This window comes from Chanodichthys erythropterus, chromosome 16, assembly GCF_024489055.1.
Source record: "Chanodichthys erythropterus isolate Z2021 chromosome 16, ASM2448905v1, whole genome shotgun sequence".
In the NCBI taxonomy this organism is placed as follows: domain Eukaryota; kingdom Metazoa; phylum Chordata; class Actinopteri; order Cypriniformes; family Xenocyprididae; genus Chanodichthys; species Chanodichthys erythropterus.
The window spans coordinates 45,000,679-45,289,036 of NC_090236.1; the positions used below are offsets into that span (position 1 = coordinate 45,000,679).

Consider the following 288,358-nt stretch of genomic DNA (forward strand, 5'->3'; position numbering starts at 1 on the left):
CTTTAAATTAGTTTGGGCAAATGAGGACATAAATTAGGTTAAACTACTGCATGTCTGCCCATAGAAAAATAAATAAATATAAAAATTACCAACTGATGACCAACACACAACCATTGATACACAACGTTGCCACGACGTCGCAGTTACTAACTGGCAACGTCACAAAGTTACGTTGTGGCAACGTATCCGGGAATTTCACTTTTCCGGTTGCCACAACGTAACTAGTTACGTCGCCATGACGAAAGTTTGGTCACCAAATTACGTTGCAGTTACGTAACAGTCACGTATTTTGGTTAGCTGGGATGGACACTTTCAAAACTTTAACATATATTTAATCATGATAATTACTTACAGTCGTAAACTAAATCATAAATCTATCTCGACTAATCAAATGTGAACTTACATTGATTAGCGTAAACGTTGGCGCCGGCGACCACTCCCAGCAACTTCACAAATATGCCGATTCTTCTGGAGTAGCGCGCTATATAAAGTGGGAGGAGTTGGATCTAGATCCAACTCCGCCCCCTGGATCTCATGTTCTGCAGTGAGGACCATCTCATTTTTTGTATATTTTGAAATATATTTAAAAATATATTTGAAAATATATTTTTTTACCGTATGGGATTGTGCAGTTTGAACACAGCAGCGACTGAATGCTAGCCAAGATAGTCATGCAGTGTGAAACAGTGACCCGACTTTGAAAACCGTGCAGTCTGAACTCGGCTTCAGCCGTGATACACGTTAAATGATTAAGTCGTTTTTCGAAAGGAAAAGCTGCAATCTCAACATGTTCAGAATTATAGCCATGTTAATAACGTTTGTAAGAAAGATACGAGTATTTGTGTTCGTGCAGATCACTCACCTTACATCAGGAACCATAGAGCCCACCAGAAAGCTTGCCTGTGACAAGATGGCCGACGGTGACGTTAGAGACTCCGCCGTAAGACGCCGTTCCAGTTCGTTTTTCAAATGCCCTTCCCTCGCCAACACTCGTGCTGCGTCCCATTTCGCCTACTTATACTACGCCCTAAAAGTATGTACTCTTTCTGTGAACAAAAAGTACTTACTTTTGAGTGTGTAGCAAAATAGTAGACAAGCTTTGGGACATACTATCACGTCATACAATCGCGTACATACTTTGCTCTCTGTCGCATCCTGTCACCGTAAACTGACCTGTCAATCATCTTACATCCTCCACATTTCATTTAGCTAATTTCCTGCCATATCGGAGAGAAATGCAGTACCATGTTGCTCTGCAATCACGGGTCTTTCATGTGGAGAACTAAAAGTTAATTGCCAATCGGATCTTTATAAAAGTCCACATTGGTAGATGAAAAATAACACAGATAACAATAAATAAATATTTTCTATCAATTTGAACTGATTATTAGTCACTCAAACCTCTCAGCGTTGATCGCGCATACCTGCCATGTTTTGTAGTTTTTTAACACTTCTTACTCGTGTTTGTAGTTCTGAACTGAATCCTCGTCTAACGCGCAATGGGTTGTGGGCAATATTAGCCTTTATAGTGTGCACGGATCCACGCTTCGAAAATCTACCGGAAATAGTAGACCATCCGGGGACTTTTGGCATACTCTTTTCAACATACAAAGCTTTGGGACACACTTATTTTAATCTCACATACTATTTAGGATGGATAGTATGGACATTGGGATGCAGGCAGGGTCTCGTTGACTCGGATATACGTCATTGCTTACGTTGCACGAGTGCCCACTTCTGGCGGAACCTTTGTATGGGCGACTTCCATAAACAAGCCCTTCTATCTTGGATATTGATCTATAAACATAACTTTAGTCCACATAGATACTTTATCTGGAATAACAAAGAAATCCTTTATAAAAAGAAGTCTCTGTTTTGTCAACCATGGTTTGATAGAGGAATTCTGTTAGTAGGACAGTTACTGAACAAAGATGGTTTCTCATGTCATATTCAGAATTTCTTCAGAACTTTAACTTCCCAGTGACACCAAAAGAATACGCAATTGTATTTGATGCAATCCCTACAGGTTCACTTCAAATTCTAAAACACATATCATTCACAGATATTAGTGCTGAATTTAATAGAATTTTTATTGGAGATACAGACATTACAAAGAAAGAATACACCAATAAATATATTAGAAATCAAATTTTGTGCTCAGTTCCACCTGCTGCATCAAATTTATCCTGTTAAAGATACGCTAAGGAGATTTAAAATAAACATAGAAGAGTCCTGTGTCTTTTGCCAATCAAATAGGGAGACTATTTTTCACTTATTTTATCACTGTGTGTACACAAAAAAATTTTGGTCTGATTTGGAAGAATTTATAATCACAAAATTGAATGTAAACATCAGAATCAATATTTTTGATGTCATGTTATACTTTGATTTATGTGGTTTGTCCAAAAATGTAATTTTTGTTATTCAACTGTTTATTATCTTCGGAAAATACCATATTCACAAATGTATTTTGTGTATTTCATCTGGACTTTTTAATTTTCCCCTTCTATATTATATTAATGTTATTATCCTCTGGTCTGTACATGTCATTTTTTTGTTGTGCAGGTTGCACAGTATTTGTAGAGTTCTTTGTACCTATTGCCCTGTGCATTGTTCATAATAAAGTTCGTAAAATAAAAAAATAAAAAAAAAACCTTTGTATGGGCTGAACTGAAACGTCCTAAGCCCTTGATCACTTGGAATCCGCAATGGAGCTGATATATTATTTATTTTTTCCCCTTACAAAATTGTTTAATACAGCATTCTATATGTATATATGTGTGTTTTAAATGTTTAAAAAATAATTAATATATCATAGAGTTGTTTGTGGTGGGGTAAATTAAACGCCATATGCGGTGATGTCACAATCGTGTTGCATTGTGGGTTGAGGAGCTGCCTGAAGTGTACATATGAAGTAGATTCGCTCCCTCGGTCAAAATCGAGTGAGCGAGGGTCTGTCCATATAAACTTCCCTCGTCCACTTCACGAAGTGGAACGCACTTCAAAATGGCGGAAGGGATTCCCCCGAGGGGAAGTGTTTAGGGAAGTTCGCGAGTGCGTGTCTAAAACCGAACTGGAACGCAGCCCAAGTCGAATACAAGCAGTGAACTCATTCGCAATGCAGTATGGGAATGAAAATGGAAGATGGGAGACAAGATAACGCAAACTCTCGTTTTGCAGAACTTTGAGCTTTCATAGTTGCGCTGAAGAAAACTACACAATGCAAAGGGTGATTTTGTTTGGCAGTGCTTTTAGAGCGATCGTGGCAGGATCAGACGGACTTAATGCGCACTATTTTTTCTGTACGAGACATGAAAATGTGAGCAGGACTCAGATTAGAAAACACTCTCAAAATCAACCCACCAGTAACACAGGGCACTTTAGCTGTTACAGCTTACCACACAGGACTCTCATCAATGTGTCTGGACAAGACATGAATTCATTTCTTCAAGGGATAATAACCAATGACATGGCTCTTTTAGCACAGGATGCACTGTGTGCGATGTATGCTCACATACTCAATGTTCAAGGCAGGACACTGTATGACATCATCATTTACAGGTAATCTACTACATTGTTTTAACATTTTTTTTTAAATTGTAAAGTACACACGGAATATAATTAATGTGATTTTAGAGGTGCTGGGATTTTATAAGGCAGTAAAATGTGGGCGTGACCTCAGCATTATCTCACTGTCCCACCCTCGGTTTATTACTTGGGTAAAGTTGGTTTTATATTCGCACATTCGGACATCCGTATTCAATAACCTTGTTAATCACACTACATTGGACATTCAGTGGACATTCACAAGTAAATATGCCATTAAAACAATATTTGCCTATTTTGATCGACTGAAAAATGTTGTAGGTTGACAATCGTTGGTTGTCAATATCATGTCGCTGCTTAAAATTCGCAAACATTAATTTATTGCACATTTATTGGAAAGTCTGAATTTATCAGAAGTCCGAATGTGCGAATATAAAACCAACTTTACCCAAGTGGACTTATTGTGTTACTGATAGCTGCTCTTCTACAGTGTTATTCTACATGTCAGTAAAGTCAATTTGGTTTTAGCAGTTCATAAAAATCATATGATGATGATATGTCCAAAGTGGCATACAAACGAGAATAATACAAACAGATGTGATATCCACTTGAAGAAAACGAGTAGAAATGGATTAAATAAATATTTGTAATATACTATTTTTTTTATTAAAAATGAAATATTAATATTATATTTTTTATACATTTAAGTTGGATAGCACCATAGCAGAAGTGTAAGTGCAGAACAGTAGAGAGATGCATTTTTATGTGCATGTAAATAAGCGTAACCATTTACTTTTATTAATTTAACAGTCCAAAGTCACAATTAATACATTTAAATAAGAATATATAAACTCTGCAAAAAAGTCATTTTTTCAGGTTACTGTATTTTAAAGATAATTTAGTAAAATCCATATAAGCTTCACAGATCGGAAAGGGTTGCAAACCATATTTTCATGCTTTTTCATTGAACCATAAAAAAAAAAAAAAAAAAGATATATATTATTGCGCATGCTCCTGTGGAACAGTCCTTTAAGGGTTAGTTCACCCAAAAATGAAAATACTGTCATTAATAATTATTCACCCTCATGTCGTTCCAAACCCGTATGACTTTCGTTCATCTTCAGAACACAAATTAAGATATTTTTCATCTTATCTTTCTGTCTCTCCATTGACAGTTATGCATCTTCCACTTTTGATGCTTCAAAAAGTTCATAAAGGGAATGTAAAACTAATCCATATGATTTGAATGGTTTAGTCCAAATTTTCTGAAGAGATAAACAGTTTAGGACCCTTGAGACCAGATATGTTGAATACAGACCCGGAGTCAGAGTTTTAAAAAAAAAATTAATAAATTGAAGAAAAATTTAATGGACAATAGTTTGCAGTTTCATCAGCAGAAGCCAGCTTCAAGTCTCACAAGGAGTTCGTAGGCCGCCCTGCGTACATTCACATTTCCACAACAATTATACTCTAACAGAGTCAACTAACTACGTCATTACTTCAGGTTGAATGATTCTGATTGGCTAAGAAAAATAGACAAGATTAGAAATTTTCCACACGTGGACAGATAGTAAGAAGCATATCTTCCTTTGTCACAATGCTGACAAGGGGACCCTGGATTTAGGTACCGGATGTCCTTTTGGAGTCATGACACTTAGCGCACATACGATTCACAGCTTCTTCAAGGCTGAAGTTGATCTGAGATCTGCTCTGAGCAGGAAACTTTTCCAAAACATACTGATAACATGTTCTTTTCTCTCAGTGAGAGGTACAGAGGAAAATAAATGCTTTAACATACATTGAAGAAGTCGTTCAAATATTTTAACAGAAATATAAATGTTGATTAATAACTTAAAAGATATATATTGAATATATCTATATACAGTGGATTCCAGAATCCACCCCTTCACATTTTTAATAAAAGAAATTAAAAAATGCGATTTTGGGTTATCGCATATTAAAAAGTGCATAGATATCTTACAATAAGCAAAAAAAATATATAAATTAAGGCAGATAATTGTTTGAAAATGCACATAAACTACGATGGAAACACAGTTACTGAATAAATCTGACTTTGCCTCAAACAAAGGATGTGATTGGATAACTAACAAGCGAACCAATTTCATTGCACAGCATTGCAAATGTTGGTTTGGCCATAATGAAATGCTGTCATCAAAATGGTTGGGTATAATTGCTTCCCGGAACTGTCTCACACGATTGCGTTTCCAAAAACCAGGTATCCGCCTCCAAATGCAAGATAACATAATGTTTTGTCTGTGCACTGTGAGGTGAAATTAATCAATCATGTATGAAAAAAAGAGCCACAGTGCCCCGATTGCAGCGACTTCCATTTTTTATTTTCATGCAAATTTCCCATGAAGTGACTATTTTATTTGCAATTGTTTTATGCAATATTTAGCGTTAAATTCACAGCTTTGGATGGAAACATCGCTAATGTTATGTGTAGTCACATTTTACTGGAAAGACCTTATAACAGGTTTGTCAGATTAAAAAAGGTCCTGTTCTACCTTGCATGTAATAATATATATATATATATAAAAAAAATGAGACAATTTATAAAGTAAACATAATAAAGCAATGACTACAATGCAAGCATATTAATTTTTAAGTTACAGAGTTACAAAGGTAACAACAGTAATGACCAAGCCACCCATCTGCTTGAAAACAACTTATTTTTGGAGAATCTTTGCTAAACATATAAAACAGTTTTGTACATTCTGAATGTATGCATTAATATATATATATATATATATATATATATATTTTGTTGTTGTTCAGTTTGGAAGGAAACCCAAATGGACTTAATGGTGTACTTCTGGAGTGTGACAGCATTGTACAGGAATCCATTATGCGGCTTCTGAAAGTCTACAAGATACGTCGCAAAGTAAACATCAGCTTGTGTCCTAGTCTTTCACTTTGGGCTCTATTACCTCGAAATAAAGATGCTGTGCTGGGAAAGTCAAAGCCAGATGTTCCTGCAGCAGATAAAGTGTTAGTTTTGGAGCAAGACCCAAGAACTGAACTAATGGGCTGGAGAATGATCACCAGTTGTCAGGACAATCTACATGAGATTGTCTCTGCTTACCGACAGGGCAACATTGAAGAATACCACAGACATCGCTATGAAATTGGTAATAAACACTTTGTATTATTACTTAAATAAACTGAAACCTACAATCTTAACTGGGTGCATTGCTAGCTTATTGATAGTCTACACATTGTTTTGAACTTAAACATGCAGTAATTCTGTTTTATGAAAGTGTATGTGAATAGTAGATGTGACATGATGTTACGCTGCAATGATTGCACTATTCTGTAGAGTAATTTGCTATACTCCATCTAAAAGTATTTTACACAACATTTTTCAGATTTTATTCAAATTATTTAAGCAGCTTAGTGACATCAAATGAATTACTACACCCACTTTACCTCATATCACTTTTACACTACCAGTGAGTTTGGACAGCGACATATTCATTATTATTATTATTATCATCATCATAATCATAATCATAATCATCTTTGTACTTTTTACTTAAAATAATAGTTAAGTCACCAACATTACCATGACATTATGTAGTGACAAAAATGTTAAACAGATCTAATATTTCAGCTTTCTCCAAAGCAGCCAGCTTTTGTCTCGATTACAGCTTAACTAGCTTCATGAAGCGGAGTGATCTGGGATGCTTTTTAAACAGTATTGAAAAAAAGAATAAAGTTTTGTGAAGAAATTCATATGTAGGTACAGTTTATATTTCTTAATAAAATTGATTTCAAGCCTTTAAGAAGCTTTTAGTTCAGAAGCTTTTATTTGAAAAGGTTTGTAAAATCTTTAGAAGCATAAATTCAGTCTGTTCAAACTTCAGACTGGTACTGGTGTTGGTAATACATTTTAATAGCATTTTGTCTTTATAAAATGTTTAACATTTCAGTGTACTTAAATGATATTCAAGAGTCAGCACACCCTTTGTAATAAATCCTGTAATTTATTTAATTTCTACAGGACTACCTGAAGGAGTCAGAGACCTTCCGCCAGGTGAGGCCCTTCCACTGGAGTCTAATCTTGTTTACTTGCAGGGAATTAGCTTCAGCAAGGGATGCTACATCGGACAGGAACTAACTGCAAGAACTCACCACACTGGTGTAATAAGGAAGCGCCTAATGCCTGTTACCATGTCTGCTCCAGCTGAGAACCTGGACCAAGGGGCTGCTCTTGAGACTGAGGGGGGCAGACCAGCAGGGAAATACAGGGCAGGAATCGACAAGCTAGGACTGAGCCTTGTACGCTTGGCTCATGCTAAAGAGTCACTCAAACTTAAATCCTCTGATGAAACAACAGTTACTTTACAGGCTACTGTGCCTGACTGGTGGCCAAAAAACACTGAAGATAAATGAATCAGTAACACTAGAAAGGTCTAAGGTCTGTCTACAAGACTGCTTAATTTTAATGCAGATAATAATTAAGTTAATTTAAAATGTTAAAAATAATATTTTACATAAATATCTGCTGACAATGTATTGGTTAACACCTTAAAAATAAAATGTATTTCAAAAATGTTTTATTGTTGTTAATTTTCTGAAGTAAATCACATCTTCGTGGATGTAAACCAACCTATTCTTATTTGAAAAGGCGGACTGTATGTTGCTTTAAAGAACACCTGCTTACTTTGTAGTTAGTCTGAAATAAAATATGAAAATAGCCAGAACAGAGCAATCAATATTGTTTCTGTTGTTGCAGTGGATAAGCATATTTGAATATGTCTTTATCACAACTCATTTATAGAGGAGAGTGGGGTAAAATGTGTAGCCCCTTTAATCTAGTAAACTGTTTTTGTCACATATTTACAAAGGGCCAATTATATACAGTTGCCTGATAGATACACATGGAAATGGTGTTTTTGTACAAGCAAATTCATGTTGGTCTAAATAATAATAATAATAAATGCATATTAGACATGTTGATGAATGGCCTTTGTACAAACCATGTGAATTAAATTATGGGGCTACAAATTATACTGTACTGTCATGGATAAAACAGAGGTGGCCAGTCCTATCCCACCTACAACATAACTTAAACCTTTAACTGACATCTCTGCTATACAGCAGACTTTAATTTGATAGTGATAGACACACCTTTGCATGTGAGAAATGCGGTGTTACCTTGCATGTTGAGTGCTTCAAGAAATTTCATGCAAACCACTAAAACACTACCCAAGAGAGATAGAAAAGGAGAGCAAGGAGGACACATAACTTCCTATTCCAAATGTCTTTTGAAAGAAATTGTCTGCATGCACTATTTGTTTGTTTGTTTGTTATATGTGACCCTGAACCACAAAACCAGTCATAATTTTTTTTTTTTTTTTTTTTGTTTTTTTTTAATTTGTACATAATCTGAAAGCTGAATAAATAATCTTTCCATTGATGTATGGTATATATGTAGGGTAGGAAATTTGCAAAATATAATCCATGAAACATGATTTGAGAATAAAAGAAAAATCTATAATTTTGACCCATAAAATGTATTGTTGGCTATTGCTACAAATACACCCATGCGACTTATAACTGGTTTTGTGGTTCAAGGTCACATATAGATGTAAAATTTTCTTCATTCTATTTATTTTTATTGATCTATTTTCATTTAACTTTTTGATTCACAATGCCCTGTTGAGGCAACTTAATGGGCTGCACTTTGTTTTGCAATATGTTCCACCACTTTAAAACAAATGGATTTGTTGTGTTTTCATATTCAAGAGATTGTAAACAAGATGGAGTTTTTTTGGGTTTGCATCAAATGTTCTTTGACTTTTATACATAATAAATGTGTTTATGAATAGAGATTGATCTGTTGAAAGCAGTTATTTTGAGTTAGATGCCAAATGTTCTCATATTCAAATTTGACAATGAAAGGGTGCTTACAACATATTTGCCCACTGGCAACTATAGTACGATTTTTAAGAAAAAAAAAAAGAAAAAAAAAACCTGGGGAAAATAAATGCAGAACATGTTCACATGGGACACTATTAACACAACTATAGGCATGAAACCATTTAGAAAAATTTGGGCACAGCTCATGTACTCATAACTCAATATTTGTCATGATGGACTACTTTTATTATGACAAGCATAAACAACAATGAAATAACACATATGTTGTTAAAAGAATTCATTAAAAGATTTGCCATAGTAGATCTTCCCTATACAGTATAGTTCTTATACAATTGTACGAACAGCCTCTCTGATCTCCTGAAGTAGTTCCTCAGGTTTGAAGCTCAGAGCTGAAGGGTCCAGTCTCTTAAAGTCTTCATTGCTAAGCATGTTTTCAAATATATGCAATACTCTCTGGAGGTCAAAGGCTGCATGATGAGGGCCTAATGCACACAGACTTTCTGCAAGGAGGTCTTGGCAATTATCTGCATTTCTGGGACAGGAATTCAAAAAGGATATTCGAATATTTGCAATGGTCTTAAGAAAAGATGCAAACTCCCCATAATCGATTCCTGTACATGATTTCATGATCACCTGAAATAGAATATAAATTAATGTATTATCACAGGAATTCAAAAATTGTTTACAGTGGCCAAAAATGCTTGGCTTAAGACTTGACACTTGCACCACACTTTACTGTGTTATCACACTTATTCTTGTTTAATTCACTTACGCATGTTTTGGTTGTCAAACCTTGTGGAGCATGTGGCAAAAGGCAAATTGGCAAAAGTTATGTCCAAAATGGTTTGTTCTGAGAAAAAAAGGACTTGCATCATTTGATTGCAACTGCTATTTGGCCAGCACAACCAGTGGAAGATGACACCACAGTAACATGAGTGTTTTTATTTGGGCTTGAGTTGATGTTTTGTGTGCAACTCTTTCCTGTATGTTTCTCTCTCGTGTTTTTACTATCAAGCTGTAATTGCTCACAGAAACTACTAATGAGAGATGATCTGGGGCCCATTCTTCATTCGTGGATTACTCAGTTATCTGGATTTTACTGTTTGACATGGATCTTCGAAGCTCAACCTGTAACTAATTATGACATTGAAATAAAAATTAAAAGCCTGTACAATTAATAGAAATCATGAAATAATGGAAATAATTGGAAATCACATTTCATTTATCTATTATAACTTTAATGCTGTTGTGGTCACTTAATTGGCTGTTTCCTTATAAAGGTCCAGAAATTCATCAAGTTTTTCATCAGGTGTGTGACTTTTTTAATATGATGTCATTACACTGCTGTCTTGCCGCCAACCAATCGCTGCATTGTTGGTCATGGTTTTGAGTATCAATATATCTGCCCTTTCCAATGAACATAAGAATGAGCAGTAATCTCAGACAACTAAATCCAGATATTTTAATCAAATCCGCAAATTTGTTTGAAGAACCAAATTAGCCAGAGATCAGTTATCACGATTAGAAGATCTGGCCTCGTGTCACATCATCTCAGATGTATTAAGAGAGGTACGAAGATTTGAATTGTCATAATATTTAGATTAGTTTTTAATAGATTACTAATGTTAGACATGTTTGCGTAAAATCCATCTAATGCTGTCTATTGACTTGCATGTTATCATCATTAGCAAACTTCAGACTCGGAATTATCCAAACAAAAAGTTTATCGACTTACTCTCAAATGCATATGACTTTTGTTTTTCTGAAAATATATGTTCTGTATTATTATTTTAGCCTGTACATATTTTTTTGGACTCTGAAAGTGACTGTAGCCATTGATTTGCATTATATGAATCACAGAGGATCACAGTTCCAGCTAAAGATCTTCTTTACTGCTCTGCTGAAGAAAAAAAAGTCACCTACATCTTGGATGGGGAGGGTGAGTAAATTAACAGCTAATTTTCATCCCATTAATCAAGAATGATTAAATATATTAGGATGTAAAACTAATTTATGATTTGTAGATGCATGTTTTATTTTAAGACTAAATCAAATCTGCAAAATCTGATTATTACAGATTATTCAGATTTTTTTAAAATAAGAAAAATAATCACAGTTGCTTTATCACAGACTGAAAACATTCACTTGAGAAGAGTGTGTCCTGTAGGCCCTTATCTTTTTCCTGGGAGAAAATCCTGAAGACCTCATCAAGGAGTACCTTCTGAGTTGAACGTAAGAATATTCTATTTTGATTTAGTTTCTGAAAAAAAGTCTAAATTTGTTTATTTTGTAGTTATGTTGGCAAAAGGCAATGAAACCTTTCTTTTTCTTTTTTTAGGATAACCAGACAGATGATTATGAGGAGCAGCTCACTATTTCAGTGTTCATTATTCGGAAGGAGGGTGGAGAACTTCATGAACCACCTGCTGACATTGTGATCGAGGGCCTTAAAGTTTTGAATCAACACACTTGCACACCCTGCTTCTGGGTATGATATACATATCATATATATCATATATATCATCAGCTTGGCTTATCTGAAACCCCTTCAATTTATTTTTGAGGTGTTCCAGAACGTATTCTTGCTGCTTGACCAGCACAATATGTCACCAAAATTAAAACTTTTTTCAGTAGACTACAATGAACTTGCAGTAATCATGTTTCAATATACATATGTCTAGTCTATGTTTGAAAGAATGTTGATGTTTCAATTGTTGAATGTTTGTAAGACTGTCCAGTTGTTGGTTTGTATGTGTATGTCTAGTACGAATATGTAGTTATATGGATGTCCAGTTGTTGTTTGAGAATCGCTTGGTTCACTTTGATTTGTGCAAGGGTAATCACCTTTAAAGGGTTAATTCACCCAAAAAATTCTGTCATTTATTACTCACCCTCGTGTCATTCCACATCCATAAGACCTTTGTTCATCTTTGAAACACAAATGGATATCTTTTTGATGAATTCTGAGAGCTTTATGTCCCTTTATAGTGATCCAATGCAACTAGAACTTTCAAGGTCCAGAAAGGTAAGAAAGACATCATTAAAGTAATCCATGTGACTCCAGTGGTTTAACCTCACCCCTCGCTTTAAGCGTCACAAGTGGTTATGGTTAAATGGTGAGAATAATTTAACCTCACTATACCCACTTTTTGCAAATATTTATTCTGCATTCATAGATCGGACATTTGAACTTATTTATAGCACACCTTTAGTGTACTCACAAAGTACAGGGATCAGTAGAGTGATTTTACTGTAGTACTACAGCACACCATGCATGTATATTAATACAATTTGTTGTTTGCTTCAGGGATCTGATAGAGCGTTTGGGTCCAGAAACAGTGATGCATGATGTCAGACTTAACAACCGAAAACCTAGAGCCAAAAAAAATAAACAGTTACCTGACAATGCTGATGCCAGGTGTCCATAGTATCACGCCATTCCTCAATTTCTCTCTGGACAGAAGAAAGTTCATCTTGCAGGAACTGCCACATGGTGTCCAAATTACAGCCATTCAGCCAGTTATGATTAATGGAAATGGTATCCTCCTATTATAAGAAATGCATGATCAAAACTGAGTTAGCAAGTTAGCTGGCTTGTCAAGTAAGTTTTTTTTTTTACTCATGATAACTAGGGGGAGGGTCTGCTTAGAAAATAATCATAAAATATATTTACTACTTTTACTTACTTTTAAGCAAAATATTTTTTATTTATATTTTTTATTTTATTTATTTATTTCACTATGAAGTGAAATTAAATATGTTTCATTAGATACAAATAACCAAAAATAACTAGAGCCGTGGTTCTCAACTCCAGTCCTGGCTGGGCACTGAACATTTTGTATGTCTCCCATATCTGACAGACCAAATTTAGTTCATGCAGCTCTCTGCAAAAAAACTGACAATGTAAATCAAGTGTGTAACTAAGGGAGACATACAACACGTGCAGTACTGTAGGTCTCCAAGCCGGAGGTGGGAGCTAGAGCCCATTGACCAAGAGACCTACTTGAACTACTGCAGCAAATTACTTTTTTGTATGGCCTTAAAAATGCATGCATTATAGATATAGAAAATATGTTCTATAAAATAAACAGAATTACAATAGTACAAAAAAATAACACAAACTTATACATTAGTAGGTTACTTCCGTAACCCTGGTTCTCCGATAACAGAAGTGAGGTATCTACTATGGGAACAAATCAGGCGTGACCGACTGTAGAAGCTCCAATTACACCATCAGACTGACAGACCAATCGCTACAGTGATCAGGGTTCCCCACCTTCCTATTATATAACTTACTGCAGCCCACTGCAGTGCATAATTGCATAATTATGCCATTGCATAATTCTCATCATATCTTCATATCTTGTAGTCTGCAAGAAGGGCAGTGAGGTGAGAACCAGGGTTATGCAAGAAATGTTCTCTTTTTATCATCCGTTCAATATCTCACTATGAGATATAAACCACTCCTGTATTGTAGATATGCTGTATAAACAGACACAACATAAAAAAAAATAAAATAAAAAAAAAAATAAGGTGGAAACGATCATGGTTCTAATACTACTGTAAAATCCATTTTTCACTTAATACACACTATAGTGTACACAAGCACAAAGGTATTTTACTAAATACTAAAAATGTTTCAATAAACCTATGTAAGTGCTATGTCAATGCGGAGCCGGAAGAACAGAAACAGCAGAAATTGAATGTACATGAAAAACAGCTGGTTCAGAAATATAGCTAAGAATGAACTAATGAACAGAAGTTCAGATGAGAAAGAACAAAAACACTAAGCCAAAAGGAATAAAGTTTACTACAATGCTTACTGGATAATAAAAGTTAACCATTTAGCATGCCAAGCTAACTAGCACAAAAACAGGCAGGGTCAACTTTGGAGAGATATTTCACAGGAACAATAGCGAATATCAAAAACCTGTTCAGTCATTTATGTGCGGCTCAGTCCAAAGATCATCTGAGCAGATTTTGGACAAAATAGTGCAAAATTTATAGGAGGAGTAGCAAAAGCACTGTTTTTATTTATTTATTATTATTTGTTTCAATATGGCAGACAGTCAAATTTAAGGAAAATGACAAATCGTCCCCTTGGAATTATAAGGTTCTATCTGACATTTTTGTCAAAATTGAGTTATTCACATATTCTTATTCTCTGACAACTTATTTACATTATGTGATCTTTCTTTTTTAAGTTGTGTACATTTTGGCCTTTTTTTTTTTAAGAAAACAAAAAGTTTCTATCTACAAAGTTAAACTCTAACTTGGTTCTATAAGGTTCTATCTGTGAGAAAATCAGCACTTTGAATGCACACACGAGGACCAAACAGAATCAACTTACTTTGTCATGTCACTACTCTTTGACAGCGGATAAGAGCGCAGAAAATGCTAAATCAGTGAAGACTAAACAATTACATGCAGCACAATGTTTATTAGAAACTTCATGATTGACTTTTATTTATGATCTTGTCAATGACAGCAGCCCAAATTCCAGGGATTTTCAGTCTTTTTTTTTGTGTTTTGCTGTAGCTATTGCTGAGGAGTTATTTTCATAGTTAGACACCACACTAGCCAGCAGCACTATTAAGAGGATAGGTACAGGTTGAGCTCAGAGTAGGGGAGAATGAAGCGTTGAGGCCACAGTGACTAAAAAAAAAAAATCTGTAATACCATGCTGTAGCCACTATATGTCATATACCCCTTTACACACACACACACACACACATATATATATACAGCCTGCAGGATTAAATGCCAGCCCTTTCGGTTGAAGTACTCTGTGTGGTACTCCTCTGGTCCAATAATGGGGATGTGTGATCCATCAGTTGCACCTACACACTGTAGAACTGTCACCATGGCAACAGACCCAGGTACCACACCTACCATGGGGACAACCCATGGATGGGAGCATCCTGCAGACCCCACAGGATCTCCAACCGCAGGCAGCAACAACATCCTCCTCCATACCCTTCAAACAGCGGCTACTCAGAGACTGCACAAGGACAAGTGGACACGCCTGCATCAGACCTACAGGAACTTCTAACACTAGTAAAAGAGCTCCTTGAACAGGAGTCCTGGAAAGCACAAGCTTCTAACCGCTCGCACAACACCACTCAGACCAGCTCAAGTCGGAGCCCCCACAGGAGCGGAGTGACACTGCAAACTTCAGACTTACAATACCATATTGAATATTGAAATTAGTCTTTTAATATCACCAACTTACTACAATAGTACTTAGTACAAACCTGGTAAAAAATAACTGGCGGGCAATGGAGGAAAGCTCCATTTTGCCCTCCAGGTGGGCAGTCCTATAAGTGTGTGATGTCACATAAAAACTATGACTAGGGAGAAATACATGTTAAGTTAAACAAATTATGCAGTAAGCACAGTACTAAATTATCTTCTAATTAAGCTGATTTTTTTTTTTTATATTAGAGTGAGCGGTCAAGTAAAGTTGCTAACGTTAGGCTACTACTTACATATTTCAAATGATAAGCCATGTTTGAGGTCGATGAATGATAGATGTTTGGATTTCTTGCCAAAAATAATTACCACATGGACCAGCGTCATGGACTGCGTGACTTCACCAATTCCAACTGCCAATTTTTTTTCTGCTCGTTGACTAACATTTACTCAACCATTAGGGGGCAGCACTTCTAAACACCCAAGTACGATTCTTTCACTGAAATCAGTTATATGCACAAGAACATGCAAGGGGTATAAGGATGTTTATTCACGAGAATGGGAAAAACTCACCTTGATGCAGACATTTCCCCACTAATAACATAAAACACAGCCAGCTAACAGCAAGATACGATTAACTGCATTTGCGATGTAAACTGTTAAATGGTAAATCCAAAAATGCATAATCTTCACAGGAAAGAAAGCGAGAATGACGCAGCAGAGGGCTGCAGCGAGTTATATACTAAGGAGGTGGGACTCCATGATCGTTGTAGCAATTGGTCTGTCAACCTTACAGATGCAAACCCCTGCAGTCGGTCACACCTGAGACTCCCATAGTTAGATATCGACTTCTGGGGTGTCCAATCCAGGATGGCCACTATCCTACAGAGTTTACCTCCAATACTAATCAAACACACCTAAGCCATCAAATGGTCTTCACGATTATTAGGCTGTGTTTAAGTCCAGTTTTTTTATGCCTTTCCCTCGCGTCCCTCCATCTCGTTCACTCGGATATATGTAATTGCTTATGTTGCATGAGTGCCCACTACAGGTGGAACCCTTGCAATGTGTTTAGAGGGTTAGATCACCCAAAAATTCTGTCATTAATTACTCAACCTCATGTTGTTTCAAACACACAAGACTTTTGTTCATCTTTGCATCACAAATGAAGATCTTTTGATGAAATCTGAGAGCTTTCTGTCCCTCCATTGATAACCTACGCAACTACCACTTTCAAGCCCCATAAAGGTAAAACATCATAAAAGTAATCCATGTGACTAGTGATTTAACGTCATTTTTTGTGAATCGATGAGAGAGTGCTTTGTGCAAAAAAACGATTTACCACTTTATTTGGCTAAACCGACCATCTGCTAGCGGTCTCATGTCACAGAAGTCAGATAAATCCCAACGCATAGAAACTCTTTCACCTAGATATCATCACATAGAGCCTCAAGGTTACTATTATCAACACGAGCCTCATCTGAAAGGCAAAGGGGGAGGTGTAGCTGTAATTTATAGTAATATCTTCAGTATTACTCAAAACTCTTTCAAATATAATTAATTCGAAGTGATGGTGCTTTATGTAACGTTATGTAATGCAAGTCAAGTCTAGTCACCTTTTTATATCTAGCGCTTTTTACAATGCAGATTGTGTCAAAGCAGCTTTACAGTGATAATTTTGGCTGCACAGCAGCTCCAGAAGAAAATGGTATTACTGTCCAGCTTAAATAAATTCAGTATTGATTAATTCTGTTAAAAATCAATAGTTATTAATTTAGTTAATGTATCTATATATCAGCACTCGAGAAAAAAAGTGATGTCTTCGTCTAGCTCAGTTCAGTTCGCATACAATGGTGTCAACAGCGAACAGTGCATGATTATGATTTAGGCAGTGTTACAGGTCATAAGTGAGATTGAGATCATAACAGTCAAAGTATTTAATCTAGTTCCATCTAGTTGAAGATCAGATTCACCACGCCGGTATGGGGCGGTTTGTTGGAAATCTGTGCCACTGGCTGTCGTGTCAGTAAATGACAAATCCCATTTGATATTTGTGCTGGCTACTGTATACACTGTACACACAAGTATTAGACAAGTTGTATTTTTGAGGATTACTTTTGTTATTGTACAACTACAGTGCTCTTGGTCAATCCAAAATGTTAAACCCTCAAACCTGAACATTTAAGTAGTAAAAGTGAAGTTTTGGCTTTCTTAAGAGAATTTCTATATGTACACCGTTATTAGGCAACTATTAGTGTACAGAATTATTATGCAACTAAATGAAAAACAAAGATTTTCCCATCTCACTTGTTTATTTTCACCTGTTAAAGTGAGAATAATAAACTCAATTTACAAATAAACATTTCTGAAATTTCAAAAAACAAACAAAAAAACTCAGTGACTAATATAGCCACCCTTCTTTTCAATAACAGTCACAAGCCTTCCATTCACGGAGTCAGTCAGTTTCTTGATCTGGTCAGAATCAACTTTTTGTGCAGCAACAACCACAGCCTCCCAGACAATGTTCAGAGAGGTGTACTGTTTACCTTCACTGTAAATTTCCTGCTTAAGAAGGGCCCGAAAGTTCTCAATAGGGTTTAAGTCAGGTCAAGAAGGGGGCCATGTCATTAGTTTTTCATCTTTAAGGCCTTTACTGGCCAGCCACGCAGTGAAGTACTTTGATGCATGTGATGGAGCGTTGTCTTGCATAAAAATCAAAGTTTTCTTGAAAGATGCAGACTTTTTCCTGTACCACTGCTTGAAGAAAGTGTCTTCTAAAAACTGGCAGTAGGTCTGAGAGTTGATTTTGAGTCCATTTTCAACCCAAAAAGGTCCAACTAGCTCATCTTTAATAATACCTGCCCATACCAGGACCCCACCTCCACCTTGCTGCCGAGTCTGAGTCGAAGTGGAGCTCTGTGTCTGTTAGTGATCCAACCACGGGCCCATCCATCTGGTCCGTCAAGAGTCACTCTCATCTCATCAGTCCACAAAACCTTTAAAAAATCTGTCTTCAGATATTTCTTGGCCCATTCTTGACGTTTCAACTTATGTGTCTTGTTCAGAGGTTGTCGGGTTTCAGCCCTTCTTACCTTGGCCATGTCTCTGAGAACTGAACACCTCATACTTCTTGACACTCCAGGTAGGTTGCAGATGTGGAATATGGCAGTATTGGAGGATAATGGGTTCCTGGTAGCGTCATGTTTGATTCTTCTCCAATCTTTGGCGGTTAATTTGCGCCTTTTCTTCTCGACACGTTTCTTGCAACCCTGTTGACTATTTGCAACAAAACGTTTGATGGCTCTGTGGTCACGCCCCAAAATCTTAGATATTTCAAGAGTGCAGTTTTTAACTTTTCAGAGTCAGTTAAATCTCTTTTTTGACCCATTTTTTTCTGAGGAGAAGAATCTGCCAAATAGAACAGCCATCAAGTGTTGGACAGTATTCTAGGTTATGACATACAGGGGTTTTTGGTCCAATAATTAGAATGTCTGTTTTTTTTTCTGAATTAAGTTGTAGGAAATTACTTATCATCCAATTTTTTTATATCAGCTATGCATTTCTTAACACTTCCTAATGATATCTCCAAAGGGTGGCATGTACAGAGTGAAAACATCACCTGATATGCATTAAATCCAATAAGCATTCAAGTTTATACAGCTTGGAGTTGGAATTTATGGATAAAATGATGATATGGTCAGAATAATCACTTGCCTAATAATTGTGCACACAGTGTACAGGCCACCAGGGCACCATACAGACTTTATCAAAGAATTCTTTGCTGGTTTTCTATTGGAGTTAGTACTGGCTGCGGATAAAGTCCTAGTTGTTGGTGATTTTAATATCCATGTTGATAATGAAAAAGATGCATTAAGATTGGCATTCTAAACTCTATTGGAGTTAGACAACACATGTCAGGACTCAGGACCCACTCATTGTCGTAATCATACGATTAGTTTTTATTCACATGGAAGCGATATTGATGCCATTGAACTTCTGCAGCAGAGTGATGACATCTCAGATCATTATCTAGTCTTGTGTATACGACATTTAGCCAAGGCTGCAAAACCACCTCTCTGCTAAAAATATGGTGGAACTATCACTTCTACCACTAAAGATTGCTTTATAAATAATCTTCCTGATCAATTTCATCTCCTTAGCATACCAGATAGCTTAGAAGAACTCAATGTTACAAAACTAGACTCAGTTGCTCCTTTGCGCTTAAAGAAGATTAAAGCAAATTAGTCCAATGCCATGGTACAACGAGCACACTCGGTCCCCCAAGCGAGCAGCCAGAAAAATGGAGAGCAGCTGGAAGAAAACAAAACTAGAGGTTTTTCGCATTTCATAGAGAGAGCATGATTGTGTACAGAAAGAAATTTTCAAATCTCTTTGAAGAAAACTAACACAACCCTAAGTATTTTTTGATACAGTGGATAAATTAACGAGAAATATAGCTTCAACTTCTGATGTTTCCAAACAGCACAGCAGTAATGACTTTATGAACTTCTTTACTTGCAAGATTGATAACATTAAAGAGAAAATGATCACCGTGCAACCGTCTACTACAGTATTGTGTCAGACAGTGCATTGTAGTATCATTCGTTGCTATAGGAGAAGAAGAATTGTCTAAACCTGTTAAATCATCAAAACCAACATGTTAGACCCTATACCAACTAAGCTATTGAAAGAGATGCTACCAGAGGTCATAGATCCTCTTTTTAATATCATTAATTCATCTTTGTCACTAGGATACGTACCGAAAACTTTTAAACTGGCTATTATCAAACCTCTTATTAAAAAAAACACAACTTGATCCTAGAGAATTAGTCAATTACAGGCCTTCAAAAATACTAGAAAAGACAGTATCATCACAACTATGTTCCTTCTTAGAAAGAAATGGTATCTGTGAGGATTTCCAGTCAGGATTTAGACCATACCATAGTACTGAGACTGCTTTCATTAGAGTTAAAATTATTTGCTTTTATAATCAGATCATGGTTGTATCTCTTTACTAGTGTTACTAGATCTCAGTGCTCCATTTGACACTATCGACCACAACATTCTTTTGAAAAGACTTGTAAATTATTTTGGTATTAGTGGAATTGAATTGACATGGTTCAAATCATACTTATCTGACCGTTATCAGTTTGTATCAGTAAACGAAGAGATGTCATACCATTCACAAGTTTAGTATGGAGTACTGCAAGGCTCAGTACTAGTACCGTTGCTTTTCACTTTGTACATGCCACCCTTTGGAGAGATCATTAGGAAGCATGGCATTAGTTTTCACTGTTACGCTGATGATATTCAGCTCTATATTTCTTCGCGCCCTGACAAAACTTACCAATTCACAAAATTAACAAAATACATAGCTGATATATAAAAAAAATTGGATGATTAGTAATTTCCTACAACTTAATTCAGAAAGAAAACAAAAACAGAAATTCTAATTATTGGACCAAAAACCCCTGTATGTCATAACCTAGAATACTGTCCAACACTTGATGGCTGTTCTGTCAAGTCTTCGTCGTCAGTTAGGAACCTGGGTATGCTCTTTGATAGCAATCTTTCATTTGAAGCCCACATTTTTAGCATCTGTAAAACCGCATTCTTCCAAATTAAAAATATATCTAAACTACGACATATGCTCTCAATGACAAATGTGGAACAGTTAGTTCATAAGTTCATGACCTCAAGACTAGATTACTGTAGCGCTCTAATGGGTGGTTGCCCTGCTCGCTTGAAAAACAAACTACAGCTGGTACAAAACACAGCAGCTAGAGTTGTTACTAGAACCAGGAAGTATGACCATATTATCCCGGTTCTGTCGACACTGCATTGGCTCCCAATTAAACATTTTATAGATTTTAAAAGCAAATTAAAAGCAAAATTAAAGCACTAAGGGTGTACTCACACTAGTCACTCTGAGTGCGTTTGACCGGCAAAGCCCGGTTTGCTTGACAAGTGTGATCGCTCCGTTCTGTGCCCAGGCGCGGTTCGTTTAGCCGGCCCTGGCCTGCTTGGAAGAGGTGGGCCAGAGCGCGGTTCGCATGCAGTGTGAGCGCTAACTGTGCCTGAGCACGGAATGGTTACTAATTTTGTGTGCGCTACTGTCATCATTACAATGGCAAACATCTTTATTACTACTCTGATAGTACACTTATCAATTCATGTAATTAATTTGAGTGTATTTGGGTTTATAGCGGGTATAGATCTCACCTTATTGATGAACAAGAATTGTAGTTTGCAAGTAAAGCGTCATTGCAGTCATAATTGTAGTTTGCAAGTAAAGCGTCATTAACGTCAGTTGCCTTTGTAATAATCCTCTGATTCGTGCAAGTGAAAATCGCTGCATTGCATAAATGATAAATATATTAGGCAGCATCTTAGAGAAAGTGCATTTCTTCCTGTTTTCTTCCATTCAAAAAGTTGCTTCGTATATGACGTAAGCGTGCTCTGGCCCGGAACGTTAAGGGCAATGTGAGTGCGGGTCAGCGGGGGAGTCGGGGTGGTGGGACAATCGTGCTCGAGCTAGGTTCAAGGCAACAGTGCCTAGTGTGGGTACACCCTAAATGGTTTTACTCCCCAGTACTTGAGCGAGCTCGTAAAGCATTATGGTCCTTCACGTCTATTGCGATCTCAGAATTCAGGCCAGTTAATAATATCTAGAATATCACAATCAACTGCAGGTAGTAGATCCGTTTCCTTTTTAGAAACTAAACTTTGGAACATTCTTCCTAGCATTGTTTGGGAAGCAAGACACACTGTCAGTTTAAATCTAGACTGGCATACACATAACACATTATCTACTTCTATAATTCAAATCATGTAAATTGTCAGGCTACATAAATTAGGTCAGCCGGAAGCGGGAACACTTCCCATAACACCTGATGTACTCGCCACATCATTAGAAGAATGGCGTCTACGCTAATATTAGTCTCTCTCCGTTTATCTCCCTGGATATCTCCCCAGATCCAGGCCGTATCCAGATGAGATGAGACAACGCAGCCCTGAAGCGTCAACTAAACTATCCCCTGCGAAGGCCTCCTTCCCTTTCCTTTCCCTTTGTATTGATAAAACGTTATCAAAATGATTCCAGTTCGCATGGATCCCCAAAACAACAAATTTTTCTGTATAATGCAGGCCAGACAAGTAATTTGGCAATGTCACTTTATAAAAAAGACTAAGCGTCTGCGCACATACAAATTCAAAAGCACATACCTATAGACTAAACATGTAAATGAACGGTAAGAATGCATTAAGTTAGCAATTTTTACAACGGAAGTGATTCAATCAAAAAAACTATTTTAGCACGATAATAACTTTTTCTTAGAGCTGCTGTAAAGCCAAAACAATCTCTGTCCATTAATTTTCCTATTATCACTTTGAAGCTGCTTTGAAACAATCTGTATTGTGAAAAGCATTATATAAATGAAGATGACTTTATATAAATGAAAATGACTTGACTATTTGCAAAATATTAATCTCCATCACACTTTGGACTTCATTTGATCTCCATTTCAAAGATCTTCATTTGTGTTCTGAAGATGAATGAATGTTTTACAGGTTTGGAATGACATGAGGGTGAGTAATAAATGACAGAATTTTAATTTTTGGGTGAAGTAGCTCTTTAAATGGAACATCATGGAACCCTTGATTACTTGGAATCCGCAATGGAGCCGATTAGTTTTTTAACAGTTTTTCCTTATGAATTTGCTTTATGCACCATTCTATGCCTATATGTATGCTTAGGCGAAAACCTCAATGGGTCTCATTCATGAAACATTCGTAAATATACGAGTAAATATGTGAGTGATTTGCGCGTAAACAGACTTTCCCGAAAACTCTCCTCCTGATTCACAAATACTTCGTAAACGTCAGAAGTGATAGTGAAATGTGTGTGTGTTAATGAATTCCAATCAGTCGTAAATGGGACGCGCGTGCACGTTCATTCTCAATTACCATAAATCCCGCCCATTAAATCCGACTGACAACTATATATGGGCATCATATTATGACACCAAATGAAGGATTTTGGCTATTTTATAGGAAACAAGTTCCATAGTTTGCCCAGCCCTATTGAAATCAATTCATTATTTGATTAAAGTGCTCCGTTTGCAGATGCTATAGGTGCGTTCACGCGGCCTCGTAATTCCTGTAGTTACAAGATTCTAGCTTATAAAAAGCGTTCACGTCCTCGTAGAGTTCGTAATTACAGTTTGTAAGCTGGGAGTTTTCTGAAAGCTCCCACATGTAACATGTGGGCACTATACCACCTGACCGCTGTAGATTGATTTATTAGGCGTTGATAGTGGTGCCATGGAAACGCATAATTTCCAGTCCAAGGACCAAAGGACGTGAACAGCTCTGAATATAACGTCATTTCAAGATAGCGGTAAATACAAGGTGACGTGAACGCAGCTTATTACTGGCTCTCACAACAAAAGTAAAAAGGAAAAACGTATGTGATTACTATATATAATATTTTTTTCAAAATGCTGTAAATATGTACCTTATTAAGGTGAATTATTAAATGCAGCCTTATTAATGAGCAAAACGTTCGGATGTTAAACGCACTATTTACGCGTGGCTGGGAGCAGGTGTAGATTTCTTTCGTACCAACTAACATTTGGAAAATACGAACATTTTAATGAATCCGAAAATTTACGCCAGAACCACTTTACACACGATTTACACAAAAATTCGTTCTGCTCTTGTTTCATGAATGAGACCCATTATGTTTTGTTTTTTGTTTTTTTTTTGTGTGAAAGAAGTACATAAATGAAGAAAATATTAAATGTCATGAATGTATATGTACCGAGTAATCCACTATTTTGTAGAGGGGGATCAAAATGAGATTTGGATACCTGAGATTTGGAGCCAAATTACAGGGGGGTAAAAATGACTTTAAAAAGATGGCAGCATCATTATTTTATTTTTACACAGAGATTTGTAGATCAGTTAGTAAAATCTGTTTACTTTAGCAATCTTTATTCCATTATATGTCAATGGTGACAGTTCAAAATTTGCCCTAAGTTTGTATGCCCGTAACTTAAAGCTACAGTCCATGATTCTTGGCCCTCTAACAGTTAACAAACAGAACTGCACACGTCTCGCGGAAGAACACTGTAGCTGGAGCTACTTTTCTCAGTGTATGTCTATGGTGAGTCACGCAGTTACTGTGATACTCTGTGGCGGGTCTTACCAGTCCGGTCTGAAATAGTCAGAATATAAACACTTATTATAAGTGTACCATAATGATTCAGGGTAAGACAAAAACACGGTTTGGAAAATGGATTCATGTTGTACATTCTCATTATAAAATTTGTGTAAATTTTGAACACAAAAAAAAGTTACGGACAGCAGCTCTAAGAAGTATTAAAGATATCTTAATATCCTTTTAGATTGTGGTTCTTATCAAACTTTTCTTTTGGTATCTTCATTTTAAAGGCCCCATATGTTACTATCCCAGAGATATGGAGATCTTAATACGGCTCCATGAGTAAATTGGTCAATTGCACACAATTTTAGTGGTCGAAAACCAAATCTCTTTGCACACAGCTGACACTTTTTTCTTTTAAAGAGGAATATCTGAACAACAAATAATGTTGAAACTAGAAATGTATCTCGTTTTTTCTATCAACTCAATTGCATAGAACATACCTGTCTGAGTGCCATAAATATTTTTCCAATGTTTGCATAACTGTAACAAAAAGTATTAAGGATATCTTAACATCCTTCTAGATTCCAATTCTTAATAAACTTTTCTTTTGGAATCTTCATTTTTAAGGTCTATATGGTTCAATCCCATAGATATGGGTATCTTAATGAGGCTCCATGAATGAATGAATGAGGCATTTATATAGCTCTTTCATATGTACTACTGTACACCCCAAGCACTTTACAATCATTTCAGGGGTCTCTCCTCATCCACCACGAGTGTGCAGAATCCACTTGGATGATGCGACGACACTCACAGTACAATGGCACCACACACGAGCTGTACCATATGGGGGCCTTTAAAATGAAGATACCAAAATGAAATGTTTGTTAAAAACCAAAATATAAAAAGGACATTAAGGTATCTTTAATAATTCTTGAGTAACAGGCATGCAAACTTGGGGTAAAAACACACCGTTGGCAAATAATGCAACAAAGATTGCTAAAGTAAACAGATTTAACTAACAGACCTACCAATCTCTGCGTAAAAAAATAAAATAATGATGCTGCCATCTTTTTAAAGACTTTTTATCCCCCCATAAGTAGGCTCCAAATCTCAGGTGAAAATTGTAATTTTGAACCCCTCTACAAAATAGTGGATTACTCAGTAAATGTACATCCATGACATTTAATATTTTGGCTTTCATAACTATTTATCTTTGTCTTTCTTCAGAAAAAAATATTAACAATCAAAAATTTGAGCTCGTGAAGTATCCGAAATTTGGTTGATTTGACATGGAATGACTTGCAAAAATGTTCAAATGATGATGTGTTGCATTCACAGTCTGTTTATAATATTTTTTGTGTGAAGTGCAGAGCAGAATTTAAGCTAATAAGCACTGAAAATCTTATCCAATGAGCCAATAAGCATTTGATATTGCCGATGCAAACTTTTGTTTTGCTTCTTGACATAAGTGTGCGATTTGATGTTTCCAGTCACTGCTGAGGATGGAGATGAAGATCAGGGGTTAAAGGCTTGAATTTGGGTGTGTTCCTCACAATAATATGTGTTCTGAAGATTTGGATTACAAATAAAATGTATTATTTTAATGATCATTTTGTTGCGTTTTTGCATTTCTCCTTCCTTGTGCAATGTACTAAATAATCACGTACCTCCGAATACAGTACAGGGCACTGGCCCTCCTGGACCAGGATTGGACACCCCTGTTCTAGTAAATCTTATATTTGGACACCATTAAACCATTATTACTTACCAAATTGTAAACTTGATGATGCCAACCACTAGGTACAAAGATTATCTCCCCAGCTTCTTGAATGATCTCTAAAGGCTGACAGGCCTCTTCAAACTGTGCATACAGACCTTTGTCTTGAAGTATGAGTGCTGTTACATCATAGGCCAAGTTGCCATGACAGTCCCGGAGGAACTCCTCTTGGCCTGGAGGGTACAGGAGCCATTTCTTACGTCCACAGATGTTGGCAGACCAGCTGTAAGAGCGAAACACATCTGCATGGAAAGGTGTCCTAGAGGCAAGAACAAAAATGTTAATATAGACATCCAAAGGAATGACAAGTAGCTCATCAAGTAGCTAACTTGACATATTTCTGCAAATGTCAATGCACACCATTTTATCTAAATTTAACAAAGAGTTAAATATAACAAAGTATGTTTGAGCACATATATAATAGTAAGTAATAGTATGGAATCTGACCTTTTATGCTAATTACTTGGAAATAATGCAGAATCATAAATATTTCTTCACTTTACATCATAATGTTCCTTTGTTGTATATTTTTTTCAAAATACAAAAACTGATCAGACTTTCAATGTGGACTTTTACACCCAACTGTATGTGGACATTGATTCATACAGTACCATGACCCCTTAGGTCCCATGTAGACAAAACGATAATCATCTACTTCAGTTGTGTCCCAATATTCATTCAGCCAATCAGAGGAGAAGTAAATTGGGTTCTTGTAAGTATTATGCTCAGGAAAGTTCCTAAAATGAACATAAACATATGTGACATTATGGAGAGTATAAACTTCTTTGATTTTACTACAACGTTTCCAAACTAATCTTATTTATCACATTCGAAACTAGTACATATTGTGCAATAACCTAGGTCAGCACTTCTCAAAGTCCGGACTCCGGTCCGGATCTGGACCCGCCTCCATTTCGTATTTCAACAGCAGTAATTGTGTTTAAGGGATTAAAAATTTGGATTTACTACTTTGATAAACGCATGTCAAAATATTTTGTTTAGTGTTTTAGCCTATGTCTTTTTAGAGATGGTCCGAAATTAAAGGGAAGGCGAGATATTTAAAGTTTTCCTCAGCGATTCTGTTGCCATGACATCCAGTGAGCATATACTTTCGATGTAATTGGACACGAGTCGCGCGACGCAGCGTTTGAAAGGGTGTGGAGCAGTGGTTCTCAACCTGCGGCCCGTCACAAATGTAAATGCGGCCCACGATATGCCGCGATATGTCGATAAGTTTAATAATAATAAAAAAAATTAGCATACAATTTATTTTTGTTTTAAAATTTAAATTAAAGTGAATTAAATAAATATAAATGAGCTATAATGCTTTATTTGTCATATAAAATAATTTTGGTGAGTATTTATTATTTTTAGACATCAGGCAATGTAGGCTAATGACGCAATCACTCAGTTAACGAAACAAACACAAGTGCGCGCTTAGGAAGAATTCAAACAGTAGCCATTAATTTTGTAAATTTAAGCCTCAAAATGGTCAAATTTGTTATTAAAGGAGAAAAGATAAATGTGGAAGATAAAATGAAGGAACACATGCAAACAAGAAGAGTCGCAGCATCAGCAGCAAAGGTAAGAAGAATGGAAGAATCAGTTTGCTGTTAGGCCTAATGAGCAAGATGGGCAGCCTTCCTGTTTGCTCTGTAGTAAAGTACTTGACAAGCAAAACCTACATTTTCAAAAGACTGAACTGTGAATTCGATGTGTGTGTTTGATGTATTTTAAATCAGTAAAAATAACCGCATCAGCGCACCTGCGGCTGGAATGAGCCCAACTCTGCGCGCGCTTGCGGATCCGATTCTCCAGCAGGGACTGGCGCAAAATGCGGCATCTGCATCTCGCAGCGGCACTTCCGGCGGCATCTCCAGCGGCCAGGGACTTCTTCGGCAGCTGTCGCTTGAGCGGCATCTCCAGCGGCCGCGGCATCGGCATCTCGTAGCGGCACGTCCGGCGGCATCTCCAGCGGCAGCGGCATCGGCATCTAGAGCAGCACCTGCCGCTGGCCAATATAATTCGATGTTGTTTTTTAATTTAATTTTAAAAACTACATTTAATCAAAATAACATAATATACCAGAAGACTATCATTTGTAAGCATTTATCATAAATTTTGTTAATAACGTTCCGATGCTCCACTACATAAGAGAAGGTAAATGTTTTGATAAAATAAAATTGCAATGTAATCCATTGCTTTGAAATGCACATGAATATAAACTGATATTTATACAGAAATTAATTTCTGATAGACTATGCTGTACAAAGCTGAAATTGCGGCATCTCATAGCGGTATTTTGGTGGCATCTCCAGCAGCCACGGTTATTCTTCTAATTTTAAAAAGCTACATTGCAACAAAATAGCATTATATATCACAGGACTGTCATTTGTAAGCATTTATCATTAATTTTGTTAATATGTAGGCCTTTTTTGACGCTGCAGTTGCTATCGAGGCACGCTTTCCAGTAGCTCAGTGGTTAAAGCTTGGCACTAGCCATGTCAAGGACATGGGTTCGATCCCAGGGATTGCACACACTCAGATATATAATGTAATGACAGTTATGTGTACAATATAGCATCTTAATATTAATTTCTTCAAACGTAGTTTTAAAGTGAAAATATTACACCGTATTAATGATCAGCGGAAGGTGCCACAAATAGCGACAGCTGCCGGAGAAAGTCGCTGCAGATGCCACAATTTCAGCTTTGTGCAGCATATCAAACATAATTTCTGTATACCGAATAACAGTTTATTCATGTAATGACATTTCAAAGCAATAGCCTATGTAATTTATATTTAAGGTTATATTATATTTATAATTTAGCTATAGCTATATAGGGTGTGATTTGCAGGGGTGGGGGACCAACAGATCATATAAAATAGCCTAAAATAAAAATATTTTATAAAAGCCAAGTAAAACGCTGAAACGTGACAATACAAACAATAATTACATCAGAAATGGATGTTAGCGCTCCGCTTAAAGACCGTCTGGGATTCGCGCTATTTCAACTATCCTATTAAAGTCAGCGCACCATTATTAGGCTATATGAAACAGAAACAAAGAAGTTTACCGTCACCGTAAGGTGGGAATTATGACGTAATATTGACTGCTGGATCGGCAGAGAATCTTTCTGCGAGTCAATAATAATTTTCTATTCTATCTAAAGAAATGTGTGGTAAACATGTGAATACACATTTCTCAAAATATGCGTAATTTGGACTAACGCTTTTGTGTGCAGAAGCACTGTGATCAAAAATAAATCTTATCTTAAATAAACTACCAATTGATTTTGTATTACTATCAGAAATTAAGAATTAGGCCTACAAATCTGAAATTGCGGCATTTGCAGCCACGGACTTTCTCCGGCAGCTGTCGCTGTTTGTGGCACCTGCCGCTGATCATTAATTCGGTGTAATATTTTCACTTTAAAACTACGTTTGAAGAAATTAATATTAAGCTGCTATATACACAGGACTGTCATTACATTATATAGCTACCATAAGACTGTTATATGCACGCAGTAATTTCAGTGTGCTCGATAGCAACTGCAGCGTCAGAAAAGGCCTACATATTAACAAAATTAATGATAAATGCTTACAAATGACAGTGCTGTGATATATAATGCTATTTTGTTGCAATATAGCTTTTTAAAATTAGAAGAATATCCGTGGCTGCTGGAGATGCCACCAAAATGCCGCTATGAGATGCCGCAATTCAGCTTTGTACACTGTAATGAATTGCTGTAAAAATTATGTATATGTAATAATACATAAAAAAATATGTATTTTAATAATACAGCATATTGCTGTAAATTGCAATGAATTCCGGGGGCGTGGCGGTTTGAATCAAATTTACAGAATATTGCTGTAAATTTCAAATATACAGAGGCATTATGGAATCTCCAACGGTCAAGATTCGGGTAGCAGCAAGAGGAGTGATTTACAACTGTGGTAAGTGACTTATTATTTCATTTTCCCCCTCAGTCTTTGGTAAATATGTATGTATTTACATTCGCGATTCATATTGGTAACCCCGGATTGACGCATCCTCCGTCCGCGGGGCGCGAAGCAGACTTGGGCGGGGTTTTCCTCAGCGCGGTCGCGGTAGGATCTCACACATTCCCCGGTGCTTTAGCATAGCGGCTATGGGTCAAAAATTAATCATTAGAAACAGTTGGAATTCACGAGAACTTCGTGTTCATCAGCGCACTTGGTCGTGATTATTTTATGGCGTAAATCACATTTGTACAGGCAGACAGTCATCTGTTAACGGGCCGAAACGAAAAGGCCTCGCGAGTCGCGACGCGATCAGGCCGCTCACGGAGGATGTGTCACGCAAAATGGTGCTGCTTCATGCTGTTAATGTAACCAATGTGATGTATTTGTGGACATTTTCTAACTTAAGGTAATGCAAACACTTTAACATATCTGTTTGATATAAGTTTGCCTTGTATAGTTAATTTAATATTACCATTACCAAAACCAAATCTTTTTTTAACTTGAAATTAAATGTGCTATTTAACGTTACAGATATGAACAAACTGATCATCCTGTATCTTACTTGTCTTTTAGATGTACATTTTACATCTATTGAGGCCTTTAACACAACTACAACTAACTATTTGTTCCTCAACTAGATTAGACATTTATTTTTTAGGGTGAATGTTTTAGATGTCTCTCTATTTGACCCTGGCAAACAAATTAGTTAAATAAGGTGTTTAGATTAGTGGGACATCTAAAACTTTCAGGGAGGTAAGTATTCAGGACTGGAGTTGTAGGCTAATACTGCTCTACCACATGGTATAATTTCAAAAACATGGTTACATGCCTCAAAAGCTAAAACCAATCTGAATTCTTGACCCTTTAGGCACTTTGTAGGTATTTATCTGGAGAGAGGAACAAAGACGAAAGGAAAAGTGCCATCTAAAACAACAGGCCACAGTTCAGAAGAAACGGGTTGCGTTCAACCTACATGTTACCACTCTTCTGTGCAAAGTGATGGATTTTCAGTGGAATTTCTGAAATGTAAGAAATACACACACACACCAAGATCTATTTTTCCTTTTATTATATACTTTTATTATTCTATATCTGTATCTGACTGTATCTATCATCCCTCTATCTGTCACTGACTGTATCTGTCATCCCTCTATCAGTCTCTTAAGGTATTATGTTTTGTAATATATCTAATGTATTGTCCTCTGTGTTCCTTTCAATATTTCTAGCCTCTCTTTGCATCCTGGGATGGAACATCATCTGGAGCAGAATTGTTCTTTTTTGATCGCAAGTTTGTTGGACTTGTTGTTTGGCCATGTTGGTATGTTCATGAAGTGATAAAAGTGATCTGGGTTTTAAGAAATGTTTTTATATGACCATGATGTCCAATAAGTAATTTAAAAACATTTTCATGACAAAATTTTGTCCCTTTAAAAAATAAAATGATTTTCTAAATAAAAAATAAATTCAAAATAATACACCTTTTATTGCATTTTTTTATGTAAATTTGAAAGATATATTTATTACATTTTGACCGGTTTTTCAAGATTAAGAAGCCTCAAATATCTTTTTTTTGGGAGGGGGGCGAATTAAGTTATGCATTATACAACACTTTATGCAGTTAAAATTTGTTTAAAGCTTATGCAGTTAATAGATTAAATTTAAAATTCAGCTCCCATTAAGTGAGCAATAGCGAAAATATATTGTATACTGCATTTTACATATTTATTCTACTTGACTAAACTACTTGAATGTGTGCATTTGCTATTTAAAGAAGTATGTTAAATTCAGTATACAATATATTTTTTTGTAAAAATGCAGAATACAAAATATATAAATTACTGTAAATTTTACAGTAAAATACTGGCAGCAAGGTTGCCAGCCAGTTACTGTAATTTTTACAGTAGTGTTTCTGTAATTTAATTTACAGAATTTTACTGTAATTGAGAATAACTGGCTGGCAACCCTGCTGCCAGTATTTTACTGTAAAATTTACAGTAACTTTTTAACAGTGTAGCTATACAGCATAGTCAATCACAGTGGTGTAGTCTACGTGATACGCAGGTATACGCCGTATACATGGGCGTAGGTTTGGTCTCAGCTTTGGTGGGGACACCAAATTGCGCAAATCAAAAGTAATACTGCCCACCTAATGAAGAAGGGTTGGCTCTCCACAGAGCAAAAAATTATAATTTTATTTCATTTTTCGTGTTCGCATTAATGAGGAAAAAACAATGTTACGGATGTGACAGTTTTCCGTTACGGATGTGACCGGTCTGAAAGCGGCACATAAGACTGCTTTAAAACTGCTTTAAAACTTTCACAGAGACCTCAAGCAGGCATTTAAACCACCAAATATTGAAATCTGGGATACCAGTATAAGACTGCACAATTTATCAACATTTTACTAAAGTTTATACCAGGGCTTAAAAACGAAAATTAAATCACTCCACTCCGAGCAGAATCGGTATTTTAACGTTTCTGTTCCAACGTTCCTTCTGTATTATAAACGTTCTGAAACTATAAAAAAATAAAGGTTAATAACATTTGATGTTATTATTGAATAATATTAGGCTAGTAGGCCTATATATAATGTTTAGTGATTTGATATCGCAGACTAAATAGCCTACCGGCAGGCAGGAATAACTATATGCTAATTTACTCATTAAAACCAAAGGTGTTCATCAGTGATTGTACATCAAGAGCAAGGACATGTTCTGTGCATTTTGTTTTGTGCTTTTACCAGAACGAAACGCTCGATTGTCTGTGTGAAAACTGCGCGTGTGCACGAGCACCAAGAGAACTGATAACAGCAGCAACGATCACTAACACAGACCATTAACACAGACCTGTGAATTTCTTATCGAAAAATGTTTTTTTTCTTTTAGGTACAATTATTCTCTGAGTTTAAGTAAAATTTCTGAGACGTTCCAGAAAAATTCTAGCAGAGAGACAGCTGAAAGCGCACGCAGTTTTTTCATTTATTTATTTTATTTTACAAAAGTACAATGGTTTGTTGTTATTGTGAGCGTACACAAATAAAAGTACACCATTTGTAGTCTTGCACTGGTCTATAGGCTATCGCCAAAAATGAGGGAAGGCCTGTTTTCAGTTGTTTCAGCTGTCACAAGGAAAAAATCCATCAGAAAGCGCCGGCGCGTTCATGGGCCAGAGGGATAAAATGTAGCAAATTTAGTTTAATATTTATAGTGGGCTATAGCCTATTATTATTATTATTATTATTATTATTATTTAATTTCATCTCGATGATTATGATAATTGAATAGCATGACGGATGAGCAATGTTGGGAGACATGCAGCGGGTCAGACTTGAGTTTGACCACTTCATTAAGTTTTGTTTTATAGTAAGTCTTTCTTTAAAGTGAATTTCGTTTTGTAGAAATTGTATCTTAATTTCAATCAATGTTTCATCAACCAATTGCCTATATTTAATAAATGGGAAGAAAACCAAGAACGTCGAGTTTGGAATGGATTGAAGTGCGTACGAAGCCATGTTTCCGCAGCCTTTGAATAAGGCTGAAGCAATAGACGTCTTTCTCCACCCCGTCTTTCTCTTTTTTTTTTTTTTTTTATAAATTTCTTTTATTACATGTCTTTATTACTTAATTAATCGATACGATATTTTTGGTCTAACAATATAGGCTATTTTAGCTGGTCTAACAATATATTTTCAGTCATTTCGATCGGTGCATCATGATAATTCATGTATAGTAAAAAAATAAAAAATAAAGAAACAACTCTAGACTTATTGGCTAGGCATGGAAAAGTACCGGTAGCTGACCATTAGCAGAGCTGGCGATGGGGTAAATACGCTTGGGCAATATATAATAATAATAATAATAATAATAATAATAGCCTAATAATAATAATAATAATAATGTCTCAGCAAAGACTGAAAATGTTTCCCCTTTTTAAAATGTTGCACTAGCCTATTTTCTAATCTTCTGCTTTCATTTTTGGGCTTCAGTTGGATGCTTTATTTTCATCTTTAGTCAATAGGTTGCTTCTTATGTCCCTTTTCTTCTTCTTGGGTGGCATCTACAAATCAACAAAACCCGAAATGAAAAATGAAATCCATATCATGTCTTGTGTATTTGCATAATCGGTGTTTCAACTGCGGAAAGACGTTAATAACAGCTTGTAAACAATGTCACGTAACGTCAAATTTAGGCTAATGTTCAGGCATGAAAATCCCTCACCTTTCGGCGAAATTCGCCGTTTTGCAACCAAAATAGGTGACCTACTTGAATCGTGTAGATTCGATGAGAAATTTTTTTTTGAAAGGGGGGGGGGGTCATATTCAGTGAACTGCGAACAGGTGCACCTGCCAGAAGGGAGCGCGAGATTCGGTGAACTGCGACCTGCGATTCAGTGAACTGTGAACAGATGAATTTGGTGAGTGATGGCAGGGCTCGACAGGACTGCCCGATGGCCCGGGGGCCAGTGTGAACGACGCTCGGGACAGTAGACGCACTGGTCACTTGCCCGATCGGGCCAGTGCTGTAGGGTGTGCGTTATATATCGTCTATAATATCGTAGGCTAATTGTTGATTTAACGATCTGAAATTATCGAGTATGTCCCTCACTTTACAAAAACAGTCTTATGTTACTAGAAACAGCATAGTTATTGTTACCTACGGTTAAAGTGTACGCTTTCACTGCGTGATTTAGTCTATTAAAATGCCCCCAAAATTCAAGATAAGGGGCAAAAATGGCCCTGTATATATTTCATATATAATTTAATAAAAGTTAATCAATATTACACAAAGAGCTCAGTTTTTCTCCAAATATTAGCATGATTACAAATGTGATATTGATTTTATTCAGCATACAATTTAATGAACAAGAACTTAATATCAAGTGACTTACATTTTAGACACCAAATCGTCTGTTTCGCTGTATTTCACCAACGAAAATAGTTCCAAAGTCCACCGAATTGTTTTGCGTCTCTGAGCAACACTTCCTCCTGAATGAATCAGCCGCTTGAATGAATCAGTTAAATCTCAATGATTCGCTCATTAACAGTGATTCGCTGCCACCTACTGGCGGGTTAAATTTCACATTTAAAGTGTCTTCATTTTTAAAAATTTCAAATAACAGTATTTAACGTTTTATATTTTGAACATTAAAAACATTTTTTATGCATCTGTAACTGCTCTTGATTAACTTTAATAAAGTTATCTATTCTATAGTTATACATTAGATTACAATTTCTGTACCTGAAAATCTTCTGTTTAAACCTACATACAAAACTTGAAAAGCACCATTTCATTTATATGTTTGTTCTGTTGTATTAATTTGTGCTATTACTCGTAATTTGATTATTTGTTACTATTTTACTACTTACTGTTTATTTGTCTAATAATATTTAAAATAAATCTAGTAGCTTTTGGTGTCATAACCTTATGTATTGAAGTTAAATTTATCAAAAACAATGAAATCAATAACTATGCTTATTTTATAGGCCCATTTTCTTGTCTTTTACTTTTATTAATTTTATTAATTTTTTTGTTGTGGGGCCCGGAAAATTTCGGCGGGTCAAGTAAAAATTTGAACTACTGGCCCAAATGGGCCAGCAGAAAAAATCCTTAGCGTTGAGCCCTGAATGGTTTCAATAATTTTAATATTTTCTGGTATATAAGTTACCCAGGAGCTCTGTTGACATAGACTTAGCTAACGTTAGCTACAGCTTGATGAATTGAGTCAATGAACACAGTAGGAGAGAACACAACGTTAGCCAGCTAGCTAAAGCTCCGGTGGAAAATTATTAGCTAATGCTACTGTTTTTGAGGAGTTAGATTTTGAGGTGAGGGGACTGACAAGGCAGAAGGTAAAGTGGTCCACTGTTCTAATAAGTAGACCTGCCAACCTGTACACAATTTACGTAGCGGATAAGCATTTTGACTTCAAAGTACGCTGGTACGATTTGTAACTCTAAGCTACGCAAAAACCTGATGACGCCTCTGTGCACGCGCAGTCCTCAAATCAAGCAACAGCAAAAGAAGAAGAGTTCGACCAATCATAGCGTTAGGTTCTTCCCCCAAATATACTGTAAATGTTAGACCCAGTGACAGGCTGGCATGAAATGGCTTGCATAATACTTAGTAAGGAGGCCATAATCATTTTTGACTCATGGCTGAAGTTAAGTTTCTCCAGCTCTCCCCAGGTTGGCAAAAAAAGCATCTCAAAATGCATCAGATTGATGCTTTAAAATGTGGAATATTTAAATTTTTCTTCCGGGGGAGCATGCGCCCAGACCCCCCTAGAGGGGTAATATACTCACAGTATACTCACTACAAAAAACTAGACTACACAACTGGTCTATCAGAAATTAATTTCTGTATTAACTAAATATCAGTTTATATTCATGTGCATTTCAAAGCAATGGATAACATTGCAGTTTTATTTTATCAAAACATTTACTTTCTCTTATCAGAAGGTTATTAACAACATTTGTGATAAATGCTTACAAATGATAGTCTTCTGGTATATTATGTTATTTTGATTAAATGTAGTTTTTAAAATAAAAATAAAAAAACAACATCGAATTATATTGGCCAGCGGCAGGTGCTGCCGAGTAAAGTCCCTGGCTGCTCTAGATGCCGATGCCGCGGCCGCTGGAGATGCCGCTCTAGCGACAGCTGCGGAAGAAGTCATTGGCCGCTGGAGATGCCGCCGGACGTGCCGCTACGAGATGCCGATGCCGCGGCCGCTGGAGATGCCGCTCAAGCGACAGCTGCCGAAGAAGTCCCTGGCGGCTAGAGATGCCGCCGGAAGTGCCGCTGCGAGATGCCGATGTCTGTTTTCCAAGTCGCTTTTGTATAATCTACAAAGAAATTATTTTCTACTGGTTTGTAGCTTGTACGGCCGCTAAAACCGTTGAATTTACCGGCAGGTGGATTATATTACCAGCTGTCATACAGTAAAGGCTACGCAGCTACTCATTCAGCAATTTCCCCGATCGTATTACGTACGACGAACATTATTTATATAATTTATTAATAAAAAATAAAAAAAAAACTCCCAATATATACTTTAATGGGGGAATATAAAATCGAGATACATAATATTGTCGTGAGTTTAATATGTTTTAAATATATATAGCATGTAATCTCATATGGCATCATCCCACATTCAAGCATGTTATAACTAATCCTGATCGATTAAAATAATTAAACTAAGACCTAATTAATTTCCAACACCACATTGTACAACTATCAGTCTTTGCATTAATGTTGCAACAGCACAATAATACTGTGCATAGTACACACTTTAAGATGATGACGACAGGAAAATGAGTGAGACACTGAAGTGTTTATATCAGACTGTAAGGTTTATATCCAGAAATATCAGGGTGCGAGTGGTCCTGTTTCATGAATCAGAGGATCTTGCGTGATAAGGGAGCTTCCAGCTGATCATTTCCCCAGCACGTCGCTAAAAGCACTCTATACATCCTAAATAGCACTGAATATTACACATAGACTACTATTTAGGATGGATAGTGTGCACGTTGAGACGCAGGCACCGTCTGTACGATTGTGCGGCCCACTGGGAAAAAAGTTTGAGAACCACTGACCTAGGTTATATTCTTTTAAAGAGCTGTACCTCTGCATATGCCAGTCCTTTAAGTAAAGACATCCTTTGGGTGAAGAATGCCCATTCTGTATGTACTCCCTCCAGTACTGGATAAACTCCTTAAAAGGCATGATCTGCTTCGGGTTGGAATTGTATTCTTTTGCACTGCAGTTTGCAACAGGAACAGGAGTCTCATCTGCATAATAAAATGAGGCTATTTATGGATATAACATATTCAGGACATAGTAATACATAGGATATAGATTGACTCAAAAATTGCTATTCACTAATATACAACAAAACGATCTTACAGTCTTTTCATTAAGTGAATTTAATAATCAATTAATTCAACAGTAATGCAAAATACATGTTTCAAATCACCCTTAGGAAAATGTTACATTTAAATTACTGAAGCAAAAAAAAAATAAAATAAAATAAAATAAAATATATATATATATATATATATATATATATATATATATATATATATATATATATATATATAAAATAGTAAAATAATAATGATATACCCAGTTACTGTAATCATAAGCTTGTCCATTGGTCTATCTTACAATTTAGAGCTGTAGCAGAGCCTATTTATAATTACTAACCTATAATGTGTAACATGTTAATGCAATTGTTACTCACCAAACTCATGCAGAAGTCTTTGTAAATTTGGTTTTCCATCAATCGTGACCCAGTTTTTTCTGCAGTTCCAATCTTCTGTGAATCTTTTGGAAAACATGCATGGTTGATTTGTAATCAGGTAGTTTTTGAAGAATTTAGAGTAAGGTATTTCTCTTTCTATGTACTCAATGAAGTGAGAGGAGCAGTGCTGTTGATGGATCTGCCTGGGCATTTTGGCCAAACTGCAGCAGTTATGAAAGGTTTCCCTATCCATGACATGTCAGAAAGGAGCTCAGTCTTGTTTATTCACTAACATGCTTGATATGTCATAATATTAAAAACAAAACCTTAATTAAAACTTTAAGTCTAAGTTAATATTAACATATAGCCAACAGCTAGAACACATTTCAACAGCTCCATTCCTCTCTAGTGACCGGTTTGCGTGGTTATATTTAGGTTGTAGAAGCAAAACTATTGTTTCGACGGTCCAACGTCAAGCTTACGCGTAATTTCGATACGAAGCGATTATACTTTCCTACATGCTTATAAGTCGAAAATAATTGTGTGTTTCTGCGCTATGTTTGGAACATGGCTATCCAGTTGCCCACCGGAAAAAAAAAACATGTGCACACCAACTCATTGGCTTGTGTTCGTGCGTAAAGAATGGGCTGTGTGACAAAATAAAAAGTTAAATAAATATCAGTTAATTATCTCTAACTAACTAAATGTTGATTTTTCTTAACTAGACATATATGATGCTCCATCGCCATACGCGCGGAATCTTTAATCATTCATTTTGCACGTCGGAGTGTAAACATGAGCGCACCAAATAATTTCAGCTGCGTTCAGCATTAGTTCAGATATATAAAGCTACAACGCGGCAGGGAATCTGCAGAAAACATGAAGTCATCTCTTTACGATGTGAAGGGATATTGTTTATCTTATTGATTGATTTACATCACAACCCACTGTAGCTGTCACTTGAAAGTCAAAATCATCATAAAGGTATGACATAAATCATGTTTTTGCTTATTACATGTAATGCCAACCACACTGGCACCTACTGTTACTGCGCATATAGAACTACTTGTGAAAATAAATGTAAATGATTTTAAGTCTTTAAATAATGTGTAAATTGCTGTACTGTTTTGGTTTCATGTCTCACAATCAAATACATTAACACTAGCCCCCGGTTGAGAGGGGGTATTAACATTAAGTGACATGGCATCTGACGCAATGGCACATCCGGTGGCACTTCCGGTCTTCATTGGCATGTGCCACTGGCATGTGTCAGTGGATAGTGGCATGTGTCAGCGGATAGTGGCATGTGTCAGCGGATAGTGTCAGCGGATAGTGGCATGTGTCAGTGGATAGTGGCATGTGTCAGCGGATAGTGGCATGTGTCAGCGGATAGTGTCAGCGGATAGTGGCATGTGTCAGTGGATAGTGGCATGTGTCAGCGGATAGTGGCATGTGTCAGCGGATAGTGTCAGCGGATAGTGGCATGTGTCAGTGGATAGTGGCATGTGTCAGCGGATAGTGGCATGTGTCAGTGGATAGTGGCATGTGTCAGCGGATAGTGTCAGCGGATAGTGGCATGTGCCACTGACGCCACTGACATTGTCGCGGTCTCGCTGACCGTGTCGCCGTATGTTGTGACGCCTGCATGAGAGAGACAGATGAGTTTTATCTAAATTAATTTTATATATATATATATATATATATATATATATATATATATATATATATATATATATATATTTATCCAATTAAACGTATTAAAGTCGGTCAATTTTTTTTTCAAACGTCAGGTTTGAGGCAACAATACTATAGTAAACAATATAGTGTTTTTGAACCATAAGTCCTTGAATAAATTTGTTGTGGTAATTCCATAATTGTTGTGGTAATACGTATTGCGTAAAGTAATTTGTTTACATTATATTTTTTATAAATTTTCTACAAGTATAGGGTATACAATATACGCTACAGTTGTACGCTACAATTTAGTCGTGGTTTCTCAGTTCTGTTCTGTCATTGGTTCATTGTCTTAATTGTTCACAGGTGTTCGTTGTTTGTTATTAGTCTTTATATAAATATCCCTCATGTTTCATTGTTATATTTTTTTTCTAGCTTTGTTTCCTGTGAACCTCTGTTTGGTGAGTTTATGTTTTTGTTTCAAGTCATGTCAAGTTTAGTCATATCAAGCCAAGTCTTTGTTTTTGTATTTGTTTCACGTTTGTTAAATAAAACGACACGTGGGTTCTCAACATTCGCCTTCAGTTGGACATTCGTTACAATATTTCTCATATTTATGTTGATTACAATTAGTGCAGCATTTAAGGTTAAAAAGAGTAAAGGTTTATAGATTCCAATGCGAAGAACCAAATATTTTGGCCAGAAAAATATTTTACATTTGTAATGCCATTGTTTAGCTAAATGCCTGTATGGCTATACAAGTATCTAATCTAGCTTCTCCTATGTATCCAGTCCTAACTGATTACTTAAGTTTTGCATTTGAATGAATATTTTGACATGATCGATCACTTTTTTTTTTTTATAGGCTACTTTAAAATAAATAAATAAATAAATAAATAAATTGTTAAATGCACAAAATTAACAACTCGCATCCTAATGTCTTTATGATAAGCACAAACCAGTGAGTATTAATGAATGCAAGTAAATACTGAATTTAACTCGAGAACTTAAAAGTGCTTAGAAAAATTCTGAATGAGAAACAATGCTGCCATTGATTTGTTATAGTAGGTCTGTTTTGGAACACAACTGCCTGCCCATACTTGAAAATAAGAAAGAAAGGTATAATGGGTCACTACGAATACCGCATTAACAGTCACGTAGACAAACTTTTGCATGATGCCAAAAGCACGCCGGTAGGTGTCAGTCTAAGTAGGCTAAAGTGTATATTGAGTCAGTCCAGGATAAACGAAAACTTAGGAAGGAAGATTCATGGATGGGGTGTTTGTCGTTGAGAGTTAGACAAGAGCAAAAACACGTTAACCAGAAACTGGTATTGATCTAAATGCGCTACACATTAGTACTACTTTCGGTCCAACATGAACGGTAAGTCAAACTTTGTCATACTACGTCGGTACTGAGGATATGTAGTGTTAAACATCGAGGTTCAATGCCGAAAATGTAATGCCTTTACCCCCGGTTTCAAAGACGAGGCTTAGTCTTAGACTAAAATGCATATTTGAGCTGTTTTAACTGAAGGCAACTTGCACTGACAGATCTTAAAATGTCACTGCCATTGTTTTGTCTCAAGATGCACATAATGTCTTTTTCTAGAGTAGCCTACGTTTATGCTACCTAAATGGTCTAATTGAACAAATGCCAAATCTTAATTTAGTATAAGCCCTGTCTGTGAAACCAGGTCAATATGATGATGGCAAGTCCATTGCTTATTACATTTATGAATAATTTGCAATGGTGGTTGCCTACTATATAGTGATGATATCGTTGACGGTAGGCCTAGTGCCTTAATGTAGTCTCAAAGTATCATAAAATAGTGTATATAGTGTATAATGTATAATCCACCATTTTGGTGAAGAATTGTAATTGTATAATAATTGTAATTGTGTAATTGTATGATTTGCACAAGAGATGGATAAATTGGCGCAGTTGTATATAAGGTACAGTGTTCCATTCATGCATTTTATCCCCTTAGGCCCACAAACGTTCAAAGACCATATTAGTTTAATTAAAGCCAATGAAGGAAAAAACTGCCAGCTATGCAAACAGGCTGTGATTGGGTCAGAAGAACACCTACAAAAAAAGCATTTTAAAAATGCTGTGCACTTTAAAGATGGGGTTTTTGGTAAGCTATTGTTAGTTTTGTAACATTTTTTTCATTAAATTGTTTTTATTATACACTATTCACAATTGTGCTTCAGATCTGTTCACAGTACCTTGCTTTTGTGACAAAATTGAGCAATTAAAAAGAAGTCACTGGCATTGCTTTAAGTGTGACCGGATTTTGCACAGGCGAAATGCATTTGAAGACCATCTACAGAAACATGGTAGGAGATAATTGCCATTACATGATTATTAATCATTCCATTGCCAAACATAAGTTGAAATGTTCTTACGGTCTAAAACACTTGCTTTGCAGGTTGCATTGTAACACCATTCAAAGATCTGCCAAAGAAAAGTATGCATTTGTTAAATCTATATTTGCATTCTTGTTTTATTTTAAGCCTACCTCACAATGTTTTCAGACTTTTCATAATACACTTAACTCAGTGGTTCCCAAACCTGTCCTTGAGGACCCCTAGCCCTACACATTTTGTATGTCTCCCTCATCTATCGCACCTAAATCAACTCATGTACTCATTAGTAGAGACTGCAATACCTGAAATGGGTGTGTCAGAAATGGGGAGACATGCAAAATGTGCAGGGCTGGGGGCATTTAGAGTTGGTCTACAGTATGTGTATATAACCTGGACCATAGCTAATAATTAAGCCTGGTGCATAAAGTTAATGTTACACTAATTAAACTCATTAAGTCTGAAACGGTTAATGTAATTTCATTTGTAGGTGAGCCAAAGAAAGATTCTGAAAATGCAACAAGTGCCCCTGTCAGTGAGCAGAGTATTCTCTGTTGCCACTGCTCATCCTCTTTCACTACAGCTGGGAGTCTTCGAAGACATGAAAAGGAGTTTCATGCGACATCAGATCCAGTGTACTGCGTTGATTTACAGCAAGGTGTCTTTTTCACAGCAAAAAATAGTAGAGGGCAAAGAGTTCCAATACATGTGCAGAAAAGCACCACCTCTCAAGTAATTGCCTGTGAAGTACCAGAGTGCCGGGAGTTCATGACTCTTGCTAAACTTGGAGGAAAGCCTGGAGCGGAGTGTGAGCATTTGCTCCGAGTTTCCTCTGCTCCACCATATGTTCCTCCTGAGCCTCTGAGAGAAGAATCCTTAAAGATGATGCACGAAAAAGGATTGATTTCCACCCAGAGAATGACAGAGTGCATCGAAAATCACAATCAAGCATCAGTTGAGGGAATCTGTTCTGTGTTTCCAGTTTTTTATGAGAAACATGGATATTCTGGCAGATTTGTTTATTTTTCCATATATACAGGAAGGATGGAAAGATGGTCCCTCTTTAGACGGACAAGAGTGTCATTTGACAAAGTGGTAGGACACTGGTATTGCCTTTGTAAAAGTACAAAAAAACAGTACAGATGCCTCCACATCTACATGGCAATGTGGTGGCTCTACCAAGAAAGAGAAGATTTACTACTTGAGTGTTCCAGAGCAGACAGTGATTTGTCAGGTGACCCCTCTGAAAATGAAGAGCTTGAACTTGTTGATGTAGGAAAAGGACTGCAGAAGCACCAGCTGGTTGCAATGACAAACTATCTCTGGCAAAACAAAAGAATTCCAGAAAATTTGCCACAGGAGTTAAGGACTCAGGCAATGGAGGTTCCAAAAATGTTTGAGCCCACAGAGAAAACGTGCCCTTATTGCCCTGGGCCAACCCCACCAGGTCTTGCAGAACCAGTGGTTGTTACAAAGAATGCATCCGTCTACGACATACATTCAGTGAAGAGAGGTTTGTACATTAATTTAAAAAAATGCATACATTTGTAAATGTATGATGATGCCACAGTAAATATACATACATTTTTTGCTTCTAATAAAGGTGTTACTGTGTGTGTAAAGAACTGCCTGGTCTGTAAGACGCCAGTCAGGTTTCAAGAATACACTGCAGGATTTCATAATTTCAACAACAGAGTTTTTTTAACAACCCGTCTTTGTGCAATGATGACGTCTGCCCTAAAGGTAAGTTCATTGTGATTGTTGTTGTACAACAAAATGATTTTAATTTATTTTTTCTTAAGACTAACACAGCCATTGGGCGATTTCTATCAATGATGGAGGACCTCCTTGGAGTTACGATTCACCACAACACCCTAAGGAAAGCGGTTTTCCATTTCTGGGCAATGACCAATTATACATATGACTTTTCATGCATCCGTTGTGGCCATGAACCACCGATTTTAATTGCTGACAGCAACTGGAAAGTAGCCTTCGATTTGCCTGGTAAGCTATTTATGCAAGTTATAGTGTAATTATATTTAAATAACAAATTATTATTTTTGTAACTGTCAGATTTGGCTTTTTTTTTTTTTTTTTTTTCTTCACCTAGTAAATCTCATGAAGAGACCATGTACTGACACTGACATCAACTCTAAGGTCGTTTTGTTGTACAATGAAAGGTGGTCAACATTAGAAAAAGAGCTAATTTGTGTTGGCTTCTGTTATGGTAAAAACTATTCTCTAAACCAGTGGTTCTCAAACCTGTCCTAGGGACCCCCAACCACTGCACATTTTGCAGGTCACCCTCATCTAACACACCTGATTCAAGTCATCAGCTAATTAGTAGAGACTGCAAGAGTTGAATTGGGTGTTAGAGATGAGGGAGACATGCAAAATGTGCAGTGGTGGGGGGTCCCTAGGACAGGTTTGAGAACCACTGCTCTAAAACACTGATTTGAGTCTTATTTCAATACTACAGAATTTCTAAGATTGATAATTTGGCTTTTCTCCTTGCATCACCTATAGAAACAAAGGAGAGAAACCCGTTCTCCAGTGAATTGTCCTATTCATCTTTTGCTCCATGGCTTGGATCCTCCTGCAGAGCTGGATCAGTATTGCCAAAAACAGAGATCCTCAAGGGCTTTTCAGATCGTCTAAGTGACAAGTCACCACCTGTAGATTCGCATGCTGTTGAGGACACAGTGCTGAAATTGCTTGAATCAAAAAAGGTATTATTGTGCAAGTAATAATAATTATAACCTTATTTTGAAGAAAAAAAAAAAAAAAAAAAACTTTTTCATCTTTTTCAAGCCTTCCAAAAGTGAGCTGCTGGCAGCATGTGTACAGCTTGGAGTCTTCTGCTGGCTCTGCATCAGATATTATTAATCGCTTGGAGGAACTACTTCTATACAAAGACATTTACCCCAAAATGTTTATCAAACTACAGAAGACTGGAGGTATGGCAGTTATGATGTTTTTTTTGTTTTGTTTTTTATTTTTTATTTTTATATAAACTGAGTTTGTAAAGAGATGTTGATAACACTTACACAACTAACATGAGCTAACCATGAGCAATACACTTATTACTGTATTCACTTCATTAACTTTAGTTAATAGTAGTAGTTTGTTCATGTTAGTTCACAGTTAATTACAGAGTTTACTAATACTATTAGTCTTATTAACAGTTAATGCACTAACAAAGATTAATAAATGCTGAACTAGTGCGGTTCATTATTAGTTCTTTAACTAATGTAGTTAACTAATGAACCTTATTTTAAAGTGTTACCAAAACGTTTTAGCTTTTTGCCACTTTGCTACAAAGTTGTTTTTGTCTTGTTTCTCTTTTAGGTGGTGTTCTCCATGTTGGCTGCCCACATGCCATTGTTTATGTTTGTTCACCTCTTTGGTGGCAAGAGTCAGCAAGGGACCATGTTGACGCACTTTTGAGTATAAAAACTCCACGTCCAGCAACATCTGAAATGTAGATTGTCGGTGTTGCACGACATGCCAACAATAGAACTAGGCAGGCATTTTTCAGGCCTTTTGATGGCAGGCTGTGTGAGGCCACAGCTGAAAATGTGGCCAAGGCCTCCGCCAAGGAGCTTGTTGTTAGTCTACCCTGGGTTAAAACCATGATAGAAGGTGGACATGTCCAGAGTCAAAGTAACGATATCACTGAAGCACTTGACAAATCTCATCCTATCACAAGAACTTCAGATAGATTTTCATTGTATGACCGCTTTCATCAGCTTAACCAAAAACAGGAAAAAGAGAAACTGAGAAGCCTTGATCTTGTTCCAGAGCTAACTGGTCTCATCAACTCTTCCATGGCAGAGCAGCTCAACCGGGAACTTGCCAACTCCCGGTACTTTCTTTGCCAACTGAAAGATATTCATTATATGTTTGCACTTCGTTTGGTCTTTCATTTGCATAACAGCAGAGTGAACAAATCATTCATGGAAAAAATGCTGAGACAGACACAAGGGGCAGCTGAAGTTGGCCTGGATGGCAGACTGAGTCTCTTCACTACATGTGAGACTGATAGAAATCTTTATTTTTCTTAATTTATAAATGATTTTTTAACCTTGCATAAGTTTTATCCAATCACTGTGAATTGTTACAGGTAAAGACACTGACTCTAGACTGCAAAATCCACTGCATCAAAGAAATGTCAAGAAAAAGGAATCCATCTCAGGCAAAGGACTACACTTTAGCACATCCCTTTTCCCCGTCTTGAAGGAAAACAAGGTAACTTTGCAAATTGTCAGATTTATCACAGATTTTCTTTTTCTCCCCCAATTACAAAATTGTCAGAAAGTTGTCATAACTGTTACTACATTTCATTTTTCACCTGTTGGACAAGCTTTCTGAACTGTACTCCACTGTACAAAATGATGCTTCAGTCCTTGTGCGAGTTGACAACTGTATAGCAACGCTTAAGGACATACAGACAATCATTCCAGCACAATCCATTTCATCTCAATCCCAAGACATCCTTCCCCAGCAACCATGGCTGACTGATGTATGTACTTTTTTTTTTTTTTTTTTTAAATCACATTTAAAAAAAAAAATCATTACAACTATGGAATGTCCCCATAATGATAGGAATATCAGTGCGTTTAAAAAAAAAAAAAAAAAAAAATTGTTTTTGTGTAATAGGCCATCAATACTAGAGTAGCGCAGCTTGCATCCACATCACCCAATGTTAGTATGTGTTGTGTTTTTTTTTTTTTTTTTTTTTTTTTTGTAACTAGGAGCTAGGTGAAATAACTATATTTACTTTCTGACAGGTTGTGATGCTTCCAACATTTATATTTATTAGCTGGTGGAGAGACTGGATAACGCAAAAAAAAATATCCCCTCGACATTTATCTTGCTTGAAGGTATACTTTACACATGTATACATGCATTTTTTTTTTTTTTTTTTTGATATAGAGATATAGATGGGTGTGTGTGTGTGTGTGTGTATATGTATGTATGTGTATAACAAGTACAAGTGATCTATATATGCGTCTTAAGGATTATGGACACTTTTTTTTTTTTTTTTTTTGGAAAAGAACCTGAAAGCCAGCGACACAGTGCTTTTTCCTCGATGTGTCAGTCAGAGTGAGAACCCTGAGGTTGGGTACCACTTCATTTTGTGGGTTAGTTGAAATAAGATCCTACAAATGCCTTTTTTAACATTAGCTTTTTTCTGTATTTCATGTACTTTTTTTTTTAATATCTTCAAAGGTTTTCTGTGGTCAAAGTCATGAAATCCAGGTCTTTGATTCGATGGGGCTCTACAAAGACATACCACAACAACACATGGAAATACTTTGGTAATCTATTCCCCTCTTTTAACTTCTGTGCTATAAATACTGTATAAAGCACATTGACCATTCAGCCAAAAATATTTGTCTACTGTAAAGTAACCTTGTATCAGTCATGCATAACTGTTGCATACAGTATTTCGCACTAATATTAAGGCAGGGTAATAACTTTTCAGAATAAATTGAGTACTATTCATTACAGATCAGCAGTGTCTAATTATGGTCTTATAAACATGTTTGTCTTTTTACTCTTTCAGTCATGCTTTCAGTAGCACGTGGACACTTGCTGATTGGACTGTGTCTTATCCACCACAGTGGCTTCAGACCAAGAGTGATTCAAACAACTGTGGGGTGTTTGTATGCACTGTAAGACCAATAAATTGTTAAAAGCTAGATTTAATTGTTTATTTCTTGAAGAAAAAGTGGTAGAATGTTATGGTTTGATTTTTACACCACTAAAGTGTATTTTTCACCTCGAATAGATGGCAGAGATGGTGCTGAAAGGATTCAGGTTGAACAATGAGACCATTGGTCTGGCACAAACCCAATATCTACGCGAATATCATGCGTCAGTCTTGGTAAAAGATGTCGTTGTAGAGGTTAGTTGTCTTTTAATGTACAGATTCTTAACTTTTAAATTTTTAACTAGTAATTTTACAGGAACAGAACATTTATTATTTTTCATTGTAGGATTCAATGAGAGAACCTGAAAAACCAATGGAGTGCATGGCGGGTGACTTGCGTGTATGCTGTTTTCAGAAAGTGGGCGAAGGGTGAGTTTTTTTTTTTTTTTTTTTTTTTTAAATCTACTTTACATTTAGGTGAATAGTTATTATACCATGTGTATTTTATTCACAGGCAATTGTATCCCAGCATTGTGAAGATCCTGTGGGTACAGTGTGATGTGTGTTCAGGCTGGCTACACACAGATTGTGCTGGAGTGAAAGAAACTGAGGCCAAAAAAGGCACTTTTAAATGTGGATGTGATTTGACACAGCCATACACTTTTGAGGGGTAAGTTTATATTTAAAGATTGCATTGTCATTAAGAATAATGCCCAGGATTAAATTTCTATTTTCACTAAGACGTTTAGGACCATGCCAAAAACTGGGATAAAAAAGGTTTACACTACAGTACACTTAATTCATGTAATATAATCAGTATAATGTTACTGAACTTTGTTAGCTAACCACTCATTAATGGCCTTTTGTGGTGCTGCTAGCTCATTGTCATAATAAACAACCTGTTTTCTGTCATGGCATGATGTTAAACATTTTATAATTTCTTTGTAGTACTCGAATGGCTCTGAGACATGGAATTGAACAGATAATCTCAGATCAAGACATAAAAGTGAGTTCTATCAAATTGCAATTAATATTTGATGAATATATGTAACATTAACTTTTGTTACAACAGGCCTTACACAAAGGTTTTCACAGTGAAGAAGTCAAATCGTGCAGGTTTTACCTGTGGAAGCATCCACAGACTTCGCTGAAATTCAAACAGCACTTGAAGCCAAAACGGTGCTATTTCAGTGAAAGTGATGTGAGAAATCATCTTAAGTGTTTCACATTTTACTTGCGGCATATTTTCTTCTACTAGAAGAATGTATCAAATTTAATATTGTCATATTTTATAGTTTATAAAACTGGCTGAGAAAATCAAGGCAGCAGTGGATTCAGATGGAGACCTAGAAAACCTAGACTACATATTTGATGTCTTGATTCCAGAGGTATGTGGTAATTGTGTTGTTTGTTGGTTGTTGTTGTTGTTGTTGTTGTTGTTGTTGTTGTTGTTGTTGTTGTTGTTAAAACCAACTTTCTTTTTTTTTAAGGTGACCATACTTGTTGTGCAGAGACAGGAGAAACTTTGCCGCTATGCAGTGGAAGTTTTACTGGCCTCTGGCATTGTGAAGTTCTACTGACTATTAAGAGGAAAGCCATTGCTTTAACTTGCATGTTGAGCCTTATTTCTTTGCTTACTGAAAAAGGTTTACTTTTTTGTGGAAGTTTTACTGGCCTCTGGCATTGATGTTCTACTTTTATTAAAAGAGGAAAGCCATTGCTTTAACTTGCATATTTGAGCCTTTTCTTTGCTTGCTGAAAAAGGTATTATTATTATTATTATTATTATTATTATTATTATTATTATTTTTAATCATTGACTTGACTGTGGAGAACTCCATTTTTAATTTGTGGCAAGTCTCATCTATGTTTTTAATATTTCACAAATAATTTTATGGAATTATGAAGAGAAATGCATTTAACAATGTAAACATGCATTCCTTTTAGAGATGCCCAAATGCTCTGTAAAAAGATTTGACTTGCTGCTGCTAGTAGCCATATAGTAAAATCCAGTGTCTGCAGTATCTACACCTACATTACTCTGCAGTATAAGAGCTAGTGTCAAGGCCCAGTACACTTGAATGGTTGGTGGCAGTTTTCATAATTCCTCTCACAATGGTAAGTGCACAATGGTTTGGCGTTTACACATCCTAATTTAAAACTAAATGAAATGCCTGACTGGTGTCAATTTGTGGTGGCACACATGTGGGTGGTACCACTTTAAGTTATTGAAACGACTGTATAATATGTAGTTAAATACACTGTCAAAAGTAAACATGTAACAGGCCATAATATTAAACATAAGCCATTACGTAATGGATGACAATTTACAGAAGTTAAAAAAATCCCATGTCTTAATGCTAGAATGACATTTATTAATTAAGTTCTTATCACACATCTACATAATGGACAGCCAGCAGCATGTGTCACTAGGCTACTGGATGTGGCACAATATGTCAGTGGATAGTGGCATTTGTCAGCAAAGCTTGTGACGTGCCAGTGGATAGTGGTAGGTGCTACTGGCACAAACTTGACATGTGCCTGAGGTTTTACCATAGTAAAACCATAGTTAATTTTCTTAAGGTTTATTTTGTGCTGACCAATTTACACTTTAACCTACTTATACTGGCACCTACCAGCATGCTTGTAGCACTATTCATAAACGCGACTGTTAATGCGAATGCGGTATTCGTAGAGACCCATGATACATTTATTCCTTGTGTTTTCGATTACAGACAGTTTGTGTGCTCAAAAACATCGGTATCAAAATATAACAATTAGTGACACAAACCTGACATGTTTGAGATTCAATTGAGAACGTTTTTTAAATGTATCTAAATAAAACTTTAAGATAAAACTCATCTGTCTCTCTCATGCAGGCGTCACAACATACGGCAACACGGTCAGCGAGACCGCGACAGTGTCAGTGTTTCGCGACAATGCCAGTGGCGCCACTGACACATGCCAATAAAGACCGGAAGTTCCACCGGATGTGCCATTGCGTCAGATGACACATGCCACTATCCAGTGGCACATGCCAATGAAGACCGGAAGTGCCACCGGATGTGCCATTGCGTCAGATGCCATGTCACTTAATGTTAATACTGCTGCTGCCCCGGTTTCACAGACAAGGCTTAAGCTAGTCCTAGACTAAAATGCATGTTTGAGCTTTTTTAACTGAATGTAACTCACACTGACATGTCTTAAAATATGTCAGACAGTAGGCCTACCATTGTCTCAAGATGTACACCATGCAGTAATGTTTTTTTTTTCTAGTGAACGTTTATAAAAGCTACATGTATGTCCTAATTGAACTAAGGCCTAATCCTGGTTTAGGATAAGCCTTGTCTGTGAAAATGGAGCAATAAGTTTAATGTGATCTACAGGCATTTCATGGTCTGAGGTAGTGGTTTTCAACTTTTTGACTCAAAGGCCATCTAACCAGGGCTGGAAATGGCTGAGATTCACTGGGCGGACTCTATATGGGAATATTATTATTATTATTATTATTATTTTACTTTCAATGACTTTTCAGATATATTTAAATATAAAATATTATACAATTATATAATCTGCTTACATTAAACAGGCCTATTTCATGTTTCCTCCAAACAATATTTTCTTAATTATCAAGCAAGCACATTGAAAGGTCAGTGAACAACATTTATGAATTGTGTGTGGCACAAACATGTTCATTCAACAGAATCTTTGCTTGGAGAAAATAACCTGTTTGATTTTGGCCAAATTAAAGATACATCTAGGAATTTGCATATGTGGTGCAGACTGAATTGAACAGGTCACAAACCTGTTCACACATTTTAAATACATTTGTCCTCGGATTAAAGAAAACTGAATGTTTTGGATGGCTACCACTCAGTTTAGTATAGTTTGAAAATCAACAATTACACATTTAAAAGGTAAATCCAGTTTTAATGCAAAATGAAGGTGATGTGCATTCTAAAAAGCAAAATAATTTGGATAATAATCTAAATATAATAATATTCACTCATCCCTTTTCTTAAACAATGGTTAAAAGGGTTGAAAGATGATGTTTATCATTTTATAAAACGTTTTGAGGATGTTACCATAGACATAGCAAAAAAAAAAAAAAAAAAAAACATTGCTACCTAAACATGCAGTTTTATTCTAATATTCGCTGAAATAATTTCAACTGCTGATTTTTACTCAATAAGCTGCAAGATTCTGGAAATTGAGAATCATTTCCATTTTTTTTAAAATAGTGTTCACAATTCTCCCATGATTCCGAATTTAAAAAAAAAAATGTAATTTACTGATTCTGATATCATGTTAGTTGCTGCAGTCTATTTACAAAAAAAAAAAAAATATTTTGAATGTATTATTATTTTATAAAAATCGGTTTGAATAAATGATTCAATGACTCAATTATAAAGATGTCACTTGTTTCATAGATGAATCAACGTTTTTGAACAATTCTTTGTAATGAATGAATCAATGACAAATAGATTTTTAACAATCATTTGTCGCCACCTACTGGTGTAACAATGTAACTGATGCAATCTTTATTTGAAGTATCAAGTTACTTTCAAAGGGTAATTTACTCTATTTTGTTCACTTCCATTTGGGAGGGGGGACTGGTTGTCTCCCTCAGTTGTGAGGAGTTTTGGGTTTGCTCCCTCGTGAGGTTTATTTATTTGTTTGTTGCTTCGTTTGTTGTTTGTTTGTCCACACATGCAAAGTTGGTTGATAACACAACTGCAATATAGTAACAGCCTATAGTTAACAATTACTTGTTTACAAAGTGCCATGGGAAGTCAAACTATCTACTTAAAATGTTCTTTATACCGAACATGTTGATTCTTGGAATACAGCCAGGTTTTTCCTAATGGGCATATCTGTCATTTTAACAGTACACATTTTACACATGAGGAAAACTAATGTTTAGTCAATAATTCAAGAAGATATATGATTCTAACTTGTACTTGGCCTTATGAAAAAATTAGTTCTTGTAATTGTTACAATAAGGATATAATTAAAGCTAGATCATTGATGGCTCCTCATTGCATGCTTAAGGGCAATGTTAACTTTTTTTTTCTCTCTTTTTTTGAATCTATTGCCTTAATAGATTATATATTATAAATTCTTGAACAAGTTAGTTAAAATGTACCACAATAAATACAATAGAACGTGATAAATTCTAGGAAAGGTGGTCATGAGAAGTTTAAAAAGCTTGCAGCATCATGTTTTCCTCTCTTTTCAACAGTCTTTTTTGACTGGCTGTTTTTAGATCATGATGACTTTCTCCATAACGTTTTACTACATTCTGAATAGAATTCAAATGAAACTCATTTGAATTCTATTGAGAACGTTCTATTTTATAGGAACGGCTCGCGCAAATCTTATCACACTTGGAGCGCGCTGATGAACGCGCCTGCGGTGATTCGCGATTTCGCGTGCGGTGCGCCACTCATGCTTTTAAAAGCTCCGAACGCGCGATTTATAAAATTAATTAACAGCCCGATTCTATGTTTCGGTGTGGTGGTTAGATCGAGTACCGGCAACATGTGAGAAGTGCCGGTATGCAAGACAAAGCGTGGGAACGCTACAGATTAAAGTGCCGGTGCGTTCGAGCACTGAGTAAGATCGCGTGGATGTTTGAATTCAGATTGCGACCTTTTTATGAATAATCATGCAATTTTATTGCGCTATGTTTTTGCGCTGAATCGGTTTTATTTTCGTAGGCTATTGATTGAATAAATACAGAAATCCCTTCATTTCTATAAAAAAAAATCGAACCAATTTGAACTGGAACGCCGTCCCCCCTTGAAATTCACTCCGGGGATGCCGTCCCCCCGCGTTACCCCCCCTTTCCACCCCTGCATCTAACAGAACTGAAGTCATCTGACACTACATAAAAAGTATATCAAATATTTCGGTAACACTTTACAATAAGGGTACATGATTAATGATGTACTAATATCTGAATTAATAGTTTATTAATCATGAACTAATTAATGGACCAATAAGGAATTAATGATGGACTAACCTTAGCTACGCCTGGAATCATGAGGATTCATGTGTTAACTACAGCCACCTTAACTACACGTTAACACACGTTTCTTAGTTAACATGTTAATTAACAACGAATGATCAGCTTCATCAAGTTGACTCTTTAAGAAGAAAGAAGAACAGCAGACATCGCTCAGAACTGTATCAACTTGATCAGCACTAATCTTGCACTGTTTTATTGCATTTCACACATACACCACGCTTCAGTATTACTCCTGACTTGTACACGTGACTGGTGCAGACAATTTTTAAGCATTTCAAAATGTACTTTTCACTATCCCTGGTTAACAACTTACCAGAAATGTTGTTCTTGACGACAGCTCTGATTATATTTATTTCCAGGAAGAATGTTGTTTCGTAAATGTGGAGTGTATTAAGGTGATGTGCTTCAGTTGGATTATTGCATTTCATTATCATTTACTGTACATCGTTCCCACATCATGGATAACTTCGTGAAAATTAATTTGATTACAAATACTTTACCTAAATTCATTTTGTTTCAAGTGATTTTCCTTTATGTTACTCTGTTTCATCCAACCTCAAAGAATACATACCTCCATTCACTTATTTAAATAGCCTGGAAACTATACTGCATGTGTAACTGATCACTTAATTTATGACTTATGTTGAGATGCCTCGACAAATCATGAACTCATGCTAGTTAATGACTAGTTAATAATGAGTTAACCATCATGTGCACTTCAAGTAAAGTCGTGACATAAAGATGTCTCAACAAATCATGAACTCATGCTAGTTAATGACTAGTTAATAATGAGTTAACCATCATGTGCCCCTTCAAGTAAAGTCATGACATAAAGATGTCTCAACAAATCATGAACTCATGCTAGTTAATGACTAGTTAATAATGAGTTAACCATCATGTGCCCCTTCAAGTAAAGTCATGACATAAAGATGCCTCAACAAATCATGAACTCATGCTAGTTAATGACTAGTTAATAATGAGTTAACCATCATGTGCCCCTTCAAGTAAAGTCATGACATAAAGATGCCTCAACAAATCATGAACTCATGCTAGTTAATGACTAGTTAACAATGAGTTAACCATCACGTGCCCCTTCAAGTAAAGTCATGACATAAAGATGCCTCAACAAATCATGAACTTACATTAGTTAATGACTAGTTAATAATGATCTTGTCACAACTTGTCACATTGGTTTTCTGATTTGTAAGTAAGAACAATTATCAATTCGCCACATTTCATTGTCATTCAAAATTCCCTGTGTCCAAATACTCACTTCCTTATTTAACTGATACACTACTACTAATAATAATAATAATCTTAATAATAATAAAAATAACTAAATAATCTTTATTAGAATATATTTTGTAATGTATACAAATGTTTTAGAAGAAGTCAGCCATTGAGCATTAAACACACATGTAACAAGAAGATAGGATTTGTTAGACTGGAAATTGATGGTAAATGTCTCTGAATAACCGTCCAAGGACACCTCTTCTGTGCCTTTCACCAAGCCAGTTGGTCCATTCAATGAGAGCGAGATGTTCTTTTAACATTTTCTCTGTCCTGTTTCCTCTTAGTCTCCACACCCTTGTTTTATAAGACAGCCATGCTCGTTCTAGATGCTGTGAATGGGCTCCAGTGTTTGGGTCTACAAACCAGTGACTGTGATTGACTGTAAAATGTCTGTAGCCCATATTTGCCAGCACACCTCTGTAAGCTCTCCACTCATCTGAGATCAGGATTGTACCTGGACGCACATGTTTGACAATAATTGGAATTAGATGATTTCTTGATCTTCGAGTGACAAGACGCAATATTGGCCTTCGCAGATTATGTTTCACACCCAGCATTCCAAAAACCCACTTCCTTCGCCTCCATGTGGTAGATGCCCTACCCCGTCCATACTGCAAAAAAAAAAAGAAAGAAAAAAAAAAAAGAAAGAAATATATACTGAGAAGAAAAAAAGGTGATAATGTCAGGCAAAATTACAATTATGTTCTGTATACAAATAGCTAATAATTATACAATAATTATTGTAATAAGGTTACACAGCAATCACATAGCAATGTTGCTTTTCTTCGGTTCTTTTCCTTATATAAATGACTTTAGTAATAATCATAAATAATAATTTAAAATTGTACTTTTGTACAATTTTATTCATTATTGCTTACTAGGACGAAGAAAAGTCATGATAGCATTATTTACCTTCTATCATTCTAAAGCTTAACTGTATAAAGCTGACTAGACCTTAATTCACATTGAGTGCATCACAGCTGCTTCATCTCTGTTGCAAACCACAGCACTAAACTCAATAAAACTTACCTTTCGTTTATGACGGAAATTGCTTTCATCAATAACAACAAATTCTTGTTGACCTCCCATCTGCTGCCTTCTTCTTTTTTGGTACTCTTTCATAGCCTTGGTACAGATCTTTCTCAGGACCTTAGCCATTCTGGAGAGAGTTTTAGAACTTCTAGCAATCCTGTCCTGCATCATGTCTATCTGTCTCAGGTGCAATCCTTGAGAGAACCTGTGCAATGAAACATCAATAATTTAAAAAAAATATCAAACCATTACAGCACAAAACAGCCCATGTGTTCTAAACTAAGATATAAAATGACACCAAATAGACTTCAAATTGTGATGACTGGCTGGTATACAGTAGTAGATATATTATTATTATAATTGGCACAGTGCTTGTGCTATTAGTAATGAATGGTTATACTGTAGCAAAAACATCAAGTTAGTCAAACTTTTTCCTTGCAGGGATAGTACTACTACAATAAAACCTGTTTGACAGAAAATGAGCTCTAGCATGATGTGCATGTAGGGTTATAAATGTGCAAGTTTTGAGATCTTGTTCTGCAACAAGTAAATGCCATGATTTTTATACATTGGTCCTGATAGGTGTTTTTAATGTCTATTTACTTCTCACCTCGTACTGTATACAACTAATATACTCTATACATTCTACACTCTCATGCTAAATTTCAGAGACATTTAAGGTAAAGGTAGACAAGGGAATGGCTTACCTGTAAATAAATGTTAACCATGATGGCAAGCTTATTTTTGATTTTTCAAATAAAGATCCTGTCCTTACAGATCGGCTGCTTTTAACTCCACGATGATTTTTAGATCTGCACACCCTGTGATTCAAAAGAAAATACTAATTAATGTTATGGAGAGGTATATGCTCTGCTTGTCAAATTTGTAATATAAGGTGTTCTTCATTCACCTTTTTTAAACATATTTTGAAGGTTCTATTACTGATTTTAGCAAGTGAACTGACTCATGAACAATTATCACTAAACAAACAAACAAAAAACAGCTGTGGATCATTCAGGTAACAGCAGAGTATGCAAACTTTTGAACAGGGTCTATTTTTTTTTGTAAATTGAACTAACGTATTGTTTTCTCTTATGGACTATATGCATATGTCTTTTACTAAACAAAAAATATCCCACTCATTTTGGTAAAATAATTAACATTTTGCAGTTTCTCCAAGGTGTATGTAAACTTTTGACTTCAACTGTACGTATGATTCACACAATTTGGCTAAATAGGCCACTGTTCATGGTCATATCTTTGCAACATTTTGAACAGTCATGAAACCTACTCCTAACTTGTTCTGTAACAAGGCAAAGTAAGTGTAGGCTAATTCCAATAGAAGAAGAAGATATGCGGTTTCCACCGCGACTCACCAGTTATATCCATCAGAAATTTTACTGTTCCTGGTCAGTTTCATCTTTTGGCCACATCTTGAACAAAGTACTCTGCTTGTGAGTAGCTTTTTCTTTTGAAGCCATTTTATTACTTTGAGCTTTCCCTTTTTTGAGGGCTTTTGAACCGCCATTAGCAACAATTTAGTCATTAATCCCGCCATAGTGAAGGGTCCCTTCCTTAACAATTCGTTATTTTTGAACAAATCTTTGATGTGAATCGGCAAGAACGCGTCGTCTCTGGGAGTGACTCGTTGAGTCGCGCATATGCATAACATTCAATAGATTCTGCACTGTCTGTAATTAATTCGCCTGTTTCCAATCATTTTCGAGTCGTTCGTTGATGACATGATAGACCAATAAGCTTAACCAATGCAGTTTGAACATTCCGAGCAAGAAAAAGAATTGATTAGTTTGGACCGTTCGAGTCTTTGGTTTTTCGAGTCTCTTCGTTTATCACCTGACCGTCCCAGTAAATTGACCAATATTTCAGTGCTCGGTGTTAACATGAAGCATAGCCATAACATAATAAACATTTTGAATAAAATTAAAACTTTTGGAGTGGTACCTTCGTTTGAAGTCTTTACATGCTGGGACAACTCCAAAGAAGTGCAAGACCCATCAGAATTGCATGTTAGTATTAAAGGTGGACATACTTGTATTTTGAAAATCGCTCCAATGGCAGATGACGAAGAAGAAGAAGTGGTTGTTGCGCCCAAAATCGAACGCAAACGTGACAAGGAGAGCACAATGGCGACTAGACGTGGGAGGCCAATTAAGATAAATCCAAAGTATGGTGCAGCTACAGATGGTAAGTGTTTAAAATGATAATGATAACGAGTGACTAAAGTGTTACATTACGTTAGAGTAAACTAGAAAAATCTGTCTTTGAATTGGTAACATACCAATTACGTTCAAATGTAAGCAAAATATTCAAGTAACGTTAGTTGAAGCCATTGATATATTTTGGGAAATACCCACTGAGGTCTTATATTAAATATGTAACGCCTAATATAAATAAAATTGTTAATCAACGGTGTAGTTTTAACCACCATGACCGCTTCATTGAGTTAAGACTTGAACTTGAGTACTGGACTCATTAGAATGTGCCTTTTCTTTACAGTTACAGTCCCTGTGTCTGCTGTTCAGGAAAATGCAGGATCCAGTATGCATACTGCACAGCAAGTGTGCAGACAAAGTAGGCTTATAAATGCACATCTTTTTATGTTTATAATGTATCAAATCTTTAATAGTTTTTATTAACCTTTCATAGGCTTTTATTTTAGATGAGGCACACACAAGTTATACTATATACAGTTTTTTGTAAGTGCAGAGATGCCATTCTTTTGGATTCATCTGGATATCGGATTAACGATTTTGAATGAATTTGAGATAGTTCTAACATAGAATCTGCAACATTTCTGATATAATTACATAAACGTACAGTAGGTCATAGTCTGACACATTACATGTCAGCTGTAACAGTTATGCATTTTGATTAACTGTAAATTCTAACTGCATTTGAGTTCTTTTGCATTTAAGAATGCAACATTAGTCATTAAAATAGTTCATAAATCTGTTGTTGTTTAAAAAGAGTTTCATTTTCACACTGCTCAAGAAATATACTGTTTAGTGTTTACTTTTTACTATTATCATTGTTAAAAACAGTTTTTGCTCCTTAACATTTTAGTGAACACAATAATAGATCTCTCTTTTTCAAATCTTGCCACAAATGTTTGAAATGATTTTAATTGTAAAAAAAAAAAGTACAGAGTGAAGACATTTAGATTATTTCAAAATGGTAATTTGATAAATGCTTTAATTAATGTAGTGAAAATATTTAATAAATACAAATAAATGCTCACTGAACTTTCTATTTATTAAAGAATCCTGAAAAGTAAAACATAAATTCCAGTTTGTCCACAGAAAATGTAAAGCAGCACGATTACTTTTAACATTGATAATAATCTTAAATGTCTCTTGCGTATCAAATCAAATTGTAATGATTCCTTAAAGATCATGTGGCACTGGAGTATTTTTTTTCACAAGTGAAGTAAAATTCTGCTTTTTAATTACACCAATAAATTGTATTATGTACAATTAAAAAAACAAAATTGTATAAAATTCTAATAGTACTTTATAGTATTACTGTTATCACATTAGAATGTGAACTTACCAGCCCTTTCTTTACATTTACAGTCCCTGTGTCTGCTGTTCAGGAAAATGCAAGAACAGGTATGCACACTGCACAGCAAGTGTGCAAGTAGGCTACTCTGGTCAATGCACATCATGTTTCAAAATACTATAATAATTTTAGATTTGGATGAGCCGCATAAAAAAGTGATACTTTATACAGCTTTTTGTCAGTTAAAATTGCAAATGACCTTGCGTTACATGTACTTTGAATAATACATTAAAATAGAGAACTTTTTTTATTGTAATTTTTCACAAAATTATTGTTTTAATTTTTTTGATCAGATAAATGCAGCCCTGGTGAACAGAAGACATTTTTCAAAATCATAAATAACTAATCTTTCCAAAAATTTGAAAGGTGTTTTAGTAATAACAATTCTATTAATACTTTGTTATATTATATGATTAAATGATTATTTATATTTTCACAGAACATTGTTATGTACATTTTAAAGGCACAATATGAATTTTTTTTCGCTAGAGATCACATTTTCAAAACAATAACAGAGGCAAAGTTTGATGATGCAATAACTGAGCATGAAACTATGCACGTGCTCAGTCCTTCACTCAGTCTAGTTAAGTATGTGTAGCATATTCATGCAGAAATGGCATCATTGCTGGGCAACTATGGCCAGGGATGAGTCATTTCTTAAACCCAGAATATTTACAAATCTTTGAGAATGTTTGAAATAACACAAGTACACAGCTGTACAAAATATATAATACTATGCAAGTGGTTTTTGGATATTTTATTGCAAAAATGTTACACATTGTGTCTTTACTCACTTTACTCATAGTGTCTTAACAGAAAAAAAAACGCTGCTTGCAGAAGTGCTCAGAGCACTTTTAATAGTTTTTATTTTTATTGTGCAATTTTACAATGTACAATAACTCTTTCATAAAAGTATTTATTTATTCTTTTATGCCAACATTTTTATGAATGTTTAAAAATTCTTGTCATTTTCTTTACTTTTAGAAGTTGCACCCACCATACAAATACAATTCCAAAATGCAAAGCAAACAATAGAAGTTCAAAAACAGAAAATCCTTCACCTGGAGGATAAGGTTAATTCTCTGACAGAGGAGAGAAATTATCTTCGTGCAAGACTTGAAGATGGTAAGTTACCCTCCAGCCAGTCACATTGTACCCTACATGAAGCAACTTAAAGGGTTAGTTCACCCAAAAATGAAAATTCTGTCATTAATGACCCTTATGTCGTTCTAAACCCGTAAGACCTCTGTTCATCTTTAGACACAAATTAAGATATTTTGGATGTAATCCGAGAACTTCCTGGTCCTCTATAGACTGTATAATCATCAGTTTAATCAGTTTATTGTCAACTAAAAAAAAAATTAGTCTGGGAAGTTTACTTTGTTCTCAGTTAATTTATTATTGTCTGTCACAGCTTTAATTCAGAAGGGTCCCTCAGAAGGGGTACCTACACAGACTGCAACTACAAGAAAGAGCAGTACTTCTGAATCTTCAAATTTTTCAACTTCCGAGTCCTCTGATTCTGAGCCCCCAAAACACAAAAAAAGAAAGGTTAAGGAGAAACACAGAGCGAAAAGACATAAGAAATCAAAGAAATTGACTTCTGACTATTCCAAAAGAGGTATGTCATTTTAATAATGATACTTTATACAATTTTTCCTTTGCTTAGGATAAGTAATTTCATAGTCACCCATCTTATAAAAGTTTGTTTATTTTATTTTTTCAGTGCATACCCCAGAAGAATCGCTGAAGAGGTACTACAAGGTATTAAACCTTGTAAAACAGGGCCTGAGTAAGGCAGAGGCCTACAACAGACTAAACGTTGACAGGAACACAATAGTCATCCAGGCTCCAATTGCAGAGTTAGCAGCAGCTAATCCAGAATCATTCCGCAAGCTAAGGCAGATGTTTAAAAAGGGAGATAGCATCCTGAAATTTGCCGAAAGCTGTCTTTCTCTTTGTAAAGAAAAGGCCAATGAGGATGTGATTAAACAAATGAAAGAGGCAAATGACCTGCTTGACATAAATAAAAAATGAACAATAAGCACACATTATAGTTGTTAGGGGGTTGTTCTTGTGTTAGGAATTTGTTTAAATCATTTAATCCTGACAATGTTATAATGTTCATATATAAATTTTTATTATAAAACGTGTGTTTGCACATTTTTATGCATATGTTACATGGGTTCACTGCAAATTGAACAACAGTGTTTATGTAGGCATTTGTTTTAGGTTAATAGTAAATTTTATAAGGGCATTGATATTTGGAAATGTTTATTTTCAGGTTTTATTTTAATTTATTTGATTTTTATTTGTTGTGCTTTACTCTTGTGCTACTTTTACAGTGCTTGTTTTTTCTTTAATAAATCTAGTACTTATATAATGGTTGATTTGTACTTCTGTTTAACATTTTAACTCATCTTTAGTAGTTGTACTAGGCTAAATAAGATTCCAAACTTTAGTCTTTAATACTTAAGGGGAAACTTCTTTATAATCTGTAACATCAAACTCATTAACTAGTCATTAACTAACGTGAGTTCATGATTTGTTGAGACATCTTTATGTCACGACTTTACTTGAAGGGGCACATGATGGTTAACTCATTATTAACTAGTCATTAACTAGCATGAGTTCATGATTTGTTGAGACATCTTTATGTCATGACTTTACTTGAAGGGGCACATGATGGTTAACTCATTATTAACTAGTCATTAACTAATGTAAGTTCATGATTTGTTGAGGCATCTTTATGTCATGACTTTACTTGAAGGGGCACATGATGGTTAACTCATTATTAACTAGTCATTAACTAGCATGAGTTCATGATTTGTTGAGGCATATTTATGTCATGACTACTTGAAGTGCACATGATGGTTAACTCATTATTAACAAGTCATTAACTAGCATGAGTTCATGATTTGTTGAGACATCTTTATGTCATGACTTTACTTGAAGGGGCACATGATGGTTAACTCATTATTAACTAGTCATTAACTAGCATGAGTTCATGATTTGTTGAGGCATCTTTATGTCATGACTTTACTTGAAGGGGCACATGATGGTTAACTCATTATTAACTAGTCATTAACTAGCATGAGTTCATGATTTGTTGAGGCATCTTTATGTCATGACTTTACTTGAAGTGCACATGATGGTTAACTCATTATTAACAAGTCATTAACTAGCATGAGTTCATGATTTGTTGAGGCATCTTTATGTCATGACTTTACTTGAAGGGGCACGTGATGGTTAACTCATTATTAACTAGTCATTAACTAGCATGAGTTCATGATTTGTTGAGACATCTTTATGTCATGACTTTACTTGAAGGGGCACATGATGGTTAACTCATTATTAACTAGTCATTAACTAATGTAAGTTCATGATTTGTTGAGGCATCTTTATGTCATGACTTTACTTGAAGGGGCACATGATGGTTAACTCATTATTAACAAGTCATTAACTAGCATGAGTTCATGATTTGTCGAGGCATCTCAACAAAGTCATAAATTAAGTGATCAGTTACACATGCAGTATAGTTTCCAGGCTATTTAAATAAGTGAATGGAGGTATGTATTCTTTGAGGTTGGATGAAACAGAGTAACATAAAGGAAAATCACTTGAAACAAAATGAATTTTGGTTTATTTGTAACCGAATTAATTTTCACGAAGTTATCCATGATGTGGGAACGATGTACAGTAAATGATAATGAAATGCAATAATCCAACTGAAGCACATCACCTTAATACACTCCACATTTACGAAACAACATTCTTCCTGGAAATAAATATGATCAGAGCTGTCGTCAAGAACAACATTTCTGGTAAGTTGTTAACCAGGGATAGTGAAAAGTACATTTTGAAATGCTTAAAAATTGTCTGCACCAGTCACGTGTACAAGTCAGGAGTAATACTGAAGCGTGGTGTATGTGTGAAATGCAATAAAACAGTGCAAGATTAGTGCTGATCAAGTTGATACAGTTCTGAGCGATGTCTGCTGTTCTTCTTTCTTCTTAAAGAGTCAACTTGATGAAGCTGATCATTCGTTGTTAATTAACATGTTAACTAAGAAACGTGTGTTAACGTGTAGTTAAGGTGGCTGTAGTTAACACATGAATCCTCATGATTCCAGGCGTAGCTAAGGTTAGTCCATCATTAATTCCTTATTGGTCCATTAATTAGTTCATGATTAATAAACTATTAATTCAGATATTAGTACATCATTAATCATGTACCCTTATTGTAAAGTGTTACCAATATTTCCTCACCCTCATATTGTCCTAACTTGTAAAACTTTAGGTCTGATGTTAAACACAAAAAATGTTCTGTCACGCGCATTTCGTCAGTAAGACAGGTGTCGTGCCGAAAACTGATCGTCTGCCGAAAACTGACTGCCGTCCGCGGGAGCGCGCACAGCATGTTTAAAGGGTATCGCCCCTGTTTCTACACGTCTACATCTGCTTTTATCATGATCAAACGGCCATAACCTGCAAATGCATATAACTCTGTGTCCGTGGTAATATGTCCGTGCTAATAGCAAAGAAACTTTTCCTGTAACGCATAATCAAAATTATTCATTTAATTAATTTGCCGTACTGCTTAATCGCGATTACGTTTATTTAGTTTTGATTAAGTTGCTCGAGCATGATTTTTACGTGATTAACAGAAAGCCTACTTACTTGCTTTGGGCCAAACAATCCAGTCCTGTTTACGAGGTGAAATACCTTTAAATGGTCAATACAACCCATAAAATCAAGTTTTACACTTGCCGAAAAGTGATTACAGCCTTTATATTTTTTGAGTAAACTGTTCTTTCTGCCTCAATGACTTGATTTCATTCATGGCTGTTATATTTGACAGATTATAGCTCATTCAGTTCTTTTTTACCTGTTGAAATGCCTCTTAAATGGTAAATAAAACCCATAAATTGCAGTTGCCGAAAAGTGATTACAGCCTTTATTTATTGAGTGAACTGTTCTTTCTGCCTCAAAATGACTTGATTTCCTTCGTGGCTGTTATATTAGACAGATTATATCTTATTCAATCCTCTTTATGTGTTATAATACCTTTTAAATGGCCAATAAAACCCATAAATTGCACTTGCCGAAAAGTGATTATAGCCTCTGTTTATTGAGCGAACTGTTCTTTCTGCCTCAATGACTTGATTTCATTCATGGCTGTTATATTTCACAGATTATAGCTCATTCAGTCCTTTTTACCTGTTGAAATACCTTTTAAATGGTCAATACAACCCATAAAATCAAGTTTTACACTTGCCGAAAAGTGATTACAGCCTTTATATTTTTTGAGTAAACTGTTCTTTCTGCCTCAAAATGACTTGATTTCATTCATGGCTGTAATATTTGACAGATTATAGCTCATTCAGTTCTTTTTACTGGGTAGAAGTAATCATTTTTTCAGGCAAAAAGAACAGTTCAGTCCATAAGTAGAGGCTGTAATCACTTTTTGGCAACTGTAAAACTGCAATTTATGGGTTTTATTTGTAATGTAAAGGTATTTCAACACGTAAAAAGGACTGAATGAGCTAAATATAAAGCTTATATAAAATATACATTTATAATGGTTTATGTGTATGCCAGGTTAAAGAGATGTGTTTTTAGTCTAGATTTAAACTGACAGAGTGTGTCTGCATCCCGAACAATGCTAGGAAGATTGTTCCAGAGTTTAGGTGCCAAATAGGAGATGGATCTACCGCCTGCAGTTGATTTTGATATTCTAGGTATTATCAGCTGGCCTGAATTCTGAGATCGCAATAAACGTGAAGAACTATAATGCATTAAGAGCTTGCTTAGGTGCTGGGGAGCTAAACCATTTAGTGCTTTGTAAGTAATTATCAAGATTTTAAAATCTATACGATGTTTAACAGGAAGCCAATGCAGTGATGACAGAACTGGGCTAATATGGTCGTACTTCCTAGTTCTAGTAAGAACTCTAGCTGCTGCATTTTGTACGAGCTGTAGTTTATTTATCAGGCGAGCAGAACAACCACCCAGTAGAGCGTTACAGTAATCTAACCTTGAGGTCATGAACGCATGAACTAACTTTTCTGCATTTTTCATTGAGAGCATATGTCGTAGTTTAGATATATTTTTAAGATGGAAGAATGCGGTTTTACAGATGTTAAACATGGCCTTCAAATTAAAGATTGGTATCAAAAAGCATGCCTAGGTTCCTAGCTGACGACGAAGACTTAGAGCAGCCATCAAGTGTTAGACAGTATTCTAGGTTATTACATGAAGAGGTTTTTTGGTCCAAAAATTAGAATCACTGTTTTTTCTGAATTTAGTAGTAGGAAATTACTGGTCACCCAGTTTTTTATATCAGCTATACATTCCTTTAATTTTGTGAATTGGTAAGTTTTGTCAGGGTGCAAAGAAATATAGAGCTGAGTATCATCAGCGTAACAGTGAAAACTAACGCCATGCTTCCTAATGATATCTCCCAAGGGTAGCATGTACAGAGTGAAAAGCAACGGTCCTAGTACTGAGCCTTGCGGTACTCCATATTTAACTTGTGATTGATATGACATCTCATCATTTACTACTACAAACTGATAACGGTCAGATAAGTATGATTTGAACCATGCCAATGCAATTCCACTAATGCCAACATAATTTTCGAGTCTATTTAAAGGAATATTGTGATCGATAGTGTCAAATGCAGCACTAAGATCCATTAACACTAATAGAGAGATACAACCACGATCTGATGATAAGAGCAAATCATTAGTAACTCTAATGAGAGCAGTCTCAGTACTATGGTACAGTCTAAATCCTGAATGGAAATCCTCACAGATACCATTTCTTTCTAAAAAGGAACATAGTTGTGATGAAACTGCCTTTTCTAGTATTTTTGACAAAAAAGGAAGATTCAAGATCGGCCTGTAATTTACTAATTCTCTAGGATCAAGCTTAAAAATTTTTGGTACGTATTCTAGTGAAAAAGATGAATTAACGATATTAAAAAGAGGATCTATGACCTCTGGAAGCATCTCTTTCAATAGCTTAGTTTGTATAGGGTCAAACATACATGTGGTTGATTTTGATGATTTAACAAGTTTAGACAATTCTTCCTCTCCTAAAGCAGTAAATGAATTTTTTTCTTTAGGGACACTACAATGCAATGTCTGACACAATACTGTAGTAGACGGTTACATGGTTATAATTTTCTCTCTAATATTATCAATCTTGCAAGTAAAGAAGTTCATAAAGTCATTACTGCTGTGCTCTTTGGAAACATCAGAAGTTGAAGCTTTATTTCTTGTTAATTTAGCCACTGTATCAAATAAATACCGAGTTGTGCTTATTTTCTTCTAAATGTTTTGAAAAATGGACAGATCTAGCAGTATTTAAGGCCTTTCTGTACGTATCATTCTCTCTCTCCACGAAATGCGAAATACTTCTAGTTTTGTTTACTTCCAGCTGCGCTCCATTTTCCTGGCTGCTATTTTTGGGGCCCGAGTGTGCTCACTGTACCATGGTGTTGGATTAATTTCCTTAATCTTTTTTAAACGCAAAGGAGCGACTGAATCTAATGTGCTGGAAAAGACAGAGGCAATAGTTTCTGTTGCAACATCGAGGTCTTCTAAGCTGTCTGGTATGCTAAGGCGATGAAACTGATCAGGAAGGTTATTTATAAAGCGATCTTTAGTGGTAGAAGTGATGGTTCTACCATATTTATGGCAGGGAGGCAGTTTAGCCGCTTTGACTAAATGTAGTATACACAAGACTAGATAATGATCTGAGATGTCGTCACTCTGCTGCAGAATTTCAAAAGCATCAATATCGATTCCATGTGACAATATTAGATCTAAAGTATGATTACGACAATGAGTGGGTCCTGACACGTGTTGTCTAACAACAATAGAGTTTAGAATGCCTGTAAATGCCAATCCCAATGAGTCTTTTTTTATTATCTACATGGATATTAAAATCACCAACAACAAGGACTTTATCTGCAGCTAGTACTAACTCCGATAGAAAATCAGCAAATTCTTTGATAAAGTCTGTATGGTGTTAAACAGGTACAAAGAACTGAATGAGCTATAATCTGTCAAATATAACAGCCATGAATGAAATCAAGTCATTTTGAGGCAGAAAGAACAGTTCACTCAATAAATAAAGGCTGTAATCACTTTTTGGCAACTGCAATTTATGGGTTTCATTGATCATTTAAAGGTATTTTAACAGGTAAAAAAGGACTGAATGAGCTATAATCTGTCAAATATAACAGCCATGAATGAAATCAAGTCATTTTGAGGCAGAAAGAACAGTTCACTCAATAAATAGAGGCTGTAATCACTTTTCGGCAAGTGTAAATCTGCATTTTATGGATTTTATTTACCATTTAAAGGTATTTCACCTCGTAAACAGGACTGGATTGTTTGGCACAAAGCAAGTAAATAGGCTTTCTGTTAATCACGTAAAAATCATGCTCGAGCAACTTAATCAAAACTAAATAAACGTAATCGCGATTAAGCAGTACGGCAAATTAATTAAATGAATAATTTTGATTATGCGTTACAGGAAAAGTTTTTTTGCTATTAGCACGGACATATTACCACGGACACAGAGTTATATGCATTTGCAGGTTATGGCCGTTTGATCATGATAAAAGCAGCTGTAGACGTGTAGAAAAAGGGGCGATACCCTTTAAACATGCTGTGCGCGCTTCCGCGGACGGCAGTCAGTTTTCGGCAGACGATCAGTTTTCGGCACGACACCTGTCCCCTGATTACCGCTAAATCGCCATCACCTGCTTTCAAATGGAGCGGTATTTAATAGACAGAGCCGTAGCTCACTGACAAGCCACGCAATATCGCGTTCATTATCGAAGGCGATTCATCTGTGATGATGACAGAAAAGACAATTTTGTCAACACTATTTTGGGTCATGTTTGTTTGAACTAAGCCTTTAAATGCGTGCTTCTTAACCAAGGGACAAGGTCCACTAGGGGGCCACAGCAAACTTCTAAGGAATCCACAGTAGGGCTGCATGATTTGGGGGGAGAAAAAAAAAATATTTTTTTTGCTTTATTGCAATTTAAAATGCAATTTATAAAACAAATGAAAAGAGAAAAATTACAAACAATACAGTTTGTTTTGCTTGTTTGTAGGGCTGCACAATTTGGCCCAAAATTGTGTGCTAATATATTAATAACTATTGTCACGGAACGTGAGTGTTGAATGAATCGCACGACAAGGTAATTAATAAATAAAATCCAGAATGGGGAGAACACAACCATGTAAAGCATACACGAGAACGGGCGAAGACTGAGGGGAAAATACAGGGACTAATTATACATTAAGCAAACAAAGGGAGCAAATCAGGTAATTAAAAGGGTACAGGTGAAAGAAATGACTAATCAAACCGAATGGGGAAAACAGGAGGCGTTTCTCAATACCAAGTTCGCTAAAGCCGAGTTCAGACTGCACGATTTTAGCCCCGATTTTGGCTTGCCGACAGGTTTTGAGAAATCGCCGACAAATGCCTGAAATTACAGGCAAATCGGTGCTCGTTCACGCAAGTGACAATCACGCAGTGTGAATGAGCAAGACGTGATCTGAGAGAATCGCCGATGCCCGTGAGATATTTGGCATGCTAAATACCTGGACCTGTCGGCGATTCAAAATCCTGCTGTGTGAAAAGTGTTCTGACTGAAAACTATGGAAGTAAATCAGTAGCAAAACACGAGAGGTTGCTGATTTGAATGTGAGAACTTGTCGTATTAATATTTGTATTTGTAAACTGAAATTTACACTCACAGTCCTGATGTGAAAAGCTGAATGTTTCGATTTGCACACGCAGACAACAATCAAAACACCCGTGTTACGAAGTTGTATTTGCAGATTAATAGTTACAAATGTGTAAAATGGCATTCACATAAACAAAATGACAGACACAAATGCGTGAGACATATTTACTTTTACACTTTACTTCAGTTTCGCTGTACAGCTTCAAGTCGGCGCTTACAACCTCTCAGATCTGGCAGTACAAGTTCAATTCCTGGCGCTTTGACTTTTGCTACTCTTTTTGCGATATTCCTGTAGCAAAACTGACTTGAGCACTTGAAAGCAGAAGTGAGAGAGCAGAACGGGATGGGGGGGTGAAGGCATTTTATTGGTCGATGCCTGACCAATGAACAACGCCATCCAGTGTGACTTGGCATGCGGAAAGAAATAATTGCATATGTATGAGACAATATTTTCATTAAAATATCGTTAGTTTTAACAGGTTTTTAATATTACAGTGAAAGAGTAATAAAGTTTTGGACCACCAAAACAGCGCAATCTGCTCTATGTAGTGACGTCATTGCGTACAAAAACGTCCTATTTCATTGGCTGACTCCAACCAATAAACGACTTTACTACTCAAGATAATATGAGAGGGCGCTATTTTAATTTAATTTTTTTTTTTTTTTTTTGCGTAAACTCATTACATATTAAGAGAGCAAGAGAGAGGTTTCAAAGCATCAAAAGGTTTCAAAGCATTAAAAGTGTCGAAAACAGTGCCATCTTGTGGCAGGTAAAATTTACAGCAGCCATAAACCTGAGATCGCAGCTCCGTTGTTTTATCCATTAAACACAAATCAAAGCCTGACGACACTAAATGTGTTTATTTCAATAATGTAATTCACATCTTAAAGCTTGGCAATAAATGAAATGGATCAACAAAAAGAATAATTATAATAATTACTAATAATACATAGCCTACTGAGTAGTTTGATGCAAGTAAATTGTGCTGTTGTGTGTTTATTGTAGCCTATATGACAGAACATATTATGATGTAATATAGGCTACAGGCTTTATTTAAAATGTTTAGTAAATGGACTTGAACTTTCATATAGTAGTGGTCTGGGTTCAAACATTCTAACAGGCAAAGTGAAGCATTTACACGACTGGAAACAATGTGAGGCTTTGTTTTTCATTAATCATTAAGTTTTATATTACAGTAAAAGTGTAGAAAAGTTGTTTATTGGTTGGAGTCAGCCAATGAAATAGGACGTTTTTGTACGCAATGACGTCACTACATAGAGCAGATTGCGCTGTTTTGGTGGTCCAAAACTTTATTACTCTTTCACTGTAATATTAAAAACCTGTTAAAACTAACGATATTTTAATGAAAATATTGTCTCATACATATGCAATTATTTCTTTCCGCATGCCAAGTCACACTGGATGGCGTTGTTCATTGGTCAGGCATCGACCAATAAAATGCCTTCACCCCCCCATCCCCGTTCTGCTCTCTCACTTCTGCTTTCAAGTGCTCAAGTCAGTTTTGCTACAGGAATATCGCAAAAAGAGTAGCAAAAGTCAAAGCGCCAGGAATTGAACTTGTACTGCCAGATCTGAGAGGTTGTAAGCGCCGACTTGAAGCTGTACAGCGAAACTGAAGTAAAGTGTAAAAGTAAATATGTCTCACGCATTTGTGTCTGTCATTTTGTTTATGTGAATGCCATTTTACACATTTGTAACTATTAATCTGCAAATACAACTTCGTAACACGGGTGTTTTGATTGTTGTCTACGTGTGCAAATCGAAACATTCAGCTTTTCACATCAGGACTGTGAGTGTAAATTTCAGTTTACAAATACAAATTTTAATACGACAAGTTCTCACATTCAAATCAGCAACCTCTCGTGTTTTGCTACTGATTTACTTCCATAGAAAACTACATCAGCGATGACCGACCGCCAATGAGAGAGAGATACAGAGCAGCGGAGAGTTTGGGGAGGAGTTATAGACCACTCATTGCAGAACACATATAATCCTTGTTCCTCGCGTCTCCCCAACCATTTTCTCCTCCATATTATTCTTTTTCTTGTTTTTGCTGCAAATCAGTGCACAGGCAATTCGTATTGCAAGCTTTTTGCGGGCTACCATTTTTAATACTAATCCCAGTCTCACGCGAGAACTCTTGCACGCGTGATAGTGCGTTGTTTCCTTGTCACATCTCGCGTGTGTTTGGTTGTGAAACGTAGTTTGTGTGCCAGACCGAGTTGTCGGCGATCCTTCCTATTGTAAAGCAGTGGCGGCTGGTTCCAAAAATCTTTTGGTGGGGCGCTTTTTTTTTTTTTTTTTTTTTTTAATATATAAATGCAGGAATGAATAGGCTAATTGTTAAATAATCATTTAACAAGTGATATAATCATGTATCATTATTGAATATCTAAAAAGTGGAAAATTCAATATTTAAAGCATGCCATAGGGCTGGGATCTAAAAATGTATATCTGTATTTAATTTTTTTTTTTTTTTTTTTAATTCACATTCTGCCCAAGATTGTCCTAGAAACAATGTTCATATTAAAGGCTATAAAAACCAAACATGAATGTAACTGTTTACTATATGATATATTATGTGCAAAAAAGGGGGTCAAATCACATTAGGCCTAGGCTATATTCTAATATTCTAACTTTACAATCTAAAAACAAAATGTTTTTTAAAGCAGAAGTTAAATACACTAAACTAAAAATGAAAATAAATAAAAACAATAGAACAGACTAATTATTATTATGTTCATTACCCTATTAACAGTCACTTTACACAGTTACTGCTATTGTACAAATACACTGTTGTATTTTAGAAATTCTACATATGGCATAATTATGTTCGCCAACAAAAACAAATTTTCAACAACAAATATTTTTAGCAAAATGTATTTGACTCAGATTGAACTCCGTCTGTTTGCCGTGCATACTCGCGGCGGCGCTCGTTCACGGAAGTTTGTGCTTGCTGAAGGCTCGTCCACGCCTGGCTGCAAAATGGAAATATTTTCTCGACTTTCTAACATTTGCAGATGGAGAATATACCTGTGAAATGTAAACATGCACTGAGGAAATTATTGGATGTCACTTCAGCTTAAAAAAATATTATTAATAGCGGTATGTTTGTTTGCACCAATCGCCGCACAAGTTAAGGTTACGTATGATGACGAAAGCACGTTAGTGCTAGCCCTCCCGGAACCCATAGAGAATGCATTGCAGTGCCCGCAGTTCAAATAAAAAGTTTTTTGAATGGAAGTCTATGGGAGCTCTCGGGGCAAATCTCGACCAGGCTGAAATCGCCCAAAAAGAGGCGGTACTCCACAGAGCGTGACTCGACGCTGATTGGACTATATCCAGAGCATGATCCAGAGGCAGAACAAACAGCCTAGCAGTGACAGCTAGCGTAACTCTGTGGTTGAATGTGATTGAAAAATCCGTCCCTTTCTCACTTTGGTGGTGCGTTGCCCAATTGCCCTAATGAAGAAACCGCCCCTGTTGTAAAGTCATGCAGTGTGAAACCTTGTCGCCTATCCATCGTGCAGTGTGAACACAGCAGCGACTGAATGCTGGCCAAGATAGTCATGCAGTGTGAAAAGAACAGTGACCCGACTACTTTGAAAATCGTGCAGTCTGAACTCGACTTAAGGGCCGTTACATAGTCAACGTGAGAAACGCGAGCAAGCAACGCGCTCCCTTTCATAGTCTAAAAAGCGTCACGGGCGATGCGTGTATGCAATACACCGCTCACGCAACAGGGGGTAGTAGAGTCGGGTGATATTCAGATCAAAATGGCAGCTGAAGAGGAGTGTATTCTGTTGCTGATTTTACATCGGCAGCAACAAAGGCAACGCAGAGATAGACGGTGGTATGTTCGCCCTTTATATCAAAAAAGAGATCAGGATGGGGAGTTTGTGTCTCTGGTGCTTCCCATGCGAAGCCTGGACGAGGAGAGACATTTCCAGTATTTTAGGATGAATACGTTTAAGTTTGCATAATTGTTCCTCTTCGCCCAATATACGTGAATTAATGTACAATACTTGCAATGTCGCCCCCACCGACAACGCATAGTATTGCGTGCATCGGCGCGCCGCGTATCAAAAACTAGGACGACACATTTGGCTACGCACCGACGCATAATGGCGGCCGAAGCGTAACGATCCGTAGCCTCGGGGACGCGTATGCGTACAGATGCGTTGATTATAAAACGGCCCTAAGTTCGGACTTGCGATTCTGCAAATGGCAGAGCACCGTACTTGGTAACGTCACTCAGCTCGCTCTGGCTTTTCTGGTTATCGGTGTATATTTTAGGCAACAATAAAACAAAATGTGTTATAAAACAACACTCTGCCTCTGTTTGTTTGTTTGTTAAATAAAACGAAAAAACAAAAACACAAAAAAGCCTCACAAATATGGTTCATGCATCATTGATTATCTTCAATGTCTGCATAGCCTATTATTTATAACAAAACAAAATATTAAACCCTGCCTGCCTTTGTTTACATTTCAAAAATATTAAACAAATGTGCATACTCTTATCTTCACTGTAATAAAATGTAATATAACAATACACAACCCTGTCTCTTTTTGTTAAATGTCAGTTTTAATGATCAATAATGGCCATTATAAAAAGGTATAGGAATATACAATAAGGAATAAATCAAACAATTAGGGCTGTGACGGTAGGCATGACAACCGCGCCAGATATATAATTATGCCAGATATATAATATATATAGATATATAATATTAATATAATAATATAATTATGTAGTCATTTTGACTACATAATCTGTCAAAATGACGGACGGGCTGCAGTTTTTTTCCGTCACAACAAATTCCATCAAAGACGGAAAATTTTCAGTTAACGCAATCTCTGAGATATATAAATATATATTATATGACGTCACACTACCGCCGGTGACACTCCACGACCGCGGTGGCAACTTCACCACCGCGGTCGTGGAGTGTCACCGGCGGTAGTGTGACGTCATATAATATATATTTATATATCTCAGAGATTGCGTTAACTGAAAATTTTCCGTCTTTGATGGAATTTGTTGTGACGGAAAAAAACTGCAGCCCGTCCGTCATTTTGACAGATTATGTAGTTTGTATGTAAGCTTGTTGTAATTCCGACCCCTGTCCAGTAGGTGGTGAGCGCGCTCCAGTGTGGCAGCAGAGCGCGCGTTCAGTCTCCAGAACAAAAAGAAAATGACGCGCTTGATTACCATGTTGATTACACACAAACGAGCACCCAGCTTAAGTCAATTGTATAATGATAAAGTTACTTATGCATGCTTAAGTTTTTTTTTAAATTTTTCTTGCTGACTAAGTTTATGGTCAACGAATGGCTTTTCTGAGGTATAATGTTAGGTGACATTGTTGGCAACACTGACTGAACTGACGTGATACAGATTTCGGTAATCTTTCAACATATTTTTTTTATTTTCATTCATGTTTATTTCGTTTCGTACAGTAGTAAAGAAGGATGATCGCATTCACTCACAATCCGTGACGAGAGTTCAAGATGAAAACTGAAAGTGACGCAGCTTGTCTTTGATCAACTTTCTTTTCATAGTATAAATAAATGCAAGCCTATGCCTATGTAAGTTTGTGAATAAAATGTCTAATCATTAAAATATAAAAATTAAAATGATGGGTAATATTGATTATGGGAATTTTTTTTTTTTTACGATCCTGTCCATCAAAATGACGGGGAAACGCAAGTCTAACGCTATATATGTATATGTATATGTATATATATATATAATATAATATAATATAATATAATATAATAATATATATATATATATATATATATATATATATATATATATATATATATATATATATATATAACCCCCCCCTTCGGACCCCACCACCGCAACACCGGCGGTTGTTGATGATTTACCACCGCGGTAGTAAAAATTTGCCACCGTCACAGCCCTACAAACAATTCAGTCAAGCGTACAAGTAATGTACCTTAGGTCATTTATTCGCTCAATTTAATTGTTACAGGGAATAAGAATTGAATCAACTGTAAATGATTCACTGTAAATTATTCAGAATTAATATTTAACACTTCATCAATTATTCGTCCAGCGAAAATTGAGGTTAGAGTATTTTACCACTTCTGGATAAAATATTATTCTGCGGCCAACAGTAACAATATTTTATTATGATTATTGTTATTATTGTAATTATTATATTATAAGAAAGAGGTAACTTGATCTTTTACGTTTAAGGCAGTAATTTGACACACACAAGTAACTCGTATATGTGAAAATCAAAACAAGATTTATTGACTACTTCTAATGATTACAGGAAACTAAGTCTAAACACACACACACACACGCACACGCACACACATTCGCGGAGTTGATGAGTTATGAAAAGTCCCAAGTTCAGTGCTAACTTAACTCATAACCTGAGGAAAATCACAAAAGCAGAGCTTTGGCTTGATTCTTTAGGTTTAAAGGAGTTTCACCAGTTTCCAGCAAGAGCGAGAGAAGTTTGCTTGTACCTGCGTTTGCTCTGACAGCTGAGGTAGTCGGGTTGTTCCGTGACTCGTGTACAGCGGAATCCCGTTCTGGATTGGCTGTCTTTCAGGTGACGTCTTCTCGGGAAAGCCCTGTAGGTTGCGCGGAAGCTTTGAAGGATGCTGCTGGTGAAGCTGTTCTGATCTGAGCGTCTGCTTGAGCGGCTCTCTTCTTGGGAGACTTTGGTCAGGTATTTCACAGAGGGTTTTGGAGTCTGGATGTGACGGCTGTTGAATGATCAGCGGCGCAGCTCGTGTTTGAAATCGGCGGCTGTTGGATGGAAAATCAGCCCCGATAAAGGATCTTCTCAGCTTCTTCCTTTCAGCATGACCCAAGCAACTTTTCAGCCGTGGTCAAAGTATTCCTGACCGATTTCTGACTGGTTTCTGACCGACTTCTGACTTCCAGCTTCTGACTCTGACTTTAGCTTGTTCGGACAGCATAGTTTTAAAGGAGCAATTCTGGCTCCATCCTTCAGATGCGATCCTCCAATGAGACGTTACTACGGAGATTAGACACGCCTCGTCTATTGTCTATTGATCACATTGCGTGATATCTGCAGAACATTCTCCTGTTTTATTAACAACTTTATAAAGTTTCTTAATATTTTCCTGATACTGAATTTCAATGTTTCATTCACACAGAATTACAGAGAATTATAAATTCTGCATTTAGAGCTCAAACATGACACACTCTTACACACATATTACTAGACTGACCTAATTAAAACAATGATTATAAGAGAAAGAAGATGCATACAGGAATACAAACATACAATGCATTGAATCCAACATGTTAGTAATCACATCATATCAAGTGTTATTCTGGATACAGTTAATACTTTAATCAACAATTGTCCCTTTTTGAGATTCAAGATTGAGTCCTTAAGCATAGTTTAAACTTTGACCAGAGTCACGAGTGACCGGGTCAGGATGAGTTGTTCAACACAAGGGAGGCATAGATAGGACAGATTCGTCTTTAAATCCATTGATGGGTGTTTTCCTGTTCCGTCCGATAATACAAGAGGGTTTTGTGAGAGAATCAATAGATTTAATGTGATCAGACCCACGTGATAGGTTCTGATTAGTTTATTGCTGATGAGCAAAGAAGTCCTTTAGACAGAGTCCTTTGTTAAAAGAAGTCGCGTCATCACTTCTGTTAAGGCTAGGTTTTTCCTGTCAGGAAATGGATCTTTTGGACCAAATGCTTTGTTCAATCATGCCTCTGGCTGATAAAGCCATTTGGTAACGTCTGTCGAACGAGTCCCTACATACAAAATCAGCGCTTTAGTAGGCTACATCGGTAAATATAAATAGCCTAAATATATAAAGTTATGAAACGTCACTTTGCCCTCAGCCAAAACTATTTGCCACGGAATTATAAGGCTTGTTTGAGATGAGCAAATTCTGCGCAGAACCGATCACTGGTGATCACCGCGAGATGCATGCCGGTTAGAAATGTGTCCGAGGGTGGGCCGCCTTGCTCTGATGTCATGCCGACGTGTCAAAAACCTCTCGTGAGCGCGAGGCGGACGTGTTGGATTCTGCAGTCGAGCGTAGTTGCTCTCCACCAACTGCGCTGACCAAAAGCATGGGTTTTTATGTGTAAAAATAATGTGTGAATATTCCCAAACTCTCTGATACAGTGATCTCTCTATGGGTTATTGTTGTCATTTATAAAACAATATATAAAAACATGTCTATAATTAAAGTAAAAATGATTGATACACGCATCTTTCGAATGGAAATAAATAAGTGGGTGTATTGTTCATTATGTTTATTTTCATATAAAAGCAACAGAACTTAAATTACATCCAGTTTATCAGCAACACAGCGCACGAGTGTGAATCCCGCGATATCTGCTTTTGATCTCGTAGGTGATCCACTACGAGAACGGAGAACTGTTCGTCTTGCCTGCACTTTTTTCACTCCTCCCCTCACTGCAGCCGCATACTCTCGGCTGAACTTCAGGTGAGGCTAAGCGCATCTCAAACAAGCCTAACCATAGACATCATGTAGGTAGACGCCCTATTGGCCGCTGGGCGCTGAGATTTGCGGCCGCCATCTTAGACCATTCGTACTCCTAAGCTGCGTCCCAATTCGCCTACTTATACTACGTCCTAAAAGCATTTACTGTTTTTGTAAACAAAAAGTACATACTTTTGAGTGTGTAGCAGAAGAGTAGATTTTAGAGTAGAAAGAAGCTTTGGGACATTCCTCGTCATAACTGCGTCTTTAACGGACGTTCTGTCGCTTAATTACGCAAACTACCCTGTCAATCATCTTGTCACAGTTAAAATCCTCCACATTTAATTAAATTTATTTTCCTACCGTTTCGGAGAGAAATGTAGTCGCACGTTGATCTGCCAGTCATGGGTCTTTCATGCAGAGAACTCTCCTCATCTTTGCATGATGCATTTAAAAATGAATGACCGAACGCATCGTTATAAAAGTACACAATGCTGTTGCAGATGAAATATGTGGATAAGATTTATTTATATCTTTTCGTCAGGTTATACTGATTATTAATTATTCAAGCCCCTTTATCTTAACCGCTCTGCTTAACCGTCGGACCTTGCAAGCGTTTTCCACATAACTTGGCCTATATTCAGATCAGAAAGAAGTTCGAAAGCACTTGTTAGAATGCGCTCAATCCACGAAACTTACTTTTAGCGTTAGGTAACGTTAAGTGCCTTACCAACACAATCCAATCTGAATTTAATACATAGCCTTGTTTGATCGGACATAATAACTGTTATTTGTGTTTGTGCACGTGATATCAGGAAGCAATGTATACACACATGACGGCAAAGCGCAAATCGAGTTACCCCTCCCACTTCTGCTAGTATTACTGGATTTTACTGCAACTATCTGTTTCTGCTTCTTTATCATATTTATAGTGTGTTTTATAAATTACCTTATCCTACATAACATATTTTGATTTTGGACATCTGGTCACTTTATATCTCATATCAGAATATTATATAACTGTAAAGCCTACTATGAATATTAAAATACACTGAACAATATGTCCTGTATCATATCTACATGAATGACCTTTGCAGCAAAAAAAACCCAGCGTCAAAATCAGTTAGGTATTCAGTGAGATATGATTAATTAAATGCGCTGACAGCTCATTGCACCTGCCTAACAAGTTACACTGAGTGGAGCTGGCGACCGGTCCAAGATGGCGGCTCCACGGCTCATCCGTGCCAATAGGCAGTAGCGTTCGATAGGGCGTCTACCTATATGATGTCTATGAGCCTAACGATTCGTGAGACCAAAGTTCACGAGAGTAGCGTGCAGGCGGGGAGGAGCTGAAAACGGAGGCGTGAAGTCGGAGGCCCTGTCCCAAATGGCGCACTTCATGTGTACTTTCGGTCTGCTCAGCAGTGCCTCCTTTGTACCTTTGAAGCGGTCTTTCGCGAAGCCCGCATAGATGCAAAATACCTCTCAATGCGCCTTCGTGGACTCATGCCAAGGGCAAGGGCGTAGATTTGGTTTCAACATTGGGGGGGTTGAACGTTGGTATGCTGTGTTTTTTTTTTTTTTTTGTTTTTTTTTGTTTTGTTTTTTTTTTTATAATAATCTGTTTTGTGTGTAACGTTTATTGGATAATTTATTTTCTATCTATCTATCTATCTATCTATCTATCTATCTATCTATCTATCTATCTATCTATCTATCTATCTATCTATCTATCTATCTATCAAACTTTATGAAATTTATGTATAATCATTCATCAAATTCTAACATAACTGTAATTCTAAAAAGAAAGAAATTATGTTAAATATTAACACAGCCAGTAGGTGGCAGCGATTCGGTTTTTGAGTCAGTCACTTAAATCGTTCATTCAGCCAATTCGTTCAAAAGTCAGATTAATTTAGGAAGAAAACAAACACCGATGTGAATACTTTTTGTCATTGATAAATACAGACACTATTAAAACATGAACAAACAAAACAGACGGCTGTTTTGGTAACTGGTTGCAGTTACACTGTTAGCTATGGCTGAATTGCAATGGACTAGCTAGCTAAAATATATGTGGAGTGTACCTAGCTATTACAATATTTTCATACCTCCTTCTCAGTACATGCTTTATTCTTTTTAACGTCTCTCTTTGACCAGCAGTTTAATATAGTCAGCTGGGAAGCGGTTCTCTTCATTTTTTTGAGCTACCCGTACTCTCTCATTCAAACAGTAGAGCGCCATTCGCGTTGTTTTGGTGAAAGTGCGACACGCATTGGTTGGACGTTACCAATCGGTTCAATGGAGGGGGAGGTATTTTTTTCTCAATTTATTACAACGAACTCATATTTCAATAGAAACGAAATTATTGCTTCAAAATAAATTAATTGTACATATTTTTCATCTGATCTATGGTGATTTTTATGTTGAAATATTGGGGGGGTTGTAACTGAAGCATTTGACAAACTCCCCCCCCCCCCCACAAACTACGCCCCTGGCCAAGGGCCCTATCCATGGGTTTCAAAGACGTACTTCCGCTATGCCCGCCGCCATATTTGTGTCCTATTTTTTTACAGTCTATGGTCCGGTCACAGCTAGGCCAACAAAACACTCTCAGAAGGTTCACAACAAATTTACAATATGTCTGGGATATGTGGTGCTGTTAGCCATTTCAACAATCATCAGAACTACAAATTTATTTGATCCCAAAGGAGTTAGATTGGCAGAATTATTGGCTTCATTCAGAAAGTACATGCGTGCATGATTTTGTGCAAATATAAGTTGTAATTTTAGGTCTATCTTGTATAAATATATATGAATTACCCTATATAGGATGTGTTCCTTTGAGTTAATTAACCTTCTAGCAAAGCGCTTCAGTTTACGGGTGTTCATTCAGGGCGCGCAGCTCAAATAATACTGTTATCAAAATGAGATGATTTGAGAAAAAAAAATCTGTTATTGTTTGTGATCCTTATTAATCAAACCATGTGTTGCTGAATATAATACGAGAACAATATAAGAGCTAGTTATTAAAAATAATGCATTCATTTAAAAAAAAAAAAATATGAAAGTTTTAATATTACTGTAAACATTTTAACCCTCATGTCGTGTTCAAAACCCTATAACACCGGCCCATAAAAAAAAAAAGCTTATAAATCACTCATTATACCATATTTTCACCCAATCTTGGATTCAATCTTTTTGTCAACATGTTCTCTTTCAATTAGGACTGGTTTTATATTTCTGTTTGCATCTGATTAATCGTGGGCCTCATTTATCTGAGAGTAGGCATCTCATTTTTTGAGTAATTTTTTTTTAAATTTTTGAATAATTTTGGAAATATTAAATAAAATCTGAAGAAAATTGGTATTGTTGATCACACTAGTCTACTCTAATGTTTCACCAGGATTTTTGTTTTGAAACTTTTGTTTTGTAAAAAATATGGCACATAGTCACACTTGTGGTGTTCCCGGTCAAAAATGACCGGCCTATAAAAAATAGCTTATAAATCACTCATTATACCATATTTTCACCCAATCTTGGATTCAATCTTTTTGTCAACTTGTTCTCTTTCAATTAGGACTGGTTTTATATTTCTGTTTGCATCTGATTAATCGTGGGCCTCATTTATCTGAGAGTAGGCATGGTCAAAAATGGTCACAATGGCCGACCATTGAAAGTGAATGGGAGAGACTGAAAATAACAGAACAATTTAGTTTTCAGGAGCATGTTCATTATTTTCATGTACACATATGAGCATATGTGCTTGCAAACATCGAGCCCTTGGACCTGTGCATGTATCGATACATTTATACACACGCTACCCAGACACACACACGTTAAAATACACAAACTTTTTTGAGTATTACACACATTCTTTTCCACAGAGAGAAATTTGATCCTACCCTAACCTGCATCTAATATACATTTATCCATCTGACATTACCACACACACACACACACACACACACACTGTCATAACGTTCGCGCATTTTTTTGAAACTACAAACACAAATACTGTGATAACGTTTGCTAAGTACGTTAGATACACACTATACAAACAAGGTTTAAATTATATACACAGAAATTCTACGATGACGACTACAACTTTAGACGCATTTGTTATTGAATTGGCTGACATCGACTGAAATGACTATTTGCTCAAAAAACATTAAATACACTTACTTCTTCTGGAGGTGACGTTGGATCGCGAACAGTAGGCAACGATCCACACTTGAGGATTAACTTTGAAGCAAGACCTGCTTTGAATTGACCCTCGTTCTCAAAACAGTCAGTCAAAAAATGATTTGCGCAAACATAAACGTATTTTGGAATTTTGAGTGGCGCCTTTCCTTCGTAAATAAAATCCATCCACTGCGTTTTCAGTGGCTCTGATGTCGGAAGTAAGTGAAAACTACTATGTTCATTATTACATCCCACAACAGAACACTTATGTTTCTTAGGAGACATTACCGGCTGTCGTTGAAACAATGGAGGATGGTTGACAGATCACCGACGGCGGGGTCTATGCCAAAACCAGATTGTCAATCAAACCACGTGGGTGGGGCTTAGCGCAATTCTACGTCACAGTGAGAGCAATCTTAGAACAGGGCGTTCTGAGACAGTGCTTATGAATTATTGAGACTGTAAAAAAAACACTGGGTGGATTTTTCTCATTCTAGGGTGGTTTTGCTCACACACTGCCAACACACATTTATGGTCAAACAGCATGTAAAAGTGAATTTTGCATAATAGGTGCCCTTTAATGACTTAATCATTGCTGTTTGAGCTGCGCACGCTGAAGAAAAATTAAAAGCGCGTCTACTGAAGTTAAACATTGATTACATAACTTGTTCAAACTTGTGCATTTGCGTCATTTTGTGCAGATAAATCTTGTAATATTAATTTTATGAAGTATAAATATCTGATTATTGTCAGAAAGGATGTGTTTCGTTGAGGTAAATAACCCACAGAGCTGATGATCATATAGCTTCAGCGCAAGCGCTCAAAAAGTAACGCAAAACATTAATATGATTGGGACTGTCTTCTTATAAATTATATTATAATCGTATATACTTGTAACATAATGTTGTGAATTATTTGGGCTTAGTTGCTGTGTTTCGGAGTTCCATGACGTTACTTCAAGTTCATATATGCGTGATTTTGTGCAAATACTAGTTGTAGTATTATTTTCATTTTGTATAAATATCTGAATTATTTTATATAGGATTGTGTTCCGTTGAGTTAATTAACTTTCAGTTTATGAGTTTTTATTCTCTTCAACTTCAGCGTGCGCAGCTCAAACAGCAATGATTAAGTCATTAAAATGTTTACAGTAATATTAAAACTTTCATTTTTTTTTTTAAATGAATGTATTACTTTTAATAACTAGCTCTTATACTGTTCTCGTATTATATTCAGCAACACATGGTTTGATTAATAAGGAATCACGAACAATAACAGATTTTTTTTCTCAAATCATCTCATTTTGATAACCATATTATTTGAGCTGCACGCGCTGAATGAACACCCGTAAACTGAAGCGCTTTGCTAGAAGGTTAATTAACTCAAAGGAACACATCCTATAAAGGGTAATTCATATATATATTTATATAAGATAGACATAAAATTACAACTTATATTGCACAAAATCATGCACGCATGTACTTGTTGCATGTACTTTCTGAATGAAGCCAATAATTCTGCCGATCTAACTCCTTTGGGATCAAATAAATTTGTAGTTCTGACGATTGTTGAAACGGCTAACAGCACCACATATCCCAGACATATTGTAAATTTGTTGTGAACCTTCTGAGAGTGTTTTGTTGGCCTTCCTCTGGTAGTTGTAGCTGCTGTCACCATAGACTTAAACAGAGCGCGCAGCTGTGACCGGACACAAATATGGCGGCGATAAAATACAGTGACGTCACATGAAACCCATGGATAGGTCTGCACTACATGACGTCACCAAAGTGTGGACTCTGAGGAAGTCCACAAGTCCGGAGTGTGCCATTTGGGACAGGGCCACAGAGTCCCATCCAGCTGCAGACCCGCAGCACCAGCAGTTTCAGACCACAGCCACAAAACTGAAGTGAGGGGCGCGGCTTAAGTCATATTTGCGCTACCCATACATGTCATTTTCTTTTGCTAAATATAAGTTGTTTTTACATGGATTTTGATCGGATCGATGTCTACAATATTTAATAACAATACTTTTAAATAAAGTCACTTTTCTGTTCATATGTGTGTAAGACATCATGATGTAAAATGAGGATTTTTAATTACCATGTTAATGGATAATACAAATGATTTGTTAGTCCATAAGGCATGAACTAATTTATATAAACTGTGAACAAATACTTTTAACCATATAATTTTGAAAATATATTAATGAATGTGTAACCATATATAGTAAAATGTCTCCCTTGACTGTATGTGATATTATTTCTGTATCATGTAGTGAACTTGTGACAAATGGTATAAATACAAGGAGGCATGGGCATTAATGTCAAAATATGGGCCTACATGTATTTAATCATTGCAAATCCTTGAATAAGTGAAACATGCATTTAAGCCAATGAGACATTTAACAACAGAAGGTGTATATGGTGAGTGTATATGGTGAAGAAAATGACATGTATGGGTAGCACAAATATGACTGTTAAGCCCCGCATTTGCATACTTTATCGCAGCTGAAGTGAAATAAAATATTTGACTAATACACTGTTTCATAGACATTTTCATTCAATACTTTATGTACTGCTTACAGCATCTGTTTTTACAAGAATAAAGTTCAATATAAGCATATATTATTTAAATACCAATGTAGTGGGGTCTACTTTTTTTTTTTTTTTTTTTTCCAGTTTTATTTTGATAAACATGACACAATATAACATTGCGACTTCATGAAAAGAGCTTTGAGCTTAGTGGAACTGAAGGCGTGAAAATAAACAGTGAATCTGGCCAATCCTGAAACAGCTGTGTCGTCATCGGTGCTCTTGCAGCTCCTCTTGAGAAACTGCGCTGGCTAACTCCGGCAGCTGATCTCGAATCGCTCTCGCGGTACTTTGATGCCACACGTCACATGGTGTCACCGCTGTCTCAAGTCGGACAAAATTTCTTACTGGCATGCACTGCTTCAAGTCAGCCACCGATATGTCTGTACGGCGCTGCATCAATTTGAACAAGCCTACAGGCAGGTCGACGGCTGACCAAGGCGGAGCCGGAGTGACGAGGAAGCCCGGATAAGCCGTATGGCCGATGGTTTCCGGTGGAGCAAAGGGAGGGAGGAGCCAGGGTGGAGCCGATGTGTCTACAGGCCGAGGTGGAGTGATGGGCACAGAGGCTAGGGGTGGAGACAGGGGTGCTGGGAGATGCAGAGGGGCTGAAGGACAGCAGTGGAGGCGGGGCTGAGGAACTGGTTGATTGAGGAGGTGGAAGAGGGATGCAGGGCAGGAATTCTGGGAACACAGAGAACTCTGGAGACATGGAAGGTGATGGAGATCCAGGAAGCTCTGGAGAAACGGGGATTGGGAACAATCCCTCAAAAAAAGTCAATCAGATTTACCTCAAAAATGTCCTTCAGTACCTCTAAATATGTTCCAGAGACTGCTGGCATCTCATCCACAGCAGTGGGTAGTGGGCTACAAACACTCACTCGGTGATGCACGAAAAAAAAACCCTGTACACTTCTGTATACTGGAGAAAACATATTGATTATACGTTTCTCACAAAGTTCTTTAGAGAGAATTATTTTTCCTATTTTTACCCAGAAGTACCACAATATTATGTGTGTCGTTCCAGGAAATCCCCTATGTAGTCATCGCTGTGACTGAATCAAAAGAGGATAGATATGCTTTTACTGATGTTAGACATGTGTTGCTTTTACAAAGGCAGTGCTCTCAGATGAAGCATCATTTACTACAGATCACAGAACAGCTCTTCACTAACATGCTGTATACATATTTATATAATTAAAAAAAAATGCTGTGTGTGTAATTAAATACAATTCATTTTGTGATGTTCTTAAAAATGACTAATTATATATATATATATATATATATATATATATATATATATATATATATATATATATATATATATTTCAAATTCACATCTTGATTTTTGTATTTTAGTTTTTAATTCAGTTAGTTTGTTTAAATATATTTATATTAAATTATAATATAATTTTACATCCTGCAGACCCCTTAGAAGTTTGCTGGGGCCCCCTAGTGGACCCTGTCCCCTGGTTAAGAAACAACTAATTTAAAGGGTAAGTTCACTCAAACATGTCCCAAAATGGTGTTGAAGGGGTGGATTCTGGAATCCACTGCCGCTTCAATATATATCTTTTAAGTTATAAATCAACATTTATATTTCTGTTAAATTATTTGAATGACTTCTTCAATGTATGTTAAAGGATCTATTTTCCTCTGTACCTCTCACTGAGAGAAAAGAACATGTTATCAGTATGTTTTGGTAAAGTTTCCTGCTCAGAGCAGAGCTCAGATCAACTTCAGCCTTGAAGAAGCTGTGAATCATGTGTATCGGTGTATGTGCGCTAAGTGTTTTGTGCAGGTCCCTTTGTACTGGACAACTGGCATTCTGCTCGAGACCAGCAGTCGCCATATCATGACCCCAAAAGGACATCCGGTACCTAAATCTAGGGTCCCCCTCGTCATCACCGTGACGAAGGGAGATATGCTTCTTACTATCTGTCCACGTGTGGAAAATTTCTAACCTTGTCTATTTTCCTTAGCCAATCAGAATCATCCAACCTGAAGTAATGACGTAGTTAGTGGACTCTGTTAGAGTATAATTGTTGTGGAAATATGAATGTACGCAGAGCGGCCTACGAACTCCTTGTGAGACTTGAAGCTGGCGTCTGCTGATGAAACTGCAAACTATTCTTCATTAAATTTTTCTTCAATTTATTATTTTTTTAAACTTTGACTCCGGGTCTTTATTCAACATGTCTGGTTTCAAGGGTCCTAAACTGTTTATCCCCAACAGTTTATGGTGGAGGATTGAGCGGGCAATCATTCGTCGGTGACATCCCTGGCTAAACAACAAACAAGGTAGGAAGCTGTTTTATTATTTGGTTAGGGCTGTCTGAGTGGAAGAGATTGGGGAAGGAGAACGGCAAAGCTTCGCTCAGACGTGAGTGAGGAGTACCGTAGAACCGGATTTGGAGGCCGGGGAGGTACACTAATTATACTAGCTTCATGATATTGATGATCATTGAATTTGATAGTATAAGAAGTCGCTGAAGCCACGTGACGGCAGGCAGCGCATCGGACGCACTCCAATAGAGGGACACAAAGTGTTTAAAAAACACTGCGTGGTGTACAGAGGTACCCCTACAGGGAGTGTAAGACACTGGATTTGGAGGCTCCAGTGGCACCGTGAACCTAACTCTGTCTCTTCCACATCAGATAGGGGGACCCCCGAGCTTAGTGATTCAGACAGTTAGGGATTAAGTTATTAGTTAATTACAAAATAAAAAGAAACATTAAATAGATATAGGGTTTCTTGTTTGCCTGGGATGCATCTGGAACGATTCCGAGAAAAGTAAAAGAAAATTATTGTGACCCTAATTGGATTGGACCAGTATATGTAACTGTGATTTTGGAGTATACTTTGCAGTTTCATCAAGCAGAAGCCAAAGCTGTGTTGTTTAAAGATCGCCGCCTCCATCTATTTCAGGTGAGTATTAATTTTGACTAAAATATGGCTGACAAATTGAGTAACTTGATCAGTCTCGATACAGATAATGAGGTAGAAGAGAGTAAACGCTGTAAGCAGCTCTGCTCTGAAGCCCTCACTTCAAAGACATTGGCAGAGATTATTGAGAAAATGGTTAGTCAGGGTTTTGATTTTGATTGGAAAGTTAAACAACAACTTGACTGGCAACAAACAGGAAAGAACAAGAAAAATTCCCTTTTTAGCCATTTGTGCTTATTCACATATTTTTAAAATGGTCAGGGCGCCATTAACCCCTGATGGAAAAATCCCAGAAGTAACTGAGGGATGGTTCAATTTGATTACCCAATGTGATAAAAATGACAAGGAGTGTTTTAATTGTGGTGAGAAGGGCCATCTTGCCCGTAATTGTAAAAATCCACCTAAAAGGTGTAGACAGTGTGGGAAACTTGGCCATATTGCAAAATATTGTAAACAAAAGAAAGAAAAGAAAGAAACAAAAAAAAAGAGACTTCCACTCTGTCTGAGAGCTTGTGAAATTGAGAAAGAACAAGAGATAACAATAAGGTCAAAAGATTGTAGTCTTAAGGAATTTCTTTTGAAGGGAAATCTATAATAATAAGTTTTATATTAAATAGACAAAAACAGGTTAATGTAAAATTACTGAAAACAAATCTAAAACGTGATTTACAGAAATATAAAAAAGGAAATAGAGGATGAAAATAGGGATGATTGGATGTTCTGAAAGTTTCAATTTATGGAAAAATATTTGAACAGTCTCAAGTATGTTTTCTTGTGATGAGCACATCACTACTGTGAATGTGAATAACTAAATGATGCTAAGTTCTAAATGTTTGATTTTTGATGGTCAAAGTGACAGAAGGTTTAAATGGCAAAAATGAGACTGCCAGTGTCACTGAGACTCAACCTGATTGGAAGTTTGTAATGTCTAAGTTCCCTGATATATGGGTGAAAGACAAATATAAAAATAAGGTTTATTTGAAAACAAATGTCAAAGTCTGGCAAAGTCTTAAGTTGGGCCAGAGTTACAAGGAATAGGTAAAGTTTGATGTTAAAAGTTATAAAAAGACAGTGTACCAGTCCTGAAATCCTCAGTCTCTCTCTCACTCAAAGTCAGCTAAAAGCTGCTATCTGAGCTTGTGTCATAAGTGATAACAAGCTATTTATAGTGAAGCACAGTGTCTCAGTTGAAAATCATGGACACAGAGATGTGAAAAGAAATGATTGCCATAAAGAGGTTAAGTTGTTAAATTTGTTGTTAAATTTGTCAAAGGAAAACTCAATGAGTATAAAGAGGTCTCTACAATGGTAATACAGACCTTGAATGATAGAAGTGACCATTTTGATGAATTTCATGTATGACCAGTAACTTTTTTGTCTGATCTTTGTCACCACCATGTGCAGGGCCGATGGCTCCGGTTACAGATGTGACAGAACACTACACTGAATGGACAGTGAGAATTAAATTCTCAGTATATTCTCAGCACTGATATGTTGCTGCTGAGAGAATGCACAGTCTAATGATTTTAGTGATTAAATAGTGCTGTCATTAACCTGTCTCCATGTTTTAACACTATTAGGCAGTCCAATGGCTCTGGTAGCTCTTGAATGCAACTTCCCTAAGCTCCAGAAAACACCTGATTCTGGTGAAGAAAACTGTCAAAGATCTGGAATGGGAAAGAGCGGTAACCAGTGTGCACGAGGTGATTTCTCAAAGACGGGTAAGATCCTCTTTGGCCAGACGAGGACAACCTAAGGCAGGGGGTTGCCGCCGCCACTGGGCACTTACCCTGATGGGAGGTGTTTATGTGAGATGGGTATAAGAGTTGAGCGGATGTCTGTGAGGCCAGCAGCATCATTAAGGGTGGAGCTGTCAGAGGTACAGCAGTCCGCCCCAAAAATGTTCCTCTATACCACTCACCAGAAACCGCGTTCCTGAGATGGCTTGTTTTTCATTGTGACAAGCCCACAACTTGATGCAACTATGCCAGGGGACAAGACCCTGAGGAGAAGATTATTGATAAAGAGCTGATGGGAAGGAGCTTTCAAGAGCCGACTGAGACCATGAGGTGATTGTCCGTAATTTCTGGGGAGACCAGAGTAAAATTAACATGATGTTGGTTGCCCTGTTGGCAAGAACTGTATAGAAGTTTTAGATTCAACAGTACTGTGAATCCCTAAATCCACGAGACTGTGTTGATTTTGAACTAATGTGTATCTATTATAGTTTTTACTCCTGCAGGTCATTGGACATGGCAGAGAATAATTCGTAGACATGGTGGTGGTTAAAGATAAAGACTGATTTTGAGGAGTCAAGAGACAGATAAGTGCATTCAGCATTTAAACTAAAGATAAAAAAATAGCTAATAGCATAACCTTTTAGATGGTGATAATGGCTTTTATTTGGAAGTTAAAAAAAAAAAAAAAGTACATTTTTAACCTTTGCGAAAAACAAAGGGTTCTATATAGTAATTTAATATTAAATTCTGTCTAAGTTACAGACTGATTCTGTTGAAAAGATTATTAGTGCAGTAAGAGAGAGAGACTGTTGGGGCGGAGGAAAGGATAATCTGTCTGTCTGTTATCAGCCTGCTAAAGCTTAAACAAAGCAATGAGATTAGAACCAAAACAACCTAGCTGACTTTTCTGAAAACAAATTATAGTGAAGAGACATAATTTGAGACTGAATAAGAGTAAAACCTACAGGAAAACTGTTGAGTTCAAATATGTTTTTAGATTTAAATCCAAAAGCAAACATTGACAATGAGCAGGTTCATATTCATGTGTCTAGTGTGTGTGAGGGTGACTGGACTTTATGTTTTGTATGTGTTAGTTTGGGGAAATAATCTGTCCTCAGTGTGTATATGTCATTAACCTCTGTAATGAGTGTTTTATCATTACAGATGGGTTAAGTGAAATGACATATTTTGACAAGCCGATATTTCGGATTGAATCTTATGAAAAGACGATACAGAACATGGGACGAGCTTTAAGTGGATTGGATATCCAGCTCTGTCTGCTAATGATAATTATGACTTTTGTCATGTATGATGTTGATTTTAATTATTCTCTGGATTAGTATTTTTAAGAACATTTATATAAATTGGAATTATGGAATTAAAGATTGCCGTTCATGGGTTAAAAACCCTTGTCTAAATTCAACTGAGGGTCTAAATTTAACACTGTCTTCTTTGTTTAAACAGAATGATAAACGTAAATGTTATAAGATTTGACGGCAGAGACAAAGTGACACATTGGCTAAGTCACTAGTAAATTATCCAGAGAAACCCCTCAAATTTATGGAAGGCTGGTGGGCAAACAAAGGAGGAGGGAATATAACTGATAAAAGTTTTATTTTTTTATCCATTAAATGGATGCATGTCATTAGATGCCTAGAGAAATATAATTTATGTAATAGGGGTTGAAGGTGAATAATGCACTATGAGCTCTGTAGAATATTCTGTTCTAGTTAAGCCCTTCGAGGGAAAACCTATGGTCTATTTTATACAATTGTAACATGCCAGGGGAGCATGGGTGAGCAATGTTAAATTTTGAAGCGGCCTAAATTGTTAAGACCAGATGTGATGTTTAAGACTTCACCTTGGCCTTTTAAGGGGGGACTGAAGGGGTGGATTCTGGAATCCACTGCCGCTTCAATATATATCTTTTAAGTTATAAATCAACATTTATATTTCTGTTAAATTATTTGAATGACTTCTTCAATGTATGTTAAAGGATCTATTTTCCTCTGTACCTCTCACTGAGAGAAAAGAACATGTTATCAGTATGTTTTGGTAAAGTTTCCTGCTCAGAGCAGAGCTCAGATCAACTTCAGCCTTGAAGAAGCTGTGAATCATGTGTATCGGTGTATGTGCGCTAAGTGTTTTGTGCAGGTCCCTTTGTACTGGACAACTGGCATTCTGCTCGAGACCAGCAGACGCCATATCATGACCCCAAAAGGACATCCGGTACCTAAATCTAGGGTCCCCCTCGTCATCACCGTGACGAAGGGAGATATGCTTCTTACTATCTGTCCACGTGTGGAAAATTTCTAACCTTGTCTATTTTCCTTAGCCAATCAGAATCATCCAACCTGAAGTAATGACGTAGTTAGTGGACTCTGTTAGAGTATAATTGTTGTGGAAATATGAATGTACGCAGAGCGGCCTACGAACTCCTTGTGAGAATTGAAGCTGGCGTCTGCTGATGAAACTGCAAACTATTCTTCATTAAATTTTTCTTCAATTTATTATTTTTTTAAACTTTGACTCCGGGTCTTTATTCAACATGTCTGGTTTCAAGGGTCCTAAACTGTTTATCCCCAACAGTGTTGACAAAATTGTCTGTTCTGTCATCATCACCCTCATGTTATTCAAAACTGGTATGGTTTTCTTTCTTCTATAAAGCACAAAAGGAGTTTTTGCAGAATATTGCTCATTTCAATAAAGGAATCTCCTTTTGTGTTCCACATCAGACAGAAAATTGTCCGGTTTAGAACGATATGAGGTTGAGAAATTTGTATCACTTAAATTTTATTACTAATTATTTTTATCACTCACTTGACAGGTGAGCTCCTTAGGTCAGGGCAGCTGTGCCAAATCATCACAAAAAGATGAGCCAGGAGGTATCAATCCATAGTTGGCCTGGCTCTTATTACATCAACAGTGAGAAACGCTGGGCCAATGGCATTCTTTCCTTAACCCGCACCACCCTGTGCTTCACTTCTGAGCAGAAACATGAGAATCTGGCTAGCCTGAGGCTCTCGCGCATCATGGAGATCAAGATGGAGGCCTCCAGCTTAATTTTTAGTGCTCTCACTGTGTTGGAGCAGGGAAACATCAAGCACTGGTTTGGGTCTCTCAGGCCTTGTCGTATTGCCGTTTACCACGTGCTAGAGCACTTCTGGAGGGAATGGCTGTTGTCACCCACAGAGCCACATGGAGTTGAAGCTCCTCTTAGTAAAGGCCAGGAGCTGATCAGCCTGATATCTGGAGCCCAAAGGAGGTTGGAAGATACTGGAAAAGTCCTGAACCACCAGGGAGAGCAGTTTGACAACATGATTCAGGGCCTGGACAAGATCTAATCAGACCTGAATGTGGCAGATAAGTAGGTTTTGCTCAGATTCAGAATCCTAAATATTCAACTTTGATATACACTCTACTTTGATATATCCAAGGAACCTTTCCATTTCACAAAAGCAGTAGTGGCTCCTGGCCATAAATTTAGGTATGGCAGATTCTGGGTTTTAGTGCTAGTTTATAACCATTTTGTAAGCTTTATGTTCTAATCGCTGAACACATCAGAAAAACTGTTGGCAGAATTCTAATGTCCTTGCATTATTCAGCATGAGGGTGGCGCTCTAATGATGGCTGACAGACTTTAGTACACACTACAAACGCATAGAATGCCATCTTAGAATTGCCTTAATGTAGTATTTATTGCTTCCCAATGTTGTTTTAGAATATTGCAAGTTAAGTAGTAATTCCAGTGATGAAAAAACAACAGAACTACTGTATATAAAAAACTATTCACTTGAGCACCTTTAAATTAAAGGGTTTATACTCTCATTAATTTGATACGCTACTCCACATAGGAAGAACAGACATGCCTACTGACCTGTTACTGTTACATACTAGTTACTGACCTGATACTGTTACATACTAGTTACTGACCTGATATAGGCATGTATCTAAAGCGGAGTGATATCATCTTAGTTTGGAGCTAGGTTTGCGTAAGTTGTGTTTACCAAATGTGAAAATTCACCACAGATTTACATTGGAAATTTGTGGGGCGCTGTAGAGCTAGGGAGGGATTTGTGACTGGCCTATCATGACTACATGCCTGCCGAATCATTTTAATATATCCTGCTCACTTTATGACTTAAAATAGCCTATAAATTCCGAAAAAAAAAAAATTGTTGCAGAGTGCTGACATTTATAATTATTAATAATTTTTAATTCAGTGTATATAGAGGTCTATGTTTGGATGAACTCTGCCCCACCTGCCCATACAGATGAGCCATGGCTCCACTTTTCTTTATAGTGGAAAAAGGTTCAAAAGGTTCTTTAGATTTTTTAAATGTTTTTCACACTAAGTATAAACGGTTCTTTGGGAAACCAAAAATGGTTCTGGTAAGGCATCGCTTTGAAAACCTTTTGGAACCTATAGAATATTTATAACCTTTATTATATTTTTAACAGTTTAACTTGTACTAGAATGATACTTCAAATTTTTTAACCTGTTGATGAAAGGAGAAGGGAGTGCTTCTACTTGTGTAAGAGACTAGACTTTGGGAGATTGGCAAGGAAACTCATAGCTTTACATTAAAGAAGGGACCTGAGACATACAATATCTTGGTACCAGAAAATCACAGAGACTTGGGGTTGGGCTCCTTTGACCTGGGTCAGTCAGAAACCACCTAGAAAAAAAACAACACTTTAGCAACTGCATAGCAATTAAATTTTCATTTTCATTGCCATCCTAGAACATCTTAGTAACCAGTAGCAGTTCCCTAGCAGAACAGGGGACCACCTAGAACACCATAGCAACTGCACTGGAACACTTTAGCAACCATATAGGAACACCCTAGAACAGGGGTGGGCAAACCCGGTCCTGGAGGGCCACTGTCCTACAGAGTTTAGCTCCAATCCTGTGCAAGGGTACACAGGTCAATTTTAGCTCAAAGAGAGTTATATAATTGATAGGGAATTTTAAAGAGTCACTTATTATACGATCTAGCAATTGAATCATCCAGCGTTCATTTGCATGGGCTGTAACTATAAGCTCTGTAACGGATATAAATATCCAAACTATAGTGAAACACTATTTATTAGCAAGGTACCATAGATCGGCAGTTTAAGACATTAAATTTGTAAGCACATAACATAACACACTTCTCTTAGAATAATCAATAAAGTCATTTATATGTTTTAATAGAGTGAAATGATAAAATCACAAATTTCTAGCAATATATTCACTTCATAAGATCTTATCTGAACAAACCATCAATTAATTTAACCCTTCTATCGTTTCTTAGGCAGGGTTATAAAACTTTATATCAATGCACCAGTTAGAGTCTGGAGGTATACTTGAGTCTGCCGTCTGTGTCTTTAAATGGGGATTCCCTTGTCGGCATCTTTGGCTTGGAGAAAGGTGTTTCCCAGATAAATTTTACACAGATTTGATTCATGCCATCCTTTGAGTTATCAGAAATCAATCATGCACATAGTAAACAACATACTCTTCCAATCAACCATTAAAAAGTTATAACAACTACATGAATTGTGAGTGTTCCGAGTACAATCTCACGTACAGTATATAAAATTATGCAGTTGAACAATGTTTGATTACAAATCCGTTTAGAATCGTTTTTGAACAATTTAATGTTTACTCATAAAAAGAGTCTCTATGGGTTTTCTGTGGATTTCAACTCTGTGTCACAAAAGAAGGCCTGTTGTGTATCTACATTTTAGGGATCGAACAACCTCTGCCATTATCTTGGTGGGGCTCGAGCTGCGAGTCACAATGTGTTGTCTTTTTGACTGTTAGTCTTGGGTTTATTGCCCCAAGTTGACAACGTTCTTCCTTAGCTAGGAAGCATGCATGGCCATAAAGTACTTAGCTGGGGGTCTTGTAGACCGAATTGAGCAGCAAATGACAGATTCTCTGATTTTGGGTCCTGCGTGTTGATCTGGTATCTGGAGTGTTGAGATGAGTTTTGTGTGGAATTATGTTTAAACAAATCATCTGGAAGATTAATTTGTCTGGTTCGCCCTCAATTCCTACACCTGATAAAACTCACCTGACTGTAGCCTTCTAGCAAAGACTATAGACCCTTTTACTGTTTGTACACAATGATGACGTAGCAACGTATGCGCGCGCATTTTGGCAACGGAAGTGGTGGTGTTCCCCATAGGTTCTAACGTGTTAGCAACTCCGAAAGTGATATATATCTACAGCTTCGCGAGCGGATTAAGCAACACAGACAGATAAAGTTATTTTAAAAAGTTGACTTTATCAAATGGTATCCGGCTATCAGATCCGTGTAGTCGAGTGGATAGAAGACGTTAGCAGATGGCCAAATACATAAACCAGGGCTCTCAAGTTTTAAAGACAGGCAAGAATGACTAATATCCAACAACATGACATGATTTTTAAAGTGACCAATAACATCGACGATGTAATACACTATAATTTAATTAGTGCTAATAAAATTAAGCCTATTTGGAGAGAGAGATGTTTAATGTGACAAAATGTCAGTCATCGTGTGATAACGAAAATATAACTAGGTCTAGACTACTGAGCAGGTGTTTTCAGTGAACAGGCTATAAAACTGTTGAGTAATTTCAGACACTCATGAAAAACTGATGCTGGTTATCTGGGAAACATTCTCTAACAGCAGTCAAGTTGTCATTGTTTGTGTCAAACAAGCTGTGAATTTGTTGTAACATTAAAATAGGAGATCATGACTTATTCTGTGCTCGAAGTGATGCTCAGAGCTCCAGTGTTTTCCTCTGTGGGTGAACGAGGATGATGGTGAACAATTCCAGGATATGCTTTTTTTTCATTGGTTGTTGGTTTAAATCTTACCCAGATACAATAGTGCTATTTTCTGATTGGCTACTGTGTAGCCTCTTTCTTTTTTTGATTGGCTGATAAGTGGCAGGCTACTCCAGGGGAGACGCGCTTGATTCCTGCCTGGCGCAGCGGCATATTAAATATATGAAAAATAGTTTTTCTGCGTGAGGAATACAATGTGTGGCGGGAGTGCGTGACAAAAGACCGAAATGAGTGACTGTCACGCTCAGTGCGTTACACTTGAGAGCCCTGAAAAACTTTCAGAGTTGCTAACAAGTTAAAACCAATAGGCAACAACACCATTTCCATTGCGAAAATGCGCGCGCAACTGTTTGATCACGTGGGCTGTAAAAGGGTCTATAGAACCCAAGAGGCGACACTCTGATACTTTGTGTTGTCATCATTCAGGTTGGATTTCAGCTTTAATGTACTTTAATGTGATTTATTATTTTTTTTCTTCTTTTTTAACAAAGCAGCTGATATTGCCATAGAAACTAGTGGACTGCCGAGTCGCTTTCACCACAAAATGGCGGAAACGCAGGGTCACTACTGGGCGCCGGTTTTGCAATGGAACGTTCTATTGAGTGTCACTTGTTTTTAGTGTATATATTCTTTGCTTCTAGTAATCCTAATTGAATTGATTAGCTGATTCAGGTAAGTTTGATTAGGGTTGGAGCTAAACTCTGCAGGACAGTGGACCTCCAGGACCGAGTTTGCCCACCCTGTGACTAGAATAACTGGCAGTGATTTTTGTACTGGCAAGCACCATTCAGATTTTAGAAAATCTAAAAATGTAGTGTTTACTATTTGCAACTATGCTTCATATGCTGTCAGAGTAGCACTAGCTGTGGAAATGGCACTAATAAGCACTGTACAATAAAAAAATACAAACTTTTAAATTTGCAGGGTGAGAGATATATTTTACAACAGTCAACTGAAGATAGGGAGCAACTGAACATTATGGTTATTAAAATCAATCCAATGTATATGCTTGACAATTGAATAGCTCTGCAATGCAGGGTTTTTTATTTTAATTATTTATTTATATTATTATTAGGGGCCAAGCACCGAAGGTGCTGAAGCCCCTATTGTAATTAGGGGCTAAGCACCAAAGGTGCTATAGCCCCTATTGTATCTGTTAGTTTTATTATTATTATTTGGGGCCAAGCCCCGAAGGGGCTGTAGCCCCTATTGTAATTGTACGTTTTCCCTTTTATTATTATTCTTCCGAATGGGAGTCTATGGCAGCCCTATCAACGGAACATGAGAAAATGATGAAATTTGGCATACTTGTAGAGATGGTCATGTCTAGAAATCTGACCAATTTTGGAGTCTCTAGGGCCAACTCTATAGCTCCACCACCAGTTCAAAATTTCAACATTCTAAAGATTATAACTTTTGATCCATTTGCTCTAGAAAAATACAATTTGGTACATCTGATTTGTCTCTTCATGCTGATGCTATTCAACTTCTTACATTAAGTCTCCGCCCATTACAGTAGCAGCCATTTTGAAAAGTACAGTATTCCGTTTTTTTCGCTATTCCTCGTTCAAAATTTGTCCAATTTTGTCCAATCTTTGATCAGATGATCTTTGGTCTGAGCCGCACAGAAATGACTGAACAGATTTTTTTTTATTCATCTTTGTTCAAAAGTTATGATGTCACGAAGTTAACGAGGTTGACCCAAAATTGCTATAGAGGCTGTATCTCGGCCAAACTTTGAGCAATCGAAACAAAAATTGGTACACTTGATCAAGACCATGAGCTGAGGTTCCATGCCAAATTTGGGAACAGCGCCACCTACAGGTCATGAGATCTGAAAGATGGCTATTTTGGCCAATAACTTTTGAACACTTTGTTAGAAAATCAAGATCTTGGTGTCTATGGATTCCCTGTGCCATGCCGAATCCGAGGATATCGAATTTGTCAACATCGGATGAACCACGTGTCCGCCATTTTGAATTTTGTCATAAATTGCAATAACTTTTAAACAATTCGACATATCATCACAAAAATTGGTACATATGACCATCAGAGAGTCCTGAAGATACATGAAAAGTTTCAGCACAGCGCCACCTAGTATTCCACAGATATAATGATTTTTGCAAAATTGCTTATAACTTTTGAAAACATTATCCAAAATTTGTCTGCTTTATGTCATTTTATTCCCTGGCTTATGCCGATTCCGACAATGTGTGATTTGTCATTTTCCTTAAATGTACCTGTCTGCCATATTGAAGTAAATCAGAAACAGTTTTTTCGCTACTCCTCCCACAAATTTTGGTCAATTTTGTCCAAAATCAGCTCAGATGATCTTTGGACCGAACCGCACAGAAATGACTGAACGGATTTTTGATATTCGCTACCATTCCCGAGATATTCGTCTCTGAATGTGACCTTGCTTGTGTTTGTTGTCTTATGTTAGTTAGCTTAGCATGCTAATTGCTTAGCATGCTAACCAGTTGTCATTCTCTTTAATGTGGCTCTTCAGTTATCAAGTTAACCATGAACTTCATTAGCATTAAGTTAGCTTAGCATGCTAATATGGTTAGTATGCTAAGTAATGCTTTTTTGTAAATTCTTTCTTACACTAAAAGTTCTCTTCCACAGCCTGTTGAATGTGCATCCTCAAGTAGCTCAATGTGTAAAGCCAGTTACCTGAAGAGCTCTGTACCCCAAGATAGTGGGTTTGAATCCTAGGTGGAGTGGTTTTATGAAATTGTGTGTTTTGATTCCTTTATTGCCTCTTAGATTAGAAATAAATGCTTTTTGTTTCATGCTGTTTTCATTTTCATCTAAGCTTCTGTACATTCTGAGTTCATTCTCGCCCGTAATTCTGAACCAGCTGTTTTGTGTTTGCTCATTTTCTGCTGTTTTTCCTCTTCCTGCTCTGTATTGCGCTTCAGCATGATGAGCTGCAGAATGATCTAAAGTAAAGTTATTAAATATAACATTCAGTGCAGTTTTATTAAAATTCTTCATTTTGAGTTCATTTTCACATGAACTAATGAACTTCGGCAGTTCTGCCAATGATCACCTGCACAGTGGTGCAATGAGATGCGCAATGGACACTGGACTTGGAGGTTGTGGGTTTGAATCCCGTGTTGGGTGGTCATTATGCAATTGTGTGTAATGAGTCATTTTGATTCCTTTTTTATCCAAATAAGCATTGTACTAATCTTTATTCCTCTTGAATTAGATACAAGTGTTTTTAGTTCATTCTGTGTTCATTCTCATCTGAACTTCTATTGATTTTCATTTCATTTCCACCTGTCCTTCTGAACCAGCTGTTTTGCATGTACGTACAATTTCTGCTGTTTTTGCTCTTCCTGCTCCGTATTGCGCTACTGCCACTTCTGGGGCTTGGCCCTGAATTGTTGCTTGCAGCTATATTTATTAGCTTCTGCTTTATTATCGGTGCTTAGCCCCTATTGTATCTGTTAGTTTTATTATTATTAGGGGCTGAGCACCGAAGGTGCTATAGCCCCTATTGTATCTGTTAGTTTTATTATTATTATTATTATTATTATTAGGGGCCAAGCCCCGAAGGGGCTGTAGCCCCTATTGTAATTGTACGTTTTCTTATTATTATTAGGGGCTAAGCACCGAAGGTGCTATAGCCCCTATTGTATCTGTTAGTTTTATTATTATTATTATTTTCCCCAAATGGGAGTCTATAGCAGCCCTATCAACGGAACATGAGAAAATGATGAAATTTGGCACACTTGTAGTGATGGTCATGTCTAGAAATCTGACCAATTTTGGAGTCTCTAGGACCAACTCTATAGTGCCACCACCAGTTCAAAAATTCAACATTCTAAAGGTTATAACATTTGAACCATTTGCTCTAGAAAAATGTAATTTAGTACATCTGATTTGGCTCTTCATGCTGATGCTATTCAATATATTAAATTAAGTCTCCGCCCCTTACAGTAGCAGCCATTTTGAAAAGTACAGTAATCCGTTTTTTTGCTACTCCTCCTCCAAATTTTGTCCAATTTTGTCCAAACTTTGATCAGATGATCTTTGATCTGAGCTGCACAGAAATGACTGAACAGATTTTTTGTATTCATATTTGTTCAAAAGTTATGTTGTCATGAAGTTCACGAGGTTGACCTGAAATTGCTATAGAGGCTGTATCTCGGCCAAAATTTGAGCAATCGAAACAAAAATTGTTACACTTGATCATTACCATGATCTGAGGTTCCATGCCAAATTTGGAAACAGCGCCACCTACAGTTCATGAGATCTGAAAAATGGCTATTTTGGCCAATAACCTTTGAACAGTTTGTCAGAAAATCAAGATCTTGGTGTCTATGGATTCCTGGGGCCATGCCGAATCCGAAGATATAGATTTTGTCAACATTAGATGATACGCATGTCCGCCATTTTGAATTTTGTCATAAATTGCAATATCTTTTAAACCAGTGCTTCCCAAACTGTGGGCCGCGGATAGGCTAAATCAAGATATTAAAATAATTAAAAAAATTAAAATATTCTAATTGTTCTGAAATGTGATTTCTTCCCTCCTTATTACACAAACATAAAACATATAAAAAACATTATTTTTTCACATTATAACGAGGTGAGATACATTACTTATTTCAAACTGACGTCAGAAGAGCAGAGGATGACAATAACCCAGTAACAGACCTGCACTTCAAGTAAATGAAAAACTCGTAAGTACAGCGAGGAGTACCTGTATCCTGTATGAACCTGATAAGTTCATTTGCAAAAACCGATAAACGCCACTTTAAAATAAATAAATAAATAACTGACTGCTGTGCGTGTGCATTATTCTCCACATATAGCACGTTCTGAACTCAAAATTCGTTTTGTCAAAAAGCCGGTATTTTAGTCAAAGCTGACTAAAAGTGATCGAGGATTTATAATTTCGACTCCTGCAAGTCCTTGTACACCATACACGACTTACATGCTGAACCCTTGTTTGTCCTTTTGCGTTTGTGTATGTGGGTGTGCGCATGCGCGCGTGTATGCAGCAGTGCGTGGATGCGTGTGTGTATGTGTGCCAATGTTAGCGTGTTTGTGTGCACATGTGTGTTTGAGTGTGTTTTAAATTACTTGGTTTTGTTTAACTCTGAAACATGAAATGTGGAGTTATCTGCTTTTGCTAAAACTTTTTTTTTTTTTTTTTTAAAAACCACATACTTTAAATGAGCTTTAATTTTGTAAGTTACCTGTATTTTTTGGAGTTATTACTTAATCAAAACAACCCAACTGCAGTGTGATTGATAAAAAACATGATTTGTGAGAAATCGTTACTTCGATTTTCACGAAAATTGAATCAGACCATCTTCAGACCATGCTGACAAAAAGTTATGGAATTCAAGTCGATTCCTCAAACCGTTTTCGTAAAATAAGCGAACGAATTGTGCAGAGTGCTTGCGAAAATGGACATAAAGCTGTATCTCCGCAACGCTTTATCGTATTCAGACCAAACTTGGTACATGTCATCACAAGCATGACCACAGGCATCATGCAGTGTTCCGGCGCAGTGCCACCTACTGGTGCGGAGATATGAAAAATTGTCATTTTTGCTTATAACTTCTGATGGTTTTGTCTCGTTGGATTCGGGGAAACAAGCCGAGTCGAATGATATCCAATTTTCCCATATTGGCCGTCAGCCATTTTGAATATTGTGCTAAAATGCTGTATTTTACGAACGCATTAGCGTATCTTTACAAAACTCGGTATGGGTCATCAGGACAATGCCTTGAAGGAGCCTGAGAAGTTTCGGACCAGCGCCACCTTGTGGTCAAAAGTTATAACAAAATTTACAAAAATGCTAATAAATTTTGACTGTATTCACCAATTGTAATGAAACTGGTCTCAGTAGATTCCTTGGGTCATGCTGAGAACATAGATATCAAATTTGCCATAGTCAGCTAAACTTCCTGTTCGCCATATTGTTTTTCTTTAAAAACCTACTTTTTCGAACTCCTCCTAGACCGTTGCTCCGATTTTCACCAAAATTGAACCGTGTCATCTTCAGACCATGCCGACAAAAAGTTATGGATTTCAAGTCGATACGTCAAACCGTTTTCGTATACCAGAGTAATGAATTTGAGGCATGATGCAAAACAAACTCTTGAACCTGTATCTCCGCAATGCTTTATCATATTCAGACCAAACTTGGGATGCGTTCCAGTTCGGTTTTTAAATGCCCTTCCCTCGCTAACTTCACTCAGTCTCGTTGACTCGGATGTACGTCATTGCTTACATTTGCACGAGTGCCCACTTCTGGCGGAACCTTTGTATGGGCTGAACTGGAACGTCCTAAGCCCTTGATCACTTGGAAACCGCAATGGAGCTGATTTATTATTTATTTTTTTCCCCTTACAAAATTGTTTAATACAGCATTCTATATGTATATATGTGTGTTTTAAATGTTTAAAAAATAATTAGAATATCATAGAGTTGTTTGTGGTGGGGTAAATTAAACGCAATATGCGGTGACGTCACAATCGTGTTGCATTGTGGGTTATGGAGCTGCCTGAAGTGTACATATGAAGTAGACTCGCTCCCTCGGTCAAAATCGAGGGAGCGAGGGTCTGTCCATATAAACTTCCCTCGTCCACTTCACGAAGTGGAACGCACTTCAAAATGGCGGCAGGGATTCCCCCGAGGGGAAGTGTTTAGGGAAGTTCGCGAGTGCGTGTCTAAAACCGAACTGGAATGCAGCCTTGGTACATCTCATCAAAATCATGACATGAGGCACCATGCAGCGTTTCAACGCAGTGCCACCTACTGGTGCGGAGATAAGAAAAATGGTTATTTTTGCTTATAACTTCAGATGGGTTTGTCCAAAAATCATAACTTTGGTCTCGTTGGATTCAGGGAGTCATGCCGAGTCAAATGATATCCAATTATCCCATTTCAACCATTTTGGCCGTCGTCCATTTTGAATTTTGTGCTAAAGTGCTGTATTTTATGAACGCATTCAAGTATCGTTACGAAACTCGGTATGGGTCATCAGCACAATGCCCTATAGCAGCCTAAGAAGTTTCGGACCAGCGCCACCTTGTGGTAAAAAGTTATAACAAAATTCACATAAATGCTAATAACTTTTGACTATATTAACCGATTGTAATGAAACTGAGAACATTGAATCTGCTGAGAACATTGATATCAAATTTGCCATAGTCAGCTGAACTTCCTGTCCGCCATATTGTTTTTCTTTAAAAACCTACTTTTTCGAACTCCTCCTAGACCGTTGCTCCGATTTTCACCAAAATTGAACCGTATCATCTTCAGACCATGCCGACAAAAAGCTATGGATTTCAAGTCAATAAGTCAAACCGTTTTCGTATGCCGGAGCAAAGAATTTGAGATATGATGCAAAAATTACTCTTGAAGCTGTATCTCTACAATGCTTTGACATATTCAGACCAAACTTGGTATGTGTCTTCACAAGCATGACCTGAGGCAACATACAGTGTTTCGGTGCAGCGCCACCTACTGGAGTGGAGATATGAAAAATTTTTATTTTTGCTTATAACTTCTGATGGGTTTGACCAAAATTCATAAACAGGCATGGGTCATCAGGACAAAGCCCTGAAGGAGCCTGAGAAGTTTCGGACCGGCGCCACCTTGTGGTCAAAAGTTATAACAAAATTTACAAAAATGCTAATAACTTTTGACTATATTAACTGATTGTAATGAAACTGGTCTCAGTAGATTCCCTGGGTCATGCTGAGAACATAGATATCAAAATTGCCATAGTCAGCTGAACTTCCTGTCCGAAATATTGTTTTTCTTTGAAAACCTACTTTTTCGAACTCCTCCTAGACCGTTGCTCCGATTTTCACCAAAATTGAACCGTATCATCTTCAGACCATGTCAACAAAAAGTTATGGATTTCAAGTCGATAAGTCAAACCATTTTCGTATACCAGAGCAAAGAATTTGAGGCATGATGCAAAAAACGACTCTTGAAGCTGTATCTCTGAAATGCTTTGACATGTTGACACCAAACTTTGCAAATGTCATTGTCACCTCACTCTGACCATACCACATTAATTTGGTCACAGCGCCTCCTATTGGCCGAAAGTGATGAACCAGTAAATCATAATTTTTGATCATTTTTCAGCTCTTTTGCCTAAAATCATCTTAATAGGTCTTTAATTGTTCACGGCCGTGTTGGCTGGCTTTTTGTGCCGCTTTTGTGCTTGGCCCCGTAATTGCTGCTTGCAGCTATATTTATTATTATTATTCTTCCTCCCGAATGGGAGTCTATGGCAGCCCTATCAACGGAACATGAGAAAATGATGAAATTTGGCACAATTGTAGAGATGCTCATGAATAGTGATTGGACCAAATTTGGAGTCTCTAGATCCAACTCTATAGCGCCACCACCAGTTAAAAAATTCACTATTCTAAAGGTTATAACTTTTGAACCATTTGCTCTAGAAAAATGTAATTTAGTACATCTGATTCATCTCGTTATGCTGATGCTACTCAACATCTTACATTAAGTCTCTGCCCATTACTGCAGCGGCCATTTTGAAAAGTACAGTATTCTGTTTTTTCGCTACTCCTCCTTCAAATTCTGTCCAATTTTGTCCAAACTTTGATCAGATGATCTTTGGACTGAGCCGCACAGAAATGACTGAACAGATTTTTTTTATTCAACTTTGTTAAAAAGTTATGATGTCACGAAGTTAACGAGGTTGATCCGAAATTAGTATAGAGGCTGTATTCCAGCCAAACTTTGAGCAATCGAAACAAAAATTGGTACGCTTCATCAGGATCATGCTCTGAGGGTCTATGCCAAACTTGGGAACAGCGCCGCCTACAGGTCATGATATATGAAAAATGGCTATTTTGGCCAATAACTTTTGAACAGTTTGTCAGAAAATCAAGATCGTGGTGTCTATGGATTCCTTGGATCATGCCGAATGTCAATATTGGATGAATCACGTGTCTGCCATTTTGAATTTTGTCACAAATTGCAATATCTTTTAAACAATTTGACATATCTTCACAAAAATTGGTACGTATGACCTTTAGAAGGTCCTGAAGGTACCTGAGAAGTTTCAACACAGCGCCACCTAGTGTTCCACAGATGTAATGATTATTGCAAAAACGCTTATAACTTTTGAAAACACTTTCCAAAATGTATATGCTTGATGTCATTTCATTCCCTGGCTTATGCCGATTCCGACAATGTATCATTTGTCATTTTCCTTAAAAGTACCTGTCTGCCATATTGAAGTAAATGAAAAACAGTTTTTTCGCTACGCCTCCTACAAATATTGGTCAATTTTGTCCAAAATCAGCTCAGATGATCTTTGGACCGAGCCGCACAGAAATGACTGAACGGATTTTTGATATTCTCTACGATTCCCGAGATATTCGTCTCTGAATGTGACCTTGCTTGTGTTTGTTGTCTTATGCTAGTTAGCTTAGCATGCTAATTGCTTAGCATGCTAACCAGTTGTCATTCTCTTTAATGTGGCTCTTCAGCTATCAAGTTAACCATGAGCTTCATTAGCATTAAGTTAGCTTAGCATGCTAATATGGTTAGTATGCTAAGTAATGCTTTTTTGTAAATTCTTTCTTACACTAAAAGTTCTCTTCCACAGCCTGTTGGATGTGCATCCTCAAGTAGCTCAATGTGTAAAGCCAGTTACCTGAAGAGCTCTGTACCCCAAGATAGTGAGTTCGAATCCCAGGTGGAGTGGTTTTATGAAATTGTGTGTTTTGATTCCTTTATTGCCTCTTAGATTAGAAATAAATGATTTTTGTTTCATGCTGTTTCATTTTCATCTAAGCTTCTGTACATTCTGAGTTCATTCTCGCCCGTAATTCTGAACCAGCTGTTTCATGTTTGTTCATTTTCTGCTGTTTTTCCTCTTCCTGCTCTGTATTGCGCTACAGCATGATGAGCTGCAGAATGATCTAAAGTAGTTATTAAATATAACATTCAGTGCAGTTTTATTAAAATTGTTCATTTTGAGTCCATTTTCACATGAACTAATGAACTTCGGCAGGTGTGCCAACATTCACCTGCACAGTGATGCAATGGTGCAATGAGATGAGAAATGGACATTGGACCTGAAGGACGTGGGTTCGAATCCTGTGTGGGGTCCCTTTTATACAATTGTGTGTAATGAGTCATTTTGATACCTTTTTTATACAAATAAGCATTGTACTAATCTTTATTCCTCTTCAATGAGATACAAGTGTTTTTAGTTCATTCCGTGTTCATTCTCATCTGAACTTCTATTGATTTTCATTTCATTTCCACCTGTCCTTCTGAACCAGCTGTTTTGCATGTACGTACAATTTCTGCTGTTTTTGCTCTTCCTGCTCCGTATTCCGCTACTGCCCCTTCTGGGGCTTGGCCCCGAATTGCTGCTTGCAGCTATATTTATTATTATTATTATTAGGGGCTAAGCACCGAAGGTGCTATAGCCCCTATTGTATCTGTTAGTTTTATTATTATTATTAGGGGCTAAGCACCGAAGGTGCTATAGCCCCTATTGTATCTGTTAGTTTTATTATTAATAGGTGCTTAGTTTTAGTTTTAGTCTGTTAGTTTTATTATTATTATTATTATTATTATTTTTCCTGAATGGGAGTCTATGGCAGCCCTATCAACGGATCATGAGAAAATGATGAAATTTGGTTCACTTGTAGTGATTGTCATGTCTAGAAATCTGACCAATTTTAGAGTCTCTAGGACCAACTCTATAGCGCCACCACCAGTTAAAAAATTCAACATTCTAAAGGTTATAACATTTGAACCATTTGCTCTAGAAAAATGTAATTTAGTACATCTGATTTGGCTCTTCATGCTGATGCTATTCAACATATTACATTAAGTCTCCGCCCATTACAGTAGCAGCCATTTTGAAAAGTACAGTAATCCGTTTTTTCGCTACTCCTCCTCCAAATTTTGTCCAATTTTGTCCAAACTTTGATCTGAGCTGCACAGAAATGACTGAACAGATTTTTTGTATTCATATTTGTTCAAAAGTTATGTTGTCATGAATTTCACGAGGTCGACCTGAAATTGCTATAGAGGCTGTATCTCGGCCAAAATTTGAGCAATCGAAACAAAAATTGGTACACTTGATCAATACCATGATCTGAGGTTCCATGCCAAATTTGGGAACAGCGCTATCTACAGTTCATGAGATCTGAAAAATGGTTATTTGGGCCAATAACTTTTGAACAGTTTGTCAGAAAATCAAGATCAACTTTATAAAATTGTTTGTAATGTTGTCATTTCAATTCCTTTATTATCCAAACAAGTATTGTACTAGTCTTTCTTCTTTTAATTAGAAATTAATCTATTTTTATTCATTCTATGTTCATTTTCATCTTAGCTTCTGATCATTTTGAGTTCATTCTTACCTATACTTCTGAACCAGCTGTTTTTCATGTACATTCAATTTCTGCTCTTTTTGCTCTTCTTGCTCTGCATTGCACTACAACTCAGACATTTGAGTGTGTGAAATGTATGCTGTGTTGCTCTTCTTTGTGAGTTCATTCTCATGAACTACTGAACTCTGACAGCTATATGACACTGTCTGCTCTGTGGTGCAAAGAGTTGAGTGACAGACACATGATCCAGAGACTGTGGGTTCGAGTCCCATGTGGGTCAACTTTATAAAATAGTTTGTAATGTTGTCATTTCAATTCCTTTATTATCCAAACAAGTATTGTACCAGTCTTTCTTCTTTTAATTAGAAATAAATCTATTTTTATTAATTCTATGTTCATTTTCATCTCAGCTTCTGGTCATTTTGAGTTCATTCTTACCTATACTTCTGAACCAGCTGTTTTTCATGTACATTCAATTTCTGCTCTTTTTGCTCTTCTTACTCTGCATTGCACTACATCTTAGACATTTGAGAGCATGAAATGTATGCTGTGTTGCTCTTCATTGTGAGTTCATTCTCATGAACTACTGAACTCGGACCGCTGTGTGACACTGTCTGCTCAGTGGCGCAAAGAGTTGAGGGACAGACACATGATCCAGAGATTGTGGGTTTGAATCCAACGTGGGGTGACTTTATAAAATTGTTTGTAATGTTGTCATTTCAATTCCTCTATCATCCCAAGAAGCTTCTGGTCATTTTGAGCTCATTCTCACCTCTACTTCTGAACCAGCTGTTTTTCATGTACATTCAATTTTTGCTGTTTTTGCTCTTCTTGCTCCGCACTGCACTACAGCTCAGACATTTGAGTGCTTAGTTTTATTATTATTATTATTATTATTATTATTATTATTATTATTTTTCCCGAATAGGAGTCTATGGCAGCCCTATCAACGGATCATGAGAAAATGATGAAATTTGGCACACTTGTAGTGATTGTCATGTCTAGAAATCTGACCAATTTTGGAGTCTCTAGGACCAACACTTTAGCGCCACCACCAGTTCAAAAATTCAACATTGTAAAGGTAATAACATTTGAACCATTTGCTCTAGAAAAATGTAATTTAGTACATCTGATTTGGCTCTTCATGCTGATGCTATTCAACATATTACATTAAGTCTCCGCCCATTACAGTAGCAGCCATTTTGAAAAGTACAGTAATCAGTTTTTTCGCTACTCCTCCTCCAAATTTTGTCCAATTTTGTCCAAACTTTGATCAGGTGATCCTTGTTCTGAGCTGCACAGAAATGACTGAACAGAGTTTTTGTATTCTTATTTATTCAAAAGTTATGTTGTCATGAAGTTAACGAGGTCGACCTGAAATTGCTATAGAGGCTGTATCTCAGCCAAACTTTGAGCAATCGAAACAAAAATTAGTACGCTTGATCAGGACCATGATCTGAGGTTCCATGCCAAATTTGGGAACAGCGCCACCTACAGTTCATGAGATCTGAAAAATGGCTCTTTTTTGAAGAGTTTGTCAGAAAGATCTTGGTGTTTATAGATTCCTTGGGCCATGCCGAATCCAAGGATATAGATTTTGTCAACATCAGATGTAGGGAAAACACCCTAGGAAGTAAAATTAGCTCAAATGAAATATTTAGGGAATTATAAAGAGTTTTTTTAGATTACGACCGAGCAACTGATTCGTCCAGCGTTCATTTGCTCGAGCCGTAATAAGCTCTTGTAACGGATATAAATATCCAACAATCGTGAAAACACTGATTAGAGCACGGTAACTTGATCACAGTTTAAGACATTAAATCATAAAGCACATAATACAAGACACTTTCCTTTTAAAATCTACAAGAGATTTTATTTATTCTAACACAAACTAATCTAACACAAAGGCACGCACACACACACACACACACACACACACACACACACATTCATACGCGTTGCAGTAAGAAGGAAATGGGAGAGAAAGAGTTTTGAAAGAGAGAGAGAGAGAGAGAGAGAGAGTATCTGATTAACCGAATTCCTATCCATGCATTTCAAGGACCAGAACGAACCATGAATCATTCATTTATGCACCAGTTCAGTTTTGGTCTGGAGGTACTTGCTTGCGTTGACTTAAAGGTGAATTTCCCTCGTCGTGCAGAGAGGGGTTTCCCAAGTCGATGATTGGTCCAGATCAGGTCCGTGTGGAACAATGAAGGAAGTCTCTTTGTCGCTGGAGTTGAAGCGGCAAAAGTCGTTGGTTGAACTTTGCGGCGAAACGTAGGACACGAGACTTTCAGCGGTAAAGGAAAATTAAGTAAAGAAAAGAAAAGTGAGTGAAGGTTGGATGGCTTGAATGAGCGGCTGGTCTGTTCTTCTTGTTACTCCATTGTTCTTGGTACTCTGGTCATGGTTTCTCTTACCAGAACTAACCAACTCCAGTTCGTTTACTAACCAACTTCTCTCCATTCACTATCTTGCAATATGATCATTTAAACTTAGTTGTTTGTCACACCTCTGAGGAGTCTTGGCCAATCAGACATTGTCCTGTTTCAAGAGGGCCTTCCTCTGCCCCCAATAAAACATAAGTGTCACATCCCGGTCTGTCTCTGCTTTAGCAGATTGCCATTTTAACATAATTGCTGTTAAATGGGATACAATACATTTTAAACAGATTTCATTCAAGTCAGGATATAGGAAAGGGGGAAAGAATCAAATTAAGTCCAAATAAGGCATACTTTCAGTCATTCAGTCAAGAGTTAACACATTTACATGAATTGTGAGTGTTTCTAAAGCATAACTGTTTACAGGTAGTACTTGTGGACACATAATGCAAAATGTATGTAGTTAAAAGATGTTTGATAAGTCCGTTAAAATTGTTGGAACAATTTTGAAGCAGATTTATTTGTTCAACAGTCTCTTTGGCTCTCCTGTGAAGTAAGGAAACAAAAGGGTCTGGATTGTCTCTCTGTCTTCTTGGGTGACCCTTTGGTATGTCGCTTCTGCTATCAGGAAGCATGTGTCGTAAAAGTAATCAGCCTGGCTTTATCTGCAGACGGTTCGGAGCCGGAACCTCAATTCTGAATTAGAATTATGTTTTGAAAGAATCATCATTCATTTGTCTGGTTCGTCCACAGTTGCTACATATCCCCCCTTTGTTCGGCGATGTGTTGAGATGAAGACACCGGCGGACACTGTGGAAAAATGGACAGAAGCAGACACACACAAAGCAACAACAAAACAACACCTCCATGATTGACCACTATACTGGTGCAGGGCATTAGATTATCTGAGTACTGATGGATTAAGTTCAATTTTGGGAGTGTTATTTTACATTGTCTCAGTATGTTAATGCTTGGATCAAATTGTGTGATTTAAATTGTTTGTTTCCTTATCTTCTAAATTGTTCTAGGTTGTTCTGGTGACATCATTTGTGGTAAAAATGATGTGACCCATCATGGAGCTCTCTCGGGCTCACATTTGAATTTTCAAATGGCTTTCAGACCTTAGGCGTGGTGCGTCAATCCTAATGTCATGACCTTGACCCTTATGGGGCAGACAGGTATTTTACCTTATAAAGAAGAAGGGAAAGAGAGGAAGAGGAAAACAAAACAAAATAAAACACTTAAGTGTTTCCTGGTATGGCTAACACTACTGCGTGCATCTAAGATGTCATGTACCAGCTTAATGAAAGGTGTTCTACTTGTTGGGCAGATGGTTGCATGTTTCTTATGGTGAATGTAGCTAAGTCGATGTTGAGCTAGGTTCTGAAACTAATATCTGTCTGTAGGAAGAGCATGTTGGTGAGTATGTTAATGTAGTGTAGTGTAAAATGTAATGTAGTGTAAAATGTAATGTAGTGCAGTGTAGGTATGGTCAGATCTGGTTCAGTCGGTCTTGCTCCCCCCTTTTCTTGAAGGGCTTAGATGAAGATTGGCTCTTTGCATCTTGGACTTGGGATGAGAGATCATCCCTAATTTGATGGGAGTCAGTCCAGTGAGGCAGGAAGTTCTTTGGCAGAAGGTAGGAGGAAGTTTGACATGGCTGTGTTGAGCTGTGGTGCAAAACTTTGTCTCCTACATTGCATTCCTTTTGTAATGCCTTCTGGTTGTGACAGACTGTCTGACCTTCTGTGCTTACTGTTGTTACTGTTGCACAAGCATGGTTCTTGAGATGGGAACTCGTTGGGTTTATTGGTGGGTGATGAGTGACCAGAACTGTGTTCTCTGGTACTATTGAGTTTCCAGCGGTGTTTGGCTGCAAGAGACCGCTTCGTTCTGTGCTGTTGTAGAACAGGTGGCAGTCATCTCCATTTGGAAGGTGGATCAGGTGATCACTGACCTTCCGTTCCGTCTCTAGTCATAACGAGGGTGACTGATCCTTGTGATCGTCGCTGTTTATGTTGTTTGCAAAGAACGCTGTAATTTGCCTCATCAGTTGTTCCATGTCTTCTGAGGTGGAACTGTCTTGTTCTTGGGCGTTCTTGTTCTCAGTGCTGTGTTTAACTGAGTGATGCAAAGGTGGGTTCCGCCGTCGCTTACCCACAGTGGATGCATTTGAATGTGTTGGTTGGTGGACTTTGGCTGTCCAGTTTGGATCCCAGATGTTTCTTTCTGGTGGGTTTCTTGAGAAGTGTGGCTGGTCCCATGGCATTTTCCAGCTGTCGGTGTGGAAGCTGTCAGTGGCATGGGGGTCACGTTCTCCGTGTCCTTTATGACAGGCTGTGGCATTGTCATGCCACTGGCTGTCTTGCAGTGCACGGCTTGAGTCTTGGCTGCCGGAGTTTGAAATTGTGGCTGTTTTCAAACCTTTCTTTGAGTTCATCTTCTGTTTGATGTAGGCCTTGTGTGTCAAGTCACGTAGCTTTTGGATTGACATTGTGCTTGGGCAGGCCATGACGCCAAGATGGTGACTTAGTCCAGGGTGCAGGTTTCTCAGGAAGAGGGTTTTGAAGTTCACATCCTCTTCAAGTTCAGGTTCGTGATGTGCACCTAAGTAGGCTTGTCGGAAACGGTTGTAGTAAGCTTGGGGAGTCTCTTGTCGACCTTGTTTGGTTTCCAAGGCGACTAACAGTCCATGTTCAGACTCTGGGCCTGTAAATTCTTTGATCAGTGACTCACGTAATAGCTGGTAGTTGTGCTTAACGTGAACAGGTTGTCGATCTAAGAAGCTTCGTACCTCTGGGCTGGATGTGGACCTGAGGAGATACAACCGGTCTCTGTCAGTCACATTGGGTCTCACCTCTAGGTAGAAGTCAATATCTCGGAGGTAAGTCTGGATGTTGTGGTTCTCCATGGAGTTCGGGTTGAACTGTGTGATGTTCTTAGCCAGCTTGTTAAGGTCTTTAAGGGTCATCTCGTGTGCAACTTTGGGGTCTGCATGGATGAGCTCTCTTTGGTTGACAGGGAAGAATTCTGTAGTGAAGGCCGGTGATGTTGTGGGTTGTGGCCACTCACTTCTTCCGTTGCATGGCAGTTCTTGGATGGGGGACTCTGTTGTGCTCAGCTGTGGTGATGCTGAGGGAGGCCCCTCCCTTCTTGACTCTGGTTTCTGGGTGTGAACATGTTTAAGTTCATTTCTAACCATGTAGAGCTTGCCGTTGGCATCGTCTAATTGTTGGTTTAGATGGTCCATTTCAGTGCTGTACCATTTCAAATGGTCTTCCAGAGCATTGATTTTAAAGTTCTTATCTTTAATGTCAGAATTGGCATTTTCTAGTTGGTTTACCAGGTGACATTGGACAGTCTTTAATTCTTGCTTGTCACGTTCCGCAACGGCAAGGGCTTCTTGGAGCTTGTCAACTTGTTCCTTTGTTTCTTGCTCCACAAGTTTGTCTTGAGCTTTCACCTTGTGCTGGTCTGCGCAGCGTTGGATGTGCATCAGCTCTCTCAGGAACTTAGTGGTCTGACGTTTGAAGTCGTCTTGGACTTTCACTTCCAGCTTGTCTATGCGGCTCTGGGCACGTGTCAGCTCCTCCTGTAGGTGGGTGATGTGCTTGTCGCTTAGTTTCAGCTGGGCTGTGAAGGCAATGCTTAGAGAATTGGTTATCTTGCCTAGTTCAGTGTGGTCTTGGTTCTGGCTTGAATCATGCATCGGGAATCTTCTCAGAATTATGATTATTATTAAAAATAATAACAGTTCAATTGTCTTTGGCATGAGGCAGTTTGTAATGCCGCTGAGCCAGGCGTCCACATCTTGGGCAGTGGGGTTTTCCGTCTGCGACATGTTGGCACGCTGGGGAGAAGAGACTGACACAGATCTGTGTGGGGTGCAAGCCTATATGTGGTGGAACAGCTAAGTGTCGTTCAGTGAATGTACACCAATCGTGAAGTGTGATGGCTACGTGTTGGTCTCAGAGTGTAGACAGGTAGGCTAGTGATGAGAAGGCTTTGTCACTCAACTGAGTAAGAGAGAGAAAGAGAAAAAGTTAAAACAAAATTTCAATAGATGAAATATTTTCTATAAATATTTTCTATTAATGAAAAACTGTTTTCAACTCGTGATGTGAGGACTTTGTCACTCAACTGAGAAAGGGAAAAGAGAGAAAATGTTAAAACAAATTGTAAGTTTTTTTTTTCAATTTAGAGAAATATTTATTTCAAATAAATATTTTCCATTAATGAAAAGCTGTTTCTAAAGTAAAAGAAAAGAACATATATATATTATTGTTTATGTTTGCAAGGACAATAAGACAATAATAATGCTGATACCTCTTTTCTTAGTTTGACAGGATTGACACCACACACCTTCAGTTGAACTGCTTACCAGGGATGCTGTGAAGGCAACGGTTGCTCAACACTTGTCTCTGTTAAATGTTCTTGGAGGAAATGTCAAAATTTAAGTTGCGTTTACAAATGCAGGGAGTATGGAGAACCCAAAAGGGTTTGATTAAAATCAAATACCTAATGAATTGTTTCTTTGGAAAGATTGTGTTTTTCTTTCTTTAGAATTGATTGATGGTTCGTCCAAGCTTGATCCCTACAAATCTGAAGAATAAGATGGAAGAAAGGAGGATAGAACAGGAAAGACGTGAGGAAAAGGAAAGGGGAGGAGACCAGATCCACAAATGGCTCTGAAGCCTTTGTCTAATTACGAGTATAGAATTGGTAGTTGATGAACAACTAAACACATGAGAATACAATTTTTAGTAAAGAGAGGGTTGTCTCTGATTGATTTGAAACTCGTAAGATATCAATGTCTCCTATTGAGGCTCAGGTGTGTCGTTCCTAAGCTAGAATACAAAGAGGAAAGGAAAACGGTAAGAAAGAGAAAACAAATGACAATAATGGGATGAGATAAGAAAAAGGGAATTAAACAAAGAGGTAAATGAATGAATAAAATAGAGTGGCTAAGTTTATAACCAAGAAAAGGAAAAGAAAGATATAACGCAATAAAATAATGAACAAATGTGAGTCAAAATTAGGAAAACTTTGGTGGAATAAGTTTGCTTAAACTTTTAAAGTTCAAGGCTTATTCATACCTGAAGTAATTAGATCTAAAATATAATTTTAGTCATGAAATTAGAAATAATGGAAATTTGGAAATGTAGAAATCATTTAAAATTACTTTCTAGAAAAATAGGGTTTCAATTTAAATTTAATTAGTTTTATTAAATTCAAATTTGACAATTAAAATTGTAAGCCAGTATTTCTTTTTCAAGTCAAATGCAGGTAAAACGATTAATAATTGTAAACCAATATTTTTCTTTTCAAGTAAAATATAGGTAAAGTAATAAGTGAGAAAGTAAAGGGGAAAATAAGAAGGAAAGACCAACAAGTGTACATAAAATTGAAGTGTTTTAGGTGGTTAAATCACTCTATAGTTGCTCACACAGACACTGCTTTCACACAATGATGTTAACTAGCTTAGCTTCGAGGCTAAAGGCTTTAGCATATGAACTTCAATGTAAACAACTGCAGAGGTTAGCTTAGCAACACCGTGCGGTTTGTTTACAATGACGTTCTTCCGGAAGCGTTGGTTAAGACTTCCGTGCCACGACTGTAACTATGGCGACCAAACAAAATGATAGTGGCGAACATGTGAATTACATCAAATACATGTAACTGTACAAATGAAAGACACATGCACGTACAATCAAGCGTTACGTGAAATGTCGGCGCATTTCAACTCTATAAATAAGAGACACCACTCGTAGCTGTTTTACGACGTGGGGCTTAAACTTTAAGTGATAGCTTTCTGCTGTAATAGATGGAAAAAATCGCGACCTCGGCGGGTCTCTATTTGCACGCAAAATATAACAGTTTCAAATCACTTAAATTGCGCTCGGACATACGTAGTGTTACACGAGCTCAAACAAGCAAGCGTGTAGCGTTTAGCAAAAGGGAGAATATAGCAGATTGAGTACAGTGGAACACGCACTATAATCAGTTTAGCTATAAATATAAAACAAGCAAGCGTATAGCGTTACTGTTTTACAAAGGGGAAAATAGCAGATTGAGTACAGTGGAACACGCACTATAACCAGTTTAGCTATAAATATAAAACAAGCAAGCGTATAGCGTTACTGTTTTACAAAGGGAGAATATAGCAGATTTAGTACAGTGGAACACGCACTGACACTTTAGCTATAAATATATGGTTTTAGAAACAGATCGAGGAACACGCTCGATCTTGCCGTTCTGTGAGGAGAGTATTCGTCCTGCACAGACTATTTTAACTAAATGCAGTTTAGTTTCAATTCAGCTCTCTGATACACAATAACGTTATTATAGCTATTTGAATGACGCTGGAACACGCAGACATCAGGATAGCTATAAACAAGGCATTCTAGAATTTAAGGAACACGCTTAATTCTTACCTTATAGTATGTGTGATACAGATCTGAAATTTACTGCAGACTGGAGTTTAGAGACAAGACAGCAGACTGGGGTTACAGCTCTCACTCATTCAGGCACTCGTTCAAACGGACCGCGCCGTGCGCGCTGCATACGTCACACAAACACTGAGGGGTTTAATAATTTGCGTTGTTAAAAAGAAAAATGACTTGATATGTGCTCCAAATTTAGATTACACTGCCCGAATTATTCTCCACCATTACTGTAGGGAAAACACCCTAGGAAGTAAAATTAGCTCAAATGAAATATTTAGGGAATTATAAAGAGTTTTTTTAGATTACGACCGAGCAACTGATTCGTCCAGCGTTCATTTGCTCGAGCCGTAATAAGCTCTTGTAACGGATATAAATATCCAACAATCGTGAAAACACTGATTAGAGCACGGTAACTTGATCACAGTTTAAGACATTAAATCATAAAGCACATAATACAAGACACTTTCCTTTTAAAATCTACAAGAGATTTTATTTATTCTAACACAAACTAATCTAACACAAAGGCACGCACACACACACACACACACACACATTCATACGCGTTGCAGTAAGAAGGAAATGGGAGAGAAAGAGTTTTGAAAGAGAGAGAGAGAGAGAGAGAGAGAGAGTATCTGATTAACCGAATTCCTATCCATGCATTTCAAGGACCAGAACGAACCATGAATCATTCATTTATGCACCAGTTCAGTTTTGGTCTGGAGGTACTTGCTTGCGTTGACTTAAAGGTGAATTTCCCTCGTCGTGCAGAGAGTGGTTTCCCAAGTCGATGATTGGTCCAGATCAGGTCCGTGTGGAACAATGAAGGAAGTCTCTTTGTCGCTGGAGTTGAAGCAGCAAAAGTCGTTGGTTGAACTTTGCGGCGAAACGTAGGACACGAGACTTTCAGCGGTATAGGAAAATTAAGTAAAGAAAAGAAAAGTGAGTGAAGGTTGGATGGCTTGAATGAGCGGCTGGTCTGTTCTTCTTGTTACTCCATTGTTCTTGGTACTCTGGTCATGGTTTCTCTTACCAGAACTAACCAACTCCAGTTCGTTTACTAACCAACTTCTCTCCATACACTATCTTGCAATATGATCATTTAAACTTAGTTGTTTGTCACACCTCTGAGGAGTCTTGGCCAATCAGACATTGTCCTGTTTCAAGAGGGCCTTCCTCTGCCCCCAATAAAACATAAGTGTCACATCCCGGTCTGTCTCTGCTTTAGCAGATTGCCATTTTAACATAATTGCTGTTAAATGGGATACAATACATTTTAAACAGATTTCATTCAAGTCAGGATATAGGAAAGGGGGAAAGAATCAAATTAAGTCCAAATAAGGCATACTTTCAGTCATTCAGTCAAGAGTTAACACATTTACATGAATTGTGAGTGTTTCTAAAGCATAACTGTTTACAGGTAGTACTTGTGGACACATAATGCAAAATGTATGTAGTTAAAAGATGTTTGATAAGTCCGTTAAAATTGTTGGAACAATTTTGAAGCAGATTTATTTGTTCAACAGTCTCTTTGGCTCTCCTGTGAAGTAAGGAAACAAAAGGGTCTGGATTGTCTCTCTGTCTTCTTGGGTGACCCTTTGGTATGTCGCTTCTGCTATCAGGAAGCATGTGTCGTAAAAGTAATCAGCCTGGCTTTATCTGCAGACGGTTCGGAGCCGGAACCTCAATTCTGAATTAGAATTATGTTTTGAAAGAATCATCATTCATTTGTCTGGTTCGTCCACAGTTGCTACATCAGATGATACGCATGTCTGCCATTTTGAATTTTGTCATAAATTGCAATATCTTTTAAACAATTTGACATATCTTCACCAAAATTGGTACGTATGACCTTTAGAAGGTCCTGCAGGTACCTAAGAAGTTTCAACACAGCGCCACCTATTGTTCCACAGATGTAAGGATTATTTCAAAAATGCTTATAACTTTTGAAAACATTTTCCAAAATGTGTATGATTTATGTCATTTTATTCCCTGGCTTATGCCGATTCCGACAATGTGTCATTTGTCATTTTCCTTAAATGTACCTGTCCGCCATATTGAAATAAATGAAAAACAGTTTTTTCGCTACTCCTCCTACAAATTTTGTTAAATTTTGTCCAAAATCAGCTCAGGTGATCTTTGGACCGAGCTGCACAGTAATGACTGAACGGATTTTTGATGTTCCCTACCGTTCCTGAGATATTCCTCTCTGAATGTGACCTTGCTTGTGTTTGTTGTCTTATGCTAATTAGCTTAGCATGCTAATTGGTTATTTTGTACAAATTGCTTCTGTTCCTGATATTGAATGTTTCTGAGAATGATCTAAACTAAAATTTATAAATATAACATATGGTGCATTTTTATAAAAAATCTTCATTGTGAGTTCATTCTCATGAACCACTGAACTCCAACAACTGCGTGACACTGCTGTCCAGTGGCGCAAAGTGTTGAGTGACAGACACATGACAAAGAGACTGTGGGTTTGAGTCCCGTCTGGGGCAACTTTATAAAATTGTTTGTAATGTTGTCATTTCAATTCCTTTATTATCCCAATAAGTATTTTAGTAGTCTTTCTTCTTTTAATTAGAGATAAATCTATTTTTGTTAATTCTGTGTTCATTTTCATCTCAGCTTCTGGTCATTTTGAGCTCACTCTTACCTCTACTTTGAACCAGCTTTCGTTTACATTCAATTTCTTGAAATGCTGTTTGCTGTGCTGTTTGCAGTGTTGCTCTGCTTGCTGTGTTGATCAGCTTTCTGTGCTGTTTTGTTTGCAGTGCTGCTCTGCTTGCAATGCTGCTCTGTTTGCTGTGCTGTTTACATTCACACTGTTCATTTTCACTTAAACTTCTCTACATTCTGAGTTTATTCTCACCTGTAATTCTGAACTAGCTGTTTTCCATGTTATTTCAATTTCTGCTTATTTTGCTCTGCAGCTACAGCACGTTGAACTACATAATGATCTAAATTAAAGTTAAGTATAACATGCGTTTTTTTTTTGTTTGTTTGTTTTTTTTTAATAAAAGCTTCGAGTTCATTCTTACATAGACTACTGTAGCTTGACAGGCACGTGTAAGCATCTACCCAGTGTCGCAATGACTTGAGTGTCAGTAACCAGATCCATAGACTGTGGGTTTGAGTCCCATGTGGGGCTTATTAAAATTGTTTGTACAGTGTCATTTCAATTCCTTTATTATCCCAGTAAGTATTGTACTAGTCTTATTTCTATTTTCATCTTAGCTTCTGGTCATTTTTTAAACAGTTTTTGCTTACATTGTAAACAGAATTATTAAAAGTCAGACTTGACATAAATTGGTTAAGTTCCTGTAGTTAAATACTCCATCTTAGTGTGATAAGTTATCTTCATATCTCTTTTTGGCATTGTGTGTAAAATAGAGAGCAAAAGGGTATGGTTAGATGTTGGTGGTCTTCAAAGTAAACCCATTTTGTTAGTTGCTCTGGCTTTTGTATATGCCATGTTAAAAATAAAAAAATACTTTAAATAACACCAACGTGTAGTCAAAGGATCAACCATTTCCCATGGCCACTTTGGCAAATTACATAATTTTGTTCCAAGGATAGCATCACTGATCAAACAATTATACATTTTATTCCTAAGTGTAAAGTATACTTTCCATGCAAGAAATACTACAAGTTCATAACCATTCAGGTGGGTCAATATTTTAACTGCTGTCCTAAAGACAATTGCTTACTCAATTTAGCATGTCCAAATAAAATTACTTTAACAGCCTACTACAAATGAAATGAAAATCATTCAAATGTTCTACCCTGTAAGGACCACTTTTATGAACTACTTTTATAAAAGGCACCAAGTTAATGTGTAGGACGTGCAATTAATACACCAAGTAGTGTCTATATACATTCAACACAGAGGAATTTGATAGAGTAAATGGTATATAACTAGAGACAAAGTTGAATCAATGTGTTTTTATTACATTTACACATAAAATTGTGCCTTAAACCCCAGCGAGCAAGCCAAAAGCCGACAGTGGCAAGGAAAAACTCCCATAGATAGTAAGGTGGAACATCATGGGCAAAATAATAAGACATGGACATAGTTGTGGAGCATAATCAGCAGAGTGGTAATGGAAGAAACCTTGGGAGGAACCAGACTCAGCAGGGGCAGGCCATCCTCCTTTGGCTGGCACATATTTAAGCAAGTATACATAGGCCAAATATAGTACATGCCATCCATTCAACATTGTTACTGGAGATTATGTATTCATTTTTAAAACAACATCACGGACTGTTGACTGCCTGCATCAGTTTAGAGTTCTTTTAGGACATTTTGTGAACTGAAAGTTGATGTTGCTGTTGATTAGTAAAAGGGGAAAGCTATAAAAGTTATTACAAAATTTATTTTTTCAGCAACAAATTGTAATATATTAAATTGTAGAATACCTTTTTAATCAGTTTTACACTTATTTATAGGAGTTCATGGAGCAGAGAATATGGAGAAGTAATGACTTCAGTGCATTTCAGGAATCTGAAAATTCACATTCACTGAAAAAAAAAAAAAAAAAAAAAAAAAAAAAGTCAAAGCTTCACAAAACATTTTACAAATAATGTAGACAGTCTGTTAGCTTACCTTTTTGTTAGTAGTGGACATTTGTTTAGAAGTTTGTGGACCTCAGAATATAATATATTAGTGCACAAATCTGAAAGTGTACCATTAGTAGATGGATCTGTGCTTGAAGGAAAAAACACCAATTTCAGATTTACAGACATAAAATGAACTTTACATTTTTATCAGTTGTACACTTTATAGGAATTCGTGAAGCAAAGCATCACAATCTTGTGATGGGTATATGGAGAAAGTTATGACCAGTGCATTTCAGAAATTAATATATTACATTTGATAAACATTGATCTTCATAAGTGAAGGGTTTACACAATACAATATTTTGCATCTGATGTAGACACTGTTAGCTTACCTTTTTGTCAGTAGTGGACATTTGTATAGGAGTTTGTAGACTTCAGAATAACAGTACTAGAGTTGCAGCACAAATCTGCAAGTGTACCATTAGTAGATTAATTAGTAGGTTATTTAGTGCTTGAAGTAAAGTGTCAGTTTAAGTTTTGTAGACATTATACAATTTACTTTACCTTTTTGTCAGTTGTGCACCTCTTTTATAGAAGTTCATAGAGCAGAAAATCTTGTCATTGGTATATGGAGGAAGTTATGACTTCAGTTCATTTTAGACATCTGCAGAGATTAAAGTAGATCATCTTCAATGAATGTAAAGTCAAGGGTTTACATTTTAGGGGTTAACATTTTGCAATTCATGTAGAAAAGTGTTAATTAGCTTACCTTACCTTTTTTTTTTTTTTTTAAGTAGACATTTGAATAAGAGTTTGCGGACTTTGTAATATCATTGAGTTGTTGCACTCAAAAAAATGATTCTAGCTGCTTGTTCAGTTTATTTAAATAAAATAAGCTGAACCAACACAAATCTTTAGTTTTTTACTTAATTGGCATTCGCACTCAATTGTATTATGTTAAATGAAATTAAATTTGCAAAATGTTAGGTCAACCTAAACCATTTGTGTTGGGACTACATGAATCATTTATGTTGCATTGATTGAACCTGGGCAGTGGATTTCTAGTTCCCAGCATGCTTTGCATAGGGAAAGATTGGGACAGTAAATGTTGAACTTAAGTGCTGTTTAATGTGTTTTTTAGTAAAGGGAAATACCTTTTAAAGTTTGAAGTTCAGTTATATTTGACATTTAAAAGAGTTTATGTTATGTCGATTTTTTGAGGTTACCATTATGCTGAAGTGTAGACCTTGTGGTTAGGCTCTAGGTGGCTATGTAAAACAAATTTATATTGTTTTCAACGAGCATTAATTGTGCTCAAGCCAGTAATGAGAAGTTCTTTATCTGATCATTACTTGCATGCTATAAATGTTACTTAGCATATGAATAAGTGTTATTTTAGTTTAGTTTTTATAGAAATATAAATAAATTACTTGGAGGGCCAGTACAAATTTTACACAGTCTACATATGGTCATCAGCTTTTCCCCTCTCAATGGTAATGAAACATGTATGTCTGTGTACAACAGCTACTCAAAACCTAAGCACAAGCGCACATCTTCACCATGATGGTAACAAAAAAAAAAAAAAAAAGCACTGGTTGGATCAACAAGAATGAATTATGTTCAGGAAACATACACAGAATACGTCAATTGAAACTGGTGTGATCTCATTCAATTAGGATGAATTTCACTCATTAGTACAATTAACCTAGCTTAAGTTCAAATAAATCAGTTCAACTGTGTGGAAATAGGTGTCATAATTGAATTAAGTTAGACCAACAAGTTATTTTTTTGAGTGTGCACAAATCTGAAAAGTGTATTTGTTAGTAGGTTAATCAGTGCTCAGAGTAAAGTATCAGTTTAAGCTTTGTAGAAATTATACAATTAAATTTACCTTTTTATCAGTTTTGTGCTGCTTTATAAAAATTCCTGGAGAACAATCTCATGGGTATATAGAGGAGGTTAAGGCTTCAGTTCAGAAATCTGAAAAGATAGCATTCATTGAATATGGACTGCTTGGTAAAAGTAAAGGATTTACACAAAAAATTCATTTTGGAAGTAATGTAGACACTTACCTTTTTACCAGTAGTGGACATTTGTATGAGTTTGTGGACCTTGGAAATATTTATTTGTTGCACAAATCTGAAAAGTGTATTGTTAGTAGGTTATTTAGTGCTTGAAGTAAAGTGTCCGTTTAAGTTTTGTAGATATTATACAATTAAAAGGTACAATTTGTGATATTTTTTTCCGCTAGAGGTCGCTAGAAGCCTATTCAAAACAAAGGCGTAGTTTGATGACGCAAAGTTTTAGAGCGGAAACTTGGGACATGTGGTCTCCATATCAACGGACGGTGCAAAAGAATAGGGATTGGAGTCTGGAAGAACTCATGTTCGTGGATGCGATTATTAACGTTACTGTAGTATGAAGCAGAGCAGGAGCGAGTGTTGTGGAGCTGAACGAGGAGCTGGAGCGATTGATCAACACATGCCTCACGAGCAGCGGGACTTTTATTATGACACAGTCACCGGCGCCGCTTCCGCTTTTCCGGTCATGAGTTTACGGGAGCTGTCCTTGTCGACAGAACCAGCGGCAGATGGTAAACAGTAATTATGTTCCATAAATAAGTAACACAATCCACCATAAAACGTGCAAGAAGTAAATAAGGAACTGCTTGAAGCAAGCTAGTGGTTTGCTGGACGCTAGACTCTACTTCGCATTGGTCCACGGCACTGTTGTCATGTGGTTTCTACGTCAGTAAAGGCGGTAACAAAGGTAACTGACGTCATTGACAGGCGACTGCACTGCCCCGTGTCACTGTTTAGAATGGGAATTTTCTCATGATTTGCAAGTAGTTGAAAACATTAGAGATATTGTTTGTAATCAGCTGGACAAAATATATAACACTAGGCTAGTGGTTTTTGGATATTTTACTGCAAAAATTTTACATATTGTACCTTTAAATCTACCTTTTTGTCAGTTGTGCACGGTTTTATAAATGGAGTACAGAATCTCATTATGGGTATATGGAGGAAGGCATGACTTCAGTGCATTTCAGAAATCTGCAAAGATTACATTCATTGAACATGAACCGCTTCAAGGTACAGGATTTACACAAAACAATTTGGAAATAATGTAGACAGTGTTAGCTTACTTTTTTTGCCAGTAGTGGATATTTATAGGCATTTGTGGACCTTGGAAACATTGATTTGTTACATAAATCTGAAAAGTGTATTGTTAGGAGGTTAATCAGTACTCAAAGTAAAGTATCAGTTTAAGTTTTGTAGACATACAAATCAATTTACCTTTCTATCAGTTGTGTGCTACTTTATAAAAACAATTCATGGAGAACAATCTCATAGGTATATAGGGGAAGTTATGGCTTCAGTACAGAAATCTGAAAAGATATCATTCATTGAACATTGACTGCTTGGTAAAAGTAAAGGATCTACTCAAAAATACATTTTGGAAGTAAGGTAGACACTTAGCTTACCATTTGTCAGTAGTGGATATTTTTGTATAAGCTTATTCAGTGAATCTGAAAATATTGTTAGTTGATTAAAATATTTTAAAAGGCATTGCTTAATGTTTTAAACTTTAATGTACACAAGGACAAGCATGTCAACTTACTTTATGTGGGCTTTTGTACATGTTTCTACATGTTTTCATGTAGTTATATTAACTTCATTGCGTTGTTATAAAACAACTGGAGGAATGCAGGCAGTCTTTGTGAATGCTTCCTATGCTGTTTGGAAGCATCCAGTGTTGTTTGTATGGCTTTGGCTATAGCAGAAATTTGATTGAAAACATTTCAGCTAAAAATTGAAAACGGTCTTAAAAAAAAATAGATAAAAAAAAAAGCATCAATTGAATTTGACAGAAACCTTGGCTAGATGAGCTTTGGAGCTCCAGAAAGAAGAGCAGTTATGGGAGATGTAGGATTGTGCATGACTGTCATTAAATAGGACTTGGTATGGAATGGCCAGGACTCCGTGGAACTTAGAATCTCGAGATGGGTGTGACATGGTATAAAAAAAAAAAAAATGCAATGTGGTGATACAAATTTCTCAGTTCAGTGTGTTGCATCATTCAGATATATATTACCTTACTTGAGTTTTGTAACACTAATACACTTTCAGGAATTAAACAGCTGCATCTTCAAAAAAAAATTTATATATATATATATATATATTAGAGTGAACAGTCTGATAGTCTAATAATGTACCTTTTCTATTTGCAAACTTGTACAGGACTTTGGGGATCTCAATCTCAGAGTGAGTGTAGCATGGTAGGGACAAAGAAAAGAAAAGAATGCAGTTAAATTGCATTAGAAACATCAATATATTACCTTACTGAAACTAGTACTGCTTCATGATAACTGTAATATGTTGCGACAATTTCAGTTGTAACATGCTCTGCATCTTTAATGTAGACATGGTCTATTAATGTGCCTTTTTCAGTTGTAGGATATTGCACATGTTGACTGTATCCATGGAGTTCCATTAATGTTGCAATTGAAGATGTTGTTAAGATATCCTCATTGAAGTCTCCCATAATTGCTTTCTTTCCTGGATGTTTTTCCAGCTCAGCAATGACATGTAACATATTTTGTCGAAACATGTCAATTTGATATGAATTAGGCCTGTATAGCAGAGCAGCATTCAAACTGATATGTGGAACTGAGAAGTATAGACATTCCAAATTGCAAGGTTCTGGAATGACAACTTGAGCAAGCAGGTTTTCACAAGAGTAAAGTGCAACTCCACCTCCTCGCTGTCGTTTTAAATTGGTGAAAAGTGGAGTACTGTTGTCATAGCATCTAGCTCTTGGATTATGCTTGAAGATAAATCCCGGTATCTGCACTTTATCTTCAACTTTTAGCCATGTTTCAGTTAAACAAATACAATCTGCATTCATAAGTTGTCTGTGAGCTTAAATATCTTGAACATGAGCTTGAAGACTTTGTACATTATGAAGAGCAATTGTAAATAAACCAGGTGTCTTTGTGAAACTGTAATTTTCCAATGGAAATTTTGGCATGTATTTCATTGCCAACTCAATTTTATCATTACAGTATATGGCAGACTCCTTGAAGTTTTGAATTATTAGTCCATTGAGAGTCCTCACACGACTCACTGCAACATATGCTTGTCCTGAAGTAAAGATCTTCTCAAGCGATACGACAGCTTTATCTACTGTGAGTCCTTGCACTTTGTGAACAGTGCATGCCTATGCCAATCTAAGTGGAAACTGACGTCTTAAACCACCGTCATTTGTGACTTGATCTTCTTGCACTTCGATTACAGTAGAATTTCAGGAAAATGTGTGTCGTTGTTTGGATCTCTGAATTTTACCCACATTTGGATCATCAAATTCCACATGAATAGCTGATGGAAAATCATCATCAACATCATCCTCATCTGGCTGTTTTTGACTTCTGCTGATGTGAACAACTGTACCAAAGGCTCCATTAACAAGTCCATCAGAAACATCAACGTTTTTCTTTAACATAACTCTTGCTCCAACACCTAAGGAAACACATTTATCCAAACAGGAGTTGAAAACTCTTGTATGAAATCCAACTTTTGCTTCAGTCCTTCCAGTTTTTGGATTTCTCACAAAATCTTGACCTCGAATACTGATTGCGTCAGGACAAACCTCATTTAGTCTTTGAATGTTGCATTTATCAACCTCTTCATTTGTAGGAAATATATGAACATCACTGCATTCTTCTCCTGTTTCACATTGCTTCAACATGTTTATGTCATTTGAGCTTAGAGGTTCATTTTTTTTTTTACGAACTCTCAGACGATTTAAGGTTTCAGCAAAAGATACATCTTGTTGTCTAACAACTTGAGTTAATTCAGCAATTTCAAAGTTATTGTCCCAAAGGTTCACTCCTTTTGTATCAGCATAGTGTGGAGTTCCCTTAACAGGTGGCAGCTGATAAAAATCTCCAACAGCTATGAGACTTACTTTACCAAAGAGGGAGTAGTCACCAGTTTGTTTGATTTGTCTCAATCTCCCATGAACATATGACAAAAGGTGATGGTCAACCATGGATACTTCATCCATAATCAAAATCTGCAAACATCCCATTTTGGAACGAAGAGAATTGATTTTGTCATCACTTAGTGGTTGATACGGTAGTTTGACATTAGCACCAATTGAAAAAGTGTTGTGGATAGTGGCAGCGCCAATGTTGAATGCTGCTACTCCAGTTGATGCACATAAAATCACACACCTATCATCAGGCTTTTCAGACAGCTGGGATAAGAGCCTAGAAGATTCATAGTAGATTGCTTTGATTAAATGTCTTTTTCCTGTGCCTGCTCCACCAGTAACAAACAAGCGAAATGGTTCAGGGTTCTCTCCAAGCAGTTTTTGTAGACACCATTTGCGAACTTTGTAAAATATTGCAGATTGTTTAGTGTTTAATGATCTTAGTAGAGACAATGCTTCATCTCTAGACATTGTAGCATTGCTGGTCTCAATTGTGAATGCAGTTCGAGGGTTCGCTACAAGATCTGGAATAAGTGTGTCAGAATCATCTTCATCAGGAAGGATATTATTCTTCATTAGTTCGATACATTCATGACGCTGTTTCTCCGTTTCAGGACACAATGCAGCCCAAGCATCTTCCAAATCGACACCCTGCTCCAAGAGCTGTTGAGCTCTGTCTATTTTGTCACTTTCCTTTTCAAACATTTCTCGATTAGAATCAACAATGTCTTTCACTTTTGTCACATTACTGCCACATTTCACAGCACCATTGTTGTAGAAATCATCATAAGTGTTGAAATTCTCAGGCTTCAGCTGATAATCTTCGTATTGTGGTAAAAAAAAGTTGTAACATTGAATGATGGTACTTCTCTGGATCTTTTGTCAGGGAAAATCTTGGATACCTTACCACTGCAGGTTCGGTTCGAGTTCTTCGCATCATATAACCACAGTTGTTGTCAAGCTTGATCACTTTTTCTTTGGAGGATTAGTTTTGTGAAGAAAGCTCAGATTTTGACAATATCCTGTATTCTGAACAAAAGCTGGCAAGACACAGAATCTCAAACTGTTGTGTTTTTGGTCTACTCTTGTACCGGTCAACCAGACTATTCATCCAAAAACAACTCTCTTCACCAGACTGGTCATCTTTGTTTTGGAGAACACGTAAAGGCAAACTCATCTTTACAGGGTCCATTCCAATAGGAATAAACTGGACTTTGCGAGAGCATTCTTTCAAGTGCATACCTGTTAGTCGATACACTGCCTCTTGTGCAGAAATTTCTCTGTTGTGTAGATATACACTACCCAACATTTTTAATGCTGATCTTGCTTCAAGATTGCCATTCATACCTTCATTTTGTGTACGTTGCAACAACAGTCCCATTTCTTGTTCCGCTTTTGTGATGTAACTAATTATATAAACCACTACTGAGTAAGCATCTGTGACATATTGGATATCCATATTGCCCTGCCATGCATGCAATAAATGTTTGTTATATTGGTTTACCCAAACATCTTTTGGATTTCGTTTCAAGACGATACTTTTCTTCTTGGAACATTTCTTGTATGCTTTTTCAAACACAGCTTGATTAATTCCAATGGATTGAAAAAATGCATCTGTTGAATCAAAATGGACTTCAGAATCTGTCAATGCAGTTTTGATTTTCTTCAAAATTGCACTTGCGGTCTCATTTCCATCATTGCCTTTCAAATTATCTTGAATAGCTCTTGTTACAAAGGTGCGGCTAGATGGTCTTGGAAAATTAAATCTACAAACTGTTTTTTTCTTCCGGCATGTCTTAGAATGTCTGCTGCTGTGCTTCTGAACACTGTTGACAGTCTCATACAGTTCAGTTTCATCTTCACTTGGTGTCTCACAAGTGATGCAATGATCTATGAAAGCAGCAACCAAAGCATCATTGTCTTCATTGTCTTCATTTAACTTTGGAGCATGTTCAACCCAAAACAGACAGTGAACATGAGGAGAGCCACGCTGTTGAAACTCTACACGATAAGAGTAGTCTTTTATCTTTCCAATCGGTTGAGCAGGTGACATAATGACTGTGACGAGCAGGGCGGGCGAGAGCCGTGAGGGAACGGCGCGAGGCCGGTGACGCAAGTGATAATGAGCGTCACCTGCGAGGCGTGCCGGCCTCGAGTCTCTCACGGAGGAGCTCCGGAGGCATAAAAGGAGGAGCGACTACAATGAAGGACGAGAGAGGACCAGGCCTGGACTTTATTTTATGTTTTATTATGTTTGTGTGGCCGGCAGACGTCCGCGAGGGTCTGCCGGCATTACTATCGTTTTGTTGTTTGTTTATTTTTATATTAAAGTTTTGTTGAATGTTCGCCGGTTCCCGCCTCCTTCTTCCCACAACTACTAACCGTGTTACATTGGTGCCGAAACCCGGGAGGAAGGAGGGACATGCTGTCGGAGAGCCCTCGCTGCTGAGGGGGATCGCGATGCTACGGAGTTCGGGCAGCGCGGGAGTGAAGACCGCGAGAGGCTGCCCGAGGCGGTGGTGCTGGAGCCAAGTGAAAGGTGGGACGGAGACCCGGATGCCGTGCTCCTGGGACGAGGTGGGGTGGCTGCCGTCCAGGAGGGAGCGGAGGAGTCGCCGCCGTCCGCCGTGGGCCGGAGCCTGCTGCCGTCCGCCATGAAAGGGAGGAGCAGGGGACGGGGGACTCGCTGCCGGCTGCCCTCAGCCGGAGGAGCCATCGCCGGCCGCCAGGAGGCGGTCGAGGATCGGGCCGTCCACCAAGCGTCCAGTGCCAACGCATGTGGCACCGCGAGGAAGAGCCTCTTGGCAGGCTGAGGACCGAGCGGCAGTGTGTCGGGGAACCGGACCAAGATTTTTTTTTCTCTTTCTCTTTCTTTTTCCTCTCTCCCCTCTCTCGTCCTGTCGCTCCCCTTGCTTCCGTCTCCTTTCTCTAGTCTCGTCTGTCCTTACCCCCAGGTGCTGCGGCCGCCGAGACAGGCCCCGGGGGGGAGTAAGCGCAGTCGCGGGAGTACCCCCCGGCCTGCGAGGGGCGTTGGGGGTATGTGACGAGCAGGGCGGGCAAGAGCCGTGAGGGAACGGCGCGAGGCCGGTGACGCAAGTGATAATGAGCGTCACCTGCGAGGCGTGCCGGCCTCGAGTCTCTCACGGAGGAGCTCCGGAGGCATAAAAGGAGGAGCGACTACAATGAAGGACGAGAGAGGACCAGGCCTGGACTTTATTTTATGTTTTATTATGTTTGTGTGGCCGGCAGACGTCCGCGAGGGTCTGCCGGCATTACTTTCGTTTTGTTGTTTGTTTATTTTTATATTAAAGTTTTGTTGAATGTTCGCCGGTTCCCGCCTCCTTCCCACAACTACTAACCGTGTTACAATGACATCTTTCAAAAAACAATGCCACCTATAATCAAACATCCTTGCTGCAGTAACTGGATTTCGCCTAATCAGTCCACATTTCTCAGACCAGTCAAGCTCATCAACATTGAATTTTTTCCCTTCTTGCTTCAGGATGGTGTTGATCATTTCAGGCCATCGGAGATCTGCAGAGCTAAAGGATGCAAAGAAAGTCGGAATACCTAGTTGTCTTATGAGTGCAAAAAGGTCCTTTTGAGAGGTTTGCCAATAGGGGGGTGTTCCACAGACTGGTCTCAAAAACTTGTATCCTTCATCATAATTCAACATTTTAGCTAATGACTCTGGGTTTGTGAGCATGTCGGATGTTACTTCTTTTAACATCCTCTTGTCTGACCCTTTTCGCAAAGCAATGGAAACATTAGATACAATTTGATCCAACTCCGACATATATTGTGCATAGAAAATGAAGTCTGTGCTCCTTGCAAAACGTCCATCTGCGTTGAGGATCCGTGCATTAAGATATTGTGACAAGGTGATTTTTTTCCTCCCTCTCATCATGGAATGTTGGACCACCAGTTGGAAAGAGAACAGGGAAACATTTTGCTTCGTTGCTTTTATCAGATAGTAATTTAACTGGACTGTTACCTTCAGCTGGTGCCACATTTAACACATCTTCAAAATGCTGATCAATTATTTCTGAACCAAGATCCACAGGTTGTAAACATGTCTGACAAAAGACCACTTTGCTCTTTGATGTAAGTCAAGTCTTCCTCTTGCTGTTCTTCAGGATCATTTTCCTCTTCACTCTTTTCAAATACATCTTGTTCCTCCATTTCATCAGGAACATTCTCTTCCAGTTCATTCAAAGAGTTGATCCACTGTTCATTAATCACCACATCTTTGTACCACTTATTGCTTCTAATCAAACATTTCAGAGCATTTCTAACATGATCAGTGTGTACATACTTGTACTCATAATGCCCTTTGTAGGTTAACTTGCGCTTCAGTTTGATCCTGATCATCTTGTCATCACATTCATTCCGTGGAAGAATATTAGACACATCTGCTGTATTTACAGGAACACACACTACAGGTCCATGGCAGCCATTTTGTTTTCCACGGGGAAGACAGAGCAACTTCAAAAAAGGAATGCTGCGTGCAACAAGATGTTGTTCCAAGGAGTTAAGACACTTCAGTTGATTTGGAATGTCCACCAAATGCATATTGTTGGCAATACTCTCTTCAGGCAGTTTTCCACAAAGGATTTTTCGATGACACGTTGGACAGATCCACAATTTGCACCCTGGAGAATAATCAGAAGAATTAGCACATTTTACATCACCACAAACATGCACATATCTATTTGTGATGCATTTTCTTGCCAAAGCAGCAATTTGTTCCCCTCGGTCTTCATAGCAACCCATTCTGCACATTCTAACCTGCTTTCTGAAAAGTAAACGGTGACAGACACAGCACACAAACTCTGGACCTCTACTAACTTCTTGTTGCTATTGCTTATTTTAATCATCAATAGCTTTCTGTTCTTCCTTTTTAGCATACATTTCACAGCCTCTCTTTATTGTACTGAAACGAAAGTTCTCATTTTTATGGTATTTCATAATAGAATACTCACACACTCGTGCTTTGAAGGCCGGGTTTCGAAGATATTTCTCCTTGGAATACTCACGTATTCTTGCTTTGAAGGCCGGGTTTCGAAGATATTTCTCCTTGGAATACTCACGTATTCTTGCTTTGAAGGCCAGGTTTCGAAGATATTTCTCCTTGGAATACTCACATATTCTTGCTTTGAAGGCCAGGTTTCGAAGATATTTCTCCTTGGAATACTCACGTATTCTTGCTTTGAAGGCCGGGTTTCGAAGATATTTCTCCTTGGAATACTCACGTATTCTTGCTTTGAAGGTCGGGTTTTGAAGATATTTCTTCTTGGAATACTCACGTACTCTTGTTTGAAAGACCACATTACTCTTGTACTTGACCTGGGAATAGTGGGAAACCAGTTTCTGAAACTGAACATTGCTTGCATAATAATCTTTTGAATATTTACGTCTTTTCTCCCTGAATTCAGTCTCATTACAGTATTTTGATTTCAAGTGCTTCAATTTTTTCTGTCTGTACTCACTGTCGTTGCAGTATCTTTCTCGATCACTCTTGGTTGTGGAACATTCTGATGCATCGCTTACCTTCCTTTTACGTAGACATGGCATTCTGACCTCATTGGAAGTGGCATTCCCACATATTCCTGCACAAATGTCTCGATCTCTGTGCTTAACACATGTCACAACTTCATAATGATTACCGTTGCAGTGTGTCAAATAGATTACATTATTCATAATTACCTCTCCAGTAGGTTTATGTGCATTCCATCGGTCATCGTTAAAAGTCATTATGGTTGTATTAAACAGATTAGAAGCAGCAAAGATATCAATTTCAGTTTCCCAGAATAATAGATTCTAGACTGTGTCAAGTAATCCTCTACTGAAGTATACTCCCTTCTCACATACCTCTCAAACAGTGATGCATTCATTTTCAGGTGTTTGACCACTGCACGGCGAATCTTCAAATGCTTGTCCTCATTTCCACATATTGCATATGCCAACGATCTGAAAAAGCAGTTACCATCTGGTTTGATACTCTTTGTCTGACATGGACCTGCAATGGGACCAAAGTTTGTTATGACATCACGGTCACTGTTACTGTCATTTGTCAGAAGCACAAGTTCACATAAAGCTTGCTGATCTCTATGGGTTAAAGGAGAAAAATGTACTTCTGGAATTGAAACATCTGTAATAATTATGTCATCTGCAACATTTTCAACACAAGACATTGTGACCTGTTTCTCTGGAAGTTCATCCTGCTTTCTTCTCCCCCTTTTTCCTTTACTTGGCAAAACATTACACACTGGCTGCGGCATTGGAAGGTTAGTGCTTGCATTCACAGCTTCAGATACTTCAAATTCAGATGACCTTACCTCAGTCTTCACAGATTTGCATACCTTGTGTGTGCCTTTTAAGACTTCACTGTAAAGCACTTTACTGGAAGAGCATGGAAAACTGCTGCGGTCTGCCTCCAGAGAGTGAGAAACTTCAGCATCTGCATGAACCAAAACTCCAGTTATCTCAAATCCTGGTCCACTTACCCCAAATGACTGTGCAATCTCATTAATGTAGTTGTACAAAGATTCAATGGTGCTGTGATAAGCAACACAACTTGTCTCGATTTTGTTAGCATGATAATCAACAAAGGCATACCATGAGCCCTCTTTAATAACTGCACGTGTTGGCACAAATAGTTAAGAGGAAAGCATCAGCACTCAGTAGAGCTTGCTGAAGAGCTACATCAAGTGGCATGGCCACATTGATTAAGGTTACATCATAATCATCAACATTAACAAATCCAGTGAGAGACTCTGCATACTCTATGGAAAATACAGTATTACCCAGCACATGTCTCCTCGGTAATTCATGGACTGCAATGTAATTCCTACCCCTGACTTGTCTGTCATTTGTTACCCCAGTTTCGTAAAGATTCATAAAGGTGTGTTCCTGCCACCAAGACACTGTCAAGATCAGGTCAGCACGTTCTTCATCTTGCTTCTCAAAACCGCTGTCAGACTGATGGCTCCACACTGCCTGCCACGTGAATTTCCAAAGCGGGCATCACCTTGATGAAAGGAACCTCTTAGCACTGATCTCTGTGGAAATTCAGAACATGCAGTTGAAACATTCAAAGCATTGTCATCAAGTTTCATAGAAATGAGGTTTTTTGGTTTTTGTCTTGCTTGTTTCAGGTTTGTTTCAGGTTTGTTTCAAGTTTGTTTCATTTGTATCATTTGTATAATTTGCGCCAGTGGTATCACTTGTGTAACAGGTCTGATAGTTTTTCAAAAGAGGTAATGGTTCTGTACCCCTTTCCAGAAGGAATATTGTCCCCTGGGCCATTTGTTTAAGGGGAAGAGGCGGAACCCCTGCCAGTTTTTCAAGAGGAAGCGGCCGAACCTCTGCCAAAAGAACCTGCATATCCTCCCCCACAGGAAGCGTTGTCCCCTGGATTTGAGGGTGCGATGTTCTTTGGTAAAGGGGAAGCGATGTCCCCTCAGTAAAGGGAAACGATGTCCCCTGGTGGTCAAAGGGAAACGATGTCCCCTGGTTGTTAAAGGGGAACGATGTCCCCTGTGCCTTTTTATTCAGAGGAGGCGACCGAACCTCTGCCAATTTATTAAGAGGAAGTGGCCGAACCTCTGCTTGACTTTTTTTAAGAGGAAGCGGTGCAGCCTCTGCCATTTTTTTAAGAGGAAGCGGCGGAACCTCTGCATTTGCACAACGTTGTGCATAGAGCTTCTTGGCGATCCGGGACCTTTTCTTGGGCTGTGGCATCTGTAAACACATACAAGATGATTATGTATGCTTAAATGATTCAAGTTCATAGTTTTGTAAAACACCCAGCAATACTCCACTTAACTACACTGCAAAAATGATTTTCTTGCTTCATGTATCAAAATTAAATGTATGCCAAAAAAAAAAAAATCTGCCAGTGGTGTAAGAAAAAATCTTGTGTTACTATTGAATTAAATGTAACTCTTTACCCACTGGCAGATATACAATAACTTAAGTCATGTTGCATCTCAAGTAAATGTATCTTCATTAAATAATGTTTAGATATTTTTACTAGGAAAAAAAAAAAAGTTCTCACTTTTCTGCCATGATATTGGACATGTATTTCAGTAATACAAATTATTAATGGTGGTAGCATAAAAATTAATTTACATGATGCATGACAAAGTAACCACATTTTGTCAAAAAGTACACCATCATTCTAACATTTAAACTTAAATCAACCTTTTTTTTATAAGCAGCATGTCCAGCCTTAAAGTATTATCATTAATAACTTCAACCTGCCAACTTACTTAACATATTTAACTAAAAAAATTATAATAATAATAAAATAAAAATTACCTCAAGACGCAGTTCTGAATTCAACACAATGTATAAAATATAAAGAACAGTGTGAAAACAATGACAAAACATTCAATTGTAAAAGTATAGTTAACATGACAATGAGAATAAACCATGTTTTACCACTGCAAATATCTGAAATGCTATCAATTACAGTATTAAACACATGAGGCTTAAAAACACTTTATACATCTTGTATGTATTAAATATTGTTCAAAAAGATAAAGTAAAGAATTAGTTGTGTTAGACATGTGCAGTGCTCCTGCAACAACATTTAAAAAATAGCTCACCCAAAATGAAAATTGTCACATACTCATTAAATTATTGAATGAATTAAATTTAACATTCCTTAAAACATTTGTTTCCAAAACATACTTTAAAGACACTTGAAATGACATACTATTAACATTTTACAAATTTAAATAAAAATTACAACAGACCCAATTATGACAAACACTTAAATAACAGTAAAACAAAGCACATGGCTAATCTTCATGAAAGCAGCCATTTTGTCCACATCCATTTAAGAGCACAAAATTAAAATATCTAAAACACTGTCAGTAACATAATTACTTCAAGTTTGACAGATAAGCACATGTCAAAAGTATATTTAACCTCTCAGACAAGAGTTTTATGCTTAAATTATGACCAGTTCCACAAAAACACTCACCTGCTGTAGGAACACAGAAAAACAACTACATCCAGTTTCACTGCCTTATATAGACTAATTACTAGATGTTAATAAAAATCAGGTGAGAGCTAATTAGCCTTTGTGTTTGTTTGGAAAGTCACCTCTGTATGATGATGAACACAATGTCCTCTGTAGCTCACTATGATAAGTCATAAGCCCTGAACCTATCAGGTTGTAGGTTCTAACCCCATCTGACTTTATAAAATTGTGTCAAGCTGCGTTCCATTTGGATTTATAACCCCAATAATCAATCTTCTAATCTTTCTTCGTCTAGGATTAGAAATATGTTTTTTTTTTTTTCATTTCTGTGTTCGTTCACATTTGAACTTCTATTCATTTTAAGTTGATTCTCATTTGAACCATCAGTGTGATCACATCTACCCAGTAGTGCAGAGCATTGAGCAGTAGACATATGGAACAGAGATTGTAGGTTTGAGTCCTGTGTGGGGGAACTTTAAAATTGTGTGTGATGTTTTGTCATTTCAATTCCTTTATTTTCCAGGTAAACGTTGTACTAATCCTTATTTCTCTTGGATTAGACATAAATGTATTTTTGTTCATTTTGTGTTCATTCTTATGTGAACTGCTCATTTGGAGTTTATTCTCACCTGTACTTAGCTTTGCATGGTAATTTTGTTGAACATGCTAAGGAACTTGTTTTTGAACTCTTTCTCACACTGAAACCTCTACTCAGCAGACTGATGGACATGCATGGCTGATTAGCTCAATGTGTTACCCCATGGATCCCGAATGCTCTGCATCGTGGGTTCGAAACTCAGTGTGACACATGCCCAAACTGCATGAAGTACTGTGGCAGGAAAAGATGCAGAACTTGTCTGTTCTAGGCTTTGTGCCTAAAACTGGTCTAATCTGAAGCTAACACATGCAATTCATTTATGTCCAAATTTGTAGTTATTCTTCTTCCCCCTGTATGGTACTCAATGAACCATAACAAGGAAAATTATCAAATCTGGCAGGCTTGTAGTGATAGTAATTAAAAGTAATTTGACCAACTTTGGAGTATCTAGGACTAAGTCTATAGCACTACCACCTGTTCAAATATTCACTTTTGTAAAGGTTATAACTTTTGAACCCTTTGTTCTAGAAAAATGAATCTTATTACAACTGATTCCTCTCTTCATACTGATCACGTTCAACATCTTACATAAAGACTCCACCAAGTACAGTAGTGGCCATTTTGAAAAGTACAGTATTCCATTTTTTCGCTACTCTTCCTTCAAATTTTGTCCAATTTTGTCCAAAAATGGCTCAGGTGATCTTTGGACCGAACAGCACAGAAATGACTGGACGGATTTTTGATATTCGCTATTGTTTCCGAAATATTTGTCTCTGAATGTTACATTGCCTGTGTTTGTTGTGTTATGGGTTATAGGTTATTTTATACAAATGGCTTTGGTTCCAGATATTGAGTATTTCTGAGATTGTTCTAAACTAAAATTAATAAAAAATGTGGTGCATTTTTATGAAAAATCTTCACTGTCAGTTCTTTCTCATGAACCACTGAACTTCTACAGCTATGTAACACTGTCTGACCAGTGGCACAAAGAGTTGAGTGACAGACACATGATCCAGAGATTGTGGGTTCAAATCCTGTGTGGGGCAACTTTATAAAATTGTTTGTTATTTTTTCATTTCAATTCCTTTATTATCCCAATAAGCTTCCGGTCATTTTGAGCTCATTCTCATCTCTACTTCTGAACCAGCTGTTTTTCATGTATATTTAATTACTGCTGTTTTTGCTCTTCTTGCTCCACATTGCACTACAACTGACATTTGAGTGCTTGAAATGCTTGCTGTGTTGCTCTCTTAGCTGTACTGTTCTGCTTGTTGTGTATCTCTGATTGCTGTGCTGCTGTGTTTGATGTGTTGCTCTGCTTGAAATTGTGCTCTTTTTGCTGTGCTGTTCTGTTTGATGTTCTGCTCTGCTTGGTGTGCTGCTCTGTTTTATGTGCTGTTCTGCTTACAGTGCTGCTCTACTTGAAATGCTGCTCTACTTGCTGTGTTGCTCTGTTTGCGGTGCCTTCGGTGCTTAGCCCCGCATTGCTGCTTGCAGCTATATTTATTCCTCCCCAATGGGAGTCTATGGCAGCCCTATCAACGGAACATGAGAAAATTATGAAATTTGGCACAGTTGTAGAGATACTCATGAATAGTGATTGGACCAAATTTGGAGTCTCTAGAACCAACTCTATAGCGTCACCACCAGTTCAAAATTTCAACATTCTAACGGTTATAACATTTGAACCGTTTGTCATAGAAAAATGAAATTTAGTACATCTGATTCGGCTCTTCATGCTGATGCTATTCAACTTCTTACATTAAGTCTCCGCCCATTACAGTAGCGGCCATTTTGAAAAGTACAGTATTCCATTTTTCCGCTAGTCCTCCTTCAAAATTTGTCCAATTTTGTCCAAACTTTGATCAGATGATTTTTGGTCTGAGCTGCACAAAAATAACTGAACAGATTTTTTTGTATGTATCTTTGTTCAAAAGTTATGATGTCACAAAGTTAAAGAGCTTGACCTGAAATTGGTTCAGAGGCTGTATCTCGGCCAGACTTTGAGCAATCAAAACAAAAATTGGTAGACTTGATCAGGACCATGATCTGAGGGGCCATGTAAAATTTGGGAACAGCGCCACCTACAATTCATGAGATCTGGAAAATTATGTTGGCCAATAACTTTTGAACAATTTGGCAGAAAATCTTGATCTTGGTGTCTATGGATTCCTTGGGCCATGAATCCATTGATAACAAATTTGTCAACATCGGATGAACCTCATGCTGATTTTTACTCAATAAGCTGCAAGATTCTGGAAATTGATAATCACATTTTTAAAAATAGTGTTCACAATCCTCCCATGATTCTGAATAGACAATTAATAATATATATATATATATATATATATATTTTTTTTTTTTTTTATTATTTTATAAAAATCTGTTTGAATAAATGATTCAATGACTCTATTATAAAGATGTCACTTGTTTCATAGATGAATCAACGTTTTTGAACAATTCTTTGTAATGAATGAATCAATGACAATTACATTTTTAACTATCATTTGTTGCCACCTACTGGTGTAACTATGTAATTGATGCAATCTTTATTTGTAGTATCAAGTTACTTTCAAAGGGTAATATACTTAGTTCTATATATACTAAAAATATACTATTTTGTTCACTTCCATTTGGGATGGGGGACTGGTTGTCTCCCTCGGTTGTGAGGAGTTTGGGTTTGCTCCCTCTTTATTTATTTGTTTGTTGCTTTATTTTTGCAAAATGGTCCACACATGCAAAGTTGGTTGATACACTCTAAAAATGCTGGGTTAAATATGGACAAACCCAGGGATTGGGTTGTTTTCACCCAGCCACTTTTTTTCCAACCAATTTTGGGTTATTTATTTTTTTTTTTTTAGCCAGCAATATAGTAATATAGTAAAAGGCATGTTTTTGCTCACTCCCAAATAGGGGCAAATTTGTGGGGTAACTTTACCAGACCAGAGACTCATATATTAAATCTTGTGAAAAAGGGCATAATAGGTGCCCTTTATCCCAGCCTGCTGGGTTTGTCCATATTTAACCCAACTTAGGTTGTTTTTAACCCAGCATTTTTTAGAGTGTAACACAACTGCAATAAAGTAACAGCCTATAGTTAACAATTACTTGTTTACAAAGTGCCATGGGAAGTCAAACTATCTACTTAAAACATGTTAATTCTTGGAATAGAGCCAACTGAAGTTTAGTCAATAATTCAAGAAGATCTGTGATTCTAACTTGTACTTGGCCTTATGGAAAAGTAGTTCTTGTAATTGTTTAACAATAGCATTTGTTGAAATACGGATATAATTACAGCTAGACCATTGATGGCTCCTCATTGCATGCTTAGGGCAGTGTTAACTTTTTTTCTCTTTTTTAAATCTATTGCCTTAACCCTTTAACACGTACGATCACACCGGTGTGATCAGTCTTGGCATGGCCCCAGGAGTGTACGATCACACCGGTGTGATTAGAACCTTCAGTGCATTACGTGATCAACTGCCAAATTCAAATGTTCGTGCGCGCTTTAACTGGCGCTAAACCAGAGACGGACGCGCACAGTGCTTTTCATATCACATATGCAGTGTTTTCAACCAAATAATGTTCATTTCAGGTTTCAGACATTTAAATTCACATGAGTACTAACTAAACAATATATTTAGAGTTAAATACACGATGTCTATAGAAGCGGAAATAACCCTTTCCATTATAACTTGACAGCACGTTTAATTCATATCAGATATACATTGTGAAAGTAACTTAAAAGCTTACTCCATTCTTCCCCAGTTCACAGGCACAGTTACTTTAATGTATTTCGGGAGAAGTGGATAAATTCACGGCTTGTAAATCCAACAGATCCGATTCTCTGCGTGGTGCAAACTAACATGGCGGCGCCCATCGCTCATATGGCTCAACTAACGCGATTGTTATAATTATAAAGGTGTTTAAACAGCAAAACACATCCACTTGCACATATTTGGCAATCGGAATATTAGATATTTCATGTTATATTTAACAAATTTGTGAATATTTTGAATAAAAAAGGAAAAATTAAATGAAAGCAGATCATCATTCATACAGTGCTGCGGTGTGTCACCTAACAAGCAATGACGCGTCACCATGGAAACCATAAAGCGACATGTTCTAAATAACGGTCGCCTTAAAAAAACTCACGCTGGGGGGGTCAGACAGAATATTTGAAACTTACGTGCGAAAGGGTTAATAGATTATATATTATAAATTCTTGAACAAGTTAGTTAAAATGTACCCCAATAAATACCATAGAATGTGATAAATTTGTTTTGCGGTGTTGGCGCGTCTGATTAGGGTCGACACATGGGGTGATGACATCATCGTTTCAGAAAATATACGGATTGCCCCGTCAACACGATAACGCCAAAGCAGCGTTTTCAAATTTTTCCACTCTGGGACCCGGTTTCAAAAAATACCGGATTCACCTTTTGAAAATGCCGGATCCGTGTGGACGAAATGCTATCCGATTAAAAAAAATAATAATAATAAATGTGTGCGGTTTCACTGAAACAGTCAGTATTCAGAAGTCGTATTCAGAAGTTTCAGAGGCACATGCACAGTGCAATGTTGACACGCATTAAGCCGTGCGCAAGTTCACATCTTTAGTTGTAAAGATGTATGCCAACAGGCACTGGCGTTTGGATGCCTTCGTCATGATATTGGAAATCTTTCCGTTTTAAAACAAGAAGGGGAGCCAATGGATATCGCACTTTGCGCGAGAGGTATGCCGGTGAAAAAGTCTCATCCTCGGTCAGTATTAACTACAGAAATTGAAAGTAAAAAGTGACGGAGCTGTCTGATGCTGCATTAACGGAGCATTCTCAGACGAATTTCAACATAATATGCTGATAACTGTTATAGTATATAACTGTCTTAATTTATTCCATTATTTCTCTTGTGGCAGTGCATAGGCTTCTGAAACAAATGCGAATAACAGTATTTCATGTTAAACAGGTTTTTTTTTTTTTTTTTTTTTTTTTTTTTAAAGTCGGTGCTTGAAGTAAAGCTGCGCTTAATTTTCATTTGTGACTGCGGAGTTAGTAAATATTATAGCCTACACTCTTAATAATTTTAATTTTAAGGCCTATAATTCATTGTATAGTAGACCTAAAAAATGTTTAAAACATTTTCAAAGATGGCTAATAGCCTAATTTTTTTATTATCCTAATTTAATAATAAAAGAAGCTGGAACTAATTATCATAATAGACTGAATGTAACAGGCCTACATTAATTGGAAATGCCAAATCCTCTTAATATAGCCAAGATTTGATGCTTTTGACAATATCTCTGGCTATCGTCGATACATGATCATTGTCTGTCTGTCTATTCTACACAATTTTTGAAACTTTGCATTGTTAGCAATTCTTGTGTTATTGCAACCTTAAGATGAATCGCTTTGTTGTAGCTTTGGTTAAATGCTAAATGAATTGAATGTCAATTATATTTGTTGTAAGGGCAAGAACACCCACTGTCACTATACACCATTGATAGGTGTCTTCAACAGCTGCAACATTCCACAGTCATGTGTTGTATTTAAAGTAATGAATTACTTAGTTGTAGTCATGCAGTCCTACATTTAATGATGATATTGATTCTCTTCTGTGCAGACTACTCTCCGAACTGGAGTGTCCGTCTTGGTGGCCTTTTGGCAAACTGCCATGGAAGAGCCACCAGGAGGCCAAGTCTGAGGCAGCTGCCAAAGTGCCCTATACTAAAGTTTCAGGCAAGGGCCAAAAAGTCATAATCAGCATTCCAGCTATTGTCTCCCGTGTTGGAAACTCTGGAAACATGAAACCAGGTAGCCTGGTGGTTTTGGTCTCTTCTCTGGAGGTTCAAGATGCAAATGGACAGCTCCTTCATTGCTTTGAGAAGGAAGAGGTGGACGATATCCATGTGCACAGCCCCTACGAGATCAGTGTTCGTCATCGCTTCATTGGGAAACCTGACATCTGTTTTAGAGTTCTCTCTGCCAGGATGACTGAAGCTTTATCTGTATTGGAGATGAAGTACAAGAAGAAAATTGAGATTACACATGACTATGCAGCATTTCAAGCAACTTTGGCAACCAGACCAGGAAGCCCAGAAGGTGGAGGAAACATTTGGAGTGCAGGTGATAAAAAAATGACAGTAAATTACCATTTCTAATTCTAATAAATTTTGTATTCTTAAAACTTTGTTTACTCAAACGATTCTCCACTTGCAGCTAGCCACCAAAACTTTGTTTCTTTGCCCATTGTATTCTTCTTTTTGTATAAGTGGAAAAAAAAAAAAAAAGAGCAAGCAGTTTATAGAACAGTTGTTCTCTACGCTCTTGGGGATCCACTGCTGTGCACATTTTGTATTAATATTTTGTGCACAGTTTATTCAGTTCATGGAGCTCTTTCCTTTCAAGCTGATGATCTGAATCAGGTGTGTTAAATAAAAAAGACAAACAAAATGTGCAGAGCGGTGGGTCCCCAGGACAAGAGTTGATAACCACTGAACTGTGATATTTAAATATCAATACAGAAATACCTTACAAGCATAGTAACTACAGCTGCACATAAGAAAACTCTTAAATTCTGACAATGGATTGACATTACACTGAAAGTCATATGGTATTTCTACCACATGGTGGCAGCCATGCTCCAACATCTAGTGAAGGTCATTAAATCCCTAAAGAGATCCCATTGTGCGCTTCTTAGTTAATATTTACCAAAATTTTTCTAATCCTAACAACAAATCTCAAGGAAATGTATGAGCTCATTCTGTGTCACTTCAGGTCATGGACAGCAAACGGAGGTGCCAGTGGAGGTGCCTGCTGGTGAACTGTCACAACTTCAACTTCATGTGCTTCAGCCCACTGTAACTGAGGCAGAGGCACAGGAGCTAAAACAGGTTTGAGATCAGTTTGGTTGTCATTTCTTACACAGACAAATACAGATAATCTTCAACAGTACAGTAATGGGCAAAACTTTTGGCAGTGACAAATTTTGTGTTTCACAAAGTTTGCTGCGTCAGTATTTGTAGCATTTCTATGTTATAATGGAAAACGACGATAAGCATTTCATAAGTTTTAAAGGCATTTATTGACAAAAACATTAAATATATGCAAAGAGTAAATATTTACAGTTTTGACCCTTCTTCTTGAAGGAATCAACCCAAATAATTAATCAAAAGTGTAATTAAATTACACTGAATAAGAACCGTATTAACCGCAAATGATCAGAATCAAAATTTCTGTATTTTATTAATTATTCGTTCACTGAGAAATTAAGCTTAAAGTATTTTACCAATTCTGGACAAAATATTATCCTGTGGCCACTGAAATAATATTTTGTTATGATTATTAATTATGATTATGAGCAAAGTAGCGTGAACTTTGTTCAAGGCAGCAATTTGGTAAGCACAACACAAGACACTTGTATGTATGGAAAATCAAACAAGGCTTTATTGAACTAAATCTACTGAATTAATCTAACCAAAAATACACACACACACACACACACACACATTCATTCAGTTACAGGAAAATGGTGAGGTTATTGTTTGGAGGTAAATGGATTCCCCAATTGTTTAAGTTTTAACAATTTTCTTTGACCGCATCCTGAGAGAATTGGTATACTAGCAATTCAACAATAGTTTCATTTGCTTAAAGGTGCCGTAGAACGCGTTTTCAAAAGATGTAATATAAGTCAAGGTGTCCCCTGTCTGTGAAGTTTCAGCTCAAAATACCCCATAGATTTTTTTTTTATTAATTTTTTTTAACTGCCTATTTTGGGGAATCATTAAATATGCGGCAATTCAGGCTGCGGCCACTTTAAATCCTCGCGCTCCCCGCCCCCAAGCTCGCGACTGCCTTAAACAGCATAAAGTTCACACAGCTAATATAACCCTCAAAATGGATCTTTACAAAGTGTTCATCATGCAGCATGTCTAATCGCGCAAGTACAGTGTTTATTTGGATGTTTACATTTGATTCTGAATGAGTTTGAGGCTATGCTCCGTGGCTAACGGGCTAATGCTACACTGTTGGAGAGATTTATAAAGAATGAAGATGTTTATGAATTATACAGACTGCAAGCGTTTAAAAATGAAAATAACGACGGCTCTTCTCTCTGTGAATACAGTAAGAAACGATGGTTACTTTAACCACATTTAACAGTACATTAGCAACATGCTAACAAAACATTTAGAAAGGCAATTTACAAATATCACTAAAAATATTATGTTATCATGGATCATGTCAGTTATTATTGCTCCATCTGCCATTTTTTACTATTGTCCTTGCTTGCTTACCTAGTCTGATGATTCAGCTGTGCACAGATCCAGACGTTAATACTGGCTGCCCTTGTCTAATGCCTTGAACATGAGCTGGCATATGCAAATATTGGGGGCGTACATATTAATGATCCCGATTGTTACGTAACAGTCGGTGTTATGTTGAGATTAGCCTGTTCTTCAGAGGTCTTTTAAACAAATCAAATTTATATAAGAAGGAGGAAACAATGGTGTTTGAGACTCACTGTATTTCTGGCTGCATCTATAATTCAGATTTTTAATCTCCGTATCCGCTTACATATATTTATATATAATCTACTTTTTAATCTCTATAATGTATAATTCAGATTTTGATCTCCATATCCATTTACATATATTATATATCTTCCAAGGGTTTTTTTCCCTCCTAGGACTTTTTTCCCAGTGCTAGCACGCTGGGTTTTTCTCCTAGGGTTTTTTTTCCACCCCTGGGAGTCAGCCGACATTGTATATGCCATTCTTGTATATGTTACATATTACCACGCTTGTTTGTACAGCTTATTTTTAACCACTTCCCTTTTTTCTGTGCTTCTAATATGTAAAGCTGCTTTGAAACAATTACCAATTGTAAAAGCACTATATAAATAAATTTGACTTTGACTTGTATGTCATTTCCATGTACTGAACTCTTGTAATTCAACTATGCCAAGTTAAATTCAAATTTTCATTCTATGGCACCTTTAAAGCTGCAGTCCGTAACTTTTTTTGATTAAAAATGATCCAAAATCAATTTTCGAGTTGCTGGAACAAAGGACTTTTGGCGAGTCTTTGTCTGTGAAGTTCAACGAAGGTTCTTGCAGGGTTTGAGTGAATTCTTGGACAAGTTTATCGTGCAGTCAGGTCGATGGTCGGTCCGTCGACTTAACGAAGGCCAAGACAAAAAGGTACAATTGAAAGTGAAAGCAAAAGCCACAATCCAATGCATGGCATCGTATTTTGAACAGTCTGTTGGTTCTGCCTTTCCGGGTGTTTTAGCCAATCCGATATGGTTTTGGGTGGGTCCTACGCCCAGTTCTCCTGTTCTTGTATGTAATAAACATATTGTCCATATGGTCCTTTTGTTCTCAAGTTTTTAGGAATTTTGATCAGAACTTAACTTTGCTAGTTCAAAAGCTGTACATTTTACATAAATCAATTTTACACCAAAATACTGACAAACATTCATCCATCACAACCATACCAAACAGTACACGCTTTCTGTAATTGAGGTAGATTTTCTTTTAAATTTACCTGTAATCAACGTTTAAAAACACACAGAAAGAATTACATAGGTTTCAAAAACAAAATAGAAGCATACTTGATACATATGAAATGTGGTGTTTTTGGTGATAAGTTGTCTTTTGGCAGTATTTTCTAAATTGTCTTTGTACCCAAAGAGTAGCTTTACTGTCTGCCAGGAAACTTTGGAATGTCTTTTGAAATGCAAAGCTGGGCAATAAGGGAATGTTTCTTGAAGGAGATTCAAGAAACATTCATGATGGCCTGCTGTGACTTTAATCTCAAGATGTGTCACAAATCCAAGTTTGTTGATCCATTTGTTCCTTAAGGTCAACAAAGTGAGAGAGAGTCTTTTTGATCTGTCCCTACAGTCAATGGTCTCCAAATGGCAGAAATTGGAGAACAGGATCTTTCAGCAATTAAATGATTCATGCAGGTCTTGGTGGGGGAATTAGTTGATTCTCTTTAGAATGTGGAGTGTTTTGGTCATTTAATGTGCTTCGTTCAGTAATAATCCTACATTCTTCATAACCTATATCAGCTTCTGGGCCCATTCCTGATTGATGGCAATCCATTCTTGGCTTATTAGCTCTCTGAGTTAATCACAATTTGTGGGCTGCTTCTTGTCCACTCGGCTTTTGAGGATTGACCGCATGTTGTCTTTGGGATTAAGATATGGGGAGTTGCCTGGCCGCAAATTAAAAATGTCAATGTAATGTTCTCCGAGCCATTTCATTATCACTCTTGCCTTATGACTTGGTGCTCCATCATGCTGGAAAATGCACAGATCATCACCAAATCCTGGATCGTTGGGAGCAGTTACTCTTGCAGAACGTTTTGATACCGTTCTTTATTAATGGCAGTGTTTTTGGGCAGAAATGTGAGAGAGTGCACTGCCTTGGATGAAAATCAATTTGGATGGTCTCAAGATGCTTCACTGTTGGCATGACACAGGATTCATGGTAGTGTTCACCTTTTCTTCTCCGGACAAACAATTTTCCAAATGTCCCAAACAGTTGGAAGGGGGCTTCATCAGAGAAAATAACTTTGCACCAGTCTGCTGCTTATAAATCCTTGTACTTCCTGCAGAATTTCAGTCCTTGATTTTCAGTTTTGAAAATCAAGGAATTGATTTCTTTCAATTTCAGAATTTCAGTTCTGTCCTTGATGTTTTTCTTGGAGAGAAGTGGCTTCTTTGGTGCCCCTCTTGACACCAGGCATTCGTCTTACTGTGTATGCAGATGCGCTCACAAACACCCACTGCCAATATTGAGCAAGCTCTGCACTGATGGTGACATGATCCATAGCTGACATGATCCTGGTGCTTGCTGGACATTCTGAGGCCTCTTCACTGCAGTTGAACCTCTCTCCTTGAAGTTCTTAATAATCCGTTAAATGATTATTTTAGGTGCAATATTCTTTACAGCAATTTTCTTGAATGTGAGGCCACTTTGATGCAAAGCGGTGATGTTGTGATTTTGGCTGCCCCTAAAATGGGTCATACTATTGACATTACCTGAGCAGCTGAATTAAATATGCTAGAAAACCTAGCTCATGCAAGAATGTGCATTGATTGCATGGACCAAGCAAGAACATAATGTAAGTGTTTAAAATGCATGTACAGCAGCAGTAGGCTCCTGTCACATTTACTTTAAGAATTGTCATTGAATAGTGGAAAAGTTCAAACTGTTGTCACACGTATTCTGTTTTGTTTGTTCTTAGATCTGTTTTTATCGACTTTTAGTTTGTATTCATCAGTCACATGTGTTCTTTGTCTTTGTTTCCTGCCACTCATCTGTTTCTATGGACACTCATCTGTTTCTAATCATCATCACAGCTGCTCATCATTCAGTTCATCACCATCATGTATTTAAGTTCCTCCCTGTGCACTTTCAGTTGTCAGTTGATGTTTGTGTATATGTGGACACACTATTACACTTTCCGTTTAAAGTGTAATTAAAGTCATTTTGTATTGGATCTCATGTACCCTTGTCTTCATCCGTCTTCATCTTCGTGACAACTGTAGCATTTTATTTAAATTGAAAATAAGGAATCTCAATCTACATTGAGCATGGCACATGGCTCCAAAGTTTAAAGTTAAAAAGTTAAAAATAACACCAGGGTATCTGGTGCTGGATGTTTGGGCATTACTAAGTGGTTGCATACAGGCTCAAAAGAGCCTGTCCTATGATATTCTGGTCCCTCAGTGGCTGTTTTCTCCATGTATGTGGGATTTTTTTTCAACAGGCAATTTGATTGTTTAGAAAAGTAACAGTAGACCTCTGTTCAACAAGCTGCACAATTTTAGGTACATTTTTTGTCCCCCAGGACTAATGGGTTGGGACAAGTTATGTTTGAGTGTGACACTAAGTGTTACGGTTTTGTTCAAATTGGAATTTAAAAAAAAAAAAAAAAACTGAGTGAACATACTTAAACTACAGTGTGACACAACTGGGGCCTGTAAAAAAAAAAAGACATATGGTCTCAGTGTTGTCATCTGCAGACGGTCGCAGTGCCAGCTGTAAAACCCTCTCAGTGCTCAGCTGAGGTGCTGCACGGTATTCAGAATTCAGGCATAAACACTGATGCAAAACAGTCAACCATTTTTCATTGAGTGCATTATTATGGGGCTGTGTGGAATGGTGCTCTTTGTGTTGAATAATTTCAAAACACAATATTATTGCTATGACCACAGATAATTGATAATCATAGATATCACTTTTCAGTATGGTTTTGGGGTTGAGAAACAATAAAAGCAAACACGTTAAAGGGGTGGTATAAAGCCACTTTTACAAAATGTAAAAAGTCTCTGATATCCCCAAAGTGTGTATGTGAAGTTTTAGCTTGAAATACCCTACAGATAATTTTTTAAAGCATGTTAAATTTGTCACTTTTTGAGAGTGAGCAACAACGCTCTGTTATGTGTGTCCCTTTAAATGCAAATGAGCTGCTGCTCTCAAAAGGGGGTGGAGTTTCAGGAGCTCATGTTGGCATTTAGGGGTGCCTCTGCAGACGCAGACTCACTGAAAATGTCAGAAACTGTTCAGCCTTTTATGTTCAAAACAGAGTCCAACAATGATGGAGCCATTGGTTGTGAGGGAAAGATTCCCAAAGAACCCAGCGCTAATTGGAGCTGAGAGTTTTGTTCTCACGTAGGGCCCTATGAAATCCGTTTTATTTTTTCCCAAATTCCATTTTATTTTTTCCTAAATTCGTTTTTTTTCCATTTTAATTTTTCTGGATTCCTTTTTATTTATTTATTTTTGGCTCCATTTTAATAGTTAAATTAATTCTTAGTAATCAAAAGCATGTCTAATTAATTTAAATAATGAATCTTGTCCAATTTACCAACAATTTAATAAAAGTTTAACAAAAAAATTTACATTTTTTTAGGGCCCTATGATAAACGTTTTATTCGTTTTATTCTAGAAAATTTTGTACATTTTAAAGATAATTCATTAATCTGATGCACTATGAGAGTTCAAAATTAAGAGCTCCAACATATATTCAGTGTGTAAACTGAACAAAGAAAAAGTATTGTACCTGAACTTTAAATAGGGCTCACATCTCCCAAATCCGCTGTTAAAAATAAATCATCCACCCGCCAACTTCCCAAACCTACAATATTCTCTGATTTAGATATCTGCACCTGATCATCACAAAATAATTATTCAAATTCTCAGTGTTTAACACTCTGAGGTCTGACGGTATCGCCGGCGATACCACCGTGGTTTTTTTCTTATCAGTGTGAAAGAGACTCAAAATACTCCGTCAATGTTGCACATACAATTAAGAGTTATACACCATTTTAATCTGTGGAATATCTTCTTTCATTTGTGTACACTCAGAGTAAAAACAGAATTTTGTGCTTTTTGTAAAATAAAGAAAACTAACATGATGCGTGATTTCTCCTCTCCCTCTGAACGAACTCCAATCTGATAGTTCTCAGAAAATGAACTGTAACTTAGTGAATACTAATGACAAAAAAATTACACTTATGTCTAAAAAAACGTTAAGATGTCAGGTTTTAAATCATGTAAGTCAAATCGAAAACAAACCTTCTTTGTTTATGTAATCTGTATGAAAAGAGAGCCATGTCAGAAATCCGTGATTCAGCTCATTATCTGCTAATGCGGCCACGCCCACGGAGCCAGCGCTATTCAGACGCTAATTCAGTCAATACATGCATTTATTATCTCAATCGTGTATTTATTGTCTTGAAAAGTGTTTATCTGGATGTAAAAGTCATGGTTAGCGATCTCTAGAAGACATGCAGTTACTTCCTGTTTACTTGTCTTCTACAGATGAAGTTTAGATGAGTTTTTGTTTCTTTAGCGCCCTCCTGCTGCTGTATGAATTGGAAACTCCATTCATGGAATAGCCTCTTCTTCTTTTAGATGAATTTGTGGACTAAAATGCACAGAGCGCCCTCCGACTTCAAGGATGAATTGAAAACACCAGCGCTCATAGTAATGACAGTGAATATTAAATAAAAATAACTCCTCTGTATAGAAAATTGACATAAGCATATGAGAATCCAATATTTCTCCAAATGTGCATGCTTTTAAACTAAAAGCCTATATTCAGACTCTTTGCATCACAGAAATACATTATATTTTAAAGTATAATATAAAACCATTACTTTATATTGTAATAATATTTTTCTGTATGTTTCATATATCATAATGAGCTTGAGACATCACAGAAGGTTTTTTTTCACAGCCTACCTGACTGAAATGCCTCATTAATATGCAAGTCATTTCAGCTCATTACTATCCAATTCTTTTGTCTTCTCAGGTGAGAATGGCCCATTTTCAGTGGTGATTCACGCCTCCTTGCATACTGTGTTTCTTGGCAAAAAGTGTCTTACAAAAACTAAATCAATATATTGTTAAATATGAAGGAGTAGGCAGCATAATTTTTACATAATTTTGAAGCAAAAACTCTAGTCTACAACCTCCAATACCCTAAAGTCTTATGAACACAGATTTATTATACTTTTTTTGGCCTTATTTCAGTGACTTAAGTTTTTTGTTTTTTCAACAACCACGCATAAATGTTATTCCTTCAAAAACACAAACATGTACATACATGTTCCTCACATATTATTGTAGCCTAGTTTGTGCTGAATACAGTGTAATGACACTTTTTCCATTAATATGTTTATGAACAACTGAAAAAAGCACAAATGTCAGGGCATGTCAAAAGTTCTCCAGGCCCCAAATCAGCCTCAGACTCCAGAGGGTTAAGCATGATGATATGGTAACACATCAAATTTAAGTAGGCTGCTTTTAAATAAACTCAAACTGGGGGGGTCCTTTGTGTTTTATATAATGACCACTAGAAGGTGCTCTAGGCATATGCTTACCTTGATTGATTGTTTTTCCCTAAATAGAAATACGTTGTCGTTAAAAACGAAAGTGACGCACATTCCTTGTGTTTTACCAAATGAGAGTTCTGTGACTTTATTAAAATCAACACATTAATGATTTATCTCTCATCCACCCGTGACCCACCTAGGGCTGGGCAATATATTGCATGCTATTGTCATGCGCATTTGTCAGTAAAGCCGGTTCCCTGATTACCGCTAAATCGCCATCACCTGTTTTCAAATGGAGCGGCATTTAATAGACAGAGCCGTAGATCACTGACAAGCTATGAAATATCGCGTTCATATCGCAAATGAATCGCCTATGGCTCTGATCTACGGCTCTGTCTATTAAATGCCGCTCCGAAAATGCAGAGGAGTAACAAATATATGTATTGTGTTTTACAATAAATAAATAAATCTAAGTCTGCATCACATTTCACATCATATTTCAAATCTGGTGCATACGTACACACACCTGTCTGTTACGATTGTAAGACACTTGCCTTTTTATATCATCTTTCGGCTTGATTTTCTCACAAATGTGTGCAGGCAGATTTTCTCACAAATGTAGTTGAGCAACTTCCTCTTCCAAAATAGCAGATGGCGCTTTGCTATGGGCCAATTTACACTAGTCTCCCGAGAGAAGCCCCGAAACGCGTATTTATAATAATAATAATAAATATAGCTGCAAGCAGCAATGCGGGGCCAAGCACCGAAGGCACCGCAAACAGAGCAACACAGCAAGCAGAGCAGCATTTCAAGCAGAGCAGCACTGTAAGCAGAACAGCACATCAAACAGAACAGCACAGCATGCTGAGCAACACTGCAGGCAGAACAGCACAGCAAAAAGAGCAGCTTTTAAAGCAGAGCAACACGGCAAGCATTTCAAGCACTCAAATGTCTGAGCTGTAGTGCAGTGCGGCAAAAATTGAATGTACATGAAAAACAGCTGGTTCAGAAGTAGAGGTGAGAATGAGCTCAAAATGACCAGAAGCTTCTTGGGATGATAGAGGAATTGAAATGACAACATTACAAACAATTTTATAAAGTTACCCCACGTGGGATTCGAACCCACAATCTCTGGATCATGTGTCTGTCCCTCAACTCTTTGCGCCACTGAGCAGACAGTGTCACACAGCGGTCAGAGTTCAGTAGTTCATGAGAATGAACTCACAATGAAGAGCAACACAGCATACATTTCATGCACTCAAATGTCTGAGATGTAGTGCAATGCAGAGCAAGAAGAGCAAAAAGAGCAGAAATTGAATGTACATGAAAAACAGCTGGTTCAGAAATATAGGTAAGAATGAACTCAAAATGACCAGAAGCTGAGATGAAAATGAACATAGAATTAATAAAAATAGATATATTTCTAATTAAAAGAAGAAAGACTGGTACAATACTTGTTTGGATAATAAAGGAATTGAAATGACAACATTACAAACTATTTTATAAAGTTAACCCACACGGGACTCGAACCCACAGTCTCTGGATCACGTGTCTGTCACTCAACTCTTTGCACCACTGGGCAGGCAGTGTCACACAGCTGTCGAAGTTTAGTAGTTCATGAGAATGAACTCACAATCAAGAATTTTTATAAAAATGCACCATATGTTATATTTATAAATTTTAGTTTAGATCATTCACAGAAACATTCCATATCAGGAACAGAAGCAATTTGTACAAAATAAGCATTTAGCATGCTAAGCTAATTTGAATATGACCTCGCTTGTGTTTGTTGTCTTATGCTGAGACGAATATCTTGGGAATGGTAGCGAATATCAAAAATCCGTTCAGTCATTTCTATGCAGCTCGGTCCAAAGATCATCTGAGCTGATTTTGGACAAAATTGGACAAAATTTGTGGGAGGAGTAGCAAAAAAACTGTTTTTCATTTATTTCAATATGGCGGACAGGGACATTTAAGGAAAATGACAAATGACACATCGTTGGAATTGGCGTTAGCCAGGGAATAAAATGACATAAAGCATACACATTTTGGAAAATGTTTTCAAAAGTTATAAGCGTTTTTGCAAAAAACATTATATCTGTGGAACAGTAGGTGGCGCTGTGTTGAATCTTCTCAGGTACCTTCAGGACCTTCTAAAGGTCACACGTACCAATTTTTGTGAAGATATGTCAAATTGTTTAAAAGATATTGCAATTTATGACAAAATTCAAAATGGCGGACATGTGTATCATCTAATGTTGAGAAAATATATATCCTCGGATTCGGCATGGCCCCATGAATCCATAGACACCAAGATCTTGATTTTCTGACAAACTGTTCAAAAGTTATTGGCCAAAATAGCCATTTTTCAGATCTCATGAACTGTAGGTGGCGCTGTTCCCGAATTTGGCATGGAACCTCAGATCATGGTATTGATCGAGTGTACCAATTTTTGTTTCGATTGCTCAAATTTTGGCCGAGATACAGCCTCTATAGCAATTTCAGGTCGACCTCGTGAACTTCATGACAACATAACTTTTGAACATATATGATTACAAAAAATCTGTTCAGTCATTTTTGTGCAGCTCAGATCAAAGATCATCTGATCAAAGTTTGGACAAAATTGGACAAAATTTGGAGGAGTAGCGAAAAAACAGATTACTGTACTTTTCAAAATGGCTGCTACTGTAATGGGCGGAGACTTAATGTAATATGTTGAATAGCATCAGCATGAAGAGCCAAATCAGATGTACTAAATTACATTTTTCTAGAGCAAATGGTTCAAATGTTATAACCTTTAGAATGTTGAATTTTTGAACTGGTGGTGGCGCTATAGAGTTGGTCCTAGAGACTCCAAAATTGGTCAGATTTCTAGACATGACCATCCCTACAAGTATGCCAAATTTCATCATTTTCTCATGTTCCGTTGATAGGGCTGCCATAGACTCCCATTCGGAAGAATAATAATAAAAGGGAAAACGTACAATTACAATAGGAGCTACAGCCCCTTCGGGGCTTGGCCCCTAATTAAAGCTGCAAGCACCGATGAAAGGGCCCTCGCACCCGGGCTCACCGCCACCCGTTGGCCTCAGGAAAACAGCGAACAGTGGGCAACATGCATGTAAGCGAGTAAATACAGGAGAATTATGGCAAAATCATGTAAAACTGCCACACTTCCTGCTGCCAGCAGGTGGCACTATGACTAACTGAATATTGGCATATAGATATGTTCAGGCCAGGACTCTTATCACACATGTGAAGTTTGGAGCAGATCGGACATTGTATGACTGAGTTACAACGGCTTCCTTTTTCATGGCGAAACATCAGACTTTGTCATGCCGCCACGGACACTCCTTCAGCGAAAACACTAGATCTTCGCAATTTAATGTCGCAAAGGCCTTTAGATTTGACTGACCAAAAATGACATTGATCTGACTAAATCTCTAGGAGGAGTTAATCACAGAGTAAAACATGTCATTTCCTGTTGCCTACAGGTGGCGCTATGACTGTAACAGAATATTGTTATGATGATGTCTTCAGGCCAGGACTCTAATAAAACATGAAGTTTGGGGCAGATCGGACATTGTTTGTCTGAATTACAACAACTTGCTGTTTCATGGCAAAAACATCAAACTTTGTCAGGGCGCCACGGACACGCCCTTCAGTGAAAACTCTAGATCTTCCCAATTTAACGTCACAAAGGTCTTTAGATTAGACTGACCAAAAATGACATTGATATGATTAAATCTATAGGAGGAGTTCGTTAAAGTACAACGTCTGGAAAATGCAAAAAACGGTGAATTAATTCAAAATTTCTGACTTCCTGTTCGGTTTTCGGATTTCGCTCCAAGAGAATTTTTTGTAGGTACTGGGCTGATAAATGTGTGTACCGAATTTCAAAACTCTAGTGTAATGTAGCGAGCGGGGGCTGTACGTTAGATGGCGCTATCGAGCCATTTTGCCACGCCCAATTCCGAAACCCATAACAGACGTAAATTTTCACCACTTCTGACGCGTGTGCAAAGTTTCATGAGTTTTCGAGCACGTTTAATTCACTCCACATTTACTGCACTACAAGATGCCGCTATAGAGCCCCTCCTCCCTGCCCATTTTCAAAGGATTACATGTGCCAAGTTTTAACATTATTCTGATGAATTTTGAAGCAAATCAGGTAAAAATAAGAGGGTGATCTCAATGTATGCTGAAAGTGACACATTTTCTGCTTCCAGCTGGTGGCGCTATGACTTTGAATCACAATAGTCACATCCATGTGATCAGCCTTGTACAACGAAGACTAAGCCGAAGTTTCATCAAAATCAATTAATGCATGCAGAAGTTATAACACTTTGTTTCCCTTTTCTTGCCATAAATTTGTTGCCTCGCCACGGCCAAACCGTTTGAGATATCCAAAATCCGTTTGCAATTAAATAACTTCAATGTGTTAGCAACAAGTTAAAAAAAGTTTGGTGTAAATTGGATAAACCTTTGTAGGAGTAGTAGTATAAAATTCATAGCCTGTTTTTTCAAAAAATTAACATTCAAACAAAAATAGCCGACTTCCTGTTGGTCGGAGCTAATGAATGTAAATTAGAAAATTGTCCGGCTTGATGAGAATAATATGTGTACCGAGTTTGGTGACTGTAGGAAAAACTAACCCCCCCACTTTTGTCAAAAGGTGGCGCTACTGAGCCCCTCCACCACGCCCATTTCTATGACTTTGTCCATGTCTACTGGTTGACTATATTGATGTGTGTGTCGAGTTTCATGCAATTTGAAGCATGTTAAGAGCCTCAAAAACACTCAAGAATATTATTACAGTTTGACCTGTTGCCATGGCAACAATATTTCAAATATCAAAAATCCTGTCATAGGTCTACATCTGCTGTGTATTGACATTACACTGATGAAGTTTGAAGCAAATCAGGTAAAAATAAGAGGGTGATCTCAAAGCATTTCAAAAAGTGATACACTTCCTGCTGCCAGTTGGTGGCGCTATAACTTTGACTCACAATAGTCACATCCATGTGATCAGACTACTACAACCAACACACTCGTGAAGTTTCATAAAGATCAATATATGTATGCAGACGTTATAACACATTTCCTATTTCCTTTTTCTCGCCATAAATTCGTTGCCTCGCCACGGCCAAACCGTTTGAGATATCAAAAATCCCCTGGCAATTTTTAATCATCAGTGTCTTGACTTCATGCTGACCGAGTTTGGTGGCGATCGGATTAATCGTCTTGGAGGAGTATATCAAATTCCAGAGCATGCGTTTTTCAAACAACCGTTAATAGCTGACTTCCTGTTGGTGTGGCATTTAACTTAGAGCACGAAAGTTGTTCGGCCCGATGAGGTCTATATGTGTACCGAGTTTCATACTAATACGTGCAAGCGTGTTTAATATATGGACCAAATTTTCAGACTTTTTTCAAGGGGGCGCTGTCGAGCCCCCCCGCCACGCCCGGGTACCAGCCTCTGCGGCGTCCTAATGGCCGCAGATTCCAATGTGTGTGCAAATTTTAAGGAGTTTTTGAGCATGTTAAGGCCCCCAAAAAGCCCCGGAAGACGAAAAAAAAAAATAAATAAAATAAAATATAGCTGCGAGCAGCGATGGCGGGCCCAAGCCCGGTGGCACCGCCACCCCGGTGGCTTCAGGGCAACTGTGCACAGCGGGCAATAGGCACTTAAAACGGTTAAACATCAAAGGACTATGTCAAATTCACTCCACATTTACTGCACTACAAGGTGCCGTTATAGAGCCCCTCCTCCCTGCCCATTTTCAAAGGATTACATGTGCCAAGTTTTAACATTATTCTGATGAATTTTGAAGCAAATCAGGTAAAAATAAGAGGGTGATCTCAATGTATGCTGAAAGTGACACATTTTCTGCTTCCAGTTGGTGGCGCTATGACTTTGAATCACAATAGTCAAATCCATGTGATCAGCCTTGTACAACGAAGACTAAGCCAAAGTTTCATCAAAATCAATTAATGTATGCAGAAGTTATAACACTTTGTTTCCCTTTTCTTGCCATAAATTCGTTGCCTCGCCACGGCCAAACCGTTTGAGATATCCAAAATCCGTTTGCAATTAAACAACTTCAATGTGTTAGCAACAAGTTAAAAAAAGCTTGGTGTAAATTGGATAAACCCTGTAGGAGTAGTAGTATAAAATTCATAGCCTGTTTTTTCAAAAAATTAACATTCAAACCAAAATAGCTGACTTCCTGTTGGTCGGAGCTAATGAATGTCAATTAGAAAATTGTCCGGCTTGATGAGAATAATATGTGTACCGAGTTTGGTGACTGTAGGAAAAACTAACCCCCACTTTTGTCAAAAGGTGGCGCTACTGAGCCCCTCCACCACGCCCATTTCTATGGCTTTGTCCATGTCTACTGGTTGACAATATTGATGTGTGTGTCGAGTTTCATGCAATTTGAAGCATGTTAAGAGCCTCAAAAACACTCAAGAATATTATTACAGTTTGACCTGTTGCCATGGCAACAATATTTCAAATATCAAAAATCCTGTCATAGGTCTACATCTGCTGTGTATTGACATTACACTGATGAAGTTTGAAGCAAATCAGGTAAAAATAAGAGGGTGATCTCAAAGCATTTTAAAAGTGATACACTTCTTGCTGCCATTTGGTGGCGCTATAACTTTGACTCACAATAGTTACATCCATGTGATCAGACTACTACAACCAACACACTCCTGAAGTTTCATAAACATCAATCAATGTATGCAGAAGTTATAACACATTTCCTGTTTCCCTTTTCTCGCCATAAATTCGTTGCCTCGCCACGGCCAAACCGTTTGAGATATCCAAAATCCGTTTGCAATTAAACAACTTCAATGTGTTCGCAACAAGTTAAAAAAGCTTGGTGTAAATTGGATAAACCCTGTAGGAGTAGTAGTATAAAATTCATAGCCTGTTTTTTCAAAAAATTAACATTCAAACCAAAATAGCTGACTTCCTGTTGGTCGGAGCTAATGAATGTAAATTAGAAAATTGTCCGGCTTGATGAGAATAATATGTGTACCGAGTTTGGTGACTGTAGGAAAAACTAACCCCCACTTTTGTCAAAAGGTGGCGCTACTGAGCCCCTCCACCACGCCCATTTCTATGGCTTTGTCCATGTCTACTGGTTGACAATATTGATGTGTGTGTCGAGTTTCATGCAATTTGAAGCATGTTAAGAGCCTCAAAAACACTCAAGAATATTATTACAGTTTGACCTGTTGCCATGGCAACAATATTTCAAATATCAAAAATCCTGTCATAGGTCTACATCTGCTGTGTATTGACATTACACTGATGAAGTTTGAAGCAAATCAGGTAAAAATAAGAGGGTGATCTCAAAACATTTCAAAAAGTGATACACTTCCTGCTGCCAGTTGGTGGCGCTATAACTTTGACTCACAATAGTCACATCCATGTGATCAGACTCCTATAACGAACACACTCGTGAAGTTTCATAAAGATCAATATATGTATTAAGACGTTATAACACATTTCCTGTTTCCTTTTTCTCGCCATAAATTCGTTGCCTCGCCACGGCCAAACCGTTCGAGATATCAAAAATCCCCTGGCAATTTTTAATCATCAGTGTCTTGACTTCATGCTGACCGAGTTTGGTGGCGATCGGATTAATCGTCTAGGAGGAGTATATCAAATTCCAGAGCATGCGTTTTTCAAACAACCCTTAATAGCTGACTTCCTGTTGGCGTGGCGATTAACTTAGAGCGCGAAAGTTGTTCGGCCCGATGAGGTCTATATGTGTACCGAGTTTCATACTAATACGTGCAAGCATGTTTAATATATGGACCAAATTTTCAGACTTTTTTCAAGGGGGCGCTGTCGAGCCCCCCTGCCACGCCCAGGTACCAGCCTCTCCGGCGTCCTAATGGCCGCGGATTCCAATGTGTGTGCCAATTTTCAAGAGTTTTTGAGCATGTTAAGGCCCCCAAAAAGCCCCGGAAGACGGAAAAAAAAAAAAAAAAAAAAAAAAAAAATAATAATCCTTAGAAGAACAAGAGGGCCCTGCGCGAATTTTCGCTTGGGCCCTAATAATTAAAGCTGCAAGCAGCGTTGAGAGGGCCCTCGCACCCGGGCTCACCGCCACCCGTTGGCCTCAGGAAAACAGTGAACAGTGGCCGACATGCATTTAAGTGAGTGAATACAGGAGAATTATGCCAAAGTCATTTCGAAATGCCACACTTCCTGCGGCCAACAGGTGGCGCTTTTACCGTAACTGAATTTTGCCATGTTGATGTCTTCAGCCCAGGACTATCATTGAACACGTGAAGTTTGAAGCAGATCGGACATTGTATGCCTGAGTTACAACAACTTCCTGTTTCTTTCGTGGCGTTAATCGCATACATTAGCACTCAGCCAAGTGTTGCATGATTTAACGTGTTTTTTAGCATGTCTGGTACTTCGTGGCATGATGAAATGTGAATCTGGTAGTGAATTACAGTATAAAGCATGCCACTTCCTGTTGCCAGCAGGTGGCGCTATGACTAACTGAATATTATCATATAGACGTCTTAAGGCTAGGACTCTTATCACACATGTAAAGTTTGGAGCAGATCGGACATAGCATGCCTGAGTTACAACAGCTTCCTCTTTCATGGCGAAACATCAGACTTTGTCAGGCCGTCACAGACACGCCCTTCAGCGTAAACTCAAGATCTTTGATATTTAACATCTCAAAGGCCTTAAGATTAGACTGGCCATATATTATGTGCTTCTGGTTTAATCTCTATGAGGAGTTGATCACAGTGTAAAACATGTCATTTCCTGTTGCCCCCAGGTGGCGCTATGACTGTAACTGAATATTGTCATATAAATGTCTTCAGGTCAGGACTCTAATAAAACATGTGAAGTTTGGGGCAGATTAGACATTGTATGCCTGAGTTACAACATCTTCTTGTTTCATGGCGAAACATAGAACTTTGCTAGGCCACCATGGATACGCCCTTCAGCGAAAACTCTAGATCTTCGCAATTTAACGTCTCAAAGGCCGTTAGATTAGACTGACCAAATATGATGTTGATCTGATTAAAGCTCTAGGAGGAGTTCGTTAAAGTACAACGTCTGGAAATGGCAAAAACTGCACAAATTTTGCAAAGAAAATTAAAAATATCTGACTTCGTTTTGGTTTTCAGATTTCACTCCAATAGACTTTTTTGTAGGTATTGGGCTGTTAGATGTGTGTACCAAATTTCATACCTGTACGTGAAACGTAGTGTCAGGGGCACTTCATTGAAATTTTTTATGTGGCGCTATCGAGCCATTTTGCCACACTTAATTCTGAAACCCATATCAGACATAAATTTTCACCACTTCTGACGTATCTGCAAAGTTTCATGAATTTTCGAGTATGTTTCAGCCCTCAAAAAAGTGATTCACCTTACATGGCGAAACATCAGACTTTGTCGGTCACCACGGACACGCCCTTCAACGAAAACTCAAGATCTTTGCAATTTAATGTCTCAAAGGCCTTAAGATTAGACTGGCCATATATGATGTTGATTTGGTTTAATCTCTATGAGGAGTTAATCACAGTGTAAAACATGTACTTTCCTGTTGCCCCCAGGTGGCGCTATGACTGTAACTGAATATTGTCATATAGATGTCTTCAGGTCAGGACTCTAATAAAACATGGGAAGTTTGGGGCAGATCAGACATTGTATGCCCGAGTTACAACAACTTCCTGTTTCATGGCGAAACATCGAACTTTGCCAGGCCGCCATGGACACGCCCTTCAACGAAAACTCTAGATCTTCGCAATTTAATGTCTCAAAGGCCCTTATATTAGACTGACCAAATATGATGTTGATCTGATAAAAGCTCTAGGAGGAGTTCGTTAAAGTACAACATGTGGAAATGGCAAAAACTGCCAAATGTTTGCAGAGAAAAGTCAAAATATCTCACTTCCTGTTGGGTTTACAAACTTTGCACCCAGGGGCTTTTTTGTAGGTATTGGGCTGTTACATCTATCTACCGAATTTCATAACTGTACGTGAAACGTAGCACGAAGGGCGCTTAATTGAAATTTTGTAGGTGGCGCTATCGAGCCATTTTGCCACACCTAATTCTGAAACCCTTATCAGATGTAAATTTTCACCACTTCTGACGCTTGTGCAAAGTTTCATGAGTTTTTGATAATGTTTAGGCCCTCAAAAATGCGATTCATTTTGGAGAAGAAGAATAATTGGCTGAGCAATTCCAATAGGGTCCTCACACCATCGGTGCTCGGGCCCTAATTAAAGCTGCAAGCAGCGTTGAGAGGGCCCTCGCACCCGGGCTCACCGCCACCCGTTGGCCTCAGGATAACAGTGAACAGTGGGCGTCATTCATTTAAGTGAGTGAATACAGGAGAATTATGCCAAAGTCATTTCGAAATGCCACACTTCCTGCGGCCAACAGGTGGCGCTTTTACCGTAACTGAATTTTTCCATGTTGATGTCTTCAGGCCAGGACTATCATTGAACACGTGAAGTTTGAAGCAGATCGGACATTGTATGCCTGAGTTACAACAACTTCCTGTTTCTTTCGTGGCGTTAATCGCATAAATTAGCACTCAGCCAAGTGTTGCATGATTTAACGTGTCTCTAGCATGTATGGTACTTCATGGCATAATGAAATGTGACTCTGGTAGTGAATTACATTGTGAAGCATGCCATTTCCTGTTGCCAGCAGGTGGCGCTATGACTAACTAAATATTGTCATATAGATGTCTTTAGGCCAGGACTCTTATCACACATGTGAAGTTTGGGGCAGATCGGACATTGTATGCCTGAGTTACAGCAGCTTCCTCTTTCATGGCGAAACATCAGACTTTGTCAGGCCACCACAGACACGCCCTTCAGCGAAAACTCAAGATCTTTGAAATTTATCATCGCTAAGGTCTTGAGATTAGACTGATAACATTTGATGTTGATCTGGTTAAATCTCTATGAGGAGTTAATCACAGTATAAAACATGTCATTTTCTGTTGCCTGCAGGTGGCGCTATGACTGTAACTGAATATTGTTATGAAGATGTCTTCAGGTTAGGACTCTAATAAAGCATGTGAAGTTTGGGGCAGATCCGACATTGTTTGTCTGAGTTACAACAACTTCCTTTTTCATGGCGAAGACATTGAACTTTGTCAGGCCGCCACGGACACGCCCTTCAGTGAAAACTCTAGATCTTCGCAATTTAACGTCACAAAGGCCTTTAGATTAGACTGACCAAAAATGACATTGATCTGATTAAATCTCTAGGAGGAGTTCGTTAAAGTACAACGTCTGGAAAATGCAAAAAACGGTGAATTGATTAAAAATATCTGACTTCCTGTTTGGTTTCGGATTTCGCTCCAAGAGAATTTTTTGTAGGTACTGGGCTGATAAATGTGTGTACCGAATTTCAAACCCCTAGTGTTATGTAGCGAGCGGGGCTGTACGTTAGATGGCGCTATCGAGCCATTTTGCCACGCCCAATTCCGAAACCCATAACAGTCGTAAATTTTCACCACTTCTGACGCGTGTGCAAAGTTTCGTGAGTTTTCGAGCACGTTTAGGCCCTCTCAAATGCGATTCACTTTGGAGAAGAAGAATAATAAATATAGCTGCGAGCAGCGATGGCGGGCCCAAGCCCGGTGGCACCGCCACCCCGGTGGCTTCAGGGCAACTGTTCACAGCGGGCAATAGGCACTTAAAACGGTTAAACATCAAAGGACTATGTCAAATTCACTCCACATTTACTGCACTACAAGGTGCCGCTATAGAGCCCCTCCTCCCTGCCCATTTTCAAAGGATTACATGTGCCAAGTTTTAACATTATTCTGATGAATTTTGAAGCAAATCAGGTAAAAATAAGAGGGTGATCTCAATGTATGCTGAAAGTGACACATTTTCTGCTTCCAGTTGGTGGCGCTATGACTTTGAATCACAATAGTCAAATCCATGTGATCAGCCTTGTACAACGAAGACTAAGCCAAAGTTTCATCAAAATCAATTAATGTATGCAGAAGTTATAACACTTTGTTGCCCTTTTCTTGCCATAAATTCGTTGCCTCGCCACGGCCAAACCGTTTGAGATATCCAAAATCCGTTTGCAATTAAACAACTTCAATGTGTTAGCAACAAGTTAAAAAAAGCTTGGTGTAAATTGGATAAACCCTGTAGGAGTAGTAGTATAAAATTCATAGCCTGTTTTTTCAAAAAATTAACATTCAAACCAAAATAGCTGACTTCCTGTTGGTCGGAGCTAATGAATGTAAATTAGAAAATTGTCCGGCTTGATGAGAATAATATGTGTACCGAGTTTGGTGACTGTAGGAAAAACTAACCCCCACTTTTGTCAAAAGGTGGCGCTACTGAGCCCCTCCACCACGCCCATTTCTATGGCTTTGTCCATGTCTACTGGTTGACAATATTGATGTGTGTGTCGAGTTTCATGCAATTTGAAGCATGTTAAGAGCCTCAAAAACACTCAAGAATATTATTACAGTTTGACCTGTTGCCATGGCAACAATATTTCAAATATCAAAAATCCTGTCATAGGTCTACATCTGCTGTGTATTGACATTACACTGATGAAGTTTGAAGCAAATCAGGTAAAAATAAGAGGGTGATCTCAAAGCATTTTAAAAGTGATACACTTCTTGCTGCCATTTGGTGGCGCTATAACTTTGACTCACAATAGTTACATCCATGTGATCAGACTACTACAACCAACACACTCCTGAAGTTTCATAAACATCAATCAATGTATGCAGAAGTTATAACACATTTCCTGTTTCCCTTTTCTCGCCATAAATTCGTTGCCTCGCCACGGCCAAACCGTTTGAGATATCCAAAATCCGTTTGCAATTAAACAACTTCAATGTGTTCGCAACAAGTTAAAAAAAGCTTGGTGTAAATTGGATAAACCCTGTAGGAGTAGTAGTATAAAATTCATAGCCTGTTTTTTCAAAAAATTAACATTCAAACCAAAATAGCTGACTTCCTGTTGGTCGGAGCTAATGAATGTAAATTAGAAAATTGTCCGGCTTGATGAGAATAATATGTGTACCGAGTTTGGTGACTGTAGGAAAAACTAACCCCCACTTTTGTCAAAAGGTGGCGCTACTGAGCCCCTCCACCACGCCCATTTCTATGGCTTTGTCCATGTGTACTGGTTGACAATATTGATGTGTGTGTCGAGTTTCATGCAATTTGAAGCATGTTAAGAGCCTCAAAAACACTCAAGAATATTATTACAGTTTGACCTGTTGCCATGGCAACAATATTTCAAATATCAAAAATCCTGTCATAGGTCTACATCTGCTGTGTATTGACATTACACTGATGAAGTTTGAAGCAAATCAGGTAAAAATAAGAGGGTGATCTCAAAACATTTCAAAAAGTGATACACTTCCTGCTGCCAGTTGGTGGCGCTATAACTTTGACTCACAATAGTCACATCCATGTGATCAGACTCCTATAACGAACACACTCGTGAAGTTTCATAAAGATCAATATATGTATTAAGACGTTATAACACATTTCCTGTTTCCTTTTTCTCGCCATAAATTCGTTGCCTCGCCACGGCCAAACCGTTCGAGATATCAAAAATCCCCTGGCAATTTTTAATCATCCGTGTCTTGACTTCATGCTGACCGAGTTTGGTGGCGATCGGATTAATCGTCTAGGAGGAGTATATCAAATTCCAGAGCATGCGTTTTTCAAACAACCCTTAATAGCTGACTTCCTGTTGGCGTGGCGATTAACTTAGAGCGCGAAAGTTGTTCGGCCCGATGAGGTCTATATGTGTACCGAGTTTCATACTAATACGTGCAAGCATGTTTAATATATGGACCAAATTTTCAGACTTTTTTCAAGGGGGCGCTGTCGAGCCCCCCTGCCACGCCCGGGTACCAGCCTCTCCGGCGTCCTAATGGCCACGGATTCCAATGTGTGTGCCAATTTTCAAGAGTTTTTGAGCATGTTAAGGCCCCCAAAAAGCCCCGGAAGACGGAAAAAAAATAAATAAATAAATAAAAAAAATATATATATAGCTGCGAGCAGCGATGGCGGGCCCAAGCCCGGTGGCACCGCCACCCCGGTGGCTTCAGGGCAACTGTGCACAGCGGGCAATAGGCATTTAAAACGGTTAAACATCAAAGGACTATGTCAAATTCACTCCACATTTACTGCACTACAAGGTGCCACTATAGAGCCCCTCCTCCCTGCCCATTTTCAAAGGATTACATGTGCCAAGTTTTAACATTATTCTGATGAATTTTGAAGCAAATCAGGTAAAAAATAAGAGGGTGATCTCAATGTATGCTGAAAGTGACACATTTTCTGCTTCCAGTTGGTGGCGCTATGACTTTGAATCACAATAGTCAAATCCATGTGATCAGCCTTGTACAACGAAGACTAAGCCAAAGTTTCATCAAAATCAATTAATGTATGCAGAAGTTATAACACTTTGTTTCCTTTTTCTCGCCATAAATTCGTTGCCTCGCCACGGCCAAACCGTTCGAGATATCAAAAATCCCCTGGCAATTTTTAATCATCAGTGTCTTGACTTCATGCTGACCGAGTTTGGTGGCGATCGGATTAATCGTCTAGGAGGAGTATATCAAATTCCAGAGCATGCGTTTTTCAAACAACCCTTAATAGCTGACTTCCTGTTGGCGTGGTGTTTAACTTAGAGCACGAAAGTTGTTCGGCCCGATGAGGTCTATATGTGTACTGAGTTTCATACTAATACGTGCAAGCGTGTTTAATATATGGACCACATTTTCAGACTTTTTTCAAGGGGGCGCTGTCGAGCCCCCCTGCCACGCCCGGGTACCAGCCTCTCCGGCGTCCTAATGGCCGCGGATTCCAATGTGTGTGCCAATTTTCAAGAGTTTTTGAGCATGTTAAGGCCCCCAAAAAGCCCCGGAAGACGAAAAAAAAATAAAATAAAAAATAAAATAAATAAATATAGCTGCGAGCAGCGATGGCGGGCCCAAGCCCGGTGGCACCGCCACCCCGGTGGCTTCAGGGCAACTGTGCACAGCGGGCAATAGGCACTTAAAACGGTTAAACATCAAAGGACTATGTCAAATTCACTCCACATTTACTGCACTACAAGGTGCCTTTATAGAGCCCCTCCTCCCTGCCCATTTTCAAAGGATTACATGTGCCAAGTTTTAACATTATTCTGATGAATTTTGAAGCAAATCAGGTAAAAATAAGAGGGTGATCTCAATGTATGCTGAAAGTGACACATTTTCTGCTTCCAGTTGGTGGCGCTATGACTTTGAATCACAATAGTCAAATCCATGTGATCAGCCTTGTACAACGAAGACTAAGCCAAAGTTTCATCAAAATCAATTAATGTATGCAGAAGTTATAACACTTTGTTTCCCTTTTCTTGCCATAAATTCGTTGCCTCGCCACGGCCAAACCGTTTGAGATATCCAAAATCCGTTTGCAATTAAACAACTTCAATGTGTTAGCAACAAGTTAAAAAAGCTTGGTGTAAATTGGATAAACCCTGTAGGAGTAGTAGTATAAAATTCATAGCCTGTTTTTTCAAAAAATTAACATTCAAACAAAAATAGCCGACTTCCTGTTGGTCGGAGCTAATGAATGTAAATTAGAAAATTGTCCGGCTTGATGAGATCAATATATGTACCGAGTTTGGTGACTGTAGGAAAAACTAACCCCCCCACTTTTGTCAAAAGGTGGCGCTACTGAGCCCCTCCACCACGCCCATTTCTATGGCTTTGTCCATGTCTACTGGTTGACAATATTGATGTGTGTGTCGAGTTTCATGCAAATTGAAGCATGTTAAGAGCCTCAAAAACACTCAAGAATATTATTACAGTTTGACCTGTCGCCATGGCAACGATATTTCAAATATCAAAAATCCTGTCATAGGTCTACATCTGCTGTGTATTGACATTACACTGATGAAGTTTGAAGCAAATCAGGTAAAAATAAGAGGGTGATCTCAAAGCATTTTAAAAGTGATACACTTCTTGCTGCCATTTGGTGGCGCTATAACTTTGACTCACAATAGTTACATCCATGTGATCAGACTACTACAACCAACACACTCCTGAAGTTTCATAAACATCAATCAATGTATGCAGAAGTTATAACACATTTCCTGTTTCCCTTTTCTCGCCATAAATTCGTTGCCTCGCCACGGCCAAACCGTTTGAGATATCCAAAATCCGTTTGCATTTAAACAACTTCAATGTGTTCGCAACAAGTTAAAAAAAGCTTGGTGTAAATTGGATAAACCCTGTAGGAGTAGTAGTATAAAATTCATAGCCTGTTTTTTCAAAAAATTAACATTCAAACCAAAATAGCTGACTTCCTGTTGGTCGGAGCTAATGAATGTAAATTAGAAAATTGTCCGGCTTGATGAGAATAATATGTGTACCGAGTTTGGTGACTGTAGGAAAAACTAACCCCCCCACTTTTGTCAAAAGGTGGCGCTACTGAGCCCCTCCACCACGCCCATTTCTATGGCTTTGTCCATGTCTACTGGTTGACAATATTGATGTGTGTGTCGAGTTTCATGCAATTTGAAGCATGTTAAGATAAAATAAAATAAATAAATATAGCTGCGAGCAGCGATGGCGGGCCCAAGCCCGGTGGCACCGCCACCCCGGTGGCTTCAGGGCAACTGTGCACAGCGGGCAATAGGCACTTAAAACGGTTAAACATCAAAGGACTATGTCAAATTCACTCCACATTTACTGCACTACAAGGTGCCTTTATAGAGCCCCTCCTCCCTGCCCATTTTCAAAGGATTACATGTGCCAAGTTTTAACATTATTCTGATGAATTTTGAAGCAAATCAGGTAAAAATAAGAGGGTGATCTCAATGTATGCTGAAAGTGACACATTTTCTGCTTCCAGTTGGTGGCGCTATGACTTTGAATCACAATAGTCAAATCCATGTGATCAGCCTTGTACAACGAAGACTAAGCCAAAGTTTCATCAAAATCAATTAATGTATGCAGAAGTTATAACACTTTGTTTCCCTTTTCTTGCCATAAATTCGTTGCCTCGCCACGGCCAAACCGTTTGAGATATCCAAAATCCGTTTGCAATTAAACAACTTCAATGTGTTAGCAACAAGTTAAAAAAGCTTGGTGTAAATTGGATAAACCCTGTAGGAGTAGTAGTATAAAATTCATAGCCTGTTTTTTCAAAAAATTAACATTCAAACAAAAATAGCCGACTTCCTGTTGGTCGGAGCTAATGAATGTAAATTAGAAAATTGTCCGGCTTGATGAGATCAATATATGTACCGAGTTTGGTGACTGTAGGAAATACTAACCCCCCACTTTTGTCAAAAGGTGGCGCTACTGAGCCCCTCCACCACGCCCATTTCTATGGCTTTGTCCATGTCTACTGGTTGACAATATTGATGTGTGTGTCGAGTTTCATGCAAATTGAAGCATGTTAAGAGCCTCAAAAACACTCAAGAATATTATTACAGTTTGACCTGTCGCCATGGCAACGATATTTCAAATATCAAAAATCCTGTCATAGGTCTACATCTGCTGTGTATTGACATTACACTGATGAAGTTTGAAGCAAATCAGGTAAAAATAAGAGGGTGATCTCAAAGCATTTTAAAAGTGATACACTTCTTGCTGCCATTTGGTGGCGCTATAACTTTGACTCACAATAGTTACATCCATGTGATCAGACTACTACAACCAACACACTCCTGAAGTTTCATAAACATCAATCAATGTATGCAGAAGTTATAACACATTTCCTGTTTCCCTTTTCTCGCCATAAATTCGTTGCCTCGCCACGGCCAAACCGTTTGAGATATCCAAAATCCGTTTGCAATTAAACAACTTCAATGTGTTCGCAACAAGTTAAAAAAGCTTGGTGTAAATTGGATAAACCCTGTAGGAGTAGTAGTATAAAATTCATAGCCTGTTTTTTCAAAAAATTAACATTCAAACCAAAATAGCTGACTTCCTGTTGGTCGGAGCTAATGAATGTAAATTAGAAAATTGTCCGGCTTGATGAGAATAATATGTGTACCGAGTTTGGTGACTGTAGGAAAAACTAACCCCCACTTTTGTCAAAAGGTGGCGCTACTGAGCCCCTCCACCACGCCCATTTCTATGGCTTTGTCCATGTCTACTGGTTGACAATATTGATGTGTGTGTCGAGTTTCATGCAATTTGAAGCATGTTAAGAGCCTCAAAAACACTCAAGAATATTATTACAGTTTGACCTGTTGCCATGGCAACAATATTTCAAATATCAAAAATCCTGTCATAGGTCTACATCTGCTGTGTATTGACATTACACTGATGAAGTTTGAAGCAAATCAGGTAAAAATAAGAGGGTGATCTCAAAACATTTCAAAAAGTGATACACTTCCTGCTGCCAGTTGGTGGCGCTATAACTTTGACTCACAATAGTCACATCCATGTGATCAGACTCCTATAACGAACACACTCGTGAAGTTTCATAAAGATCAATATATGTATTAAGACGTTATAACACATTTCCTGTTTCCTTTTTCTCGCCATAAATTCGTTGCCTCGCCACGGCCAAACCGTTCGAGATATCAAAAATCCCCTGGCAATTTTTAATCATCAGTGTCTTGACTTCATGCTGACCGAGTTTGGTGGCGATCGGATTAATCGTCTAGGAGGAGTATATCAAATTCCAGAGCATGCGTTTTTCAAACAACCCTTAATAGCTGACTTCCTGTTGGCGTGGCGATTAACTTAGAGCGCGAAAGTTGTTCGGCCCGATGAGGTCTATATGTGTACCGAGTTTCATACTAATACGTGCAAGCATGTTTAATATATGGACCAAATTTTCAGACTTTTTTCAAGGGGGCGCTGTCGAGCCCCCCTGCCACGCCCGGATACCAGCCTCTCCGGCGTCCTAATGGCCGCGGATTCCAATGTGTGTGCCAATTTTCAAGAGTTTTTGAGCATGTTAAGGCCCCCAAAAATCCCCGGAAGACGGAAAAAAAAAATAAAAATAAAAAAAAACGAGCAGCGATGGCGGGCCCAAGCCCGGTGGCACCGCCACCCCGGTGGCTTCAGGGCAACTGTGCACAGCGGGCAATAGGCATTTAAAACGGTTAAACATCAAAGGACTATGTCAAATTCACTCCACATTTACTGCACTACAAGGTGCCACTATAGAGCCCCTCCTCCCTGCCCATTTTCAAAGGATTACATGTGCCAAGTTTTAACATTATTCTGATGAATTTTGAAGCAAATCAGGTAAAAATAAGAGGGTGATCTCAATGTATGCTGAAAGTGACACATGTTCTGCTTCCAGTTGGTGGCGCTATGACTTTGAATCACAATAGTCACATCCATGTGATCAGCCATGTACAACGAAGACTAAACCGAACTTTCATCAAAATCAATTAATGTATGCAGGAGTTAAAACACTTTGTTTCCCTTTTCTTGCCATAAATTCGTTGCCTCGCCACGGCCAAACCGTTCGAGATATCAAAAATCCCCTGGCAATTTTTAATCATCAGTGTCTTGACTTCATGCTGACCGAGTTTGGTGGCGATCGGATTAATCGTCTAGGAGGAGTATATCAAATTCCAGAGCATGCGTTTTTCAAACAACCCTTAATAGCTGACTTCCTGTTGGCGTGGCGATTAACTTAGAGCGCGAAAGTTGTTCGGCCCGATGAGGTCTATATGTGTACAGAGTTTCATACTAATACGTGCAAGCATGTTTAATATATGGACCAAATTTTCAGACTTTTTTCAAGGGGGCGCTGTCGAGCCCCCCTGCCACGCCCGGGTACCAGCCTCTCCGGCGTCCTAATGGCCGCGGATTCCAATGTGTGTGCCAATTTTCAAGAGTTTTTGAGCATGTTAAGGCCCCCAAAAAGCCCCGGAAGACGGAAAAAAATAAAAATAAAAAATAAAAATAAAAATAATAATCCTTAGAAGAACAAGAGGGCCCTGCGCGCTTAATTCGCTTGGGCCCTAAAAAAAAAAAAAAAAGAACGCCAACAATAACAATAGGTGCCTCCGCACCTTCGGTGCTTGGCCCCTAAATATAGCTGCAAGCAGCAATTACGGGGCCAAGCACAAAAACGGCACAAGAAGCCAGCCAACATGGCCGTGAGCATCAGACCAACAGCAGCAGTGAGCAATTAGAAAAAAAAAGTTATTAGCATTTTTGTCAAGTTTGTTATAACTTTTGAGCACGAGGTGGCGCTGGTCCGAAACTTCTCAGGCTGCTTCAGGGCATTGTCCTGATGACCCATACCAAATTTATGAATTTTGGTCAAACTCATCAGAAGTTATGAGCAAAATAACAATTTTTCATATCTCCACTCCAGTAGGTGGCGCTGCACCGAAACACTGTATAATGCCTCAGGTCATGCTTGTGATGACATGTACCAAGTTTGGTCTAAATATGTCAAAGCATTGTAGAGATACAGCTTCAAGGGTAATTTTTGCATCACATCTCAAATTCTTTGCTCCGGTATACGAAAACGGTTTGACTTATCGACTTGAAATCCATAACTTTTTGTCGGCATGGTCTGAAGATGACACGGTTCAATTTTGGTGAAAATTGGAGCAACGGTCTAGGAGGAGTTCGAAAAAGTAGGTTTTTGAAGAAAAACAATATGGCGGACAGGAAGTTCAGCTGAATATGGCAAATTTGATATTTATGTTCTCAGCATGACCCAAGGAATCTATTGAGACCAGTTTCATTACAATCGGTAGATATAATCAAAAGTTATTAGCATTTTTGTAAATTTTGTTATAACTTTTGACCACAAGGTGGTGCTGGTCCGAAACTTCTCAGGCTCCTTCAGGGCATTGTCCTGATGAACCATACCAAATTTATGAATTTTGGTCAAACCCATCAGAAGTTATAAGCAAAAACAGCCATTTTTCATATCTCCACTCCAGTAGGTGGCGCTGTGCTGAAACATTGTATGATGCCTCAGGTCATGCTTGTGATGACACATACCAAGTTTGGTCTGAATATGATAAAGCATTGTAGAGATACAGCTTCAATGGTAATTTTTGCATCACATCTCAAATTCTTTGCTCCGGTATACGAAAACGGTTTGACTTATCGACTTGAAATCCATACCTTTTTGTCGGCATGGTCTGAAGATGACACGGTTCAATTTTGGTGAAAATTGGAGCAACGGTCTAGGAGGAGTTCGAAAAAGTAGGTTTTTGAAGAAAAACAATATGGCGGACAGGAAGTTTAGCTGACTATAGCAAATGTGATATCTATGTTCTCAGCATGACCCAAGGAATCTACTGAGACCAGTTTCATTACAATTGGTGAATACAGTCAAAAGTTATTAGCATTTTTGTAATTTTTTTTATAACTTTTGACCACAAGGAGGCGCTGTGCCGAATCTTCTCAGGCTCCTTCAGGGCATTGTGCTGATGACCCATACCAAGTTTTGTAAAGATACGTTAATGCGTTCGTAAAATACAGCATTTTAGCACAAAATTCAAAATGGCCGACGGCCAAAATGGCCGAATTGGGAAAATTGATATCATTCGACTCGGCATGATTCCCCGAATCCAACGAGACCAAATTTATGATTTTTGGACAAACCCATCAGAAGTTATAAGCAAAAATACCCATTTTTCATATCTCCGCACCAGTAGGTGGCGCTGCGCCGAAACACTGCATGGTACCTCAGGTCATGCTTGTGATGACATGTACCAAGTTTGGTCTGAATACGATAAAGCGTTGCGGAGATACAGCCTTACTTCTGTTTTCGCAAGCACTACGTACAATTCGTTCGTGAGTTTTTCGAAAACGGTTTGAGGAATCAACTTGAATTCCATAACTTTTGTCAGCATGGTGTGAAGATGATCTGATTCAATTTTCATGAAAATCGGAGTAACGGCCTAGGAGGAGTTCGAAAAAGTAAGTTTTTCAGAAAATTCAAAATGGCGGGAAAATTTTCATGACGGAAAATGACGTCATAGGGTGCGATCGATTCGTCTTGACCCAAGGAATCAGAGGAAAAAAGAGTTTTGTTTCTAGCCCTTACGGTTCAAAAGTTATTAACATAAACATAAGTGCAACTTTGGACAGCTGGTGGCGCTAGAGGGATTGAGTTAGAGACTCCAAATTGGCTATGGTCATAGATCAGACTGTCCTCTAACTGTGTGCCAAATTTCATAACTTTCCCGCAAGCGGTTCTATGGGTTGCCATAGACTTCAAGAGCGGAAGAAGAAGAAGAAGAAGAAGAAGAAGAATAAAAAAAAAAAAAAAAAGAACGCCAACAATAACAATAGGTGCCTCCGCACCTTCGGTGCTTGGCCCCTAAATATAGCTGCAAGCAGCAATTACGGGGCCAAGCACAAAAATGGCACAAGAAGCAAGCCAACATGGCTGGGAGCATCAGACCAACAGCAGTAGTGAGCAATTAGAAAAAAAGTTATTAGCATTTTTGTCAATTTTGTTATATCTTTTGACCACAAGGTGGCGCTGGTCCGAAACTTCTCAGGCTCCTTCAGTGCATTGTCCTGATGACCCATACCAAATTTATGAATTTTGGTCAAACTCATCAGAATTTATAAGCAAAAATGGCATTTTTAATATCTCCACTCCAGTAGGTGGCGCTGCGCCGAAACAGAGTATGCTGCCTCAGGTCATGCTTGTGAAGACACATACCAAGTTTGGTCTGAATATGTCAAAGCACTGAAGAGATACAGCTTCAAGAGTCGTTTTTGCATCATGCCTCAAATTCTTTGCTCTGGTATACGAAAACGGTTTGACATATCGACTTGAAATCCATAACTTTTTGTCGGCATGGTCTGACGATGACACGGTTCAATTTTGGTGAAAATCGGAGCAACGGTCTAGGAGGAGTTTGAAAAAGTAGGTTTTTAAAGAAAAACAATATGGCGGACAGGAAGTTTAGCTGACTATGGCAAATTTGATATCTTTGTTCTCAGCATGACCCAAGGAATCTACTGAGACCAGTTTCATTACAATTGGTGAATACAGTCAAAAGTTATTAGCATTTTTGTAAATTTTGTTATAACTTTTGACCACACGTCGGCGCTGTGCCGAAACTTCTCAGGCTCCTTCAGGGCATTGTGCTGATGACCCATACCAAGTTTTGTAAAGATACGTTAATGCGTTCGTAAAATACAGCATTTTAGCACAAAATTCAAAATGGCCGACGGCCAAAATGGCCGAATTGGGAAAATTGGATATCATTCGACTCGGCATGATTCCCCGAATCCAACGAGACCAAATTTATGATTTTTGGACAAACCCATCAGAAGTTATAAGCAAAAATACCCATTTTTCATATCTCCGCACCAGTAGGTGGCGCTGCGCCGAAACACTGCATGGTACCTCAGGTCATGCTTGTGATGACATGTACCAAGTTTGGTCTGAATACGATAAAGCGTTGCGGAGATACAGCCTTACTTCTGTTTTCGCAAGCACTACGTACAATTTGTTCGTTAGTTTTTCGAAAACGGTTTGAGGAATCAACTTTAATTCCATAACTTTTTGTCAGCATGGTCTGAAGATGATCTGATTCAATTTTCATGAAAATCGGAGTAACGGCCTAGGAGGAGTTCGAAAAAGTAAGTTTTTCAGAAAATTCAAAATGGCGGAAAAATTTTCATGACGGAAAATGACGTCATAGGGTGCGATCGATTCGTCTTGACCCAAGGAATCAGAGGAAAAAAGAATTTTGTTTCTAGCCATTATGGTTCAAAAGTTATTAACATAAACATAAGTGCAACTTTGGACAGCTGGTGGCGCTAGAGGGATTGAGATAGAGACACCAAATTTGCTGTGGACAAAGGTCAGACTGTCCTCTAACTGTGTGCCAAATTTCACAACTTTCCTGCAAGCGGTTCTATGGGTTGCCATAGACTTCAAGAGCGGAAGAAGAAGAAGAAGAAGAAGAATAAAAAAAAAAAAAAAAAAAAGAACGCCAACAATAACAATAGGTGCCTCCGCACCTTCGGTGCTTGGCCCCTAAATATAGCTGCAAGCAGCAATTATGGGGCCAAGCACAAAAACGGCACAAGAAACCAGCCAACACGGCTGGGAGCATCAGACCAACTGCAACATTGAACAATTAAAGACGTATTAAGATCATTTTAGGCATAAGAGCTGAAAAATTATCAAAAATGAGGATTTACTGGTTCATAACTTTCGACCAATAGGTGGCGCTGTGTCCAAATTGTTGTGGTATGGTCAGAGTGAGGTGACAATGACACTTCCAAAGTTTGGTGTCAATATGTCAAAGCACTGAAGAGATAAAGCTTCAAGAGTCATTTTTGAATCATGCCTCAAATTCTTTGCTCTGGTATACAAAAACGGTTTGACATATGGACTTGAAATCCATAACTTTTTGTCGGCATGGTCTGAAGATGACACGGTTCAATTTTGGTGAAAATCGGAGCAATGGTCTAGGAGGAGTTCGAAAAAGTAGGTTTTTAAAGAAAAACAATATGGCGGACAGGACGTTTAGCTGACTATGGCAAATTTGATATCTATGTTCTCAGCATGACCCAAGGAATCTACAGAGACCAGTTTCATTACAATTGGTTAATATAGACAAAAGTTATTAGCATTTTTGTAAATTTTGTTATAACTTTTGACCACGAGGTGGCGCTGGTCCGAAACTTCTCAGGCTCCTTCAGGGCATTGTCCTGATGACCCATACCAAATTTATGAATTTTGGTCAAACTCATCAGAAGCTATGAGCAAAATAACAATTTTTCATATCTCCACTCCAGTAGGTGGCGCTGCACCGAAACACTGTATAATGCCTCAGGTCATGCTTGTGATGACATGTACCAAGCTTGGTCTAAATATGTCAAAGCATTGTAGAGATACAGCTTCAAGGGTAATTTTTGCATCACATCTCAAATTCTTTGCTCCGGTATACGAAAACGGTTTGACTTATCGACTTGAAATCCATAACTTTTTGTCGGCATGGTCTGAAGATGACACGGTTCAATTTTGGTGAAAATTGGAGCAACGGTCTAGGAGGAGTTCGAAAAAGTAGGTTTTTGAAGAAAAACAATATGGCGGACAGGAAGTTCAGCTGACTATAGCAAATGTGATATCTTTGTTCTCAGCATGACCCAAGGAATCTACTGAGACCAGTTTCATTACAATTGGTGAATACAGTCAAAAGTTATTAGCATTTTTGTAAATTTTGTTATAACTTTTGACCACAAGGTGGCGCTGTGCCGAAACTTCTCAGGCTCCTTCAGGGCATTGTGCTGATGACCCATACCAAGTTTTGTAAAGATACGTTAATGCGTTCATAAATTACAGCATTTTAGCACAAAATTCAAAATGGCCGACGGCCAAAATGGCCGAATTGGGAAAATTGGATATCATTCGACTCGGCATGATTCCCCGAATCCAACGAGACCAAATTTATGATATTTGGACAAACCCATCAGAAGTTATAAGCAAAAATACCCATTTTTCATATCTCCTTACCAGTAGGTGGCGCTGCGCCGAAACACTGCATGGTACCTCAGGTCATGCTTGTGATGACATGTACCAAGTTTGGTCTGAATACGATAAAGCGTTGCGGAGATACAGCCTTACTTCTGTTTTCGCAAGCACTACGTACAATTCGTTCGTGAGTTTTTCGAAAACGGTTTGAGGAATCAACTTGAATTCCATAACTTTTTGTCAGCATGGTCTGAAGATGATCTGATTCAATTTTCATGAAAATCGGAGTAACGGCCTAGGAGGAGTTCGAAAAAGTAAGTTTTTCAGAAAATTCAAAATGGCGGAAAAAATTTCATGACGGAAAATGACGTCATAGGGTGCGATCGATTCGTCTTGACCCAAGGAATCAGAGGAAAAAAGAATTTTGTTTCTAGCCCTTATGGTTCAAAAGTTATTAACATAAACATAAGTGCAACTTTGGACAGCTGGTGGCGCTAGAGGGATTGAGATAGAGACTCCAAATTTGCTGTGGACAAAGGTCAGACTGTCCTCTAACTGTGTGCCAAATTTCACAACTTTCCCGCAAGCGGTTCTATGGGTTGCCATAGACTTCAAGAGCGGAAGAAGAAGAAGAAGAATAAAAAAAAAAAAAAAAAAAAGAACGCCAACAATAACAATAGGTGCCTCCGCACCTTCGGTGCTTGGCCCCTAAATATAGCTGCAAGCAGCAATTACGGGGCCAAGCACAAAAACGGCACAAGAAGCCAGCCAACATGGCCGTGAGCATCAGACCAACAGCAGCAGTGAGCAATTAGAAAAAAAAGTTATTAGCATTTTTGTCAAGTTTGTTATAACTTTTGAGCACGAGGTGGCGCTGGTCCGAAACTTCTCAGGCTGCTTCAGGGCATTGTCCTGATGACCCATACCAAATTTATGAATTTTGGTCAAACTCATCAGAAGTTATGAGCAAAATAAAAAATTTTCATATCTCCACTCCAGTAGGTGGCGCTGCACCGAAACACTGTATAATGCCTCAGGTCATGCTTGTGATGACATGTACCAAGTTTGGTCTAAATATGTCAAAGCATTGTAGAGATACAGCTTCAAGGGTAATTTTTGCATCACATCTCAAATTCTTTGCTCCGGTATACGAAAACGGTTTGACTTATCGACTTGAAATCCATAACTTTTTGTCGGCATGGTCTGAAGATGACACGGTTCAATTTTGGTGAAAATTGGAGCAACGGTCTAGGAGGAGTTCGAAAAAGTAGGTTTTTGAAGAAAAACAATATGGCGGACAGGAAGTTTAGCTGACTATAGCAAATGTGATATCTATGTTCTCAGCATGACCCAAGGAATCTACTGAGACCAGTTTTTTTATAACTTTTGACCACAAGGAGGCGCTGTGCCGAAACTTCTCAGGCTCCTTCAGGGCATTGTGCTGATGACCCACACCAAGTTTTGTAAAGATACGTTAATGCGTTCGTAAAATACAGCATTTTAGCACAAAATTCAAAATGGCCGACGGCCAAAATGGCCGAATTGGGAAAATTGGATATCATTCGACTCGGCATGATTCCCCGAATCCAACAAGACCAAATTTATGATTTTTGGACAAACCCATCAGAAGTTATAAGCAAAAATACCCATTTTTCATATCTCCGCACCAGTAGGTGGCGCTGCGCCGAAACACTGCATGGTACCTCAGGTCATGCTTGTGATGACATGTACCAAGTTTGGTCTGAATACGATAAAGCGTTGCGGAGATACAGCCTTACTTCTGTTTTCGCAAGCACTACGTACAATTCGTTCGTTAGTTTTTCGAAAACGGTTTGAGGAATCAACTTTAATTCCATAACTTTTTGTCAGCATGGTCTGAAGATGATCTGATTCAATTTTCATGAAAATCGGAGTAACGGCCTAGGAGGAGTTCGAAAAAGTAAGTTTTTCAGAAAATTCAAAATGGCGGAAAAATTTTCATGACGGAAAATGACGTCATAGGGTGTGATCGATTCGTCTTGACCCAAGGAATCAGAGGAAAAAAGAATTTTGTTTCTAGCCATTATGGTTCAAAAGTTATTAACATAAACATAAGTGCAACTTTGGACAGCTGGTGGCGCTAGAGGGATTGAGATAGAGACTCCAAATTTGCTGTGGACAAAGGTCAGACTGTCCTCTAACTGTGTGCCAAATTTCATAACTTTCCCGCAAGCGGTTCTATGGGTTGCCATAGACTTCAAGAGCGGAAGAAGAAGAAGAAGAAGAAAAAAAAAAAGAAAAAAAAGAACGCCAACAATAACAATAGGTGCCTCCGCACCTTCGGTGCTTGGCCCCTAAATATAGCTGCAAGCAGCAATTACGGGGCCAAGCACAAAAACGGCACAAGAAGCCAGCCAACATGGCCGTGAGCATCAGACCAACAGCAGCAGTGAGCAATTAGAAAAAAAAGTTATTAGCATTTTTGTCAAGTTTGTTATAACTTTTGAGCACGAGGTGGCGCTGGTCCGAAACTTCTCAGGCTGCTTCAGGGCATTGTCCTGATGACCCATACCAAATTTATGAATTTTGGTCAAACTCATCAGAAGTTTTGAGCAAAATAACAATTTTTCATATCTCCACTCCAGTAGGTGGCGCTGCACCGAAACACTGCATAATTTCTCAGGTCATGCTTGTGATGACATGTACCAAGTTTGGTCTGAATACGATAAAGCGTTGCGGAGATACAGCCTTACTTCTGTTTTCGCAAGCACTACGTACAATTCGTTCGTGAGTTTTTCGAAAACGGTTTGAGGAATCAACTTGAATTCCATAACTTTTTGTCAGCATGGTGTGAAGATGATCTGATTCAATTTTCATGAAAATCGGAGTAACGGCCTAGGAGGAGTTCGAAAAAGTAAGTTTTTCAGAAAATTCAAAATGGCGGGAAAATTTTCATGACGGAAAATGACGTCATAGGGTGCGATCGATTCGTCTTGACCCAAGGAATCAGAGGAAAAAAGAGTTTTGTTTCTAGCCATTATGGTTCAAAAGTTATTAACATAAACATAAGTGCAACTTTGGACAGCTGGTGGCGCTAGAGGGATTGAGATAGAGACTCCAAATTTGCTGTGGACAAAGGTCAGACTGTCCTCTAACTGTGTGCCAAATTTCACAACTTTCCCTCAAGCGGTTCTATGGGTTGCCATAGACTTCAAGAGCGGAAGAAGAAGAAGAAGAAGAAGAATAATTAAAAAAAAAAAAAAAAAAAAAAAGAACGCTAACAATAACAATAGGTGCCTCCGCACCTTCGGTGCTTGGCCCCTAAATATAGCTGCAAGCAGCAATTATGGGGCCAAGCACAAAAACGGCACAAGAAACCAGCCAACACGGCTGGGAGCATCAGACCAACTGCAACAGTGAACAATTAAAGACGTATTAAGATCATTTTAGGCATAAGAGCTGAAAAATTATCAAAAATGAGGATTTACTGGTTCATAACTTTCGACCAATAGGTGGCGCTGTGTCCAAATTGTTGTGGTATGGTCAGAGTGAGGTGACAATGACACTTCCAAAGTTTGGTGTCAATATGTCAAAGCACTGAAGAGATACAGCTTCAAGAGTCATTTTTGAATCATGCCTCAAATTCTTTGCTCTGGTATACAAAAACGGTTTGACATATGGACTTGAAATCCATAACTTTTTGTCGGCATGGTCTGAAGATGACACGGTTCAATTTTGGTGAAAATCGGAGCAAAGGTCTAGGAGGAGTTCGAAAAAGTAGGTTTTTAAAGAAAAACAATATGGCGGACAGGACGTTTAGCTGACTATGGCAAATTTGATATCTATGTTCTCAGCATAACCCAAGGAATCTACAGAGACCAGTTTCATTACAATTGGTTAATATAGACAAAAGTTATTAGCATTTTTGTAAATTTTGTTATAACTTTTGACCACGAGGTGGCGCTGGTCCGAAACTTCTCAGGCTCCTTCAGGGCATTGTCCTGATGACCCATACCAAATTTATGAATTTTGGTCAAACTCATCAGAAGTTATGAGCAAAATAACAATTTTTCATATCTCCACTCCAGTAGGTGGCGCTGCACCGCTCCTCGACTCAGGGTCTGCAGGAAACTTCATCTCCGGCACCCTCTGTCGATAACTCAAGCTCAAGATCTCCCCGTCTCCGACTAGCTATCAAATACAATCCATCACAGGCAAACCGCTGAGTCGAAGAAACGACCGTCATTGTGTGGGACCACTCCAACTCCTGTTGGCATCTTGCACTCGGAAAAGATTCATCTGCTGGTTCTGGAGGAGTCCACCGCTGATGTGGTTCTAGGGCGCCCGTGGCTTGAACAACACAATCCCACCATCTCCTGGTGCACGGGCGAAGTCCTGAAGTGGGGCGACCACTGCTTTCCTGTTTGTTTCCCAGCACTCCTGTTCCGAAATCTCCACTCTCACAGTCTCTTTCCATCAATGCCACCTCCATCGAAAGTCCTGTAGAGAAGCGCTCCGTGGATGTTCCCCCGGACCACGCCCCCTTCAGTGACGTTTTCTGCCCACAACGCGCCTCCAAGCTTCCTCCACACCGGCCATGGGACTGTGCCATCGATCTGCTACCGGGTGAGCCAGTGCCCAGGGGACGCATCTACCCCCCCTCAACCAAGGTTACATCCGCCCGTCTACTTCGCATGCTGCTTCAAGCTTCTTTTTCGTGGCTAAGAAGGACGGAGGCTTGAGGCCCTGCATCGATTTCCGTGCCCTCAACAAAATCACTGTCAAGTTTCGCTACCCACTTCCCCTCGTCCCAGCGTCCCTGGAACATCTCCGCGGTGCCACTGTGTTCACTAAGTTGGATCTCCGCGTACAACCTCATCCGGATACGTGAGGGGGACGAGTGGAAGACCGCCTTTGTCACGCCCACCGGACACTACGAGTATCTCGTCATGCCGTATGGCCTGGTCAACGCCCCCTCCGTATTCCAGGATTTCATACACGAGGTGCTCCGGGAGTTTCTCCACAAGTTCGTTCTGGTGTATATTGACGACATCCTCATCTACTCCCGGAGCTTGGCCGAACATCGCCACCACGTTGCGGAGGTCCTCCAACGCTTACGGCAATTTCATCTCTTCCTCAAAGCTGAAAGGTGCTCCTTTCACCAGCCCTCTGTCCAGTTCCTGGGGTACATAATAGATCATAGTGGCATCCGGATGGATGAGGGGAAGGTCTCAGCTATCCAGTCCTGGCCCACTCCATCATCAATCAAAGAACTCCAGCGCTTCCTAGGTTTCTCCAATTTCTACCGCCGTTTTATCAAGAATTACAGTACCATCGTCAGTCCACTCACCAACTTAATCCGTCACCAGCCCAAGTCTCTGTCCTGGTCCCAACAAGCCACCAACGCCTCCGAGACCCTTAAGAGAGCCTTCACCACCGCTCCCCTGCTCGTCCACCCTAATCCAGATCTCCCATTGATCGTGGAAGTGGACGCCTCCACCACCGGAGTGGGAGCGGTCCTCTCGCAGCAGCAGGGGACACCAAGTAGACTCCATCCATGCGCCTTCTTCTCCCGCAAGCTCAACCCGGCGGAGGTCAATTATGACATTGGTGACCGCGAACTCCTGGCCGTCAAGCTTGCCCTCGAGGAGTGGAGGCATTGGTTGGAGGGGGCTACTCATACATTCCAAGTTCTCACTGATCATTAAAACCTTGAATATCTGAAGGCTGCCAAAAGACTCAACCCTCGCCAAGCTCGCTGGGCCATGTTTTTCTCAAGGTTCATTAGTTTGGTCTTTTTTTGACACAGTGATTACACACAAATCAATCACATATGTACACAAACACAATATGTCAGCAATTCTAATACAGCTCCCACATTCAGTCACCAGGTCTAGTATTTTTCTAATTGTTGCACAAATTGGCTCACCTTTATTAATACACATATGCATTATATCAGTCCACTCATTAGACATGCCTCTTACACCAGACATTTGGTTCTTGAGGTTTGTTAAACGTTTGGGGTCTACATCACATCCATTTACAGCAACAGGCACATCAACACAGTCATTAATGATCTTATACAACAAGTTTGTCAACTCGCATCTAATACGGCATTTAAGTAAACATTTTGCCAGCCCCATTGCTGTAGCGTATGCACACGTATCAGGATAATCAATAAACTTTGGAATGTTCAGAACGCTTTTAGCATGCTGGACTGGGTTGTAAAACCCCCCCAGAGACTGACCAGATCCACATTCCAACACCCCACACACACAGGGACACACAAAAACACACACACAGACAGACACAGAAACACACAATCATACATTTTGAACTGTATTTGTAAACTACCACTATGCTGAAATATATATTTCATATATTTCTAGGGCCTATGCATGTTTCCTAGTGTTTAAATGAGTGTATTTGTGCTAGTGTGCATTTTAACGATATAATTTTGTCTGTAAACCATAACTTCTCTCCTATGCCTTTCTGACCTATCGAGTTTGGTCTCTCCGTAAAGCTCCGGACACGAGCTATTCACTGAGATATGTCACACCGCTGATAAATGCATTTTTCTATGTGTTTAATGATACTGTGAAGAACGCACTCCATTTGGAGATCTGATCTGAGAGTCATAAATCATGCAGATTAAGTCGTGAGGCCAAACAAAGGAAAAGCTTTCCCGCCAACTTTGCACCCATGTTATTGGCTACCCCACCTCAAGGAGGTGTGTCGGCTTATCTGTCATAAAAGCAAAGACGCACAATTTCTTGTGTGTTCTCTCCCGATTGTCTCACGAGCATCTCGTGCACGTTTTTCCCGGACCCCTCCGGTGACCACGCGCTGCCACCGCGCTCAGCTTCGGGATCGCCATCTTCCAGCGAAACTCACTCTCGTCCTCAGTTCAAACCTTCCCGCTGAACGGAGGAAGCCAACGAACTGCACCAGCGCTAACCTGAAATTCGACACACGCAACCAATGCAAGTATACTGCCGTTTCTCAATCTTAGATGATGAAACTGATTTCCGTGCTGGCTTAGGACTGGTTGTGAGTTTGCTACTTGCCTTCTCTCTCTTTCCTTCTCTACTTCTATTCTTGTACATAGGTGTGTATTTTCTTGTATATATATTTAGATGTATAACCTCTGTATTCGTAGTTTGCATATATTAAAACGTTATTCATGCTCGATTGTTCTGTTTGTTCTTTCAGCGGAAAACCCAAGTCACTTTAACGTTTTTTTCGATCGCTTTATGCTTTAGTTATTTTCATGGCCAGAGAATAACTCCGTTTATAATATTCTGTGAGGGACTTAGTTTGCTGGACAAACGAGCAGTTTCTCTAAATAATTATTAAACCAGAACTAATCATATATGTAATTGATTATAATTCGTTGTAATTGATTCACAATATATGTTTAATTCCCCATTGGGTCGATATATGAATCATAATTTATTCATAACCTTATGAATTATTATATTCATATTTCATCCATAAATTGATTAATAACCGCTACATTTCGTTACATATATTATTTGGTGGAGGATGCGGGCAACGTTTTAAACTTGGTTTTCGGTAAAAGAGCAATGTAGAATAATTTTGTATGATTTAACTTACATGCGCGCTTTATTCAGTGAGAAGACGCACGGGTCCTCACTACGCACCGTTAACAAGCTGCTGTTTGTGTCTAGAAACACTGCAGGCATAGCCTTGGTTGACCGTGAAATACACTGCAGTCCATTGATATCTCAAGCTCGTATCTGTGAAGGACGACAATCTTTGCAGTAAGTTACAGTTTTGAATATTAATTTCCGCTTGAATAAACGAATTGAATCGTGTTCAGCGAGTTTAGAGGGTCGTGGCGAGATTCCTGCGATCACTCTTTCGAGGCCTCATTATATTTACCCGCTATTGAATCTGAATTTCTTGTGTCGTCCAAAAATTCACAATAGCCGGTTTGCTCCTGGGTTACGTCGTTTGGACTAGCTACCCAAAACCACGTGATCCCCGTTACAGATCTAATCGGAAAAGCAGTCCGTCTGGTTTATCGATTGATGTGTAATAATTTGGAGCTCGTATCAGCATTCTGATCCAATGTTGATTAGTAACAGCGGCGAAGCAATCCCGCAAAAGTTACATATTCGCGTGCATTAAAGTTTGCACCAAAGGGACTGATTCCCAGAGTTGTGTACCCGTGAGTAAAACGGTACACATATATTTATGAAAGAATCCGCTGAGGTTCTATAGTTGTAATCGTGACCGTGCAGTTAAAACAGCGTAAGGGTCAGAACCCCACAAAGCGCTCGTTTTTGTATCACGAATTAAGGAAGGGGGATGCAGTAACTCTGATCAGACGCCAGAGGGCAGTCTACTCAGGTGTGGCACCCCTCCCTACTTATTGGTTGTGTGGACTCATTGACGCCACCGCGTGGACGTTCTGAGTCAAAGCCGCTCCATGCTTTGAACTGAAATTATCTCCAAATTATCTTTTGCTTCTCTATACTGCGGGGAGTTGTAAAAGTAATTTGCTTTTGGTGGTTATGCTTTCCAATCATTGTTGGAGTGTGGTTTACTGATTTAAATTTAATTTAAACACGTTTAAATTTTTAATTTAAATTGTTTCCCTTCCAACAAGGGAATTCACTTTCTGAGAGTGCGCCCCCTGGTGGACACTGTCAGATAAGTCAATTCTCTTTTCCCTTGTATTCTTTTTCCTGTATTCACAGATCTACTTTATTTTATTTTATTTCAGTTTATTTATTTTATTTTTATTCCACTTTGTGTTATTTCATCCATTCCCTTTTTGTCTTTTCTCTCTCTCAAGTTATTTCTTTAGTTTACTTTGGAAATTCATTCCCTTTATTACTTAATGTTTTATTTTATTCACTCTTAGTTCTGGGTCCTGTGTGTTATTGGCTGGCAATAATATTCACGCACACCCAAGCCTCCCTTATTTCATACACTTATTTTTGAATTTAATTAAATAACATTTAATTCAATTTTAAAATTAAGTAGTGTCAATCAGTTGGCATTTTGCTATCAACAAGCAATTCTCTTTAGGAAAAATCTGCAAATAGGGAAGGCTTTCTCTTTTCTTTCTCCCATTCTGTTATTCTATGCACTCATTTAAATTTAATTGAACAAGTTTAATTCAAATTTGAATCAAGTGCCTCTGAATTATCCTCTTTTCGCTTTTTCCCATCCTGTTATTCTATGCACTCATTTAAATTGAATTGAACAGAGTTTAATTCAAATTTGAATCAAGTGCATCTGATTTGTTTTTGTTTTCTGTTATTTTTACTTTTGTTCTGCTTCTAGCTAGTTCATTTTAGACCCCTACTCTTTTATCCTACACACTTAATTAGTTAAATTCTATTTAAACAAGATTTAAATTGAGTTTTAAATTTACAATTAAGTCGTGTTTACCTGATTGTTTGTGCACTTGCAGATAAGGCCCTTTAGCGCCCTGGGGTGAGCTGACGGTTGCTCCAGTGAGTTCCAGTGAGTGGAGCTACCTGGCCTGGCGCTTCTTACACTAACCGTGTGTGAATCGTGGACATTCTGACCCCGTATCACGGGCAACACGCAAGGACATCAGCGAGTTGTGTATCAGGTACAGGGAGGCAACGAGACCCGGGGTGACAACAAGCGGCAATTTTGTTTAATTTCCCTGCTCAGGCTTCTGCACGACAGAACCGCCCGTTTGGAGTAACTGCCCGTAAAGGGGACAGACTCTGAGTTCAGGGAAAACTCAATCTTGACTGGTCACTCGGGCCGTTGGCGCAAATACCTTACCGAAGTGCGCAATTGTACTGGTGTTCCCTGTTTGAGAGGTTGCACCGTGGTACAAAGGGGACAGGTGGCCACGGACACCGCAGTAGAGTGTTTGAACGTCGAGGAAAGGTTGCCTGCCATTGAGTTCTTATCTGAGCACCCACAATTCACCCAGGCCTAAATTAGTGACATACAGTCATTTCACCTAATTGAAAGCCACAGAATATTACATATTCTTCAATTACTCAGGTGCGGGCCAACCCTTATGCTCTCGATCCATACCATCCCTCTAGGTTTTATGACGCAACAGTGCACTCGCCGGACACCGTTATAAACCCAGCTGGAATAGGAAGTTTAAGTTTCACTTCTCCCCTCTAGCCCTTCTGTTTTAGTTTATTGCGATTCTATTTTTATTCCTTTCTATTTGTTTACTGCTATATTTCTCATTTAATTGCATCCACCCTGTTCTGTTTTGCTTCTCTACTGTGTTTGTTTCTTTCAGTTCATGTAAAAGCAGAGCCTGTGAGAGCCATCACGGAAAACTGAGTAATAGATAGACGACCGAGCAGCGAGAGTCATCAAAGGACTCTTAGGGCTACCGCCTGTCAAAATCTTTATTCAAATCCGGCACTCACCCACACAAATTGACCCGCGTGGTCCTTTTGGCTATCGACAATTAAGTGTCTAGCCTACATTCCACTAACTGTCTGCACCAGTTAACTGGAACCAAACCAAAGAATTATATAATCATGCATTATTATAAGTCGTTAGCCCTGCGCGTGCTTGCATTGGTTCTGTTTGTGCTGTCTTTCTCTCGCCAACAGCAAGCTAACGTGTTCAGAGCAGCCAGCCCCAGCACCCATGGGGACGGACTCAAGACCGGGTTGGGCTCCCTGACCAGCACGATCCTGCCCAACGACGCCGTGGATCCCCAGCACCTAAGCAACGAGCAGCTGGACGACAACCTGAATCGACTAATGGCCCACGATCCAATGCCGAGTTACAAAGAGTGGGCGAGAGTCATCCGAGCCATCGCCCACAACCTCAAGCTCCAGGCGGAGGACGCCCGGAGGAATCAGGCCCAGATTCATCGTCACCACGATCAGCGACTTGTCGAGACCCAGAACCAGCGTTGGACAGCGGACGAATCCAAACCCGAGCTGCAGGAGGAGCTGCAAAGACTTCAAAAAGCCCTTGCAGAGCTCCACCTGGAGGTGGAGCGTAGAAAACTGACTGGAAAACTCCAACACAGCGAAGCTCCCCTAGCCAAAGCAGAGACTACGCTGAAAGACAGACACACTAAAGCCCTGACCTGTGAAAATCATCTCAAACAGGCCCAGAAAGGAGTTATGGCTCCGAAACAACAAAGAGACTATGTGAAGGAACTTGACACTGGTTACAGAGTACTGAAAAGTGGCATGGGAGGGGAAACACACATCACCGAGTTTCCCCTAACCAGTCACGAAGCCCTAATTCCAAATGGGGTTAAAAGTCCACTGCCCAAAACGTCCAACGGCCAAGAACCTTCGCCAGCAGCTGTCACATCCAACTGCCAGCACCTGCGACAGGTTCTGATCCAAAAGCTTTCTGACCCTGCATCAGATCAAGGGCTCCCTGCTGCCATGGACCTAAAACGGGGCAGACTGAATAACCCATACACTTTCTACAGCCGAATGCAAAGAGGGTACTACGGAGCACGTAACCAGCCAGCAACGGAGGAAGATTTCATCTTCAACCCTCTGCTTCTCCGAGAGCTGCACCCTGCGGTGAGTGATCATCTGGCAGCCTTGGCCTGCTCAAGCAGCATGTCTATTCAGCAGCCGCGAGACTTGGTCGACGAAGCTCAAGCCAAGCAGAGAACTGCGTCTAAAAAGACTGTAGAAATTCCAACCAGTTACCCAGACTCCGATCACTGTCCAGAAACCTGTCCTTACCTTTTTGAAAGACTGAGAAATGAAGCTGAAAGACAAACTCAGACTCTCAAGTCACAAAGATGTGAGCTGAATGTGCAGTCGCACAGTCCAAATGAGGTCCACCTTGAACACACAGCTCCCACACACCACACCATTGGTCGAGTGAGCCTGGTACCTCCTGTGTGCGTAGCGCAAATGGACACGTTTCTCTGTTCCACTCACAAAGACCTGCTAGACTGTTTTGAGCCCTTATTGAACGCCAGACCACTGAAAATCTGGGCTCAAGTGTGTGAACTTCTGCCTTCCCAGTCACCCAGGCCACCTGAGCCAGACGGTCAGGTCACAGAGGTCGCGGGAAATCTCCCAGCTAACCGCGGGAACCCGGTCTTAGAGCACAGTTCAAGTTCGCTACCCGGCACACTTCAACCCACCATAGACTGTAGCTCCCTCTGCTCCAAGGTCATGACAGACTCACAGCTGAATGATGTAACTACAACAGACATTATTCTCACACTGTGGGCAGACAACTCAGCCTTCAGCCACACGCTGTTAAGTGCCCTCATTGAAGGAACACCGGACCTCCCATTTGTCAACATGCAAATACGCTTCCCATTGGACTTTCGTCTGTCAACCATGATGACCGTCAAGGACATCTGCGTTGTGAACTTCAAATGGAACAACCGGCATTTAACCCATCACTTCCTGGTCCTTCCAGACATCCTGATGCACTCTAATGCTCATACGGACAGTGCAAATGAGTTGTTGTGGGCCCCAATGACTGTACAGCTTCCTGTTGTTCCTGTCAACACTGCCAACTTCCTGTCAGGCCAGACTATCCAACAGGTCTGCATCCTGATCAACATACAGGAACCTGTAGTACCACCTTACACCAAAGGGGGTGCTGTTTGGATCAACATACAGGAAATTGTAGTACCACCTTACACCAAAGGGGGTGCTGTTTGGCTCAACAGGCAATGTGGTCAAACCCTAAGCCACATGCTGGGCTCCTTCACACTGTCACCTGAAGGCGTGGAACTTGGACTTGCTCTAAAAGCCACACCGCTAACTGAAGTGTCACCCTACGTAGTTCACAGCTGGCTCAACGAATGCATGGTCACAGACATCAGCATTCCCAAAGCCCACCATCTAGAATGGATAATGGACCACGGCCCCTATGACTTTGAACGCAAGTTAACAGTCATTAACTTAATACCAGCTGCCATGGTCCCAGAAGGAAGCTTAAGCAACACAAGTTTCACAGCATCCTTCAAGAGCATCTCCATCACTTCCATCAAACTGGTACCCACAGAACAGGTGCACAGAACGGAGCTGATGGAGGACAAACACCTTGCAGTACCCACAGTCGCTAACCAGCCTGCCTGTGAAACTCAGGAAAGCGCTGCACCTCGGACAGCCAACCTGACAGCTTACACTACAACAGAGGAGCCCTTCCCAAGGTTTGAGCCTAAAGGCCAACAGATCCAGAAAGATGCAAGTGCGCTAAAGAATGATGCAGACTGTCGAAGACTCAGAAACGTCTTGCACAAATTCAAAGTGACATTTGACAAAGACCTTTTATGCTGTGGTCTCACTAAACTTCACACAGTGCATAGTGCAACACACCCAAATGCTCCTCCCACCTTAATCAGGCAGTACGAAGGTCACATCGCCCCACATGAACCAGTACAGGAGGTTGTTCATTCAACAGAAGGAAAAGGTGTTATCTGCCCATGCAACAGCACCTATTCAGTCCCTACCTGGTCCATTGTCAAACCAGACAGCAAGTGGCGATCCACCAGCGACTTCAGGAGGCTGAACCAGCAGGTGCCACTGCCACAACGTGCCAGAAAGCACAAGTCTGCACGGAGCAGAGATTCAGCTGCCTGTCAAAACTGCTATAACAGCACACCAGCGTTGACACTTGAGATACTGGTACCCCAACAACAGCGACCAGCCTGTCATAGATACCTCAAAGAGAATGCGTGCCAAGGAATGCCCACGGCCTACGTCGATGGACGTTCCTACAACCATGAGGGCATCTTACAGGCAAGTGCAGGGGCACGATGGTTAAACAACCAACCCTGCCAACCACAGAACAGCAGGTGGGGTCCCCAGTCATGTCAGTATGGTGAAGCAGCAGCGACCCTCAAAACCTTTCAAGTCTCCTCTGTCCATAACATCAGAGAACTCATGTGCACAGACTCACACTTTGCCAGACCTTGTTTCACATGCCATCTTCTGGGCTGGAAACAAACTGGTTTCAAGACTGAATGCAACAAGCAGGTGAAACATCAACACATGTTCCAGACACATGATCACCTCACCCAAGCACACGACATGATCGTTTACTGGGAAAAGGTGAAAAGATGCTTAAAGCAACCAGGGCGTGACAAAGGCGTGAACGACCAAATTAATGCCCTTGCCAAGACTGGCACCCTGCATGACAAGCTATGGTCACACCCACCCCATTCACCCACCCTTAGTGTGGCAACAACAACCCGCAGCCAGCGGACTGTTCCTGCAACATTTCCCGCCTCACTGCCACTGCCACTGACAACCAAACTTGCCAACACTTCCATGCAAAATGTTTTGTACCACCACTCATACCCCTCCAACCTCCCGTTCACGGCACCTGGTCCCATGACCGACCACATGCTGCGTGTGGGAGTGAACTTTCTAAAATATGTCCCTGATGTCTTCACAGCGCCAAAGCTTGTACTGCCACAGGGCCAAAAGGGGGGTGAACTGATATACACCCACGACACACCATGTGCCAAACACCATGGCACCAGAACTATTTATGAGACTTTGGAACAAGTGGCGTACTGGCCCAGCATGCAGAAAGATGTGGCAAAGTATGTCAGAGAATGTCAGGTTTGCTGTCAAGTCCAAACTGTAAACCCAAACTACAGAGCTCCACTGCAACACAGAGGAGTCACGTTTCCACGGTCAGTCGACCAGAAAGACGGGACTGTAAAACCTCATCTGATGCTCATGGCCATCACAGACACCATACAGGAGTCAACTCAGGTGTTCCCCACAGAACTACTGATGGCACGGCAGGTGCCACTGCCGTTGCATCTGTACCAACCAGGAGACTTGAGTCTCATCACAGCCTGCTCCCCTCATCAGCATCACAACAAGCTCCGCCTACAACTGAGAAAGCAACTCGCAACACAGAGCCAAACCCTGCAAACCACCTGCAAATCCTGGAAAGGTATTGCGGTGGTTCTCCGCACTCACAGTTTCCTGCTGATCCAAACTGCGAACTCAAGGAAGCAACTGTTTACAGTCCTCCAGAATGACTTTGCCCAAAATCAGCTGGTTATAGCTCTGTTGACAGACCTGCTGCGAGAAATTAGCTTCTCTATGGACAGAGTGGCTATGAATAGGATTCCTCAGTATCCTACACAAACTGTGCTGGACTTTGCTACTGGCAGACCCAAAGACACGGTCAATGTCAGGTGGCGGCAACGTAACACCCATGCCAAGAAACACACCTCAGTTGCGGTAGCCTACCACAACAGCAACCCACGGCTGTGCCCGGCTCCCCACTTTCGCAGGTGTAGTTTCACCAAAGACTTTCAGTACTTCTGCCCAAACCAGCTCTTCCTCAGAAACCACACTGAAGGAATGGGCCGGTTGCAGCCCATGACCAGCGACACACGCTGCCCGGCCAAGCCTCGCACCCCAGTTATCGGAACACAAGCCGAGACTGTGGGTGATCGACTGCTCATCCACACCCCCACTCATGCAGCCATCCTAATCTACAATCAGCACGACACCACCACTCGTGTCAGCCTGCCCAATCCAAGTAAGAGGATCCATTTACCCCTGAGTTCCATCCTTTATCACAGCCATCTGGCAGTGCACTGTCTCTCAAGCAAAGAGGACCAGTCAGAACTGGAAATCCCATCTTCCCCCAGGGATCACAATCACACCTTAGATCCAGGAATGGAACTGAGGATTGACAAAGGGGGTCCCAGCTAAGTGACAGTACTCCTATTGATGCAGCCCTCCAAGCACTCTCACGACTGCCTGTCCTGACCAGCTCACCTAGAGCCCGAGCTTGGACTGCTGCCAACACAATCCGTTGCCTCTCCATGGCAATCAAGTACGCACTCGCCCTGGCCTTCATCCTATCCCAAGGGATCAAAGGGATGCAAGAGTCCATGAACAAGGGCTTATCTGCCCTCCCTCAAGGACCAGTAGGAACCACCTGCTGCGTGACCATCCGGATCCATGTGCCATCGAACTTGGTTACCGTCCAACGAAGTCCGCACAGGAACTTCGTTGGCCGAAAGGGGGAATCTGTAGCGTATGCACACGTATCAGGATAATCAATAAACTTTGGAATGTTCAGAACGCTTTTAGCATGCTGGACTGGGTTGTAAAACCCCCCCAGAGACTGACCAGATCCACATTCCAACACCCCACACACACAGGGACACACAAAAACACACACACAGACAGACACAGAAACACACAATCATACATTTTGAACTGTATTTGTAAACTACCACTATGCTGAAATATATATTTCATATATTTCTAGGGCCTATGCATGTTTCCTAGTGTTTAAATGAGTGTATTTGTGCTAGTGTGCATTTTAACGATATAATTTTGTCTGTAAACCATAACTTCTCTCCTATGCCTTTCTGACCTATCGAGTTTGGTCTCTCCGTAAAGCTCCGGACACGAGCTATTCACTGAGATATGTCACACCGCTGATAAATGCATTTTTCTATGTGTTTAATGATACTGTGAAGAACGCACTCCATTTGGAGATCTGATCTGAGAGTCATAAATCATGCAGATTAAGTCGTGAGGCCAAACAAAGGAAAAGCTTTCCCGCCAACTTTGCACCCATGTTATTGGCTACCCCACCTCAAGGAGGTGTGTCGGCTTATCTGTCATAAAAGCAAAGACGCACAATTTCTTGTGTGTTCTCTCCCGATTGTCTCACGAGCATCTCGTGCACGTTTTTCCCGGACCCCTCCGGTGACCACGCGCTGCCACCGCGCTCAGCTTCGGGATCGCCATCTTCCAGCGAAACTCACTCTCGTCCTCAGTTCAAACCTTCCCGCTGAACGGAGGAAGCCAACGAACTGCACCAGCGCTAACCTGAAATTCGACACACGCAACCAATGCAAGTATACTGCCGTTTCTCAATCTTAGATGATGAAACTGATTTCCGTGCTGGCTTAGGACTGGTTGTGAGTTTGCTACTTGCCTTCTCTCTCTTTCCTTCTCTACTTCTATTCTTGTACATAGGTGTGTATTTTCTTGTATATATATTTAGATGTATAACCTCTGTATTCGTAGTTTGCATATATTAAAACGTTATTCATGCTCGATTGTTCTGTTTGTTCTTTCAGCGGAAAACCCAAGTCACTTTAACGTTTTTTTCGATCGCTTTATGCTTTAGTTATTTTCATGGCCAGAGAATAACTCCGTTTATAATATTCTGTGAGGGACTTAGTTTGCTGGACAAACGAGCAGTTTCTCTAAATAATTATTAAACCAGAACTAATCATATATGTAATTGATTATAATTCGTTGTAATTGATTCACAATATATGTTTAATTCCCCATTGGGTCGATATATGAATCATAATTTATTCATAACCTTATGAATTATTATATTCATATTTCATCCATAAATTGATTAATAACCGCTACATTTCGTTACATTGCACAACATGTATTCCCCATTTCAGTATCACAGTCAGACAACTTGTGCGGACCCCTTCCAGTTGTCCACGGCGTCATAGACAATCTGTTCGCTGCTGACATCCACAACTTTCTCTCTGACTTCACAAAGTTTTTCCACAATGTAAACTTTGTCACGCAGTTCGTGCAAAATAGTATCCACTGACCCCTGGATCCTTTGGGGATGAATTCTTAAACCACACCGGCTCAGTGCCTGAGCTATGATGTGTTTGAGTCCTGGTTTAATTAGATTATGAGTCAGCTCCTCAAAGTATGTGTCAAAGAAATAGGCATCAGGTTCAAACAAACAGGAATGTCTAATCTGACTCGGGTGCTGCACCTCACAACCCAAGCAAATCTGTTTTAGCTTTTTGTTGATGAGATGTTCCAGGAGGACCACAACAGTTGCTTTTATGATTCTGAACCCATCAGACCGAATAATTCCGTCTGTGTCGTCAACCCCACCATAGGCTGCAGCTCCAGCTACTGCTCCTGTGTTCCCGTACGGTGTTGTAAGGAAAGTCAGGTTGTGATATCCCAGATCCATGCAAAATTTATCCAGCCAGCTGTTGTCATAAGTTTGTGGGTGGGACTCCTGCGATATAGCACTGTCATTAGACATTGTTATGTCATAACTTTGTGGGTGGGGTTCAAATGGCATAGTGTTATCGTCAGGCATAGCTGGTCCAGTCTCAGAGGTACTGGTGTAGCAGTAGTTAGATGCAGTTTCTTGAGACATGGTGAATGAATGTAGTGAGTGTACCAATCTTGCAGATGTTTTAATGTTTGTAGTAAGTGGGCGGACTTAAGAGGCGGTCTTCTTGGCTGGTAACGCCCTGCTCAGGATGAAACAATTTCACCTTTACACTGTTGTAGCGATCGTACATATCACACCATCTGAACATCTTGTTAATACAGGTAAAAACATTGTCAAACAGACAAATATCTTTCCACTGAAACAAAAATTTCATGTCATAGCACACGTGATGCTCAGTCTCAGGGATAGGCCATGCACGTTCGCAGAGTTTTGTCTTTTTGTTGGAGCAAAATATATAGACACAATCGTCTGGTAGCTTTTTACTATGATCACCGACCACGCGAAATCTGGTGTCAGGACTCACACCATCCCACTCTGCGATTGTCGTGGCAGATTCGATGTCTCTTTGTCCCTTCAGATCTGGTCTCGAAGAAAAACTCACAGAGTCGAAGTTCCAGGTCTCAGAAAAACTCACAAAGTCGAAGTTCCAGGTCTCAGAAGTATTTAACTTTATTGTCAAGCAACAAAGTGAGATGCCAGCTCCGCATCTCAGGCTCCCTTAGCTGGGGCTCAGTTTTATACATTTTTCTTATCTCTTAAAATACAACAAATTAAGATCATTGGCTTTTTCTTATCTCTTAAAATACACCAAATTAATATCATTGGCTGGTAATATTCGCTCTTACATTTTCCCATATTCTCACTTACACGTGTTCTCCCCTCACACCTCCTTAATTGCAGGTGTTGCTTATGTAAGAGAATTTTCTTAGTAAGGGTGACCAGTTTCCAGCTACTGTACATCTTTTGCCTTAATTTCTCATGGCCTTCTGCCAATTTGATGGTCAACCCTTTTCCCATTGGCCAAATGAAACATTGTATCAAAACAGTGAACACTCCCAGAGGCAAGAGGCCTTCACGTGACACCCTTGACAATGTTCTTGTTCATTTCACAGCCACCTGTTGTCTAGTGGAAAATTACAAACAAAATATTCTTAGTGGTCAAGTAAATTTGCTTGACCCTTACAGATACAAAGGCCAAAGGGCCTCAAAGCACTTCTAGCTTTTATAATAAACAAACAAATTCTACAATTGTTTTCTATTGGATGGATAAAATACTCCATCACGATGTAAAACGGTTCGTCGCCACAGTCATTCAGATTTCTCCAAACGTAGTTGAAAAAATAAACCAGTCTTTCGCAGGGAAAATCAGACATGGCTCCTGTGATGTAAATTCATCTCCAACATCCACAGCGTAGAGTTTTACAACCCGCATCACTTTGTCAAACACATAGCGCCCGACGCGTCCACCAGACATTGAGAAATCACGTTTCACAAATTTCATATCTTCATGAAGATATATATGATGTCTCTTCTTTGGTGCAAAAGTCAACTTTTCACCCATTTCAACAGGGCCTCTTGTTGGTGAAATACACATCACTTTTCTTGTAGTTTTAGGGGTGCTTGGACTACCCATTGTAAAAGATGACTTGCAGAATCTCCTCTGTGTTCAACAAATGTACCCCATACACCTTATTTAAATAACAGGACCAGGATCCACCAAAATGTCATAAAAATGCCAAATCTGGGCTGAGATACAACCTCCATAAATTTACCCATATATCTAACTATAAATCCAACTTACATTATATCTCATTGACACTCTTGACCTGCCAATCAGGGGACAACAGCCATAAATTCAACCATAAAAAACAACCATTGACAACCACTGACCTGCCAATCAAGGCTCACAGCCCTTATAAAACATATTTGACATCCACTGTCCAGCCAGCTTGAGTGACAACACACAGAAATTTGGGTCATAAATTAGGGCCATAAATTAGGGTAATAAATCATCATTCTGACACAGTGTATATGATACTCTACTCGCACATATAAATACATTTGTCAATCCAGAAACTATGCAATGTGTAGTTAGCAGCATAAACAAATGTGTTATATAGGCCTACAGAAAGCAAAGATCGCTGCCATATTAGCCACTGAAGCTATCAATTACAACACGAGAAACACAAAGCTGCACTTATGCAGAAATGTCCGTTATAATAAATGAGGTTGTGTGTGTGTGTCTGTCTACGTTGTGCAATTTATCTCTTATTATATATACTTTGTTGGTTATAATGAAAGGATTCAACATGCAGCACTCGCGCTAAGCAAAAACTCATACAGACTAACAAACGCATCCGATTGGCTATTGTGTTCACGTGCTCAACACAAATGTCTTCAAGTATGATGGTACATTTTAAACCACTCCGTATTAATAGTGATCAAACTAATGTGTTATAGTAGTGACCTACACATTTAAAACAGTGACATTGTAACAGTTCAGCCCATGTACAGTTCATCCCTCCAGCAGAGGCAGCCGTCACCTGAGTTTTAGCGGTTCTTCCTGTTTGTATTCCTACTTCCTGTTTGTAGCCTTATAAGCCATGTGCTTCTCTGAATACCTTGCTACGTATTGCATGTTAACTCTGCCTTACCAAGCCTCTAATCTTATCTCTGTCTATTCCACGTGTCTTGACCATTTAGCCTGTTTTTGGATTTACCCTTTTGTCTACTGTTTTGGATTTGGCCAGTTGTCTGCTTGCCTTGCTGTGTTTTTGAACCTTGCCTGGACTTTGACTACGTCTTTTGCCTGCCGTCTTGTATTGTTCATTCTAAGTTTGGTTTTGTCAATAAACAACCTCTGCATTATGGATTCAACTCCGTCTCCAGCTATGGGTTCCTTACAGAATACGTCGCCTGACCAGAATCCAGCGGAGGTTGCACAGCTCAGAGCAAGGATTGCTTATCAAAGTGATGTGCTACAGGAATTTCAGGAGCAACTTGTGAGTCTCCGAGCTGCTAATGAACACCTGACACGTTATATCCAGTCGATGCCTTCTCCTCGCCCTGACACGGTAAGACTGGCACAGCCAGAGAAGTTTGATGGGTCTGCTGACAAATGCAAGGGGTTTCTGAGACAATGTTCAATTTATTTTTCTCACCAACCAAACGCCTTCAATCAAGAATCAACCAAATGTGCATTTATGATGAGCCTGCTTACTGGTAAGGCGTTAGAGTGGGCCACGGCAGTGTGGGATAATGATGAACGAGTTCAAAAGTCCTTCACTTATTTCTCGCAACAAATTAAGGAAGTTTTTGAATACCCTGCAGGGGGAAGAGACATTTCTGTACAGTTATTACATCTACGCCAGGGAAAATTATGTGCAGCTGATTATGCAGTGCAATTTCGTACTTTAGCTGCACAGAGTGGTTGGAATGAGGTTTCTCTAAAATCAGTGTTCCGTGAAGGTTTAAACCCCACCCTGCAAACTGAGCTAGCTACCAAGGATGAATCATTATCTTTGTCTGAGTACATTACCCTGACCATTAAGATAGACAATCTCATGCGCAATCGTCCTCAATCCAGTGCATCCAGGCCTGTCCCTGTTACCATCTCATCTCCTGTTTCATTGTCAGCCGACTCGGATGAACCTATGCAAATAGGACGTGCAAGGGTGCCCGAGGAGGAACGCCAGCGCAGGCGAGATGAGGGACTATGCTTCTACTGTGGCCAACCTGGACATCTTTGTAACGCCTGTCCAGATAAGGCCAAACATCCAGCTGGATCCTCTAAAAGGGTGAGCATCACATTCGACACAGTTTCTGGTCAAAACTTCACTCTTCCTGTGACCATTTTAACTGAAGATAACCAATCGTATGTTACAGCACTAGTGGATTCAGGAGCTGCCTTGAACCTTATTCATCATCAGACAATCACCAAGTTCAATATCCCTACACTACCATGTAATCCTCCCATCAGAATCACTGCAGTCGATAATGCACCCATAGGCACAGGGCAGATAACCCAGAAGACCATCCCTATCCAGATCCAAGTAGGACTGTTCCATGTTGAAACCATAACACTCTATGTCATCACATCTCCCTGCCACCCCATTATACTAGGTTACCCTTGGCTGTTACTCCATGACCCACTGATCTCCTGGAGAAGAGGAGAGTTGCTGCAGTGGTCTTCATTCTGTCAAGAGCATTGCCTAGCCACAGAGTTTATAGCACCTTGCCTAACCACGACTGTGGAGAGCCCCCTGACTAACATCCCCACTCACATCCCTAAGGAATATTCTGAATTCATTGAGGTATTTAGCAAGGACAAGGCCACTAAATTACCACCTCACAGACCTTGGGACTGTGGCATTGATTTGTTACCCAACTCTTCTCCCCCTAGAAGCAAGGTTTATCCACTATCTCTCCCTGAGACACAAGCTATGGAGGCTTACATTGAGGAGGCACTAGCATCAGGTTTTATCCGTCCCTCTACGTCTCCTGCTGCAGCTGGATTTTTCTTTGTTGAAAAGAAAGATGGTGGACTCCGGCCATGTATAGACTACAGGGGTCTGAATGCCATCACAGTTAAGTACAGCTATCCCCTGCCATTGGTCCCATCTGCCCTAGAAACAACTACGAGAAGCCAAGATTTTTACTAAGCTGGACCTCAGAAGTGCCTACAACTTGGTGCGGATCAGAGAAGGAGATGAGTGGAAAACCCCATTTATCATCACTAGGAGGCACTATGACTACTTGGTCATGCCCTATGGCCTAGCCAATTCTCCTTCGGTATTTCAGTCATTTGTCAATGAAATTTTCAGAGATCTTCTCAATAGCTGTGTAATTGTTTACATTGATGATATCCTTGTTTACTCAAGGACCAGAGAGGAGCATATTCAACAAGTCAAGACCGTACTCAACCGTCTGCTTCACCATCAGCTGTATGTGAAGGTGGAGAAATGTGAGTTTCACACCACCACCACAACCTTCTTAGGTTATCTCATTAGTCCCAAGGGAGTTGAGATGGATGAATCCAAGATTAATGCAGTCATGGGGTGGCCAGCCCCTACATCCGTCAAGGAACTACAAAGGTTTCTTGTGTTCGCAAATTTTTACAGGCGGTTCATAAGGAACTACAGCACAATTGCAGCCCCTCTCACTGCTTTACTCAGAGGAAAACCAAGGAAGTTTACTTGGCCCGAGAGTGCACAAGATGCTTTTAAGGAACTCAAGTCTAGCTTCACCACTGCTCCCATTCTGAAACACCCAGACCCAGACCTCCCATTCATAGTGGAAGTGGATGCTTCAGACTGTGGCATCGGAGCCGTCCTTTCTCAGCACCATGGTTCTCCAGGTAAACACCCATGTGCCTTTTTCTCTAGAAAACTCACCTCTGCAGAATTTAATTATGATGTAGGTAACAAGGAACTGTTGTCCATCAAATCTGCCCTCGAGGAATGGAGGCACTGGTTGGAGGGAGCCAGGTACCCGTTTCAAGTCATTACTGACCACAGGAACTTGGAATATATTAAGAAAGCAAAGAGAATGAATCCGCGACAGGCCAGGTGGGCACTCTTTTTCACCCGATTTAATTTCACTGTTACTTATCGCCCAGGCAGCAAGAATGGTAAGGCAGATGCCTTGTCACGAAGATATGATCCTGTTCATTCATCACCCCACCCAGAACCCATTCTGCCACAGTCGGTCATCATTGCGCCCATTCGTTGGGACATCATGGAGGAGATCCATCGTGGACAAGAAGATGAACCCTCACCATTGGAATGTCCTCCCAATAGGCAGTATGTACCCCAAGATCTTAGACCAAGGGTCTTAGAGTGGGTTCACACTTCTCCAAGCTCTGGTCACCCAGGAATTCAAAGAACGGCTGCGTTGGTACATAACACTTTCTGGTGGCCCACTCTGCTCCAAGATGTGACTACTTATGTTAATGCCTGCCATGTCTGTGCACGTCAAGTTAGAACTCCCCGTCAACTCCCTGCAGGGCTCTTAGAACCTCTGCCCATCCCACAACGGCCATGGTCAAACCTAGCAATAGACTTCATCACAGACCTTCCTAATTCCAATGGTTACACTGCCATCTGTGTCATAGTTGATCGTTTTTCTAAGTCATGTCATTTGATCCCCATGAAGGGTCTAACTACAGCTATGGAGACGACGGAGGCCCTGTTTAACCAGGTTTTCAGGGTGTATGGACTCCCAGACATCATTGTCACAGACCGGGGTCCACAGTTCACATCACGGGTATGGAAAGCTTTTTGCCATCAGTTAAATATCAATGTCAGCTTAACCTCTGGCTATCACCCTCAGGCTAATGGTCAAGTGGAGAGAGTAAACCAGGAAATTGGATGCTACTTACGCTCCTATTGTAGTCGTGAACAGCACCAATGGAGCACTTTCCTGCCATGGGCTGAATATGCCCAGAACTCCCTTACACACTCGTCCACAGGACTAATTCCTTTTCAGTGTGTTCTGGGTTACCAACCACCACTGTTCCCTTGGTCGGGAGAACCTTCAGAGGTGCCAGCGGTGGATGACTGGATTAAGAGGAGTGAGAGTGTATGGGACAGTGCCCATGTCCGGCTACAACGAGCCATTAGGAAACAGAAGTTTTAGGCGGACCGCAGAAGACGTCCCCATCCTAATTACCAACCTGGCCAGATGGTATGGCTTTCGACGAGGGATCTACGTCTGAGACTACCAAGCAGGAAGCTCAGTCCAAGGTACGTAGGTCCTTTTAAGATACTAAGACAAATCAACCCAGTGACCTATACGATAATCAGCAGGAAGCTGTAGTCTATATCTCCTTCCTTCCATGTGTCCCTCCTGAAACCTGCACACCCTGCTCCGGAGAGTGTAACCACTGAATCTACGCCACCTCCACCAGAGATCGAGATCGAGGGTTCTCCTGCCTATCTTGTCCGGGACATCCTAGTTTCCCGTAGGAGGGCTAATCGGTCACATTACCTCGTGGATTGGGAGGGACATGGTCCTGAAGAGAGATCCTGGGTAACAGCCTCAGCGATTCTAGACCCCTCACTCATCAGTGACTTCCACCGGGATCATCCAGATCGACCGGCACCCAGACCAAGGGGACGGCCCAGGAGAAGAACACCTAGAGGTGTTCCTAGAGGGGGGAAATCTGTAACAGTTCAGCCCATGCACAGTTCATCCCTCCAGCAGAGGGAGCCATCACCTGAGTTTTAGCGGTTCTTCCTGTTTGTATTCCTACTTCCTGTTTGTAGCCTTATAAGCCATGTGCTTCTCTGAATACCTTGTGATGTATTGCATGTTAACTCTGTGTGGTAAGGTTCTTGTGTAGTGGGAAGGAAGAGGACAGGGATCGGCTTTGGCTGCTGACAGTCTTTTTATTCTCACCAGAGAAAATATCAAACAAAACAAACAAAAGGACGGTGCAACGCACACTCGATAATTCCACATCCGAGCACGGGCTTCACTCCAAGCAACGAGCACGGCTCACACATCGACTGTCAGCATACTCTCTCTCTCTCACCCGCTCCTGCTTCTCCTGGCATTTTATCCTGTCTCCACGCCAATTACTGGAACGAGAAACAGGTGTTTGTGATTTGCATTCAACCTGTTCAATCACCGCGCTTCCCCAGACGCTCCCTCCTGTTGCAGACCCCGCTAAACCACGCCCCCCTCGCCACATACCCCCACCGCCCGACTCAGGCCGGGGAGCTGGCATTGGATACTTGTCAAATTTCGACACTGCATTCACCTTGCGATAATCCACACAGAATCGCACTGAGCCGTCCGTTTTGGGAACCAAAACTATTGGGCTTGCCCAGTTACTGCTGGATTCCTCTATTACCCCCATTTCAAGCATCGCCTCTAATTCTGCCTGAACCACTTTTTTTTTGTGTTCAGGTAACCTATACGGCCGGCTGCGAATCACCACGCCCGGCTCTGTCTCGATGTGGTGCTGAATGAGGTCAGTACAGCCCGGTAGGGGAGAGAACACGTCGGCAAACTCCGCCTGTAATTTGGAAACATCAGTGAGCTGTGAGGGCGAAAGGTGATCTCCCCCCGGGGCCAGAGCGAGGGATTGTTTTTTTACATTCGCCTCTGGCCCGAGATCATCCTCTCCGCTAATCACCGTCGCCAGCATCACTGACTCCGCCTCACTCCACTTTTTCAGGAGGTTGAGGTGATAAATTTGACGTGCCCCTGTCCTATCGGACCGTATTACTTCATAATCGAGATCACCAACTCGCCGTGTGACCTCAAATGGTCCTTGCCACTTCGCCAGTAATTTTGAGCTTGACGTGGGGAGTAATACGAGTACTTTCTCTCCCGTTGCAAATTACGCAGATTAGTTCCCCCGTCATACAACCGGCACTGTCTGTCCTGGGCTTGTAACAAATTCTCCATAGATAGCCGCCCCAAAGTGTGGAGTTTTGTTCTCAAGTCCAGCACATACTGAATTTCATTTTTCGATTGAGATGGTCCGTCCTCCCAAGACTCTCTTAGGACATCCAACACCCCGCGGGGGTGGCGCCCAAAGAGAAGCTCGAAGGGGGAAAACCCCATGGAGGCTTGCGGGACCTCTCGCACAGCGAACAACAGGGGTTCCAACCATTTATCCCAATTTTTGGCGTCTTCTTGAACGAACTTACGAATCATGGATTTAAGCGTGCGATTAAAACGTTCGACCAACCCGTCCGTTTGTGGGTGAAAGACGCTGGTTCGAATCGATTTAATGCCCAAAAATTTGTACAGTTCGCGTAGCGTACGTGACATAAACGCCGTGCCTTGATCAGTGAGGATTTCTTTTGGAATCCCCACTCGGGAGATTAAACTGAGAAGGGAAACTAGGTCGTTGGTGGTAAAAACCCCATTCATTTAAGTTGCCACTGTATGTCTAGTCAGTCGGATGGAGCGCTGCAACAAATGGACGCCCATTTCCTTCTTAAGTGAGCGACCAAGTGTACGTTTTGCCCCTTACCTCTGGCATAGTACGAAAGGTGACGTTTAGGACTTTGGTGGGAAGCCTTGGCCGAATGGGGACGTTTCGGACTTTGGTGGCGAGAGTTAGGCCGAAACTGGACGCTTAGGACTTTGGTGGAAAAAATCTAGGCCGAAAGGGAACGTTTAGGACTTTGGTGGAAAAACTTAGGCCGAAAGGGGACGTTTAGGACTTTGGTGGAAAAAAATCTAGGCCGAAAGGGGACGTTTAGGACGTCCATGGGAAAACTTAGGCCGAAAGGGGACATTTAGGAGTTTGGTGGAAAAAATCTAGGCCGAAAGGGGACGTTTAGGAAGTCCGTGGAACCACTTAGGCCGAAAGGGGACGTTTAGGACGTCCGTGGAGAAGCGCTCCACCCCGTGGCCGCAACCGGTACCGCGTCCGGGAGCCAGGATTTTCGGACCCCCGCCCCGGGGCCCCCCTCGGGCCGAGAGACGAGGCCCCCAAAAAATCCCTGGGGGGCGGCGCGCACTTCCCACGAATGGCCGTCCGCGGCCTGCAAAACAGGCCGTTCGCGTACGCTCCCACGGAACGCCGTACTCTTAGGGGAGTAAGGGAGCGGTGGTGAAGGCTTCTTTGAGCTGGTTGAAGGCGTTGGTGGCTGCCGGGGTCCAGGACAGAGACTTGGGCTGGTTGCGGAGTAAATTGGTGAGTGGATGGGCGATGGAGCTGTAGCCTTTGATGAAACGTCTATAGAAATTTGAGAAACCGAGGAAACGCTGGAGTTCTTTTATGGTGGTGGGTTCTGGCCAGTTGGTTATGGATTCCACCTTCCTCTCGTCCAATCAGATGCCACTGTGGTCGATGTTATATCCCAGGAATGAAATGGACGGTTGATGGAAAGTGCACTTTTCGGCCTTGAGGAACAGATGGTACTGACGAAGGCGGGTGAGGACCTCCGCAACGTGTTGGCGATGTTCGGCCTGGCTCCGGGAGTAGATGAGAATGTCGTCAATGTAGACCAGGACAAACTGGTGGAGAAACTCCCGGAGCACCTCTTGAATGAAGTCCTGGAATACGGAGGGGGCGTTGACTAGTCCATACGGCATGACCAAGTACTCGTAGGGGCCAGTAGGGGTGATGAAGGCGGTCTTCCACTCATCCCCTCACGTATCCGGATGAGGTTGTACGCGCTGCGGAGGTCCAACTTCGTGAATACAGTGGCACCACGGAGATGTTCTAGGGCCGCTGGGACGAGAGGAAGGGGATAACGGAACTTAACAGTTATCTTGTTGAGTGCACGGTAGTCAATACAGGGCTGCAAGCCTCTGTCCTTTTTAGCCACAAAGAAGAAACTGGAAGCAGCAGGGGAAGTAGACGGCCTGATATAACCTTGGGCGAGGGCTTCCTTGATGTAATCCTCCATAGCCTTCTCCTCCAGGATGGAAAGAGGGTAGATCTTTCCCTTAGGCACTGGTTCACCCGGAAGCAGGTCGATGGCACAATCCCATGGCCGGTGTGGAGGCAGCTTGGAAGCCCGCTGAGGGCAAAATACGTCGCTGAAGGGGGCGTAACACTCGGGGATCTCAACAGAACGTTGTTCAATAGGACTTTCGATGGACGTGGCGCAGAGAGAGAGATCAGGTGAAGAGGCTGGTGGCACTGGCAGATCCGTCAGACAGTGAGTGAAGCAAGTGTCGCCCCACTTCAGGACTTCGCCGTTTTCCAGGAGATGGTGGGATTGTGCTGCTCCAACCAGGGGCGCCCCAGAACCACGTCAGCGGTGGAGTCCTCCAGAACCAGCAGATGAGCCTCCTCCTGATGTAGAAGTCCAACTTGTATGGTCACTGGACCTGTCACGGTGCGGACGCGCTTACGGCTCAGGGGTCGGCCGGTTATGGAGCAGATCTTGTAGATGGTCGGAGTCTGAGAGGTCTTGATACGTAGTTGGCGACAGAGGGCACCAGAGATGAAGTTGCCGGTGGACGCCGAGTCGAAGAGCGCGATCACTGTAAGGGAGACATTGGCGGCAGTAAGATTGACGGCAGTAGTGAGTGGTTTCATTTTGCGAGTAGCAGGAATAATGGCACTCACCAGGGGTCGCAGCGGTCGTGTGGGGCATGCTGCAATCACATGCCCCGGTTCACCAGAGTAGAGACAGAGACGAAGGGTGAGACGGCGGCGGCACTCTTCATAGGACAGACGAGAGTTTTCTACATCCATGGGTTCTTGAGCTGGTTCTGGAGTGCTGATGGGTTCGGATCGGCAGAGTGGCACGGTGGAGAAGGACTGGTCCTGGTGCTCTTGGAAGCACGCCTGCATGCGAGTGGCACAGCGGATGGAGAGCTGGATGAATTTTTCTAAGCCGATGTTGTCCTCGCATGCAGCGAGTTGCAGCCGCACCCGAGGTTCCAATCCTTGCCGATAGTTCGTTATCAGGGCTTGTTCATTCCATCCGCTGATTGCTGCAAGCGTTCTGAATTGCAAAGCATAATCATAAATGGACATGGATCCTTGTCTCAAATTATAGAGTTTCTCACCAGCTGAAGAGTCTGTGATAGGTTTCCCGAACACCTCCCGGAAGTGGGAAATAAACGACGAGTAGGATTGGGTTACCGCGCCCTGCTGGGACCAGATGGAATCGGCCCACTTCAATGCTTTGCCGCTGAGCTGAGAGATGATGAACGCTATTTTGGAGGTGTCACTCGGGTACAGGTGCGGCTGCATCTCCAGGACCAGTGTGCATTGCAGCAGGAAACCGCTGCAATCCTCCGCCGATCCTGAGTAGGGCGCCGGTTTGGCCATGGGACAGGCGTACGGCGGCAGTGGAGGAGTGTTGACGTGAGCTGTGGGGTTAGCTGGTGCTGGTGCAGGTGAAGGTTGAAGAACTGGAGATGGTGGCGGTTGATGGATGGTAAGTGTGTGCCGGAGCGCATCCACCAAATCTTGAAAGGGGTCGGGTTGGCTCATCCTGGGTCTACGGTGTTGGTCCGGTCTTCTGTTACAGTAGACTGAGGACAGACACAGATGTAACGTATAACAGTAGCTTTATTTGACCACAGGTGAGCAGGGTGAATGAAACGGGTAAGAGAACTGGTAGTAGTTTGACTTGAGCAGATAATACGAGGGATAGTTACTGTCCTTATCTTTGCAGGGAGATACACGCTGGAGCTTGGAGATCGCTGGAGAACATGGAAGCTGACGGGAACACACTCACGGAGCAGACAAAGCACACAATGGGTATGAGAAGAGGAGTCCTTGAGGTAAGCATATACCTGAAGGGTATGCAAACGAGACCGGACGTGGAGTGCTGTGTGCGTGAGTGTTTTATAGTACTGTTGATGAGGAGAGTGATGAGGTGCAGGTGGCGGTGATCAGTACTCTGGAGAAGGTGCGCGCTGTGATTGGGTGACGTTGGAACCTGACGTGTCTGTGACAACAAGTTGTAATGTTTTTGAAAAAAAAAAAAAATTGTATATAAACATCTTTATTAAACATCTTTAGCATTACTGTTTCAAATAACACTGTATTAGCATGAATCTGAAGAGCTGAATGAACACCCATAAACCAAAGCGCTTTGTTAGGTGGTTTTAGCTCAACGGGATGCAACTTATATATGATAAAGTAGATATTTATACAAAAAAATTACAACTTATACCTGCACAAAATCATGCACAGATGTACATGAATTAAGTCACAAAGTGTGAACTCCTGTTCTGGATACGCTCCCCACAACAACACACTAAAAAAACGGCAACTAATCCAAAATAATTCACAGCGTTTTATTACAGTTGTTACAGTTATGTACAGTTGCTGTTTGAGTGCGCATGCTGAAGAGATGATCACCGGTAGGCCTACAATGAAGCGCTTTCCTGCCACGTTCATTAACTCAACCAAATGCATCCTATATGAGTTTAATCAGATATATATATATATATATACAAAATAAAAAAATACAACTTATAATTCCACAAAAGGCTGTGAATGCACAAGTAAACTGACTGTGCTAGTCATAAAGGTGTAACTCCGCAGATGCGCTCTTCGTGTAACAACGCTCTGATTTCACAGATTTGTGATTCACCTTAACTGTATCTTCCTTCAAGCAGTTCAGTACTATCATGGAGAACAACGCACATCATATAATCCATTATTTATCAGTGTTAAAATATCAGCCTAGTTCGGACTGAGAATGATAACATTAAAAAGAGCATTTATCGGCCAGTAAGATATGGTGGCTGATATATCATGAATCCCTGATTGGTTATGGCAGTATATTTATAGAGTTTTAACTATATGCATGATTTCAATGTTAACTTATGTCTGTAAGGAACCCATAGCTGGAGACGGAGTTGAATCCATAATGCAGAGGTTGTTTATTGACAAAACCAAACTTAGAATGAACAATACAAGACGGCAGGCAAAAGACGTAGTCAAAGTCCAGGCAAGGTTCAAAAACACAGCAAGGCAAGCAGACAACTGGCCAAATCCAAAACAGTAGACAAAAGGGTAAATCCAAAAACAGGCTAAATGGTCAAAACACGTGGAATAGACAGAGATAAGATTAGAGGCTTGGTAAGGCAGAGTGTGGCGAGGGGGGCGTGGTTTAGCGGGGTCTGCAACAGGAGGGAGCGTCTGGGGAAGCGCGGTGATTGAACGGGTTGAATGCAAATCACGAACACCTGTTTCTCGTTCCAGTAATTGGCATGGAGACAGGATAAAACGGCAGGAGAAGCAGGAGCGGGTGAGAGAGAGAGAGTCTGCTGACAGTCGATGTGTGAGCCGTGCTCGTTGCTTGGAGTGAAGCCCGTCCTCGAATGTGGAATTATTGAGTGTGCGTTGCACCGTCCTTTTGTTTGTTTTGTTTGATATTTTCTCTGGTGAGAATAAAAAGACTGTCAGCAGCCAAAGCCGATCCCTGTCCTCTTCCTTCCCACTACACAAGAACCTTACCACACTGGTGCCGAAACCCGGGAGGGAAGACGGAAGCCGCCGCCATGCAGGCATCCCCTGCCGCTGGAAAGCTGTTTGCGGACATCATCGCATCCCTCGCGGTCCTTCATCAAGAACAACATCGGGCCCTGCTGGATCTCCGTAATGACCAGGAGCGCCGCTTCGAGGCGATCATCCAGGGCCAGCAGGAGGACCGCGAGAGGTTCCGGAGCTGGATAGACCGGGAGGTTCCCACGGAGACCAGCGCGGCAGCTGCTGGCTCCTTCCAGCTGCCACTGCAGAAGATGGGCCCGCAAGATGACCCGGAAGCCTTCCTGGACCTATTTGAGAAGTCTGCTGAGGTGTCAGGTTGGCCCCAGGACCAGTGGCCCATGCGGCTCGTCCCGCTGCTTTCGGGCGAGTCGCAGGTGGCAGCACAGCAGCTGCCCATCCAGAACATCCTGGTCTTCAACGACCTCAAGAGGGCCATCCTACAGCGGGTCGGCCGCTCCCCCGAGCAGCATCGTCAGCGGTTCCGGTCTTTGGAGCTGGGGGAGGCGAGCCGGCCCTTCGTGTTGGCCCAACAGCTCCGGGACTCGTGCCGCAAATGGCTGATGGCCGACGGAGGCGACGTGGAGCAGATGATCGATCGCGTGGTGCTGGAACAGTTCACCACTCGGCTCCCGAAGAAGGTCCAGTGCCACCGGCCCACGTCGCTGGATTCGGCCATCCAATTGGCGGAGGACCACTTGGTGGCGTGCCCAGGGGTCGGCAAACCCCTGCCATCTGTCTCTCTCTCTCCCTCTCTTCCTCCTCTCTCTCTCTCCAGACCTATCCCTTTACCTAGGTCCCGTCCGCCCGGCCCGCCTCGTGTTCCGCCCCGGGGGCGGGGTGGAACGGATTATCGGCCGTTCGTGGCGCGAAGAGCCCCGCCCAGGGGGGCGGGACTGGCCACCGCCGGGCTGGACCCCGCGCCTGCTTCTCCCCTCTCTCCACGCCAATCATCCGGCCCGTTCTCCGCCACTGGAGCGGCGGGCAGGTCTGGGCCGGCCTGTTGGCGTTGTGGGGACCCGGATCACTTCATAGACCGGTGTCCAGTGATGGAGGTGGGGACATTGATCCGGGTCCCGGACGACCTGCAGGTTGCCCCCGGTCAAGCTGGTCAGTACCAGATACGAGTGAGTATCAAGGGGGGTACATATCAGGCTTTGGTGGACTCAGGTTGTAACCAAACTTCCGTGCATCAAAGCCTGATTTCATCCGGGCATTGGATACAGGCCGCATGGTTAGGGTACGGTGTGTGCACGGGGATATTGCGAGTTATCCGTTGGTGTCAGTCAGGATTCTATTTAGGGGTCAAAAGCATAGTGTGGAGGTGGCAGTTAATCCGCACCTCCGGCACCCGATAATTTTGGGGACGAATTGGCCCGCATTTAATAAATTATTGGAACATTTATGTTCGGGTGCCTCTTGGAGTAGATGTTCACGAGGAAAGGAAGTGCGAGTGCAGGCGGGGGAGACTGATCGGGGACCAGTGATGACTGCCTCAGGGGAACAGAGCGGAATCGGGAGACTGATTCTCTCGGACCGTGATGATTTCCCCCTGGAGCAGTCTCACGATGACACGCTGAAAAATGCGTTTGAGAGGGTCAGCACGATCGACGGTCAGCCTCTCCAGCCTGGACGACCACTGCCATTTTGCGATTATTAAAGATAGGTTGTATCGAGTGACCCAAGACACTCAATCAAAAGAAGATACAACCCAGTTGTTAGTACCAAAGAGCCGCAGGGAAATGCTTTTCCATGCGGCTCACTCTAACCCAATGGCTGGACACTTAGGACAAACAGCGACACTAAATCGCCTCATGACCCGATTCTTTTGGCCGGGCATTCACGAGAACGTGCGCAGGTGGTGCGCGTCTTGTCGTGAATGTCAGCTGGTAAATCCTCCGGCCACTCCAAAAGTGCCTTTGCGCCCCCTTCCATTAATGCAGGTCCCCTTCGAACGAATTGGCATTAGAGCGATCAACGAGAGGGCATCGTTTTGCATTAGTCATTGTGGATTATGCAACACGATATCCAGAAGCAGTGGCTCTCCGCAACATTTCCGCTAAGAGTGTTGCGGACGCCCTCTTCTGCCTTAGGGAAGCACGCTTACTCGGGGGTGTCGGAACAGCCTATTTGGCACTCCGTGGACAGTCATTCGTGGACACTCCGCACCGCCCCCTAGCGTCTGCAATCTGTACAGGAAAGTCCTATCTGTCCACTTTTGGCCTACTTTGCACTCCGTGTACGGCCGTTCGTGGACACTCGATGTCGCCCCCTAGCGTTGGCGCCCCGTACAGGAATGTCCTATCTGTCCCCTTTCGGCCTATGCCAGGGGTAAGGGGGAAAATGTACACTTGGCCGCTCACTTAAGAAGGAAATGGGCGTCCATTTGTTGCAGCGCTCCCTCCGACTGACTAGAAGTACAGTGGCAACTTAAATGAATGGGGTTTTTCCCACCAACGACCTAAATTCCCTTCACTCAGACAGATCATCCCTCAGATCAGGTCTGAGGACTGGTTTGTAGCGATAGATCTGAAAGACGCATACTTTCATGTATCCATCCATCCTTCACAAAGGAAGTTCCTCAGGTTTGCTTTCGGGGGAGAAGCTTACCAATACAGGGTTCTTCCGTTCGGCCTATCCCTCTCACCCCGCACGTTCACGAAGTGCGTGGATGCAGCGCTGGCTCTGCTGAGACTCCAGGGCATCCGCGTGCTGAACTATATCGACGATTGGTTGATATTAGCTCAAACAGAACAACTGGCAGTTCAACATCGAAATGTTGTTCTGTCGCACATGAAGAGGCTTGGGCTGAGGCTCAACGCCAAAAAGAGTGTGCTGGTCCCAAGTCAGGTTGCAAACTACTTAGGTGTAATCTGGGATTCCACCACGATGCAGGCACAGTTGTCCCCTGCTCGTGTGAGTTCCATTCTCAGGGCCGTGAAAGGGGTGAAGTTAGGCCAGTCACTCACTGTAAAACAGTTTCAGAGACTAGTGGGTCTGATAGCAGCTGCGTCCAACGTTATTACCTTTGGCCTCCTGCACATGAGACCCCTACAGTGGTGGCTCAGGACCAAGGGGTTTTCCCCGAGGGGAAATCCTTTTCGCATGATCAAAGTCACTCGGCGATGCCTTCGTGCTCTGGTCATGTGGAAAAAGCCTTGGTTCCTAACCCAGGGACCCATGCTGGGGACTTCTGGTCTTCGCGTAATGCTTACGACAGATGCTTCCCTCACGGGCTGGGGAGCTGTCATTAGTGGCCGCTCAGCTCAGGGTCTGTGGGAGGACCATCAGTGCTCCTGGCACATAAATCGGCTGGAGATGATGGCGGTGTTTCTTGCATTAAAACACTTCCTCCCCGACCTGAGAGACCATCATGTGCTGGTCCGTACGGACAACACTGCGGTGGTCTTGTACATCAACCATCAGGGGGGTTTATGGTCTCGCCTATTATCCAAGCTGGCCAGTCGCATCTTACATCCCGGGGCGGTTGAATGTGGGAGCGGACGCCCTGTCGAGGCAGGGCACGAGACCGGGGGAATGGAAACTCCACACCGAGGTGATGGAGTTGATATGGAAAACGTTCGGTCGAGCTCAAGTCAATCTATTTGCCACAGAGGAGTCAGCTCAGTGCCCTCTGTGGTACTCACTTCAGCACCCAGCACCTCTAGGGCTGGATGCCATGCTACAGACGTGGCAGAGGCTACGTCTGTATGCATTCCCCCCAGTCTCAATGCTCCCTGGAGTTCTGGAGAAGGTTCGCCAGGAGAAGGTCAACCTAATATTGGTGGCCCCTTACTGGCCGACCAGGATATGGTTTTCTGACATGATGTCTCTACTTCACGGCTCTCCCTTACAGCTTCCCCTCAGGCAGGATCTCCTGTCTCAATCGGGCGGCACGATTCTCCATCCCCGCCCAGAAATGTGGAAACTGTGGGCCTGGCCCCTGAGGGGGCAAGGCTCATAGGAACTGGTCTACCAACCGAGGTTGTGGAGACCATCCTTCACTCCAGAGCTCCCTCCACAAGGTAGTTGTACTTATACAAATGGAAATTGTTCTCTGTGTGGTGTGAACAGCATTATCTGGACCCGGTCCATTCTTCAGTCTCAGACGTGCTTTGGTTCCTTCAGGAAAAGTTCTCGGAAGGTTTAACCCCTTCCATGCTGAAAGTATATGTGGCCGCTATTTCGGCTCATCATATCCCTGTAGGGGGCTCCTCGCTGGGTCGAGACCCCCTAGTAATACGCTTCCTCCGTGGTGCACTCAGGTTGAGACCTGTGGTGCGCATAAAGATCCCGACCTGGGACCTCGCTATTGTGCTCCAAGGGCTGGCTGAGGCTCCCTTCGAGCCAATAGAGGAGGTGTCAGACAAGTTCTTGACACTTAAAACCATCTTTCTCTTGGCCGTCTCTTCTCTGAAGAGAATTGGTGATTTACAAGCGCTGTCAGTCGCTCCATCTTGTCTTGAGTTTGCGCCTGGTATGGTGAAAGCCTTTCTGCACACCAGGCCGGGCTATGTTCCAAAGGTTCCGGCGAGGGTCCCAGGTCCCATTGTACTTGAGGCTTTCTGCCCACCTCCTTTTGCAAATTTGGATCAGGAAAGGAAGAATCTGCTTTGCCCTGTAAGAGCATTAGATGCGTACGTTCACAGAGCTGCCCTGTGGAGAAAAACAGAACAATTGTTTGTATGTTATGGGTCCCCTAAAAAGGGGGGCCCAGCATCTAAACAGCGGGTGAGCAAGTGGGTGGTCGAGGCCATCTCACTTGCGTATGAGACGGTGGGGCGCCCATGTCCTCTGATGGTGCGGGCTCACTCCACAAGAGGTATGGCCGTGTCCAGAGCTCTCCTATCTGGTGTCTCTATGGACGACATTTGTGGTGCGGCTGGATGGTCATCCCAGCACACCTTTATCAGATTTTACAATCTTCACATTAACATCACTCCGGGGGCCAGGGTGCTACAAGATAGCAGCCAGGCACTTGGAGATACGGCGTAGTTGGGATTGCGTTCCCATCACGTCATCCGACGTAGCGTCGATAGTTCCCACGAAAGGGAACGTCTCGGGTTACGAGTGTAACCCTTGTTCCCTGAATACGGGAACGAGATGCTACGTCACGTGGCCGTATCTCCTGCATACCTGGTGCGCTTGCTTCAGACAACCTACAGAAGCTGGCGTGCTTTGTGTTCAGGTGTGCTTTATAGCTTCCCTATCCATGACATCACCCGCTTCTGACGTCACGTCTTTTCATTGGTTGGATACAGAGGTGCTTCACGAACACAAAATACATAAGGTTCCCATCACGTCATCCGACGTAGAGTCTCGTTCCCTTACTCAGGGAACAAGGGTTACACTCGTAACCCGAGACGTTTTTGCATGCAACACAGTGCAACAAACACTGGTAGTGTTCTCTCTTTGCAGCGAAACGGAATAACTTACTGAAATGTAATGCACATGTTATGTGTTATCTCTTCAATGGATAAAGGATGAGTTAGCTCATTCATCGCAAAACAACAAGTTATGTATCTCTCCAATGCATGAGCAATACGTTAGTTCTTGAATAAAGATGCAAGGAAACAGCGCATAAACGTATTTGTTGCGTTAACTATGGCAATACAAAATGGAATAACTTACTGCAATGCAATGCACGTTATGTTTATGCAATGCAGTGTAACAAGCACCTTTCATGTGTTATAGCTTCACTGCACAACTGATCAAGTTACTGCAATGCAATACACATTATTTGTTATCTCTTCAATGGATAATACGTTAGTTTCTTGTATAGAATGCAAGGAAACAGTGTTTACATTACATGTTACAATGCAAAAGCATAATAAGTTAACTATTGCAATGGAAAATGGAATAACTTACTGAAATGCAATGTACATACATTATATGTTTTTTTATGCATTGCAGTGGAACAGCATGTTGTATAAATTTCTTCTTTGCACAACATAAGTTAATTATTGTATGCAATGCACTGAAACAGTTCTTAATGCAACGGTATTTGTAGTTCATTTACTGTTCAATGCACAGAGTAAACAGTTATCTCTTCACTGCAAAACGGAATAACTTACTTAAATGCAATGCACATGTTATGTGTTATATCTCAATGCACAACGGATGAGTTAGTTCATTTATCGCAACACAACATATGTTATGTGTTATCTCTTCAATGCACAAGTTAGTTTGGAAAGGAGCAGAGACAAATGAGTGCTCAGAAATCAGCAATTTTGAAACAACTTCGAATCACTTCAAGAGGAATTTGGGATTTTTTGGGGGATTCTGATGGCCACGTGGCTTACGTGGGCTTGAACTGCTCGTTACACTCTTGACGTCATACATACACGGGTACGTGTAAATGAAAACTTTTCTGAAAATTGACATGTGTGCACGATGTTATTTTTGAAACCGGAGAGGTTGAAATGTCCGTTTATGAAAATAGCCGCCCATGTGTAAACGTAGCCCCAGTCTCAGGCACACTCTCACAAACAAGCTACAGGTGGTGGTGATTTGGCCTGAGGAGGAGTAAAGACACACACACACACATACACACCTACACACACACACACACACACACACACACACACACACACACACACACACACACACACACATGTTAGAGTCCTAGAGAACTGCTGAAATGCAGAAGTCCTAGAGACTGCAACTGGGAAAATACACTAAAATTTAACTGATGTACATAATGTTAATTATGATGTCACTGAGAGGCTTGTAACCAGGCCTTTTACTAAAATTACTTTTAAAAAAATCATTCAAAAAGCGATGAAGTGGCTCATGACTGATGTCTCTGTTTAAGGCTTAGTCTTATAAAACATATATTTTACCTAGCGACTTTGCAATCGCTGCACTTTTGTATGTTGTTCAGTGTCTCATAAGAGACTGAAAAAAATTAACAAACCAAAAATTCATCTTTGTGCTCTCCATCAGACCTGTGTTTGTATAGCCTTTCTTTTCATATCCTAATAGATTCTCAAAAGAATGCATTTGAAAACATCCCTAAAAGCAAGAAAATTGTGCCCAAGTCTACAGTGTAGTCACAAAAGTCTTTAAATTGAGCAATGATTTGACCCATGCTCTCAGTACTTGCAGTTCATTGAATGTTCTTACAATCAAAGTCTATAACTGGTTTCCAGTTTGGCTTGTTGCTGTGCACACAATGCACATGTCAGCACAGCTGTAGCTGCAGAACCAAATGCCTTCTAAAAGATCAGTGAGATGATAACAAATTACTGGACAAATTACTCAGCAAAGACCCTACTGAGACCAGCAAATAAAGTTATTTTTAATATATACTCTTTTAATATAATATAATTCATATTATGATGACATTATGAAATATATTATATTATAATGACCAGGAATTACCTTTAATCTCATGATGATTCACGCAATGGTTTGGAAGAAGAAAGAAGATTGGAGAAGAGCAGAAGGAATCAGGATGTAGCAAGATGGAACCAGAATGTAGACAGAAGTTGGGAGCACCATTAGTGCCGGAAGAATTGTTCTCACAGAACACATTGTTCTCACAGAACACACATTCTAGTTGTTTGTGCTACTACATGTGCACCTAGACTAGTTGAGTTTATTCTATAAACACATGACTGCTTTATTGTAAGTGATGCGTGACACACTTAGGTTTAAGGTTGTAGATGCTATGCAGTCTAGATCATGTGTCTTGTATAAGTTGGAATAACTGTAGTACTGAAATTGTACAGCTATTTCAAGTTTTATGTGTGTTTATGTTGAATTTGTTAAACCATGTACAGGAGCATAGAATTGCCACAAGGTTACAAGGTGGTTCACAATTGTTGTTAAACAAATTGTTAAGAAAGAAAAATGAAAGAAAAATCAAACTAATGAGAAAGAACTTCTTTATCTTTAGCACTTTTAAACATCCACTCACTTAAAAATAAATCACTTCTAGTCAACGACTTAATAACCACAAACAACCTAGATTTTATGCTTCTAAATGAAACATGGCTAGAAGATGGTTGCAGTGCAACATCCTCAATGAAACAGCCCCTCCTAACTTTACTTTTATGAGTGTCTGCAGAGGAGAGGTGGAGGTGTTAGGAGAGGTGGAGGTGTAGCTCCTCTATTTAAAGATGTCTATCAATGCAAGCAAGTGTCATTTGGTGATTACTTGTCTTTCGAATATTTGAGTATTGTGTTAAAAGGTGCTCCTCGTATTCTACTTATAGTTATTTACAGGCCTCCAAAATACTCTCCAGCCTTTGTTGAGGACTTTACAGAACTGTTATCAGCAATTTCCTCAGAGTTTGAATGTTTTGCTTTTACTGGGGACTTTAACATCCACATAGATAATGCAGAATCCAATATGGCAAAAGAAATCATAACCGTTTTGAATACTTTTGATCTGACTCAGCATGTACATGGACCCACACACAATCGTGGACACACTCTAGATTTAATTATCAGTACGGGTCTAAACATTTCATCCATTGTCATTAAGGATGTAGTGCTATTTGATAATTTCTGTATTTTCTTTGATATATTGACCTCTCCTACAGTTGAAGCTAGATCTGTCTCTGTCAAAAAGCGATGCTTAAATGAGAATACTAGTGTACTGTTTATGAAGGCTATATCTTTAACACCAAGCATCTCAAAAATATGGCAAGAATTAGATGCTTTGTCTCCAGTCAAGACTTAGAGAAACTTGTTCATGCTTTCATCATGTCACAGTCCCGCCAGGCTCATCCATCAACCAATCACAGCGCACTCCCTCACCAAAGTTCAAACCACACACACCTGCATCATCACGCAATCGCCACCAGATGCTTAAGCAGAGCGCTTACCTCACTTCACTGTCCAGTCTCGTTGGTTCAAGGACTCCTATTCCGATGCTCCTATTCATTGTGAATACTTACCCTTTCCACTCCAACGTGCTTCCCAGTATTTGTGCTTCGTATCTGTGTGTGTCTACCTACCATCTCTGTAAGTCTGCTCCATCATTTCGCTTCCTGCCATCAACGAGTAATTCATCTGCAAGAGAAAGGACAGTATCATTACTCCAGTTACACTAGGGGTGTGACGAGACAGGTATCTCACGAGACGAGATGAGACTCGAGATTGAGTTCACGAGACGAAACGAGACAAGATTTTTCCACACTATTTTTAAGAAATTCTCAATGGCGAAATACATGACTAGAAAAAATATTCTGCAGGTGTATTTGAAATGTTTTAACAAATCATCTCGTAATGAATGTCATTTCAGTTCTACTTTCTGAGTATGAATTATCATATGCAGTAAAAGACAACAATACTCAAGTACTGTAAAAGGTTTTGCTACTAACTCAACTGACTGACTTCTCTTCTGTATGATTTCAGTCCCTTTTGACCTCCTAACTGAACTCCTTTCCACAAACTGATCATAGAAATAAAAACAGTATAAATAAAAATGTTAACACTTTACAATAAGGTCTCATTTATTAACATTAATTAACTAACATCAACTAACAATGAGCAATATATTTGCTACAGTATTTATTAATCTTTGTTTATGTTAGTTAATAAAAATAGTCATTCATTGTTAGTTCATGATAGTTTACAGTGCATTAACTAATGTTAACAAATGAAACCTTTACTGTTTGTGCTTAATAAGATTAAGAGAAAACTGTTATTAATTTTTTATGGTAACACTTTACAATAAGTGCAACCAAAGTGCAAATAAGACCAATTTTTTCTTTGATACAGAGCTAAGAGATGGTTACAACTATGCTGCTCAGCCTAAAATATCTTTCATATTGAGAGATATTTGCATCCTTCAGGGAGCCGCTTTCAAAATGCGGGGATTGAAATCGCGTTTGAATGCACGCTCGCGTTTACTTTCACTTTTAGCGATCGCACGTAACTCTGAATATGAAGTGGTGGCAACCGTTATCAAACTGAATTAAATGTTTTTTATTTAAATACAAAGCAAAACGAAAGTGGAGGCGTAATGTAAACGAAGCGGTGGCATATTCTTTCCTAATCATCCTAACACTTTGTCATGGCAACAACATCGCGTGCCACGAGATCTCGTCACAGCCCTAAGTTACACTATTCAAAAGTACCAATTTACCAGTAACTTACCTGCTCATCTGTGTTCCCTTGCTGTTTGAAAATAAACACACTATATCTGCAAACCTGTTGTCTCCTACCCTTCTGTCCGTGACACATCACCAGCAGGGTGGTTTATTGTAATGGACTCCTCACTGGCCTTCCAAAAAAGACCATAAGACAGCTGCAGCTCATACAGAATGCTGCTGCCAGGATTCGAGCAGAACCAGAAAATATGAACACATCACACCAGTCCTCAGGTCCTTGCACTAGCTTCCAGTTGCATTTAGAATTGATTTTAAAGTACTGTTACTTGTTTATAAATCACTCAATGGCCTAGGACCTAGTAGAATATAAACCTAACAGATCACTCAGATCATCAGGATCAAGTCACTTAGAAATGCCAAGGGTTCACTCAAAGCAGGGAGAGTCTGCTGTAAATGGCCGCGGGACCAGTGGTCTATGAGGCTGGTCCCGCTCCTCTCAAGAGAAGCACAGGTGGCGGCACAGCAGCTCCCAGTCCAGAACCTACTGGTCTATGACGACCTATGGCGGGCCATCGTCCAGCGGGTTGGTCGGACCCCAGAGCAGCATCAACAGCGCTTCCGCTCCCTCGACCTGGGTGAGTCCGGCCGGCCCTTCATGATGGCCCAGCAGCTCCGGGACTCGTGCCGCAAATGGTTGCTGGCTGAGGGAAGCGACGTGGACCTGGTCATCGATCGCGTGGTGCTGGAGCAGTTCATCACTCGGCTCCCAAAAAAAACTGCCAAGTGGGTCCAGTGCCACCGCCCCACGTTGCTGGACTCAGCCATCCAATTGGCGGAGGACCACATGGTGGCGTGCAAAGGGGTCGGCGAGCCCCTTCCAGCTGCCTCTCTCTCTCCCTCTCTTTTGTCCCCCTCTCTCTCTAAACCTGTCCCTCTTCCTAGGTCTCGTCCGCCCGGCCCACCTCGTGTTCCGCCCCGAGGGGGGCGGGACTCCCTGCTGCCGGGACGGACCCCACTCCTGCTTCTCCCCTTTCTCCGCGCCATCCATTCAGCCCACTCTCTGCCACTGGAGCGGCAGGCAGGTCAGGGCCGGCCTGTTGGCGGTGTGGGGATCCGGATCATTTTGTGGATAAGTGTCCGGTTATGGAGGTCGGGACAGTGATCCGGGTCCCCGACGATCCACAGGCTGCCCCTGGTCAGGCTGGCGGGTACCAAATACCTGTGAGTATCAAGGGGGGTACCTATCAGGCTTTGGTGGACTTGGGCTGCAACCAAACCTCTGTCCATCAAAACCTGATTTCATCTGGGGCATTGGATACAGGCCGCATGGTTGGGGTTCGGTGCGTGCACGGGAGATCACCTCTCGCCTTCCCAGCTCACTGATTTATCCAAATTGCAAACAGAATTTGCAGATGTGTTCTCTCCCCTGCCGGGACGTACCAACCTCATTCAGCACCATGTCAAGACGGAGCCGGGCGTGGTTATTCGCAGCCGGCCGTATAGGTTACCTGAACACAAAAAAAAGGTAGTTCAGGACAAATTGGAGGCAATGCTGAAAATGGGAGTAATAAAAGAGTCCAGCAGTAACTGGGCGAGCCCAATAGTTTTGGTTCCCAAGACTGACGGCTCGGTTCGTTTCTGCGTGGACTATCGCAGGGTGAATGCAGTGTCGAAATTCGATGCGTATCCAATGCCGCGGGTGGACGAATTGCTTGACCGGCTAGGTGCGGCTCGATTTTATTCGACACTGGACTTAACGAAGGGTACTGGCAGATCCCCTTGTCGCCTTTATCCAAAGAAAAGACAGCTTTCACGATGCCGTTCGGATTACACCAATTTGTTACACTTCCGTTCAGGCTGTTCAGGGCACCGGCCACATTTCAGCGACTCATGGATAAAATTCTCCGGCCCCATGCTGCATATGCGGCTGCCTATCTGGATGATATTATTATCTATAGTAATGATTGGCAGCGGCATATGCAGCATGTGAGAGCCGTCCTGAGATCGCTGAGAGGGGCTGGGCTCACGGCCAACCCGAAGAAGTGTGAAATTGGGCGCGTGGAAGTAAGGTATCTGGGCTTCCACTTGGGGCATGGGCAGGTGCGTCCCCAAATTGACAAGACAGCAGTGATTGCGACCTGTCCGCGCCCCAAGACAAAAAAGGAGGTTAGACAGTTCCTCGGGCTGGCGGGATATTATAGAAGGTTTGTACCTAAGGTTTGTACCTTATTCGGCCCTCACCAGCTCGTTGACTGATCTAACTAAAAAGGATGCTCCAGATACGGTCCAGTGGACGGAGCCGTGCCAGCAGGCCTTCACCCAGGTAAAGGCTGCTCTATGTGGCGGGCCTTTGCTTCACTCTCCTGACTTTTCTCTCCCTTTTCTGTTGCAGACTGACGCGTCGGACAGAGGGCTGGGTGCTGTCCTATCCCAGGAGATAGAGGGTGAGGAGCGGCCGTGGTTCAGCGAGGTCTTCAACCGGAGAGAATAGCGGGAGACGCTTGGTAAGTGAGTGGGTTGAATACAAATCACGAACACCTGTTTCTCATTCCAGTGATTGGCGCGGAGACAGGATAAAACGCCGTGAGAAGCAGGAGTGTGTGAGAGAGAGGGGAACTGCTGACTGAGTCGTGTCGAGGTTCTGGAGTGAAGCCCTTGCGGATTGTTTATGCCAAACTTGGAGAGAAGCCCTTGTGGATGGTGTATACCAAACCTGGAGTGAAGCCCTTTGTGGATTGTTTATTTTTGTTGAAGCCTTTGAAAGTTAATAAAGTCTCAGTCAGCAGTTGTTCGCCGACCCTGTCCTCTTCCTTCCCCAACTACAAACTGAACTGTGTTACAGTGTATATCAAAAGTTATCAAAAAAAAGTTGAAATTTTGTTTCACGGTTGCTAAGGGGCGCCAAAATGTACGATGTGGGCGGAATCACAATGATTGGCCACTAGGTGGCACTATAACACGAAAAAAAAACATGAAAACGGCTATAACTATACAACTGTTAGTCCGATTGACTTGAAATTTGAGATGAGGTGTCTTGGTCCAAGGGGGCATGACGGTCTATGAGGACAATGGTGTATCTCAAAAAACATGGCCGCCATTGGCCAATGAAGTTTGAGCACCTATTAGACAAGGTGGCCGATCGGAACCAAACTCAGTGTGCATGATCGACTCATGGGCCTGGAGGTCTATAAGAATTTTGAAAGAAATCGGCCACTAGTTGGCGCAAACGAGTTTCACGACTCCGTAATCATAGGGTGTTTCATAAATCCACACAATATCATTTAATAGATCTCCTCATGCTGAACAATTTTGCCTCAAGAACCAATGCTGTCAATCAAACTGTTCATTAATTATTTGTGAATATTTTAAAAACCTTCTTTTGCAAACTAGGTTTTTGTATTAGGTTTTTCGCCCAATCGGAATAAAACCAGTGCAGGACAATTCTCTGGACTCTCTAGATAAATAATTATCAAAGAAAAGTTGAACTTTACCCATTAGGTCGCTATAACAGGGTCATTTAGAAAGTGGGCATGGCTAAATATACCCAAAAGCCTATAAAACCTAAAGGAAAACTCAGAACTTCACAAAAATTAGTGACCACATGCAAGGTCTGACTATAAAGAAGCACACCAATTTTTTTGGAGATCGGACCATAGCTGGCACTATAACTGTTAGAAAACTTTAAAAAACTTGTGTTTTCAATGCTTTTGGCTGAAAATGTATGTAAATGTAACTCGGGGTGTGATCGACTTATTTTCACGTCTTTAGACTCCTGAATCCTTGCCAAGTTCAACAATACCAGACTTGCCAGGTTTCGGCTTATACTTTGTGCCACGTTGTGATTTAGCACTTAAAAAAACTTTGCGAATATCTTCGAAACCGTTTGTCTGATCGAGAAGAAACCACCATAGGAAAGATGGGAACATAGGAACCTAAGTTGGTTTACTAAATGTTAAAGCCCAAATGTCAAAATTTTGATAGGAAGTGGCAAAGAAATCCAATCAAAGTCTTTCTTGGGTCATTTTTTATGCTCTCATATATATAAGTGTCTATAACTTCAAAACAAAATGAGATATTTTCAGATAAAATTGGCACACATATGTATGGGCACACTCTGAGGACACCCAAAATAAGTGGGGAAGATCGCTCAATAGGTGGCGCTATAACTGCCAAAAAACCTTTAAAAACATATTTTTATACATTAAATTGCCATGTCATTTTGTGCGACCAGATGGCAGCAGAAGGCCACTAATATAATTCAAGGTTTCAAGGTTTTGTCATTTATAATCTCTTTAAACTATATAAATCCTTATAATAACATTACAAATCAAATTTTTTTGTCAAGGTTTATCACTTAATTCGTTCACTGAGACCTGAAAATTATGATTTTTAAAGGGGAAACCTAGAATCTGCATTTTCTTACTTCATTATTGATTTCAAATATCAATTTCTGCAACAAAATGTGTGTGTAAGCACGTTTAATTAATGGAGTTAACATGTAAAATAAACCTTAGAAAAAACAGACACTGTTAAAATGAAAGTAAGCCAATAAGAGGTCCTCTGCTGCCACTTCCTGTCTAAAATAGTAATTTTGTCATACTATTCACTAATATTGTGCTATAATTCATATTTAGACTTGGTGAAATCATTATTTTTACTTATTACTTTTAACAGTTGTGCCACATTAATTAAAAGGAAACCTAAAATGTGTTACATCCCAGGATGTATTATTTTGGTTGTAATTTATTTTTATTTCATTCACAGTAGTTTACAAAGTTGTGAGCGTGGTTGAATGCCCTGTGCCTGTGTTTTTTTTTTTTTTTTTTTTGCTGGCTCTCTGTGTGTGTGTGTGTGTGTGTGTGTGTGTGTGTGTGTGTGTGTGTGTAGGTGTGTGTGTGTGTGTGTGTGTGTGTGTGTGTGTGTGTGTCTCACTCTCTGAGCTTCTGCCTGTAAGGTTGAGTGGGGGATTGAAACAGTATATTATTAACATTTTGCAATCAAGCTAAAATGCTTATGATGTGATGACAAGTATTTCTGCAAAACACTAATGCTGACAATGTAAAAGACACTGTTTTCAACAGATTTAGAGAAATGCTGAATCAGTTCAACCAGTGGACTTTCCCCAACATTCTTATCATAAAGATAACAGTAACCTTGACCCTTCACATTTAGGATTAAAAATTACTCTGCTAGAAATTAGAAGCATAAATAAGGAAAGCTCAATTTCTTTTATCTCCAAGAACTTTAGTTTAAGTTTGAATAGTTATGATATCTGTTGATATGGGTTGTTTTGGAAAATAGATTAATATGTGAATTGACTATATGCAAAGATGTTCTGGTCTTTGTATTATTGAGTCACAAAATATTGTTACAGAAGAACCAATTAGTCTAAAGTTTGTGAAAAGAGGATTAGACACAATGGCACTGTTCCACAAATAATTACAAAAAAAACTTTTGTTATTTATGTTTATCATGATGATCATATATATATTTGGAATAAACAATATTGCATTCCAGCTTTACCAAAACAAGTGATCTAGGCTTTTATGCCTCAGGTATTTTTCTTATTATATTTATGTTAAAGTTATATTATGCAGCACACTGGTATTTTGTGACATATTTTACAGATTTTCACAGTCTTTAACAAGATTAATTTTTCATAGATTTTTATTTTTTTTGATTTACAAATAAATTGCTATTTTATATTCTATCTATTTGTCTCTGCCTGTCAACCTGTATCTATAATGCAAAGTTCAAGGCCTATTTAAATTATCACTCTCAAACATATGGAAGCAATCACTAGGGCCTTTATCAAGCTGAATGGATAAGTCAGAAAGAGTATTTCTAGCCTAAATGTGTAGTGAACAATATATATTTCTAGCCAGTCCGAGTAGTGTATTTTTGAGGACGTAAAATTTGTATAATTGTGCCCATTTAGCAAATGTTTAGGATTAAAAAATTACAGATTATTAAAGGTGCCCTAGAACGTTTTCTTTTTTTAAAAAAAAAAGATGTAATATGTGACCTGATCCAGCAATATGAGTCACAGTGACCCAAATTCCAAAATTGAGATTTTGGTATCAATAGAAAGATGAGACAATAAGCTTTAAAATGATATCCTAGTCAAAGTCATACCTTGAATAGTTTTAAAGATATACCCATTTGAATTATGGTCGCCTGCCCTCTTTTTCCAATTAAAAACCTGAGAAAATCACTTTTAAAGTTTTTTGCCCATTTTTTTGTTGATATCTTTCAAAATCCATTGCATTTAAAGGGATAAACTATTTATTTTACAGCTTAATTTGACCAAAGACATTTATATATATGCTCAAATTATTTGAAAGTATATACTTATTTGAATTAACCCTTTAAGACCTGAAGGCTTTTTTAGAGTGTTTTTTTGTTTCTTTTTTCCGAGCGACACACACAAAAGTAAAGACTCATAACTCCAAAACTCTAGCAAGGAGAGTCAAAAGGTAGGTATTATTTAGAAAACATTTTACATTTTAAGAAAATATAAATTACATTACATTTGGACATTCTCTTGCTGAGAAACAGCTGATAAAAGACAAATATATATATACTTTTTTAAAATAATTTTTCTTTTTTTTATTTGACATGGAATAACTCAGGAACACAATAAGATCGCTAAAAAAATTCTTTTTTGGTGATGCTCTCCTATATGTGAGCTGCATCTGGTTCAAATTTCGTGGTGATAGCATAAAGAATAGTTTGAAAAGTTGTTGTTCAACGGGCGGTAAACTCCAGTTTAGAGTTGCTCCTTCTCAGCACTCGTTAGGAGTTTTTCAAAATGGTTAGATGCATTAAAAAGATGAGATTCTAAGCTTTTAAATGATATCTATTTTGTGTTATTCCATATTGGAAAACGAACATGGATGGGTCTGGGAACATTGGATACACACTGCATCCCGGAAAGATGAGAGACATGTTTTTAGCCAAGTATGTTAAATCATTCTGTGAGTAATATCTTGTGATCAACGCAATATATTATTAGGGCCAAAGCCCTGTAAGGGGCTGAAGGCCCTTTTGTTTTCTTTAGGATTATTATTATTATTAGGGCCCAAGCGAATTAGCGCGCAGGGCCCTCTTGTTCTTCTAAGGATTATTATTATTCGGGCCCAAGCCAATGAAATGGCGAAGGGCCCTCTTGATCTTTTAAGGATTATTATTATTATTATTATTATTATTTTTATTTTTTTTCCGTCTTTCGGGGCTTTTTGGGGGCCTTAACGTGCTCAAAAACTCGACAGCGCCCCCTTGAAAAAAGTTGAAAACTTTGTCCATATATTGAACACACTTGCATGTATTAGTATGAAACTCGGTACACATATAGACCTCATCGGGCCGAACAACTTTCATGCTCTAAGTTAAGCTCCACCCCAACAGGAAGTCAGCTATTAAGGGTTGTTTGAAACAGGGGCGCAGATAGGAATTTGTAACTGGGGGGGGACCAAGCTGTCAGCAAATGATTTAAACTCAATTAGTTATTTGGCGTAATTTGGGCTTTAACTTGTGCTCAAGTAGTTACTTTGCAAAATATGAATGAATGAATGGCTAAAACTACTATTTCAAATGTCTAAGAATAACTAAACATTTGAAATTTAAGTGTTAATTACAAGTTTGTTGCAATTTACAGAAATATCTTTCAAAAGATTTTTTTTTTTCATCCTAGCCCATAATTTAAGAATCTATATCCTCCGTTGCTCCATACAAAAAACAAAAAAAAAACATTATTTCCTGCTATAAGAGGATGTCAAAAGTTTATGTAGGTCTTTATTTGTTGTTTGCATAAACCTTGCACCACACACATTTACTTATTATAATTATTTTTATAGTGGCTTGCATGACAGTGAACTCAATTTATACAGTACAATGGGTTAAATGATCAGATAAAACATTATTTCCATTATGTTTGGCTAATTGACTACCATTCATATAACCACAGTTTTACCACAAATACCATGGTTAAACTCGGTTAGAGTAGCAAAACCATGGTTAATTTGTGGTTACCATGGTTTAACTATGGTTTAACTACATTTTTTTGGTTTTATTTGTAGTAAAACCATGGTTCATTTTCGTAAGGGCATTATTGTAAAACTAGCTATTCTCCTTCAAAAAAATCTAACCTGCCACATATGGGAATGTCAACAGGCACAGGATACTTACATTGTTTGTTTTTTTAAAAAACGAGGTGACTGTTTTTTGTCTCTTCATTCCGAAATCACTGACTCAGTCGGTGTCAGCTCAGTCATAGTATATGATCACTATGGTTACCGTCCTAAGTCCTACAGGCACGATTGAGGCAGCTACCAGCTCCTCATAGGACCCCGCGTTGCCAAGTCCGCGGTTTTCCATATGGGTTTTCCGCAGAATTGGGTTACTTCATCACTATTTCCGCGGGCTGTTTTTCATGTCGCGGGTTGAAGCAACACCAAATGTGATTTTTACCGGGGAAGCAGTCCCCCTGAAACGCGATTGGGCTTGTTTTGAGTAGCAATTGGGTGGGTTTTGTTGTAACCTGGCAACCCTCCCGAGTCCCGTCGTCACTCAGGAGTCGTAGCAAGCCAAGCACGCGTGCACGCACACACACACACACACACACACACACACACACACACAGAGCGTAAACGTCAGGTATCGTGTGTTTATTGACAGCAGAACAGCGTGTAGTGAGAACGTGACTACAAAGTAATAGTGACCGGTGTAGATTATTATTGTGTGTCACCTTGCTCTGCCCCGTTCGTAGGGGGGGACGGATCGGGTCACTATGGGGGATCGGGTCACAGTGCCATCTGCGCGCCTGGTTTGAAAAACGCATGCTCTGGAATTTGATATACTCCTCCTAGACGATTAACCCGATCGCCACCAAACTCGGTCAGCATGAAGTCAACACACTGACGATTAAAAATTGCCAGCGGATTTTTGATATCTCGAACGGTTTGGACGTGGCGAGGCAACGAATTTATGGCGAGAAAAAGGAAACAGGAAATGTGTTATAACGTCTGCATACATATATTGATCTTTATGAAACTTCAGGAGTGTGTTGGTTGTAGTAGTCTGATCACATGGATGTGACTATTGTGAGTCAAAGTTATAGCGCCACCAACTGGCAGCAGGAAGTGTATCACTTTTTGAAATGCTTTATCACCCTCTTATTTTTACCTGATTTGCTTCAAACTTCATCAGTGTAAAGTCAATACACAGCAGATGTAGACCTATGACAGGATTTTTGATATTTGAAATATTGTTGCCATGGCAACAGGTCAAACTGTAATAATATTCTAGGGTTTTTTTGAGGCTCTTAACATGCTTCAAATTGCATGAAACTTGACACACACATCAATATTGTCAACCAGTAGAAATGGACAAAGCCATAGAAATGGGCGTGGTGGAGGGGCTCAGTAGCGCCACCTTTTGACAAAAGTGGGGGGGTTAGTTTTTTCTACAGTCACCAAACTCGGTACACATATTGGTCTCATCAAGCCGGATAATTTTCTAATTTACATTCATTAGCTCCAAACAACAGGAAGTCGGCTATTTTTGTTTGAATGTTAATTTTTTTAAAAAACAGGCTATGAATTTTATACTACTACTCCTACAGGGTTTATCCAATTTACACCAAGCTTTTTTTAACTTGTTGCTAACACATTCAAGTTGTTTAATTGCAAACGGATTTTGGATACCTCAAACGGTTTGGCCGTGGCGAGGCAACGAATTTATGGCAAGAAAAGGGAAACAAGGTGTTATAACTTCTGCATACATTAATTGATTTTGATGAAACTTCGGCTTAGTCTTCGTTGTACAAGGCTGATCACATGGATGTGACTATTGTGATTCAAAGTCAAAGCGCCACCAACTGGAAGCAGAAAATGTGTCACTTTCAGCATACATTGAGATCACCCTCTTATTTTTACCTGATTTGCTTCAAAATTCATCAGAATAATGTTAAAACTTGGCACATTTAAACCTTTGAAAATGAGCAGGGAGGAGGGGCTCTATAGCGGCACCTTGTAGTGCAGTAAATGTGGAGTGAATTTGACATAGTCCTTTGATGTTTAACCGTTTGAAATGCCGTGCACAGTTGCCCTGAAGCCGCCGGGGTGGCGGTGCCACCGGGCTTGGGCCCGCCATCGCTGCTCGCAGCTATATTTATTATTTTTTTTCTAAGTTTTTTGGGGTTTTGGGGCCCTTAACATGCTCAAAAACTCTTGAAATTTTGCACACGGATCAGAACCCGCGGCCATGACAGCTGTAGAAAAGCTGGTACCTGGGCGTGGCAGAGGGGCTCGACAGCGCCCCCTTGAATTGGGTCAGAAAACGTGGTCCATATATCAAACACGCTTGCACATACAAGTATAAAACTCGGTACACATATAGACTTTATCGGGCCAAACAACTTTCGTACTCTAAGTTACACGTCACCTCAACAGGAAGTCAGCTATTATGGGTTGTTTGAAAAACGCATGCTCTGGAATTTGATATACTCCTCCTAGGCAATTAATCCGATCACCACCAAACTCGGTCAGCATGAAGTCAAGACATTGATGATGAAAAATTGCCAGCGGATTTTTGATATCTCGAACGGTTTGGCTGTGGCGAGGCAACGAATTTATGGCGAGAAAAGGGAAACAGGAAATGTGTTATAACTTCTACATACATATATTGATCTTTATGAAACTTCACGAGTGTGTTGGTTGTAATAGTCAGATCACATGGATGTGACTATTGTGAGTCAAAGTTATACTGCCACCAACTGGCAGCAGGAAGCGTGTCACTTTCAAAATGCTTTGAGATCACCATTTTATTTTTATCCGATTTGCTTCAAACTTCACCACAATAATGTCAAAACATGGCAGATGTAGACCTTTGAAAAGAATTGTGATATCTCAAACATAGTTGCCTTGGCAACACATCAAACTTTTATAATATTCTTGGGCGTTTTTGAAGCCGTTAACATGCTTCAAATTGCATGAAACTCGACACACATATCATTATTGTCATACAGTAGATATGGACAAAGCCTTAGAAACGGGTGGGGAGCAGGGGCTCTGCAGCGTCACCTTTTGACAAAAGTGGGGGGTTTAGTTTAACCTACAGTCACCAAACTCGGTACACTTATTGTTCTCATTAAACTGGACAACTTTCTCATTTACAGTCATTAGCTCTGACCAACAGGAAGTCAGATATTTTGGTTTAAATGTGGATTTTTCAAACATTCTTTTGCACACACATAAGCTCTCTTAGACGTAGGGTCTCAGTCCCCCTACCCCCCTCCCTCTGTGTGTGTGTGTGTGTATGTGTGTGTGTGAGTGAAAGTGAGAGACAGAGAGACAGAGAGAGTTTTACAGCTTCAGATCAGTTATTTAACCCTTTTATTGCAGACTCACTGTGCTTAAGAGTTTATTTGCAACCCTTACTCAAACACATCTGAAGCAGCTAATCAGGCCAGTTAATCTGTAGGCCACTGACAACATATTATTACATTATTAGTTTGATAATTAGGGTTAATTCAAATATAAAAACACACTGCAAAAGCATGCTTTTGGTGCATAAGATTGGGGCACAAACAACAGCTCAGGGAGGTCAAAAACATGAAGTGTGAGGATTATTGACTAGCCTTATTCCTGACTAGCCTACTGCGTTTCAAATTACGGGTTCCACTTCCGGTTTGGTGAACTTCCATTCAAAAAATCTGAAACTTATCATTTCAAATCATATGGTTGCCCTACAATTAAAGCTTATCTGTCAGCTTGACTGAATCAGCTGTCAATTTCTTTCATGTTTTATTTTCAGACATCATGAGAATGACATAACGCTTGGTATTGTAATATGTTACAACAAAAATATCTATGGCAAGAGCTCTTTTCAGCAGCTGCTTTCTATCCTCCAGAATATTTTATTTTGTCTCTTTGCATACTGCTGTAATAGTATGAAAAAGGACAGCATATACTGTACATTTGTGGTCTGTTCTCTCTATATAATTTACAATACATCCCATTAATAATTCACTGGAATGCACAAAGAATCTCCTCAAAGCCTCACGTCTCTTTCCAGGTTTGTTTCACAGGTATCACACAATGCTGAAGTTCATGACCTTTTTTTATTAAGGCAATGTATTACATAATGCACATATATATATATTATTATAGCATATGTTCAACCCATCCGTTATTGCTGTGGAAAAAAATCACACCTTTACATGGCTTGTTTAAATTATGTTGTTGATGCTTTCACACTTTTAAATGTCCATTTATTGTTCATTGGTTGAAGGGTGAGTAGAATAATGTCATCTTATTGTACCCAGTTTAAAAAGATCATAGTGTCTATCACTGACCGTTTACAGTTTAACAGAAATTACTCCCATAATTTGTGCAAAGCGTCATGGGGCGTTGGAATAAGGTGGATACAACATCAGCAATCACAGACATTCGCATTAAGGCTTTGAAAAGAATAGTGATATCACAAACACTGTTGCCATGGCAACGCATCAAACTTTAATATTAGTTTTGGAAGCTTTTGAGACTCTTAACATGCTTCAAATTGCATGAAACTCAATGCACACATCAGAGATATCAACCAGCAGACATGGGCAAAACCGTAGAAACGGTCGGGGAGCAGGGCCTTTTGACAAAAGTGGGGGGGTTAGTTTAACCTACAGTCACCAAACTCGGTACACTTATTGTTCTCATTAAGCCGGATAATTTTTTAATTTACAGTCATTAGCTCCGACCAACAGGAAGTCTGCTATTTTGGTTTGAATGTGGATTTTTTGACTAAACAGGCTCTGAATTTTAAACTACTACTTCTAGGGAGTTTATTCCATTCAGACCAAACTTTTTTTACATGTTGCTAAGACATTGAAGATGTTAAATTGAAAACGGATAATGTATATCTCGAACCGTCTTGCCATGGTAATAGATTGAAGTAATGTAAAAAAGGTAAACGGAATGACTCATATTCTCTATTAAAAAAAAAACACTATACACAATTAATTTATATATAGAATAATATAGATGTTTGAAATAAACACATTTTATTCATTTTCTTATATTTTATTTTGTCTCTTTGCATACTGCTGTAATAGTATGAAAAAGGACAGCATCTGTACATTTGTGGTCTGTTCTCTCTATATAATTTACAATACATCCCATTAATAATTCACTGGAATGCACAAAGAATCTCCTCAAAGCCTCACGTCTCTTTTGAGGTTTGTTTCACAGGTAAATACAATTTATTAAAATGGAAATCACTTTGAAATAGTATCACACAATGCTGAAGTTCATGAACACTTTTATTAAGGCAACGTATTACATAATGCATATTTATATATATCACTAGAGTATATGTTCAACCCATACATTATTGCTGTGGAAAGAATCACACCTTTTCATGGCCAGTTGAAATTACCTTGTTGATGTTTTCACACTTTTAAATGTCCACTTATTGTTTGTTGGTTGAAGGGTGAGTAGAATAATGTCATCTCATTGTACCCATTGTAGTTTAAAAATAAAACGCATTACTGCATTCATAGAGTCTATCACTGATCATAATTCAGATTTTGATCTCCATATCCATTTACATATATTATATATATCTTCCAAGGGGTTTTTTCCCTCCTAGGACTTTTTTCCCAGTGCTAGCACGCTGGGTTTTTCTCCTAGGGGTTTTTTTCCACCCCTGGGAGTCAGCCGACATTGGCTTAATGTAGCACCATCTTGTATATGTTACATATTACCACGCTTGGTTGTACAGCTTATTTTTAACCACTTCCCTTTTTCTGTGCTTCTAATATGTAAAGCTGCTTTGAACAATTACCAATTGTAAAAGCGCTATATAAATAAATTTGACTTGACTTGACTTGACACTGACTGTTTACAGCTTAATTACTCCCATAATTCACGCAAAACGTTATGGGGTGTTGGAATAAGGTGAATACAACATCAGCAATCACAGACATTCGCATTAAGGCTGGATTAGATTTCTCAGAGCACTGTGGAGTTTGCACAAATAACAGTATGTAATTTGCTTTAGAATTTTTATAGAGGTTGTCTAAGAAAAAAAACACAGACATGTCAGATTAGGATGATATTCTGCACCCATTTGAAATTGACAATACATTCTATGACATGAAAGTCATCTCAGTTTAAACAATATCATGGATGTGGCTTTTGTGGTTTATCATTATACGAGCATCAGCTACTGCAGTAAATGTGGTGTGAAATTGACATAGTCCTTTTATGTTTAACTGTTTTAAATGCCCATTGCCTGCCATGCACAGTTGACCTGAAGCCACCGGCGTGGCGGTGCCACCGGGCTTTGGCCCGTCATCGCTGCTCGCAGCTATATTATTAATTTTGGATTCGTTTTAATCTTGAGAATTTGCTTTAAATATTGATGTGCCATTTTATGATCTGTGCATTTTTCATGAAATTGTGAGCATGTGAAATATACATACCTGTATTCAGTTGCCGGCTATGCTATTTTTGTTGTAAACGCATATTACTCAGACTCATTAGAGGGTGAAAACAACGCAACAGAAGCATGTTGGAGGCTTGATATGAAAGTTTAAAGTCTTTGGTTTTGTATGCAAAAATAATTTTTGTGCTACCTATATGGATTCAATTTTTATTGAAGAGAGAATAAAGAGAGACACGCAAATGGGAGTTATATTATATAAGGAGCGCTAGTCTGACAGGAGGATGGCTGGTGCGATCGCGTGCCAGTCGATAAGGGGCTTCCCATTGTTAAAAATCAGCGTTTAGGTCAGTGTGTTTACATTTCTAAGTTGTTTGATTTGTTCTATACAACGTGTAACACCATATTTGTAGAGCAGAGATAATGTACGTTTCAGGGGATACCGGGAAATGCTCATAAGTGATGAGAGGAGTTGAGAAGTTAATTTCCAGCGAATTTAGTAAAACCATGTCAAATTTAATAGGCATTTAAATACCTTTGAAAGTCTGTTACCATTGAAAGTCTGTTCTTTGAAATTAGCTTTAAAAAAAAAATAAAATAAACGATTTTATCATTGTTTTTCCACATTATCTGCCCATATCTTAAAATAAAACGTTGCGACTTCCGACTCATTTCGCCAGGGCGGGTCAGATATAAGTCTAAGGTGTCCCCTGAATGTGTCTGTAAAGTTTCAGCTCAAAATACCCCATAGATTTTTTTTTATTCATTTTTTTAACTGCCTGTTTTGGGGCATAATTAGAAATGAGCCGATTCAGGGTGTGTGGCCCTTTAAATCTCTTGCTCCACGCCCCAAGAGCTTGCACTTGCCTTAAACAACATAAAAAAAAGTTCAAACAGCTAATATAACCCTCAAAATGGATCTTTACAAAGTGTTCGTCATGCAGCATTTCTAATCGCATAAGTAAAGTGTTTATTTTGATGTTTACATTGATTCTGAATGAGTTTGAGGCTATGCTCCATGGCTAACGGCTAATGCTACACTGTTGGAGAGATTTATAAAGAAGGTATACCTGAGGGTGGGGAGCTTGCAGGTGGGGAGCTTGTGGGTGGGCACCCTGCCTGGCCACTGCCGTCATTGGCTTTTGAACAATTATGGCCGTTTATGGACCCTAACCTGTCGTGGTTACCCAAGCCACCTGATCTACTGTGGTTACCCAAACCACCTGACCTGCCGTAGTTACCCAAACCACTTGACCTGCTGTGGTTGCCCGAACCACCTGACCCACCTGACCTGCCGTGGTTGCCCAAACCACCTGACCTGCTGTGGCTGCCTGAGCCACCTGACCCGCCATAGTTACCCGTGGCGCCTGATCCACCGTGGCTACCCTGGAGCCTGCATTGGAGACCATGGTCCCGCTATAGCTCCAACGCACCCACCCTCCCTCCCTATTCGTGCCTTTTACGTCGCGAGGACGCGCTTCCGGAAGGGGGGCGTTATGTAACGATCACCGCCTGTTCCTGTCACTCCCCGGACTACACTTCCCACAATTCTCCCTGTCAGTCACATGTTCACTCCACACCAATCACCTGTCGCCACATGCAGCCATGCACACACACCTCACTAATCACCACACCCAGCTGCAGCTTGTTACCTGGACTATAAAAGGACTCTCACTCACACCATCTAATCGCAAAGTCTTGTTTACCCTGTGTGACATTTCTGTGTGTTTCCTTGTTTCCTGTCTGCCTGTGTTTGATCTTGCCTGTTCCTGTTCATTGCCCCGTTGCTGCCTGTCCTGACTCTTGCCTTGTATACTGTTCTGTGAATGATATCCGCCTGCCTCGATCTACTGCCTGTACTCTGACTACAACTCTGCCTGTTCCTTGCTGTTCCTGTTTGCCACTGATCTACCCAGCCTGTACGACTATGCTCACTTTGAATAAAAGCTTGCAAATGGATCTCTGCCTCAGTCCTGCTTCGTTACAGTTTCACCAATGCTAACGTTGAGTGCTCATTTTCTAAACTGGCCCTTGTCAGGAACATGGACTATTAGACCATGTGTACACCAAAGTGCTGTGTAGACCTTAATTTTGACAGAGTTAACCACCAGATCCTCCTGACAACCCTCATGACAATGAGCCTGGGATACACGGCATGATTTTTGGCTGTCCCAGACAAAAGATTGCTATTGTGAAACAATCGTGGTGATTTCTGGGATCGTGGCTCTTTATCAGTGGTTCTATGTTGTAGTGTGAGAGAGGTTCAAAGACAGCTGTTTTCCCGGTCTTGCGACCAAAGATAGCCTACGATCATTTTCTGATGGTGTCAGAAATTCAAAGCACAGTGTGTTTGCTGCTACACAGTGTACTTGATGCTACTGACCAGCCATTAAAGATTTTGCGACATGAAATCAATGCGGCATGGCGATAAAACTTAAAACTGCTTACCTCAAGCTGTTTTCCCTTCTTCCTTCACCGCTTCCTTTTTTTCCAGCACAAATAAAAACTTCTACATAAAGGTTGGGGTGTAAATCTCCAAAATCTTCAACCACTGTGTCGTGCATCACAGTCAGTAGGTGACTCTATATTAAACAAAATGGCACTGGTTAAGGCGAGAAACCACAGGTGAATAGGGTATAAAAATGAACTAATAGATATCACCATACTTCCCCAGCTGATTGATTACATTAAAAATTGCAAACATTTTTTGTATTACAAGTTTTCTAAATATGCAATGCTTTAAATATGCAAATTAGGTATTATCTAATTAAATATGTGCTAATTTGCATACATTTCTAGAACAAAAATCTGAATATTGGATGACATCAGGTTCAAAATTCTCATTTAATTTTATGGACATATTAAATTCAAAGGTTTTTAATGAGGATATCTCTTGGATATCTCTTTTTATCACTCCATAAATCAGAAAATACTATCAACAGCCAGAAAAAAAAAATATTTTCAAAATTTTTTAGGAATAAAATGTTGTATAAAATCAGCCAAATTATATATCAACAAATCCCTATGTAAAAACCTTCAGAATATTGATAGAAATAAAACTAAAGATTGGTGTATGTAAGTCCTGCTGAAGTGGAGATTTCTGACTCAGAGCAGGAGAAAAAACTCATTTTGAGAAAATGGCCTTTAAAGATATTTACTATAATTGTAATCTATAGACGCAAATAGATAAAGTGCTATAAAATATACACTTGAAAGTGTATTTTGGATGTTTTCTTTCCACCAGTCTGAAAAAAAAACACTTTATGAAAAACCAAAAAGCGCAAAATCTCAATTTTTGACTGTAGTGTCCCCCCTTAATATCACTCTGCAATAAAACGTTTACGTGTTAGATCAGATTTTTTTTTTTTTTTTTTCAAATTAAGAACACTGACAAAGGTCAAGCCATTTTTGTCATTTTATGATTTCGAGAGAGTGATGCATGCATTTGTGTCTTCATGTCTGGACTATTGTAATTCCCTGTATGTGGGGATTAATCAGTCCATTTTGTGTAGATTGCAAATTGCCCAGAATGCTGCTGCAAGATTGCTGACAAGCTCTCAGAAACGGGACCATATTACCCATATTCTTTTTTTTTCTACATTGGTTGCTAGTCCGTTATAGGATTGATTTTAAGATTTTGTTGTTTGTTTTTAAATCTTTAAATGGCCTTGCACCACCACATATTTTAGATTTATTACAACCTTACTCACCATCCAGATCACTTAGGTCCACTGACCAGAAACTTTTGACTGTTGCTAGGGCGAAACGTAAATTATGGGGTGATCGTGCTTTTTCAGTGATGGCTCCGAGACTCTGGAACAGTTTGCTGCTAAATATTAGAACAGCTTCCACACTGGGGTCTTTCAAATCCCTTTTGAAAACTCATCTTTTTTCCCTGGCTTTTTTGTAAGTATTTATTTAGTGATATTTTTGTCATTTAATGTTGCTTGGTCAGATGTCTCTGTGCTGTTTAATATTGGTGTATATGATGTTTATGTTGGATCATTTCTTCCACAGCTAGAACAATATATTACAGTTGCAACAAGCTTGAACAGAACGCTGGTGTTTTGGTAATATACCTGGTGCATACGTTTCTAAATCCCTCCTTCCCCTTGGCTTCTCATCATAATGTAATATTACTGTTGCCAAAATACAGACAGTGATTGAAATCACATATGATTCAAACAAAGACCATTCAGGTTTGGAATAATGACTTTGTGGAAACTCTGAGGGGTTGTTTTGAAGCAACTGACTGGGAGATGTTTTTCTGGAGCAGCGAGGGAAATTTGGACTTACTTAATGACTCAGTTTGCTCATATGTCCTTTTGTGCTGGTAATGTTATCCCGTCTAAGGAGGTCAAACTTTATCCAAACAATAAGCCATGGATTGGTAAAGAAGTTAAACACTGTATCAATTTAAAACAATGGCATTTATTGAAGTTGACAATGAACTGAGGAAGGTTCTGAAGATTAAAACAAGGGTAGCCAAGGTCTGATATAAAGATAGAATGGAGGAGAGATTTAGAAGAGGGAATACAAAAACTGCATGGCCCAGATAGACAGTTGATATGTGGGCAGTAAAACTGGTCAGCAAACACTACCCCATGCTGCAGGCTGTCCTGATTTGATTTAGTGTTGTAGAACCAACCTGTTCTACAGTTGTATAGTTAGGTCAATTGGGATTACAAGGAGAATATAAAGAATTTGTGTCTCTAAGATTGAACCCTGTTAGGTAGTGTAAATTTCAAAACACTAAAACAGATAATGCAGTGCCTTATTTAGTATGACTTTGCCTCTCTTGCAAGATATGACGATGGATGGAGGCCCCTAGAGTGCGTGTATTTTATTTGCTCCAAACCAAAGAGTGATTTACCCTGCCTTGCTAATAGAAAAAATAGAAAGCTAATAGAAGTAAACAATATAATTTTCCTGGAATAAACCCCTCAAAGTTCCTAGCAATAGCATATTATAACTCTAGTAAGGTATCCGAATATAAACACACAGTGACCTTTGAAATACTTTATAGTATTTATAATACTTATCCAATAAAAAAATAGATACATTTTTACATCAGGCCATGATGGATAGAGGCCAATGGGCAAATGTGGCCAGGATGTCGGGCTTAAACCCCTTGTCTTTTCGAAGGACATCCTGGGATTTTTAACTACCACAGAGAGTCAGGACCTCGTTTTAATGTCTCATCCGAAGGATGGTGCTTCTTGACAGTATAGTGTCCCCATCACTATACTGGGCGTTAGGACCCACACAGACCACAGGGTGAGCACCCCCTGCTGGCCTCACTAACACCTCTTCCAGCAGCAACCTAGTTTTCCCAGGAGGTCTCCCATCCAGGTACTAACCAGACTCAGCCCTGCTTAGCTTCAGTGGGCAACCAGTCTTGGGCTATAGGGTGATATGGCTGCTGGCAAAAATCAGAACCTTCAATTTGATGTGAGCGTCTATTGGCAGGCCCATATATTTAACAATGTAATTGTCAACAGGTTGAGTTAAGGACCCATCAGCCTGCACTATAGAGTTTCATGACAGAACTTGGTATAAAACCAAAAAGGGCTCACATCTCACCCTTTTTGGTCTCACTACTGAGTTTTGTTATATATTGTAAGCTATTTAGTATATTTGACTTGCTTTACCTATGACAAGATAAATAATTAGTATATTTTAGATCTTCCTGAAAATGAATGATGTCAGTTATCTATAATGAACTCTCCCACACTGTTTTATTTGCATTGCATTCACATTTAGTCATTTAACAGAGGCTTTTATCCAAAGCAATTTACAAATAAGGAACATCACTTGAATCGTACTCTTAATTTTAGTATTTTATGTATGGTTGGCTCTTGATAAATTGCATGTTGTGTTCGTCAATCATAAGTCGATTTGGATAAAAGCTAATGTTAAATGATTAAATGTGAATATAAGGTAAATAAATAAATAAATAATAATAACAATAGTGTTAATAATAATAATCTCAATAGTGTAGTAAGTTAGGGGAGAGCTCGTTCTGAATAGTTGACATTACTGACATTCATAAAGATCTAAAAATACATGCATTTGCATGTATTTTATTTTTTGCATTTTATCTTTAATATTTAACAAAATACAATTAATAATATCAATATTTAAGGAAATTAGACCATTTAAATTTCACTAAACTATAGCTGCTGATTAATATACAGTATTTGTTATTCTTCAGTGCTTTGCTGTAAGTAAAGTATATGCAGCCATTTGAAGACATTTAGCAACAGGCAATGAATCAATGTAACCTTTATTGCACCATCAAGGTTATGTCTAACTACTGCAACAAAATCTCTCTTATCTCAGTGATAAGAATAGCCTTGATCCTTTCCCTTCTACATTATGACATTATCTGCACACTGTGATGCAGGAACTAGACATTTGACTACAGTAGGCTAATCTGAATTCAGCATAAGCTATTCTTTACTTCTTCCTCACTAGCCATAATATGTGATTCATTAATAATATAAGATTCATTAATCTTTTATAGTTACAATTTGGGATTTAAAATCAAATTCTAACTTTCTTTTCACAGAATATTAATTACAAAATATAACAAATTTATAAATGATAAATTTACTACATCTGGACATGTAACAAGTGACAAACCTTAAATGATACCAGCTTGGTTGTAAAAATCAATAACTGTTTTGTTTGTTTTTTTTTTTTACTTTTTTTTTTATTTAGGGAAGCCATGATCTTGTACATTATGGCAATTCAATAATATGATTTACCCAAAATGTCATATTGTTTAAGTGAAATGTAAGCAAGATGTTTAATTAAAATGGATCACATAAGCAATATGAAGAGTGTCAACTGATGTTGTAAAATATAGCACAAAAACATACAAAAAAAGATGCATACACAAAAACAACACTATAAAGAAACTCTATATTAAGAGTCATTACCTGCACTACAGAAATTCAAAGTCATGTGATTTGGAATTATTTTAGGGGGTGGAGCACAAACACAGCTGCCATGAAAGAGGAATTAAAAACAGAGCAGAGTGCAGCCACGAGAACGCCAAAAGAGGAACATGGGCAGCCTCCTTCAAATTCTGCTTGGTCTTTTTATCTCTGTCATAGGTGCCCTATACCTTTTGGGGTCTTTTCGCCGCAGACGAGCTGGTGAACCCCCTCTGGATAAGGGTCCTATTCCCTGGCTTGGTCATGTGTTGGAATTCAGGAAGGACACAGCCAAATTCCTGCAGAGAATGAAAGAAAAACATGGAGATATTTTTACAGTGCAGCTGGGAGGCTTTTATTTCACTTTCATTACAGATCCACATTCTTTTGGCTCAGTGGTCAAAGAGGCAAGAACAAAGCTGGATTTTACTAAATTTGCAGAACAACTGGTTGCAAGAGTATTTGGCTATCATTCCTTGCAAAATGAACACAAGTTTCTACAGGCGTCAAGTACCAAACATCTAATGGGAGATGGTCTGGTTGTCATGACTCAGGCCATGATGTGTAATCTTCAAAATTTGATGCTCCACAACGTTGGATCTGGGGATGACAAGCTATGGCAAGAAACTGGACTATTTGCTTACAGCTACAACATTGTCTTTCGTGCTGGCTATCTGGCGCTGTTTGGTAATGAGTCACTCAAAAGTACAGGGACTTTGGAAAAAGCTAAGGAAGTTGACCGGCAGCATTCGAATGAACTTTTCTGGGAATTCAGAAAATATGACCAGTTATTCCCAAATCTTGCTTATAGTGTCCTGGGACCCAGTGAGAAGATGGAGGCAGAGCGTTTGAAAAGGCTGTTCTGGAACACACTTTCAGTGCAGAAGATGAGATCTAGAGACAACATAAGTGGCTGGGTACATGAACAGCAACAGGTGAGAGCTGAACAGGGCATGCAAGAGTTCATGCAGGATCGATACATGTTTCTGCTTCTGTGGGCATCTCAGGGAAACACAGGTCCTGCAGCATTCTGGTTACTTTTGTATCTGATGAAACACCCTGAGGCTATGAAAAGCATTAAGTGTGAAGTTGAGCAGGTGCTCAGAGAAACAGGACAGGGGGCAAAACAAGGTGGGCCACTAATTGACCTGACTAGGGATATGCTCCTCAAAACTCCCATCCTAGACAGTGCAGTAGAGGAGACCCTCCGTCTAACAGCTGCCCCTGTCCTTACAAGAGCTGTCATGCAGGATATGACCATCAAAATGGCCAACGGACAAGAGTACAAGATCCGCGAGGGTGACAGAGTGGCTATTTTCCCCTACACAACTGTTCAGGTAGACCCAGAAGTTTACCCAGATCCCTTCACCTTCAAGTATGACCGTTTTCTCACACCAGATGGAAGCAAAAAGACTGATTTCTACAAGGGTGGAAAGAAGCTCAAATATTACAACATGCCTTGGGGAGCAGGAACTACTATGTGTCCAGGAAGATTCTTCGCTACAAATGAGCTGAAGCAGTTTGTCTTTCTCATGTTGTCCTACTTTGACTTGGAGCTGAAAAATCCAAATGAAGAGATTCCAGGTATTGATATCAGACGATGGGGCTTTGGCTCCATGCAGCCAACTAAAGATATCCAGTTTAGATACAGACTTCGATTTTAAAAAGTTTCATGTTATTTTAATTCTGTTTTCATACACTGAAGCTTCAACAATACTTATTATTAGACAGTATTGCTTTATGAAAGCTGGCTTTAAAACTGACATGCTCACATTTCCTGTGTATTTAAACAGTGAGATTGCTGGAAAAGGTTAATAACTGTGTCATAAACTACCCCGAGGTGTTGTTTTTGTTATATCTCATAGCCTGAATGTCTCAACAGTTCAATGAGCTTTATGTAACTAAGCTTTCAATGTAACTCTGTGTTACACAAAGATCTATGCAAGAATAAATGTCATACAACATACATTGGATCAAGATATTTTTGTGCATAATCCACTTTAAGCATCAACATAGTGCCCATGTACTATTTGAGAGAAAAACAAGATACACCCACACACACACCCCCACACACACACACACACACACACACACACACACACACACACACACATTTTTGATTTTATAATCGAATATAAAATAAAGACATTAAGCTCCTTGTCTTTTCGTTGTTCCTTATTGACTATACTGAACTGATGTTTATTTTCAATAAAAAAAAAAATATATATATATATATATATATATATATATATATAGGGTCAACTTTATTTTTTATTTGGGTGTTGAGCTTGCTATGTTTTACCTTTTTTGTAGGGATAGTTTATCCCTAAAAGAAAATTATAACAACTTATTAATTATAACAGTTATATTTATACTACTAATGCTGGTAAAAGCTTCAACTTAAATTTTATATTTCTGTCTTCTCTAACAAATATTCTAAGGATTATTTATATTGATAAAAACTGCCTCATCAAAGTACTCATATGGGCCTAACATGCAAATGCACTATATTAAGCATCAGTTTTATAAGGAAGACAGTTTAACATGTTGTGTTAACATTATTTCTGCCTTTTATGGGAAAAGTCACTTTAAGACATTCTTCTGTTTTGTTTTGTTTTGCTTAGGCAGGAGGTATGAAGCTTCAGATAAACAGGAAGAAACTATGAGTGCTAGGTCAGTTTATGCAGGCAGGCAGATAACTGGTGAAAAATCCAGCATAAACTAGAATGAATTCTTTGTTGGTCCTGGCTGGTTTATGCTGGTTAGTGCAGGCATAAGGCTGGTGTAGCTGATGGACCAGCATATTCAGGCTTAATTTGTGACAGAAAATAATTAAGAAGTAGAAATACTGCTACAAAGTGATCCATGCCATGTTTTGGCAATGATCTACTGGATTTGATTGCTATTCATATTTCCAACGCATGACAAGCAACTTATAGAGAATATAGGCTGCCTATAAACCTGGATGCACTTCTGTTATGTTGGAAGTGTTTTTTGAAGCCTATGCATTCAAGTCACTATGGATATTTTCACATTTAAGTCATCTTTAAATCTTTGTGTGCAGAGCTGGCTTTTTCAAGTTCTAGTTGAGTAATATGTGAAAAATTGCCAAAATCCACATAAACTGGTACATTCGCTAATTTTTTTATTCAACAAAAAGAAATGTGCATAAACTATGATGGAAATTGACAGAAGAAACTCCTCACAAATTTATTATAAGATTGCACGTTAAAAATGTGACTTAAAATGTTTTGCATTTGTATAGGCTATTCACTTTTCTAAACATTCGACTAAAGAAAAGGTGAATCATTGTGCACTTCCATCCATTACATTATGTGCATTATTTCACAAGTTCACACTTGCATATAATTAAGTAGAGTAAAGGTTAAGCGTATTTGGCATGCTGTCCATAGGTAGGGTTTAGAGCTTGGAATTTTGGCCTGAACCCAGAGTACTCCCCCGGGCCCCCGATGTGGTAAGAATAGATAGAACTAGAAGTGAGGAGATGGGGTGGTGGAGGAATGCTAATAAACTGTCAAACGAACAGAGGTAGAACTTTTGTATATATACACCTATTGTCGTTTAACTGAATGCTCTTAACTTGTGTTAATCAGGTTAATTATCTGAACCTGCTCCTCCTGAACTTTGTTAATAAAACATCATGTCTTGTGGGAAACTGCCTTGTTGTGATGTAGCCATTGCTTCGAAGATTGTTATTTGTGTTGTTAGACATATAGGGGCTTAAATGGCCACCATGCCCATACACAGTTGTGGTGACAAAATCAGGTCCTCCTTTGAAATCGGTTCACTGTTAGGACCCCAAAAGATCCCAGTGGCTCATATTACTTTTAATAGGTAGGGGAAACTTACTGGGGATGGTTGTAACATTTTTGACATTTCTGTCCGAATCTTGGAGTTATTTTAAGCCAGTGCATTGAAAATGTGATTAAAACTAGTTACAAGTGTCAGCTATTAAATGACATAGCTGTTATCTTTGCAGCACAAACAGAAAATGTGTAGTTTAGTTTCAAACACAAGGAGCGACATGTTACAAATCACCCCATAGTCCAGGTTAGCTGTAACAGACATTATGTAACATTATGATATCTACCAGGTGAGATGTAACATTATAAATGAAGGATTATAACAAAAAAAAAAATCAGTTTTGAAAGTTTTTTATTCAACATTTTAACATAGTTGGTGTGTGTGCCTATATCTAACAAAAATGAATAAATGCTAATTTTACACCCCTCAATTCTTTTCAAAGACTTAGGCCAGGGTTGTCAAATCCTGCTCCTGGAGGAGCACCATCCTGCAGAGTTTAGCAACAACCACAATTAAACACACCAGAAACAGCTAATCAATGTCTACTACGCATACTAGAAACTTTCAGTCAGGTGTGTTGAGGCAAGTTGGAGCTAAATTTGCAGAACAGTGGCCCTTCCAGGACTGAGTTTGGACACCCCTGATCTGGGCATACTGAAATAATAAACAAACAAACAAACAAACAATACATAAATACAGCTAAAAATTTACTTGGGGTATGCTGGAACATGCTATACTAACCCAGAGACTTACTGTTACAACTAACCCATGAGTCTTGTAGCCATGAAATAGCTCACCTTACAGCTAATAGCCAAAAAATTAGCACTAACAACTTGCATGAAAAATATCTACACAGACACACAATAAACAATAACTTTGATAAGTTTAACTACAAAGCAGGAATTGCAGGAATTATACTTTCTTATATCAAAATCAGTTTTTCTGCTCTAAAATCTCACTAAAAAAACCCTCACCTTTCAGGTAATCGACAACACCACTGACATTACATTGTTCAATATATTGATCAATAAGCATATACCAGCCAGGTTCGTCACTTGTTTGTGTGAGTTCCCCTTGAAATTTCCTTTGTCGTTTGTGCTATTTGTAGAATCTATCTGTATTTGGGTGTGTTGTGAACTTTTGCAGTGTGTTTCTTTATTTGGTTGTAACACTCCAGTTAATATGCCAGGACGTTACACTAAATAAAGGGAACGTTTGTGCCACTAAACAGCAGGAAACAAAAGAAATACAACGGTAGACAAATGTCATCAATAAACCCAAGTGTATTTACAATTCAATTGGTGTACATCAAAAAAAAAAACAAACAAACATGTAAAACATCCAAGGTAAAAAAAAAATGTGTGTGTGTGTGTGCTTTTGTTTATATTACATTTATGGTTAGGTTTAGGGTTAGGGGTAGGGTAGGGGGATAGAAAGTACGGTTTGTACAGTATAAAATGCATTGCGACCTATGGAAAGTCCCCACAATTCACAAAAACAAACATATGTGTGTGTGTGTGTGTGTGTGTGTGTGTGTGTGTGTGTGCGTTGGTGCGGCCAGATTATGTTGACAAAATGCATGAATACGTACCGACTCTATGAGGACACACCGTAACTATGAGGACAGTGCTGATGTCATCATAAGTCGAGCAGTGCAGAAAGGCTTATAAGGTTGTTCCTAACCACCTCCCGCGTTTTCTCAATATGTCATTATAAACATGTTGTACCCGTTTTCCTGTGTGTATGTGTGTACGCTCAGTGTGTATAATCTCCCCCTATTGAAAATTTGGTGCTACTGCGGTTTCATACACATTTCATGCGCGCGATTCATTGGTGGAACACTGGAATCCTCGTCAGTGATTGGCTGGATTTGACATCGTGACCATCAGCTCGCCCCGCTGATCTTCAATCGTCTTGATGCGAGGTGTGACGGAGAGATTAATAACAATAATAATTAAGATTAATTACCCTGCTGGAAAAACCAGCATAGACCAGCATAATTCCCATGCTGGTCTATGCTGGTATGTGCTGGTCCATGCTGGTCCATGCTGGTTTGGTGCTGGTTTAGCTGGTGGACCAGCAAGACAATGCTGGTCTACCAGCATGGTCTTGCTGGTGATGCTGGTCAACCATCATGGTCTCGCTGGTGATGCTGGTCAACCATCATGGTCTTGCTGGTGATGCTGGTCTACCATCATGGTCTTGCTGGTGATGCTGGTCTACCATCATGGTCTTGCTGGTGATGCTGGTCTACCATCATGGTCTCGCTGGTGATGCTGGTCTACCATCATGGTCTCGCTGGTGATGCTGGTCAACCATCATGGTCTCGCTGGTGATGCTGGTCGGCGAGCCGACCAATCTGAAAATGCCTTTGATCTGACAGCGTTTGTTGGGTGGCACGTCACCAGCGGTTTGCCGCTGCTGGGCCACCGTTGGTACACCAGTGGCAAGCCGATAATCGGTCCAGTTTCTACTAAGCGCTTACAGGACATCTTTTTTGATAAGTGTGTATTTATTTTAGATTATTTTTACAGTTAAAAAGAATCTGAAAGTCTGAATAAAAATATTAAGACTGACTTAATATCTATATCAAAAACTTGGTATAAAAAAAACTGCCTATGGGCACGCTTTCAAATAAAATAACGTGGTTGAATGTTTGTAAAAAAAATAAAAATAAAAATAAATAATTAAGTTATAAAAGTTACAAACTTATTAAGTTATAAAAGTGCCACAATTGTCCTACTATGCTGGGGTGGCATTTTGCTCCTATAGGGTCATAAAACTTCAAAATGAGTTTTAAATTCATGATTTAATATTAATGAGATTTTTTTATGTAATGTTTTAATTCTAGATGTTTATTTATGTAAGTGCTGCATGACTGTGACGTGTTTTAATGCGTATGCGCGCCGAACCGCTTTCAAACACTGGAGCGGCGCGGAGTTGCCATGGAAACTGAGAAACAACAACTGACAAGCAGCAAAAACAGCAGCCTCTAGCTGTTGTTTTCACTTCTTTCAGGTGAGTTTAGTCGCTAAAATCACACGAATAACACACACAACTGTTCTTGACACTTCTCTAACATGTAATTGACACACTTATGTTGAATATTTACTTTACAGAAACAGTTTAGTGTCTTTGAAAAACGTCTCGGTTACGTATGTAACCCTCGTTCCCTGAAGGAGGGAACGGAGACGTACGTCAGTAGTGACCGACGAATTGGGATATCGCTTAGAGAGCCCTATCATCTTCGTGTAAACTAAAACAAGCCAATGGAATTGGCGTGCGATATTTGCATAATGCGCACCGCCCCCGACAGGTGTATATAAATAGGAAGCAGATGCAATCGCACTCTGTTTTTCGCTGAGGAGACAACTGGTGTCCGCGCTACAGCGAGGGTACAGAAACTGTGGCGACGGGACGTACGTCTCCGTTCCCTCCTTCAGGGAACGAGGGTTACATACGTAACCGAGACGTTCCCTTTCAGTCGGTCACGTTCGACGTACGTCAGTAGTGACCGACGAATTGGGATCCCAACTAAAGCGCCACAGTTACGAAACCCCTTCCAGTGCCCAGCGCAAGCTCAGCCGCCCATAGCACCGGCTGGCGGTGAAGGGGGCGAGCTTACACCGAGAGAGTCTACTGCTGTCTAACCACTACCCACTAAGTAAACTAGACACACTGGGGAAGCGAACCCGTAAGGGACGCTGCGGAGACCACTACCTACCCAATGGGGGAGGAGTTTACGTGGGAAATACACACATGGACTGGCCCGGGGGGCAGTACGCATATGGAGTCCCTGGGATGGCTCCACCTGGTAGGGGGAGACTCATCTGACAGGTGACAGCAGAGCTGGCTCTGCTAAGGGAAGGACACGGACTCGGCCCGTAGGGAGTTTTAAACCGTGGAAAATACACATATGGGACCGCTCACATAGAGGGGTCACGACATATGGGCCCCAGCCAACAGACAGCGTCAGCGACGGATGTAGGCCTGGCATCAGACACTCCGCAATGTCTGAGCCGAAGGGGGAGGCGGAGGAACTCAACAGGGTTCGCCAAGCGGGGAACACGACTGGAGTGAAAGTATGCACGTATCCGGCCAGTGGCGGGAATGGCATTGCAAGCCGACACTTAGAGTGGGTACAACACGTCTAATGACTAGTGGATGCGAGTACACGTGAGGAGCCCGGCTCTACACGTAGGCTATAAAACCTAGCGAACGTGTTTGGTGTCGCCCAGCCCGCAGCTCTACAGATATCTGTCAGCGAGGCGCCATGAGCCAGCGCCCAGGAAGAGGCCACCCCTCTGGTGGAGTGGGCTCTCAACCCGAGCGGGCAAGGCATGCCCTGGGATTCGTACGCCAAGGCGATGGCATCCACTATCCAGTGGGCCATCCTCTGCTTGGAGACAGCCTTTCCCTTCTGCTGGCCTCCGTAACAGATGAAGAGCTGATCTGAGGTCCTGAAGCTTCGCGTTCTGTCCACGTAAACGCGCAGAGCGTGGACGGGACAGAGCAAAGCTAGGGCTGGGTCTGCCTCCTCCGAGGGCAGCGCTTGCAGGTTCACTACCTGATCTCTGAAGGGAGTGGTAGGAACCTTGGGCACGTATCCAGGCCGGGGTCTCAGGATGACGTGAGAATCACCGGGCCCGAATTCTAGGCACGTTTCGTCGACCGAAAATGCATGCAGATCCCCTACCCTCTTCAGGGAAGCCAATGCAACCAGAAGAACCGTCTTAAGAGACATTAGTTTCAGGTCGACTGATTGCAAAGGTTCGAAGGGATGACCCCGGAGAGCTGTGAGAACCAGGGTCAAATCCCAAGAGGGTACGGAGGAAGGGCGAGGAGGATTCAGTCTCCTGGCCCCCCTCAGGAATCTGACGATCAGATCGTGTTTCCCCAGGGACTTACCCTCAATTGCATGGTGATGTGCGGCAATAGAGGCAACATACACCTTGAGGGTGGAGGGAGACAGCCTTCGCTCCAACCCATCTTGCAGAAAGGAAAGCACGGATCCGACCGAACATGATCGGGGGTCCTCTCGGCGAGAGGCGCACCATTCGACGAACAGGTTCCACTTCAACGCATAGAGATTCCTAGTGGAAGGAGCTCTAGCGGAAGTGATGGTGTCTACGACCGCTTGCGGGAGATCACTCAGAACCTCCGCATCCCGTCCAGGGACCACACGTGGAGGTTCCACAGATCGGGATGCGGGTGCCACAGGGTGCCCCGTCTCTGAGTCAGGGGGTCCTTCCTCAGAGGAATCGGCCAGGGAGGTGCTGTCGCGAGGAGAATGAGGTCTGAGAACCAGGTCCGAGTGGGCCAGTACGGAGCCACTAACAGAACCTGCTCCCCGTCCTCCCTGACCTTGCACATGAGTTGTGCGAGAAGGCTCACTGGGGGAAACGCATATTTGCGCAGACCCGGGGGCCAGCTGTGTGCCAGGGCATCCGTGCCGAGCGTGCCGCCGGTCAGGGAATGAAACCACTGGCAGAGGGCAGTTTCCGGGGAGGCAAACAGGACTACCTGGGCCTCGCTGAAATGCTGCCAAATCAGCTGGACCGCCTGGGGGTGGAGCCGCCACTCGCCTGCAAGTAGATGCTGCCGTGACAGCTCGTCGGCTGCACGGTTGAGCACACCTGAGACACGAGTGGCCCGAAGGGACCTCAGATCCTTCTGACTCCACAACAAGAGATGGCGGGCGAGTTGCGACATGCGATGGAAGCGTAGACCACCTTGACGGTTGGTGTACGCAACGGCCGCAGTGCTGTGTGAGCGGACTAGAATGTGCTTGCCTGACAACAGCTTCTTGAAGCGGGCCAGCGCAAGACGAACCGCTAGCAACTCGAGGCAATTGGTATGCCAATGCAGCTGAGGCCCCATCCAAAGACCTGTCACTGCATGCCCGTTGTACGTGGCCCCCCATCCCGTGGCAGAGGCATCTGTGGAGACCATAGCGTGCCTGGACACTCGTTCGAGGGGTACTCCGGCCCACAGGAACGAAGGGTCCAACCACCGGACAAGGGTGCGTAAAGGCTTTGTAAAGGCATTGGGGCGGGACGCTGGATTTGACCAGCGGGACCCCCCCCCAAGTACCAATCGTCCAACCGAGATGGGCCGGGACAGGGTGGAGGGTTCCACTCAAGCCCGACGCACAAGGCGGCCCGGGAGAGCACAGCCGTGAGCTCGGGATCCGACTCGGGCAACGCTACCGTCCCGGGCGGCAGCGCGTCCGAATCTTCCCCCGAGGACTCAGGCTCACCTTCCGATGCAGCGATCAACATCCGATCCGCCGCCGGCACACCAAAGGTAACGGCTGGACAGTCCGTAGAGGGCCCAGCGGAAACCAACGGTGGCACGATGGGTTGCGGTGCTGACGAGGCGGCAGGGGCCCGAGGAGCGTTTCCGCTCGGCGGGGGAGCCCTGACCGTTATCCCCAGGTCGCCCTCCCTATACAGCGCCGTACCGTCATTCCGGTTCCCGGGGCCGGAAAAAACGGTCGTACGCGGCATAGGAGAGGGGACTCCCGCTTCCTGAGACTTCAGGAAGGAGAGCCTCGACCTCAGCACTGCGATGGTCATGTTCCCGCAATGGGAACATGAACCATCCACAAAAGCTGCTTCAGCGTGCAGAATGCCCAAACACGAGATGCAGCGATTGTGCCCATCAGCAGGGACCAGGGAACGACCGCACCCAGTAACGCACAGACGAAATGACATACTGTCAGGGTTCGTCTGTAAAGCTCTTTTAGAAGGGGAAGTCAACTCACTTGTGCTGAAGCACCCAGGGAGCGACGCGATGTGTCAGGTACACCACTCCCTGACACACCGAGGAACCGGCCCAAATCGCTACACACACACACTCTTTGTGTTGCTGTGAAAACAGCAGTTTTAGAGCTTATAGCTCAGCTCCTCGGACACTCGCGACCTCGCTGAACGTGCCCTCTTCACCAGCACTGAAGCTCGCTGTAAATCCTCTTCTGAGGCAATGTTTTAGAATAAAACAAATGAAGAAAGGAGTCTTCTAAAACAGGACACCAGTGAATGGCTCCGAAGCGAAAGACAGAGTGCGATTGCATCTGCTTCCTATTTATATACACCTGTCGGGGGCGGTGCGCATTATGCAAATATCGCACGCCAATTCCATTGGCTTGTTTTAGTTTACACGAAGATGATAGGGCTCTCTAAGTGATATCCCAATTCGTCGGTCACTACTGACGTACGTCGAACGTGACCGACTGAAAGGGAACTCCGTTATCATCTCCGTTAGCATCCCGTTTTCAGAAGAGGTAATGTTAAGCTAACTCTAACAATCGATTTGTTTATAATAGTATAGGCTTTTAATCACATCTTTATGTGTAGATGATGTGTAGAGGTTTATGTGTAGAGGTTTTGATAGTTTTGTAAAGGTTTTGCTGTCTATGAGTGATTAGAAGCTGGCTAATTTATAAACGTAAATGTAGCCTACTGTTAATCGGTGACGTAACTTGCAGGGAGCACAAGTTTTCAAAAGCGTTTTGATCTCTCATGGTAAACAAATATTGATAAACATTGTTCTGAGATTTCAGCAGCGACAAAATAACCCCTCTACAACAGAGGGAAAGCTCCGAAGATTTCATTTCTGAAGGAACCTGCTGACAGAAGAAGGAAACACAGGTGAAACTCATCAATTAACTCCATATCCATTTTTTCCACAATATTTTTTACCTATACCATGCATCTGTTATTTTCTTCTTTTATTTTCTCAAATTTACAGTTTTTATTTATTTAATTTGTTTTAAGAAGGCTTTGACATCCAAATGTAAATGACACTGTATGAGCAATATTTAATGAATAAGTAAACAAAAAACAAATTCAGTTTTCTGTGTATTCTTCTTTTCCTGCTGTAACGTTAGCTTCTTTTCTTTTAATAAACCTGGCATTGAATAATAATATTGTTGGCTCTGTGACAAATTGTTTATGTTCCTAGATCCTTCCCTGTCGATGCCCTGCACCATAGCAGAGTTGGAGCGGATAAAAAAGTTCCTGTCGGACCACATGACTAGTAAGTAAAGCCTCTTAAACATACACTAATGTTCAAAAGTGTGGGGTCGATAAGATTTTTAATGTTTTTAAAGTATCTTCTGTTCACAAAGGCTGCGTTAATTGGATCAACATACAGTAAAAACTTAAAAAAAAATAAAATAAAATACTTTTTATTATGTGAATATATAGTAAAGTGTAATTTATTCCTGTGATCAAAGCTGAATTTTCAGCATCATTACTCCAGTCTTCAGTGTCACATGATCCTTCAGAAATAATTCTATTATGCTGATTTGATGCTCAAGAAACATTTCTAATTATTATCAATGTTGAAAACAGTTGTGCTGCTTCGTTTTTTTTTTTTTTTTCAGGATTCTTTATTTAATAGAAGTTAAAAAAGAACAACATTTTTTTGAAACAGAAATATTTCCTCTCACTTTTGGTCAATTTAATGCATCCTTGCTGAATAAAAATGTGAATTTCTTAAAAAAAAAAAAAAAATATATATATATATATATATATATATATATATACATATAATATTGACCCCATTAGAGTACACTACAGTTTATAGGTTTGGGATCAACAAATCCTGTGGGGGGAAAAAATAATAATAATAAATAATAATAAAAATGGGTTTAAACTGTTAAAACAATTTTCACACCAATATTAATCAGCACAACTGTTTTCAGCATTGATGATAATCCGAAATGTTTCTTGAGCAGCAAATCATCATATCAAAGTCCATTTAAAGAGGAAGTTCTAATTTTTCTCTTGTTGCTGTTGCTGTTTCTCTTTCTATCTCAGGATGCCCAGCAAGGTTACTAGAGGTTACAACAGCTCCACTTTGGATCCAGCCTCACTTGTGAAGACTTCAGATGATGGAAACTATAGATGGACTTACAAAACTAACAGATATTATCCTTATATTGTAATCATTGGTCCCGTTTCACAGACAGGGCTTAGATTAAGTCAGGATTAGGTTTTAGTTAAATTAGGACATTTAAGTAGCTTTTTTAAACATGCTTTAGAAAAAAAATAACATTACTGTTGTGCATCTTGACACAAAACAATGACACTGACATTTTAAGATATGCTTTCAGTTTAAGGGTTAGTTCACTCTAAAATTACATTTCTGTCATTAATTATTCACTCTCTTGTCGTTCCAAACCTGTAAGAACTTCACTAAGTTTTCAATTACCTTTCTGGATGTCAAAAGGTGCAATGACGTTGCTGTCTATGTGTGGATCAGATACCCTCGGATTTCATCAAAAATATCTTAATTTGTGTTCCGAAGATGAACAAAGGTCTTACAGGTGTGGAACGATAAGAGGGTGAGTAATCAATGACAGACATTTTATTTTTGGGTGAACTAATCCTTTAAGCCTTGTCTGTGAAACTGGGCAAGTGCCTCAAAGGGAAGGTTTGCATGACAGTTTTGCTGACAAATAGACATGGATATCTCTATGGAAGCTTGTTGCCATCACTAAATAAAAAAATGTAATTGTAGGGCTGCACGATTTATTGCACAATATGGAAAATATCATTGAACTTGATTGCAATTATCACTTAAACACGATTTTTAGTTCGATTATGAAATCGCAAAGGCTGCGATTAATTTTTTTTTATGCGCGGCTTGTCAATTAACTCCAAATGCTAGTCCATCTGAAAGCACTGCGAGTTTAAGTTGCTTATAATGTACATTTGAAAAAGCAACAAGCGTCAAACATCTTTCCAGACATGAGAAGCATTTATTAACATCTTGTCCAACAAAAGACAACATTTAATAAAATGTCTTTACTCCAAACTCACTTCATAACGAGTTTAGCATCCTGTGTAGATGATGTGGCTTCTTACACAGAATAAGGCAGTCGTGTGTTTATCAGTCATGTTTAATCAATCGAAACGTTTCAGTCTTCTGTTTATTCAGATATGATGAGTGTTGTATTATACTCTTCTGCTGCAGGGCATATTTAGAGTCTCTGCTTAAAAGCGCCCTCTGGCTTTCAGATGGAGAGGCATTTACTACTGATCAGAGCCGTACAGCTCTGACAAGCTGCGTATTAAATACGCAGCCTTTGCCAGATCGCGTGCGATTTAATCACGATAAATCATGCAGCCCTAGGTAATTGCGACTTTCTATCACACAATTCTGACTTTATCTTGCAATTCTGACTTTATAACTCGCAATTCTGACTTTATATCTCGCAATTCTGACTTTATAACTCGCAATTCTGACTTTATAAATCGCAATTTTGACTTTATAACTCGCAATTCTGACTTTATAACTCGCAATTCTGACTTTATTTCTCGAAATTCTGACTTTATAGCTCGCAATTCTGATTTTATACCTCGCAATTCTGACTTTATATCTCGCAATTCTGACTTTATAACTCGCAATTCTGACTTTATAACTCGCAATTCTGACTTTATATCATGCAATTCTGACTATAACACGCAATTCTGACTTTATTACACAATTTTGACTTTATAACACAATTTTGACTTTATATCTCACAATTCTGATTTTATAACTCGCAATTCTGACTTTATAACTCGCAATTCTGACTATAACTCGCAATTCTGACTTCACAACACAATTCTGACTATATATCTCGCAATTCTGACTTTATATCTCGCAATTCTGACTTTATAACTCGCAATTCTGACTTTATTTCTCACAATTCTGACTTTATATCATGCAATTCTGACTATAACTCGCAATCTGACTTTACAACACAATTCTGACTTTATAACTCGCAATTCTGACTTTATAACTCGCAATTCTGACTTTATATCATGCAATTCTGACTATAACTCGCAATTCTGACTTTACAACACAATTCTGACTTTATATCTCGCAATTCTGACTTTATAACTCGCAATTCTGACTTTATAACTCGCAATTCTGACTTTATTTCTCACAATTCTGACTTTATATCATGCAATTCTGACTATAACTCGCAATTCTGACTTTATATCATGCAATTCTGACTATAACACGCAATTCTGACTTTATAACACAATTTTGACTTTATATCTCACAATTCTGATTTTATAACTCGCAATTCTGACTTTATAACTCGCAATTCTGACTATAACTCGCAATTCTGACTTTACAACACAATTCTGACTTTATATCTCGCAATTCTGACTTTATAACTCGCAATTCTGACTTTATAACTCGCAATTCTGACTTTATTTCTCACAATTCTGACTTTATATCATGCAATTCTGACTATAACTCGCAATCTGACTTTACAACACAATTTTGACTATATATCTCACAATTCTGACTTTATAACTCGTAATTCTGACTTTACAACACAATTTTGACTATATATCTCACAATTCTGACTTTATAACTTGCAATTCTGACTTTATAACTCGCAATTCTGACTTTATATCTCGCAATTCTGACTTTATATCTCGCAATTCTGACTTTATAACTCGCAATTCTGACTTTATATCTCGCAATTCTGACTTTATATCTCGCAATTCTGATTTTATACCTCGCAATTCTGACTTAATATCTCGCAATTCTGACTTTATAACTCGCAATTCTGACTTTATAACTCGCAATTCTGACTTTATATCATGCAATTCTGACTATAACACGCAATTCTGACTTTATAACACAATTTTGACTTTATAACACAATTTTGACTTTATATCTCACAATTCTGATTTTATAACTCGCAATTCTGACTTTATAACTCGCAATTCTGACTATAACTCGCAACTCAACAGACCAAAAAAAACATAAAATCCTTAAAAATTTGAGCACTTACAATGAATTATTGTTGAATTAATGTTTTATTGTAATTTGCTTGCTGAGCCAGATGACTTGTTTTTGTTAAAAAATTATTATTATTGTGTTAATGTTGTTTTCTGAACATTATATTATTATTATTAAATTAACTTATGTGTATTAATAAAAGCTTGTATTTTCATGATTTTCATCATAACAAAATTCAGTGTAGTTGTAAATAGAATAAAATAACCCTGTATACCAGCACCAACATCCCATTCCAGCAAGACCAGCATATGTTGTGTTTTGGTGCTGGTATGATGATGACCAGCATACCAGCACCAGCATCCCATGCTGGTGGTCACCAGCAAACCAGCACCAGCACCAGCATCCCATACCAGCATACCAGCACCAAAACACAACATATGCTGGTGACCAGCATACCAGCACCAGCAAACCAGCACCAGCATCCCATGCTGGTGGTGACCAGCATACCAGCACCAAAACACAACATATGCTGGTCTGTGCTGGTCACCAGCATACCAGCACCAGCATCCCATGCTGGTGGTCACCAGGATACCAGCAGCAGCATCCAATGCTGGTGGTCACCAGCAAACCAGCACCAAAACACAACATATGCTGGTCACCAGCATACCAGCACCAGCATCCCATGCTGGTGGTGACCAGCATACCAGCACCAAAACACAACATATGCTGGTCACCAGCATACCAGCACCAGGATCCCATGATGGTGGTCACCAGCAAACCAGCACCAAAACACAACATATGCTGGTCTGTGCTGGTCACCAGCAAACCAGCACCAAAACACAACTTATGCTGGTCTTGCTGGAATGGGATGCTGGTGCTGGTATGCTGGTCTATGCTGGTTTTTCCAGCAGGGTCCCTGCTGGAAAAACCAGCATAGACCAGCATAATTCCCATGCTGGTCTATGCTGGTATGTGCTGGTCCATGCTGGTCCATGCTGGTTTGGTGCTGGTTTAGCTGGTGGATCAGTAAGACAATGCTGGTCTACCAGCATGATCTTGCTGGTGATGCTGGTCAACCAGCATGGTCTTGCTGGTGATGCTGGTCAACCAGCATGGTCTTGCTGGTGATGCTGGTCAACCATCATGGTCTTGCTGGTGATGCTGGTCTACCAGCATGGTCTCACTGGTGATGCTGGTCAACCATCATGGTCTCGCTGGTGATGCTGGTCAACCAGCTGACTTAATATCTATATCAAAAACTTGGTATAAAAAAACTGCCTATGGGCACGCTTTCAAATAAAATAACGTGGTTGAATGTTTGTAAAAAATAAAATAAAATAAATAAATAAATAAATAAATAAATAAATAATTAAGTTATAAAAGTGCTACAATTGTCCCACTATGCTGGGGTGGGTGGCATTTTGCTCCTATAGGGTCATACAACTTCAAAATGAGTTTTAAATTCATGATTTAATATTAATGAGATTTTTTTATGTAATGTTTTAATTATAGATGTTCATTTATGTAAGTGCTGCATGACTGTGACGTGTTTTAATGCGTGTGCGCGCCGAACCGCTTTCAAACACTGGAGCAGCGCGGAGTTGCCATGGAAACGGAGAAACAACAACTGACAAGCAGCAAAAACGGCAGCCTCTCGCTGTTGTTTTCACCTCTTTCAGGTGAGTTTAGTCGCTAAAATCACACGAATAACACACAACTGTTCTTGACACTTCTCTAACATGTAATTGACACACTTATGTTGAATATTTACTTTACAGAAACAGTTTAGTGTCTTCGAAAAACTCCGTTATCATCTCCGTTAGCATCCCGTTTTCAGAAGAGGTAGGCTAACTCTAACGATCGATTTGTTTATAATAGTATAGGCTTTTAATCACATCTTTATGTGAAGATGATGTGTAGAGGTTTATGTGTAGAGGTTTTGATAGTTTTGTAAAGGTTTTGCTGTCTATGGCTGATTAGAAGCTGGCTAATTTATAAACGTAAATGTAGCCTGTTAATCGGTGAAGTAACTTGCAGGGAGTACAAGTTTTCAAAAGCGTTTTGATCTCTCATGGTAAACAAATATTGATAAACATTGTTCTGTGATTTCAGCAGCGACAAAATAACCCCTCTACAACAGAGGGAAAGCTCCCAAGATTTCAGCATTTCTGAAGGAACCTGCTGACAGAAGAAGGAAACACAGGTGAAACTCACCAATTAACTCCATATCCATTTTTTCCACAATATTTTTTACCTACCATACATCGGTTATTTTCTTCTTTTATTTTCTCAAATTTACAGTTTTTATTTATTTAATTTGTTTTAAGAAGGCTTTGACATCCAAATGTAAGTGACACTGTATGATCAATATTTAATGAATAAGTAAACAAAAAAACATAAATTCAGTTTTCTGTGTATTCTTCTTTTCCTGCTGTAGCTTCTTTTCTTTTAATAAACCTGGCATTGAATAATAATATTGTTGGCTCTGTGACAAATTGTTTATGTTTCTAGATCCTTCCCTGTCGATGCCCTGCACCATAGCAGAGTTGGAGCGGATAAAAAAGTTCCTGTCGGACCAAATGACTAGTAAGTAAAGCCTCTTAAACATACACTAATGTTCAAAAGTGTGGGGTCGATAAGATTTTTAATGTTTTTAAAGTATCTTCTGTTCACAAAGGCTGCGTTCATTGGATCAACATACAGTAAAAACTTTAAAAAAAAAAAAAAATTAAATACTTTTTATTATGTGAATATATAGTAAAGTGTAATTTATATTTATTCCTGTGATCAAAGCTGAATTTTCAGCATCATTACTCCAGTCTTCAGTGTCACATGATCCTTCAGAAATAATTCTATTATGCTGATTTGATGCTCAAGAAACATTTCTAATTATTATCAATGTTGAAAACAGTTGTGCTGCTTCGTTTTTTTTTTTTTTTTTTCAGGATTCTTTATTTAATAGAAGTTAAAAAAGAACAACATTTTTTTGAAACAGAAATATTTCCTCTCACTTTTGGTCAATTTAATGCATCCTTGCTGAATAAAAATGTTAATTTCTTAAAAAAAAAAAAAAAAAAAAAAATATATATATATATATATATATATATATATATATATATATATATATATATATATATATATATATATATATATATATATATATATATATATATATATATATATATATATATATATATATATATATATATATATATACACTACAGTTTATAGGTTTGGGATCAACAAATCCTGTGGGGGAAAAAATAATAATAATAATAATAAAAATGGGTTTAAACTGTTAAAACAATTTTCACACCAATATTAATCAGCACAACTGTTTTCAGCATTGATAATAATCCGAAATGTTGCTTGAGCAGCAAATCATCATATCAAAGTCGGGTGTGTCTCATACGTCCTTAAAAGTGAAGCCGCGGGCTCTTTGATCGCCCCCTGGTGGCTGGATGCAGTACAAGTCATAAACCCGCCCTCTCAATGCAAACGAATGGCACTTGTCAAAATAACAAAAAATTAATTACACATACAATAAAATTTTCCGAAAGATGGTTTTGGTCATTTAAGGTAGTTGTTATCATGCTGATATATATTCAATTTTTGATCAGTGTGATTTTTGCAAGCAATTTGGTGCTATAGAAACGGGGCGTGTCGTCACGATTTACAGTTGATTGACAGCTTCTCTGAGGACTGTCGGAGCTTTGAGGGGAGATTGAAGATGAATAAATAACTTATTTTTCGATTTCTGTGTTATTTCTCACTGACAAAAGTTGTTGTTCAGCAGTAAACTGTCCTAACCGACCTACAGATCTGATGGATCACTGAGTTTTTTTCGGTCACGTTAAATGTGGGCTTTATAAGCTAAATGGTATTAGCCAAGATAACACGGCTAATGTTAGCCATGACGGAAAAAGCAGGTGATCATAATCTGGCAGTTACTAATTATCTTTATGGGTATAAAATAATAATTATCAGGACAAAACTAATCCTACTCTAGTTAATTAAAGAGCACTGTCTAACATTACAGCAATCGATCTGCTGTAGAGTTAGTTCAACTTTACCGAGGTTTCAAAAATATTATTGCTCTAGGAACAGAATATTTTTTTACAAGTATAATTTTAATTTGTGTATAATTTATTTATTTAAAATACATCAATTACGATATGTTGTTTTGACCTAGTTATGAGTAATTTAGTTTAAAACTGAACAATGTGCATTAATAAACTTTCAAATAAATGTAAATTCCTTATTGCCAGATGTAATTAGCATCGTTTAAGCCAAATGAAAAAGGGAGGAGGAAAAGAAAAATATAATAAACAATAGATAATAAAACAAATAGGTGATCTGATCTTGGTGACACAGACGTCTGGGCGGAAGTTTGATACCACGACTCCGCCTCCGCCTCCTGGTTTCACTGACGAGTCTTTCTGCGCATGCCCAGGTTCCAACATGTCAACGCCCATCATCGTCCGTTTTACCTTCAGTTCATCACAAGGGAAGGAAGCGGCGTCGCGTCGTCCATCTTTTTTTACAGTCTATGATCAAAGTCCATTAAAAGAGGAAGTTCTAATCTTTCTCTTGTTGCTGTTGCTGTTTCTCTTTCTATCTCAGGATGCCCAGCAAGGTTACTAGAGGTTACAACAGCTCCACTTTGGATCCAGCCTCACTTGTGAAGACTTCAGATGATGGAAACTATAGATGGACTTACAAAACTAACAGATATTATCCTTATATTGTAATCATTGGTCCCGTTTCACAGACAGGGCTTAGATTAAGTCAAGATTAGGTTTTAGTTAAATTAGGACATTTAAGTAGCTTTTTTAAACATGCTTTAGAAAAAAAATAACATTACTGTTGTGCATCTTGACACAAAACAATGACACTGACATATTTTAAGATATGCTTTCAGTTTAAGGGTTAGTTCACTCCAAAATTACATTTCTGTCATTAATTATTCACTCTCTTGTCGTTCCAAACCTGTAAGAAATTCACTAAGTTTTCAATTACCTTTCTGGATGTCAAAAGGTGGATCAGATACCCTCGGATTTCATCAGAAATATCTTAATTTGTGTTCCGGAGATGAACAAAGGTCTTACAGGTGTGGAACGATAAGAGGGTGAGTAATCAATGACAGAAATTTTATTTTTGGGTGAACTAATCCTTTAAGCCTTGTCTGTGAAACTGGGCAAGTGCCTCAAAGGGAAGGTTTGCATGACAGTTCCCATTCAGTCGGTCACGTTCGACGTACGTCGGACAGACCGACGAATAGGAATCTCGCTAGAGAGGCCAATCTACTTCGAGTGTAACTAAACGAGCCAATGCACATTGGCATGCAATCATATGCATCAGCTGCTCGCCTCGCAGCGCGGGTATATAATGAGCAGCAGGTGCGTTGCATCTTCAGCTTTTCGCTTCGGAGCCGAACGGTGTTTGTTCCTGTTCTCTGCAAGCGAGTGTCTGCTAGAAGACGAGTCAAGCTTTTTGGTTGAACTTCTCTTTTTTTCCGAGTGCGGGCGAACAGCACAGCAGCGGGGTCGACGTCCTCTCTTTTTCTGTTTCGTTTGCCGTTTTTGAGCAAATAGCTGTTTGACAGCGTCAGAAGGCTGTTCTCACGGCCGGTACGGTGCGCTTTTGAGCGCTGAAAAGCCGTTTTTACGGCTGGTAAGAGTGAGCGCCTTCAAAGAGAGAGAAAGCACATGACAGGCTGCACACAATCCCTGTCTGTGTTGCGGTGGCCGTTCCCCTGCGTGCTTCAGCACTTCTAAAAGAGTAAAGTCCCTGAAAGAGCTTACACAAGTAGATTCGCGTCTTTTTAAAGACGACATCCTACTTGTGTTTCTGGATGCGATCGTTCCTGTCCTCACTGACGGCCACGATCACCGTTTCGCATGTCTGGGCGCGTGCTGAAATGATGTTCGTGGGTGTTCATGTTTTCATATGAGAACATGATCACGTCGACACGCCGGTCGTGACTCTTCTTTCTCCGGGAAGCTTGAGTCCCCTCTGTTGTTGGCCAGCTGCCGCTTGTGTGTAAAAGCACAGCCGCGGCTCTGCCCGACACTCTGGGAGACCGCGGAGATCAGCGAGAGCAAATCTCTCGCTCCTCTGCGTGTCGTGTGCCGTCGAGCTGCCGGGCTGCAGCGCGGGTTGTCACGGCAACCCAGCGCTCGCTCGGCGCTCTAGATGCGCGGTTCCCTTGCGTAATCTCCATTGTAGCGCCCTCTCTGGTGCACCAGAAGAGGTCTACTTTGCTGATATGGCTTGGGTGACATGAGGTTGAGGGGTTCCTTCGGGGAACCAACCCCCTAGGGCCCCTCCCTCTCTAGCGCATTGCAAGCTGTGCAGTTTCTGGATTGGATTGCTGGTCCTTTTTCATAGGGGAACCTAGCATTTCATTCAGAGCTCCAGCTGAGGGACAGACGTCGATTGCAGCATCGGAGAGAGTGCTGTTATGCTCTGGAAATGAGGGTGACGCTGCCCACTGTAATGGTGTGTGCTTATGCTGACTCAGATTCAGAGTTTACAGCCATGCTTTCCTGGGTCTTCCAGATGTGCATGGAAAACTTGGCAGTATGGGGGTATATTGGTGCCATAAATATGGAATGCCAAAGGTGCCAATCTGCATAAGTTTTTCCTCTATCACTACCCTCTTGGATGGGGTGGCTGTACACAGACCACACCCACCCTGCATGTGAGGCCAAGGCACTCTTTTTGCATGAGGGTAGTTCTGTGCTGGGGTTGAGCTGCGCTTGTTGACTAACCGTGATCAAAGTCACGGCGCAGGCCCTCAGCCAGACGATGTCCACCTCCGTGGTCCAGAAGTGCCCCCTGGCTTACCTTGTGAGGTGTGAGAGGTTGTCAAGCTAAATGCTTTCTCAATGCTCCCATCTTACGAGGTGGCCTTTCGGTGACACTGTCGAGGACTGAGCCCAGCAGTTCTCCTCAGTTAGTAGCGGATAGGGGAGCTTCCCATGACAAACCATTGAGTTCCTCTTGGGCCGCCCCTCAGTCTGCTCGTCGCCAAGGGTGTCGTCCCCTGCAAGAAACTCCGGCCCAGCAGGCTCTGCTGTATCCATTGCGGGGAGATGACGCCTCCTGTCTCTGCAGCTGTTTAACTGGTTGGTGAGAATCACCCCTGAGACGGGCGACCCAGAGATGGGTGGGGCTGCTCTTCCACCCCTGGAGGAGGGCCAGGTGGTAAATCCTTTATTGGGTTTGTTTCTGTTCCGCCACTGACCCAAGAGGCAGCGGTACCCAAATTTTAAAGAGCAGTTCCTCCATTTCCAGGTCTGAAGAGGGTTTGGAGAGCAGTGGGAGGAGAAAAACCTCACCACTCTCATCCCCCTCTTCTGTCGCCAGCGGACAGCAGCGAGCAGCGGGCAGCCAAAGCCTCGACTGCTCCCTCTGTCCATCCGTGGAGCCAGGTAAGTGTTGCCTAGCACACTGTGACGCCGCTTCGGGCCGCCTCACAAAGAGAGCCCCCGAGCCGCGTCCCTGTGTTCCACCTCGCTGCCCTGCTGCGGGTACACCGGTGGTCCCTTTGGTCCTGCTTGTACGGTCTCTGCGAGCCGGGTTAGCACTCCCCAGTCCGTCTCGCTGGCTCCTTCGGACCATCAGGGTCGGCTTTGCGATTCAGTTCGCCCGGCTCCCCCCCCAAGTTCAGGGACGTCCTCTTCACTACAGTGAAAGATGCCGATGCCCCTGTCCTGCGTGCGGAGATCGCAGTCCTACTGGCGAAGGACGCGATAGAGCCGGTCCCTCCAGCCGATTTGAGGTCGGGGTTCTACAGCCCCTACTTCATTGTACCCAAGAAAAGCGGCGGGTTACGACCGATCTTGGACCTGCGAGTTTTGAATCGGAGCCTTCAAAATGCTCACGCAGAAACGCATTTTCGAGTGCATCCGTCCCCGAGATTGGTTTGCAGCGATTGACCTGAAGGACGCGTACTTCCATGTTTCAATTCTTCCGCGACACAGGCCATTCCTGAGATTCGCGTTCGAAGGTCGAGCATATCAGTACAGAGTCCTACCCTTCGGGCTGGCCCTGTCTCCCCGCGTCTTCACGAAAGTCGTGGAGGGAGCCCTTGTTCCCATGAGAGAACAGGGTGTTCGCATTCTCAACTATCTCGACGACTGGCTCATTCTAGCACAGTCCCGGGATCAGTTGTGCAAACACAGGGATTTGGTGCTCAGACACCTCAGCCAGTTGGGGCTTCAGGTCAACTGGGAAAAGAGCAAACTCGCCCCGGTGCAGAGGATCTCTTTTCTCGGTATGGAGTTGGATTCGGTCGAGCAGATAGCACGCCTCACAGAGGAACGTGCTCGGTCAGTGTTGAACTGCCTGAATACATTCAATGGCAGGACAGCGGTCCCTCTGAAGTTCTTTCAGAGGCTCCTGGGGCATATGGTAGCTGCTGCGGCTGTAACACCGCTCGGTCTGCTTCATATGAGACCGCTTCAGCACTGGCTTCACGGCCGAGTCCCGAGATGGGCGTGGCAGCGCGGCACATTCCGGGTGCCAATCACTCAGGAGTGCCGCCAAACCTTCAGTCCGTGGTCGGACCCCTTGTTTCTTCGGGCAGGAGTGCCCCTAGAACAGGTGTCCCGGCATGCTGTGGTGTTCACAGATGCTTCTGCCACCGGCTGGGGTGCCACGTAATACGGGCATGCAGTCTCAGGGGTTTGGACGGGACCCCATCTGCATTGGCACATCAATTGCCTCGAGTTGCTGGCAGTACGCCTTGCTCTGAGCCGCCTCAAAGGCCTGCTTCAGGGCAAGCATGTACTGGTCCGTATGGACAACACTGCGACCGTTGCGTACATCAACCGTCAAGGTGGTCTACGCTCCTGTCGCATGTCACAACTCGCCCGCCATCTCCTCCTGTGGAGTCGGAAGCATCTGAGGTCGCTTCGCGCCATTCATGTCTCCGGTGTGCTCAACCGTGTGGCCGACGAGCTATCACGAGCTGCGCTGCCAGGAGAGTGGCGACTCCACCCCCAGGTGGTTCAGCTGATCTGGAGAGAATTCGGAGAGGCTCAGGTAGACCTGTTTGCCTCACCAGAAACCTCCCACTGCCAGTTGTTTTACTCTCTGACCGAGGGGACACTCGGGACAGATGCACTGGCTCACAGCTGGCCCCGGGGCCTGCGCAAATATGCGTTTCCCCCAGTGAGCCTACTTGCACAGACCCTGTGCAAAGTCAGGGAGGACGAGGAGCAGGTCTTGTTAGTTGCGCCTTACTGGCCCAACCGGACCTGGTTCCCAGAACTCTCACTCCTCGCGACAGCCCCTCCCTGGCCCATCCCTCTGAGGAAAGACCTTCTTTCTCAGAGACGGGGCACTCTTTGGCACCCGCGTCCAGACCTCTGGAAACTCCATGTCTGGTCCCTTGGACGGGATGCGGAGGTTCTAGGTGACTTACCCACTGAGGTACTTAACACCATCACTTCGGCACGTGCACTGTCTACGAGACGTGCTCACGCCTCAAAGTGGAACCTGTTCGTCGAGTGGTGCTCTTCTCGCCGGGAAGACCCCCGAAGATGCTCGACCAGAGTCGTGCTTTCCTTCTTGCAGTAGGGTTGGAGCGTAGGCTGTCCCCCCTCCACCCTCAAAGTCCATACTGCTGCTATATCCGCTTACCACGACCACTTAGATGGCAAATCTGTTGGTCAGCACGACCTGGTCATCAGGTTCCTTAGGGGGGCGAGACGGTTAAATCCTTCTCGTCCCCTCTCCATACCCTCTTGGGACCTCACTCTGGTGCTGAGAGCACTTCAGATTGCTCCCTTTGAGCCTTTGCTGTCAGCAGACTTAAAGATTCTGTCTATGAAGACTTTGCTGCTGGTGGCATTGGCCTCCATCAAGAGGGTAGGGGACCTGCAGTCATTTTCGGTCGACGAATCGTGCCTGGAGTTCGGGCCGGGTGATAGCCACGTGGTACTAAGACCCCGGCCTGGCTATGTGCCCAAGGTTCCTACCACTCCCTTCAGGGACCAGGTGGTGAACCTGCAAGCGCTGCCCTCGGAGGAGGCAGACCCAGCCCTGGCTTTACTCTGTCCAGTCCGCGCTTTGCGACTGTACATAGACAGAACCTAAAGCCTCAGGACCTCAGACCAGCTCTTGTCTGTTATGGAGGCCAGCAGAAGGGAAAGGCTGTCTCCAAGCAGAGGATGGCCCACTGGATAGTGGATGCCATCGCCTTGGCTTACCAAGCTCAGGGCGTGCCCTGCCCGCTCAGGTTGCATGCTCACTCCACGAGAGGTGTTGCATCCTCCTGGGCGCTGGCTCGTGGCGCCTCGCTGACAGACATTTGTAGAGCTGTGGGCTGGGCGACACCTAACACGTTTGCTAGATACTATAGCCTTCGTGTCGAGCCGGTCTCCTCCCATGTTCTCGCCACAGGTCAGAGGCACGGAGAGGCCCCGGCTTAGTGTTGGCTTGCTGCGCTACATGCGCTTCTTTTCTCCAGAGAGTCCCTACAAGGCAGACCCTGTCGAGTCCTCCGATATCCCTTCGGCAGCCGACGTGGCGGAGCGTCTGGCGCCAGGCCTATACTCCGTTGTATCCTTGAGAACCGGGTTTAGGCTGGGTTCCATATGTGTGACCCTACGGGGATCCCATATGGTTGGTTCCACGGTTGCTCCTAAACGAAGCCCGTGTCTTTCCCTCTGGGAGAACCTACCCTTCATCGGGTTGGAGTCACCCCAGCTCTTCCATATGTAGCACAGCCCTACAGGGTTAGTCCATATGTACTTCTCCACATAACTCCTTCGGGGAAGGATGTGGCTTCCGCAGCGTTCCTTTCCCAGCGAAGGGTACGCTTTCCCAGCGTTATCCAATAGTCTCACTGAATGGGTTTTGGGGAACAGCAGTGATCGACTCTCTCTGTGTTAGCCCTGTCCCACCATCCTCAGGCAAGGGGGTTCAGGTGGCTTACAACAGAGCGCTGGAAGGGGGCAGCTCCTGTGGCGCTTTGGTAGGGATTCCTATTCGTCGGTCTGTCCGACGTACGTCGAACGTGACCGACTGAATGGGAACGTCTCGGTTACAAAGGTAACCCTCGTTCCCTGAAGGAGGGAACGGAGACGTACGTCCCGTCGCCACAGTCGCTGTACCCCGCTGATGCTGCCGCCTATCCGGTTCGGCTCCTCAGCGAAAACCTGAAGATGCAACGCACCTGCTGCTCATTATATACCCGCGCTGCGAGGCGAGCAGCTGATGCATATGATTGCATGCCAATGTGCATTGGCTCGTTTAGTTACACTCGAAGTAGATTGGCCTCTCTAGCGAGATTCCTATTCGTCGGTCTGTCCGACGTACGTCTCCGTTCCCTCCTTCAGGGAACGAGGGTTACCTTTGTAACCGAGACGTTTTGCTGACAAATAGACATGGATATCTCTATGGAAGCTTGTTGCCATCACTAAATAAAAAAAAATTAATTGTAGGGCTGCATGATTTATTGCACAATATGGAAAATATCATTGAACTTGATTGCAATTATCACTTAAACACGATTTTTAGTTCGATTATGAAATCGCAAAGGCTGCGATTCATTTTTTTTTTATGCGCGGCTTGTCAATTAACTCCAAATGCTAGTCCATCTGAAAGCACTGCGAGTTTAAGTTGCTTATAATGTACATTTTAAAAAGCAACAAGCGTCAAGCGTCTTTCCAGACATGAGAAGCATTTATTAACATCTTGTCCAACAAAAGACAACATTTAATAAAATGTCTTTACTCCAAACTCACTTCATAACGAGTTTAGCATCCTGTGTAGATGATGTGGCTTCTTACACAGAATAAGGCTGTCGTGTGTTTATCAGTCATGTTTAATCAATCGAAACGTTTCAATTCTGACTTTATAACTCGCAATTCTGACTTTATATCTCGCAATTTTGACTTTATATTTCACAATTCTGACTGTATATCTTACAATTCTGACTATATCTCGCAATTCTGACTTTATATTTCACAATTCTGACTGTATATCTTACAATTCTGACTATATCTCGCAATTCTGACTTTATATCTCACAAATCTGACTTTATAACTCACAATTCTGACTATATCTTGCAATTCTGACTTTATAACACAATTTTGACTTTATAACTCACAATTCTGACTATAACTCACAATTCTGACTTTATATCTCGTAATTCTGACTTTATAAGTCGCAATTCTGACTTTATATCTCGCAATTCTGACTTTATAACTCGCAATTCTGACTTTATTTTTCACAATTCTGACTTAATATCATGCAATTCTGACTATAACTCGCAACTCAACAGACCAAAAAAAACATCCTTAAAAATTTGAGCACTTACAATGAATTATTGTTGAATTAATGTTTTATTGTAATTTGCTTGCTGAGCCAGATGACTGTTGTTTTTGTTAAAAAAATATTATTATTGTGTTAATGTTGTTTACTGAACATTATATTATTATTATTATTATTAAATAACCTTATGTGTATTAATAAAAGCTTGTATTTTCATGATTTTCATAACAAAATTCAATGTAGTTGTAAATAGAATAAAATAAAACTGTATACCAGCACCAGCATCCCATTCCAGCAAGACCAGCATATGTTGTGTTTTGGTGCTGGTATGATGATGACCAGCATACCAGCACCAGCAACCCATGCTGGTGGTCACCAGCAAACCAGCACCAGCATCCCATTCCAGCAAGACCAGCATATGTTGTATTTTGGTGCTGGTATGATGATGACCAGCATACCAGCACCAAAACACAACATATGCTGGTGACCAGCATACCAGCACCAAAACACAACATATGCTGGTCACCAGCATACCAGCACCAAAACACAACATATGATGATGACCAGCATACCAGCACCAAAACACAACATATGCTGGTGACCAGCATACCAGCACCAGCATCCCATGCTGGTGGTGACCAGCATACCAGCACCAAAACACAACATATGCTGGTCACCAGCATACCAGCACCAGCATCCCATGCTGGTGGTCCCCAGCAAACCAGCACCAAAACACAACATATGCTGGTCTGTGCTGGTCACCAGCAAACCAGCACCAAAACACAACTTATGCTGGTCTTGCTGGAATGGGATGCTGGTGCTGGTATGCTGGTCTATGCTGGTTTTTCCAGCAGCGCAGCGTTTTTTTCCGTTGAGACGCTTTGTTGCTATGATACGGAATATCCACGGCACTGTTTACTTGTAAATGATTTTGCAGGAATTTGTTTCAGCCTTAGGCTGTGTGTCAATTTAGCACCATTTCGCTGTAAATGTATGAACTAACTCACGATTGTAACTGATAGGCATGGTTTGGGCGTGGCCTCGCAAGGGCAGCAAAACAAGTGCATTCTGGGAGTTGTTGTCTTTCATCCACATTAGTCAAAAATACATTTTCTGCCTTTTCTCAGTCTAGAAAGCTCCAAATTCAAAAATAATTTCACATTTCTACTACATAAATGACCAATTTTAAATACACAATTATCTTTCCAGGGGTGAAGTACCCCTTTAACTGCTCTAATCAAATAAGATCTGTGTGACAAATCCAACCTTTCTGCAAATCCCAAAAATGAAAATTCTGTCATCATTTACTCACCCTCAAGTTGTTCCACACCTATATAAATTGACCCTTTGCACATTTTGGGGTTACTAAGATGGTTAGTTGTGTAATAAATAGGTGCACTTGGGTTCATGTTTTATTATTATTATTTTTATTATTATTTGTCCTTTTAGGGAGAGGTGTGTTTGCTCTTGAGCACATTGAATCATCCACCTTTGTTGTTGAAGACTGTGGGATTCTCTCTCAAAGTAAACATGTTGAAGATGTTGAAGGCAACTACTTGTTTGACTTCACATGGAATGGAACACGTTATTGGTAAGCTGGCCATTTTTTCAACGATAATTATGATTAATATTATTGTTTCTATTATTATTACTGTAGCAGCTTTGCTAGGGTTCTTATAACAATAGGAACTTATAAGTTAGTGATAATCAATAACATGGTTATTGTTTAGCAGGGTGATTCCTAAGTGGGGTTATATATTTAGCCTATCATCTCACCTTTTAAATTCTCAGGAAGGGAAGTTAACTGTCACAATGTGTATTTTTTAATATAGGTTAAATAGGCCAAGGTTAGCCTAACCCCAAAAATATATATTGTTCAGTTAGAACCTTGTTTCAGTTAGGAATGTTTTAATTTTCTTACTGCATTATTTTTCTCATGATGCTTCCAATAATGTATGGTTCACTTGGGCGACTGCTGAATGATGATCACAGAAATCCAAATTGCAAAGTCAAGACAATAATTGTTGACGGAAGACCACACCTGTTCCTATTTAGTATAAGAGATATCTTTCCAGATGAGGAGGTCACATACAACTATGGGGATTCCTCATGGCCTTGGCTTTTAAGGGTGAGTTTCTTGAAGACTTTATTTATTTGAAAGTCAACCATGTTTCACCCTGTTCTGCATTTCATGAATTTGTAAAAAAAAAAAAAAAGTTTCTGCATGTCTGCTTTGTGCACGACAGCCATTAAAGTGACAGTAGATACTTAGACTTTGGTTGATACTATCTGGCAAACATCCTTGCCTCAGTTTTGTACCTGTCTTTCTCACAATTACAGGAATTGGGTGACAAGACATCAGTGACTGTGACCGAATGCAGTGTGAATCCTTCCTCATCAGTGAGTGAGAAAGTAAGTGATCGTATGTTCCTTAATTGTGTAGCGATGTACAGTTATCAATCAATTTATGGATGAAATATGAATATCATAATTCAGAAAGCTTTATGACGTTCATATATCGACCCAACGGGGAATTAAACATATATGGTGAATTAACTACAACGAATTATAATCAATCACATATATGATTAGTTCTGGTTGAATAATTATGTGGAAAACTATCAGTTCGTCCACCGAAACGGAAAATTATCCATAGATTATCACGACAGAAATGTTATTCTCGGGCCGGGAGACTAACTTTCTATCATAGCCTTCAAATATAGAGCAAGGATATTAGAATCAGAACGTTAAAGTGACTCGGTTGTTGCTAAAATGAGCAAGTGAACAAAAAGCATGGATATAATGAGTTTAATATACGAAACGGGTAATACACAGGTTATACGGCTAAATGGACACAAGTAAATACAAATACATACAAAGTAGAGGGAAAGGCAGAAACGAAAGAGATGATCAAAGCAGGTCAAATTGCAACAGTTCACCTTTAAGAGCCAGCAAGGAAACTCAGTATTTAAAATCGTAAAAACGTTATACTTGCATAGGTTAGTCAGGGTGCTTGGAGTTTCGGAGCGCTCGGTTTGATAGTTGCTTCTTCTTCCGGAGGTTGTTTCGGCGAAGTTTCAAACGAAGGTTTAACTGTTGTATTATGACCGGAAAATAAAGAAGAGAGGCCGTCTTGACGGCAGGAACTCGTGCAGAAAACTTGTGCCACCAAAAGACGCGTGTCATGGTGTTTTAAAGACAACAGACCAGAACGCCTTCTTGATAACGTCCTCCAATGCTAGCGTTGCGATTTGGCGGGTTTCCACATTCCTTTGTCCTGTCTCCCGAATAAATTTATGGTATGTTGAATCAGTGCATTTTCTTCATAGTATTATTAAACATTGAACGATGCATTTGGCAGAAATGTAACGTACATGAGTGAATAGCTCTGATTCACAGCTTTACGGAGAGATCAAACTCGACAGGTGTCTCTCGTCATATAAAGAAGATACACTTTACACTCTATTACTATCGTTTAACATGAAAACTAACCTACTACAGTCAATTCTACAATTCTACACTAGTAACACATACATGCAGCGAGCACTACAATGGCAGATATATTCATATTTGTAGGTATAATGTTTGTGCATACAGTCTCTATGTAGGGGAGCCATGTGTGTGTGTGTGTGTCTGTGGGTGTGTGCGTGTATTTTCCTTTTATGACCGTTTGGAATTTGGACCTGGTCCCTAGAAACCCGATCCGTGGTGTTGCACCCCCTTTGAAGTCACGGAGGAGAGGTTAGGGGACTTATCGAAACAGTCATAAAAAAAAAGTCTCGTGATCCATTAGTGTCTGCCGGGCCGGAATCGATGTAAGATTTACAAACCAAAGTTCCGTGAATTGAGGCTTAAACACAGTTTATGGTGGGACTTGCTCATCCTTGAGACTGTGCAGACCCTACAATTGTTTACTTCTCTTTGACACTGATAATGTTAAGTGACAGTTTGGCATCATACTAGGCTGTTTTATGTGGACCGTTGTCTTAAAGACGTTGTTGTGACATCTCAACTTTAAGTAAAATGTGCCTTTCTCTGTTCACTCATTTTCATCACTTGTGTATTGGGGGATGGGCATGACTCTGACCTGAAATGTAAGGACAGTCCTCCTCTATGGGGACCGTCGTGTTAGGGTTAGGGTTTGATGAAAAGATATGTTGCTTTGGGTATATGTCAGACATTGACCTTTATAATGTATATTGTATTACTGTATAGACAAGATCCTCATGTATACATGTTTTACGTCTGCTTTGTGCACGACAGCCATTAAAGTGACAGTAGATACATAGACTTTGGTTGATACTAGTATTGGTTGTAGTGCCAATCTGGCAAACATCCTTGCCTCAGTTTTGTACCTGTCTTTCTCACAATTACAGGAATTGTGTGACGAGACATCAGTGACTGTGACTGAATGCCGTGTGAATCCTTCCTCATCAGTGAACGAGAAAGTAAGTGATCGTATGTTCCTTAATTGTTTACTTCTCTTTGACAATGTTCAAGGATTACGTCACTTTGAAATTAAAATTACCCCTTTACTCACCCTCAAGACATCCTAGGTGTATATGACTTTCTGATGAACATAATAGCAGAAATATTAATAAATACCCTGACACATCCAAGCTTTATAATGGCAGTGATAGGGTTCAGTGACTATGAACTGAAAAAAGTGCTTTCATCCACATCCATCCATCATTAATATATGCTCCACACCGATCCGGAGTGTTAATAAAAGCCTTCTGAATCAAAACAATGCGTTTTGCATAAAATAAATATCCATATTTAACAAGTTATGAAGTCAAATATCGAACTTCAGCTAGACCACCTTCCATGTACAAGTTATGAAGAAAGTGTAAACTGGCATCGCTTCAATTACACTTTCTGCGTACGTTGAATACGGAAGGCGGTCTGGCGGGAGCTCGATATTCAACTTTATAACTTGTTTAAATATGGATGTCTTTTTACACAAATGCATCACTTCGCTTTAGAAGGCCTTTATTAACACTCTGGAGCCGTGTGGAGTACAGGTTTATGATGGATGGATGTGGATGGAAGCACTTTGTTCAGTTCATACTCATTGAACCCTATCACTGCCATTATAAAGCTCAGATGTGTCAGGATATTTAGTAATATTTGATCTGATTGTCTTTGTCAGAAACAAGAAAGCCATATACACTAGAAGCCCGTACAAGCTGACTGAACCTAAAAAATTTATGGAAACTCGTTGCCCTAAAAAATTTATTTTCTCTTGTTGAACAAACAAGACATTTTACGTTTAATGGGTTTCATTCATGAAACATTCGTAAATATACGAGTAAATATGTGAGTGATTTGCGCGTAAAGAGACCTTCCCGAAAACTCTTCTCCTGATTCACAAATACTTTGCAAACATCAGAAGTGATAGTGAAATGTGTGTGTGAGTTAATGAATTCCATTCAGTCATAAATGGGACGCGCGTGCACGCTCATTCTCAATTACCATAAATCCCGCCCATTAAATCCGACTGACGGGCATCATATTATGACACCAAATGAAGGATTTTGGCCATTTTATAGGAAACAATTTCCATAACAATTAAGGGGCCATTAGTTTGCCTAGCCTTATTGAAATCAATTAATTATTTGATTAAAGTGCTCCGTTTGCAGATGCTATTACTGGCTCTCACAAAAAAGTAAAAAGAAAAAAATGTATGTAATTACTAGATATATATTTTTTTCAAAATATGTTATAAATATGTACTTTTATTAAGGTGAATTAAAATGCAGCCTTATTAATGAGCAAAACGTTCAGATGTTAAACGCACTATTTACATGTGACTGGGAGCAGGTGTAGATTTCTTTCGTACCAACTAACATTTGGAAAATACGAACATTTTAATGAATCCGAAAATTTACGCCAGAACCGATTTACACACGATTAACACAAAAATTTGTTCTGCTCGTGTTTCATGAATGAGACCCAATGTACTTAACATTACAATAGTATTGCAATAGAAAGTTTTAGTTCATTTAACTAATATCTGTTAAAATAGCTCAAATTTATTGATTTAGGTCACTTAAAATATTAAATTGCACACATTTTATTGCATTCATTTTAAGACTTTAATTTTAATATAGCTTTTTAATTTTAGTTATTTTGAATAATTCTTACTTTTTAAGTTAACTCCACTATAAACAAGGACAAAGAATACACCAAACAGTGATTTATTTGAATCCACAATTTATTTAAATTCAGTTTCTAGAGAATAACAAGAAACCATCACAAAATTCTGCTCCAAGATGATTCCGACAGTAGATGGATGGAGATAGAAGGGCAGTGGATGCTGTGCCATATCTTCCATTTTCTAGGCTGTATGCTGTCCTCATCATCAGAAGCCTAAACATGAATAAAGAGATTACTCAAAATATTCACATGCGTAATTTCAAAATGATGCTGACACTTCCGCTTAATTTACACACCTTTGTCTGTTGCACAAAATCTCTCAAATCACTCTCTTCTTCCCAACCAGCCTGCTGGTACACCTAAAGCAGAAGAACAAAGTTTGTGTTATGGTTATGTTATGTTTGTTGTTAGTTTCATTCCTGTGTGTTTCCAGTTATGTGTAGTCTTAATTGCATTCTAGTTAGTCCCCTTGGTTACTGATTACATTCAGGTGTCTGTCATTATGTTCCCTGTGTATTTATACTCCCTGTATCTTTCAGTTGATTGTCGGTTCTTGTCTACGTATGGTGTGTTTGTTGCTACCCGTTTGCTGTGCTATGTTAATAAACCCTCGTATTGGAATAATCTTCTTCTTCGTCTGCTTTCCTGCAACACACATGTAACAGAAGAACTGACCAAACAGAATGAATTATGAGGACAACACTTTACAGAACGGCCGGTCTCTGGAGGAATATGTGGAGGGGTATTTGCAGCTCTATCACGAGGCGTGCTGGGATGATGAGTCGTTGAAACCGCTTTTCTGGAGCGGGATGTACGATATTCTGGCCCAGATGCTGCTGTTGAACAAGGATCACCTTCCTTTCATCGAGTTCGTCGACTATGCTTTGTGGGTTTGTGGTTCCTCTCTCACCGTGGGAGTCGTTGAGAACAACGACACCACTATCTTCGACTCCCCAGGACAGTCAACACCTCCAGCAGTCATCTCTCTGCCCGCTCCAGAGAAAACACTTCATCCCAGCCCGGAGTGTCTGGGTATGACAGAGACCTCCCGCAGCGATTCCAGTGATGATGCCCATGCCCGCCACGAAGTTTGAACCCGAGCCAGCGCCCGCCATGGACCACGAGCTTGAGCCCTCTCCATGCCCGGAGTTAATGCCAGCCACAGAGTCCATCCCGGAGCCAGAGCAGGTCACCACACCCGTCCCGAGGCTGGGAACATTCATCGAGGAGTCAGTTCCAGTGAAGCAGTTCTCAGATGAGCCAGGTGAGGAGGGCTGGCTCATAAATTTCTCCACAAAGCTCTTTCCTCTGCACTCTAAAACACTCTCTATATTCGATGAAGCGATCCCACCCAATTTTCTGCCCACCCCATTGTCTCCATCATCTCCGTTGACTCCAACATATTCTCTGGATTTCTCTGCCCCACTGGTGTCTCCTAGCTCTTCGACTCCGCCCTTGCCGCTGATCCCAACCAGCTCGTCGGCTTCTTCTCCGGCTCTTTCTACACCAGCGTGGCTCTGGGATGCTGATCACCTGGCCACACCTCAGGCCTCCGGGCCCAGTTCTCCACCTCAACCTGTCAGCCCTGCGGATCCGTCTTGGCTTTACGCTCCCTCAGCTCCGCCGTTGTCTGCCATCACTAAGGCTCCACTGGGCTCTCTCATTCCTCCAGTGTCACCTTGGTCTCTCGTCACCCTGGTTTCGCTGCGGACATCCGGACCTCCGGCTGCGCCGGGATCCTCCTTCCCTTCATTTCCACCGAGGTCCTCGCTCCCTCTGGTGTCACCCCGTTCAGTCAGACCACCGTCTCCACCTCGGTCTCTCAAGCCGACGACGTCACCTCGGTCCTCCAGGCCTGCAGTGTCTTCCTGTGCGGTCGTCCTTGCGGCTTCATCTGGGTCTCCACATCATTCTGCTCCACTGCCGTCAGTCACTGCCCAGGCTCCGCCCAGGAGTGTTTAGGACTCCGCCTTGGCTCCTCCCTCCGTCAGTTACGCCTTGGTGTTCCTCTCTGCCATATCCTCCAGTCTCCTACCCATTTTCAGCCTCTCCTCGCCCACCTCCAAAACCCCCTCCCTCCACTGCTGGACTTTTCCTTTCGGCGTGAGGTCACGCCTTTTGGGAGGGGGGAGTACTGTTCTGGTTATGTTTGGTGTTAGTTTCATTCCTGTGTGTTTCCAGTTATGTGTAGTCTTAATTGCATTCTAGTTAGTCCCCTTGGTTACTGATTACATTCAGGTGTCTGTCATTATGTCCCCTGTGTATTTATACTGCCTGTATCTTTCAGTTGATTGTCGGTTCTCGTCTACGTATGGTGTGTTTGTTGCTACCTGTTTGCTGTGCTATGTTAATAAACCCTCGTATTGGAATCTTCTTCTTCGTCTGCTTTCCTGCAACACACATGTAACAACACCTCTGAGAAGTCTTGGCCAATCAGACATTGTCCTGTTTCAAGAGGGTCTTCCTCTGCCCCCAATAAAACATAAGTGTTACATCCCGGTCTGTCTCTGCTTTAGCAGAGTGCCATTTTAACATAATTGCTATTAAATGGAATACAATACATTTTAAACAGGTTTCATTCAAGTCAGGATATAGGAAAGGGGGAAAGAATCAAATTAAGTCCAAATAAGGCATACTTTCAGACATTCAGGCAAGAGTTAACACATTTACATGAATTGTGAGTGTTCTAAAGCCTAACTGTTTACAGGTAGTACTTGTGGACACATAATGCAAAATGTATGTAGTTAAAAGATGTTTGATAAGTCCGTTAAAATTGTTGGAACAATTTTGAAGCAGATTTATTTGTTCAACAGTCTCTTTGGCTTTCCTGTGAGGTAAGGAAACAAAAGGGTCTGGATTGTCTCTCTGTCTTCTTGGGTGACCCTTTGGTATATCGCTTCTTCTAATATCAGGAAGCATGTGTCTTAAAAGTAATCAGCCTGGCTTTATCTGCAGACGGGCCGGAGCTGGAACCTCAATTCTGAATTAGAATTATGTTTTTAAAGAATCATCTGAATGATTCATTTGTCTGGTTCGTCCACAGTTGCTACAGATACTCACTATTTTTTGACATATTTTTTATTAATCTGTCCACTTAAGACCAAAATGTCATGCAAGACAGCTCAGTTAAATATTTGTGGGCTGTCAAGAGATACTGATTTTTGGGCATGCGTTTGTTTGCGCACACAAAACTTTCCTCACAGCACACAAAATGAGCTCCCCTTTGTGCCTTCTTGCACTTGAAGATTTAAATGGTCAAGGCTTAAACTCTCTTGATGATGCAGCACTGACCCATCAACTGTCCGAATTGTTGTTTATGTTTGTTCACGTTCATGCCTTGTTAGAATTCATAAAAATGCTACCAGCCAACTGGCGTGTGACAACGTTTTATACGCTCGCCAACACCAATTTTTACTCACATTTGGCGGTTGGGCAAGTATTAATATTAGGCCTTGTCTATGTCACGATCACGTCTGTTCCTGTCACATCCCGGACTACATTTCCCATGATCCTCCATTGCTCATCACCTGCACTCACTTCACAATCACTCCACACTAATCACCACACCCAGCTGCCACTCATTACCAGGACTATAAAGGACTGTCACACACACCACCTCACCGCGAAGTCTTGATTTCCCAGTGTGTCATTTCTGAGCGTTTCTGTGTTTCCTGTCTGCCCGTGTTTGATCTTGCCTGTTCCTGTTTATTGACCCGTTGCTGCCTGTCCTGACTCTTGCCTTGTATACCGACCTGTGAATGATATCCGCCTGCCTCGATCTACTGCCTGTACTCTGACTACGACTCTGCCTGTTCCTTGCTGTTCCTGTTTGCCCCTGATCGACCCAGCCTGTACGACTATGCTCACTTTGAATAAAAGCTTGCAACTGGATCTCTGCCTCAGTCCCGCTTCGTTACAGAAGACTTCGCCACCACCAAGATCCAGCAGCTTTACCAGAGAACATTTGTATGGTATGGATCTTGATCATTTGTTATTGTGGAGTACGCAGGGCACGCGATCGTTAGAGGATTATGTGCAGGAATATCTGGACATTGCTTACCTCTCTGATCTACCGGACTGTGCTCTGATTGACTTCTTTTGTGATGGCGTCAACCAACCTCTCCAGAGTAGATTAAGACGAGAGGGACCGCGTTCATCACTCTGCGGTTTTATGGACTATGCTCTGTTGTTAGTTGGTTCTCCATTTACTGTGGGTGTCGCGGTGGAATGCGATTCCTCGGCTGGCTGTGTAATGGCCGCCGCACCTAAGGACACTCACAAGATGGCGGCTTCCATAACAGCAACACCAGTCCACGTCTCTGCTGATCGCCCAGAGCCACGTCACGTCTCCGCTGATCGCCAAGAGCAACGTCACGTCTCCGCTGATCGTCCAGAGTCACGTCACGTCGCTGGTCCTGTCAGAGAGCGGAGAGGATTGCGTGCCAGCATGAATGATCCTCCACTGACTACAGCACGAGCAGCTGGCATTCCGAAACCCATGGGCGCTTCGCTCTCAAGCCAGCCGGACGCTTCGCTCTCAAGCCAGCCGGACGCTTCGCTCTCAAGCCAGCCGGACGCTTCGCTCTCAAGCCAGCCGGACGCTTCGCTCTCAAGCCCGCCGGCCGCTTCGCTCTCAAGCCCGCCGGCCGCTTCGCTCTCAAGCCCGCCGGCCGCTTCGCTCTCAAGCTCGCCTGTTGCAACGCTCTCAAGCTCGCCTGTTGCAACGCTCTCAAGCTCGCCTGTTGCAACGCTCTCAAGCTCGCCCGTTGCAACGCTCTCAGGCTCGCCTGTTGTAACGCTCTCAAGCGCCCTGGACGCGATGGACAAGATGGCTGCTTTGCCAGTGCCTACGGGCAAGATGGCCGCCCCTTCAGTGCTCACGGAGGTAAGGGGCGTTCCAGCCATTGAGTCCGCTCCAGAACCCGCTTCAGCCAGTGAGTTTGCTCCAGAGACCGCTCCAGTCGGTGAACCATCGCCTCACTCCCGGAGGAAGAGGAGGAGGAGGAGGAAGAAGGCGTCCTCCTCTCCTCAAGACGCAGACGCCGTTCAAGAGGCCGCTGTGGGCCTGGAGACCACTCCAGAGGTCTCTCCTGCTCCGCCCAAGCGTCATGCTCTACCAGCACCGCTTAAGCGTCTTGCCCTGCCGGCGCCTACTGAGCTCCTCGCCCTGCCGGCGCCACCTGCGCTCCTCGCCCTGCCGGCGCCTACTGAGCTCCTCGCCCTGCCGGCGCCACCTGCGCTCCTCGCCCTGCCGGCGCCACCTGCGCTCCTCGCCCTGCCGGCGCCACCTGCGCTCCTCGCCCTGCCGGCGCCACCTGCGCTCCTCGCCCTGCCGGCGCCACCTGCGCTCCTCGCCCTGCCGGCGCCACCTGCGCTCCTCGCCCTGCCGGCGCCACCTGCGCTCCTCGCCCTGCCGGCGCCACCTGCGCTCCTCGCCCTGCCGGCGCCACCTGCGCTCCTCGCCCTGCCGGCGCCACCTGCGCTCCTCGCCCTGCCGGCGCCATCTGCGCTCCTCGCTCTGCCGGCGCCACCTGCGCTCCTCGTCCTGCCGGCGCCACCTGCGCTCCTTGCTCTGCCGGCGCCACCTGCGCTTCTCGCTCTGCCGGCGCCACCTGAACTCCCTGCCTTGCCAGCACCACCCGAGCTCCTGGCCCTGCCGGCGCCATCCAAGCTCCTAGCCCTGCCAACGCAACCCAGGCGTCTCGCCCTGCCGGAACCACCTGTACTCCTTGCCCACGAGGCCGCAACAGACCCCGTTGAAATCCCCAAGAACTTTTTGGGGGGGGGCAGTATACCTGTGGGTGGGCACTCTGCCTGGCCACTGCCGTCATTGGCCTTTGAACTATTATGGCCGTTTATGGACCCTAACCTGCCGTGGTTACCCAAACCACCTGACCTACCGTGGTTACCCAAACCACCTGACCTGCCGTGGTTGCTCAAGTCACCTGACCTGCCGAGGTTACCCAAGCCACCTGATCCCCTATGGCCTTCTGACACTCCGGACTCACCATGGCTGCCCGTGGCACCTGATCCGCCATGGCTGCCCATAGCACCTGACCCGCCATAGCTGCCCGTAGCGCCTGACCCGCCATGGCGGCCCGGGAACCTGCATTGGAGACTCCATTCCTGTCCGCCACTAGAGCTCCAATGCACCCACCCCCCCTCCCTATTGGTGTCATCTACGCCGCGAGGACGCGCCTTCCGGGAGGGGGTCGTTATGTCACGATCTCGTCTGTTCCTGTCACATCCCGGACTACATTTCCCATGATCCTCCATTGCTCATCACCTACACTCACTTCACAATCACTCCACACTAATCACCACACCCAGCTGCCACTCATTACCAGGACTATAAAGGACTGTCACACACACCACCTCACCGCGAAGTCTTGATTTCCCAGTGTGTCATTTCTGAGCGTTTCTGTGTTTCCTGTCTGCCCGTGTTTGATCTTGCCTGTTCCTGTTTATTGACCCGTTGCTGCCTGTCCTGACTCTTGCCTTGTATACCGACCTGTGAATGATATCCGCCTGCCTCGATCTACTGCCTGTACTCTGACTACGACTCTGCCTGTTCCTTGCTGTTCCTGTTTGCCCCTGATCGACCCAGCCTGTACGACTATGCTCACTTTGAATAAAAGCTTGCAACTGGATCTCTGCCTCAGTCCCGCTTCGTTACAGTCTATATGTACATGCTTTTTTTCAAAACTGTTCAACTTAAGTTCAAACCCGAACATAATATTACATTAAATAAGACATCAGTTTGATATATTTCTTTAGTAATATCATACTGAAATATATTTTCAGAATCTAAAAAATTATCCATCAAAATACTATCAAAACAATTAGATGTTGCTGAACATCAGTGATAATGTACTCATGTCCTCAGTGATAATCTGATAATATTTAGTTTATCTAATTGTCATAAAACCAGACAATACATAAAGCCTGCTGTTTAAAAATCAAAATTATGTTGTTACATAAGTTTTATGTTGATTATTGCATCTAAGTCTTAAACAGTTGGCTCAAATTAAATTAACCCTCTACCGCATAGTGTTGCCATATGGCAACATACACTTTGTGTTCATTTCCTTGCCACTATCTCTTTAAGAGAGCATTCTTGTTTTTTTGTTGGTAAGAGAAGACCTTAGTTTAGCCAATGATGTGCTTTGGTTAAGACACATGACATGCAATTTTTTCTGTGGCGCGATTTTCTGACAGACTGCTGACTCTTGTCGGTAGTTGCTGAAAGCAAACTAAAACGTCAGTAACAAACAAGGACCCGCCCATGTCACATTCACAAAAATTTTTTTAACATTATCTCAGGTAAGTTATGATGACATTCACCACTCAAAAAAGTTTTTATGAAATTAGTTTTTGGTAAATCGATAAAATGTCTGTGTTGCCATATGGCAACACTGTGCAATAATGGAATGACTTTATTATAATAGATTAGCTAGCTAGCAAAGGCCAGCTGCAGTCTGTTAATATGTAACAATTATTGTTAAATTATTAAATAAAACATTAATGCTAGTGATATAATGTTGGTCAGTCGTATGTTAAGGACTGCCGTGGCATTTGTATTATGGATTAAATCAACATCAGAGACCTGCCACCACAGCCAGTACTACTGGCCCAGACCTACCACTGGCCTACCATTGTGTCTCAAAAAGGCAGGTGCAAGTGGATGTAAGTGTATTGTTAGGGTGAAGTGCACCAAATATGATGTGTACCTGTGTCTCACCTCTATACAATAATGTCTCATTATTCTGCAAAAGGAGTATAGAATAAATAAAAGCACAAGATGTTGGAAAATAAGTATAAGGTATTGTTTATAATTACTGCTAAAGCTCATAATAGCACCAATTGATTCAATACAAACAACACAACTCTTATTCTAATTTACTTCCACTATTGTACATTGTTGCCATATGGCAACATATCATAAAGTACCTTAAAATAATATTTTTTTCCAATTTTTTTTTTTACAGCACTTTAAGTTAAGCCATTCTAAGAAAAGAAAAAGAGTCAAATATTTTTTTTTTTTTTATAGATTTATCATAATGCGTGCGGTAGATGGTTAAATTTTAAAGTTGATCTGAAACTAAAAGTTAATTGAGCCAACTGACAATTTTGCAGCAATGCTGAAGTCAATATAAAATTTGGAGATCTTGATTCATTTACTTGATTCATTTACTTTATTAATCCCCAAAGGGGAAATTCAATCTGACCTCCAAAATCTTTACAGTGTGTTTGTGATGGCAAGAAATGACAAAACAACCATCGCACTTTACCATCTAACAGGGGACTCTAACAGAGTCAATTTGTTTAACAGAATGACTGTTCATTATATAAAGTGATGACCTGCAATTGTTACCTTAAAGTGCTACTTCTGCTTGATTTAACCCCTAAAACATTGTTTTGTTGGTATATACTGATGTTTGTTCATTGGTTTATTGACCACGGTTAGTTTGTTGATGTTAAATAATATTTTGATGTGAAAAAAAAAAAATGAGTTGGTTTACCTTTTTAGGTTATCATTTTTTATTCATCATTCTATGCCCAATTCCACACAAGTTAAAGTGTACATGGTGAATTTCAGAAGCAGCAGCATGTGCATGTTATAGTGATTTTACTACACAAAAGGACACTGGTCCCCTGTTAGATGGTAAAGTGCAACCACTGTTTGGTTGCCTTTACAACCTTTATATCCTTGCCCTTATTTTGGATCAAAACTCAGTTTTATGTTGATTTCATTGAAAATCCTCAGTTGGATCCTCAGAAAAAAAAAAAAAAAAAAAAAAAAGAGTTCAGAAACAGATGTCGCAATGCACAATCTAACAGGGGTCCAAAGGCATTTTGTTTAATCATATCAATATTGACTGTATAAAGTGGTCACTGCAATTGTTACATTAAAGAGCTATTTCTGCTTGATTTAACCAATAAAACTTGTTTTTGTTGTTATAAATGAATGTATTCAGGTTGGTTCAGCAAGTTTAGTAACTGACCAGTTAGTTAATTTGCCAATAACAGGTTACCATAACAGTTACAATAACAGGCTACCATATTTTTTTATTCACAGTTCTGTGCCCGTTTTCACACAAGTTAAAGTGTACATGGTAAAGTTAAGCAGCAGCAACATGTGCATGCTATAGTGATATCATTACACAAAAGGACACTGGTCCCCTGTTAGATGGTAATGTTTGACACCTATTTGGTTGCCTTTACATTTAGCAATATTTTGTAATCTGATTAGCTCTGTTTGTAACAGTAATGTTCATAATAAAACTAAAACACCAGCAAGTCAACATAAGATTTTGAGATCTGACCTCCAATATCTTTACAGTGTGTTTGTGATGGTAAGAAATGGCAAAACAACCAAACAGATCTGGCAATTTACCATCTAACAGGGGACTAAAGGTTGCCTGGAAAATCAAGCCTCACCACTGTACCAGCGGATGAGTCTGGTCGGCCATTGAATCAATTCGATTTCTAGGGCGGAGCAAATCCGAGCAAACAGGAAGCGGAGTAAACCAATCAGAGAAGGGCAGATATGACGTTATCAAAGCGACAAGAGAGTCAACAGCGAAAAGTAAATAATTAATGTGTTTTTGGTCATTTAAAACTGAATTCACGGCTGAATAGAACGGACTCTCAGGTCTCCCGTGTGCAGTCTTTGTTGATATTGAAGGGACTTTCGCCGCACTGGAGTGACTCTATTTGCGTCACTGAAATAAACAAATCTGATTGCACGGTACGTTTTGGAGTTGACTCGAATCGCGACGGAGGGCAGACTGACCAGACTGATATATCTTGTAGATATATATCAGTCTGGCCTTGCAAGACTAAAGGCATTTTGTTTAATCAAATCAATATTCACTGTATAAAGTGATGACCCGCAACTGTTACCTTAAAGAGCAATTTCTTCTTGATTTAAAACAAAACTTAGCTTTGTTGGTATAAACTGATGTATTTGGTTTGGTTCATTGATGTTAAATAATATTTTTGACTTGAACAAAATATGTTAATTTAGATCATCATTCAATGCCCAATTCCACACAAGCAAAAAGTGTTCATGCTAAAGTTAAGCAGCAGCAGCATTTGCATGTGCAGTAGTGATTTCACTACACAAAAGGACACTGGTCCCCTGTTAGATGGTAAAGTGCAATTAGCAATATTTCATACTGTTCATACTTACTATTTACTGTTGTATCCCATATAACTAAATATAAGATATAATAATAATAATAATAATAATAATAATAATGCTATCCTTACAAACCCAGACACTTAAAACAAACTTAAAAGACTTCTATGTCAAGGTCAAAGTTCAAAATTTTAGGTTGACTGTTTTATTGAAATTTTTCAGTTGGTTCAACTAAAGTGCCTGTGTAAAAAAGACATTCAGTTCGCATAATTTGATTAAATCAGCTGAACATTTTCAACACAGCAAGTCGATATAAAATTTTGAATTTTTTTACTGTTTTAAATGTCAATTTTAAATAAAATTTCATATTAATGTAATGCAAAGTTTGAAACTAGTAAGTTTTAGGCTTTTTCCCCCTTTTCTTTTACAAGGTCCCAGTTTGCAAATGTGTTAGTGGCTAAATTGGTCAAATATTATCCAGATGTAGAATGATGCATAAATGATTTCTATATTAAAAAACAAACAAACAAAAAACATTTGAATATTTTGTTAATTTACATGGTAATTGTCTCAGGATGTATTAGCATAACAGTGAAATAATAATTAAGATAATTCAAAACATTTTTATAATTGGCCTAGTAGTATAAAAAATAAAATAAAAAGTTCCTTAAGAAAGCAGCTTGTTAAACAGCAGCTTGCAGTCTCAGAGCCTTTTCTAGGACAGCAAGCCTACTTAGTTTGTTATACACTATATATACACTACCATTCAAAACTTTGGGATCAGTAAGATTTTTAATGTTTTGAAAGAAGTTTCATCTGCTCACCAAGGCTGCATTTATTTAATTAAAAATACAGTAAAAACAGTAATATTGTGAAACAATTTACAATTTAAAATAACTGTTTTCTATTTGAATATATTTTACAAAGTAATTAATTCCTGTGATGGCAAAGCTGAATTTTCAGAATCATTACTCTAGTCTTCAGTGTCACATGATCCTTCAGAAATCATTCTAATATGCTGATTTGCTGCTCAAGAAACATTTCTTATTATTATCAATGTTGAAAACAGTTGTGTACTTTTTTCAGGTTTCCTTGATAATTACAAAGTTCAAAAGAACAGCATTTATCTGAAATACTAAGCTTTTGTAACATCATACACTACTGTTCAAAAGTTTGGGGTCAGTAAGAATTTTTATTTTAATTTTTTTTAAAAGAAATTAAAGAAATTAATACTTTTATTCAGCAAGAATGCATTAAATTGATAAAAAGTGACAGTAAAGTAATTTATAATGTTACAAAATATTATATTTCAAATAAACTCTGTTCTTTTGAACTTTCTATTCAAAGAATCCTGAAAAAAAAATATTGTACACAAATATTTTGTGCAATTTTACACAATAAATGTTTCTTGAGCAGCAAATCATCATATTAGAATGATTTCTGAAGGATCATGTGACACTGAAGACCGGAGTAATGATGCTGAAAATTCAGCTTTGCCAACACAAGAATAAATTACATTTTAAAATATTTTCAAATAGAAAACAGTTATTTTAAATTGTAAATTGTTTCACAATATTAATGTTTTTGCTGTAATTTTAATTAAATAAATCCAGCCTTGGTGAGCAGCAGCAGCGTAGCCAGAAAAGTGACTCTGGGTGTGTTTTCGGGATTTTAACGACGCATTCTGGTGCACTCTGACAAGAAAATAATTGGAAAAAGCAACATTTGCTTTAAGTAAAAACAAAACAAACAAAAAAATTATTGACGGCTGGGCATTGACACCAATTTCACCAGTGGATTTAATTTTGATTCTGAAGCTTGTGGTTTGATTTTGATTTGATTTCCTTGATTCATTATTGTACAGCAAATTTCCTCAAAGAAAAAAATCTCTATCAACACTGTAAACTATACAGGGAACCACAGCTGGTAGCCTACATCACTATTATATTAAAGATTAATTTATTTGTAAGCTACTTACATATAAATTACACAGTTTTTATAATAAAGTTATAATAAAAACAGAATTATGACAATTATATTTCTACTCATTTTTATATAGACCTAAACATTTAAATGGTGGCTGTCATAAAACAAATTTATACATTCAATATTGAAGCACATGTTAAGCACAAATACAATGAATATGCAATAGTGCATATATTTAGCAAAATGCTCCTCTCGATGTTCATTTTTTGTAGCTGACTGATGCGTTTTTGGACATTGAAGGGCTTTTCTGAGGTAAATGTGACGGTAAATTTGACATTATTACAATATGTTTTAATGACACCTTTCCAGAAACATGAACATGTAAGATGACATGATACGGATTTTGGTAAGTTCTACTATATCTTTCAACATACCTTTGGATAGGGATGGGTATCGTTAAGGTTTTAACGGTATTACTACTCTTACCGATACTGCTTATCGATCCGGTACTTTAACAGTATTCTTATCGGTACTTTTTGTTTTATATATATATATATATATATATATATATATATATATATATATATATATATATATATATATAAGAGCTGAATTAACTTTGCTTTATATTATATGGTGTCTGGCATTTTTAGTGTTTTATATAATATACAGTAAGAACTGACAAATACAATAAAACAAAGATACAAATGAAATAAAGTGATTTCACTTGTTCATGTGTTCAGGTAAGTAATATAGGCCTAGCCTATAAAAGAAATTGAAGTAAAGTAACCAAATGTAAAATAACACTGCATGGTTTTCACTGTATAAATTAATAGATTAATGCTTATTAAATCTAACTATATTCAGATGAAGAGCTGTGAGTGATTTTCTCTTTACATTTTCTTGTTTGATTAACACTGATGGCACAATCATCAGAAGGTGACTGCTTTCACTTTAAGACAACAGATATAACACACATCGGATTTTCTCCCAGCTGTTCATGTACACTTATGATATAAACTGCGTTTAAGTAGCTAAATCCGGTTATTTTAACATATTTTTGTGTGCATTTGATCGTTTGAACGTGCACCTGAAGCCCAACGTGTAATATGTTTGTCTATTTGCGATCCGTTTTGGAGCGCGCGCACAGCGTCTCTTGCGCGGATTACTGTGCTTTCTGTGTTACTGTATTACTGTGTTTTCAACGTTTTAAAACGTTTATT

At 39.8% G+C, this 288,358-nt stretch overlaps 7 protein-coding genes, 2 long non-coding RNA genes and 1 pseudogene across 14 annotated transcripts; 8 read left to right on the top strand and 2 right to left on the bottom strand.

The window, feature by feature from the left end:
• The first annotated feature begins 2,897 nt into the window (after positions 1-2,897).
• Positions 2,898-9,339, top strand: iba57 (iron-sulfur cluster assembly factor IBA57). 2 transcript variants are annotated; one of them, XM_067363052.1, is made up of 3 exons: positions 2,898-3,561; positions 6,346-6,698; positions 7,571-9,336. In XM_067363052.1, exons 1-3 carry the CDS (start codon positions 3,221-3,223, stop codon positions 7,960-7,962), a joined length of 1,086 nt encoding a protein of 361 aa, XP_067219153.1. In that variant the 5' UTR covers positions 2,898-3,220; the 3' UTR covers positions 7,963-9,336. The 2 variants fall into 2 exon arrangements, with proteins under 2 accessions (XP_067219153.1, XP_067219154.1); XM_067363053.1 differs by having other exon boundaries at positions 3,350-3,561; positions 6,510-6,698; positions 7,571-9,339.
• A 309-nt stretch (positions 9,340-9,648) lies between these two features.
• jmjd4 (jumonji domain containing 4) lies at positions 9,649-39,636 on the bottom strand. Of its 4 annotated transcripts, XM_067363049.1 has the most exons (8): positions 39,002-39,636; positions 38,838-38,920; positions 38,220-38,385; positions 28,357-28,602; positions 27,203-27,328; positions 26,583-26,850; positions 12,853-12,999; positions 9,649-10,086 (listed from the first exon to the last, which is right to left on the bottom strand). In XM_067363049.1, exons 1-8 carry the CDS (start codon positions 39,088-39,090, stop codon positions 9,778-9,780), a joined length of 1,434 nt encoding a protein of 477 aa, XP_067219150.1. In that variant the 5' UTR covers positions 39,091-39,636; the 3' UTR covers positions 9,649-9,777. The 4 variants fall into 4 exon arrangements, with proteins under 4 accessions (XP_067219150.1, XP_067219152.1, XP_067219149.1 ...); XM_067363048.1 differs by having other exon boundaries at positions 9,654-10,086; positions 38,838-39,636; XM_067363051.1 differs by lacking the exons at positions 38,838-38,920; positions 39,002-39,636 and having other exon boundaries at positions 9,651-10,086; positions 38,191-38,266.
• Positions 30,367-31,962, top strand: LOC137003714 (uncharacterized). Its single transcript, XR_010892032.1, has 3 exons — positions 30,367-31,002; positions 31,465-31,622; positions 31,823-31,962. It is a non-coding gene; the product is annotated as an uncharacterized lncRNA (long non-coding RNA).
• On the top strand, positions 39,633-46,366 carry LOC137003035 (uncharacterized). Of its 2 annotated transcripts, XM_067363045.1 has the most exons (11): positions 39,633-39,821; positions 40,947-42,651; positions 42,728-42,853; positions 42,946-42,984; positions 43,371-44,393; positions 44,484-44,623; positions 44,683-44,884; positions 44,991-45,107; positions 45,407-45,609; positions 45,692-45,837; positions 46,229-46,366. In XM_067363045.1, exons 2-10 carry the CDS (start codon positions 42,438-42,440, stop codon positions 45,764-45,766), a joined length of 2,139 nt encoding a protein of 712 aa, XP_067219146.1. In that variant the 5' UTR covers positions 39,633-39,821; positions 40,947-42,437; the 3' UTR covers positions 45,767-45,837; positions 46,229-46,366. The 2 variants fall into 2 exon arrangements, with proteins under 2 accessions (XP_067219146.1, XP_067219147.1); XM_067363046.1 differs by lacking the exon at positions 39,633-39,821 and having other exon boundaries at positions 40,634-42,651.
• A 138-nt stretch (positions 46,367-46,504) lies between these two features.
• Positions 46,505-50,249, top strand: LOC137003036 (uncharacterized). The gene is made up of 14 exons (XM_067363047.1): positions 46,505-46,912; positions 47,004-47,128; positions 47,244-47,402; positions 47,671-47,763; positions 47,938-48,024; positions 48,113-48,201; positions 48,450-48,558; positions 48,675-48,791; positions 48,883-48,965; positions 49,051-49,206; positions 49,485-49,542; positions 49,609-49,737; positions 49,832-49,924; positions 50,027-50,249. The coding sequence occupies exons 1-14, from the start codon at positions 46,513-46,515 to the stop codon at positions 50,114-50,116; spliced, it is 1,788 nt and encodes a 595-aa protein (XP_067219148.1). The 5' UTR covers positions 46,505-46,512; the 3' UTR covers positions 50,117-50,249.
• An 8,715-nt stretch (positions 50,250-58,964) lies between these two features.
• On the top strand, positions 58,965-62,508 carry LOC137003858 (coiled-coil domain-containing protein 106-like). The gene is made up of 4 exons (XM_067364112.1): positions 58,965-59,097; positions 61,456-61,596; positions 61,886-62,092; positions 62,198-62,508. Exons 1-4 carry the CDS (start codon positions 58,965-58,967, stop codon positions 62,506-62,508), a joined length of 792 nt encoding a protein of 263 aa, XP_067220213.1.
• Positions 62,509-93,095: 30,587 nt separating this feature from the next.
• On the top strand, positions 93,096-222,407 carry snap47 (synaptosome associated protein 47). The gene is given in 5 exon segments (XM_067363646.1): positions 93,096-93,589; positions 143,011-143,513; positions 144,165-144,280; positions 220,602-220,880; positions 222,052-222,407. Coding segments are annotated over 5 exon segments (1,491 nt in total). The 3' UTR covers positions 222,151-222,407.
• On the bottom strand, positions 126,662-133,341 carry LOC137003032 (uncharacterized; annotated as a pseudogene).
• An 18,721-nt stretch (positions 222,408-241,128) lies between the features above and the next one.
• LOC137002930 (5-beta-cholestane-3-alpha,7-alpha-diol 12-alpha-hydroxylase-like) lies at positions 241,129-243,180 on the top strand. Its single transcript, XM_067362889.1, has one exon. The coding sequence runs from the start codon at positions 241,168-241,170 to the stop codon at positions 242,698-242,700; it is 1,533 nt and encodes a 510-aa protein (XP_067218990.1). The 5' UTR covers positions 241,129-241,167; the 3' UTR covers positions 242,701-243,180.
• Positions 243,181-258,193: 15,013 nt separating this feature from the next.
• Positions 258,194-261,703, top strand: LOC137003894 (uncharacterized). Its single transcript, XR_010892040.1, has 5 exons — positions 258,194-258,297; positions 258,397-258,460; positions 258,731-258,821; positions 259,130-259,204; positions 261,242-261,703. It is a non-coding gene; the product is annotated as an uncharacterized lncRNA (long non-coding RNA).
• The last annotated feature ends 26,655 nt before the right edge of the window (positions 261,704-288,358 follow it).

Excerpts from the sequence above, each read along its gene's own strand:
- LOC137003035 (XM_067363045.1), top strand. The coding sequence starts at position 42,438 with ATGGATAAATTGGCGCAGTTGTATATAAGGTACAGTGTTCCATTCATG. Across the intron at positions 44,394-44,483 it reads CATACATTCAGTGAAGAGAG|GTGTTACTGTGTGTGTAAAG; the intron begins GTTTGTACATTA and ends CTTCTAATAAAG. Across the intron at positions 44,885-44,990 it reads AGTAGCCTTCGATTTGCCTG|TAAATCTCATGAAGAGACCA; the intron begins GTAAGCTATTTA and ends TTCTTCACCTAG.
- LOC137003036 (XM_067363047.1), top strand. The coding sequence starts at position 46,513 with ATGATAGAAGGTGGACATGTCCAGAGTCAAAGTAACGATATCACTGAA. Across the intron at positions 49,738-49,831 it reads GCTATTTCAGTGAAAGTGAT|TTTATAAAACTGGCTGAGAA; the intron begins GTGAGAAATCAT and ends CATATTTTATAG. Across the intron at positions 49,925-50,026 it reads TTGATGTCTTGATTCCAGAG|GTGACCATACTTGTTGTGCA; the intron begins GTATGTGGTAAT and ends TTTTTTTTTAAG.
- iba57 (XM_067363052.1), top strand. The coding sequence starts at position 3,221 with ATGCAAAGGGTGATTTTGTTTGGCAGTGCTTTTAGAGCGATCGTGGCA. Across the intron at positions 3,562-6,345 it reads TATGACATCATCATTTACAG|TTTGGAAGGAAACCCAAATG; the intron begins GTAATCTACTAC and ends GTTGTTGTTCAG. Across the intron at positions 6,699-7,570 it reads CAGACATCGCTATGAAATTG|GACTACCTGAAGGAGTCAGA; the intron begins GTAATAAACACT and ends TAATTTCTACAG.
- LOC137003858 (XM_067364112.1), top strand. The coding sequence starts at position 58,965 with ATGGCAGATGACGAAGAAGAAGAAGTGGTTGTTGCGCCCAAAATCGAA. Across the intron at positions 59,098-61,455 it reads GTATGGTGCAGCTACAGATG|AAGTTGCACCCACCATACAA; the intron begins GTAAGTGTTTAA and ends CTTTACTTTTAG. Across the intron at positions 61,597-61,885 it reads TCGTGCAAGACTTGAAGATG|CTTTAATTCAGAAGGGTCCC; the intron begins GTAAGTTACCCT and ends TGTCTGTCACAG.
- jmjd4 (XM_067363048.1), bottom strand. The coding sequence starts at position 39,090 with ATGGATAGGGAAACCTTTCATAACTGCTGCAGTTTGGCCAAAATGCCC. Across the intron at positions 38,386-38,837 it reads AAGACTTCTGCATGAGTTTG|ATGAGACTCCTGTTCCTGTT; the intron begins GTGAGTAACAAT and ends TTTATTATGCAG. Across the intron at positions 26,851-27,202 it reads ATGGGACCTAAGGGGTCATG|GACACCTTTCCATGCAGATG; the intron begins GTACTGTATGAA and ends TCTTGCCTCTAG.
- LOC137002930 (XM_067362889.1), top strand. The coding sequence starts at position 241,168 with ATGGGCAGCCTCCTTCAAATTCTGCTTGGTCTTTTTATCTCTGTCATA.